The sequence below is a fragment of the Psittacula echo genome, assembly GCF_963264785.1.
Source record: "Psittacula echo genome assembly, chromosome: 16".
Lineage (NCBI taxonomy): Eukaryota > Metazoa > Chordata > Aves > Psittaciformes > Psittacidae > Psittacula > Psittacula echo.
In genome coordinates this window covers 11,859,735-12,134,987 of record NC_137752.1, presented here as the reverse complement: position 1 = coordinate 12,134,987, position 275,253 = coordinate 11,859,735, and the positions used below count along the sequence as shown (strand labels likewise).

At 53.4% G+C, this 275,253-nt stretch overlaps 13 protein-coding genes across 30 annotated transcripts; 5 read left to right on the top strand and 8 right to left on the bottom strand.

Annotated features, from left to right (window-relative positions):
* Positions 1 to 43,184: 43,184 nt before the first annotated feature.
* On the bottom strand, positions 43,185 to 52,992 carry ZMYND19 (zinc finger MYND-type containing 19). The gene is made up of 6 exons (XM_080630733.1): positions 52,873 to 52,992; positions 52,692 to 52,751; positions 51,333 to 51,439; positions 45,888 to 46,028; positions 44,711 to 44,891; positions 43,185 to 43,743 (listed from the first exon to the last, which is right to left on the bottom strand). Exons 1-6 carry the CDS (start codon positions 52,921 to 52,923, stop codon positions 43,600 to 43,602), a joined length of 684 nt encoding a protein of 227 aa, XP_080486859.1. The 5' UTR covers positions 52,924 to 52,992; the 3' UTR covers positions 43,185 to 43,599.
* Positions 52,993 to 56,686: 3,694 nt separating this feature from the next.
* RPL12 (ribosomal protein L12) lies at positions 56,687 to 59,645 on the bottom strand. The gene is made up of 7 exons (XM_080630699.1): positions 59,521 to 59,645; positions 59,347 to 59,420; positions 59,087 to 59,185; positions 57,955 to 58,036; positions 57,336 to 57,422; positions 56,864 to 56,976; positions 56,687 to 56,778 (listed from the first exon to the last, which is right to left on the bottom strand). The coding sequence occupies exons 1-7, from the start codon at positions 59,555 to 59,557 to the stop codon at positions 56,773 to 56,775; spliced, it is 498 nt and encodes a 165-aa protein (XP_080486825.1). The 5' UTR covers positions 59,558 to 59,645; the 3' UTR covers positions 56,687 to 56,772.
* Positions 59,646 to 59,751: 106 nt separating this feature from the next.
* Positions 59,752 to 84,795, top strand: LRSAM1 (leucine rich repeat and sterile alpha motif containing 1). Of its 11 annotated transcripts, none has more exons than XM_080630940.1 (24): positions 59,752 to 59,852; positions 62,538 to 62,721; positions 64,208 to 64,264; positions 65,839 to 65,883; positions 66,518 to 66,595; positions 67,448 to 67,516; positions 68,236 to 68,320; positions 69,076 to 69,197; positions 70,354 to 70,444; positions 71,375 to 71,505; positions 72,988 to 73,110; positions 73,195 to 73,334; positions 73,741 to 73,785; positions 74,725 to 74,795; positions 75,814 to 75,913; positions 76,809 to 76,896; positions 77,548 to 77,622; positions 79,070 to 79,150; positions 80,949 to 81,044; positions 81,583 to 81,681; positions 82,350 to 82,481; positions 82,885 to 82,966; positions 83,238 to 83,386; positions 83,823 to 84,795. In XM_080630940.1, exons 2-24 carry the CDS (start codon positions 62,650 to 62,652, stop codon positions 83,946 to 83,948), a joined length of 2,157 nt encoding a protein of 718 aa, XP_080487066.1. In that variant the 5' UTR covers positions 59,752 to 59,852; positions 62,538 to 62,649; the 3' UTR covers positions 83,949 to 84,795. The 11 variants fall into 11 exon arrangements, with proteins under 11 accessions (XP_080487066.1, XP_080487063.1, XP_080487067.1 ...); XM_080630937.1 differs by having other exon boundaries at positions 83,163 to 83,386; XM_080630939.1 differs by lacking the exon at positions 59,752 to 59,852 and adding an exon at positions 72,130 to 72,159 and having other exon boundaries at positions 62,638 to 62,721.
* Positions 84,796 to 88,734: 3,939 nt separating this feature from the next.
* FKBP15 (FKBP prolyl isomerase family member 15) lies at positions 88,735 to 118,228 on the bottom strand. 6 transcript variants are annotated; one of them, XM_080630713.1, is made up of 29 exons: positions 118,108 to 118,228; positions 116,390 to 116,499; positions 115,504 to 115,594; positions 114,820 to 114,889; positions 114,011 to 114,085; positions 112,842 to 112,940; positions 112,242 to 112,391; positions 111,174 to 111,242; positions 109,534 to 109,677; positions 108,954 to 109,099; positions 108,174 to 108,222; positions 107,397 to 107,516; positions 107,048 to 107,147; positions 105,406 to 105,509; positions 103,837 to 103,930; positions 102,667 to 102,776; positions 102,157 to 102,267; positions 101,386 to 101,480; positions 100,624 to 100,726; positions 97,073 to 97,244; positions 96,436 to 96,572; positions 95,869 to 96,024; positions 94,995 to 95,147; positions 93,358 to 93,450; positions 92,822 to 92,932; positions 92,219 to 92,326; positions 91,258 to 92,024; positions 90,866 to 90,956; positions 88,735 to 90,405 (listed from the first exon to the last, which is right to left on the bottom strand). In XM_080630713.1, exons 1-29 carry the CDS (start codon positions 118,158 to 118,160, stop codon positions 90,331 to 90,333), a joined length of 3,756 nt encoding a protein of 1,251 aa, XP_080486839.1. In that variant the 5' UTR covers positions 118,161 to 118,228; the 3' UTR covers positions 88,735 to 90,330. The 6 variants fall into 6 exon arrangements, with proteins under 6 accessions (XP_080486839.1, XP_080486840.1, XP_080486842.1 ...); XM_080630714.1 differs by lacking the exon at positions 107,397 to 107,516; XM_080630716.1 differs by lacking the exon at positions 116,390 to 116,499 and having other exon boundaries at positions 118,108 to 118,170.
* Positions 118,229 to 118,365: 137 nt separating this feature from the next.
* On the top strand, positions 118,366 to 144,136 carry SLC31A1 (solute carrier family 31 member 1). The gene is made up of 6 exons (XM_080630744.1): positions 118,366 to 118,379; positions 134,531 to 134,592; positions 139,909 to 140,065; positions 142,127 to 142,199; positions 142,586 to 142,754; positions 143,417 to 144,136. The coding sequence occupies exons 3-6, from the start codon at positions 139,970 to 139,972 to the stop codon at positions 143,616 to 143,618; spliced, it is 540 nt and encodes a 179-aa protein (XP_080486870.1). The 5' UTR covers positions 118,366 to 118,379; positions 134,531 to 134,592; positions 139,909 to 139,969; the 3' UTR covers positions 143,619 to 144,136.
* A 3,850-nt stretch (positions 144,137 to 147,986) lies between these two features.
* On the bottom strand, positions 147,987 to 148,573 carry CDC26 (cell division cycle 26). The gene is made up of 2 exons (XM_080630673.1): positions 148,379 to 148,573; positions 147,987 to 148,297 (listed from the first exon to the last, which is right to left on the bottom strand). The coding sequence occupies exons 1-2, from the start codon at positions 148,562 to 148,564 to the stop codon at positions 148,121 to 148,123; spliced, it is 363 nt and encodes a 120-aa protein (XP_080486799.1). The 5' UTR covers positions 148,565 to 148,573; the 3' UTR covers positions 147,987 to 148,120.
* Positions 148,574 to 148,699: 126 nt separating this feature from the next.
* Positions 148,700 to 157,188, top strand: PRPF4 (pre-mRNA splicing tri-snRNP complex factor PRPF4). The gene is made up of 14 exons (XM_080630633.1): positions 148,700 to 148,825; positions 149,350 to 149,527; positions 150,187 to 150,373; positions 150,588 to 150,675; positions 151,415 to 151,494; positions 151,761 to 151,854; positions 152,728 to 152,822; positions 153,139 to 153,197; positions 153,805 to 153,928; positions 155,101 to 155,190; positions 155,491 to 155,613; positions 155,760 to 155,867; positions 155,948 to 156,066; positions 156,187 to 157,188. The coding sequence occupies exons 1-14, from the start codon at positions 148,754 to 148,756 to the stop codon at positions 156,378 to 156,380; spliced, it is 1,611 nt and encodes a 536-aa protein (XP_080486759.1). The 5' UTR covers positions 148,700 to 148,753; the 3' UTR covers positions 156,381 to 157,188.
* A 693-nt stretch (positions 157,189 to 157,881) lies between these two features.
* WDR31 (WD repeat domain 31) lies at positions 157,882 to 164,304 on the bottom strand (the record flags this gene model as incomplete). The annotated part of the gene is made up of 9 exons (XM_080630608.1): positions 157,882 to 158,042; positions 158,643 to 158,805; positions 159,402 to 159,543; positions 160,342 to 160,409; positions 160,819 to 160,919; positions 161,005 to 161,149; positions 162,083 to 162,157; positions 162,569 to 162,698; positions 164,258 to 164,304. The coding sequence occupies 9 exons, from the start codon at positions 164,302 to 164,304 to the stop codon at positions 157,882 to 157,884; spliced, it is 1,032 nt and encodes a 343-aa protein (XP_080486734.1).
* Positions 164,305 to 166,858: 2,554 nt separating this feature from the next.
* BSPRY (B-box and SPRY domain containing) lies at positions 166,859 to 174,700 on the top strand (the record flags this gene model as incomplete). The annotated part of the gene is made up of 6 exons (XM_080630579.1): positions 166,859 to 166,915; positions 167,364 to 167,462; positions 167,595 to 167,825; positions 169,350 to 169,375; positions 170,723 to 170,847; positions 174,174 to 174,700. The coding sequence occupies 6 exons, from the start codon at positions 166,859 to 166,861 to the stop codon at positions 174,698 to 174,700; spliced, it is 1,065 nt and encodes a 354-aa protein (XP_080486705.1).
* Positions 174,701 to 175,844: 1,144 nt separating this feature from the next.
* HDHD3 (haloacid dehalogenase like hydrolase domain containing 3) lies at positions 175,845 to 177,107 on the bottom strand. The gene has a single exon (XM_080630548.1). It carries the CDS (start codon positions 176,678 to 176,680, stop codon positions 175,964 to 175,966), a length of 717 nt encoding a protein of 238 aa, XP_080486674.1. The 5' UTR covers positions 176,681 to 177,107; the 3' UTR covers positions 175,845 to 175,963.
* ALAD (aminolevulinate dehydratase) lies at positions 177,105 to 182,004 on the bottom strand (the record flags this gene model as incomplete). The annotated part of the gene is made up of 11 exons (XM_080630547.1): positions 177,105 to 177,184; positions 177,271 to 177,400; positions 177,580 to 177,666; positions 178,266 to 178,353; positions 178,998 to 179,053; positions 179,620 to 179,708; positions 179,835 to 179,918; positions 180,361 to 180,496; positions 180,831 to 180,927; positions 181,668 to 181,718; positions 181,892 to 182,004. The coding sequence occupies 11 exons, from the start codon at positions 182,002 to 182,004 to the stop codon at positions 177,105 to 177,107; spliced, it is 1,011 nt and encodes a 336-aa protein (XP_080486673.1).
* A 3,798-nt stretch (positions 182,005 to 185,802) lies between these two features.
* POLE3 (DNA polymerase epsilon 3, accessory subunit) lies at positions 185,803 to 189,807 on the bottom strand. Its single transcript, XM_080630773.1, has 4 exons — positions 189,603 to 189,807; positions 188,696 to 188,781; positions 187,873 to 187,991; positions 185,803 to 187,413 (listed from the first exon to the last, which is right to left on the bottom strand). Exons 1-4 carry the CDS (start codon positions 189,666 to 189,668, stop codon positions 187,253 to 187,255), a joined length of 432 nt encoding a protein of 143 aa, XP_080486899.1. The 5' UTR covers positions 189,669 to 189,807; the 3' UTR covers positions 185,803 to 187,252.
* Positions 189,808 to 201,840: 12,033 nt separating this feature from the next.
* RGS3 (regulator of G protein signaling 3) lies at positions 201,841 to 270,868 on the top strand (the record flags this gene model as incomplete). 3 transcript variants are annotated; one of them, XM_080630489.1, is made up of 23 exons in its annotated part: positions 201,841 to 201,925; positions 206,331 to 206,381; positions 208,553 to 208,611; positions 209,243 to 209,337; positions 210,161 to 210,229; positions 210,972 to 211,032; positions 212,739 to 212,829; positions 213,455 to 213,522; positions 217,497 to 217,578; positions 218,146 to 218,251; positions 218,551 to 218,890; positions 219,343 to 219,382; positions 222,162 to 222,352; positions 224,089 to 224,172; positions 230,895 to 231,006; positions 237,075 to 237,115; positions 248,338 to 248,460; positions 260,905 to 261,525; positions 265,099 to 265,172; positions 268,385 to 268,486; positions 269,093 to 269,154; positions 269,735 to 269,901; positions 269,981 to 270,868. In XM_080630489.1, 23 exons carry the CDS (start codon positions 201,841 to 201,843, stop codon positions 270,164 to 270,166), a joined length of 2,910 nt encoding a protein of 969 aa, XP_080486615.1. In that variant the 3' UTR covers positions 270,167 to 270,868. The 3 variants fall into 3 exon arrangements, with proteins under 3 accessions (XP_080486615.1, XP_080486616.1, XP_080486617.1); XM_080630490.1 differs by lacking the exons at positions 201,841 to 201,925; positions 206,331 to 206,381; positions 208,553 to 208,611; ... (3 more) ...; positions 212,739 to 212,829; positions 213,455 to 213,522 and adding an exon at positions 215,177 to 215,230; XM_080630491.1 differs by lacking the exons at positions 201,841 to 201,925; positions 206,331 to 206,381; positions 208,553 to 208,611; ... (14 more) ...; positions 260,905 to 261,525; positions 265,099 to 265,172 and adding an exon at positions 268,168 to 268,283.
* Between the last annotated feature and the right edge of the window lie 4,385 nt (positions 270,869 to 275,253).

The following is a 275,253-nucleotide window of genomic DNA, read 5'->3' as shown; positions in this document are numbered from 1 at the left end:
GAGCAGAGGCCAAACATTCGTGCTCTACTTACTGCGATCTTGGACACCCGAGAACGGTGCCAAAGAGGTTCCATTCTAATGGACTTTGAGTTGGGAAATGGAGGAGCGACAGCAATGCGGATGGCACCCTTGCAAAGCTGACTTTCTGCAGAACAGGCACAGCTCAAGTTTTTTGTCCTGGCTCTTCGGCTGTGGGAGCAGAGGCCAACAGTTCGTGCTCTACTCACTGGGAGGCTGGGCAGCCGAGCACAGGTGCCAAAGAGGTTCCATTGTAATGGACTCTGATTTGGGAAATGGAGGAGCGACAGCAATGTGGATGGCACCGTTGCAAAGCTGACTTTCTGCAGAAGAAGCACAGCTCAAGGTTTTTGCCCTGGCTCTTCGGCTGTGGGAGCACAGGCCAACTGTTCGTGCTCTACTCCCTGGGATGCTGGGCAGCCGAGAACAGGTGCCAAAGAGGTTCCATTTTAATGGAATTTGAGTTGTGAAATGGAGGAGCGACAGCAATGCGGATGGAACCCTTGAAAAGCTGACTTTCTGCAGAAGAAGCACAGCTCAATATCTTCTGTCCTTTCTCTTGGGATGTGGGAGCAGAGGCCAAACATTCGTGCTCTACTCACTGGGATGCTGGACAGCCGAACACGGGTGCCAAAGAGGTTCCATTGTAATGGACTTTGAGTTGGGAAATGGAGGAGTGACAGCAATGTGGATGGCACCGTTGCAAAGCTGACTTTCTGCAGAAGAGGCACAGCTCAAGGTTTTTGCCCTGGCTCTTCGGCTGTGGGAGCAGAGGCCAAACATTCGTGCTCTACTCCCTGGGATGCTGGGCAGCCACGCACGGGTGCCAAAGAGGTTCCATTGTAATGGACTTTGACTTGGGAAATGGAGGAGCGACAGCAATGTGGATTAAACCCTTCCAAAGCTGAATTTTTGCAGAAGAGGCACAGCTCAAGTTTTTGTCCTGGCTCTTCGGCTGTGGGAGCACAGGCCAAACATTCGTGCTCTACTCACTGGGATGCTGGACAGCAGAGAACGGGTGCCAAAGAGGTTCCATTCTAATGGACTTTGAGTTGGGAAATGGAGGAGCGACAGCAATGCGGATGGCACCGTTGCAAAGCTGACTTTCTGCAGAAGAGGCACAGCTCAAGTTTTTTGTCCTGGCTCTTCGGCTGTGGGAGCAGATGCCAACCATTCGTGCTCTACTCACTGGGATGCTGGACAGCCGAGAACGGTGCCAAAGAGGTTCCATTGCAATGGACTTTGAGTTGGGAAATGGAGGACCGATAGCAATGCGGATGGCACCGTTGTAAAGCTGACTTTCTGCAGAAGAGGCACAGCTCAAGTTTTTTCTCCTGGCTCTTCGGCTGTGGGAGCAGAGGCCAAACATCCGTGCTCTACTCTTTGTGATGCTGGACAGCCGAGAACGGGTGCTAAAGAGGTTCCATTGTAATGGACTTGGAGTTGGGAAATGGAGGAGCGACAGCAATGCGGATGGCACCGTTGCAAAGCTGACTTTCTGCAGAAGAGGCACAGCTCAAGGTTTTTGCCTTGCTCTTCGGCTGTGGGAGCAGAGGCCAAACATCCGTGCTCTACTCTTTGGGATGCTGGACAGCCGAGAACGGGTGCCAAAGATTTTCAATTGTAATGGACTTTGAGTTGGGAAATGGAGGAGCGACAGAAATGCGGATGGCACCGTTGCAAAGCTGACTTTCTGCAGAATAGGCACAGATCAAGTTTTTTGTCCTGGCTCTTCGGCTGTGGGACTAGAGGCCAAACATTTGTGCTCTACACACTGGGATGCTGGGCAGCCGACAGCGGGTGCCAAAGAGGTTCCATTTTAATGGACTTTGAGTTTTGAAATGGGGGAGCGACAGCAATGCGGATGGCACCGTTGCAAAGCTGACTTTCTGCAGAAAAGGCACAGCTCAAGTTTTTTGTCCTGGCTCTTCGGCTGTGGGAGCAGAGGCCAAACATTCGTGCTCTACTTACTGCGATGTTGGACACCCGAGAACGGTGCCAAAGAGGTTCCATTCTAATGGACTTTGAGTTGGGAAATGGAGGAGCGACAGCAATGCGGATGGCACCGTTGCAAAGCTGACTTCTGCAGAAGAGACACAGCTCAAGTTTTTTGTCCTGGCTCTTCGGCTGTGGGAGCAGAGGCCAACAGTTCGTGCTCTTCTCCCTGGGATGCTGGGCAGCCACGCACGGGTGCCAAAGAGGTTCCATTGTAATGGACTCTGACTTGGGAAATGGAGGAGCGACAGCAATGCGGATGGAACCCTTCCAAAGCTGAATTTTTGCAGAAGAGGTACAGCTCAAGTTTTTTGTCCTGGCTCTTCGGCTGTGGGAGCAGAGGCCAACCATTCGTGCTCTACTCACTGGGATGCTGGACAGCCGAGAGCGGGTGCCAAAGAGGTTCCATTCTAATGGACATTGACTTGGGAAATGGAGGAGCGACAGCAATGCGGATGGCAGCGTTGCAAAGTTGACTTTCTGCAGAAGAGGCACAACTCAAGTATTTTGTCCTGGCTCTTCGGCTGTGGGAGCAGAGGCCAAACATTCGTGCTCTACTCCCTGGGATGCTGGGCAGCTGAGAGCGGGTGCCAAAGAGGTTCCATTCTAATGGACTTTGAGTTGGGAATTCGAGGAGCGACAGCAATGCGGATGGCACCGTTGCAAACCTCACTTTCTGCAGAAGAGGCACAGCTCAAGTGTTTTCTCCTGGCTCTTCAGATGTGGGAGCAGAGGCCAAACATTCGTGCACTACTCACTGCGATGCTGGACAGCCGAGAACGGGTGCCAAAGAGCTTCCATTCTAATGGACTTTGAGTTGGGAAATGGAGGAGCGACAGCAATGCGGAGGGAACCCCTGCAAAGCTGACTTTCTGCAGAAGAAGCACAGCTCATGTGTTTTGCCCTGGCTCTTCAGATGTGGCAGCAGAGGCCAAACATTCGTGCTCTACTCCCTGGGATGCTGGACAGCCGAGAACGGGTGCCAAAGAGGTTCCATTGTAAGGGACTTTGCCTTGGGAAATGGAGGAGCGACAGCAATGCGGATGGCACCATTGCAAAGCTGACCTTCTGAAGAAGAGGCACAGCTCAAGTGTTTTGTCATTGCTCTTCGGCTGTGGGAGCAGAGGCCAACCATTCGTGCTCTACTCACTGCGATGCTGGACAGCCGAGAACGGGTGCCAAACAGGTTCCATTGTAATGGACTTTGTGTTGGGCAGTGGAGGAGCGACAGAAATGCGGATAGCACTGTTGCAAAGCTGACTTTCTGCAGAAGAGGCACAGCTCAAGTTTTTTGTCCTGTCTCTTCGGCTGTGGGAGCAGAGGCCAAACGTTCGTGCTCTACTCACTGGGATGCTGGACAGCCGAGAAATGGTGCCAAAGAGTTTCCATTGTAATGGGCTTTGAGTTCGGAATTTGAGGAGCGACAGCAACGCGGACGGCACCGTTGCAAAGCTGACTTTCTGCAGAAGAGGCACAGCTCAAATTTTTTCTCATGGCTCTTCGGCTGTGGGAGCAGAGGCCAAACATCCGTCCTCTACTCACTGGGATGCTGGGCAGCCGAGAACGGGTGCCAAAGAGGTTCCATTGTAATGGACTTTGAGTTGGGAAATGGAGGAGCGACAGCAATGCGGATGGCACCCTTGCAAAGCTTTCTGCAGAAGAGGAACAGATCAAGTTTTTTGTCCTGGCTCTTCGGCTGTTGGAGCAGATGCCAAACATTCGTGCTCTACTCACTGGGATGCTGGACAGCCGAGAACAGGTGCCAAAGAGGTTCCATTCGAATGGACTTTGAGTTGGGCAATGGAGGAGCGACAGCAATGCGGATGGCACCGTTGCAAAGCTGACTTTCTGCAGAAGAGGCACAGCTCAAGTTTTTTGTCCTGGCCGTTCGGCTGTGGGAGCAGAGGCCAAACATTCGTGCTCTACTCACTGGGATGCTGGACAGCCAAGATAGGGTGTCAAAGATGTTCCATTCTAATGGACTTTGAGTTGGGCAATGGAGGAGTGACAGCAATGCGGATGGCACCGTTGCAAAGCTGACTTTCTGCAGAAGAGGCACCACTCACGTGATTGCTGGACAGCCGAGAACGGGTACCAAAGAGGTTCCATTCTAATGGACTTTGAGTTGGGAAATCGAGGAGCGACAGCAATGCGGATGGCACCATTGCAAAGCTGACTTTCTGCAGAAGAGGCACAGATCAAGTTTTTTGTCCTGGCTCTTCGGCTGAGGGAGCAGATGCCAAACATTCGTGCTCTACTCACTGGGATGCTGGACAGCCGAGAACGGGTGCCAAAGAGGTTCCATTCTAATGGACTTTTTGTTGCGCAGTGGAGGCGCGACAGCAATGCGGATGGCACTCTTGCAAAGCTGACTTTCTGCAGAAGAGGCACAGCTCAAGTTTTTTGTCCTGGCCCTTCGGCTGTGGGAGCAGAGGCCAAACATTCGTGCTCTACTCACTGGGATACTGGACAGCCAAGATAGGGTGTCAAAGAGGTTCCATTGTAATGGGCTTTGTGTTCGGAATTTGAGGAGCGACAGCAACGCTGACGGCACCGTTGCAAAGCTGACTTTCTGCAGAAGAGGCACAGCTCAAGTTTTTTGTCATGGCTCATCACCTGTGGGAGCAGAGGCCAAACATTCGTGCTCTACTCACTGGGATGCTGGACACCCGAGAACGGGTGCCAAAGAGGTTCCATTCTAATGGACTTTGAGTTGGGAAATGGAGGAGCGACAGCAATGCGGATGGCACCGTTGCAAAGCTGACTTTCTGCAGAAGAGGCACAGCTCAAGGTTTTTGTCCTGGTTCTTTCGCTGTTGGAGCAGAGGCCAAACATTCGTGCTCTACTCACTGGGATGCTGGACAGCCGAGAACGGGTGCCAAAGATGTTATATTGTAATGGACTTTGAGTTGGGAAATGGAGGAGCGACAGCAACGCGGATGGCACCGTTGCAAAGCTGACTTTCTGCAGAAGAGGCACAGCTCAAATTTTTTGTCCTGGCTCTACAGCTGTGGGAGCAGAGGCCAAAGATTTGTGCTCTACTCACTGGGATGCTGGACAGCCGACAGCGAGTGCCAAAGAGGTTCCATTCTAATGGGCTTTGAGTTGGGAATTCGAGGAGAGACAGCAATGCGGATGGCACCGTTGCAAAGCTGACTTTCTGCAGAAGAGGCACCACTCACGTGGTTGTTGGACAGCCGAGAACGGGTACCAAAGAGGTTCCATTCTAATGGACTTTGAGTTGGGAAATCGAGGAGCGACAGCAATGCGGATGGCACCGTTGCAAAGCTGACTTTCTGCAGAAGAGGCACAGATCAAGTTTTTTGTCCTGGCTCTTCGGCTGTGGGAGCAGATGCCAAACATTCGTGCTCTACTCACTGGGATGCTGGACAGCCGAGAACAGGTGCCAAAGAGGTTCCATTCTAATGGACTTTGTGTTGCGCAGTGGAGGCGCGACAGCAATGCGGATGGCACCCTTGCAAAGCTGACTTTCTGCAGAAGAGGCACAGCTCAAGTTTTTTGTCCTGGCCCTTCGGCTGTGGGAGCAGAGGCCAAACATTCGTGCTCTACTCACTGGGATACTGGACAGCCAAGATAGGGTGTCAAAGAGGTTCCATTGTAATGGGCTTTGTGTTAGGAATTTGAGGAGCGACAGCAACGCTGACGGCACCGTTGCAAAGCTGACTTTCTGCAGAAGAGGCACAGCTCAAGTTTTTTGCCCTGGCTCTTCACCTGTGGGAGCAGAGGCCAAACATTCGTGCTCTACTCACTGGGATGCTGGACAGCCAAGAACGGGTGCCAAAGAGGTTCCATTCTAATGGAATTTGAGTTGGGAAATCGAGGAGCGATTGCAACTCAAACGGCACCGTTGCAAACCTGACTTTCTGCAGAAGAGGCACAGCTGAACTATTTTGTCCTGGCTCTTCAGATGTGGGAGCAGAGGCCAAACATTCGTGCTCTACTCACTTGGATGCTGGACAGCCGAGAATGGGTGCCAAAGAGGTTCCACTGTAATGGACTTTGAGTTGGGGAATGGAGGAGAGACAGCAACGCAAATGGCACCGTTGCAAAGCTGACATTCTGCAGAAGAGGCACAGCTCAAGTGTTTTGTCATGGCTCTTCGGCTGTGGGAGCAGAGGCCAAACAATCGTGCTCTACTCCCTGGGATGCTGGACAGCCGACAGCGGGTGCCAAAGAGGTTCCATTGTAATGGACTTTGAATTGGGAAATGGAGGAGCGACAGCAAGGCGGATGGCACCGTTGCAAAGCTGACTTTCTGCAGAAGAGGCACAGCTCAAGTGTTTTGCCCTGGATCTTCGGCTGTGGGAGCAGAGGCCAAACATTCGTGCTCTACTACTGGGATGCTGGACAGCCGAGATCGGGTGTCAAAGAGGTTCCATTGTAATGGGCTTTGAGTTCGGAATTTAAGGAGCGCCAGCAACGCGGATGGCACGGTTGCAAAGCTGACATTCTGCACAAGAGGCACAGCTCATGTGTTTTGTCCTGGCTCTTCAGCTGTGGGAGCAGAGGCCAAACATTCATGCTCTACTCACTGGGATGCTGGACAGCCGAGAACAGGTGCCAAAGATTTTCCATTCTAATGGACTTTGAGTTGGCAATGGAGGACCGACAGCAACGCGGAAGGCACCGTTGCAAAGCTGACTTTCTGCAGAAGAGGCACAGGTCAACTTTTTCTCATGGCTCTTCGGCTGTGGGAGCAGAGGCCAAACATTCGTGCTCTACTCACGTGGTTGCTGGACAGCCGAGAACAGGTGCCAAAGAGGTTCCATTCTAATGGACTTTGAGTTGGGAAATCGAGGAGCGACAGCAATGCGGATGGCACCATTGCAAAGCTGACTTTCTGCAGAAGAGGCACAGATCAAGTTTTTTGTCCTGGCTCTTCGGCTGTGGGAGCAGAGGCCAAACATTCGTGCTCTACTCACTGGGATGCTTCACAGCCGAGAACGGGTGCCAAAGAGGTTCTATTGTAATGGACTTAGAGTTGGGCAATGGAGGAGCGACAGCAACGAGAACGGCACCGTTGCAAAGCTGACTTTCTGCAGAAGAGGCACAGCTCAAGTTTTTTGTCATGGCTCTTCGGCTGTGGGAGCAGAGGCCAAACATTCGTGCTCTACTCACGTGGTTGCTGGACAGCCGAGAACGGGTGCCAAAGATGTTCCATTCTAATGGACTTTGAGTTGGGAAATCGAGGAGCGACAGCAATGCGGATGGCACCATTGCAAATCTGACTTTCTGCAGAAGAGGCACAGCTCAAGTTTTTTGTCCTGGCTCTTCGGCTGTTGGAGCAGATGCCAAACATTCGTGCTCTACTCACTGGGATGCTGGACAGCCGAGAACAGGTGCCAAAGAGGTTCCATTCAAATGGACTTTGAGTTGGGAAATGGAGGAGCGACAGCAATGCGGATGGCACCCTTGCAAAGCTGACTTTCTGCAGAAGAGGCACAGCTCAAGTTGTTTGTCCTGGGTCTTCAGATGGGGGAGCAGAGGCCAAACATTCGTGCTCTACTCACTGGGATGCTGGGCAGCGAAGATAGGGTGTCAAAGAGGTTCCATTGTAATGGGCTTTGAGTTCGGAATTTGAGGAGCGACAGCAACGCGGACGGCACCGTTGCAAAGCTGACTTTCTGCAGAAGAGGCACAGCTCATGTGTTTTGTCCTGGCTCTTCGGCTGTGGGAGCAGAGGCCAAACATTCGTGCTCTACTCACTGGGATGCTGGACAGCCGAGAGCGGGTGCCAAAGAGGTTCCATTCTAATGGACTTTGAGTTGGGAAATCGAGGAGCGAATGCAACGCAAATGGCACCGTTGCAAACCTGACTTTCTGCAGAAGAGGCACAGCTCAAGTGTTTTGTCATGGCTCTTTGGCTGGGGGAGCAGAGGCCAAACATTCGTGCTCTACTCACTGGGATACTGGACAACCGAGAACGGGTGCCAAAGTGGTTCCACTGTAATGGACTTTGAGTTGGGGAATGGAGGAGCGACAGCAACGCAAATGGCACCGTTGCAAAGCTGACTTTCTGCAGAAGAGGCACAGCTCAAGTGTTTTGTCATGGCTCTACAGCTGTGGGAGCAGAGGCCAAACATTTGTGCTCTACTCACTGGGATGCTGGACAGCCGACAGCGGGTGCCAAAGATGTTCCATTGTAATGGGCTTTGAATTGGGAAATCGAGGAGCGACAGCAATGCGGATGGCACCATTGCAAAGCTGACTTTCTGCAGCAGAGGCACAGCTCAAGGTTTTTGTCCTGGCTCTTCGGCTGTGGGAGCAGAGGCCAAACATTAGTGCTCTACTCACTGGGATGCTGGACACCCGAGAACGGGTGCCAAAGAGGTTCCATTCTAATGGACTTTGAGTTGGGAAATCGAGGAGTGACAGCAATGCGGATGGCAGCCCTGCAAAGCTGACTTTCTGCAGAAGAGGCACAGCTCAAGGTTTTTGTCCTGGTTCTTTCGCTGTTGGAGCAGAGGCCAAACATTCGTGCTCTACTCACTGGGATGCTGGACAGCCGAGAACGGGTGCCAAAGATGTTATATTGTAATGGACTTTGAGTTGGGAAATGGAGGAGCGACAGCAACGCGGATGGCACCGTTGCAAAGCTGACTTTCTGCAGAAGAGGCACAGCTCAAATTTTTTGTCCTGGCTCTACAGCTGTGGGAGCAGAGGCCAAAGATTTGTGCTCTACTCACTGGGATGCTGGACAGCCGACAGCGAGTGCCAAAGAGGTTCCATTCTAATGGGCTTTGAGTTGGGAATTCGAGGAGAGACAGCAATGCGGATGGCACCGTTGCAAAGCTGACTTTCTGCAGAAGAGGCACCACTCACGTGGTTGATGGACAGCCGAGAACGGGTACCAAAGACGTTCCATTCTAATGGACTTTGAGTTGGGAAATCGAGGAGCGACAGCAATGCGGATGGCACCATTGCAAAGTTGACTTTCTGCAGAAGAGGCACAGATCAAGTTTTTTGTCCTGGCTCTTCGGCTGTGGGAGCAGATGCCAAACATTCGTGCTCTACTCACTGGGATGCTGGACAGCCGAGAACAGGTGCCAAAGAGGTTCCATTCTAATGGACTTTGTGTTGCGCAGTGGAGGCGCGACAGCAATGCGGATGGCACCCTTGCAAAGCTGACTTTCTGCAGAAGAGGCACAGCTCAAGTTTTTTGTCCTGGCCCTTCGGCTGTGGGAGCAGAGGCCAAACATTCATGCTCTACTCACTGGGATACTGGACAGCCAAGATAGGGTGTCAAAGAGGTTCCATTGTAATGGGCTTTGTGTTCGGAATTTAAGGAGCGACAGCAACGCTGACGGCACCGTTGCAAAGCTGACTTTCTGCAGAAGAGGCACAGCTCAAGTTTTTTGTCATGGCTCTTCACCTGTGGGAGCAGAGGCCAAACATTCGTGCTCTACTCACTGGGATGCTGGACAGCCGAGAACGGGTGCCAAAGAGGTTCCATTCTAATGGACTTTGAGTTGGGAAATCGAGGAGCGATTGCAACTCAAATGGCACCGTTGCAAACCTGACTTTCTGCAGAAGAGGCACAGCTGAACTATTTTGTCCTGGCTCTTCAGATGTGGGAGCAGAGGCCAAACATTCGTGCTCTACTCACTTGGATGCTGGACAGCCGAGAATGGGTGCCAAAGAGGTTCCACTGTAATGGACTTTGAGTTGGGGAATGGAGGAGAGACAGCAACGCAAATGGCACCGTTGCAAAGCTGACATTCTGCAGAAGAGGCACAGCTCAAGTGTTTTGTCATGGCTCTTCGGCTGTGGGAGCAGAGGCCAAACAATCGTGCTCTACTCCCTGGGATGCTGGACAGCCGACAGCGGGTGCCAAAGAGGTTCCATTGTAATGGACTTTGAGTTGGGAAATGGAGGAGCGACAGCAAGGCGGATGGCACCGTTGCAAAGCTGACTTTCTGCAGAAGAGGCACAGCTCAAGTGTTTTGCCCTGGATCTTCGGCTGTGGGAGCAGAGGCCAAACATTCGTGCTCTACTACTGGGATGCTGGACAGCCGAGATCGGGTGTCAAAGAGGTTCCATTGTAATGGGCTTTGAGTTCGGAATTTGAGGAGCGCCAGCAACGCGGATGGCACGGTTGCAAAGCTGACATTCTGCAGAAGAGGCACAGCTCATGTGTTTTGTCCTGGCTCTTCAGCTGTGGGAGCAGAGGCCAAACATTCATGCTCTACTCACTGGGATGCTGGACAGCCGAGAACAGGTGCCAAAGATTTTCCATTCTAATGGACTTTGAGTTGGCAATGGAGGACCGACAGCAACGCGGAAGGCACCGTTGCAAAGCTGACTTTCTGCAGAAGAGGCACAGGTCAACTTTTTGTCATGGCTCTTCGGCTGTGGGAGCAGAGGCCAAACATTCGTGCTCTACTCACGTGGTTGCTGGACAGCCGAGAACAGGTGCCAAAGAGGTTCCATTCTAATGGACTTTGAGTTGGGAAATTGAGGAGCGACAGCAATGCGGATGGCACCATTGCAAAGCTGACTTTCTGCAGAAGAGGCACAGATCAAGTTTTTTGTCCTGGCTCTTCGGCTGTGGGAGCAGAGGCCAAACATTCGTGCTCTACTCACTGGGATGCTTCACAGCCGAGAACGGGTGCCAAAGAGGTTCTATTGTAATGGACTTAGAGTTGGGCAATGGAGGAGCGACAGCAACGAGAACGGCACCGTTGCAAAGCTGACTTTCTGCAGAAGAGGCACAGCTCAAGTTTTTTGTCATGGCTCTTCGGCTGTGGGAGCAGAGGCCAAACATTCGTGCTCTACTCACGTGGTTGCTGGACAGCCGAGAACGGGTGCCAAAGATGTTCCATTCTAATGGACTTTGAGTTGGGAAATCGAGGAGCGACAGCAATGCGGATGGCACCATTGCAAATCTGACTTTCTGCAGAAGAGGCACAGCTCAAGTTTTTTGTCCTGGCTCTTCGGCTGTTGGAGCAGATGCCAAACATTCGTGCTCTACTCACTGGGATGCTGGACAGCCGAGAACAGGTGCCAAAGAGGTTCCATTCAAATGGACTTTGAGTTGGGAAATGGAGGAGCGACAGCAATGCGGATGGCACCCTTGCAAAGCTGACTTTCTGCAGAAGAGGCACAGCTCAAGTTGTTTGTCCTGGGTCTTCAGATGGGGGAGCAGAGGCCAAACATTCGTGCTCTACTCACTGGGATGCTGGGCAGCGAAGATAGGGTGTCAAAGAGGTTCCATTGTAATGGGCTTTGAGTTCGGAATTTGAGGAGCGACAGCAACGCGGACGGCACCGTTGCAAAGCTGACTTTCTGCAGAAGAGGCACAGCTCATGTGTTTTGTCCTGGCTCTTCGGCTGTGGGAGCAGAGGCCAAACATTCGTGCTCTACTCACTGGGATGCTGGACAGCCGAGAGCGGGTGCCAAAGAGGTTCCATTCTAATGGACTTTGAGTTGGGAAATCGAGGAGCGAATGCAACGCAAATGGCACCGTTGCAAACCTGACTTTCTGCAGAAGAGGCACAGCTCAAGTGTTTTGTCATGGCTCTTTGGCTGGGGGAGCAGAGGCCAAACATTCGTGCTCTACTCACTGGGATACTGGACAACCGAGAACGGGTGCCAAAGTGGTTCCACTGTAATGGACTTTGAGTTGGGGAATGGAGGAGCGACAGCAACGCAAATGGCACCGTTGCAAAGCTGACTTTCTGCAGAAGAGGCACAGCTCAAGTGTTTTGTCATGGCTCTACAGCTGTGGGAGCAGAGGCCAAACATTTGTGCTCTACTCACTGGGATGCTGGACAGCCGACAGCGGGTGCCAAAGATGTTCCATTGTAATGGGCTTTGAATTGGGAAATCGAGGAGCGACAGCAATGCGGATGGCACCATTGCAAAGCTGACTTTCTGCAGCAGAGGCACAGCTCAAGGTTTTTGTCCTGGCTCTTCGGCTGTGGGAGCAGAGGCCAAACATTAGTGCTCTACTCACTGGGATGCTGGACACCCGAGAATGGGTGCCAAAGAGGTTCCATTCTAATGGACTTTGAGTTGGGAATTCGAGGAGTGACAGCAATGCGGATGGCAGCCCTGCAAAGCTGACTTTCTGCAGAAGAGGCACAGCTCAATGTTTTTGTCCTGGTTCTTTCGCTGTTGGAGCAGAGGCCAAACATTCGTGCTCTACTCACTGGGATGCTGGACAGCCGAGAACGGGTGCCAAAGATGTTATATTGTAATGGACTTTGAGTTGGGAAATGGAGGAGCGACAGCAACGCGGATGGCACCGTTGCAAAGCTGACTTTCTGCAGAAGAGGCACAGCTCAAATTTTTTGTCCTGGCTCTACAGCTGTGGGAGCAGAGGCCAAAGATTTGTGCTCTACTCACTGGGATGCTGGACAGCCGACAGCGAGTGCCAAAGAGGTTCCATTCTAATGGGCTTTGAGTTGGGAATTCGAGGAGAGACAGCAATGCGGATGGCACCGTTGCAAAGCTGACTTTCTGCAGAAGAGGCACCACTCACGTGGTTGATGGACAGCCGAGAACGGGTACCAAAGACGTTCCATTCTAATGGACTTTGAGTTGGGAAATCGAGGAGCGACAGCAATGCGGATGGCACCATTGCAAAGTTGACTTTCTGCAGAAGAGGCACAGATCAAGTTTTTTGTCCTGGCTCTTCGGCTGTGGGAGCAGATGCCAAACATTCGTGCTCTACTCACTGGGATGCTGGACAGCCGAGAACAGGTGCCAAAGAGGTTCCATTCTAATGGACTTTGTGTTGCGCAGTGGAGGCGCGACAGCAATGCGGATGGCACCCTTGCAAAGCTGACTTTCTGCAGAAGAGGCACAGCTCAAGTTTTTTGTCCTGGCCCTTCGGCTGTGGGAGCAGAGGCCAAACATTCATGCTCTACTCACTGGGATACTGGACAGCCAAGATAGGGTGTCAAAGAGGTTCCATTGTAATGGGCTTTGTGTTCGGAATTTAAGGAGCGACAGCAACGCTGACGGCACCGTTGCAAAGCTGACTTTCTGCAGAAGAGGCACAGCTCAAGTTTTTTGTCATGGCTCTTCACCTGTGGGAGCAGAGGCCAAACATTCGTGCTCTACTCACTGGGATGCTGGACAGCCGAGAACGGGTGCCAAAGAGGTTCCATTCTAATGGACTTTGAGTTGGGAAATCGAGGAGCGATTGCAACTCAAATGGCACCGTTGCAAACCTGACTTTCTGCAGAAGAGGCACAGCTGAACTATTTTGTCCTGGCTCTTCAGATGTGGGAGCAGAGGCCAAACATTCGTGCTCTACTCACTTGGATGCTGGACAGCCGAGAATGGGTGCCAAAGAGGTTCCACTGTAATGGACTTTGAGTTGGGGAATGGAGGAGAGACAGCAACGCAAATGGCACCGTTGCAAAGCTGACTTTCTGCAGAAGAGGCACAGCTCAAGTGTTTTGTCATGGCTCTTCGGCTGTGGGAGCAGAGGCCAAACATTCGTGCTCTACTCACTGGGATGCTGGACAGCCAAGATAGGGTCTCAAAGATGTTCCATTCTAATGGACTTTGAGTTGTTCAATGGAGGAGTGACAGCAATGCGGTTGGCACCGTTGCAAAGCTGACTTTCTGCAGAAGAGGCACCACTCACGTGGTTGTTGGACAGCCGAGAACGGGTACCAAAGAGGTTCCATTCTAATGGACTTTGAGTTGGGAAATCGAGGAGCGACAGCAATGCGGATGGCACCATTGCAAAGCTGACTTTCTGCAGAAGAGGCACAGATCAAGTTTTTTGTCCTGGCTCTTCGGCTGAGGGAGCAGATGCCAAACATTCGTGCTCTACTCACTGGGATGCTGGACAGCCGAGAACGGGTGCCAAAGAGGTTCCATTCTAATGGACTTTGTGTTGCGCAGTGGAGGCGCGACAGCAATGCGGATGGCACCCTTGCAAGGCTGACTTTCTGCAGAAGAGGCACAGCTCAAGTTTTTTGTCCTGGCCCTTCGGCTGTGGGAGCAGAGGCCAAACATTCGTGCTCTACTCCCTGGGATGCTGGACAGCCGACAGCGGGTGCCAAAGAGGTTCCATTCTAATAGACTTTGAGTTGGGAAATCGAGGAGCGACAGCAAGGCGGATGGCACCGTTGCAAAGCTGACTTTCTGCAGAAGAGGCACAGCTCAAGTGTTTTGCCCTGGCTCTTCGGCTGTGGGAGCAGAGGCCAAACATTCGTGCTCTACTACTGGGATGCTGGACAGCCGAGATCGGGTGTCAAAGAGGTTCCATTGTAATGGGCTTTGAGTTCGGAATTTGAGGAGCGCCAGCAACGCGGATGGCACGGTTGCAAAGCTGACTTTCTGCAGAAGAGGCACAGCTCATGTGTTTTGTCCTGGCTCTTCAGCTGTGGGAGCAGAGGCCAAACATTCGTGCTCTACTCACTGGGATGCTGGACAGCCGAGAACAGGTGCCAAAGATTTTCCATTCTAATGGACTTTGAGTTGGCAATGGAGGACCGACAGCAACGCGGAAGGCACCGTTGCAAAGCTGACTTTCTGCAGAAGAGGCACAGGTCAAGTTTTTTGTCATGGCTCTTCGGCTGTGGGAGCAGAGGCCAAACATTCGTGCTCTACTCACGTGGTTGCTGGACAGCCGAGAACAGGTGCCAAAGAGGTTCCATTCTAATGGACTTTGAGTTGGGAAATCGAGGAGCGACAGCAATGCGGATGGCACCATTGCAAAGCTGACTTTCTGCAGAAGAGGCACAGATCAAGTTTTTTGTCCTGGCTCTTCGGCTGTGGGAGCAGATGCCAAACATTCTTGCTCTACTCACTGGGATGCTGGACAGCCGAGAACAGGTGCCAAAGAGGTTCCATTCTAATGGACTTTGAGTTGGGCAATGGAGGAGCGACAGCAATGCGGATGGCACCCTTGCAAAGCTGACTTTCTGCAGAAGAGGCACAGCTCAAGTTTTTTGTCCTGGCCCTTCGGCTGTGGGAGCAGAGGCCAAACATTCGTGCTCTACTCACTGCAATGCTGGACAGCCGAGAACGGGTGTCAAAGATGTTCCATTCTAATGGACTTTGAGTTGGGCAATGGAGGAGTGACAGCAATGCTGATGGCACCATTGCAAAGCTGACTTTCTGCAGAAGAGGCACAGATCAAGTTTTTTGTCCTGGCTCTTCGGCTGTGGGAGCAGAGGCCAAACATTCGTGCTCTACTCCCTGGGATGCTGGACAGCCGAGAACAGGTGCCAAAGAGGTTCCATTCTAATGGACTTTGAGTTGGGAAATCGAGGAGCGACAGCAATGCGGGTGGCACCGTTGCAAAGCTGACTTTCTGCAGAAGAGGCACAGCTCAAATTTTTTGTCCTGGCTCCTCAGCTGTGGGAGCAGAGGCCAAACATTCGTGCTCTACTCACTGGGAATCTGGGCAGCCGAGCACGGGTGCCAAAGAGGTTCCATTGTAATGGACTTTGAGTTGGGAAATCGAGGAACGACAGCAACGCAAATGGCACCGTTGCAAAGCTGACTTTCTGCAGAAGAGGCACAGCTCAAGTTTTTTGTCCTGGCTCTTCAGCTGTGGGAGCAGAGGACAAACTTTCGTGCTCTACTCATTCGGATGCTGGACAGCCGGGAACGGGTGCCAAAGAGGTTCCATTGTAATGGACTTTCAGTTGGGAAATGGAGGAGCGACAGCAATGCGGATGGCACCGTTGCAAAGCTGACTTCCTGCAGAAGAGACACAGCTCAAGTTTTTTGTCCTGGCTCTTCGGCTGTGGGAGCAGAGGCCAAACATTCGTGCTCTACTCACTGGGATGCTTGACAGCCGAGAATGGGTGCCAAAGAGGTTCCATTGTAATGGACTTGGAGTTGGGAAATAGAGGAGCGACAGCAATGCGGATGGCACTGTTGCAAATCTCCATTTCTGCAGAAGAGGCACAGCTCAAGTTCTTTGTCATGGCTATTCGGCTGTGGGAGCAGAGGCCAAACATTCGTGCTCTACTCACTGGGATGCTGGAAAGCCGAGAACGGGTGCCAACAGGTTCCATTTTAATGGACATTTAGTTGGGAAATGGAGGAGCGACAGCAATGCGGATCGCACCGTTGCAAAATCTGACTTTCTGCAGAAGAAGCACATCTCAAGATATTTGTCCTGGCTCTTCGGCTGTGAGAGCAGAGGCCAACCGTTCGTGCTCTACTCCCTGGGATGCTGGACAGCCGAGAACAGGTGCCAAAGAGGTTCCATTGTAATGGACTTGGAGTTGGGAAATCGAGGAGCGACAGCAATGCGGATGGCACCGTTGCAAAGCTGACTTTCTGCAGAAGAGGCACAGCTCAAATTTTTGCCCTGGCTCTTCGGCTGCTGGAGGAGAGGCAAAACATGCATGCTCTACTCACTGGGATGCTGGACAGCCGAGAACGGTGCCAAAGAGGTTCCATTGTAATGGACTTGGAGTTGGGAAATGGAGGAGTGACAGCAATGTGGATGGCACCGTTGCAAAGCTGACTTTCTGCAGAAGAGGCACAGCTCAAGTTTTTTGTCCTGGCTCTTCAGCTGTGGGAGCAGAGGCCAAACATTCGTGCTCTACTTACTGCGATGCTGGACAGCCGAGAACGGGTGCCAAAGAGGTTCCATTGTAATGGACTTTGAGTTGGGAAATCGAGGAGCAACAGCAATGTGGATGGCAGCGTTGCAAAATTGACTTTCTCTAAGAAGAGGCACAACTCAAGGTTTTTTGTCCTGGCTCTTCGGCTGTTGGAGAAGAGGCCAAACATTCGTGCTCTACTCCCTGGGATGCTGGGCAGCTGAGAGCGGGAGCCAAAGAGTTTCCATTTTAATGGACTTTGAGTTGGGAAATGGAGGAGCGACAGCAATGCGGATGGCACCGTTGCAAAGCTGACTTTCTGCAGAAGAGGCACAGCTCAAGTTTTTTGTCCTGGCTCTTCGGCTGTGAGAGCAGAGGCCAACCGTTCGTGCTCTACTCCCTGGGATGCTGGGCAGCCGAGAACGGGTGCCAAAGAGGTTCCATTGTAATGGACTTTGAGTTGGGAAAGCAAGGAGCGACAGCAATGCGGATCGCACCGTTGCAAAGCTGACCTTCTGCAGAAGAGGCACAGCTCAAGTTTTTTGCCCTGGCTCTTCGGCTGTGGGAGCAGAGGCCAACCGTTCGTGCTCTACTCTCTGCGATGCTGGGCAGCCCAGCACGGGTGTCAAAGAGGTTCCATTGTTAGGGACTTTGAGTTGGGAAATCGAGGAGCGACAGCAATGCGGATGGCACCGTTGCAAAGCTGACTTTCTGCAGAAGAGGCACAGCTCAAGTTTTTTGCCCTGGCTCTTCGGCTGTGGGAGCGGAGGCCAACCGTTCGTGCTCTACTCCCTGGGATGCTGGGCAGCCGAGCACGGGTGCCAAAGAGGTCCCATTGTAATGGACTTTGAGTTGGGAAATCGAGGAGCGACAGCAATGCGGATGGCACCGTTGCAAAGCTGACTTTCTGCAGAAGAGGCACATCCCAAGTTTTTCGCCCTGGCTCTTCGGCTGTGGGAGCAGAGGCCTACCTTTCATGCTCTACTCCCTGGGATGCTGGGCAGCCGAGCACGGCTGCCAAAGAGGTTCCATTGTAATGGACTTTGAGTAGGGAAATCGAGGAGTGACAGCAATGCGGATGGCACCGTTGCAAACCTGACTTTCTGCAGAAGAGGCACAGCTCAAGTTTTTTGCCGTGGCTCTTCGGCTCAGGGAGCAGAGGCCAAACATTCGTGCTCTACTCCCTGGGATGCTGGGCAGCCGAGCACGAGTGCCAAAGATGTTCCATTGTAATGGACTTTGAGTTGGGAAATGGAGGAGCGACAGCAATGCGGATGGCACCGTTGCAAAGCTGACTTTCTGCAGAAGAGGCACAGCTCAAGTTTTTTGCCCTGGCTCTTCGGCTGTGGGAGCAGAGGCCAGCCATTCATACTCTACTCCCTGGGATGCTGGGCAGCCCAGCACGGCTGCCAAAGAGGTTCCATTGTAATGGACTTTGAGTTGGGAAATGGAGGAGCGACAGCAATGCGGATCGCACCGTTGCAAAGCTGACCTTCTGCAGAAGAGGCACAGCTCAAGTTTTTTGCCCTGGCTCTTCGGCTGTGGGAGCAGAGGCCTACCTTTCATGCTCTACTCCGTGGGATGCTGGGTAGCCCAGCACGGGTGCCAAAGAGGTTCCATTGTAAGGGACTTTGAGTTGGGAAATGGAGGAGCGACAGCAATGCGGATGGCACCGTTGCAAAGCTGACTTTCTGCAGAAGAGGCACAGCTCAAGTTTTTTGCCCTGGCTCTTCGGCTGTGGGAGCAGAGGCCAACCGTTCGTGCTCTACTCCCTGGAAAGATGGGCAGCCCAGCACGGGTGCCAAAGAGGTTCCATTGTAAGGGACTTTGAGTAGGGAAATCGAGGAGCGACAGCAATGCGGATGGCACCGTTGCAAAGCTGACTTTCTGCAGAAGAGGCACAGCTCAAGTTTTTTGCCGTGGCTCTTCGGCTCTGGGAGCAGAGGCCAAACATTCGTGCTCTACTCCCTGGGATGCTGGGCAGCCGAGCACGAGTGCCAAAGAGGTTCCATTTTAATGGAATTTGACTTGGGAAATGGAGGAGCGACAGCAATGCGGATGGAACCCTTCCAAAGCTGAATTTTTGCAGAAGAGGCACAGCTCAAGTTTTTTGTCCTGGCTCTTCGGCTGTGGGAGCAGAGGCCAAACATTCGTGCTCTACTCACTGGGATGCTGGACAGGCGAGACCGGGTGCCAAGGAGGTTCCATTGTAATGGACTTTGAGTTGGGAAATGGAGGAGCGACAGCAATGCGGATGGCAACGTTGCAAACCTGACTTTCTGCAGAAGAGGCACAGCTCAAGTTTTTTGCCCTGGCTCTTCGGCTGTGGGAGCAGAGGCCAACCATTCGTGCTCTACTCACTGCGATGCTGGACAGCAGAGAACGGGTGCCAAAGAGGTTCCATTTTAATGGAATTTGAGTTGGGAAATGGAGGAGCGACAGCAATGCGGATGGCACCGTTACAAAGCTGACTTTCTGCAGAAGAGGCACAGCTCAAGTTTTTTGTCCTGGCCGTTCGGCTGTGGGAGCTGAGGCCAAACATTCGTGCTCTACTCCCTGGGATGCTGGGCAGCCAAGTACGGGTGCCAAAGATGTTCCATTGTAATGGACATTGACTTGGGAAATGGAGGAGCGACAGCAATGCGGATGGCAGCGTTGCAAAGTTGACTTTCTGAAGAAGAGGCACAACTCAAGTATTTTGTCCTTGCTCTTCGGCTGTGGGAGCAGAGGCCAACCATTCGTGCTCTACTCCCTGGGATGCTGGGCAGCTGAGAGCGGGTGCCAAAGAGGTTCCATTCTAATGGACTTTGAGTTGGGAATTCGAGGAGCGACAGCAATGCGGATGGCACCGTTTCAAACCTCACTTTCTGCAGAAGAGGCACAGCTCAAGTGTTTTGTCATGGCTCTTCGGCTGTGGGAGCAGAGGCCAAACATTCGTGCTCTACTCCCTGGGATGCTGGACAGCCGACAGCGGGTGCCAAAGAGGTTCCATTCTAATGGACTTTGAGTTGGGAAATGGAGGAGCGACAGCAAGGCGGATGGCACCGTTGCAAAGCTGACTTTCTGCAGAAGAGGCACAGCTCAAGTGTTTTGCCCTGGCTCTTCGGCTGTGGGAGCAGAGGCCAAACATTCGTGCTCTACTACTGGGATGCTGGACAGCCGAGATCGGGTGTCAAAGAGATTCCATTGTAATGGGCTTTGAGTTGGGAAATAGAGGAGCGAGAGCAACGCGGATGGCACGGTTGCAAAGCTGACTTTCTGCAGAAGAGGCACAGCTCATGTGTTTTGTCCTGGCTCTTCAGCTGTGGGAGCAGAGGCCAAACATTCATGCTCTACTCACTGGGATGCTGGACAGCCGAGAACAGGTGCCAAAGATTTTCCATTCTAATGGACTTTGAGTTGGCAATGGAGGACCGACAGCAACGCGGAAGGCACCGTTGCAAAGCTGACTTTCTGCAGAAGAGGCACAGCTCAAGTTTTTTGTCATGGCTCTTCGGCTGTTGGAGCAGAGGCCAAACATTCGTGCTCTACTCACGTGGTTGCTGGCCAGCCGAGAACAGGTGCCAAAGAGGTTCCATTCTAATGGACTTTGAGTTGGGAAATCGAGGAGCGACAGCAATGCGGATGGCACCATTGCAAAGCTGACTTTCTGCAGAAGAGGCACAGATCAAGTTTTTTGTCCTGGCTCTTCGGCTTTTGGAGCAGATGCCAAACATTCGTGCTCTACTCACTGGGATGCTGGACAGCCGAGAACAGGTGCCAAAGAGGTTCCATTGTAATGGACTTTGAGTTGGGCAATGGAGGAGCGACAGCAATGCGGATGGCACCCTTGCAAAGCTGACTTTCTGCAGAAGAGGCACAGATCAAGTTTTTTGTCCTGGCCCTTCGGCTGTGGGAGCAGAGGCCAAACATTCGTGCTCTACTCACTGGGATGCTGGACAGCCAAGATAGGGTGTCAAAGATGTTCCATTCTAAGGGACTTTGAGTTGGGCAATGGAGGACTGACAGCAATGCGGATGGCACCATTGCAAATCTGACTTTCTGCAGAAGAGGCACAGATCAAGTTTTTTGTCCTGGCTCTTCGGCTGTGGGAGCAGAGGCCAAACATTCGTGCTCTACTCACTGGGATGCTGGACAGCTGAGAACAGGTGCCAAAGAGGTTCCATTCTAATGGACTTTGAGTTGGGCAGTGGAGGAGCGACAGCAATGCGGATTGCACCCTTGCAAAGCTGACTTTCTGCAGAAGAGGCACAGCTCAAGTTTTTTGTCCTGTCCCTTCGGCTGTGGGAGCAGAGGCCAAACATGCATGCCCTACTCACTGGGATGCTGGACAGCCAAGATAGGGTGTCAAAGAGGTTCCATTGTAATGGGCTTTGAGTTCGGAATTTGAGAAGCGACAGCAACGCTGACGGCACCCTTGCAAAGCTGACTTTCTGCAGAAGAGGCACAGCTCATGTGTTTTGTCCTGGCTCTTCGGCTGTGGGAGCAGAGGCGAAACATTCGTGCTCTATTCACTGGGATGCTGGACAGCCGAGAACGGGTGCCAAAGATGTTATATTGTAATGGACTTTGAGTTGGGAAATGGAGGAGCGACAGCAACGCGGATGGCACCGTTGCAAAGCTGACTTTCTGCAGAAGAGGCACAGCTCAAGTTTTTTGTCCTGGCTCTACAGCTGTGGGAGCAGAGGCCAAACATTTGTGCTCTACTCACTTGGATGCTGGACAGCCGACAGCGGGTGCCAAAGAGGTTCCATTCTAATGGGCTTTGAGTTGTTAATTCGAGGAGAGACAGCAATGCGGATGGCACCGTTGCAAAGCTGACTTTCTGCAGAAGAGGAACAGGTCATGTGTTTTGTCCTGGCTCTTCAGATGTGGGAGCAGAGGCCAAACATTCGTGCTCTACTCCCTGGGATGCTTCACAGCCGAGCACGGGTGCCAAAGAGGTTCTATTATAATGGACTTTGATTTGGGAAATCGAGGAGCGACAGCAACGCGGACGGCACCGTTGCAAAGCTGACTTTCTGCAGAAGAGGCACAGCTCAAGTTTTTTGTCATGGCCCTTCGGCTGTGGGAGCAGAGGCCAAACATTCGTGCTCTACTCACGTGGTTGCTGGACAGCCGAGAACGGGTGCCAAAGAGGTTCCATTCTAATGGACTTTGAGTTGGGAAATGGAGGAGCGACAGCAATGCGGATGGCACCGTTGCAAAGCTGACTTTCTGCAGAAGAGGCACAGATCAAGTGTTTTGTCCTGGCTCTTCGGCTGTTGGAGCAGATGCCAAACATTCGTGCTCTACTCACTGGGATGCTGGCCAGCCGAGAAGAGGTGCCAAAGAGGTTCCATTCTAATGGACTTTGTGTTGCGCAGTGGAGGAGCGACAGCAATGCGGATGGCACCCTTGCAAAGCTGACTTTCTGCAGAAGAGGCACAGCTCAAGTTTTTTGTCCTGGCTCTTCGGCTGTGGGAGCAGATGCCAAACATTCGTGCTCTACTCATTCGGACGCTGGACAGCCGAGAACGGGTGCCAAAGAGGTTCCATTCTAAATGGACTTTGAGTTGGGAAATCGAGGAGCGATTGCAACGCAAATGGCACCGTTGCAAAGCTGACTTTCTGCAGAAGAGGCACAGCTCAAGTGTTTTGTCCTGGATCTTCGGCTGTGGGAGCAGAGGCCAAACATTCGTGCTCTACTACTGGGATGCTGGACAGCCGAGATCGGGTGTCAAAGAGGTTCCATTGTAATGGGCTTTGAGTTCGGAATTTGAGGAGCGACAGCAACGCGGATGGCACCGTTGCAAAGCTGACTTACTGCAGAAGAGGCACAGCTCATGTGTTTTGTCCTGGCTCTTCAGCTGTGGGAGCAGAGGCCAAACATTCATGCTCTACTCCCTGGGATGCTGGACAGCCAAGAACAGGTGCCAAAGATGTTCCATTCTAATGGACTTTGAGTTGGCAATGGAGGACCGACAGCAACGCGGAAGGCACCGTTGCAAAGCTGACTTTCTGCAGAAGAGGCACAGCTCAAGTTTTTTGTCATGGCTCTTCGGCTGTGGGAGCAGATGCCAAACAATCGTGCTCTACTCATTCGGACGCTGGACAGCCGAGAACGGGTGCCAAAGAGGTTCCATTCTAAATGGACTTTGAGTTGGGAAATCGAGGAGCGATTGCAACGCAAATAGCACCGTTGCAAAGCTGACTTTCTGCAGAAGAGGCACAGCTCAAGTTTTTTGTCATGGCTCTTCGGCTGTGGGAGCAGAGGCCAAACATTCGTGCTCTACTCCCTGGGATGCTGGACAGCCGAGAACGGGTGCCAAAGAGGTTCCATTCTAATGGACATTGAGTTGGGAAATCGAGGAGTGATTGCAACGCAAATGGCACTGTTGCAAAGCTGACTTTCTTCAGAAGAGGCACAGCTCATGTGTTTTGTCCTGGCTCTTCACATGTGGGAGCATAGGCCAACCAGTCCTGCTCTACTCACTGGGATGCTGGACAGCCGAGAACGGGTGCCAAATATGTTCTATTGTAATGGACTTTGAGTTGGGAAATGGACGAGCGACAGCAACGCAAATGGCACCGTTGCAAAGCTGACTTTCTGCAGAAGAGGCACAGCTCAAGTGTTTTGTCATGGCTCTACAGATGTGTGAGCAGAGGCCAAACATTTGTGCTCTACTCACTGGGATGCTGGACAGCCGAGAACGGGTGCCAAAGAGGTTCCATTCTAATGGACTTTGAGTTGGGAAATGGAGGAGCGACAGCAATGCGGATGGCACCGTTGCAAAGCTGACTTTCTGCAGAAGAGGCACAGCTCAAGTTTTTTGTCATGGCTCTTCGGCTGTGGGATCATTGGCCAAACGTTAGTGCTCTGCTCACTGGGATGCTGGACAGCCGAGAACGGGTGCCAAAGAGGTTCCATTGTAATGGACTTTGAGTTGGGAAATTGAGGAGCGATTGCAACGCAAAGGGCACCGTTGCAAAGCTGACTTTCTGCAGAAGAGGCACAGCTCAAGTTTTTTGTCATGGCTCTACAGCTGTGGGAGCACAGGCCAAACATTCGTGCTCTATTGCCTGGGATGCTGGACAGCCGAGAACGGGTGCCAAAGAGGTTCCATTCTAATGGACTTTGAGTTGGGAAATGCAGGAGCGACAGAAATTCGGATGGCACCGTTGCAAAAGTGACATTCTGCAGAAGAGGCACAGCTCAAGTTTTTTGTCCTGGCTCTTCGGCTGTGGGAGCAGAGGCCAAACATTCGTGCTCTACTCCCTGGGATGCTGGACAGCCGAGAACGGGTGCCAAAGAGGTTCCATTGTAATGGACTTTGAGTTGGGAAATCGAGGAGCGACAGCAACGCGGATGGCACCGTTGCAAAGCTGACTTTCTGCAGAAGAGGCACAGATCAAGTAATTTGTCCTGGCTCTTCAGATGTGGGAGCAGAGGCCAAACATTCGTGCTCTACTCACTGCGATGCTGGACAGCCGACAGCGGGTGCCAAAGTGGTTCCATTGTAATGGACTTTGAGTTGGGAAATGGAGGAGCGACAGCAACGCGGAAGGCACCGTTGCAAAGCTGACTTTCTGCAGAAGAGGCACAGCTCATGTGTTTTGTCCTGGCTCTTCGGCTGTGGGAGCAGAGGCCAAACATTCGTGCTCTACTCCCTGGGATGCTGGACAGCCGAGAACGGGTGCCAAAGAGGTTCCATTCTAATGGACTTTGAGTTGGGAAATCGAGGAGCGATTGCAACGCAAATGGCACTGTTGCAAAGCTGACTTTCTTCAGAAGAGGCACAGCTCATGTGTTTTGTCCTGGCTCTTCACATGTGGGAGCATAGGCCAACCAGTCCTGCTCTACTCACTGGGATGCTGGACAGCCGAGAACGGGTGCCAAATATGTTCTATTGTAATGGACTTTGAGTTGGGAAATGGATGAGCGACAGCAACGCAAATGGCACCGTTGCAAAGCTGACTTTCTGCAGAAGAGGCACAGATCAAGTTTTTTGTCCTGGCTCTTCGGCTGTGGGAGCAGAGGCCAAAAATTTGTGCCCTACTCACTTGGATGCTGGGCAGCCGACAGCAGGTGCCAAAGAGGTTCCATTCTAATGGGCTTTGAGTTGGGAATTCGAGGAGCGACAGCAATACGGATGGCACCATTGCAAAGCTGACTTTCTGCAGAAGAGGCACAGCTCATGTGTTTTGTCCTGGCTCTTCGGCTGTGGGAGCAGAGGCCAAACATTCATGCTGTACTACTGGGATGCTGGACAGCCGAGAGCGGGTGCCAAAGAGGTTCCAATGTAATGGACTTTGAGTTGAGAAATGGAGGAGCGACAGCAATGCGGATGGCACCGTTGCAAAGCTGATTTTCTGCAGAAGAAGCACAGCTCAAGTTTTTTGTCCTGGCTCTTCGGCTGTGGGAGCAGAGGCCAAACATTCGTGCTCTACTCATTCGGATGCTGGACAGCCGAGAACGGGTGCCAAAGAGGTTCCATTCTAATGGAATTTGACTTGGGAAATCGAGGAGCGATAGCAATGCGGATGGCACTGTTGCAAAGCTGACTTTCTGCAGAAGAGGCACAGCTCATGTGTTTTGTCCTGGCTCTTCAGATGTGGGAGCAGAGGCCAAACATTCGTGCTCTACTCACTGGGATGCTGGGCAGCCGAGAACGGGTGCCAAAGAGGTTCCATTCTAATGGACTTTGAGTTGGGAAATGCAGGAGCGACAGCAATGCGGATGGCACCATTGTAAAGCTGACTTTCTGCAGAAGAGGCACAGCTCAAGTTTTTTGTCCTAGCTCTTCAGATGTGGGAGCAGAGGCCAAACATTCGTGCTCTACTACTGGGATGCTGGACAGCCGAGAGCAGGTGCCAAAGAGGTTCCATTGTAATGGACTTTGAGTTGGGAAATTGAGGAGCGACAGCAATGCGGATGGCACCATTGTAAAGCTGACTTTCTGCAGAAGAGGCACAGCTCAAGTTTTTTGTCCTGGCTCTTCAGATGTGGGAGCAGAGGCCAAACATTCGTGCTCTACTACTGGGATGCTGGACAGCCGAGAGCGGGTGCCAAAGAGGTTCCATTGTAATGGACTTTGAGTTGGGAAATGGAGGAGCGACAGCAATGCGGATGGCACCGTTGCAAAGCTGACTTTCTGCAGAAGAGGCACAGCTCAAGTTTTTTGTCATGGCTCTTCGGCTGTGGGATCATTGGCCAAACATTAGTGCTCTGCTCACTGAGATGCTGGACAGCCGATAACGGGTGCCAAAGAGGTTCCATTCTAATGGACTTTGAGTTGGGAAATTGAGGAGCGATTGCAACGCAAAGGGCACCGTTGCAAAACTGACTTTCTGCAGAAGAGGCACAGCTCAAGTTTTTTGTCCTGGCTCTACAGCTGTGGGAGCAGAGGCCAAACATTCGTGCTCTACTCACTGGGATGCTGGACAGCCGAGAACGGGTGCCAAAGAGGTTCCATTCTAATGGACTTTGAGTTGGGAAATAGAGGAGCGACAGAAATGCGGATGGCACCGTTGCAAAGCTGACTTTCTGCAGAAGAGGCACAGCTTACGTGTTTTGTCCTGGCTCTTCGGCTGTGGGAGCAGAGGCCAAACATTCGTGCTCTACTCCCTGGGATGCTGGGTAGCCGGGAACGGGTGCCAAAGAGGTTCTATTCTAATGGACTTTCAGTAGGGCAATGGAGGAGTGACAGCAATGCGGATGGCACCGTTGCAAAGCTGACTTTCTGCAGAAGAGGCACAGCTCAAGTTTTTTGTCATGGCTCTTCCGCTGTGGGAGCAGAGGCCAAACATTCGCGCTCTACTCACTTGGATGCTGGACAGCCCAGAACGGGTGCCAAAGAGGTTCCATTCTAATGGACTTTGAGTTGGGAAATGGAGGAGCGACAGCAATGCGGATGGCACCATTGCAAAGCTGACTTTCTGCAGAAGAGGCACAGCTCAAGTGTTTTGTCCTGGATTTTCGGCTGTGGGAGCAGAGGCCAAACATTCGTGCTCTACTCCCTGGGATGCTGGACAGCCGAGAGCGGGTGCCAAAGACGTTCCATTCTAACGGACTTTGAGTTGGGAAATGGAGGAGCGACAGCAACACGGATGGCACCGTTGCAAAGCTGATTTTCTGCAGAAGAGGCACAGCTCATGTGTTTTGTCCTGGCTCTTCAGCTGTGGGAGCTCAGGCCAAACATTCGTGCTCTACTCCCTGGGATGCTGGACAGCCGGGAACGGGTGCCAAAGAGGTTCTATTGCAATGGACTTTGACTTGGGAAATGGAGGAGCGATTGCAACGCAAATGGCACCGTTGCAAAGCTGACTTTCTGCAGAAGAGGCACAGCTCAAGTTTTTTGTCATGGCTCTACAGCTGTGGGAGCAGAGGCCAAACATTCGTGCTCTACTACTGGGATGCTGGACAGCCGAGAGTGGGTGTGTCGTGGTTTAAGCCCAGGCCACAAAACAGAACCACGCAGTCCACTTCCCCCCCCCACTCCCCAGAGGGACGGGGAGGAGAATCGAAAGAACGCAACTCCCACGGGTTGAGACAAGAACAGTCCAGCAACCCAGGTACAACACAAATCACCACTGCTGCCACCAATAATAATAATGATAAGAGAAATAACTAGGGAAGAAAATATGATACCGCTCGCCGGAAAAGAGCCCGACAGAAAAGAGGACGTGCCCTTCCGGGTAGCTCCCAGTTACATCCCCGGGCATGACGTGCTGTGGTATGGAATACCTCTTTGGCTAGTTTGGGTCAGGCGTCCTGTCCCTGCTTCCTCCCGGCCCCTCCTCCTCCCTGGCAGAGCATGAGACTCACAAAGTCCTTGGTCAGTCTAAACATCTGTGTTATCAGCTCTGTTCCGAGGCTGAAAGTCAAAAACACAGTGCTGCAACAGCTACTAAGAAGGAGAAAAACTGACTGCTACTGCTGAACCCAGGACAGTATCCACCCCTTATTCCATACCATTCACGTCATGCTCAGATCCCACATTTTCCATATACCCTCACTCTCATTTCAGTGCACTGTTATCTTAGTGCACGGACCAATTCCTATAAAGCTACTGAGTCGGTTCGGTTCATGACGTTGGGCTCCATCTCTTGTAACAGTCTTTCAGAGCAGGAGAAGCTGTGTGCAGTGTTGGATCGTTGTCTGCTGATGCTGATCATTCCTTTACTGTAGAACTCATCCGGTTCTATCAAAGTTCATTCTCTGTTGGGATGATGGTCAGAGGGAAGTCAGGGCCAGTCGCTGGTGCCCTCCAGACTTCTAGTTGATGGCTGTAGCAGGCAACAGCGTACAATTGAGTTCATTGTCTGTTTTCCCCTAAAATCAAATCCCCTTGAGGTACGCATCGGACTTCCCCATCTTCCTGCATTACCCACCAAGTATATCCAGGTCCCTGAGCAAAAGCAATCCCACGAGTGGGTTTGCCTTTACCTGAAGCAGGAATAACCCAGACTGTCTTCCCCAGCAAATTCTTCATGTGCACCACAGGAACTTTGTCCCCCTCTACAATATGTAAAAGTTCTGACTGGGCTGGGCCAGCCCTGTTGGCAGATCCTCTGGTGTTGACCAACCAGGTGGCCTTTGGTAAGTGTGTATCCCAATGCTTGAAAGTTCCCCCACCCATTGCTCTCAGTGTAGTTTTTAACAGCCCATTATACCGTTCGATTTTCCCAGAGGCTGGTGCATGGTAGGGGATGTGATATACCCACTCAATGCCATGCTCTTTGGCCCAAGTGTCTATAAGGTTATTCCTGAAATGAGTCCCATTGTCTGATTCAATTCTTTCTGGGGTGCCATGTCGCCACAAAATCTGTTTCTCAAGGCCCAGGATAGTGTTCCGGGCAGTGGCATGGGGCACAGCGTATGTTTCCAGCCATCCGGTGGTTGCTTCCACCATGGTAAGCACATGGCGCTTGCCTTGGCGGGTTGGTGGGAGTGTGATATAATCAATCTGCCAGGCCTCCCCATATTTGTACTTCAGCCATCGTCCTCCATACCAAAGAGGCTTTAACCGTTTGGCTTGTTTAATTGCAGCACATGTTTCACACTCATGAATAACCTGGGCAATAGTGTCCATTGTTAAGTCCACCCCTCGATCACGGGCCCATCTGTATGTTGCATCTCTGCCCTGATGGCCTGAAGTGTCATGGGCCCACCGAGCCAAAAATAATTCACCTTTATGTTGCCAATCTAAGTCCATCTGAGCCACTTCAATCTCAGCAGCTTTATCCACTTGTTGGTTGTTCTGGTGTTCCTCAGTGGCCCGACTCTTGGGTACATGGGCGTCTACATGGCGTACCTTCACCACCAGGTTCTGCACCCGGGCAGCGATATCTTGCCACAGTGCAGCAGCCCAGATGGGTTTACCTCTGCGTTGCCAGTTGCTCTGCTTCCATTGCTGCAACCACCCCCACAGGGCATTTGCCACCATCCATGAGTCAGTATAGAGATAAAGTACTGGCCACTTTTCTCGTTCAGCAATGTCCAGGGCCAGCTGGATGGCTTTCACCTCGGCAAACTGACTCGATTCACCCTCTCCTTCAGCAGTTTCTGCAACTTGTCGTTGAGGACTCCATACAGCTGCCTTCCATCTCCGATGCTTTCCCACAATACGGCAGGACCCATCAGTAAACAAGGCATACTGCTTTTCACTTTCTGACAGTTTATTATATGGTGGGGCCTCTTCAGCACGCATCACCTCCTCCTCTGGTGACATTCCAAAATCTTTGCCCTCTGGCCAGTCCATGATGACTTCTAGAATGCCTGGACGACTGGGATTTCCTATTCGAGCTCGTTGTGTAAGTAGTGCAGCCCATTTACTCCATGTCGCATCGGTTGCATGATGTGTAGAGGAGACCCTGCCTTTGAACATCCAGCCCAGAACGGGCAACCGGGGTGCCAGAAGGAGCTGTGCTTCAGTGCCAATCACCTCCAAAGCAGCTCGAACCCCTTCATAGGCTGCCAGTATCTCTTTCTCAGTTGGGGTATAGCTGCCCTCAGATCCTTTGTATCCCCGACTCCAAAAGCCGAGGGGTCGACCTCGAGTCTCCCCTGGAGCTTTCTGCCAGAGGCTCCAGGTAGGACCATTCTCCCCAGCTGCGGTGTACAGTACATTTTTTACATCTGGCCCGTTCCGGACTGGTCCAAGGGCTACTGCATGAACTATCTCACGTTTAATTTGCTCAAAGGCTTGTTGTTGCTCAGGGCCCCATTTAAAATCATTCTTCTTCTGGGTCACATGATAGAGAGGGCTTACAATCGAACTGTAATTTGGGATGTGCATTCTCCAGAACCCCACAGCACCCAAGAAAGCTTGTGTTTCTTTCTTATTAGTTGGTGGAGACATTGCTGTTATTTTGTTGATCACATCTGTAGGGATCTGGCGACGTCCATCTTGCCATTTTATTCCCAAAAACTGAATCTCCTGTGCAGGTCCCTTGACCTTACTCCGTTTTATGGCAAAACCAGCTTTCAGCAGGATTTGGATTATTTTCCTCCCTTTCTCAAAGACTTCTTCCGCTGTATCACCCCACACAATAATGTCATCAATGTACTGCAGGTGTTCTGGAGCTTGCCCCTGTTCCAGTGCATTCTGGATCAGTCCATGGCAGATGGTAGGGCTGTGTTTCCACCCCTGGGGCAGTCGGTTCCAAGTGTACTGGACGCCCCTCCAAGTAAAAGCAAACTGTGGCCTACACTCTGCTGCCAAAGGAATTGAGAAGAATGCATTGGCAATATCAATCGTGGCATACCACTTGGCTGCCTTTGACTCCAGTTCATACTGAAGGTCTAGCATGTCCGGTACAGCAGCACTCAATGGTGGTGTGACTTCATTCAGGCCACGATAGTCTACTGTTAGTCTCCACTCTCCGTTAGACTTTCGCACTGGCCATATGGGACTATTAAAGGGTGAGCGGGTCCTGCTGATCACTCCCTGACTCTCCAGACTACGGATCAGCTTATGGATGGGAATCAGGGAGTCTCGGTTGGTGCGATACTGCCGTCGGTGCACTGTTGCGGTCGCGATTGGCACTTGTTGTTCTTCGACCTTCAGCAACTCCACAACAGAAGGATCCTCTGAGAGACCAGGCAAGGTGGACAGCTGCTCATTTTCCTCAGTCTCCAAAGCAGCAATACCAAAAGCCCATCGGTACCCTTTTGGGTCTTTGAAGTACCCTCTCCTGAGGTAATCTATGCCGAGGATGCATGGAGCCTCTGGACCAGTCACAATGGGGTGCTTTTGCCATTTCCTTCCAGTCAGGCTGATCTCAGCCTCCAGTACAGTCAACTCTTGGGATCCTCCTGTCACTCCAGAGATATAGATGGGTTCCACCCCTTGACAGCTTGACGGCATCAGGGTACACTGTGCACCGGTATCTACGAGAGCTTTATACTTCTGTGGGACTGATGTGCCAGGCCATCTGACCCACACAGTCCAGTAAATCCGATTGTCCCCTACTTCCACCTGGCTGGAGGCAGGGTCCCTCTAACAGTCATCACAACGTTGGACACCTAAGTCGTATTGAAAGGGATTATTCTTCGCTATCATAGGAGCTGGAGTAAAATCAGCTCTTCCACTCCATCTGGGAACCTGCTCACCAGAGACTGAAGCCGCAGCTCTCATGGGATGATTAGTCTTGACCCTTGTTCCTATTTTCAATTCATGCACCTGTTCCTCCAAAGCTGAAGTAGGTTTTCCATCCCACTTCGTCATGTCTTCTCCATGATCCCGCAGGTAAAACCATAGGGTGGCCCGTGGTGTTTGCCTTCTATATCTTCTGTCTTGAACAATAGGACGTCTTTTGTTAACAGCTGAGACGTGTGTTGGTACACATGAGGAGCTGGATAAATCAGATAGATCGTCCCTCAATTGTTTGACATCCTGGGCCAGTTTTTCCACAGCTGAGATGATGGAAGGGGTGAGATTGTCTTCGAACTCTCGGAGTTTATGAATCATTTCATCCACTGTTGGTGTTACTATGTCACCCCAGGTTACTGTTGCCAATGAATGGGCATATGATGACGGTGCATTCCGTGTAAGTTTTCGCCACATGGGTCGTGTACATTCGACTTCATCTGGGTCTATGGGTATATCTCCGTTATTCGGTTTGATGTGATAAATCATTTCTACGATGGCTGATTCCCTCAGAGACTGGATGCCTTTGTCTAAAGTAGTCCACTTGGCCGAACGACTCGTAACATCATCCTTGTATGGAAATCTTTCTTTCACAGCTGCCAAGAGCCGCCTCCAAAGACTGAGGGACTTTTTCTCTCTTGCAATTGCTTTGTCAATTCCCCCTTCTCTAGCAAGTGATCCCAGCTGCTTGGCTTCCGTACCTCCTAGTTTGTGACCATCGGCCCCATTGTCCCAGCATCGGAGCAACCAGGTGATGATGTGCTCCCCTGGTTGACGGGTAAAATCTTTTCGCATATTTCGTAGCTCGGTTGAGGTCCGAGGTCGAGAAGTCACCTCTTCTTCTTCTTCGTCATGTGTTGATGACTCCTGACCAGATGCTGTCCTGAGTGGTGAATACATTGTTTCTTCATCTTGCTTCACCCTTCTTGCCTCTTTTTTGCTTTTTCTCTTGCGTAGAGGGGCTATCGATATTGGTACGAATTGGTCCTCTGGTTTAGCTGCAGTCATCACTGTGGTTTGAGTAGTGGCTGTACTTGTCGCTGGGGGTGGTGTAGCTGCTGTGGTTGGAGCTGGGGTAGCTTCGCTGTCTGTTGCAGTTGAAGTTTGAGTAGCGGCTGTACTTGTCGCTGGCGGTGGTGTAGCTGCTGTGTTTGGAGCTGGGGTAGCTGCACTGTCTGTTGCAGTCGAAGTTTGAGTAGTGGCTGTACTTGTCGCTGGGGGTGGTGTAGCTGCTGTGCTCGGAGCTGGAGTAGCTGCGCTGTCTGTTGCTTCGCCCTCAGATCCAGGGACATTTTTTCCCTTTTGAAGGTGCTGGATAGCGTTGAACAAGGCCCGGTAAGCATAGGCCAAGCCCCAGCACGTTGACATGATTTGTCCCTCTCTGGTATGACCAGGATGACAGCACACCTCATTTTAGTGTTTTACTAATTCTTCTGGATTTTGCAGTTGTTCGGTGGTGAAATTCCAAAACACTGGAGGGGCCCACTGACCTAGATACTTGCCCATACTATCCCACACACCTTGCCACTCATGGCTGTCCAGCCTCGGGGAAAATCTCTCGGTCCCCCTATTTTGTCGTCTAACCCCAGACAAGACCCAAACCCGACTCTGCTTAACTCTTGAGATCAGACGTAATGGTTGTGAACAAAACACACTCTGTATGCGTGCCAACATGGTGACCCCCATCACAATCAGCAAACAGGTCTCAACAATATTAAAAGGCCACTCAAAAATTTCAAAACTCTCAAACGATGCTGTAAACGGTCTGGGAGGGGCACTGGGAGGGTAAAAGAATGTCTCCTTCATAGGCTGACCACCCAGGAAGGAGAAAAAAAATGTATAGTTGCTAAGCATTTGTATTATATACCTCCCAAAGTATAAAGGTGGTGACCACACTGGGAACACAAGCCAGATCAGTTTCATGATCAATCCTTCTATTGTATTACAAGTCATTGCCACAAAATACAATGAGACAACAACCTTAGCCCAAGCCCCACACTTGAAAAACACCAACACAGCAAATACCGGCTCTAAGTAACCTATGGCATATTGAGACTGTGAGATCAAAAACAACAAATTTGAGAGCCAATAAATCAGCATTGTGACGAGTGACTATTAATCTAAAACACTGAATGCTTATCACAAATACGATTAGACACACTCCGGTCAGATCTGTCGTTATCTCAACCCTTCGTGCCCCACGTTGGGCGCCAAAAAGAACTGTCGTGGTTTAAGCCCAGGCCGCAAACCAGAACCACGCAGTCCACTTCCCCCCGCCACTCCCCAGAGGGACGGGGAGGAGAATCGAAAGAACGCAACTCCCACGGGTTGAGACAAGAACAGTCCAGCAACCCAGGTACAACACAAATCACCACTGCTGCCACCAATAATAATAATGATAAGAGAAATAACAAGGGAAGAAAATATGATACCGCTCGCCGGAAAAGAGCCCGACCGAAAAGAGGACGTGCCCTTCCGGGTAGCTCCCAGTTACATCCCCGGGCATGACGTGCTGTGGTATGGAATACCTCTTAGGCTAGTTTGGGTCAGGCGTCCTGTCCCTGCTTCCTCCCGGCCCCTCCTCCTCCCTGGCAGAGCATGAGACTCACAAAGTCCTTGGTCAGGGTAAACATCTGTGCTATCAGCAATGTTCCGAGGCTGAAAGTCAAAAACACAGTGCTGCAACAGCTACTAAGAAGGAGAAAAACTGACTGCTACTGCTGAACCCAGGACAGGGTGCCAAAGAGGTTCAAATGTAATGGACTTTGAGTTGGGAAATGGAGGAGCGACAGAAATCCAGATGGCACCGTTGCAAAGCTGACTTTCTGCAGAAGAGGCACAGCTCAAGTTTTTTGTCCTGGCTCTTCAGCTGTGGGAGCAGAGGCCAAACATTCGTGCTCTACTCACTGGGATGCTGGACAGCCGAGCACGGGTGCCAAAGAGGTTCCATTTTAAGGGACATTGAGTTGGGAAATGGAGGAGCGACAGCAAAGCGGATGGCACCCTTGCAAAACTGACTTTCTGCAGAAGAGGCACAGCTCACGTTTTTGCCCAGGCTCTTCGCCTGCGGGAGCAGAGGCCAACCATTCGTCCTCTACTCCCTGGGATGCTGGACAGAAGAGAACGGGTGCCAAAGAGGTTCCATTCTAATGGATTTTGAGTTGGGCAGTGGACAAGCGACAGCAATGCGGATGGCACCGTTGCAAAGATGACTTTCTGCAGAAGAGGCACAGGTCAAGTTTTTTGTCCTGGATCTTCAGATGTGGGAGCAGAGGCCAAACATTCGTGGTCTACACACTGGGATGCTGCACAGCCGAGAACGGGTGCCAAAGAGGTTCCATTGTAATGGGCTTTGAGTTCGGAATTTGAGGAGCGACAGCAACGCGGACGGCACCGTTGCAAAGCTGACTTTCTGCAGAAGAGGCACAGCTCATGTGTTTTGCCCTGGCTCCTCATATGTGGGAGCAAAGACCAAACATTCGTACTCTACTCACTGGGATGCTGGACAGCCGAGAACGGGTGCCAAAGAGGTTCCAATGTAATGGACTTTGAGTTGGGAAATGGAGGAGCAACAGCAATGCGGATGGCACCGTTGCAAAGCTGACTTTCTGCAGAAGAGGCACAGCTCAAGTTTTTTTTTGTCATGGCACTTCGGCTGTGGGAGCAGAGGCCAAACATTCGTGCTCTACTCATTCGGATGCTGGACAGCCGAGAAAGGGTGCCAAAGATGTTCTATTGTAATGGACCTTGAGTTCGGAAATGGAGGAGCGACTGCAACGCAAAGGGCACCGTTGCAAAGCTGACTTTCTGCAGAAGAGGCACAGCTCAAGTTTTTTGTCCTGGCTCTTCGGCTGTGGGAGCACAGGCCAACCATTCGTGCTCTACTCTCTGGGATGCTGGACAGCCGAGAACAGGTGCCAAAGATGTTCCATTGTAATGGGCTTTCAGTTCGGAATTTGAGGAGCGACAGCAATGCGGATGGCACCGTTGCAAAGCTGACTTTCTGCAGAAGAGGCACAGCTCAAGTTTTTTGTCCTGGCTCTTCAGCTGTGGGAGCAGAGGCCAAATATTCGTGCTCTACTCCCTGGGATGCTGGACAGCCGACAGCGGGTGCCAAAGAGGTTCCATTGTAATGGACTTTGAGTTGGGCAATGGAGGAGCGACAGCAATGCGGATGCCACTGTTGCAAAGCTGACTTTCTGCAGAAGAGGCACAGCTCAAGTTTTTTGTCCTGGCTCTTCTGCTGGGAAGCAGACGCCAAACATTCGTGCTCTACTCACTGAGATGCTGGACAGCCGAGAACGGGTGCCAAAGAGGTTCCATTGTAATGGACATTGAGTTGGGAAATGGAGGAGCGACAGCAATGCGGATGGCACCGTTGCAAAGCTGACTTTCTGCAGAAGAGGCACAGCTCATGTGTTTTGTCCTGGCTCCTCAGATGTGGGAGCAGAGGCCAAACATTCATGCTCTACTCACTGGGATGCTGGACAGCCGGGAACGGGTGCCAAAGAGGTTCCATTCTTATGGACTTTGAGTTGGGAAATGGAGGAGCGACAGCAATGCGGATGGCACCGTTGCAAAGCTGACTTTCTGCAGAAGAGGCACAGCTCAAGTTTTTTGTCCTGGCTCTTCTGCTGGGAAGCAGAGGCCAAACATTCGTACTCTACTCACTGAGATGCTGGACAGCCGAGAACGGGTGCCAAAGAGGTTCCATTGTAATGGACATTGAGTTGGGAAATGGAGGAGCGACAGCAATGCGGATGGCACCGTTGCAAAGTTGACTTTCTGCAGAAGAGGCACAGCTCAAGTTTTTTGTCCTGGCCCTTCTGCTGTGGGAGCAGAGGCCAAACATTCGTGCTCTACACACTGGGATGCTGCACAGCCGAGAGCGGGTGCCAAAGAGGTTCCATTCTAATGGGCTTTGAGTTCGGAATTTGAGGAGCAACAGCAATGCGGATGGCACTGTTGCAAAGCTGACTTTCTGCAGAACAGGCACAGCTCAAGTTTTTTGTCCTGGCTCTTCGGCTGTCGGAGCAGAGGCCAAACGTTCGTGCTCTACTCATTCGGATGCTGGAGAGCCGAGAACGGGTGCCAAAGAGGTTCCATTCTAATGGACTTTGAGTTGGGAAATGGAGGAGCGACAGCAATGCGGATGGCACCGTTGCAAAGCTGACTTTCTGCAGAAGAGGCACAGCTCAAGTTTTTTGTCCTGGCTCTTCTGCTGGGAAGCAGAGGCCAAACATTCGTACTCTACTCACTGAGATGCTGGACAGCCGAGAACGGGTGCCAAAGAGGTTCCATTGTAATGGACATTGAGTTGGGAAATGGAGGAGCGACAGCAATGTGGATGGCACCGTTGCAAAGTTGACTTTCTGCAGAAGAGGCACAGCTCAAGTTTTTTGTCCTGGCCCTTCTGCTGTGGGAGCAGAGGCCAAACATTCGTGCTCTACACACTGGGATGCTGCACAGCCGAGAGCGGGTGCCAAAGATTTTCCATTCTAATGGGCTTTGAGTTCGGAATTTGAGGAGCAACAGCAATGCGGATGGCACTGTTGCAAAGCTGACTTTCTGCAGAACAGGCACAGCTCAAGTTTTTTGCCCTGGCTCTTCGGCTGTGGGAGCAGAGGCCAAACGTTCGTGCTCTACTCATTCGGATGCTGGAGAGCCGAGAACGGGTGCCAAAGAGGTTCCATTGTAATGGACTTTGAGTTGGGAAATCGAGGAGCCATTGCAACGCAAATGGCACCGTTGCAAAGGTGACTTTCTGCAGAAGAGGCATAGCTCCACTTTTTCTGTCCTAGCTCTTCAGCTGTGGGAGCAGAGGCCAAACATTCGTGCTCTACTCACTGGGATGCTGGACAGCCGACAGCGGGTGCCAAAGAGGTTCCATTCTAATAGACTTTGAGTTGGGAAATGGAGGAGCAATTGCAACGCAAATGGCACCCTTGCAAAGCTGACTTTCTGCAGAAGAGGCACAGCTCAAGTTTTTTGTCCTGGATCTTCGGCTGTGGGAGCAGAGGCCAAACATTCGTGCTCTACTCACTGGGATGCTGGGCAGCCGAGAACGGGTGCCAAAGAGGTTCCATTCTAATGGACTTTGAGTTGGGAAATGGAGGAGCGACTGCAATGCGGATGGCACCGTTGCAAAGCTCACTTTCTGCAGAAAAGGCACAGCTCAACTTTTCTGTCCTAGCTCTTCGGCTGTGGGAGCAGAGGCCAAACATTCGTGCTCTACTCACTGGGATGCTGTGCAGCCGAGAACGGGTGCCAAAGAGGTTCCATTGTAATGGACTTTGAGTTGGGAAATGGAGGAGCGACAGAAATGCGGATGGCACCGTTGCAAAGCTGACTTTCTGCAGAAGAGGCACAGCTCATGTGTTTTGTTCTGGCTTTTCGGCTGTGGGAGCAGAGGCCAAACATTCGTGCTCTACTCACTGGGATGCTGGACAGCCGGCAGCGGGTGCCAAAGAGGTTCCATTCTAATGGACTTTGAGTTGGGCAATGGAGGAGCGACAGGAACGCGGATGGCACCGTTGCAAAGCTGACTTTCTGCAGAAGATGCACAGCTCAAGTTTCTTGTTCTGGCTCTTCACCTGTGGGAGCAGAGGCCAAACATTCGTGCTCTACTCACTGGGATGCTGGACAGCCGAGAACGGGTGCCAAAGAGGTTCCATTGTAATGGACTTTGAGTTGGGAAATCGAGGAGCGACAGCAATCCGGATGGAACCGCTGCAAAGCTGACTTTCTGCAGAAGAGGCACAGATCAAGTGTTTTGTCCTGGCTCTTCAGCTGTGGGAGCAGTGGCCAAACATTCGTGCTCTACTCACTTGGATTCTGGACAGCCGAGAGCGGGTGCCAAAGAGGTTCCATTGTAATGGACTTTGAGTTGGGAAATGGAGGAGCGACAGCAATGCGGATGGCACCGTTGCAAAGCTGACTATCTGCAGAAGAGGCACAGCTCAAGTTTTTTGTCCTGGCTCTTCGGCTGTGGGAGCATAGGCCAACCAGTCCTGCTCTACTCACTGGGATGCTGGACAGCCGAGAAAGGGTGCCAAAGAGGTTCCATTCTAATGGACTTTGAGTTGGGAAATCGGGGAGCGACAGCAACGCGGATGGCACTGTTGCAAAGCTGACTTTCTGCAGAAGAGGAACAGCTCATGTGTTTTGTCCTGGCTCTACAGCTGTGGGAGCAGAGGCCAAACATTCGTGCTCTACTCACTGGGATGCTGGACAGCCGGGAACGGGTGCCAAAGAGGTTCCATTCTAATGGACTTTGAGTTGGAAAATTGAGGAGCGACAGCAATGCGGATGGCATCGTTGCAAAGCTGACTTTCTGCAGAAGAGGCACAGCTCAAGTATTTAGTCCTGGCTCTTCGGCTGTGGGAGCAGAGGCCAAACATTCGTGCTCTAATCACTGGCATGCTGGACAGCCGAGAGCGGGTGCCAAAGAGGTTCCATTGTAATGGACTTTGAGTTGGGAAATGGAGGAGCGACTGCAACACAAATGGCACCCTTGCAAAGCTGACTTTCTGCAGAAGAGGCACAGCTCAAGTTTTTTGTCATGGCTCTTTGGCTGTGGGAGCAGAGGCCAAACATTCGTGCTCTACTCACTCGGATGCTGGACAGCCGAGAGCAGGCGCCACAGGCCTTCAACTCTAATGGACTTTAAGTTGGGAAATCGAGGAGCCACAGCAACGCCAATTTCACCATTGCAAAGCTGACTTTCTGCAGAAGAGGCACAGCTCAAGTATTTTGTCCTGGCTCTTCGGCTGTGGGAGCAGAGGCCAACCATTCGTGCTCTACTCACTCGGATGCTGTGCAGCTGATAGCTGGCACCAGAGGTTCAACTGTAATGGACTTTAAGTTGGGACATCGAGGATTCACAGCAACGCAAATGGCACCGTTGCAAAATTGACTTTCTGCAGAAGAGGCACAGCTCAAGTTTTTTGTCCTGGCTCTTCTGCTGTGGGAGCAGAGTCCAAACATTCATGCTCTGCTCACTCGGATGCTTGTCAGCCGAGAGCAGGATCCACGGATGTTTGGATTCAAATGGACATTTATTTGGGAAATAGATGAGCGACAGGAATGCAGATAGTACCGTTGCAAAGCTGACTTTCTGTAGAAGAGGCAGATCTGCAGTTTTCTCTCCTGGCTCTTCAGCTTCCCAGCCCAAGGGTGCCATTAGCATGTTCTGCTCACTCCCTGAAATGCCTGTACACCAATGCACGCAGCACGGGGAATAAACAGGAGGAGTTAGAATTCTGTGTGCGGTCTAAATGTTATGATCTGGTGGCAATTACAGAGACGTGGTAGGACAGCTCACATGACTGGAATGTGGTCATGGATGGCTATGTCCTCTTTAGGAAAGACAGGTCAGCAAAGCGAGGTGGTGGAGTTGCCCTTTTTGTGGGAGAGAGCGACTAGAATGTATTGCGTTCTGTCCAGGGGAAGATGAGGGGCAAGTGGAAAGTCTCTGTGTACGAATTAAGGGACAGGCTGGTACGGGTGATATAGTTGTCAGGGTCTATTATAGACCTCCTGATGAGGACGAAGGAGTTGATGAGGCTTTCTACAGGCGTCTGAAAGCAGTCTCGCAACTACATGCCTCGGTCCTCATGGGGGATTTTAACTACCCCGATATTTGCTGGAAGACTCACACATCCAATCATTCAGTCTAGGAGGTTCCTCCAGTGCATTGATGGCAACTTCTTAATGCAAATGGTGGACAAACCAACTAGGAGAGGAGCACTGCTGGATCTAGTACTCACCAACAAGGAGGGTCTGGTTGAAGTGATGATGGTCAATGGCAGCCTTGGCTGCAGTGACCATGAGATGGTGGAGTTTAGGATCCTGTGTGGGAGGAACAGAAAACCTAGCAAGGCCACAATTCTGGATTTCCAAAGGGCCAACTTTGGCCTCTTCAATCAATTGCTAAGGGAAGTCTCATGGGAAAGGGTACTAGGTGGTAAAGGGGCTCAAGATAGTTGGTCAGCATTCAAGCACCACTTCTTCCAAGCTCAGGATCAGAGTGTCCCAATGGGTAGGAAATCAAGTAAGGGAGACAGGAGACCAGCATGGTTAAACAAGGAACTGCTGGGCAAACTCATGTGGAAAAAGAGAATCTATGGATTATGGAAGGAAGGGCTGGCCACTTGGGAGGAATATAGGACAGTTGTTACAGGATGTAGGGAGGCAATTAGGACAGCTAAGGCCTCCTTGGAACTTAATCTTGCAAGTCGGGTTAAGGACAATAGAAAGGGCTTCTTCAAATACATAGCGGATAAAACTAACACGAGAGGCAATATAGGCCCACTGCTGAACGAGGTGGGTGCCCTGGAGACAGAAGATATAAAGAAGGCAGAGGTGTTGAACGCCTTCTTTGCCTCTGTCTTTACTCCTGCAGACTCCCCCCGGGGGTCCCAGATTCCTATAGCCCCAGAAGGAGTCAGGATAAAGGAGGAGTTTGCTTTGGTAGATGAGGATTGGGTTAGGGATCAGTTAAGCAATCTGGACATCTATAAATCGATGGGTCCAGATGGAATACACCCACGGGTGCTGAGGGAGCTGGCGGAGGTCATTGCTAGACCACTCTCCATCATCTTGGGTAAGTCGTGGGAAACAGGAGAGGTGCCTGAGGATTGGAGGATGGCAAATGTCACGCCAGTCTATATGAAGGGCAAGAAGGAGGACCTGGGTAATTATAGACCGGTCAGCCTTACCTCCATCCTTGGAAAGGTGATGGAACAGCTTATTCTTGACACCATCTCTAGACATATCAAGGATGAGGGGGTCATTAAGAGTAGCCAACATGGTTTTACCAAGGGGAAGTCATGTTTGACCAACCTTATAGCCTTCTATGAGGAAGTAATTAGGTGGATGGATGATGGTAGAGCAGTAGATGTGCTTTTTCTTGACTTCAGTAAGGCATTTGATACCGTCTCCCACAGCATCTTCATAGATAAGCTAAGGAAGTGTGGGCTTGATGATCAGGTAGTGAGGTGGATCAAGAACTGGTTGAAAGGAAGAAGGCATAGAGTTGTGGTCAATGGGGCAGAATCTAGCTGGAGGTCTGTGACTAGTGGAGTCCCTCAGGGGTCGGTGCTGGGACCAGTGCTGTTTAATATTTTCATCAACGACCTGGATGAGGGAACTGAATGTACCCTCAGCAAGTTTGCTGATGACACTAAGCTGGGAGGAGTGGCTGACACACCAGAAGGCTGTGCTGCCATTCAGCGAGACCTGGACAGGCTGGAGAGTTGGGCGGGGAGAAATTTGATGAAATTCAACAAGGGCAAGTGTAGAGTCTTGCATCTGCGGAGGAACAGCCCCATGTACCAGGACAGGTTGGGGGTTGACCTGCTGGAAAGTAGTGAAGGGGAAAGGGACCTGGGGGTCCTGGTGGATGGGAGGATGACCATGAGCCAGCACTGTGCCCTTGTGGCCAGGAAGGCCAATGGCATCCTAGGGTGCATTAGAAAGGGTGTGGTCAGTAGGTCAAGAGAGGTTCTCCTCCCCCTCTACTCTGCCTTGGTGAGACCACATCTGGAATATTGTGTCCAGTTCTGGGCCCCTCAGTTCAAGAAGGTCAGGGACCTGCTGGAGAGAGTCCAGCGCAGGGTGACAAAGACGATTAGGGGAGTGGAACATCTCCGTTATGAGGAGAGGCTGAGGGAGCTGGGGCTCTTTAGCTTGGAGGAGACTGAGGGGTGACCTCATCAATGTTTACAAATATGTAAAAGGTGAGTGTCAGGATGATGGAGCTAGGCTTTTCTCAGTGATGTCCAGTGATAGGACAAGGGGTAATGGGTGTAAACTGGAGCATAAGAGGCTCCATGTGAACATCAGGAAAAACTTCTTTACTGTGAGAGTCACAGAGCACTGGAACAGGTTGCCCAGGGGGGTTGTGGAGTCTCCCACGCTGGAGATATTCAAGGCCCGGCTGGACAAGTTCCTGTGTGATGTACTCTAGATTACCCTGCTCTTGCAGGGGGGTTGTACTAGATGATCTTTTGAGGTCCCTTCCAACCCTCGGGATTCTGTGATTCTTGATAATATTGGAAGTCCACAGCAGCTCCATTTTCTAACAACTGCACACAGGCAGGACCAACGCTGCAACACGAAGTGGCAAAGTGAAGCCTGATTGAAAAAACAAAACTCCTAAGAGCTTTTACAAAGGAACTGAACACCTCTGTCACTGAGCACCCTGAGGAAGGCTCTGCATTAAGCATTCAGCAGCTCCCAAAGTTCTGCTGTGAAGCAAGACTAAGACCTGGCACTAAATTATCCATTTTCTTCAGGACTCTCGGTTGATATTCCTTGTATTTCTAGGGTAAAAATGGAAAAGAATAAAACCTATCAGATTATGCAAGACAAAATGTCCAAAACGAAAATCAGGCACGTTTCCTGCAAGCCAAGGCCTCCTTTCTATTTTTACTCATTCCTACATCAGAAAAACATCAAAAAATGATTCTTGGATTGATGGCATCTCTTTAAAAGATAACTAACTCAAATTGCCAAACATCCAATCACTTAAACACTTCTGCACATCACTGCAGCCCTCCCTATGCTTATAGGGAAGCCATGAGGGCAACCACATCCTCACAGAGCTGACTACCCAAGCTTCCCTACCACTACTCGATGTACAAAGGATTCCCAACAAGAAAGCTCATTCCACTTCCCAAACACCAGTTGCTTAAACCACACTGTCCAGCAGCCCTTCTCCTAAAGCAGGAATGCTGGAGCCTGCCTGTGCCCACAGACCCCAGACTGAGCAGGTATTCCCAACGTCCAAGCGCGACCATGCTCTGGAAGCAGCTGGAAGGGGATGGGAGAAAGCTAGAGAGCAGACAAGGATTCATTCCAACCTTTACTTGGTTTGCTCCCCCCTCCCCTTTTATTCTTAAATATAACTTCCATGCAGAGATCTCCAGAGCAACTGCTGAGGCCGGGGCCAGCCTCGGGCCTCGGCACCACCACAGCTACTGCAGCCACATGGGAGGAAAAGCTTTTGCTACGTGCCTTTTGGTTTTTCTCCTTTTTTTAAACGTTGAGGCCAACACCGTGTTCTCTGGACATTACAGTTACTGAGTCCTAGCAAGAGTTCCTAACAAAAACTGTACATGAGTTTACAAACGTATTAACATATAAATAACGAGAAGCTTCCTGCCTGGAGCCTCCACAGTAGTCTTTTTGCTTGAGAATATAATACTGGAAAGGGTCGTCCCAACCCCTTCCCACAGCACCAGTCAGAGCTGGCTCAGTCCAGTCAGCCGTTCTGCTCAAGCATCACAGGGTTTTTCTTCTTCAGTGCCTCTGGCTTCAATAAGCAGTCTGTTACTGTGCAAAAGCAAGAGTCCAATGCCTTTGAGAAGGAATCCTGCTGCTAAGAGGCCTGTGCCGCCCCGTCACCGCTCTGGTCCCAGCTCCTGCTGGAAGGTCCGTTTCTTCTCCCGACAGTGCTTCTTGTGAGCAGGCCAGTCCTTCTGCTGGCACTGGGACCCACAGTACCTCGCGACCTGGCAGCGGCCACAGATGTTGAATTCACGTAGCTAGGAAGAACACAAGACAGTGTCAGTGAGCCTGCTCCAAGCACCCCAACATTGTTTCCCAAGTACGGTTATGATCAGGTCTTTTGTACCCATCACAAACATGAACATCCCACCACGAGTGTCAGAAGGCTCTGAAGTGATTGCATCTGTTGGGTTTTGCAGTTGCTTCTGCAGGGTGGGCTTAGTAGACAAAATACTGGAGCACTTAAGTTCTGTTTTCAACCACAAACATCTTAGAAACGATCAGGAGGCCTGCACAAGCTCAGCTCCTCAGGAAACTTGTATTCAGACCCCAATCAAAGGTAAAGCTCACTCTTCATCAAATGGAGGGCATTTAAGACCATCTTTGCAAACATTCCCTTCCCCAAAGAAAGAAGTGGAACACAATGGTTTTAGCCTATTCAGCTTTTGTTATCACAGAAGAGACCTGCATATTCATCCATAAGGACATGTGTCTGAAAAAGACGCACAGCCCTCGTACATTTTGTTCTCTGCCATTCTCTATGTATGCTGCTTCACTTCATCCACCCACAGTGAAGACCTAGCACTACCTTTCCTCCCAGTTCCCCACTGAATAAAGGCCACTCAATTCACCCTCTGCTCATGAAAGGTGAAGCAGTTTATTTTTCGATTCCACTACCACCCAAACCCTCTTACAATGCTTCTTCCTGTCTTACCCAGCTGCCTGCTCATTCCCGGCTCCGTGTCCCTAGAGGAACGCTTCCACCTGTCTTTCTGTGCACCCTGCAAAAACCAGGCTCCTCCCAGCAAACCACCAGATCATTTGCTGTTCAGATTCAGAACTACCTCCTCTCAAACAGAAGATAATCCTAGGGCCTCAAGATTCATGCCAAAGAAAACCTGACTAGAAAGGATTATCACTTTTAGCAACTGTGTAAAGCTTTCCATTGTAAGGAACACACCCCAGGACACACACACACACACAGCAGCCTGAGTCCTCACATACCTGCTTTTCAATCATTGTGCATGGGGGGTAGTGACATTCATAGTATGTGCACGAGTTCTCTTCCTCCTCCACCACATCCCCGTTAGCGTTGTAGTATCGTGTCACATTCAGTACAGGGAACTGCTCTTCTATAGGATCTGTAGGAAGCTGCTGGATTGCCAGCCAGTACAGACTTTGTTCCCTGGAAAAAAAACAAGCACAAATAAGGTCCATAAATTCATGATAAGCATGCAGAGACATTTATTCCAAATTAACTAAGTAGGGTTAACGTTGGATTGAGCCTATGAAGCCTCAGCCTACACACACTCCTCGCATACTGGATATTTTCAGGGTTATTTCAGCTTAAATGCAAAATAAGTTAAAAAGTATTTATCAAGAAACATTTACACGGAGCAAAATTGTTTCTGTGTAAATGGCTTGAGGTCTGTTCCTTGTTCTTAACCCAGGCTCATGGGGAGCATCACTGTAGTATCGCTGCCATTCACTATCACTTCTCAGACCCAGTTTAATAAGCTCTGCACATCCCTTTGATGGGATGTGAAACACTGCAAGTGTTTCAAGTGCCTAGTGAGATGGTAAGTTTTGGGCCTCCCACCAAAAATGAACATGCCAATGTTACATCCTGGATTAGCCAAATCCATCCTGACATGAAGAGTCTGATGTGCTTTGAGTCACATTAGTGCAATATGGCATGTAGGATGTTCCCACCACCTACCAGTGAAAGGTGATGGGAGCTGATCCCAGAAACTTATTTGGGTTTCAACTCAGATACACCATTACAAGTGCAGGCAGCTGCTGGCTTCTACAAGCTGTGTTAGAATTTCAGTGCCTGGGAGCCACAAGCCAGTAAAACCTGCAGACTTAATTCAGCATGCCCAGATGCCACCACTCGAGTGGAAGGGAACATAAGGTTCCTGTTTCACTGTGATGACAACCGCTGGCATGGCAGAACCTCTGCACAATAACAGCACGGGGTGAGCTGGTCCCCTCACAGCCAGCAGGAACATTGAGCATTAACTCTGGTCTCCAAGTGAGGAAGCACAGATGCGCAGTGATGTGTAAGTAGCCCAAGGCCAAATACAAAAGGCTCTGCCAGATGAAAATCACTAAAGGAAGGAGACAATTTCAGATATATTCAGGTTTCCTGGTGGCAGCCCCCTGCCAGCCATTGACGTACCTTTGTTTGCTAGAGATGTCTTCAGCTTTGGGTTTCCACCCCCAAGGAACTAGGCGCAGATTGTCAAGGCGGTTGTCCACCGTCACTGAGTTCAGATGTACAACCTGAAATCCAGGAGCAATCCCTCCTCGGTGTCTCTCCCTGCAGGAGACAAAACCAACATGGAGGTCAGCAATGAACAGACTCCATAGCTAAAAAGCAAAGAATCACACTGATTCTGGAGGACATGTTGCATTTTAGCCTGCTGTCCCCAAAACAGGCTCAGTAAAGCTGGAGTTACTAAGAGACATCAGATACACCAGCCCCCAGAAGAAAGAGAGGTCCAGGAGGTTATTTCCATTATAAATGAGTTGAATCAAAAGACAGTTATGGTACAGTACAATTGTAAGCATGTTGCAAAGAAAGTTCCAGGCATGACTACTCCAGTTACTGCAAGAGCATCTCTGCAATTGCTGTGTTCCCCAGAGCAGAGTTGAAAGGTGCCAATAGTGTTTTATTGCTTTAATAAGAAATTCTATCAGACACATTAATGCAAGTGTGGCACTGGTGTGAACTCAGTTTGTTATTTATGAAGAAATGTCTCTTAACAAGCAATAGGCCAGAGGTTTCACCAAGCATGCAAATGCCTTTTAGGCTCCAAGTGTAACACATAGAAAGTTTGCAATGACTCCACAGCTGATCAAGAGACACCTGAAATGTGCTGAAAGCCAAACCAGGGGATAGCTGCTCATTAAGTCTTGCTGCATTTCTTCCCTATTGCCTTTAACAGTTCCTATTTCCCATTCTACCTTCCTTTCAGCTCTCTTTTCAGGAGGTATCAAGTTCACTGTCAAGCACCCTTGTGCCTGGACAAGTTTCCATATCACTTCTTGCAGGAATCCCCATCCCACCTGAAACGTAAGACTCGGGCGGCAGTTGTGTCTCGGAATGCCTGCTGTGCCATGATGGATTCCATGCACAGAGAGGACAGCCTGACAGCATTAAAGGATGTAAAAACGTCAGCATCTGCCTGAGGGTTACCCAACATTTCCTTCTTGGAGCCACTTCCAACAACTACTTACAACTTCACCCAAGTCTAGTCTGGATGCTGCTTCCTGCTCAATGTTTACTGAACACTTCAGTTCAAACAGGGATCCAATTGTGAAGAGATCCCAAGTTAAAAAATTCCCACTTTTTCCCCCTTTACAAAGCTTTATCCAGCAGAACAGGGAAATTCATTTCAATGAGACTGATAATGAAAAATGTTGTCTTTGTTTTGTCAACATCCACCCAGATATGTTTAAATTCTATACTTTGGGGGAAAGAAAACCACTTGCAATGTACATATACCCCAAACTCCCTAGAATTTAATGAGCAAAATTCCCTGGGAGAGGCTACGCACAGCCCCGCAGGAGAACGGAACATGGAGAGGGGATAAAACCCCAACAATAGCAAACAGCTATGGAAAGGAGCCTGCTGAAATGCCCTAGAAGAGGAAAAGCTACTTCTGTGCTATTGAAGGCTCCCAAAGGGTCTGGCAAAGGACATCAGAAATCCTGAGGGCTACAAGTGGGAACCCAGGAGGTACATGGACCCAAACAGATGAAGGTGAGCATTGGCCCTATACAGAGCCGGGGAGGAGTGAAGGTCCTGCAACTGAGACTAGGACAAAGTGCCAACAAGAGAGATAAGAGGAGGAGGGGGGAGTCCAGTGCAAGAGCAAACCCTGCGGGAGGGGGTGGGGGTGTGGAAGGGAGGCTAAGACCAAGCAAAGAAATGTTGTCAAACAGATTAGATAATGCCAGTTTAATAAAGGTTGGAGTTGGAGACGGAGAGAGGATTACAAGAGACTGGTCCATAACACCAGGATATCACAGCAGAGTGGCACAGACCTACCACTGCTCCTACTGAGTCTGGATCTGCACCCACAACCCCCATAAGCAAATACTGCCACAGTGAGCCCATCTTCCTCCCTTTGTATAAACCCTCATTTGTCCTCGTTGCTGTCAGTTCCTCTATTACCTCAAGTGACAAGGCCAAAGGAAAAGTGGAAACTGGGCCTTGCTGCTGCTGCCCAGTGAAAGTGTTAGTGCAATACCACTCGACTGCGATGACAGAATTAGTGCTAACAAATCCAAGACGGTCCCTTTCCTCTACCTATAATGAAGCAACCTCTGAATGCACAGCACACACTACTTCTCACCCTACACCTACACTCCACAAATGTGCAGCATGGACCATCTCCAGAAGACAGGCCAAATGCCAGGTCCTGCACCTGGGTCAGGACAATCCCAAGCACAAATACAAGCTGGGCAGACTTGATTCAGAGCAGCCCTGGGGAGGACTTGGGGGTGCTGGGTGACGAGAAGCTCAACATGAGCCAGTAGTGTGCATCCTGTGAGCAGCAGCTCAGGGAGGGATCCTGCCCCTCTGCTGTGCTCTGGGGAGACCCCCCCCTGCAGCCCTGATCCAGCTCTGGGGCAGCAGCACAAGAGGGACGTGGAGCTGTTGGAGCGAGGGCAGAGGAGGCCACAAAGATGCTGCGAGGGCTGGAGCAGCTCTGCTCTGGAGCCAGGCTGAGAGAGCTGGGCTGGGTCAGCCTGGAGAAGAGAAGGCTCCTGAAGGGGAGACCTTAGAGCAGCTCCAGTGCCTAAAGGGGCTGCAGGAGTCCTGGAGAGGGGCTTGGGACAAGGGCCTGTAGGGACAGGCCAAGGGGAATGGCTTGAACCTGCCAGAGGGGAGACTGAGATGAGCTCTTAGGCAGAAGCTCTTCCCTGTGAGGGTGCTGAGGCGCTGGCACAGAGTGCCCAGAGAAGCTGTGGCTGCCCCATCCCTGGCAGTGTTCAAGGCCAGGTTGGACACAGGGGCTTGGAGCAAGCTGCTCCAGTGGAAGGGGTCCCTGCCTGTGGCAGGGGTTGGAGCTGGAGGAGCTTCCAACCCAAACCACTTTGTGATGATTCTAAGTTAACCAGAAATGTGCAGGGAGTATCTGGCTCATGGAAGAACCCCCCTTGTTTCTTGCAGAAGGGGACAGAAAAGAAGCAGGCTCAGTAACACAGCTAACTTCTGTAGAGCCAAAGCTTCTACATCCCTCAGCACACAGAGTTCCTACAAGATGCCAGGCAAAACACTTAAACCAAAACTTCAACCAGAAATGCAGGGAATTTACTGGATCCTGTTCTTTTAGTATTTCAGCAGCTAACTTAGGAACTGAGGCCAGTGATGGAAGTGCCAAGTACAAACAGCACTGATTCAAGTCGGGAACCAGCACTGAGTAGGCTAACACAGTGTGATGGTAAGTGCCCTTAAAAAGAAATCAGGTCTTCAATGTCTTTTTGAGCAGGCAGTTACTGATACTTATGACTAATCTGATGCTGCTGTTCCCCAGGGAACATCACTGCACCCAGCCAAAATACAGCAAGCTGGGCTTTCTATACAGGGAACCGGGTGAGAGGATGACAGACTTACTTGCAGGTCCCTACCCAGAGACATTCAAACCCTGCTCTGGAGTTGCTGACAGCCCAGCCTGAGACACAGCGAGCACCAGGGAGGCTGCAGAAGTTCTTCCTGAAGGAGGATTGCAGCACATGTGGGTGTTTTTCAGATCCTGGCCCCCATTTAGTGCCGCAGTTCACTCCCAGCAGAGTCAGAAGCAGGGAGGGCTTTGGGGCAGGAGTGGGAGAAGGTCCCTGTGATGGCTGCAAGCTCCCTGTTCTCTATGGAAGCAAAGAGACCTGCTTAACCGAATCAGAAATACATGTTTTTAAACCTGCTTTGCCAGCAACAGCACCCAACATGTGCCTGTGCCCTTTTATCTTAAACCAGAAGCACACAGTTGGGTTAGAGTTTTCAGAGTTAGCTGATTTTTGGGGGTACCTGTGGGGCAGAACAGGTAAATTACACTCCTACACCTGCAGTAATTCAAGTTCTTTGCTTTTCATTTCCCCAGGACGCGAGGCTGGCCCTGCAAACAGCAATGACCAGCGCTGCCCATCTCTCTTGTCTTTCAAAGCTCCAAAACCTTCAGCACAACCCTTCTCACAAAGGGTTCTGCCTCTCCAACAGAACTCTGGTCTGTGCACCCAGTGCACGCAGGGTGACACAGTCTGAATTACCTGAGCACACCACGGTTATTTCCTAATTCAAGTAAAACAAACCAGAAGAGGCAATGATGGTATTGAGCACAGAGCTGGGCTGCCATCACCTGCACCAGCCAGCTGGAATGCTGTGAAGGCACTGTTCAATGTACTTACAATTCTTACTGTCTGAGGTTCACAGTTAGGAGCTGACAGTGACTTACCCCACACACTGCAGCCAACTTCATAATCATTTTCACCAAAGTTATATGTGCAACAGGATTAAACATTAACAGATGCAGGTTAAAATCCATATTTAATGAGCTGATTGTAAATAATACTAATTGTCTCTGCTGCTCTTCCTGGCTCCTTCCTCTGGTAGAGACCAGACTGGGAATGAAAAGTAACCTGCAACACTAACAGAAAGCACAGCTGTACCTTGGGAACTGGGACTCCTAAGGATGGCTTATGGAACTGAATAGGAAACATGCTGAACTTCTCAGAAAGGCTTTCAGAAGCAGAAACAGCTCTTTAGCAGAGTGCATCTGTTCTACAACCCCAGGAACACACCTACATAGAGCAACACCTCAGCTCACTGCATGAGCTGATCTCTCACAAGCAAGTTGGCCTCTGAAATCTAACGGGCAGCTACAAATGGTGTCCAGAAATGACTCTTACAACATGGACAATAAGTCACTGCAGCTGATATAGAATCACAGAATGGTTTGGGTTGGAAGTGACCTTAAAGCTCATCCACCTCCAACCCCCTGCAATGAGCAGGGACATCCTCATCTAGATCAGGCTGCCCAGAACCACATCCAGCCTGGCCTTGGATGTCTCCAGGGATGAGGCATCCACCATCTCTCCGGGCAATATGAATCTGCACCCCTGCAGGCAGCCTTCCAAGAGGCCAAACAAAACACCCAAAGTTTTCAGTTATCATTAGCTCTGTCTCTCTCCAGTGCCCTGTCCATTTGCATTGGTGCCACTACAGGTACCTGGTTATCACAGGGTGAAAAAGAACCAGCAAGCCAAACTTTAAAGGTTTGTCTTCACCTATTAAATGAAGCCAGTCCCCTGCTCCCCACCTCCAACCGAAGCTGCGTCAGCATTTCTCACATTTAAACAGTATCTGCTGGAAGAGTACCCACCTCTCCTTCCCCTGCGTATAGCATTTTTAGAGGCTCAGCCGATTGAGGGCTCAGTGCAAAACCAAACCCCAGCAACACCACTGGGCATCCCCTGTGCTGGGTTTGCAGTCGAGTGGAGCTGCAAACCTCCTGCAAAGACTTCACATACTACAGGCATTGGGATGCACACCACACAAGGTGATGGCAGCAAACTCCACCTCGGTGACACTCAAAGCCTTCAGCTCTCCTAGCACACCTACCAGAGCAGCTCGTGCAGGAGGCGGCCGGATCCTCTCCCGCGGTTCTTGTCGAAGGCATAAGCAAAGATTTTAGCACCATTTCCATCAGCATCAACCTCCATCCGAGCCTAGGGAAGAGGAAAGGCTGTGAGCACATCACCACCACACAGCAGAGCACACACTCCACTGGCAGAGGGGAAGGACCCACCATTGAGCACTTGTTTCCTTGGGGCTGCTCAACCTCAGTGGAATTTGAGTTGTTTCAAATCTCCATGGGGAAACTACTGGCTCTGCTACTGGGGGTTAGGAAGGGGGAAAAGGAGGCTGAGCATGGATGTGTTCCACTGGACAAAGGACAGCCCCAACCTGGCTGGAAGCCTGGAGGCTCCATCTCCACTCAGGTATAAATTCCACAGTGTACTCATGGCACTGAGGCTTCATAAAGATGAAGCTGCTTTACACCAACCTAACAAGGGGTTAGCAGTGGAAGGAAAGGTCCTGCCCTTTTCTCTCCCCTCCCCAACCTTGATGCCCAAGAGCTGTACTAAGGACCAGACAAATTCCAGATGCTTGCAGCGCTAGGACAAGCTTATGGTGAGCACCACTATGGAGGAAGAAGCGGACGCAGTGCTTTCTGGCAGCTCCTTCTATGAGGAGCCCCGAAGCACCCACTGTACACAGGCAGCGAGCAAACCACGGTCCCTCCTCCAAACCCTGCAGTCCTTCCCCTCAGAGCCTCGCAGGATCCACCTGCAGCGGGTGCCAGAGACAACGGGTTTCCTGGGATGCAGTAACTTAACTCGGAGCACATTTACTCATCAGGGCTGGGTGTGGGGTGCGCAGTTTAAAAGCTGCCAACCCCAACACGAGCTGTTCTCACAGCGGACACACACGGGAAGAGGAAACAAAAAGCCTACACGGGTACATTTAAGACTATAAAACAATGACCAGAAATACTCACAGAAAAACTCATTTGTTCTAAACTACCCAATACATTAATTTGTTCAAAACTACGTAAGGTCGATCCGCTTCAAACTAACGCTCGTTTTTAAACAAGAAAACGGAACTTTTCCCTCTGGAAAACGCTCCCACCGGTCCTGCAGCGATCTCAAACGTTCCCCACCATCCCCCCCGCCCGCCGCGGGCCGGGCCCTCCCACAGCAGCTCCTTAAGCGCGGCCCACGAGGGGAACAGGGAGATGGGGCAGCGCCGCCCGGCCCCGCTGCTCAGCGCGGGGCTGCGGCGGGTTGGGGGCACACGGGGGGGGGGGGGGGGTGCGAGCGAGGGAAGAACCGGGAGAAGGCAGCGGCGGGTCCCGCGGGGCGAGGGGAGGCGGCACCGGGAGGTTGGGAGGGGGCACGGGGGGTGCCGGGGCCTCACCTCGAAGGAGAAGCTCTCCACCAGCGGGATGTCCTGCTCGTCGATCAGCGTGTACTTGGTCTGAAACACAGCGGGACCGCGGCCGTCAGCGCGGCCGCACGACCCGGCCCGGCCCTCCCGCGGCCCCTCCGTTCCTCCCGCTCCCGCCCCGGCCCCGCAGCCGCCCCCCCCCCCCCCGCACCTTCCCGGCCACCCGGCCGAGCCGCACGATGCCCAGCTTGAAGTCGGTCATGGCGGGTCCGGGCCCGGCCCGCGCGCGCCGCTCCGAGCCCGCTGCCACGCGCCGCCGCCTCGCGCACACCCGGGCAGGGGGGCGGGGCACCGCACCACCTCCCACCAGTGCGCGCCCGGCCAATGGCGACCCGCGCCGCGCACAGCGTCACTCTGACTACGCCGCCGGGTCGTCCAATCGGAGGGAGGCGCAGGGTCACGTGGGGTAGGGGAGCGGGGAAAGGCCGGGGGGAGGGGCGGAGGGAACAGCCGCGCCGCGCGCGGGCGCGGGCTCCGAGCGGGAGAGGGAGGTGCGGGCGGTGACGTCACGTTCGCGGGAAGCTTTGTGCCGCCAAGACGGGAGAGCGCGGGGGGAGAAGGGGGTGGGGCTTAAGGGAGCCACCGAGCGGCCGCTGAGGGTCCTTCTCCTCCGGGCCCCGCGGGAGCAGCCGGTGAGCGCCGGCACCGGGCGGGTCCTGCTTCCCGATCCCGCCGTGCCCGGCGCTGAAGGGCCTCGGAGCCCGCCGAAGCGCGAACCACGACTGAATCCCTGTTCAGCGCCAACTGAACCCAAAGGGGCTCACGGAGCTTCCCCGCGCGAGGAGCCCGGAGCCGAGCACGTGTGTTTGCTGCGCTCCTGCCTGACACCGGCCTCCTCCGCGCTCCGCAAGAACACTTGGAACATGAACACAGGATCCAAAGTGCGAATCCAGGGCCGGGAGATGCGGCTCCCATACCCAAAGTGACACATGTCAAGGGTGGGATGGGACAACCACAGCCTGAAGAACATGGGTGACACGAAAGGTTTAACCCGGAGCCAGAAGCACCCAAACAAGACACTGAATCCAAAGCTGAATCTTGGAAAATTTCCGTCTTCTCTCCCTATGATGAAAGCAGACCCTCAGAAGGGAGCAGTGATGCTGGGCTAGGGAAATCAAACACAGGAAGGTGCAACTGTGAGAGAGCTGGTTCAGCCTGGAGAAGAGAAGGCTCCTGAAGGGGAGACCTGAGAGCAGCTCCAGTGCCTAAAGGGGCTGCAGGAAACCTGGAGAGGGGCTTGGGACAAGGGCCTGTAGGGACAGGACAAGGGGGAGATCTTAGGCAGTTCTCCACTCTGAAGGTGCTGAGGCACCTTTCCACAATTTACTTGAGGTTTTGTTTATGTTTTTCCCTTACAAATCCTTTAGAAAGCAAAACATCCTTTTTACCATGGAGGTATTTGGTTGCCATTCAACAACTTCGACTGGCTTTTCTGGTACCCACAACTGTTGTTGCCTGTCACGTTGTGCCCCTTTGCTGCACTGCTGTGCCCAAACTGGTGACAGTTCTGCTGGAGCTGCAGAGCTCCTGGGTCATGTGGGTCAATGTGCTGGCACTGGATGGCTCCAAGTATCGTATCCCAGCCTGGTTTGGGTTGAAAGGGACCTTAAAGCTCATCCAGCTCCAACCCCTGCCATGGGCAGGGACCCCTTCCACTGGAGCAGCTTGCTCCAAGCCCCTGTGTCCAACCTGGCCTTGAACACTGCCAGGGATGGGGCAGCCACAGCTTCTCTGGGCACCCTGGGCCAGCGCCTCAGCACCCTCACAGGGAAGAGCTTCTGCCTAAGAGCTCATCTCAGTCTCCCCTCTGGCAGGTTAAAGCCATTCCCCTTGGCCTGTCCCTACAGGCACTCATCCAAAGCCCCTCTAAATTTCACATATGAATCCCAAAGATTTGGCTTTCTAAGGCCTGTTTGACTCAGGGAAATGAGCAGCTCATTCCCCAGGTACACAAAGCCCTTATGGCACTGGAGCACAGGGCTCCTGGCAAAGGGCTCAGCGCTTCTCAGTATCCCCTTCCCTTTTTCCTGGATGATGCAGGTCACCAGGGTGGAAAACCTCCTGGCTTTGGAGCAGAAATGCAGCTATCAAGAAGATGGATTTTAAAAGTGAAGTTAATGTAGATCATTACTATCCATCCCCTGCCTCCTTTTTAAGAAGCCTGGTTTGGGTAGTGCCCTGCTTCCAAGCACTACATCCCTTCCACCAGTGCAGGGCAGCAGGGCAATGGTTGTGTCTTGCCCCAGGAGAACTCCCCTTGAGCAGAAGAAATCCCTTTTCCAATTATTTCCAGCACTGCCAAGCAGAGAAATCCCACAGGATGGGTGCAGGGTACCCAGAACAGCCCCAAGACCCCTTGAGCTCCCAAGAGTCGGGGGTTCACACCAAGGTGGGGGACTTCTAACACTGGGGCACCAAACACTGAGCTAATTTAAACTGAAGGGGTGCCGCAGCCCCCTCTGCTTCGGGAGGTGGGGAAGGGTCAGGTTGCAGGGCAGGAGGAATCGTGTCTGCCCGTCGCTCAGGGAGTATCCAGGCCACGTTCCAAGCTTGACACAATCAGCTCCAAGGAAAGGTGGCCAGTGGGTGGGATTCTGGCAAGGCCTCCTTTTCCTTGCCCAGTTGCCTCCAAGAAAAGCCCTACAAACAGGAGGAAAGGCAAATGAAAGAGCAAAGCCTCAAACTCTCCTGTTTCTGCTTCCAGCAGCTGATGCAGCTGTGCAGGACCCAGCCCAGGCTCTGGGCATGGTGGGGAGGCAGCAGCACACAGAGCTGCCCAAGGTACAGCCCAGTTACACAGGACAGACAGGTCCGGAATGGGCCAAAACCTCAGGTTGAACAGGAACCACCATCCCTGGGGACACCTGGGGCAGGGCTTGGTCACTTCTGCTTTATGAACAGCTGCTGGTCCAGCGTTCACCAGGGATCCCAGCAGCTCCCTCTGCCCACAAGCTCAGGGCAAAATGGGAGTTGAAGCTTCATTAGCTTCAGGCAGCAGGGCCATGGTGGAACAGATGAGGGCTGCAGTCTCTTTGGGCTGGCCCCAAAGCTGACCTGGCAGTTTGGATCCTGCAGGGCCAGCCTGGGAGACTTCTTTCCCAACCCACAGTGCCACACAGGCCAGAGGTTCCTCATGGTAACCAAGGGCAGGACCGGGATCATCTCTGGAGGTCCCTTCCAACCCTAACAACTCTATGAGCAACCAAGGCACACAACCCTGTTCTCCCCAGGTCCTGTAATCCCTGGGAATGCTGTTCCTGGAGCCTGGAGAGGAGAACCTTAGAGCATCTCCCAGTGCCTAAAGGGGCTACAAGAAAACTGGAGGAGGCTTTGACAAGGATATGCAAGGACAGAACAAAGGGGAACAGCTTTAACCTGCCAGAGGGGGGATTGAGATGAGCTCTTAGGCAGAAGCTCTTCCCTGTGAGGGTGCTGAGGCGCTGGCACAGGGTGCCCAGAGAAGCTGTGGCTGCCCCATCCCTGGCAGTGTTCAAGGCCAGGCTGAACACAGGGGCTTGGAGCAAGCTGCTCTAGTGGAAGGTGTCCCTGCCCGTGGCAGGGGTTGGAGCTTTAAGGTCCCTTCCAACCCAAACTGGTCTGGGATTCTGTGAAGCCTCAGTGCATAGCTGTGGCATGCTGTGTGGGGGCTCAGGGGAAGCTGGACCCATTACCACAGCACTTGCCCTAACAGCAGACACCACTTCCTGCCCCAAGGTGTGTTCAGTGAGCACACAGAAAGCTTTACACAGGCCCCATCAGTGAGCACGATTTGCTCCTGACTGGAGAGCTGACTTGAGGGAACTGCTCCCAGCTCAGTGCTGCCTCAAGCAGAGGGTTTTAGGGCAGCAGATGGGAAATGATCATATCTGGCTTTGATGTGCATTAAGAACCAGCAGCTTGTCAAGAGAGAAGGCAGGTGGTCCCCAGCCAGGATGACACAAGACAAGGAAGGCAGCAGCACTGACTGCAGACAACTGGGTCTTTTATTAAGTAGTTAAAGTGCTACAAAAAACTTCAGGAGCCTTTATACAGCAACTTCATTTCTGCAGCCTTAGCTCTGTTGAAAGAAGCAAGCACAGCTCATTAGTGGAAGTCTTCTAGTGCCTGGTCCAATACAGCACATTTCAGTGGTGGGTACTTACAGCTGGGCACTCAATTGCACCGTTATTGATGTCATCAATGATGTCATGTGGGTGCCGACCATCGATGCTGCAGCCCACTGACTGGGCAGTCCCAAGGATCTCCTTGATTGTTCCTGCAGTGGGAAAAGGCAGCTCATCAGTGCTTTACCACAGGGAAAGCTGTGAAAAGCAACTGGGGAAATTCCCACTTTGCCTCCTCACCATCCCACCCACCCTCCTGGGGGTGTTGCAGGGCTCACCAGGGACAGCAAGTCACCTACACTGGGTCTATAGCACCAGTTTCACGAGGAGCACACCAGAAAGCACCATACACACCATCACCATCCTGTACAACCTCCACCAGGAGGTAGTTCAGGCCCGCCATCCCATGGGAGCTGTCACCACACCACAGGGCTCACCCAGCAATGGGAGCAGGCCCCAGCTCAGGCTCAGGGGAGCAGAGCAGGACTGTGCATCCCAGCACAACACGTACCTGAGAGCTCGCGGGCCAGGGACCGGTGCCGCATCTGCCGCGCGATGCCCACGATCTCATCAAAGCTGACGCTGCCACTGTGCTTGACTGGGAAAGAAGGGTCATGTAAGCACGGACACTGCAGCTCCCTCTGAGCAGCGCCATTCCCAGCCTCAGCAATGGGAGCCAGTTTACACCTCAGCACAACTGCTCCCAGGCTTGGGCACAAAGACACCCATGAGAAGACAGGCTGAGAGCTGGGCTGGTTCAGCTGGGAAAGAGAAGGCTCCAGGGAGACCCTCTACGTCTTTCCCATGCCCGGAAGAGCTTTAAGGTCCCTTCCAACACAAACCAGTCTGGGATTCCAAGAGTGACTCCATGCCATGAGTCATTTTCTGTCAGTTCACCTCTAGGCTGCAGTGCCCAGTGCTGCAGGACAGGAACGGTGGCAGTGGCTGTCCTAACCCACCATCAAGAAACCAAATTCTGCTGGGTACACACTTGTCTCTGCACTCAGGGCTGCCCAAGACACAGCCCTCACTGCTTGTTTGTCAGTTTATACTGGATAATCTAAGAAGTGAGAATCTGTTCCTCTCCTTACCCAAAACCACACACAACTAAACCAAAAATGAACACTTACTGTTTTTCTGCTTCTTCCTGTCACGAGGAGGCTCCTTCAGAGCTTTGATAATCAGAGCAGAGGCAGAAGGAACAACCTCTATCTAAACAAAGAGAGATTAATTCTTCCCCCCCCGTCAGCAGCAGTAGGGAGCTAACAGTGATACTGGATCCCGTGCCTGGGAAGCCACTTGCCAGAGCAGCATGGCTCTGGTTGGCTCTCCAGGACACAGACTTTCAGGATGCAGAAGCATGTTCCCAGGCTTTCGGCACAGGCCTCCCCACAGCCAGGAGAGGGCTGCTTCCTAGACTGGGTTTCCTCTCAGCTCACCACTGGAATATACCAGCCACGGAATGCAGGGCAGGTATAGTGGCAGGTGGCTACAGGGCTATTTGAAGGAGGTTTGCAGTAATTTCTGTGTTGGTTCAAACAGCTTTTTCCTGCTCAGATGTTCCATACAAAGAACAATTTACCTGAAACAGGGCAAAAAAATCAACTGTGGCACATGGAGAAGGCACCAGGGAGACCTGAGAGCAGCTCCCAGTACCTACAGTGGCTACAGGAAACCTGGAGAGGGGCTTGGGACAAGGGCCTGCAGGGACAGGCCAAGGGGAATGGCTTGAACCTGCCCGAGGGGAGACTGAGCTGAGCTCTTAGGCAGAAGCTCTTCCCTGTGAGGGTGCTGAGGCGCTGGCACAGAGTGCCCAGAGAAGCTGTGGCTGCCCCATCCCTGGCAGTGTTCAAGGCCAGGTTGGACACAGAGGCTTGGAGCAAGCTGCTCCAGTGGAAGGGGTCCCTGCCTGTGGCAGGGGTTGGGACTGGAGGAGCTTTAAGCTCCCTTCCAACCCACACCATTCCATGAGCAGATCTTCCCCCATCACTTGCAGGCCAGGACCCTCAGCCTGGCAGCTGCAGGTTCATGCACACACAACTGCCATGGGCTCTGAGCCAGCAGCACTCAGAGTGCTCCCTGCACATTTCAAGGTCTCTCCCAGAGGACCCCACACTGTGCTGTGTGGCACTCATTTTATCCACCTCGGAAGGATGAAGGGCTGAGTGGACCCTGCCGGGACTGACGCTTGTGGTTGCAGCAAGCAGCACAGGGCTGAGCCTCGTGCTTGCCCACGGAGCCATCCCTTGTGGCGTTCAGTACCTGGGCTTGCCTGTTCTGGATGGTCAGCTTCACCGTGATCCGCAGCCCCTTCCAGTCTCCTGTGGCCTTGGCGATGTCATCCCCGACCTTCTTGGGGGACTAAGAAGAGAACACAGGTTAAACCACGGCCAGGATTGGAGCGGAGGATCCCGTACCTCCATACCCCATCCCCGTAAGGAGACTCACCGCTCACCGTGCTCCATGCTCCGCCCCATGAGGCCTCCCCGCTCCCGTCCCCCGTCCGGTGCCGCGGTACGTACCAGGCCGAGGGGGCCGATCTTGGGAGCCAGAGCGGAGGTGGCGCCGACCTCCCCGCCGGTGCAGCGCAGGTACACTGCGGAGACACAACGCGCGTCAGCCGCGCTCCGCCGGGCCCGGCCCGCCCTCACTGCCCGCTCCGCACCCCATCCACCCTTCCGCCGCCCGGGACGTACCGACTTTGATCTCGTTGGGGTCGAACTTGGGCGGCATGGCGGCGGATGGAGGCGGATGAAAATAGAAGAACGCCGCCGCTACCGGACGGGGTGGCCGAAAGACCACGCCCCCTCGGCGCACACTAGATATACCCTCCTAGATCTCGCGAGAGTTCGAGGTACAGGGGCGGGCAGTGAGCGGGGCCGGGCAGCCTTGCCGCTTGGGGGCGCACGAGCACGGTGCGACGCTGAGCGGGACTCTGGGTTTGGAGTGAGGTGCTTTGGGCGCGTTCTCTATGGTCCTCGTGGTGTCATGTGACCGCGGCGGTGTGGCATCATGGCGGCGGGCAGCGGTGAGCAGGGCCGGGCCGAATGGGGGGGGGGGGGGGGGGGGGGTGGGGAGCGGCCCTGGGGCCTTTGTACGTGCGGGGCCTCGATACGTGCGGGGCCGGGCTGCGGTGGCTGCTGCGTCCCCCGAGCGTCCCCGGCTCCGTGTGGGGGCGAGATCCCTCAGGCGGCATCCGGGTTGCTCAGAGGGGCGGGCACCGGGCACCCGGTGCTGCTGCCTCCGCAGGGGCGAGCGGAGCCGGCGGATCCCGAGGATGCGCTGCCTCGGCTCATCGCTGGTGCCCGCTCCGGTGGCGGGGCCGCAGGCACAGCCCGGCTCCGTTCTAGCGGATAAAAGAGTAAAAAAGGAGGACGGCGAAAGAGCCTTTGGGAGCTGTGCGGAACCTGGGAGGGGGACACTGCAGGGAATGCTGAGACAGGAGAAGAGAACAGTGACAAGAAGGGAAAGAAAGGACCGAGAGGCAGAGCTGGAGCTGGTGGAGAGATTTGTTTCAGGCATTGCCAGGGGAGGTCTGTGGCAGGATCAGGCAGAGCCTGTTTATCACAGGGGGTGGTTGGACTGGTGTGACAGCTCCAGCCAAGAAAGCAAACGTGCTGTGGGAGAGTAAGTTACAAAGCTGCTGTTCGTTTCCTTCTCCTTCCTGAGCCTTGTTCCCGTGCGTGTTTGGCTGCAGGGCTCCGTAACCTTGCTGTCAGTGAGCCAGGCCTGCAGAGACGGCTAGGGACAGTTCTGTCCTTCATGACTAAGCAGCACCTCTGCAGGAGCCCTGCTCACATCCAGACCCTGGCTCACAGCTCCATTGCTGTGCTCCTGAGCGTGTTTCCCAGAGAAAATAAACTCTGTTCTTGCCCGAACAGTTCAAGTCTCCCTCTTTTGGGCTCACTGTTACACTTCTGCTCTTCTCCCAGCTTATCCCAGCCTTATCCCTGGCTGACTCTTTCTGCATTGCTGGTTTTTGCCCCTAGCTCTCATATAGCCTCAGGTCAGCCCAGTTTTCTCTTTAATTTTATTGCTCAGCTGGTCCCCACCTCTCTTTTCCCAGCATCCCAACTGGTACCCATTTCATTACCAGCTGGTGTCCCCATTTCTTGCCCAGCCTTAGCTTTCTGCCCTCTCCTCAAAACCTGCCAACAGACTCCCTTTTTCTCCCCTGCTGCATCAGAGCTGGCAGGTTTCTGTCACCCCTTCACCCACCTGCAGTCCTGATGCCAGCAAGGATCTTGCTGCCATCCATTCTTCCCTCTCTCTCTGCTTCAATTCCTCTTCCCTTTACCCTTGCATCAGCTGCTGTCATTGCACTCAGTCAGGCTGAATTAACAGAAACACATTCTCCAGCTCTCAGTCCTCTCCAGTGACCCGGAAAACCCAAACCCCTGTTCTGGGACAGTCTGGCTGCCCTGTGAACACAGGATGGTGTGTGTCAGTCTGACCTGCAGACATGGTGTGGGCAAAGATATCCGAGTGCCTGGGAGGGCAGAGAACACGTCCTGGCACATGGCTGAGGCAGCAGCGATCGGCTCTGGTTTGTAGTCAGAGTTTTTCTGAAGTTGGGTTCCTTTAGCTCTACAGGCAGTTATTCACTGGATCCCAGCCTGGTTTGTGTTGGAAGGAACCTTAGAGATCACCCAGCTCCAACCCCTGCCACGGGCAGGGACCCCTTCCACTGGAGCAGCTTGCTCCAAGCCCCTGTGTCCAACCTGACCTTGAACACTGCCAGGGATGGGGCAGCCACAGCTTCTCTGGGCACCCTGGGCCAGCGCCTCAGCACCCTCACAGGGAAGAGCTTCTGCCTAAGAGCTCATCTCAGTCTCCCCTCTGGCAGGTTAAAGCCATTCCCCTTGGCCTGTCCTTACAGGCCCTTGTCCAAAGTATTAACTATTGGAAATTGATTTGGCTTTATAAAGCTGACTCAGGTCATTATAAAATGACTTTAAGCTATGAGGTGTTTAAGCAGAATCTTTTCATCTCGCTGTGTGACTAAAATGGAGTAGGTATTCCTGTGTGAGACTGCTGCTGCCTGGCAAGCAAATGAACCAAGTGCTCTGTTAACCTGGGACAACCCCTAAAGCTGAGAAGCCAAGTTTAGCTCTGGCACCCCAATTCTTGTGCCTGCCTGGGGTCCCCGTGACATCCCTGGGAGCGACTGGGATGGATGCTGTGATGTGCCATGAGAGGCTCTGCTGCACGTCAGGTTCCTTGCACATCAGGTTCCCTGTATTTTGAAGCACACTGAGGTCCTGTTTATTCCCCCCTGCCCTGGAAGGGGAAGCAGCTGTGCTGCTCTTAAGAGTTTTTCTTACTTGTAGCCTAACTTTGTTCTAGAAGATTTTACAATTGCTTGTTATTTGCCAGAATTGACTTCAGATTTAAGTAGTTTGGGGTTTGTTCTTGGTGCTTAATCTTATACAGCTTTTTTAGTTGCTATCCTAGAGTGCACCCTGTGTTTTCCTGATCATTCAAAAGCCTGTCTCTGTACATGCTCCAGCTTGACTTAGTTGATCTTGTGCAGTTTGGCCAAGACAATCAACCCATCTCAGGCACAGCAATGCTGTAACAGCTCATATTAACACCTCTGCCGTGGAGGAGTGCTGGGATCTGCCTGTTTGATCAAGTCACAGAACAGGATTGAACAACAACAGTTGCTGAGACAGTGATGTTTGTGTTTTTCCTTCCACCCCCCCCACATTAGAGCACAGTTGTGTAGCCTGGGCTCCCCAGCAGACGCGTACTCCAGGAGCCCTCTGCCCTTCTGCATGCTGATGGTTTGTGCCACTGAGGCACAGCTCTAGTCCAGACTGAAGATGCCTCTTTTCTTCCGTAAGAAGAAACCCAGCGATGATGCTCGGAAGCGCCTTGAATACCAAATGTGCCTGGTAAGCAATGGCTGTTCTGTGGCTGCTCCTGGATGCCCCGTGACTTGGTACCTCCCCTGTGTTACCAGTAATCCTGTTACTGATCTCACTGAGACAGCAGGTCACCTTCCTAATGCACATCAGAGAATTCCTGCTTTCCCTGTCTCCCTTTGCCCTCTCATCCACAGGTCCTCTTTGTGCTGCTTCCATTCCTCTCTGCCTCTGTGGTTCCATGTAATGTCCTCAACCACCCACCTCCTGCCAGCCTGCATATGGGACCTTATCACCCCTTTCTCCTCTGTGCCCTTTCACTCTTACAGCTCTCCCACTACACTTTTCCTACGGAGGAACCCATAACATCCCCTTTCCCACCACACCTGGCTTTCCTTGTGCCCCTCTTTTGCTTCTCAGTTGATATCTTTTCTTCCTGTCACTTGGAAGATGAACTTGTTGGATGTTGCTGTTTGTTTTCCTGCACTGGGATTTAGCCAGGATGCTCTGGGGTGGATCCTCAGCAGGTTGCTGTCATGCCAGTGAGGTCACCAGAACTGCCTGTCCTGCAGCAGCCACAGGTTCAAAGTTGCCTTTCTGAAAGCAATCTTCTGACTTACCTCGCTGCTGTGCTCTAGGAGCTGTGGACTGGTGCTGGCACAGGAGATCTCTGTGCTCTACCCCAGAGGCACCTGCATTCTAGAAGTGACAAAATGATGTGTGTTGGATGTCTGGAAGGTGTTTTGTTAAGGAAGGCTTCATTCTGTACCAGTAATGAAACCACTTTTACTGAATTTATTCAGTTGGAGGGTTTCTGTTCAGTGCCTGTGGGGCTGGGGAGGGACAGCTTAATCTGTCCATTCTAGAGTTAGTTCTGTATTGCAATGTGCTCAGTTTAAGGCCAGGATGTTGGGTTCTGAAGACTTAACAGAGGCAGTGACACAAGCAGGTTTCATTGCCTTTTATTACCTTTAAGAAAATAATGGCTGTGGTTGATTTGAACATGGAAATGCACTTCTGTACAGAAGCAGTGAGTCCTTGGTCCTTCTTGCACAGCAGAGCTGCTCTGCAGGTCCCATGGCAGCAGAAAGGCAACATGAGCTTGGGTTCTGTGTACAGCTCAGCTGAAGGTTGCTGTGCTGGGTGAGATGAGCCAGGGACACAGCAGGCTCTTCACAGGCTGGGGTGGCTCTGCTGCTGCTCCCACGAAGCACTTGAGAACCCAGCATTTGCTTTATGTATCTTTGCAGCTCAAATTAGGATGTGCTTTGGCTCTTTGTGCAGAAATGCATTTGTTGCACTGAAAGGCTTTCTCTGCAGTTTGCTTTCCTGGCTGCTTTTGCTTGCTGAAGCAGCACTGTCTGCTTTTAGTGTTGTCATTGAGTTATGGAGCTGTGGCAGAGAGCTGGGATTGCATGTTCCAGGGAGGGACGGTGAGTACTTTAGGCAGTGTGCAGCAAGGGGTCATGTATTCCTGCATGGTCTAATCCTCTGGGTCGGCATCTTCTCTCTTCAGGCAAAAGAAGCGGGTGCTGGTGACACTCTGGACATATCCAAATGTGAGCTCTCAGAGGTGGGTTCTCTACAGCTTCCAGTGTTGGCTCCCACTCACACAGTGTTAGAGGCTGATTCCTCTGTCTGCTTCTTGTTACCAACTGTCAGATTTAGTATCATGGCTGTGAGCCTTGAGGCAGAAATGGGTCCACTTCTTCCTGTGTCTGCTGAGCTCTGGCTTTCAAGTGGAGGCTTTTTCCCCCCATTTGTGGGGAGGAATTGCCTCTCTTACCTGATGCTTCCACAAGATTTCTGTCCTGGGGTTCCTTTTTCATTTGACAGGATGGGAAGGACTGGGTGGTGTCACACCCTCCACCAGTACCTTGGTAAGACCCTGGTGCAGGACCTCATGGCCTAGTTTTGCTAGTCATAAGGGAATTTGTTTGCCAAAGGCTGTTTCTGATCTCAAAGCTCCAAAGTCTGCCACCTGCGGTTATTTTCCTGTACAAGTGAAAATCCTGGTTCCAGGCTGCTGCCTGGGGGTGGAAATCTCACTTCCAGCTTGGCTGCTTTTGTGGCAGCCAGCTAAATTAGAAACAAGCTGTGTGCTGGAGCGTGAGCAGTCAGTGACAGACTGCCAGGCTTGCAAAGGAGACACAGCTCTTCCTCCTAGCAGCCAGGCAATCCTGGTAAGCAGAAGCCTGTTTCTGTTTCACTTGCAGTTTTTATCATTGTCTTGTGTTGCTAAAATGTTGGTGTCTGTGACCTTCTGCCAAGCAAGCTCAAAGATACTGCACTGCTCTTTGGGGAGAGGTTTAGGACCATGCTGGGGAGGATAGCTGTCTGCTGTGCAGGAAGAAATGGCTTGGCTGAGACTTTGGGATGTTTTGCTCCAAGATCAGAAGCCAACAGCATCTTGTGTGTTGGTTTGTGAGCTCTGTGGAACAGTTTGCGGGCCAGGCTGGCTGGGTAAGAGGGTGGCAGACAGGATGCTCTGAGCCAGCTCTATTCATAGCCATAGCTGGTTGTGCATCCCCAGCGGCTCTGTTTGGGTTGGTACCACAAAACTCTGTCTTGCTGTTTCTTTTTAGCCTTTGTTGTTTCAATAAATAAACTGATCCATCAGTTTGGGCTTAAAATTAACTCTGGACAAGAGTTTGTGCGGGACCCATGCTGCAGAGCAGGTCACAGGGCTCAGCCTCGCCTGGCAGGGCTGGATTTGCTGGCATATCCCTTCTGTCTGCCCCTCCACTGCAGCACTCGAGGACACTCAGTCCTGCCCATTGCTCATTGAGCCCCCAGTGTGTCTGCTGAGGTTGCAGAACCATTGAGTACATTTGTATGTGAGTAACTGAAAATATGCCTGGACTCTTGAGTCATCAGCACAGTGAATATTAAACCATTGCAGGACTTGAACCCCTGCCTAGCCCTCAGTCTGTGCTGTGCCCAACTCTGAGTGTGTTGAGCTGCTGCAGACTGTTTACGTGGAACCTAACCAAGAAGTCCTGGCATCCTGGGCCAAGACTGGGCCAGTCATTTGAAGTGTCACTTGTTTTCATTACGTATTCACACTTTGCAGGTGGATGCTGTAGAAGTGCTTACAAAGGCAGTATCGTGAGAAGCCTGACATCACTGTTCTTTAATTGTTTTTAGGTTCCTTATGGGGCCTTTGCAACTTGTAAAGTCTTGCAGAAAAAGGTAATGTTGCAATTAGAGCTTATTAGCAAATTCCATTATTATGCTTGAGTATTACTGTTGTGTTTGAAATGACTCTATGGGTCTGTTTATGTCTTGCTGCAGAAGTTTGCTTGTAATGAATTTGGCCACTTGTATGATAATACATAGAGAGCACTTTGGGTAGGAACTAATCCTGTCTGTCTGCTTTAGAGCTAACTCCTGTGATAAAAGATCTCAGAATCCCAGCATGGTTTGGGTTGGAAGAGACCTCAAAGCTCATCCAGCTCCAACCCCTGCCACGGGCAGGGACCCCTTCCACTGGAGCAGCTTGCTCCAAGCCCCTGTGTCCAACCTGGCCTTGAACACTGCCAGGGATGGGGCAGCCACAGCTTCTCTGAGCACCCTGTTCTAATATTGTTTCTACCTTAGCCTATCTAATGATATTTGCCATGTAAGGAACTAGGCTCTTGTTTAGATCTTATGGCAAATGTCTGACCTTCTGTGATAATCCATTTGCTATTTTAATATTTTATATGCTAATGAAGAAGATAGTTGAGCTCTTATACAGCCTCCACAATCAGATCTCAACAGATGTGCTTGTTCTAGATAGGAGTGCCTCTTGTGTTCATGTTTCAATGGGATTTTTCCTCCTCAGGCGCTGATTGTTCATACAAATAACCTGACATCTTTAGTTCCAAAGTCCTGCAGCCTCTTGAGTCTCGTGACTGTGAAGGTAGATGTGATTCTGAACAGTTAATCTGCAGTTAATCCATTTCCCTTGTGTTCTAGCTGCATTAAAACCCACTGGCCCAAATGAATTCCTTCTGTCTGACTGCTTTGCCAAGAATCCGTGCCAAGGTGTGAAACCTGCCTTTCCCAGGTCCACCTCCCTGGTGGACAGATACCGGTCACTGAGCGGTTTGTGTAAGATCAGAATCAGTCCCAGGACTCATTTATCCTGTTCACAATCCCACACTTCCCCCTCAGCAGCCTCTCCTGGTGGTGCTCAGTCAGAGCTGAGTGTGTTATGGGGTAGATTCATCTCTCTTCTGCACTGGTGGGTCATTTGAATGGGAATGAAACCGGTGGTGGGTGACGGTGTGTGATGGGGCCATGGCTGTCACACAGCTCTCAGCTCCACCACCCTCATGCTGTGGTTGCACAAGGGGCAGAGTTATTCCAGCTGCTCATGTCTCCCCATGGAGGGAGGTCTCCAGGCACAATCCTGTTCTCTCCTCATGCTGTTGGAGCAGTTCAGCTTCCATGGAGCAGCTCAGCTCACTGCTCCTGCGGAAAATGTCTTTCTCTGCCAGGCTGGCTCTATGGAGATGATTTACCCAGTTGGCTCATCCAGTTTTCTGGAGCAGCTCCTTTGGTGTCAGTGCTCTCCCCAGTTCATCCATCTATAGAGGCTTCAGTTTTCCAGAGGCCTTCAAGAATCAAGTCCTCCTTGAAAACTTAAGCCACTTTTCAATGCCCCATTGGAAGGGAAGTAATTGTCTTTGCTAGGTAACTCATGACCTTTTGTCCTCGCACCACGACTTCTTTTCCCAGCCTGATTTGGTGATATCACCCACTCTTCCAGGTTCTGGACCTGCATGACAACCAGCTGGCATCGCTTCCTGCTGATATCGGTCAGCTGGCATCTCTTCAGGTAACGGATTTGTGGCTGCATCCCAAGTGTTACAGGACAGCAAGGATGTGCTATTTGTTTTATAATTAATCATAGCTTCAATGATGGCGCTGATATTGTCAGATCTATCTCATTGACTTGACTGACATTGTTGAACTGGCTTATTGGAAAGGGAGAGCAGGAGAAGAGCTGGAGAAGAGCGGTCACGCTGAGTTATGTAGTCCCAGCTCAGTGCAAGGGCTCAGTCCACGTGGCTCGCACTGCCAAGCAGAGCAGCAGCTTCCAGCCCTGTGGATTTCCCCAGATAATCTGGTTTTACATTCTCCCTGGTGTGATAACATGGGGAGTGCAGCGTGTTGCAGTGCATGCTGAGGGTCCCCTCTGCTCGGGGTGCAGCGCTGGGTTCAGCCACTGCTTCCTGCGCTGCCCTGGAGGAGAGGACACTGCTTCCCAGTTCCTGCCTCTGGGCTCAGCACCTACTGATGCTGTGGGTTGGGAGTAGGGTTTCTCACTGCATGTGGTAGCCAGGTGTACCCTGTATCCATGGCTTCTGGAAAAGATGGATAAACTGGGTTTATCCCATAAACTGGGATAAACTTTCTGTTTAACCCAGGAAGTACTGTCTAAACCTAATTTCAAGTTGTCCTTGTGGGCCTGGAAGTAATCCCAGCAACGTAAATGTGTAGAAGACCTAAGACTTGTATAAAGGATCTTTAAAGTCTGTTCTATTGATACCTTAGGTTCTAAATCTCGAAAGGAATCTTCTAAAATGTCTTCCACAATCTATAGGAGACCTTGCCCAGCTCCAGATGCTCAATGTGAAAGGTATGGCTCATGCTTCTTGCTGGTGCTCTGGGCAAAACACTGTTTAATGGTCTGGGTCATGTTGAGCTGCATTGGTAGTTACTCCTTTCAACCTGTGCAAGCACCAAACGGTGCTGAGGAAGAAGACAAGAAATATTTCAATTCAAATAGATGTCAAGGCAGGAGAAATCATCTAGGCCCAAAATGGGTCAAACTTGGTCGATATAAATATGGGGAGGAAAAGGAGACTGTTACAGGGAGCTGCTGCTGAAACAGGGAAGTACATGGCAGGTGAGGAACTTGGAAGTGCAGCTCAGTTCATTGCCGTGCCTGTCTGCAGCACCTGGCCTCTGACCCTTAGATATGCAGTCCCGCACTCAGCCCCCTTTCTCCGTCTCTGATACTTATAACAAAGGGAAGAAGAGTCCATGGCAGGGGATTGGAACTGGGTGATCTTAAGGTCTTTTCTGACCCAAACCATTCTATGGTTCTGTTACAAACATTCTCCTGATAAAGAGCACAGATCCAGCCGGCAGCAGCGAGACGGCAAAATGTGCCTCACATTGCTGGACCTGTGCGCGGGCACTGTGTGCAAGTAGATCTTGACTCCCAGGTGTCTTGGTGGGCAATGGCAGCCTTTGGAGTCCTCCCTCAGCCTGCAGTAGAGTGTAGAAAATGAGACGTGTATGGTTATGGTTTGGTGTTCCAGGAGGTGAAGTGCTGGGTCAGGCTTTGGAAAGGTTCCATGGTACCAGGTGGGTTTTGTGTCTCCCAAGGTAACAAGCTGAGGGACCTGCCTGGGACTGTGAGCAGCCTGCGGAGCCTGCGCGCCCTGGACATCAGTGGGAACGTGGTTGTGGAGCTGCCGCGGGGGCTGGCGCACATCCGCACACTGGAGGTAGGCACCCAGCCCAGCTGCTCCCCTCCCCAGGCTGCTCCCTCTGCTGCTCCCCTTCCCTCTTGCTCAGAATGATAACAAATTCAGCATAGAAAGTGAATTTTTAGGGTTTGGCAGTTGTAACAAGTTGCAACATAGGCGGTTCATGGGGTCCCAGAGAGCTTTTGTGCGCCCTCCCTTCTTTGGTCTGTCCTGATCACTTTTTGCCGTGGTTTAATTGTACAGAAGGAGTCCACAGGGAGTGAACCTCAAGCAGTTACCTGCCAGGGCTGTCTCTGAGAGCACAGATTGTGCTTGTGGGCTCAGGTGGACTCAGCCCCCTTGCACCAAAGCTGACTCTAAATGAGCAGATGGGATATTTCCAATGAGGATTTTGCCTCCGTTGCTGTGACAGATCCCTGACTCACTGTCAGCCCCCATGGGCTTCTGGCTCCCTGGAATGCACAGTCAAAATGGGACAAGCATCAGGGGTCTAATGGATGTGTTACCTTCTGGCTGCCAAACTTGTCAATACTAAATGGTTTAGACCTTAGACAACAGGGCTGACTCTGCCATCAGCACAGAGGATGGAAACAAATGCTCTCTGGCCTCAAACACACAACATTAGGCTTCATTTATCTTATGGGCAGTCTCTGAGGTGAGGGACCTGTTCAGCTTGCCCTGCTGTGTTTGATAAAGTGGTTCCTTTCTAGGCCTTCCTGCTATGCCCTTCTCTACAGGAGGCAGCATTAGGTTCTCTTGGTGGCCACAGCAGGACAAAACAGCAAGCTGTCCTTCTGCTCATTCTTTATGGTACTTCTCTCTGTGCCCTTTGTATCACCATGCCTTCCATGCATCATGCTGAAGGGCTCCAGCACACTGAGAAGTGCTGTGCCTGCTTGTACTTAAACACGAGGTAGGCACATCTGCATGAGGGGAATGTTCCACTGAAGTGGCAGCTCAGAAGCTCCCAAATAAGGGATGGTGGAATGACCTCTGAAAGGTGTCAAAACACCCAGCAGAAAGGCAATACAACCTCATATTTATGTCAGGATTTAGGGTAATGTGAAGTTTTCACTCCATGAGTGAAATTCTGGAGAGCTGCAAGGATAACTGCAGTGGCACCCTGGCTGATCCATCAGGATAACCTGGAGCTCTGTGTGTTCTCTCTTTGGAGACGCTGACCCTGGATGCCTCTTCCATGATCTACCCATCACCTGACATTTGCAGTGCAGGTACAGAGTCCATTCAGCAGTTCCTCTGCAAAGGTAAGCAAGGAGAGTCTGAGGATGGCAGTGAGCACTTGGGGACTGCTCTGTGCTCTGGCTGGGTGCTGTGGTGCTGTGGCATGTTCAGAAAGTGTATTTATGAAGGACAAACGTCGCATTGGCTCTGCTTGGGGTGGTTCCTGACTCTCTGCATGCCTGGCAGGCTGGTCCCTGAGTTCTGTGTCTTTGCTGGCAAACAGCAAAACAGGAGCCCTTGTTTGAGGCTTCCTTCTCACTGTCACACTGAAATTGATAATGGCTTTGTTAAGACATCAGAATAACCGGGTCAGGGACTGCCCAAGTGACTGGAACAAGTCATTGCATCTCCCATGGGGTTGTTTTCTCCAGTGGGAGGATTAGGCATTGCCCAGATACAGCTGCCTTGGGACAACGAGATAGACTCAGGAGTTGCTTGAGGTCCCTCCTACCCTCATTTTGTATGAGGAAGGACCAGGGGCCTGCAGGCTGACAGGTTGTTAGAGAAAGGTGAAAACCAGATGGAAGACTCAAGAGGACAAAGATGTTATCCTGTGAGCCTGTAATCACTGTGTTTAGTGCAGACAGGAAGGTTTGGTAGGTTTTATGCAGAGGCGGAGCCTCGCCAGAGCTTGGGCTAATCCCTGAAAGAAAAGGACAGTCAGAACTTAGTGTGGTGTGGGCAGGAGCATTCACAGCCCTGCAGAAGTCAACATGCCTGTACCTGTGTGAGGGCAGAGTTTCAATCTGAGCAGCTTTGATCATCTCCTTGGTGGGAAGGGGTGGCACTGTCTCAGAGCTTCTTGTTCCTAAGCCTGCCTGAGCTAAAGGAGCTTTTCTGGAGACTCATCTGTGTGTGGGGAGAAGCACAGTTGGAAGCAGTCTCACACACCAGCCGTGCTGCCAAGGTCTGTAAGCACCGAATGTTCTTGTTTTGTGTCTGATGACTTCCAGAATGTGGAATTGCGTACTACCCCCCAGCTCAGTACCCGCTCCCTGCCCTGGAGAGTGATGGAGGAGGAACAGCTGTGGATGGGGTGGACAGGGCAGTGCATAAGTACCTGGAGGAGGAGGGCGAGTGGCAGGTGAGGCTCCACTGAGTGTGAGGTCATGTGAAAGGGGCTTGGAGTTGTCTCTCTGCTCCATCAGTGGATCTCACAGCATTTAGCACATCATCCCTCATTACCTTCCCTGCCATGAGGTGAGTCGTTTGGGATTAAGAGGGCATCAGTGCCCAGAACCAGGCATAGCACTGTGGGCATGGGTGGCTCATCCTTCTGAGAGCTGGGGATGGGGTTACCACTGCAGGCTCCTGGAAGACACATTGCAAAGAACGTCTGTCCTTGAAGGCAGTGACACAGTAAGGGACAGGGGTGACAGTGGGACACAGTGTGTGCAGCATGGTGACACGTGTATTTTGGGGGGAAGAGCCTTGTGGTTCCCAGCCAAGTGCTTGATGTGTTCAGCTCTCCCTGGGAAGGGTGAGGGTAGGTGTACAACTGTGATAAGCTCTACTAATTCCTTGGCAAGTACAGACTAGATTTCTTTGTCCCTGGAGAAGGGAAGGACTGGACTTTGTGCCTGTGTTAATTTTCTTGTGCCTTTGGCTGATGTCTTTGATCACTTAGGGGAAGATACAATGTGGGCTAATAATATCTACAATAAATTGCTCTTGAGAGTAAATGTCTGCTGATACTGCTTATTTTCAGAACAAGTTCTTGGATTATGAGAAGAGGAAGGTATGATGAGCCTGCAGATGCTTTGTCTGCAGCATCGGTCAGCTTCTGCTTCTTGTTTTCCATCCCTTTATCTGTTTTTTCAAGCAAAAGTGAATGTTTGAGAACTCAGTTCTTGTAGAAACCCCCCAGAGCTGCTCACTCCTTGCTGCAGGAGACATGGGGCAATCTGTGATGGACTTGTCTGGCACACAGAGCCCATGAGCTGCAGTCGAAGTCCTACCGCACCCCTTTGGCTAAGACTGCCACCATTCCTGCTGTCTCCTAACACTCCTTGTTCCTGCCCTCCATTCCTTTCACCTGGCTGCATTTTTAGTTTGCTCTTTTTATTTCACTGTCTCTGTCTCTCCCCCTGTGCAAGGCATACTTCGAAAGAGTGAGATGTTCGTGTCAATGCATTCACCTTTCCCTTTGGTTAGAGCTGCTCACAGCTGGCTGCCTCCTTCGCTCTGTTGTCCTCAGACAAGGGAGTCCCCTCTCCATCTGGGATTGAACACAGCCTTAATATGGGCCCTCCCTCTGCATTGGCTGTTTGTTGTGTGGGTTGATGCGCAGTGACTTTGGCTTCGTGACTAGGAAGTGAGCAGTGGGGAGTTTGGAGACTGTCATAAAGAGAGCAGCAGCTTCTGCTTCACAGATTTTGGGTTCCAAAGGAGAGGACGTTTCCATTCCCTAGTCAAGCTCCTGTCTGCCATTGGGCTGGCTTCCTTGTCACCAAGGGGATCACTGTGCCTTGGTTTACAGTTCTGCCAGAATTGGTTCTTGCATGGGAAGGAGCAGAGCCAGCAACTGTTGAGCTCTGGTGTTCATCTTTCTTCTTATTCCTCTCAGGAGCAGAAAATGCAGGAGAAGCTGGAATTTGAGCGGCGCCTGAGCAAGGGGCAGAGAGAACAGGCTCTGCTGGTCCAGCAGCTCAACAGTCAGAAGGACGAGATACTGCAGACAGTGAGAGAGGTTGGTCTCCTCTGGGCAGGCTCCATACAGGACACTGCCTTTCCCAAACTGACCGTGTCCTCCTTTGCTTCTCCTTTGCTTTAGGACCAGATGAGGCTGGAGGAGGGTCTGACCAAGCACCAGCGCTACCTCGAGGAGGAGCGCCTGAAGCTGCTGCAGCAGTTGAAGCAGGCAGAGCAGGGCATTGCCGGCCGTATCCAGAAGCTGCTGGAGGACAACCAGAGGTGGGGTCCCAGGGGTTTTACAGTCATCTCTGTTCCTCGGGGGCTCGTGTTGCTGTGTTCCATTCTGAGCAGCTCCTTTTGCTCTCTGTGAGTGTTACCGGGCTGGTCACAACCGGTGTCTGCAGGAGCTGAACTGCCAAAGTCCCATTTAAAAGAAGTGGAATCTGACACATTAAAAAGTGTTTCACACATATGTGTGCTGTTGGAGTTTTGCAGCACTGGAAAAAGCCAGAATTCCTCATGGAGGGTGCGTATTTGATGTGCCTAGCTCTGCTGCAGACACAAGGTTACCAGTCTGCCTAAAGCTGCTCTTCTGCACATAAGAAGCAAAGTCATTGTCTGCCCTGGGGGAGTAGGATGTCCTGCTCAGCTTGATGGAAACCTCTTGTTTCCTCTTCTTTTTTAGACAAAAGCAAAGTTCAGACATTCTGAAATCCTTGGAGAATGAGAGGTGAGTCTCCTTTGAATAGGCTCTTCTACAAAAGGGGAGAGAAGCTGGGAAGTGGTTCTGGGACCTTCCTTTCAGAGCCATGCCTGAATCCACCGTAAGTCAGGAGAAGTTCATCTCATACCTGCAGCTGGTTCTGGTAGCTGTTGGAGGCAGGACACTGGACTAGATGTGTCTGGGCTTGCCCAGTTTGGCAAACCCAATGGGATGGTGAATTTACCTCTTTTTCATCTGTGAATGTCCTAGCTAAGGATTTTAGGAACGAAACCCTGTATTCCACTATCAAGGAATCCTACATTTTGTTGGAAAGCAAGGCATTTATGGAGGGTAGTGTGTGCAGGCTGAGAGGGATGCGTTGGAAGCATTGCTGCCATTCAGCCAATGCTCTGAACACTCAGAACTGTGTTGTGACACAGTAAACTGGATGGGGACACTGACCTGACTGAAAATAGTCCCTTCGTATGTCTGATAGTTTTCCAGTCACACCAGTTCCTGATCTGGTCAGTGGGGTTGAGTGCGTTTGTGCTAGGGCAAGGGCAGGGGAGGTGGGGATGGAGGCCAGGCTGCTGCTTTCACTGGCACTGCTCAGTTAGGTCAGCTTTAAAGTGCTCCGCAAGCCTTAAAAAAAAGGAAGGTGAAACAAGGGACCAGCGTGGTGTTGGTGGGAGTGGATGCACATTGACTGTCTCTCAGAAGGATCAGCATTCCAGTCTAAGAAGCAATTGTCCCCATGGTTTTGAGCAAAATTTATGTTGTCTCCCATAGACTTAAGAGGTTCCTCCCCAAGAAATCATGGAGACTTTTGTGTCTCTGATGAGCACGTGGCTTTCCTGGGCCACTGACAGGGTGAATCTGAGCAGCCCTTAGGCTCTGAGGTGGGTGAGTGGAGAAGTGAGATACTTGTTTGAAGAGGTGGCTGAATTGTTCTTGTTTGTTCAACAGAATAAGGATGGAACAGCTGATGGCAATAACACAGGAGGAGACAGAGCAACTACGCAGAAAGGAAGTGGCTGGTACGTCCAAATAGCTCTTTGGGGTGGTAAGGTGCAAGAGAGACCTGGTTCCCCTGGAGATGTCCTGAATAGGTGACATGGAAGATGCTGTGTCACACACACATTCTTGCTGTGTTGCTTGGTGCAGTGGGGTGGAGCTGTGGGGGGTAGCACTGCACATGTACCATAGCTGATCCCTTGCTTCCGCTTCAGCTCACTGCTGGTTCGTGAGGTGCAGGCTGTGCTCATGCGTCACAGACTCATAGAATGGTTTGTGTTGGAAGGGACCTTAGAGCTCACCCAGCTCCAACCCCTGCCACGGGCAGGGACCCCTTCCACTGGAGCAGCTTGCTCCAAGCCCCTGTGTCCAACCTGGCCTTGAACACTGCCAGGGATGGGGCAGCCACAGCTCCTCTGGGCACCCTGTGCCAGCGCCTCAGCACCCTCACAGGGAAGAGCTTCTGCCTAAGAGCTCATCTCAGTCTCCCCTCTGGCAGGTTAAAGCCATTCCCCTTGGCCTGGCCCTACAGGCCCTACTGCTTTTCACACAAGGAGTTTGTGAGGCTGGATATAAGCACACAAAGTGCTTCATATTTCCAAGGTACCCAACACGTGTTAACTGATGAAGTTCATGAGGCAGGAGGTGGATGGTCCTAGGGAGCCTTTGCTGCTTGTGGTGACCACACGGGTGATGATCGTTGGGGTTGCAAGGGAAGCAGTGTGTGTGTGTGTGTTGTCACCCTGAGGATGGGTTACTCGCAGTGGGACAGGCAGAGCTGCAGCCATCTGAGCTTCGGTAGAGCAGTGACTGGGTTCCTCCAGGCACTGAAGAGGTGCCAGCACAGGCAGAGCAGAGTTTGCTCAGCTGATTTCCCCCAAGATAGCTGTGATTCTTGCAGCTGAATGAGTCTGCTCTGAAGGGAATGAAAAGGAAAAAGCGAGGACAGGCTGGAAATGAGAGGAAGTCACTGTTATCTGCAGGTGTAGCCTGTTCTAGACACTCTCTTCGATGCAGACTGACAACCTTTCTGTCCCCCAGCTGCCATGCAACAAATGCTGGCCGAGAGCTACAAGAACAAGCTCATCCAAATGACCAACGAGTCTCGTCGGCAAGACCTTGTCAACCAGGCCTGCTCCAGGTACAGGGAGAGGTGGCTGGGGCTGGTGGTACTGCCGTAAATCCCTTTCTTTCCAGCAGTCCCTGGAGTAATTCCCATATAGACACACACCCAGGAAGTCCTGCAGCCACTGGAGTACAGCAGGACAGTGGTGAGAGCAGATGGCACTGCAATTTAAAGAAACTATCAAACTTGGTTAAATGAACCAAATTCTGATCGCAAGCATCTGCCTGTTCATCGTACCTTTGATGAACTATCACTTTTTTACACTGTTTATTTGACTTTACACATTCTGCTGAATATGGAGATGAAATTAGACTGGTTTTCCTGATTTGTTAGCCAGTTCAGGGTCCAGCTCCAGCACAGGATTCCTTTCCTACCTCCCACCGTTGTCTCAAGGATGCTGTTAGTCCATCTATAGGACTTGTTGCATTGCTGCAGGTACAGAGTTCTGGCCTGCTCTATTTACAAGAGGTAAGAAAGAGCCGAACAGAACCAACATTGTGTGCCTGTGACCTGCCCAACAGAGGAGTGGGCAGGCACTGTCCTGCCTGCAAGTGCAGGCAGTACATGGCTGGCCATGTTGTCTGGGTCTCCATCATCAGCACACCCTTTGCAGTACAGAATGCCAACCCAGCAGCTTGTTGGGGCAGCAGCAGCCCTGGTTTGGGCCTCAAGCTGTGCACATGCAGGCAGCAGCGCAACTGCTCTGCCTGGCTCCGTGTTGCAGGTTTGGTCTGGTTGTAGGGAAGGAGGTTTGGAATCTGTCGGTCTTCAGCTGTGCAGTGCCAGGGCTCGTCCCCCTTGTCCAGTAACACATTTCCCCATTCCTGGATTCCTTGTTTGCTTTTCCTCTTGTTTGCATCAAGAGTCTCAGCCCCAGCAGTAGCTCCATGGCAAATCCATCTTCTTGCAGCCTGGCTGAGATGGATCAGAAGTTCCAGCAAATCCTGGCTTGGCAGCAGCTGGATCAGAACAAAGCTGTCAGTCAGATCTTGCAGCAGGTAGGCAAAGGGAGGGGTCAGGGAAAGCAGCTGCTTGTGGAAGCAGGGTTGGGAGTGGATCACAGGAGCAGCAGTGGCTGTGCAGGGCTGATGCAGGAGTGATTTTATTTAACACTGTGCTGAACCTCGTGAACCTCTTATTCTCACAAATTGCCTTGGGAAAATGCATTCATTTTTTAAGAAGGCGAAGGCATAGACCAGGAGAAGCGAAACTGCTCTGTGATCAGTAGCGAGGATGTTGAGGCAGAACTCCTGTCTTTCTGGCAGGTTTCCTGGGTGGGATGGGGCATTTTCAAAGCCTCTGCTCTTTCTGAACCCAAGACCTCTGCAGCTCATTTTTCAGTGCTGGGCAGCCCTGTCCTATTGCACAGCCTTGGGGCTCAGTGCTGCTGAAAGTGAGAGGTGGGCTTGAGCCAGAGCATTCCAGATGTGTGATGGAGAGCATGAATGTAAGCTCTGTGTCTGTCTGTGAAGTGGGGTTTTACCTTTTGGGACTCCGGGGTCCGAGGCATGCTGTAGTCAGGGCACTGTTGCCTAGGGTAAGCACTGTTCAGATGCTTGTACCTGAGTCATTGCGAGGCACCAGAGTCTCGTAGCCTGTTTGCAGCTGCATCAGCAACCTCACTAAGCAGGATTTTGCCTGTCCCTTAGATTGAGATGCAGAAAGCTGCCTTTGAAGCTCTCCAGGTGAAGAAGGATCTTATGCACAGGCAGATCCGGAACCAGGTGGGTCAACAGCAAAGAGCAGCTCAGCTCATACATCATTCGATGAGACTCTTCTGAGGAGGATCAAGGCACTGTGAGCACAGAGTGGGGTCTGGAGGCAGCGAAGAGCTCTTGTATTGCTGAGAGCTCCGTACCAAAGCCTCAGGCAGTGTTGGTTAAACTGCAGTCTCCCAGCTCAGTGCAGATTCGTGGAAGTAGTGGAATTGCCATTGCTTCAATCATCTCAGCACTAGTGTGGATGAAGTGCTGGAGAGTTGTCACTAGAGGACAGACCTGCACTGGCTCTGTGGGGTGACCTGCAATTGCAACTGTGATTTCCTTCAGGTTGTGCACTTGGCAGGGCTGCTGTTTCCACATGAGTTCACTGCATCTCCATCTAGCGCATCAGAACTGCACCTTCAGCCATAAGTTCACCTTTTCTTTCCCATTCCCAGCCTGCCTTTCTGAGGTCCATTCTGCAGAAGGTGCAATGCAATAGTTGGGGGGAAGAGCAAAAGCTGGTGGAGAAAGTTGCGGTGGTTGATGCAGGAAGATGGGGGCTGGTTTCTGACACAGTGCTCCGGAATCTTTCCTCTCCTCATCTACACTAACAGAAAAGTCTCACATCAGGATTTGGTGGATGAGCTTAAGAGCTTGGTTACACTGAGTCACTCAGTGACCAATCCTAGAAGCCTATGGGTTGCACATAAACAATCCAGGATCTGAATCTACCAATTCTCCATTGCTCATGTCCATCAATAAGAGCCTGCAGTTTGCTCACATTTGTAAAGAAGAGGAGTTTGTGCCTTGCTGCCATGGCTGGACCTTTTACTATTGAAATCCAGCCATCCCCCAGCACCCTGCATGGGCTGTGAGCAGGCAGGAGCCCTGGGTACCACCTGCTGCAGAGCCTTGGTGTCAGCTGGACTTCCACGGTCATGGCACCTTTGAGCAGCATGGCCTGGGGATGTAGCTGGCCTGGCAGATGGGTGAGCTGGGCTCTCATCTTGGCTTTGCTCTGGGATCTTGGCAACTCACTTCACCTCTCTGTGTCTGGGTTGCCCCACCTGAAAGAGCACTGATCGTTATGGGGTTTGCTGGAGCATCTGGAAAGCAGGACCATGCCCCAGCTAAGCTGCAGTTTGAGCAGTGGTGCCAGGGCTTTGACCATCAGTTGCTGCTTTCCAGAGTGGCTGCTAAAGGGTTGGCTGAACAAACTGATTGCAGCGTGCTTCTAGACCTGAACAGGTGTTTAGAGAGACAAGTAGAGAGCAGGGACACAGCTCTTCAGGCAACAACCAAAGAGTGGCCCTACGAGCATGCATCATGGAAGGGCATTAGCAGTTTCCCCAGACGTCGGGGTGGCTCTGCAGTGCTGTCCCTCCACTGGCAGCAGTTAGACCTTGTCTTAGAGCATCAATGGAAGTCATTTCAAATGTCAGTAAAAAATGTTTCATCTTCTGTTTAGATTAAATTAATAGAAACAGAGTTATTGCAGCTGACACAGCTGGAGTTAAGGAGGCAAGAACTGGACACAGAGACGCTGCAGGTATGTAGGGCTCTGGGGCTGCCCCCACCCTCCCCCTGCTCTGGGATCGCAAAAGCTCCACTTCCTGCTTCTGCTCCAGATGGTTTTCTGCTCAGTCAGGAGGGGACTTACCCCCAGGACACCACAAACCCCTCTTTGTTGTGGGAACATCACTGCTGCTCCTCATCTCAGTGCATTTCAGGGCAGGGACAAAGCAGGGGCAGATCCAGGTTTGCTGGGCGGGGAAGGATTTTGGGATGCAGTTGTTGGCTGTCCCAGGAACACCGCCTGCTGTGCATCGCATGTTCTCACACTGCTGTGTTGTGCTTTGGTCCTAAACACCCACCAGTGATGGCTGTCAGCTTTCCCCTTCATTCCTAAGCCCTGTCTCCAGGCTCTTGCCCCACCATCCCACCATTCAAGGGGCTGACTCCATCAGCAGCCACACATTGAAGAATATCAAGTTTGGCTTAAGCGGCTTGGCTTTAAATTCTGTTACTGCACCTTTGCATCAGTTGTCCCGTGTGTGCTATTTGCCAGGTCAGGTCACCTCTTCAGTCAGCCCCAGATCAGTAGCAAACAGCATGGACTTTCCACACGTGGTGCACAGAGCGGGTTGGTGGATGCTGGCTTCAGACAGGACTGCCTCTGAGCCCTGGGCTGGGCTCCTGGGAGAGCAGGATTTGGGTTCTGCTACCTTAATTCACGCAGCTCCTCCATCTAATGCTGCAGTGCTGGGGGGTCTGGTGATGGGGGACAGCCCGAAGTTTGTGCAGGGAAGACCAAGGAACCTCAGGCAGATGGCGCTGAACTGGGGTGACCACAGGAGCTCCAGTGCAGGGGATCTGCCCTGGTACCCCCCTGCAGCCCAGCGGGCAGCATGGGGCGGTTGCAACTTCAGCAGTGGATGCTGAGAAACAAGGCACGGACACCTTCATCTCTCTGGCTCTCCCCTGCTCTTCGGTGGTCTCCAGCCCGAGGGTTCCCCGCAGTGACTGAGCCCCCAGTGCAGGGGCAGTGCCCCCAGAGCAGCGGAAGCTTTTCTGCAGAGCTGCCCCATACCCCCTGCAGTGGAGGGATGCTTCCTGCCCAGAGCACAGGGGCTTTGGTGAGGAACTTCTTTAACCTCTGAAGAGCAGGAAGAGCCAAAGGCCCCCTGAGCAAGGGACCTGCTTGCTCAGGTCTATTGCCAGGTCTAGGGAGGGACTTGGGGGTGCTGCAGTGCGGGTGGGCAGCAGAGCACATCTCGAGGTTCGCCGGAGCCTCCTGGGTGCTGCCTGCTTCAGCTGGGGCTGATCCATGCAGAGATGCCCCATGGATGTTCCTGAGACAATTCCCCTCTCATCTCCCAGCGGAGTGGCTCAGTGCTGATTTACCTTGCCTGGCACCCACGGGGCTTGGTGTGAGACCCCAATGAAAGCAAGCTCCCCAAGGGCATGAGGAGGTTGCTGCCTTACCTGTCCTACATGCCTGCAGGCTCTAGACCTAGTTCCAGGTGGTCTTTCTCAGTTAAGGAGGGGAACCACAAACACTTGCAATGCCATTGACTGAACTTGTGATGGAGGTGGGAGCTGCTGCAGGTCCTGGGCTGCCTGGGGTGTGCTGGGGGCTGGACCATGAGCAGTGGTCAGTGCAGGACCCAAAGGAATGGGCTCAGCTCGGCTCTGCTGTGCCAGTTCCTAGGAGAGGACTGGGGCTCTCTGCTCCAGGGCTGAGGGACGTGGAGCTCAGGCTGCCACCTCTGCTGTGTCTGTGCTGGGTATGGTGGGTGCTGTGCTGGGAATGAGGAGATGTGGATGCCAGAGTCCTTCTGTTGCAGGGGGTGATCACAGAGCAACGCCAAGCTCTTGGCTACCTGCTGCAGCAGCTGCTCAAGGAGAAGAAGCAAAGGGAGGAAGAGCTGCAGCAGATACTGGTAACGAAGGCTCTGGATTAGGTGCTGTAATGAGGGAGTGCATGGGCTGGCTGCAGGGCAAGGGCCTAGGGGTCAGCATGGGAATAAAGGGGGCTCTGAGGGTTTACTCCCCAGGGTAATTGAACCTCAGAGAGTGCTAATGGAAGCTCTTGCAGTGTGAGGCACTGCTGTCATCAGAGCCCCCTGGGAAAGGGAGCTGGGGAGGGGGAATAAGCACAATGCCACAAGTGCCCCACGTGAGGTCTTGTATAGCAGAGACCTCCAGCCCCTGCTGAGCTTCAGGAGGCCGGGCTGCGGTGCCCGGGATAGCGAGCAGAGGGGATGCACAGCCCTGGGCTGGCTGCTGGGGCCGAAGTGGGACCAGGCTGCAGAAGGCCAGAAGTGCCCATGTTACCCCAGCTGTGCCCATTGCAGTGTTCTGAGCTTGCCCTGCATGGCCCAGGCTGTTGGTTTCCCCTCCCTCACATCCTCCTCAAGCATCCCTGAACACCCCTGCAATGTTCCCTCGGGCTGTGCAATGAATGAGTTTGTTTTGCAGCTGGAAATGGAGGCAAAGAGCGAAACCCAGCAGGAGAACTACTGGCTGATCCAGTACCAGCGCCTGCTGAACCAGAAGCCGCTCTCGCTGAAACTCCAGGTCACTGCTCCGTCACTGCTGCCCCTGCAGCTGTGCTCTGTCCTGCTGCAGCCGTGGGCTCAGCCAGGGCAGGGAGCAGGGCACAGACCCCTCTCAGAGGCCGAGCAGCAGCTGGGGCTTTGCCCACCATGCCCTGAGCAGGGTGCCCAGCAGCCCTCTCCCAGTGCTGTGTACTGGAGGCTATGGGGCTGCCTGGTCTGTGAGGAGCCATCACCTCCATCACCTCATTGTCAAACTGCTTGCCAGGAGCGGGGGGCTCCCTGTGCCTCCCAGACAGGGTCTTTTGTTCCTTATCCAAATTCCCTTGCCAGCCCATCTGAGTGCAGCAGCTCCTGTCCATCCCTGCCTAACAGACTGAGCCAGGAGTCTGTGCTGGTCAAATCCAGCCACAAAGATGGAGCCGAGCTCTACCCATGCTGTGTTATCAGCTGGAGCTGGCAATGCTGGGGCTGCTGCAGCCATCAGCAGTGTTTCAGTCTTCCCAAAACACGTTTTGAGCTGTGCTCATAAAATACCTCCGGCCAGAGCCCTGCCGGGTCTTTAGAGCTGTGTCTCCTGGGGTGCAGAATGCTCTGAGCAGGGCAGAGGGCAGGGCTGAGCACGCTGCCTGTCCCGCTGCCTGTACCGCTGCCTGTGCTCAGGGCCACATCTGGGGCTTGTGTGTGCAGGAGGAGGGCTTGGAGCGGCCGCTGGTGACCCTGCTGACAGAGCTGTCTGCTGAGCACTACGTGCCCGTCTTTGCCCACCACCGGGTGTCCTTGCGAGCCCTCAGCACCATGAGTGCCAGCGACCTGGAGAAGGTACGAGGCAGCGGGTCCATGGAGCGGGGTGACCCCGACCCCGCCGGCCCTCGCTGTGCGCAGTGCCCGTGGTGCTGCCCAGGGCAGGTCCGGCCGGAGGCCGTGGTCACGCTCCCGGTGTCACCTCCAGCAAAGGGAGGTCCAGAGCTGCTCCGAGCCATCCCGGGGAGCCGCAGCTCTGCAGAGCACTGGGGCGAGCTGAGCCTGGGCTCTGCCCTCCAGCATCCTTCAGATGCTCCTTGTAGCAGGAATGGCACCGGGGGAATTCCCTTCTCCGCTTTCACCCCCGATGGAGGCGCTTCCCTTGGCATGGCGGGGTCTTGCCAAGTGTTTGCCGTGTCCCCTTGGGGCCACAAGCGTCCTGTCCCCTGCGAGAGCTGAGAGCCCCCTTCTTGCACCGCAGATCGGTGTGGCAGAGGCCAGCCTGCAGCGCGCCATCCTCCAGCGGGCTCAGGAGATCCTGGCTGTGGCCAAGACCATCCCAGGTACCACCAGTTCCTGTCTGTCTGGCTTCGCGATGCGTTTTACACTTACAGCAGGCACCTGAGCCTTGAGGGAGGGAATCTGTGGGGCCAGATGCCTCCCTCTGGGGAGCTGCTGTGCGGAACGTGGGCTGCAGTGTCAAGCTGTTCCCATCGACTTCCCTATTTCTTGGGTCCCTGGGCACCCATCTTCTTGCAGCCACGCCGATGCCCATCGGGTGGGTGGGAGGTGGGCAGCAATCCTGGTGCTCAGACCTCCTGCCGGTGGTTGCAGAGCTGCTGAGGACGGAGGACACTGAGGTCCCTGCAGCCCCAGAACCCAGCGCTCCCCGTGAGGAGCCTCCGAGCCCTGTGGTCCCGACGGCTCCGCTGCTGCAGTGGGATGAGAAGAGGTCGGAATGCGTTGTCTGCATGGAGCAGGAGGTGAGACCCCGCACACGCGTGGTGCTGGAGCAGGGGTAGAGTGCGAGCGGCAGCCCCATCGCCCTGGGCAATGGTCCCTCAGCTCCCTGGCACAGCCGGGCTCAGGCATCACCATGGGGAGGAAGGCAGGGCAGGGCCGGGCTCCTTGTGGGCTTGGGAAGGGCCTTGCTGAGCTCCTGTGCTGCTCTGTCCATGGATCAACCATGGGAAGCATTCATGGGGCTGCTCGGTTCAGCCCTGACCCCTGTCCCTCCCTCAGACCCTCTGCACTGGTGGCACAGCCCCATCACTGGAGATAGGGGTGCAGGGCTCTGCCTCCCCTGCTGTGACAGCCCCGGGTGACCCCATCCCCTCCTGTGCTGGAGCACAGCAGTGCTGGGAGGAGCGTTATGGTACAGCACCGCTCTCCATGTCCTCTCCTCTATCTCTCCTCCAGACCCAGATGATTTTCCTGCCCTGCGGCCACGTCTGCTGCTGCCAGAGCTGCTGCGAGCGGCTGCTCACTTGTCCCCTGTGCCGCAGGGACATCGCCCAGCGCATCCGCATCTTCCACAGCTGCTAGGGGCAGGGCCAAGGAGGATGAGGCTGCCCCGCACCACCGCTGCCGCCCGGGCCCGGGCCGATGCCCCTCTGCTGCTCCATGTTGGTGTCAGGCACCTGCACCATGATCAGCGCTGCCCTCCCCCTGCACGGCCTGGGCTGGCTGCGGCTGCATGCAGGAGTCTCGGCGTCCCCCGTGTTCCCCATGGTTGCTCAGCCTCCACCTTGGGTTCCTTCTTCACCTGCATCCCCTCCTCCTGCCTGCCCCTGCCTGCCCAGCGTCCTCTTGCCTGGGAGCACTGGGGGATGGAAGCGGGTGCCCCTGTGGCCCCTCTTTGCTGTGGATGCATTTGCCTTCGGAGATGCCCCTCGCTCAGCAGGGACACATCAGTGCCAGCTTTGAAGCTGTTCCCGGCTGGAGCCGGGCGCTGCCGGGCACCTGCGTTGAGGACAGTGCCTGGAGGTGGGAGAACCTCCCATAGGAGATGCTGACAGTGCCTTGTGCCTGTGTCATGGCGGAGCTCTGGGGCTTTGCTCCAGTGACCCACAGGAGCCTGTCAGGGGCTGCAGGTGCCAGGGCAGCATGAGCAGCTCCCTGACCCCTAATTCAAGCTCCAGGACTCGAGGGCCTTGCCCTGGCCAGAGGAGCTCAGTGGGATCCCACAGCTGAAAAACGCGTTGGAGCAGGAGCATGAGTCCAGCAGTGAGCGGTGAGGGGCTGGAGCTGTGCCCAGTGCAGTCCCGGGTGCTTCCCTGCACTGGTGGTAGGTAGAGCTTCATCAGTAGGAACAACGATCCCAGAGCATCTTCCATCTCCTGACCCTGAAGTATGAGATGCAGCGATAAGCCTGGTCCCACCATGGCCCTTCCCCAGGAGAAGCTATTAAAGAGCAGCTGGTTTCTGCTGGTGCTTGTTTGCTGCCTGTTTCCTTCTGCAGGGGAGGATGCTTGAAAGCCAGGGGCTGCAGAGTAATGATAGAGCTGCCACGTGTGCGGCTGTCCCGGTGTCACCTCCTCTCCCACATCAAACTGGGACAAATCTGAGGGTATTTAGATAGTAGGGGAAAATCCTTCCCTGTGAGGGTGCTGAGGCGCTGGCACAGGGTGCCCAGAGAAGCTGTGGCTGCCCCATCCCTGGCAGTGTTCAAGGCCAGGTTGGACACAGGGGCTTGGAGCAAGCTGCTCCAGTGGAAGGGGTCCCTGCCTGTGGCAGGGGTTGGAGCTGGATGAGCTTTAAGGTCCCTTCCAACCCAAACCATTCCGGGATTCTACAATCAGTGTTGCTCACTGCAGAGCAGCTCCAGGGAGTGGGAGCCCTCGAGCCCTCCTCTGGGGTCACTTTGTGTGTGCTACACCTGTGTGGTGCATCTCTGCACCCCAGGGACCACACTGGGAGTTTCATGTGTCCAGTTAGAGAAGGAGGTGACACCTCAGAGCTCCCACTGCCCCAAGGCCTGCTCCATTCATCCATGCATCCATCCATGCATCCATCCATCATCCATCCATCCACCCATCCATCCATCCATCCATCCATCATCCATCCATCCACCCATCCATCCATCCATCCCTCCCTCCCATCTCACAGTGCCAGGGACTCAGCTACTCCCGATTGCCTTCATGCCCTGGGCGGTGCTGGGGGCTCAATGGGTGCCAGGAGCCGGGGGCAAGGTCTGCTCCTGCCCGTAAATAAGTGCCAGCGTTCCCGGAGCTGCCCTTTGTCCCCGAGCCCCACGCAGCTGAGTACGGGCACACCACAACTGAGGCACCATCACCTGGGGGCGGGCAGCTCGTCCGCATCGGGCGCTGGCCCCGTGTCCGCCCAGCCTGAGACCGGGGAGTGAATGAGCAATAATGGATCCCCTCCGCCCGCACCGCGCCGGGGCTGCGGCTGCCCTTGGCTCAGCTCAACCTTCGGGTGCCACCGGCGCGTCCCCTTGTGCCAGTGACACAGCGAGTCTGGTGTGAAAGGGATGCACGGGGGGGGGGGGGGCTGTTGCCCCCCATTGGTGAGCGCGTCCTAAGCTAAAATCCCAATAATAAACCCCCATAATAAACCCCCACGTGCTGTGCTCAGGAAGCACCAGCACCAGACCGGTTCGTGCAGGGGAAGGGGAAGGAAAAGCGGGTTTCTGGGGGCAGCCGCTCCCCGGGGCGGTGCGGGAGGAGCGTCCCGCTCCGGCGCTCCCCGGCACTCTGCGGCCAGGCTGAAGTTCAGCGCGGGGCGGCCCCGCTCAGCACCTCCCGTGCACCACCCGCCTCCCGCCTTCAAAAGCACCCTCGCGGGCTGGGTCCCGCAGCGCCATGGCCGTGGGGCCGGAGGCCGGCGGGGAGTGCGGGATCTGCTACGAGGCGTTCTGGGGCGGCGGGGGCCGGGCCCCGCAGGAGCTCCCGTGCCGCCACTCGCTCTGCCTGCGCTGCCTGCGCCGGCTGCTGAACCGCGCCGCTGCCGCCGCCTTCATCAGCTGCCCCTTCTGCAGGGCCGTGGCGCTGGTGCCCGAGGGGGCTCCCGGCGCGATGCCGGCCCTGGGGACCCTGCCTGGGCGCGAGGAGGAGGAGGAGGAGGAAGGCAGCGGCGCTCCCCCGGCCCGCCCCGTGGCGGTGGAGGTGGCGTTCGCCGCCCACGGCCCCGTCTTCGCGGTGAGCGGGGCCGTTTCCCCCTGCGGCCCCGAGGCCTCGGGCGCCTTCGTGCTGGGGCTGCCGGGGCGGGGGCTGCTGCTGGACACGCAGCCCCCCCCCGCCTCCATGGAGAACCTGCGGCTCGGCTTCGCCGCCGGCATCCTCGTGCTCATCGTCTGCACCTTCTTCCTGCTCGTCTTCCTCAAGTAGGTCTGGACGGGGAGAGCGGCTCCCACATCCCCCCCGGGCAGCCAGGATGGACCCAGCGGCGGCTCAGGGATGGCTCAGGCCATGGAGGGCTCAGCACGCCCCGGGCTGCGGGGCCGCAGGACCTCGGGAGCTCCACGCACAGGCCCCGGGCACCAGACTGCTTAAGAATTCACCTCCCGCCGCGGTTGGCTTCACCCCGGCTCTGCCCGTGCCCTCGGGGTGTTCCCAACGTTCCCGGCTCCGCGGGAGTCCCAGCGCGGGGCCATGGACACTGCCGGAGGCTGGAAAATCCCCCCCGGTGCGCCTCAGTTCATGTCCTCGGACAGCGAGGGAGGGGCGAAAGGGGACGGGAAGGGTCCCAAGGGCTGCTCTGGAGCTGTTCACGGGCAGCTTAAAAGCCCCTTTCCCCTGGGAAGAGCCCGGCGTGGTGCAGGCAGCAGGAGGAAGGAAGGGCAGAGCCCTGCAGGGATGTGGGGCATTAAATACACGTGGGCCTAGCACCGCCTCCTGTTGCTTTTCTGTGCATCCGAGGCAGGAGCAGTTTTGCTCCCAGAACAAGGCGGCTGCTTCGCTCCCTGCAGGCGGGGCAGGGGCTGGTTTGATAACCAGGGCTCGGGCAGGGAGAGGGGGATCCCCTCATCCCCCCGCCCTGAGACAACCCAGCGCATCCCAGCGAGTCCCTCCCTCCACCGAGCACCCACGTCCCAGCCGCACCCCAGAACCTGAGAGCAGAAACAGCCCCTTCACATCCCCCTCTGCAGGGTCTGGCTCCTCCATCACCCCCAGAGCCTGCTGGCCCCCTGGCAAGCCCAGGGCTTGTCTCACCTTTACCCTTCCTGCACCTAAGGCAGGAACAGGGGCACAGAACAAACGTGGCTTCTTTTAGGAGTTGAGACTGAGCCCGAAAAACCCCCGAGATCTACAGCATGGGGAAGGGGTTGGTACCTGCTGAGAAGGACTTGGGGGTGTTGGGTGAGGAGAAGCTCCCCATGACCCGGCTTCAGTGTGCGCTTGAGGCCAGAACCCCCCCGTGTGCTGGGCTGCACCCCTAGAGCACGAGCAGCAGCTCAGGGAGGGGATCCTGCCCCTCTGCTGTGCCCTGGGGAGACCCCCCCTGCAGCCCTGATCCAGCTCTGGGGCAGCAGCACAAGAGGGACGTAGAGCTGTTGGAGCGAGTGCAGAGAAGGCCATGGAGATGCTGCGAGGGCTGGAGCAGCTCTGCTCTGGAGCCAGGCTGAGAGAGCTGGGCTGGGGCAGCCTGGAGAAGAGAAGGCTCCTGAAGGGGAGACCTGAGAGCAGCTCCAGTGCCTAAAGGGGCTGCAGGAAACCTGGAGAGGGGCTTGGGACAAGGGCCTGTAGGGACAGGCCAAGGGGAATGGCTTTAACCTGCCAGAGGGGAGACTGAGCTGAGCTCTTAGGCAGAAGCTCTTCCCTGTGAGGGTGCTGAGGCGCTGGCACAGGGTGCCCAGAGAAGCTGTGGCTGCCCCATCCCTGGCAGTGTTCAAGGCCAGGTTGGACACAGGGGCTTGGAGCAAGCTGCTCTAGTGGAAGGTGTCCCTGCCTGTGGCAGGGGTTGGAGCTGGATGAGCTTTAAGGTCCCTTCCAACACAAACCAGGCTGGGATTCTGTGACTCTATAAATATGCCCTACAAGAGACAAGTTTCATATCTTAACTCCTGTCCCCCACCCATAGTCATAGCAGAGCTGTGGCGAGCCACAACACTGCTTGAGCGGGCCCCTCCTGACTCCACACACTCAGCTCAGGAGAGAGCAAAACCCCCATGAGATGCTCGAGGTCCCTCTCTCCTACACCTTGAGGAGAACCAGGCAACTGTGGATCATTCCCCCAACACAGCCAATGCCCCACTCCGACCTTCTCACTGTTCCCAGGATAGGGACTCAAGAACAGAGGTCAGTCAGTACTCAGGTGCCTGGAGCCCAATGAAGCCAGACTGAACTAAAACCCAGGCAAGAAAAAAAACCCAGGTTTAATTGCACTTTATTTTTCAACAAGTGAATGCAAATCCCTCGGGTTGGAAACTGTAACAGGAAACAAGGGGAATTGCTTAGTATTGGCCACAACCGCCATTAGGACACTGCCACCTCCAGGCGGCCCAGGGGCCCCTTCTCAACCCAACCCAAGGGGGCCCCCAGACCACCCAGATCTCATACCCATCACTGAATAACCAGGTTGTGCAATGACTTCAAGTGACTCCCAGGAGCCCCAGCTGCAGTCACCCTGTGAGGTACCCAACCTGCTGCCACACAGACCTCGTCTCACAGCCTTTGGCCTCTTCCAGTTTTAGCTGCATTTGGCCACTTGCTGCTCTGAGCGTCCAGCTCAGGACCTGCCCCATTTCCAAGCCATGGCTGTCAGGAGGCCAAAGACCAAATCCCTTCAGAGATGATAAAAGGCAGTTTTAAACTAAACTGTAGCAGGATTGGTTGAAGCGCTTCCATTTTATTAAGGGAAGGGGGTTACTTGTTCTAAAGACACAAAGACCTGCTCCTAGTTTTACCCTGTGTTAGTGCCAATGATAGAGACATATGATTCATTATGCCATAGACATAAGAGTGCTACGAGGAACCCAATGTGGTGGCCCTGCTGTGATCTCTGCCTTCCCCTCCTGGTTGACTTAAACTGAACAGTTACACCCCAAGCTCTCAGCAGAGCTCAGGTTTGAACTCATGGTGTGATCATCACAATTCAAAGAGCAGCAGAGGAAAAGGCACAGGAGATGGGCCTGGCTGCCTGCAGGAACTCCTCTCTCTGGACATGCACCACATTACCCACAGGTGTTGCTGCCTCCACTGCCAGTGGAACACAAGGCAGCAAACCCCAAAACCTCACCTCTGGCTGCAAACAGAGAGGAAGAGAGCTGGCTGCAGTGACCTCAGGGTCCTCCATAGAACATCACTGGGGATTTGGCTTCTTGCAACAGCAACTAGTGGATGCTACATCTGTGCTTGGGGCATTGGTGTACCAGAGCCCTGACCCACCACACAAACAGGGGCCCCTGTCCCTGCCTAGAGCTGTGGGTCTGAGCCCTGTGTGCCACAGCACTGAACAGGTGGCAGCAGTGCAGCCTCAGCTCAATCTCCCACCACACAGTGTTCATAGATGGTGATGGGATGCTGTAGAATCCCTGGGAACTATTTCCAGGAGATCCTGACTGGGGAAACAGACAAGACTTTAGTCTGTTTCTTTCAAAAAGTAGTTCCTACTACAGGTCCTGCCAGGCTTGGTTTTCTGAATCTTTACAGAGTTGATATTTGCATCAAGTTTCAGGTTAATGAATCAACTGTTCACAGGAGGAGAACAATACAAACTCACAGAGACTGGCTGGTTCCTTCAGTTCATCCCAACCCCTGCTCATGTTTGAGGTCAGCATGATGGGTTTGAGTGCCTGAGGGTGCCAAAGAGCTACTTGCCCTCAGGCCCCATCAGTCTGCAGTACCAGAGCCTGGGAAGTCCCTGGTTGTTCACAACTGTCCCATGTATGCAGCTCATTAAGTGCTCAGTGCAGAGGAAGAGGCCATGCTCAGAGGAGAGGGCTCTCAGGCTCACCAGCACATCTTCATCCCAGCCAGTCCAGATCATCGTCGTCGTCATCCCCAAAGAGTGGAGCTGGAGGGGGACGCCCCTTCATGCTCTGGAAGTCAAACCAGAGGGAAAGTTGTCAGTCTTAACAGCTTCTCAGTAGTAATTGCTAAGCAGTTCCGGCTCTGAACTCTCCATCACCTTTAAGGAGGTGGTACCAAGAAACCTCATTAGTGAAGTTTTTGCATTTCTCACATGTTGTCTTAATATTTCTGGAGAGATGTTCTCAGGGTAACAAGGATACAAGGCACTAAACCCCTTCCCTTAACCTGGGAGGCCTCGCTAACTTCACGCCAGCAGGAGCTGGTCATTGCTACCTCAGGCCAGCCAATCCCTTGAACCTCAATAACCAAAACACCCACATACTCTTGATTGAGACAGAGAATGTAGGGGAAGTGCTGAGCTCTGCTGCAGGAACCTGTCAGACCCCACTGCCACAGGGAGGATTTCACAGACAAGCTCCAGTTAAACCTGAACCAGTTCAGTGGGAGCAGAAAGATACAAATACACACCACTTCCTCCTCATCTTCCTCTTCAGAGAGCACTCGAGGCTTCAGTGGCTTCTGAGATGCTGTTTCAAAGAAGTTGTCATCCTCAAAGAGGCTGGAAAAAGATAAAGAATGAACAGTTCACTTGCAGATGACAGTATCTTGGTTTGACAAATTCTACAAATGAATGAGGAAAGAGCTTTGTTAAGTTTGCTGAGGCAAACTTAAAGCACACACCATTCACCAGGGCAGATGATACTGGGACCTAGCAGCATTCAAACCAGCTTCAGCCCCCTCTGCAGAGTGTGCCACTCTACAGCAGAGCAGCTGCACCAGCCTCCCTGTGTGCTGCTGTACCAGCCCGAGCTGACCAGCAGCAAAGTGGGACTGTGGCTACTCCAGGAGTCACATCTTACCTGGACTCCTTCTGCCTGGGGCTGGAGTCCAGTTCCTGCTGTCCTGGGGTTTCTCTGATGACAGCTGAGCTCAGCTCTGCCGTGCTGGATGCTGAAGCAGGCTCCTCAGAGGTGGCTCCATGCAATGGGTCTGTGCAGTTCCCTCCCTCACCGTTTAAGGGTGGGGGCTCTAAACCTCCCACAGGCTCCTCTGCCTTCTGCTCCACAGCTGGCTTTCCTGGAAGCACTGCCACATCTGCTGCTTCTGGCTTGGCTTCTAGAACAAAGGGTTCTGCAGCTTCTGCCTGCAAAGATACTCTGGAGGGACTGCGTTCAGTCTCAGCTTTCCTGATGGGACTGCTCTCCTGTCCTTGCTCAGCTGGGACAAAGTCCTTATCCACCTCAGGAACAGGCTGTCCTGCAAGCACAGGCCCCTTATCAGGATCCAGGTGGGATTCAGCTGTCAAAGAGAGATGCTCCCCCTGGATCTTCTCCTCTTCTGACACCCCACTGCTCTGTGTCACCGGCTCCTCCTCAGAAGCTGTGGGCCTGGCCGACAGAGCAGCAGAGTCGCCTTCCTGGTCAGGCACCACGGAGCCTGTGGCTCCCTCCTCAGGATCAGCTGGGAATGTGGCACTCTGTGCTAGGCTATGCTGCACAGGTTTATCATGGTCAGGCTCGGCTCCAGGTGATCCCTCCTGTCTCACTGCTCCTGGTTCAGATTCCTCCTTTTCACTGTCCTGATCTGGTTTCTCCTGCTGCCTGTTGAGTAGTTGCAGTGTTACAGTCTGAAAAATGTGAGTAGAGAGAACATAGGTTACATCCTGAACATAAACCATCACGGAGCCCTGTATCTTCTATTACTGGGCTGCTTTGCCACCCACAGATTTCTGCTTCAGTTATTTCAGCCCCACAACATACATTTGTGGGTTTAGCCTGTTCTCTCTCATTGATCACCTTGTGCCTCTTAGCACTGCTGTACCTTAATAGTGTTCATGACAACACCCAGAACTGTCCTGCCACTGTATGTCTCCTCCAGCTCAAATTCACCCCGAAGAGATTGAAACACCCCATTCATTATCTTCTTTATCTGCAAAAGAGCAAGACAGGAAACAACGATACAATTCATTAACATGTGAAGCGCTGGCCTCAACAGCAGATCCTCCTCCAGGTGAAGGAACAACAAATCCAAACACACACCTGGTTTTCAAAGAAGCTACTTTCCAAATTAGAAGTTCCCATAACAAAGCAGAATACATCATGTCATCTTAATTCAGAACCATTACACACACACCAAACCCTTCTCTCCAGAACTGAGGCTGCACAAACCCAAGGCAGACTGACACTTCTTAATTATTCCTTCAATGTTTTAATCTAAACCTCAAATCTTGAGTTTTACTCTACAAAATAAAACTAAGCAACCAAGAGTGGCAGTAGGAAGATCACATCCTTTCTTCCTCTGTAGACCTTGCTACTAGAAATATAGTGCTTCTGTGGAGAAAATAATGTATCTCTGCTCAGAGAGAAATCATTCAAGGTAAAGACATTAGCTTAGGAAGGAGAAATACTGGATAGTGAAGCTCACCTCTTCTGTGAAGTCTGCAGGTGAAGATCCAGCCTGATCCTTCTCCAGGTCCTGGATGCGTTCTTCATAGTGAGCCTTCAGTGCCACAATATCAGACTGCAAGGCTGAACACTGCCAAACAGAAACTGGAAGTCAGAACAGCTCTCAGACGCCACCACGGTGAACCTCATCACGGGCAGGTTACCTGTAACCAGCTTCTTGTAAAGGGGGTAAATTGCCAAGTGAAGTTTTAAGCATGGCTTTGATAGAGAGCTGCTGAAAGTAACAGCACCAAAATAAATACACCCAAGGAAGCAAAAACCTTGGAGATCCCCAACTGTGTCAATAGGTCTTTAAGTAACACCAAGAACAGGCACAGCATTACTGAGATCCCAGAGAAATGAGGGCCAGGTCTCATCATTGGACCTGTTCTGGTTTGCTGGAAGCAATGTGTACTCTTTCCCCTCCCATGCTCTTGTTATTCTGGACACTGGAAGCCTGAGGTTAGCAATTACTGCACTCCAGTTCACATTCAGCTGCTATGTTACTCCCTTTACCTTCTCTTTGATAGGCTCCAGTTGCTCCAAACGTTGCTGGAATTCAGACAATTTTTGCTCCTCTGCTTTTTTGGAGTGCTTTAGAGCTGCAAGCTGAAACACAAGAACTAGAGCCTGTCAGTTACAGCCCCTTCAGTGTCACCCAACTCAAAACCCAGTTTCTGCTCAAACCCAGAGATAAGTTCAGAAAAGCGGACGAGATTGTTGATGTCAGTCTCAGACTAAAAGCATCTCAGCTTTCCCTCATTCAGAATTGCAGCAGTAGATTCACTGACCCACCAACCCAATGGAACAGATGCAATACAGACATCCCATGGACAAGACCAAATTCCGTAACAGTCAAGAATCATAGACTCATAGAATAGTTAGGGTTGGAAAGGACCTTAAGATCATCCAGTTCCAACCCCCCTGCCATGGGCAGGGACACCTCACACTAAACCATGTCACCCAAGCCTCTGTCCAACCTGGCCTTGAACACTGCCAGGGATGGAGCATTCACAACTTCCCTGGGCAACCCATTCCAGTGCCTCACCACCCTCACAGTAAAGAATTTCTTCCTTAGATCCAATCTAAACTTCCCCTGTTCAAGTTTGAACCCATTACCCCTTGTCCTATCACTACAGTCCCTGATGAAGAGTCCCTCCCCAGAATCCTTATAGGCCCTCTTGCAGATACTGGAAGGCTGCTATGAGGTCTCCACGCAGCCTTCTCTTCTCCAGGCTGAACAGCCCCAACTTTCTCAGCCTATCTTCATACGGGAGGTGCTCCAGTCCCCTGATCCTCCTCGTGGCCTCCTCTGGACTTGTTCCAACAGTTCCATGTCCTTTTTACGCTGAGGACACCAGAACTGCACACAATACTTCAAGTGAGGTCTCACGAGAGCAGAGTAGAGGGGCAGAATCACCTCCTTCGACCTGCTGGTCACGCTCCTCTTGATGCAGCCCAGGATACGGTTGGTTTCTGGGCTTCAAGCACACACTGCAGCCGGCTCATGTTCAGTTTCTCATCAATCAACACCTCCAAGTCCTTCTCTGCAGGGCTGCTCTAAATCTCTTCTCTGCCCAACCTGTACCTGTGCCTGGGATTGCTCCGACCCAGGTGTAGGACCTTGCACTTGGCATGGTTAAACTCCGTAAGGCTGGCATCAGCCCACCTCACAAGCGTGTCAAGGTCCCTCTGGATGGCATCCCTTCCCTCCGGCATATCAACCGAACCACACAGCTTGGTGTCATCGGCAAACTTGCTGAGGGCGCACTCAATCCCACTGTCCATGTCACCGACAAAGATGTTGAACAAGACCGGTCCCAACACCGATCCCTGAGGGACACCACTCGTTACCGGTCTCCAGCCGGACATCGAGCCATTGACCACAACTCTTTGCGTGCAGCCATCCAGCCAGTTCTTTATCCACCGAGTGGTCCACCCATCAAATTGATGTCTCTCCAATTTAGAGACAAGGATGTCGTGTGGGACAGTGTCGAAGGCTTTGCACAAGTCCAGGTAGATGACATCAACTGCTCTACCCCTGTCCATCAGTTCCGTAGCCCCATTGTAGAAGATAAGAAGTTAAAGTCAAGCTGCACTTAGGTGGGAGATGCCGGTTACTGCTTATTTGGTATTACATTTCAGCCCTTTACCTTCTCTTCCAGCTGGGACACCTGCTGCTGCAGGGAATCTCTCTGCTCACACACCTCCTGGTACTGTCTCACGTGCTGCTCCTTGGCCGCCGCCAGCGTACGTTCACATTTAGCTTCCCACTGGGATTCCAGCTCTGCCTGGATGAGTGACAGCTGCCCAGCAAGTAAGAGAAATCATTAGGAACACACACATGCAATGGGTATTTGCACAAGAAGTGGCTGAAAGCTTGAGGCTGGACAACATGCAACACCTACGTGCAGATGGCAGCCCTGCAGCCGTCACCAGCTCCTGCCCAATCCTCAGCTCAATTCCAGCCACAATCCCTCAGGCTGACCTGAAGCTCTCACTCCCATTTCAGATCTCTTGGCATATTTCTAAGCAGTCTTTCACTTATCAACAGTCCTGTACTCTTCTCTACTATGAGCTCAATTTGGTGTCTCTGCTTTCCTCAGTTTGACACTCTTTAACACAGTCTACATCTGAAGTTGCCTGCCAGCCTGCACCAATGCTGCAGCAAAGCTCTGCAGCCATGTCAGTGGCCTGGGATTTGAGTCAGAGAACAACTGGGACCTTGCAGCCTTCCTGCCCACCCAAATCAGGCACTGCCTTAGAAAGGCAGGAGTCAGAAACAGGGCCAAACAGCAGCAAAGATATTTTAGAAAGACAACAAAGTGAGCCCTGTGTTAAAGTTAACCCCTAAAATCAAGCCGATAACGTTTTTATTCTTCCACTACCTGAGTATTTGTACAATTATTCCCTACCATGTGTCTCTTGCACCATAGTGCACTCACAGTGTCTCCTGCACCATAGGTAGGAAATAGTAAGTTCCTACAAGGCTTCCAGACACTTGTTGAAGCTCCCCTGGCTCCTCACCTGCTCTGCTGCTGCCTGGTCAGTCGAAGTCCGTGCCTTTTTCAGCAGCTGGCGAAGCTTGTCCAGCTCCTGCTGATAGGATCTGCGGATTTCTTCCATCTCCTCCTCTGCCTGAGCTCTCTCTGACAGAGATTTCTTCTTCCTCTCTGCAAGGTTCTGCAATACAGAACAGGACATGGAATAGGCCAGACTGCACCCAGGAAGCTTCTCTTCCTCATGCAGAAAGAGCTGCTTTGAGCAGGAAATCTTATCACTTTAAAATCAAGGAGATATTGTTTTAAAGGTAGGAAGGTTGACATATTACTGGCTAAGATATTAAAAAAGAAACCAAAGAACCCACATAAGCACAAAGGATCCACCAGGGATCCTTCCTGCTGATGAGTCAAGATTTACCCAACTTGGATATTTACACAGAATCATAGACTGGTTAGGATTGGAAAGGACCTTAAGATCATAGAATCATGTTATTATCATAGAATTAATGATTCTAACATACAAGAATATTGGGTTAAATTTCAGCAAACTGAAGCCCTCTCTGTATCTCTGTGATGCTGGCACAGGACATACCCTTTCAAGGGTCTCCTTCTCTACTTTCAGGTCCGTTAGCTCTTCTTCCAGTGCTGAGATCTTCATGTCCAACTGTTTGCGGCTCTGCTTCTCAGCTTTGAATCTGGTCTGAGTGTCCTCAGAGGCCTCCTGGAGCTCTGTAAAAACACAATTTGCTGTGGGTTTTAGCATTACATATATTTCAGGTGAATGCATTTGGGGCTCAGGTGAAGGAACAGTGTCTCTTGCACAATGAGATCAACAACACAGCTTGCACCTGAATGGAGACTAGACAGATGAGGAACAGCTTCTGTGACATGGCAGTGCTTATATACCTCAGGTTTTATCTTAACTTTTCAACCACAGGAACATTTCAGTTCCTCTACAAGATGTCAGCCAGCAATACCAAGAGATTGCTTCTGCAAAAGACATCCCTGTCACAGCATGATCTTGTTCATTTGACTCAGCCCACTTTGCTTTTAGTGCTAACACGGATGCACATAACCTTCAATGCATCAATATCCTCCTTCAACACCCTGTGACTGACCCTAGGAAAAGCAGGAACAGATATCCCGGAAGAAAGGAAAAGCCTATGGCTTACAAAAGAGGAAAACCAATGACAAAGGAGCTTTGCTGGAGCAGGCACAGGAAGCCTCACCTGCTAACTGTGCCTGCAGCTTGTTGAGCTGTGTCTCGTGCCGCTCAGCCTCCTGCAGGGCAGCAGAGAGCTGCTTCCGCAGGTCCATCTCCTTCTTTTGGTGTGCAGTCAGCTCCAGCTGCAGCTGGGAAACCTGTGCTGTGGCAGCTGCCAACTCCTCTGCAACTTTGGCCTGTACAAAATGGAGCAAGGTAGAAAAAACAAGGGATCTGTGAGTGTGAGGAGACAACCACAACTGTTCTCGCAGGAAGAGCTGACAAGGCCCTGGAGATGTGATCAGGGAAGTGCTGATCCAGCACCTTACAGGCACCTCCAAATTGAAGATGTAACAATAACTTCTTTTGCCATGTTACTGTGCTTGCCTGTAAGCTGTCCAGAACAACCAGAAAGTTGCACAGGACCACCACCAACCTCATCACCACACCAGGTCAACTCCAGGAGTTTTCCTTGAAAAGTTTATATATGCTTTTTAAGACTAGCAGCAGTGCCTGGTGGCTCTGCTCAGAGTTTTCAGGCTATGACAATGTCTGTTCAAGTAAATGCCTGGGCTCCAACATGTAATTATCTTCAATAAGCTTACAAATGACTGAAAAACCACACAAAACACAGGCTTGTTCCAGCCACAAGAGCACCTTCCCTCCAGCGCACTCGGCACGTAGACACCTTGAGGTGCCTGCACGGGCAGGGCTGGCATTCTGGAGCACAGATCTCAAGGTAATTTGTTGACTTGTTTAGATTTAATATTGCTCAGTCAGTGACTCAGTAAACCCAGGTACTACCACAGCTTGTCAGACAACTCGTAAACAACCTGTTAGGAGAGGCTCAAGGCATCAAGACAAAGTCACATTCCCAATCTCATTGCATGACACACGAAATTCAGAGGATGCTCTGCAAAGACAGAACTACACCCGTCAGAAAACCTCACTTGCTGCACAGAATACCCAAACAGCTTCTCTCTCTATGCCTACAACCAGATTCCCAACAGGCTTTCTTGTAACTGGTAAGGTCAGGAGCACTGGAGTTTCTCTCTGCTTTATCCCCATAAAAGAACTAGAGTTTCTCTTCAGACTAGGACCACCACCTTTGGGCAGAGAAGAGCTGTGAGCAAAATTGTTCCAGCTATGGTGAGGGTGAATATGTGCTGACCTTGAGGGCTGGGATACCATACCATGCATTTTAAAGAGGAGGCAGTATTTTAGAGACTGACCTGCTTTTCTCTTAAGTTTCCATACATGTCTCACTGCAGTTCAAGATGCTAACTCCTAGCATGCTAAAACCAAAACCAAACCCCATGGCATATCTAAAGGTTATTTTAGCACTTATCTTTATCTTTAATGGCAAATAAAGAAAATAAATAAGGAAATCCTACGACGGGAACTGTTACTAGACTTAAGTTTCTGCAGTGAATGCTTCATATCTGCACTAGCTCAGCTCCAGCCTCCAGCTTTCAGGTACCAAGAATCTTACATGATCTGTATCTACTCTGATAATTACATGATCATGTCCTATTCCTCCCATGAGGGAGGTAAACCAAGCAGCAACGTGCCAAAGTTCTATGCAAAGGGTTCCCCAAGAAAGAGGGGGCCAGTGGCTACACTGCCAGTTGAAAGCCCTTTTCCAAAGCCTTTTTCCAAGTGGAAGATCTATGCTAATTCAAGATCTGAGGCAATTCTTCTGACGCCAATCAGCTTCTAGCTGTGCAAGAGGAAGCTGGGCTGGCACTACCCAGGGCACAGTTATCTATGGCCTACACAGTCAGCAGACACACTGCCTCACCTGGTCCCAGCCCCGATCCACTGGCAGCATGTGCTGGGAAGAGAAAGCAGTGACAGGAAACAGGGAGAGTTAAGAACACAACTTGCAAGGCAGAGGCATTAATCATCATCAGAAAAGCAAAGTGCTTCATTGCAGGAGCTAAGACATGCCAGAGAAGCCTTTAAATTATTCCAAGAATTGTAAAAGCTTTGACAGAAAAAGGTAGTGAAGCCTGGCTTAAAAAGAAAGAAGCTAAAGGCACATTCCACACTGCAGATGTAGGAGCAGTGGGTCCTACTTGTGACTACCATTTCCCTGCACTGGAGACTGTGGGGTATTACTGTCATTATGAGACGCAAAACCTTCATCTAAAGCTGTGATGTGCTCTGCCAGGGCTGAAGACCGAACACCCAAAAGCAGCAAGCTACTAATACCTCTTCTCAGTGATCCTAGGCATAGATGCTTGGCCTGCATCACAAAATAAGTGGTGAGTCCCTGTTTTTAATTAAAGAACAGATAAAAGAGCCTAAAACTCTCTTCTCTGGTTCTGTCTGTCTATAGCGATCTCTGGAACTGCAGTCACAGAGCAAGCTAACTTGGATAAACGGAAGAGGAAGGAGTATCAGCTGTCACATTTACAGTCAATACTCTCACAAAAGTAGGGGAAATCACCCAATGCAAGTCATGGCTTTTCTGGTGCAGCCTGAAGTCTGTTCATGTAACAGTATTCTTACCCAGGCAGTGACTGCTGGATCAAGTGGAGTCCTATTGAAGATGAGGCCAAAAGGATTTCTAAAGATCATTTTATACTTCCCAAAACATTTCCTCCCCAGGCTACTGCACAAGCTGGATGTTGTGCTCAGACAGAAGGGATTTTATTTATTATTTCAATCTGATTTACTCCTGGTTAGAATCTCTCACTACATTATTATAGGTATGGCTGGCTCCCTGGGCTCCCAGTGTTAAAACAGAATCCTCCTTCACTGCCTGCTCACACCAGCACACAGTTATCAGCCATGTATTGTGCTGTTCTTTAGCACACTTGCTGTCACACCCTGGAAAGCTGCACTTTGTCAGGGTTCTCATGCAGAGCAAGCATTTATCATCTCACATTTGAATTAGAGAAATGCACAATTCAGCAGGGGAGCACAGTGCAAGACTAAACTTGGTGTTATTTAAGAAGCCAGTGTTTGAGAAAGCATAGAAGACACCATGCAATTACTGACCTCAAAGCCAGCCTGGGCTAGGCTGTCCTAAGTGGACATTACAGAATATGCAGCCATGCACAAGTGCATTTAAGTGGTTTGAAAGCTATTTCCCAATAGCCCCTTTCACAAAAGCACAACACATTATTGGTAAAAACAAAGTTCTTGAATATTAGTATTAAAAATCAAAAGTGCAAAAGTGCAATGAGGAAACTTCAGTAGCAAGCACTTTTTCTTACAGCTACATTCATTCTAGTCACTGAAATACAAAGCCTTGTGATACACAATTCCTCAACGTGTTGGACATATACCTACAAAGTTACCAATAAGTCAGACACCTCCCTGTAAGATATGAATATGAAAGCTATGACAGCATGAAGATCACCATTTATATTCTCTGTGCTGACTTTGTCATGAATATAAAGTGTTTCTCAGAACAGCTTTCAAAACATAAGTCCAGAACTACATTTGTCTTGTAAGAGAACTGACTTAAGCCTTGACTAACAAGGCTTCAGCACATTTTAGTGCCACCAGCAGCCCCTCTCCTGGCTGCAGCTGGAGATTGATGGCTCTGCTCATTGTCACCATTACCTTCTCCTGCTCTGCATGCAACACTCTTGCCTGTGTGTTTTCAGTTGTTGTTTGCAGGGAATGGTTCCTCTGCTCCATTAGCAAGTTACTTTGTTCGACGTATCTGTGAATGGAGGAAGACTGGATGAGCATCTATGTAAACACATGATTTGGAGCAAAAGGTTCAGAGACAAAACATGGTATTTCACATCAGCTTTCTCCATAACAAGTCCCAGACTATTTTGCATGGGGGCCTGCATTAAGGCCCTGATCTCAAAAGGGTGAATTGAGTGTGCCTTGCACAGCAGATTTTGTATCAGTTTGGATACCCGCTTTGCCTCTCTAATGAGTCTAATGTTCTTACCACAGTCAAGAGCTGTGATAACCTGATATCCACTGACCTCTGCCATTTCCTTAAACAAGTTATTCCCCTTCTTTAACCAAATGGAACACACAGCCAGTGGAAGTAAGGACACCACATCTACAATTTATTCCACCTTGCTAAAAAGCTAGCAAAAGTAAAAACTCCCAGAAGCAGAGCAAGTGTGCTCATGAGGTTTTACCCCCTTTTACACATCCCTGTTTACACAGTAAACCACAGTATTGGAGATAAGCTCTCTGGGGAAGGGGGGGACACAACACCCCACACTTCTAATGCCTTAAACAACATAATCAAATATATCAGAACAGGTCTCTACTCTAAAGAGCACCCCTCCTGGTTATGCCTAATCAAGTGTAAGCTAGATAGGTAAGTCTTTGCAAATGTACCCTCTCACTCCTTACCTCTGATTCCGCTCAATCAACTCGCTGATCTTCTCATTCTGCTCCTCAATCCGACTGCTCTTCTCAAATATCTCTTGCTTCAGCCTCTCATTCTCCTAAAGCATAGCCCAGCATGAATATTCAATCTTACTCAGACTTCCCTGCAGCAGTACCTAAACCTTTGTTTTGTACAGACACAATACAGTGGTGAGATACCACCTTCTGTGGTCACACCACTTGAAGGCACCATGCTGCATTTAGCAGGAATCCTGGCACGGGACAGTGGTTGCCAAACCACATTCTAGAGAATACTGTGTCTGGCTGGCTTTTTCACCCACAAAACACAAGATTGTAAAGCTGATTCCTGGAAAGCTACAAACCATAATACCAAGTAGTGAAAAACAGAAGTAGGTGGGGTTTGCAACATAGTACTCCAGCTGTGAAATTGTGCTGCAGGATGCTGTGGGTTAAGCCCACAAAGGTTTAAGCAGAGGCTGAATTTCTCTCACATGAACCTTTTGCCAAGTCCTATTAAATAGCAGCGTATCAACTCTGGCTGGGAAAGCACCCAAACCACAAACTGCTGAGCAGAGCTTTTTTAGGAGGGAGGAGGGTGGAAATCATTGTGTATCTCATGCTCTTAACTAGGCAGCTGGTTTTGGCCAAGCAAACATAGAACACTTGGGAAGATGGACATTTGGGCCAAACCAGAAGAGCTAGTTATCCCCATTAGGGGTAACAGTGGGCTGCAGTTTCTTATGGAAGCAGTCAAATAAGGCTGGCCAAGCTCACCTGGATTATGCGTTGGATATTGCTCATGATCATGGAAGCTTCCATAGTGACAGAGGAGATACCAGGCAGGAGTGAGCTGTTAGCAGCACTTTGTTTCCTCAACTCCTCCACCTGCAGGGATAAGCCATTCTTAAACCAGAGGAAATTAATTTATGGATGTAGATCAGAGTCAGACATCCACAAAAATCCATAGCTGCATCTCATTAGCTGTAGGATATATGCTACTGTATCTACTGTGACACCTCCTGAAGGGTGGTGAATCTCCCCAAACACAATGTGCCGTATGATATTAAAGACAGAGACAACACCTTTCCCCAAGCCCAGGCTTAGCTTTTTCACAGTAGCTGAATTATTACTGCTTCAAGGTCTGGTAACATTGAAGTTTTCACTGTTACTAACATCACCTACAAACTTAATCCAGCATTTAAACAGAGCCAGCTCCTCAGACTACACCTGAAGACCAAGCAGTAACAAGACCATCACTAACAAGCCTGCCTGTGCATACGTTACCTTGGCAGCCAGATGATCCATCTTATCTACCACTTTGCTGACAGCCATTCGGATTTCAGTGTTATGCTGCCGAGCTTCTGTCATCAAAAAAGACGTAATATCCCCAGGAGCTTAAATAGAAAGGAGAGAGATCTATAGTCACAAGGGGAAAATGCCTTCACACAGACAGACCAAAAGCCATGCTTAGCAGTTTGAAGCCTGCCAGACAGGACAGCTACTCTCTTCCCACAAATAAAAGGGACATGGTATCTGGAAAACTAATCATGTAGGTGTTTTCCAAACAACATGAACAGGCAGGCTTATGACTACAAGAAATTCTTGAGCAATGTGACAGCACTTGGGTCAACAAGAGGGAAGCCCCTAGACACACAGGAACAGTAGTGTGCAAAGAGAACAGTCAAACAAAAGGCACAAAGGCTGGCTTTTGAAACTCTGAAGTTCCTTAATATCCTAAAAGTCCTTCCTAGGTTGCTACATCCTCACACTTAAAGGCTTCTACATGCACACTTCAGTTCCTTCCCTGGCTGGTAGGAGAACTTTTTACTATTACAGTTATAAATATAATCGTAAGAACCATCTATAAAATAAGTGTAGTAACACACAGCCTTGGGAGTACACCTGGAAATTCCACTCCCCTTCACACTGCACAAAGTTCTTGAAGGTAAAAAAAAAAAAAAGAAAAAAAGAAAAAAAGATGGATATTTATTGGAAAATGTTTACCCTTATTTGATATTTAAGAAATAGGGATTTGTGAAACAGCACAGGGACTTTGGACAGGCCCTGTAAGGACAAGCCAAATGAGAATGGCTTTAACCAGCCAGAGGGGAGACTGAGATGAGCTCTTAGGCAGAAGCTCTTCCCTGTGAGGGTGCTGAGGCGCTGGCCCAGGGTGCCCAGAGAAGCTGTGGCTGCCCCATCCCTGGCAGTGTTCAAGGCCAGGTTGGACACAGGGGCTTGGAGCAAGCTGCTCTAGTGGAAGGGGTCCCTGCCCGTGGCAGGGGTTGGAACTGGATGAGCTTTAAGGTCCCTTCCAACACAAACCAGTCTGATTCTATGACAGACAAAATAAATATTCATGTGTTTGCTACTACTGCTACCTACATCCTCATGCTGAACAGTTTACTGCAGGTATTACAACCTTCTCGAAAGCAAGAACTTTTTTAAACATACCTTGGTAAGGTGCAGGATACATCTGTCCCACAGGCTGGAGCTGAGAAGCAGATGCAGCAGTCTGGGGGTAAGCAAATGCCATTCCTGGATATGCCTTGCACAACAAGTTTAATAGATTAGAACATGTTTTGATATTTTCCCCCTCCCCACACCTAAGTGGATTTCATGGGATTTATATATATGATATATTTGGAAAGAAAAAAGGAACAGAAGTAAGAAGCTGGAAGTCAAGTGACACAAGTTATAGTAAAGGGAAAATAAGTCACTTCTTTCAAGGCTTAAATGCATGTTCAAGTTACCACAGCTCACTAAGTTATCTTCTTCACTGAATTTTAAGCAAAAATATGTTACCTTACATGTGGGAGAGGCAAACGCCAGCACATGAACAGCTCACTTTGGAGTTAGGTTAATTTTAACACAAGGCGCTTCCTAGGAAGGGCTTAGAAAGTGCAACACAACTTGATTGCAACTTTAACATTCAGTGCTGAAGGAGCAGCTAAACAGACTGAAGCACATATTAAATGCTACAGCTATCTCCTATGTACCAATTCATACTCTCAGGCAAGGAAAAAGGAAAGATTACAATACAACTTGGGCCAACGGTCAAAAAGAATTCAGGATATCAGGGTTAAACTTTCAAAACATTCAAAGTGAATACATCCAAATCACTGTCAGATTAAAACTTCACTTTAATGAACAGTTTCTATTTCAACAAACAGAAAAGCCTTTCTTTATCTTGTTACTTGCCAAACTTTCCTCATTTTCAACACAAGGAAAGTGCAAAGCAAAAGCACTGAAAGGCCACATCAGATCTGGGCTTGCTGTGGGGTTTTGAGATGATTTTTGGGCTCGTGGTAGGTGTTACCACCACATAGTGGTTTTATTTATTCATTATCAAATGATTTCTTCCTCTGCTTCAACCCTTTAAATTAAAGGCTCTTTGTGACATAGGCCACTGGTTTCCAAAAGCTTCAGAAAATACGTTGAGTGAAAATAACCACAGAAAGCAGACAGTAAAAGGCTTGGGTTTAGACTTTACAGAACAGTTTGCATGACTATCATAGTAGTAAGTCTTTACTATCTGGTGTGGAAAACACATTGTGTGTTTAAAGTTTCCTTGTTTAGCAAGCAGATTGTATCACTTCACAGCAGCACCACAAGCCTTTTAAAAGGCTTGTTCTTTCACTGGGTGAAAACCATGAGCCACAAACACCTGGAGTGTGTGAATGAGCTCTCATGGAAAACCAGACCAGGACCAAGAAAAGCTACAACTAAAATTCTTCTGGTTTCTGCTTTACAAATACTTGGAAGTTTTTATTTTATCCACTACAAAACCAGATATTAAAAAAAGTCTGGTTAATTCTTGGTTCAACCTAAAGAAGCCATCAACAAGCTTAAAATTTGCCCTTTTTAACTGAATTAGAGGCATGTAATGGAAACCTGAGAATGCCAGAGTGTCACAGGAAGGAACTTGGGATTCTCATCTTCATCCTTGCCGCAGCAATGGAGAAGTAAGACTTAGGAGAAAGGACAAGAGCACCAATACTCTCTTGGATTTCATTCTGGTACCTGAAAGCCTTGTGCTCCTGCAGGCAGAGCTGAATGGGGTTGGATCGTTGCAGGAATTAAAGCAGCAGAAGATACTGGGGGTGCAGAACCAGACGCTTGAGGTACTGAAAAGGAAGAAAGAAATTCAGTATGCCACAAAGTAGCTGGAAATAATTTAACTCACCCAGTGTGAAATTGCCAAAAAAAAATTAACTAAAAAGACAAAAATTTAGCCCAAGCCTGTTTGCAGCCTTGTGAGATTTAAATCCAGCAAAACAAGTGATTAAAGAATAACTTTCACAGACATTTCACTTCTACCTACATTTAAGCAACCTCTTTTCATTCAAAGAAAGGCAGCTCTGAAGGTTACTGACATGAGATGTGACTCATGCTGACTCTGAAGCCTGCTCAGCTGACATTACTAGTCCATCATGGAAAGACAAGTCAAGCCCACACCAAAGCTGTCAGCCTCTGATGCCCTTCACTCTTATTTCCATCCTTTTCAAACAAAATAGTTTCTGTTCACTGGGAAAGGATTTTAACAGTTTCATTTAGTAATCACAAGTCTTAGAAATATCTGTGCCATCCCAGCACACAAGATGACAGCACAGCCCAAGCACCGTGGCCGGTCTTCCTCAAGCAGCAATGTCACAGGATCACAGTAAAGACATAATCCAAGGACTTTAGTCTTGTGCTTTATGAATTAGTCTACCTATGGAGCTTTGGATCAACATGCCTCATTAGAATCATATCAAAGAATCCCAGCCTGGTTTGTGTTGGAAGGGACCTTAAAGCTCCTCCAGCTCCAACCCCTGCCACGGGCAGGGACCCCTTCCACTAGAGCAGCTTGCTCCAAGCCCCTGTGTCCAACCTGGCCTTGAACACTGCCAGGGATGGGGCAGCCACAGCTTCTCTGGGCACCCTGGGCCAGCGCCTCAGCACCCTCACAGGGAAGAGCTTCTGCCTAAGAGCTCAGCTCAGTCTCCCCTCTGGCAGGTTAAAGCCATTCCCCTTGGCCTGTCCCTGCAGGCCCTTGTCCCAAGCCCCTCTCCAGGTTTCCTGCAGCCCCTTCAGGCACTGGAGCTGCTCTCAGGTCTCCCCTTCAGGAGCCTTCTCTTCTCCAGGCTGATCCAGCCCAGCTCTCTCAGCCTGGCTCCAGAGCAGAGCTGCTCCAGCTCTCACAGCATCTCTGTGGCCTCCTCTGGACTCGCTCCAGCAGCTCCACATCCCTCTTTGTGCTTTTGCCCCAGAGCTGGATCAGGGGACTGATCCAGCTCTGGGCCAACAGAGCTGGGGGGGACTGCAGGGGGGTGTGGGGTGTGTCTCCCCACAGAGCAGCAGAGCGCTCCCTTGAGCTGCTGCTCACATTCTGGGGGTGCAGCCGCCCAGCACACAGAGGGGGTTCTGGGCTCAAGTGCACACTGAAGCCTGGTCATGGGGAGCTTCTGATTGACTAACACCCCCAAGTCCTTTTCCTCAGGGCTGCTCCATCCAGTCTCTATTCAGCCTGCGTTTGTGCTTGGGATTGCCCTGACCCAGGAACATACCTATCAGTTCCTATTTCAGTTCCCTGAATGAATCCTCTATTTGTACAACCCTTGTGCCTGAAGCCTGCAAATAAGTGCAATTTTGCTATGCCGATCCCAGCACACCAGCACATTACCTTGTGTGGACACTGTGGGCAGTACCGCATGAGCTGGCTGGGCTGGTCTCACAGAAGATGAAGCCACTGGTTGTGCTGTCCCTCTGAGTGTATTTGGATCCTAAAAACATTTCTGCATATTACAATGAATGCTGAAGAACAAGCAAACAGTTAGAACCCAAGATCACTTCAGAGTGGGTGTTACCCAGTTAACCCAACTGAACTGTCTAGTGGATTTGTTCAGTCCTTTTGCCACTGGAACAGGGTATGCTTCCCTGTACAAAGGGAGAACTATTGCTACAGATTCCCCTTTAAGGGATTCACACAGGAAAGAAAGCATCAAAGAAGTCATACTTATATAATGATGTACCTCTATCTCCGAGTCACTGGAGTCCAGCTGACTACCTGCTGTCCCAGCCAGGAAAGGCAGCATGGGCTGTCCCATTTTAGCCATCCGAGAAATAAGCTTTGCCTTTGCTACATCTGGGTTCTAAAAGAAACGCTTGCAGTTACTCTCCCTTGGTCTCTCAGCCCAAGCTTTTCAGACATTACAGACACATCTGTCAGGATTAGACTCTTCTAAATCATTTCGTTAATTCTGTCTTTCAATTTTTCAATGACTGCACGAAAAGCTAATTCTCAAGCACACAAGATAACACTGGGTTTGTTCATCTGGCTTGCTTTACGTACCCTCCTTCTGGGATGACACCACTGTCACCACATATTAAAATTTATCTCTGCGCAAAGCACAGCAACAGGGTGAAAATATGTGAACTGAGGAAGCTGCTTAGCAGCTGCTTCTATCCTGAGGTACTCACAAGAAGTCATCTTCCCATGCAGCTGTATAAAGTTATACCAAATGTCCCATTTACTCTGTTATCCATTTTATTTTTGTTCATCTATCTGAAAAGACAACTAGCCTGTAATTATCCACATGGTCAAAAGTGACTTTACATTTAAGAGTAGGAACTAGCACTGAGGATCATGTTCTCCTAATCCCTTCAAACCCACTGTCAGTACAGTGAGCACTGAAGAACCTTCCTTGCCTGATGTTCACTTTATCTTCAGCAATACCAAATGTAAAGGTGAAACAACCAAGTTTCCCTACTTAAGGCTTCAAATTAGTTAGGAAAAAGGCAACACTTACTGCTAGCTGTTCACTGATGGAGTTTGACTTGGCCCGAACAGCTGGCTCCCTGAAAAACAAACAAGTGTATGCTGATACTAGAGATTAACAAGAAATTCAGGATCCAATAGTCTGCATTTCTGAATACCATCAAATACACCTCCCCCTAGGAAAACCATTTTCTTCTACCATAAGCATTTAGTTTAGCTTGCTTTTGGAAGACTCTTTGCAACATTGCCTGTAGGTTTCTGAACATCCTTATGGACAGGTTCCATGGCCGTGGAACAGCTGATTACAGAAAGATGATTTCATGGATTCCTGCAACAACCACATCCTGGTACAAGCAATTTTAATCAAGTCTAATAACAAACTACTTACGACAACTCGAGCAGCACTTCAACTTGAGCTCCCTAAAAAGGATGGCTGACACAGTTAAACAAACGACAACGTAAAATTTGCAATTAAACAAATGAGCCATTACCCAAGAGCTGTTGATGACCACACTGCCACCTGAGACAAGCAGGCTCTTGTAGCAGTACCCATACGGCTTAACCAGGCCAGATCTCAGTAATGCTGTAGAGGAATGACTTAATCTGTGCCCATTTCAATCTCTTTTAATCTGAAAGTCAGCATATTCCAGCAGCAAATTTCCTGCAAGCCTCATCAGCAAGCATTTCTCTGCCACACTGACAGCCCTAGGCTGGCACACAAAGGACCCACATCTGCCAAATTATTGTGTTAATGCAGGGCTGTGCCATGTGTCTATGAACATTGCCATCTTTTAACGCAGCTGCCTCTTACCCGGGCTTTGGAGGTATTGTAGATGGGGGCAGCAAACCAGTGTCTGCAGGGAAGCCGTCTGAACTGGGGACTGGAGAAGGTGCAGGAGAATCCCGTGAGCTGACACTCTGTCCATCCGAACCAGAGCAGTCCTTTACCAGCTTCACCTTAAAAACCACGTAACAAAACACAGGTTATTCTGGGTTCCCAAAATAAGTTTTCAGCAACTTCTTTATTTTTTATGACTGCTCCTTTGTCAAGCTCATCCCCTTCAATTAAGGGTTTATGACTGATTCAGAACTGGAGAAGCTGAGTCTTTGCATCCTGTCATTCCCCACTGAGTGCTGTTTTCCCAAGTGACTCACAATGAAAAGATCCCAAGACAGTTAGAAGAGACATGTCTTAGTAAACAGCCCAGAGGGATTTTTGGGAATTTTGGTGTTTTTTAATTAAAAATATGTATCTTCCTGTGGTATTTGGTTTATAACAGTTTCTGAGCTGTGGTTCTCATACCAACAGCAGGTTTTCACCCTGCAGACAAACGCTGCCACTCAAGAGCCATAAAGTAGTGTAAAATAAACACATGGCAAGAGACACTTACCCGCCTCACTTCCACCTCAAAAACTAAAGTGGAGTCTGGAGGGACCCGGCCAGCCACTCCCTGAGCTCCATAGGCCCATGCTGGAGGAATGATCAGATACCTTCGGCCTCCTTTCTTCATCCCCATCATTCCTTCTTCCCAGCCCTTTGGTTTTCAGAGACACAACAGAATAGAAAGCAAACAGCTTGATCAGTGACATGACATTGTTTTCATTAAGACATCTTCAGGCACTGGCTATAGGAGATATCAAAACCCATACACAGATTCTTGTGAAATCCTGTTTGTTTTCAGTCTGCAGCACTAAACTTGTGTCTTACAATAAATCATAATGGCCAGTTGTAAGTTGCAACATTGACTTAAGCATAAAGAAGCAGCTTCCAACATGTTGGCAATGAAATCAAACACATGCAGCAATGTCTAGTGTGAAGGCTGGAGGCTTCCAGATCTCTGCAGGTACCAGAAACCTGGTTCAAGTTTTAAATACCATAACTTAAAACAGCTATCACACATCCCACTGACATCCTGGAGAACAGAGCTGCATGCTGTGCTGTGTGCACAGACTCTGCAGTTGCAGGAGCTTGCAGAACACTCAGTGGTGGCCTCTCAGGATTCAGGGAAAGAACAGGATTCCACCTCCTTGTGAGATCACTTCTGAATTGCTGTGGTTAGATTTATAAAGCAACCACAGAAAACAGTTAAAGTGAAGGAGATTTATAAGCCAGAGCAATAAGCAGGTCAAATGGATGCCAGCATTTAACAGGATGACTAATGCACCCAGGCAACATTAATAGGAAGATAGACATTAAAACAAATAAAGAAGAAAAATAGTGTATCTTCAATGAAGGAAAATTTGTACAGGTCATCTATGAATTACTCAGGTAATGGAAGTGACTTGAACATAAGCATCTCTATGAAGGTAGGCTGAGGTCTGAGTGGTGAGCACAGGGTACTCAGAGAAGCTGTGGCTGCCCCATCCCCAGCAGTGTTCAAGGCCAGGTTGGACACAGGGGCTTGGAGCAAGCTGCTCTAGTGGAAGGTGTCCCTGCCCGTGGCAGGGGGTTGGACCTGGAGGATCTTTAAGGTCCCTTCCAACCCAATCACTCTGTGATTCTACTATCTCTGATTCACAGCCTAGTTTTATGGAGTAACACAAGGGAGCATCACACCACCTGGAGTGAAAAATTATCACAGTCAAAACCCTCACAATGTGACTTAGAGGGTAAAACCACTTGTAGTACTATGTTTTACTAGACCATTTTGAGAACTTGTTAGTTGCCTTCACCCTCCCATGCTCTGGCCCCACGTGATGAGTCAGGGCTATTTGATGCTCCGCTTCTGAGGCACAATCAGTGTGGAGGAATATGAAGTTGTTCCCAAATTAAAATCCTCCTTCAGAAATAGAACTCCCTGGGAACAAGGTAATGGATTAAGTGGCTTCCACAAAAACAGACAACAGAAAAACTCAGCTCTTGAAACCAGGAAGCTCTTTTTTTTAACAGGACAACCTCTAACAGTGCCACTAGGAAGGAGACTGGGCTATATTGTGTAAATTAAGAACAAAATAAAGAATCCTGAACAAGATCTTCAGTAATTCAAAGCTCAGACTTCAGTTGTTGTAATGAAAGTGCCAGAAGTTCTACCTTGATGACCTTTCCAGATCCCAGCTTTAGGCGCAGCAGCTTGTCTTTGTTAACATTCGAGTCAAACACCTAGAGAGTTGAAGAACAAAAACACAGAATGTATGGATTTCCCAATGATTTCAAGACTCTGAACTCTACTTAATGCATTTCACAAACTCCTACAAGCTCTTATGTGCTGTCTCCCATTCTGCCTCTTCCAAAATTAATTCCAAGACATAAGACAGAGCATGGCTACAGCTTCTAGTGTAATTCAGTCCAATTTCTTATAGTGAACACTGGCTGGAAACTCAGACTTTACAACTGCTTTGAGCTTGATGGTCAGGACAGGACTGGGCCAACCAGAACATCACACAACAGGCTCCTATCAAACAGCAAGCAACTGTCTACAAGTTTTGTACATTAAACTACAACAGCAGCTGTTTGTACTTAATGTTTGCACATTAAACTATGCAGCTGAACAACTCTTTCAGATTAGAAGTAGGCTCTGCTATGTACCATTGGTACACAGAGTGAGAGGCATGCCAGGCAGGCCAAGAAAAATAAAACACTCCCTAGAGATGAAAAACATAAAGCCCTTCTTTATAGCAAAAAGATTCAGCTGCAGATGGATACCAATGCAAACCCTTTGCTGTTAATTTTGCCAGCAGAAGTATTTTAGAAGTAATGCATTGGAATGTCAAAGCATTTGTTTATTAGCTGCAGAGGATGAGAAAGCATTCTCATTCTTTTAATAGTTGGAGATATGCTTCATGTCAGACAAGGCCCTTCTTATCACTTCTTCAAGCTGCTTCCAGAGGAGCAGAGCTGGCTTCGCTGTCTGTTCTCACAAGTTTCATAGGCACTCTCAAACATTCGTATTAATGAAAGTTAAATGCCTTTCAATCACCTCCTCCTGAACAGTAATGGGATCCTTTATTATTCTATAGGTAACACTTAAGATCTCAATTATGGTGCCATAAGTGACTGACAAAATCCTTTTACCATCAGCATCAATACTATGCTCAATGTGACAGGTTCCTTCCGGGTGCTGTCACACTCAGTATCAGGAAGAAGCAGAAATGCCTTTACCTGTCCAAGCCCATTGTTCTGGAACAGCCAACCTGTATAGGCAACCTCCAGAGAGTCTCCTCCTTCTGCTCCCTGCCCCTCTCCAAGAAGGAGATCCTGGGAGAGTACTGAATCCAGCACTGGTGAGCTGTTGCATTTGGCAATGCACACCTGCAGAAGGAAAGTCTCTGGTCATTAAAACAGAGTGACAAGTTCCACTGCAACTCACTACAGATCTGATGCATTTGTTACTGTACTGATCAAGCCCAGGCTATAGATGCACCTAAGAGGCATTCCATGTTTCCTTGTCCTGAATCCTGCTGAGTAAATACGCTCTGCTCTACAGAGCCATTGGTCTTACAGTACTTGAGAACCTGGATCAAAAGTCCCCCTAGAAGTAACAGGCTCCCTCCCTCAGAGGTCTGTATCTAACAACAGAACTCCACCAGGCTCATGGCAGATCTGCCTCCATCACAGCCATGCAGATACTCAAGGCTGTACTTGCAATGTAAAAGTACAACCAATTTGGAGCCTTTCTGCAGTAAGGTGCTCTCAGAGACAGGTCTGAGTTGCCTGTAGCTCTAACAGGGCAGCAAGTCCTGCCTCGCACACAGTAGTTACCTGCTTGCTGAAATCCACTGCAGCCTTTTCTGACTCAAACATGATAGACCAGTTTTGTCTCTGATCATCATAGAAGGTACTGTAATTGTTGGGCTGGACCTGTGAAAAAGGAAATCAGTCCTATGTTAACATTAAATGATGCATTCAAGTGAAATAAATTAAAAAATCCACATCCCAAAAGAAGCTTAAAATAAAAGCTACTGAAATTAAGCAGAGGCAGAATCCTGCTGTGTTAACACCCAAGTTCCGAATGCACAAAATAGCTTTTATTTATGTGCTCATTATCTTGGAAGAATTATTATAACTCAAATACATGAGGAAATATTAAGTTCATTAGAGATGCTGCAGTTTTCACAAGCTGGTGAAAGCGTTCACAAGCTTCTCTGAAGCTGGGTCGTATAATACATGCTGAGATTTTTAATTGGAAGTTATCTACTTTTCAAAAGTATTGATTATATTTGGACTTCCACAATCAATTGGAGGAGTCCCTTCTTCCTTGATTCTAAAAATCCATGCCACCAAAAGCTGACTACAGAACCCAAAATGCACTTATAAAATCTGAAGAGCAAGTTGCCGTCCTCAGCAGAAATCTGGACTGAAATTCTACCACTTCAGAGTAAAATTTCTTCTATCAAATCAAGAATTTTCGTATCATCTGATGATGAGCTGGGAGCAGCAAATCAACACACCAATTTTCTGTAAAGCTGGCAGAAAACAGAACATCCGGAGAGATCCCATTTTAGGACTTGCAATGCTCCAAATTGTTCTTATCAGCAGGAAAATGCTGAGTGTGAGATTTCTGAGAGAAAACATTTCCTTCTGCTTGCTCAGTTGCAAGTTATTAGCAAAAGGAATTGTTCTGTTTCTGTTCACTGTAGGACTGCAAAACTCAAACCACCTCCTCTATGATCTAGAGGTAATAATATACCTCCCACAGCACATGAACTCACATTATGAAATCTACTGCTCTGCAAAAGGCAGATGTAATGATCTCTTGTGCAACACAAGGAGGAGGAGGAGAACAGCGCTCCCAGTCACCAAGACCCCTCTTGCTGTTTCAGATGTCTGATCTCAAAGGCTATAAATTAAGACTTAAGTATTTTAGAGTCACCTTCTCTTTGCTGTGAATAACATAGATCCCTGAATGCTTTTCTAAGCCACAGTCTTACCGTGAATACAAAGCCTGGATGGATTCTTGCAGTTGTGATCTGCTGCTGCTGACTGATGTAAAGGAGGAGCCTGTACTGGATTCCACAAGGAATTGGGCAGGGAAAAAGAACAAAAAGCAGGAACTCAAAATGTCTTCAATCCTCACATGCTTGATCAAATTCTGAGCCTAAGGCTACAGTATTTATTTGTCAAACACACCCAGCAGCAGCATTTTCCACAGCAAAAATACTTAATGCAATTTTGGAACAGCTCTTAAATCCCTTGGAAAATGTGCATTGATTTAGTGACAGGAATAATTTAAACTAATAATTTAAACTAATTACTTTGCAGTAAGCAAGATGCTTTGACTAGTTCTATATTTGTCATAGCTACTGTGTAAAAGGATGGTGCACTAACCCTTCGATACACAGAACTCAATACATGCCATACAGGCATAAGCCAGAGTAGTAGATTGAGTAATAAATTGGAGGGAATTTTCCAAGTGCTAAACAACGCAGATAGAGCATCACATTGACATATTTGGCTCTATTAAGTGTCTTCCTTCACACACCTGCACTCAACACATCAAAATATCTCATGCATAAGTTGTAAAAGATCTTACAAACTTGTTGATCACAGAAAAGAGAGAGGTCACCGAGGCAAATGGCTGAGCCCTAAGAAAGCCCAGGAGGGCCAGGAGGTGGAAGCAGCAGTGGAACCCAGACCTCCAACATCAATGGCAAAGACATGCCAGTGAGTGCAGAGAAACACTACCCCATAACAGCGTGCTCTCAACTTGAAAACGTTGAAGGAGTGAAGTGTTCCTCACCTCTTTAGTGGCGTGGTTCCCCACTACAGCTGCTCCATACTTGCCTTGCTTCAAGTACTGCCCATTTGTACTGGAAGACAAGTGAGATATTCAGCTGTGGAACCATCCCTTCCTCACATTTCTTTCTACTGCTGCTGAGTTTTAATTCTTTAGAGTTCTTGTCCTCATGCCTCAAGGTTCAGACAGTCTTTCTTAAGCTTAAAAACATTACATGTCTTGCTTGCCCACAGATCACAGGAGCACACATTATGGAGTTTGAGTTGAAAACTGCTCTTTCAAGAGAGCCAGAGCATGACGTCAGTGTCAAATGGACAGAGGATTTTACTGCTGTCACTCCGTGCTCAGAGCCTCAGTTCTGCACACAGGAATGTGAGACATAAGCACCTGACAGAGCTGCCTGGAAACAGTGTGAATGCCAGGCTGATGCCTCAGGATGCAGTTCCCTGTAATGGCCAAATAAGAAACTCGCTATTTATTTGACAACCGCATAACCCAGGACTGCAGCGGAGTAACTGAACTTGGTATTGTGCAGAAACTTGCATTGATTTGTAGCATTACTGCCATGCAGACCCGTGTCTATAACCGCAGTCTCATCTCACTCATTCAAAAATATCTTCCCTCAATGATCAGGTCTCTAGCTCCCAGAGATGCAGACTAACAGGTCAGGCAGGAAACTGCACTTACTATCGATAAGCATGAACCACAGTGGCCACAAACACAGATGGAGCTCCTGAAGCTGCTGGGGCCACAGGAGCCTTCTGGGCTGCTTGACCTGCTGAGGAACCAAGAGTAGAGATAGCATCAGCAAGGCAGAATAGCCACAATGCCAGGCACATTCCTTCCCCCAAAGAAAAACAACTCCAGAAGAAGATTTAAAAAAAAACCCAAAACCAAAGAGTGATGTTCCAAAGTCACCAAAGGCCATTGAGTAGCCACACATACTAGAGGATAATACCATCAAAGAAAATTAAGAGGATTATTTACACGGCTGTTCATAGAATCATAGAACCAACCTTTAAGATCTTTAAGCTCATCCAGTCCAACCATTACCCAACACTGCCAAGGCCACCACTAACCCATGGCACTGAGGCCTCATCTCCACGGTGTGTGAACACTTGCAGGGACGGTGACTGCGGCCCTGCCCTGGGCAGCCTGTTCCAATGCCTGAGCACCCTCTGGGGCAGGAATTGTTCCTCAGCTCCATCTAAACCTGCCCTGGTGCAGCTTGAGGCCGGTTCCTCTTGTCCCATCCCTTGTTCCCTGGGAGCAGAGCCCAGCCCCTCCTGGCTCCATCCTCCTGTCAGGCACTTGTAGGGAGTGATCAGGTCCCCCCTGAGCCTTCTCTTCTCCAGACTGAACCCCCCAGGTCCCTCAGCCGTTCCCCATCACACTTGGGGTCCAGGCCCTGCACCAGCTCCATTGCCCTTCTCTGGCGCCACTCCAACACCTCAATGTCTCTCTTGCAGTGAGGGGCCCAAGAACTGAACACAGGATTTGAGCGTTCTTCACAAAGGGCCACCAGGACACATGCTGCCAAGTTACTTCCCCACGTCCAAGCCCAATTCCTCACCAGCTGCTGTCTGGCTCTTCTTAGGCTGCTTTGGTGCCGTGTACTGGAAGAATTCATTTCCATGGCTTGAGACTGTTTGGTCCAAACCAAAGAGAGAGGCCAACCTGGCACTAGAAAGAGAAATAAACTGCTTCACCTTATTTAACACTGGCTTTACAGATACCATCATTAATTCTAAGTGCTTACCATTACTTCAGAGATAAGCAAACGGATGCACATGGAAGAGTTCTAACCTAATTAACCATTTCTTTTTGAATAAGCAGAACTTTTAGGCAAAGCGGCTGGAAGTGGTCTGTGTTTCACTTCCTCAAAAGCTACTGTAGTGAAGAAACAAGGACTGAAACTACACTAAAAAAGAAAGTAACTTCTAAAGCAATGCCTAGGACTGCCCTTGTATGGAACAGTTGATGGTTCCAGTACTGGAAAAACTATGTGACAATGGAGAAGCCACCATTCCACGAGAAGTTTTCCTTTTGAAATGCCCAGGGAACACGTTCTCCATTAAGCTTTAAAAGAGCAGACGCTCTGCTGTCTGAGGGCAGAGGGCTTAATGCTGCAGGCAAACAGGTTATTCTTACAAGACACATTGGCAGTTTCATTGCTTTAAGCCTGTTTAAGCACCTGGCCCTGTGGGACAAGTGAATAATTCAACTTAATCAACAATTCAACACTAATTCAACACTGCCAGGGATGGGGCAGCCACAGCTTCTCTGGGCACCCTGAGCCAGCGCCTCAGCACCCTCACAGGGAAGAGCTTCTGCCTAAGAGCTCATCTCAGTCTCCCCTCTGGCAGGTTGAAGCCATTCCCCTTGGCCTGTCCCTACAGGCCCTTGTCCCAAGCCCCTCTCCAGGTTCCCTGCAGCCCCTTTAGGCACTGGAGCTGCTCTCAGGTCTCTCCTTCAGGAGCCTTCTCTTCTCCAGGCTGACCCAGCCCAGCTCTCTCAGCCTGGCTCCAGAGCAGAGCTGCTCCAGCCCCCACAGCATCTCTGTGGCCTCCTCTGGCCTCGCTCCAACAGCTCCACGTCCCTCTTGTTTTTTAAAGCATAACTGTTTGCTAAAAGGAGAGGACCAGCTCTCAGTGCTTGTCTGGAGCTCCTTGGAGGGCAAGGAACGAGCACAGCTAGAAGCACAACTGTGGAGGAACCTTCCAAAGAGCAACAAGCAGAAAACCGAGCGTGCTGCACACTGAAACGACACCCACGGCCTAGGAGCTGCTGAGCGCGCAGCACCCAGCCCTGCTTAACCCCCCGAAGCCAGCACCAGCGGGCCCCCGCACGCTGAGTGGAAGGAGCCCGTTTCCCCCGCCCGTCCACCCGTGACTGCAGGGGCAGCCGCGCCTCCTCTCACGGGAGCAGCTCACGGTCCCTGGGCAGGGTGCTCAGGTCACGGAGCCCCTCGGCCCGGTCCTCTCCGGCCGCCAGTTCCTTGCCGGGGGAAGGGCCCTCTCTACGCCCGTAGCAAGGCGGGACGGGAGAGGCGGGCACAGAGCCGGTGCAGGCTCTCGTAAAGGGAGGACGGCTCCCGCTCCTCCTCTGGTCCCCATCACCCGGTAAACCACCCCCCGAGTCAGCGGCAGGGCCCTGCCAACACCAGGGAGGGCTCCATGGGGCCCCGCAGGCCGCGGGCCCGTTCGCCGGGAGGCTCCCCTAGGGCTGCCAGCCCCTGACGGCAGCGAGAAGGGAGCGGTGGTGCAGCCCGCAGTGCCCGCCGCCGCTCACCCGCTGGCGGGGGACAGGAAATCCGCGTCATCCTCCTCCGCCGCCCCGAACATGGTCCCGGTCCCGCCGCCACCGCCCGCGATGTCGTAAACGCGTTGCCCGACAGCGGCGCTTTCCGGCCGCGGCGGGACAGGAGCGCCGCGGGGAGGGGCAGGGGAGGAAGGTGGGAAGAGGAAGGGCAGCGGCAAGGGGCGGGGCTTCCATCGGACACGTCAGAGGGGGCGGGGCTGGCGGGGCGGGGCAGGGCAGCCGGTGCTCGTGGCGGTCGCGTGGTGAGTGACGTGTTGGGGTCACGGTGGTCTCGTGGCCCGGTGCCTGAGGGGGCCTCGGCCCGTGCGGGTCGCGGCGGGTGCGGCCTGTTCGGTGCTCGGGGTGGTCGAGGCCTCGGCGGGGCTCCCCGGGGCCGGGGGGCGGCCTTCTCGGCTGGGCGGTCTCGCTGAGGCGCGGGGTTTGGGGGGTGCGGCGGGAGGTGCCCCCGCGGCGGGGCTCGGGACGCGGTGTTCCTGCAGGCCCAGCCAGGCGCGGCAAGCGGCAGCGGTTGTCCCCAAGGTGACAGGTGGCCCCGGGCCGCCCTCGCCCGCCGCCCTGCCCCGCACATGGGGGCTGCTCCGTACTGGGTTTGGCTCTAACGCTGAGTTACCGAGGGGCGGCAGCTGGTGGGTAACACACACCTGATCCCTGCGCATCGGAAGAGTTGAGAGGTTTTTAACACCTGAGTTGTCCCTCGTTAAGTACTTTTCCACCTTTGCCTTGTAGCTTGAGAAATTTGTCTGTTTTCTTTGGTTTTTTTCCTCCTGAAAAGCTGGTACCTCCCGGTGCTTTGTGGGACCTGCTGCCCTGGCTTCAGTGTCAGCGTTTCAGAACCAGGTGGTGTTGAAATGCAGCAGAACTGAACGCAGGGAGAGTGAAATGGCAGCGAGGGTTGAGTGGTTTGCTGCCCTTGGGTGTTTTCTGGCACTGCTTGGGAATTTGTAGTAATAGCTACTTGAAGGACAAGGGGCAATGGCTTTAACCTGCCGGAGGGGAGATTGAGATGAGCTCTTAGGCAGAAGCTCTTCCCTGTGAGGGTGCTGAGGCGCTGGCCCAGGGTGCCCAGAGAAGCTGTGGCTGCCCCATCCCTGGCAGTGTTCAAGGCCAGGTTGGACACAGGGGCTTGGAGCAAGCTGCTCCAGTGGAAGGGGTCCCTGCCTGTGGCAGGGGTTGGAACTGGATGAGCTTTAAGGTCCCTTCCAACACAAACCAGTCTGTGGTGGTTGAGTCTTGAGCACAAAGTTTCCAGGTCTCTTGTAATGCTGTGTTTGCAGCAGTTTGGGGATTTATTGCAATGAGAATTCAGCACAATTGGGATAGTGATGATTTCACTTGAGTAGGGGGAGTATTAAGTACTTTTTTATTGCAGAATATGTGATTATGTTGAAAAAAACCATGCAGATGTACAGAAGCCTTGTTTCTGTTAAAAAACCCCAAACCATCTCACACACAGGATAGTTATACAGTAATAGACACCTCAGAGGAGGAAGAACTTTCCCTTGAGGGTGTCAGAGCACTGGGACAGGCTATTGGGGGGGGTGTGGAGTCTCCCTCTCTGGAGACATTCAAAACCCACTTGGACTTGTTCCTGTGTAACCTGCTCTGGGTGGCCCTACCTTGGCAGGGGTTGCACTGGATGATCTCCAACCCTAATGATGCTGGGATTCAGTGATTTGATGTAAATTCCGGATGGGGGCAGGTTGTTCTATCTTGATATGACAGGTAGACATGATCTTCAGATAGAACATGTGATTCCTGCCTTTCTCAGATGAAGAGATAGTTGCTTGCTTTGCCTCCTTCCATATTTCCATCAAGTGGGCAGTCAAGATAGGTATTTTAAACAGTGAAGACCTGTGTGGCCAAGTCCTAGTGCTGCACTTTGAGTTTAGGCACTTTAGGTCCAGGTAATGTTATTTCTGTACCCAACTTTTCCCCTTAGTACAAAGTTTAACTTGGAAAGCAGGGAAGGATTCCCATCCTGGGGGCAGCGTCTTACCTGGGAACCCCACGTGCTTTCCCACACTGAGGTTCAGCGCTGGCAAGTCGGGATGTGTGTGAGGTAGGAGGGAGCTGGCAGGACATCCTGCAGCCATGGCCAGAATCCCAGCTAAGCCCGGCCTAGGCCACTTGCCCTTCTTAATTCCAGCTTTATTCACAGCCCTCCTCTGTGCTGGAGTTTGCAGTGGCCTCATGGCTCCACACAAGTTCCCAGTCATAGATCAGTTTTTCCTGTTCGTGCTCAGATTCCAAGCCTTGGAATGCTTAATAGTGTGGCATTTTGTGCAGAGGTGATTAAATGCTCTTCAGGTGTTTATTAAATTAACTTTTAACCCGTTTGATCTTAACTTGCCTCTGCTTGAGCCTGAGGTAAATAAAGCTGCTGCAGTGCTTTTCATGAGTGATCTTCTAGTCAGGCTAGTGTTCAGTTCAATGGTCCCGATTCATGGCATTTATGATGTAATATCTCCTGAGGCTTTCCTCAAGCTATGGATTACACATCACCTTTTTCCGATCCTCCATGAAAAAGGGGTCCTGGAATGTGTCAATATTTCTGTTTAAATGCACGTTGGCTTTGTCAGTGTGGTTGTGTTGGTGAAGCTGACGCCGCACAGAAGCCAAGCAGTGCTTTTGGCTCCCAACACCAAACTGTTGCAGTAAGCAGGTTTGTCCTTCCACTCCTGCCCTCCAACCAAAAAAGGGAAGGATTGGAAAAGAATAAAACCAGCAGCTGAGGAGTTGCAGACTCCCCCACAACTGAGGACTGGGAATTTTTTATGGCTGTTTTCCACTGGGAACTTGCTGCTTGTTGGGAGTTCCAAAGAATTACTTTAATTTCATAGATTCTAATCTACAGCGGCTTTTTAACTGTGCTGGGAATTAGAAGCATTTCTGCCAGTAGAGAGGAGGAATTAGATCAGCTTTCCAGGTCACTTTTGCATGTTTGCTGCTTTGCTTTAAAGGAGTATTCCCCCTGCCAAGTGCTCTGAGTTGCAGTGCTGCAAGGACAAAAAGGCTTGTGGTTTCTTCTTTTCTCCCCTTTTTAGACAAGAGGTTTGGGAGGATTCTTCTTTCACTTCCCCTTTACAGTGTTGCTTCAAGTTCTGGATTAGTTAGACCTTCTATATGCTTGAGGAGGGAGGGTGTTGAGAGTGCTGATCTTTAACAGTCGTATTGTACAGAGGAGAAGATTGACTACATCACACAGGGAGTCTGGACTCAGGGCTCAAGGAGCTTCCTTCCAGCTCTCTTGATTTCCAAACAGACATTAGGTCAGAAGACAGAACTTTCTGCTCTTTGAACTAAACTGCACTATTTTTTCCTTTCCTTTTTGCGGTCTGCATCTGCTGCAAGGACCCCTGTACCCAACAGGAAACTCCCTGTCCCTGCAGACCTTCCACGCTTGGCTGAAGGTCGTCTGAAAGGCAGCATTGGCCACAGCAGCACTTGGTGAGGTTCAGCTGGAGCAGGCTGTTGCTGTGACCTGCTGAGTCTGTCAGGAAACCCCTGAGAGTCCTGGCAGCTTTTTCTTAGGGAAAGATGAAAAAGACTCAGTCCAGTCTGTTGCTTTTCTCTGGCAAATCCAATCTTGGTTAATCTGCTCCATTGTCTTTTGTTTCAGTTTAATTTTCTGGACATGTTCCAAATCAAATCCCTGGGACTCCAGACCAGTGATTTCTTCAGTAACTTTTTTTCAGGGGAGAGCTGGAATCTGCTAATGCAGGGAATAATGGGACTAGTTATTGTAAATGAATTAAACTCCTATTTTGCTACTCTGGAAATTAACTTTCTAAAGCCTTTCATCTATTGGTCCTGGAATTAGACTTCTCTGGTTTAGAAGCTAATCTGGAAGCGGGAGGCTGGGATGAAATACCTCCTTTCTGTCCTTCCTTCTCTGTTTCTACAGTCTTTAATATCGTCTTCCCAGCATAGTTTTCCCCAACATCTTTTCTTCCCTGTGTCTCACCAGTTCATACCTGCCAGGGCCCTGTCGATTCCTGTGCCTGCTGGCTGGAACAACTGCTTTTCTTTTTGCTCTTTTCACCTTGCACATATATAATGTTAGAAAGTGCCACAGTTGTTCTACCACAGATGTGAATGCCATTTATAATTGGTTTAAAAAGTTGTACCTCTATATAAACTGTTCAATATAATCTATAACCATACATAATCTATAACCTGTATATAATCTTTACAGTGTATCTAAATTAATATAGCAGACTGTGGCAGCTCTGCATCACAGGCCAGGATGTTGTAAGGGACTGAACATTTCCTACTCTCACTGATGCTCAGCGCTCCCAGTATCTGAAGGGGGCCTACAAGGATGCTGGAGAGAGACTCTTCATCAGGACCTGTAGGGACAGGCCAAGGGGAATGGCTTTAACCTGCCAGAGGGGAGACTGAGATGAGCTCTTAGGCAGAAGCTCTTCCCTGTGAGGGTGCTGAGGCCCTGGCCCAGGGTGCCCAGAGAAGCTGTGGCTGCCCCATCCCTGGCAGTGTTCAAGGCCAGGTTGGACACAGGGGCTTGGAGCAAGCTGCTCTAGTGGAAGGTGTCCCTGCCCATGGCAGGGGTTGGAACTGGATGAGCTTTAAGATCCAACACAAACCAGTCCATGATTCTATGTATCAAGCCTGAGAAGCTGGGAGGACACTAGAACAGGATATAGCTGTATGAACTGAACCGTGAGTTCACTGAGGTCTTTCCTGAGACTTCATGAGAGCTGCTCCACTTTAATTAAGTTTTCTTTTCCCACACATGCTCATTGGTTATCAAGGATTCAGATCTCATCCCGCTGATGAAGGTACATGAGCTTGGAATATGAGCTTTGGGATATATTTAGCTGATCTTCTGGCTAACCTGGGTGAGAGATATCTGAACATCTTGGCTTTCTTTACTTCTTAAGCACTGAATGAGCCGCTCCTGGGAGAAAGAGTGCAGGTGGTACATTCACTTTCAGGCTTCTTTTCATGTTGGAGTTTACATGGAGTTGGGTTTGTAGGCGTAAAAGTGATTTCAGGCCACCTCCAAGCTGCAGAGCACTTCCTGAGCTGACACGCTGCTGCTCTCCAGCCAGCAGCTGGGCTGCTCTTTGGGAGCTGGGAAAGCAGCTGTTGGAAAGGTTTATGGTTCAGTCTCCTCATGGAGATGCTTGTCCCTATGAGCCAACCTGCACCTTCTTGGATTTCTGTCAAATGGTGCATGTGCTCCTTATAGGAATGCTGGAGAAGCTTGGTGCAGGCTGTGTGCCTGGGTGCAGCCCAGCACCTCCCTACATATCCTGGCTGGCTTCCTCCACACTGTGTTTTGACGGGGGCTGCACTGAGCCATTGGGAACAACTGGGAGCCAGGGATCTAGTCCATCAGCTCTGCTTCAGTTAACGTTTTCTGCTCTGAAAGAGACTTGACAGCACATTGTCACAGCTTGGCTGTGTTTTCAAGCTTGCATCATTTACTTGGGAAATAAAAGCACTAACAAGCATGGAGCAGGCTCAAACCAGTGCAGCGGGCAGGTGATCCCAGGTCATTCTGCTCCAGCCCTCAGGAAGTGGCAGCAGTGGGTGCTGCCAGGAGAGCGCTCTGTGGGAGGGCTGTGAGATACCGTGTGCACTTCTGATATGGTGAGACAAGCCTTGTACATCAAAGTGATAAAGGAAGCAGAAGTGCAAGCTCCCAAGGAGCACACCTGGCCCTGGAATACTGTGGCAATCAAATGAAACTCACAGTGCATGCCTGGGTTTCTCGGTCGCCTTTTTCATGGTTCCCTTGTGTGTCTGAGCTCCTGGTCTGATGGACTTGACAGGAGGCTGAGTCATGAGTTCTGGGTTCTCTGCCAGGAGGGTTTTATACAAATAAAGGTGCCATCAGCTTTGGTGGCCTTCATTACCTTGGGATAGGACCTTATCTCACAAGGGTGTGCTCACCCTTAATGTTTAAGGTCATGTCAGGTGAGGCTGAAGTATGCTGGAAGAGTATGGTACAGATACTGTCAAACTGATGCCTGAACTGAAAGTGTAGAAGAAAGATACTTGGGATTTTGGCAGTGCCCTTGTGTTCCTGCTACAGGTTTGCTTGTACTTGTAAAGCCATTTTTGTGCTGCTCTCTTCATAGGAGGCATAGAGCAGTGCTTATAGGATATCCTGCTGTATGGATGGCAAAGCCTCATACATTTTATTCTGGTTTACCTCTTTAGTAAGAAGTAGTTTATAGTAGTTTAAAACACCTTTTGGCAGCAGCACAACTTCCCTTGATTTGCTGAATTCTCTCCAGTACATCATGATAGTAGGATCATGTGCACTGCTTTCGTAGTCTTGCTTTTGATCTTGCTTGAAACCACTACCCCCAATGAAAACCCGTGCATTGCAGAGCACAGTACAGCCTTACTCCTTGCACTCCTCCTCTGTCACATTTTCTCTTCCACCACAGTTGCTGACGCCAGCTTTGGGATCAGGAGGTCAGGGAGTCAGCTGCCCTGACAGGGCTTGTCTTGTACACACTGTTGAATTCCTGCACAATCTATTGTACATCACTTGTTACTATCACCCATCACTTTTTCCTGGTTGCTGTTGTTGGTTTGCTGCCTGTCCCTGCCCTAGGAGAAGGGTCTGGGCACTACTACAGCCTCTCTCTTCAGCAGCTCCAAGTGAAGGCATCCACCAGGGTGGATGGTGCATGTCCTCCCTAGAGCTGCAGCCTTTGCTTTCCAGTAAGTGTCCACCCTAATCCCTGAGGGTCAGGTAGAATGAGTGCCCTGACCCATGCAGGTGGCCTGTGAAATGTCCCTCTGAAGAGGCACCCTCCCTGCACACCCTTCAGGTCAGGGGTTTCTGAAATCTCTGCATTTTTGCAAAGACCTCATAAGAAAGACTCAGGAGTTGGTTTTGCTGTTACTGGATCTTTCTGTGAGCATCCCAGTCCTTGGGCTCGTCCTACCATGATGAGCTTGTGTTCAGTAGGCTGCACAGTCCAAACAGTAAATATTTATCTTGGGTCAGATGAAGTCTTTGCTGTAACAATAGGGATTGTCAATGTTTTGTGAGGGGTGGTTTCCCCCATAGCACAATGTAGCAGGAATCCCTGCTGCCCCCATCCCTGCTGCTTCAGCCCTCACCTCTGTTCAGCACATCTCAGAGAAGCTGAACACAAATATTTCCCATTTGAATATACTACAAGTCATGGGTCTGGTTTGGAATGGGCTGTAGGTCAGGCAATAAATAGGCTTAAAGCAGAGTAAAAGTGCTCATAGGTAAATCTGAGCAGTGGTTAATGATTAGCCTTTCATGCAGATACTGATGTGGGTTCTGCTTGTCAGCATTATCTGTGAGTTTAGAAACTTTGATCCATCTCAGACTTGTTGCCTGTTTGGAGAAGACAAACTGCTCTCCTGGAGTCAGGAGGTGGAAAACCTGGCTCTGGAATAGTAAGTACTCAGCTTTTTGAGCTCTGAATCATGTCTGTTTGGAGTAGCAGCTCTGTGGCAGCACAGAGGTTTGGAAGCTGGGTGGAAAAGGCCATATTTGAAGCTTGGTCCTGGAGTCACTCATAACTGAAACAAAACCCCTGTTGATGGCTGTTTGTTCCAGCATTCCATGCCCTAGAGGTGGTGCTGTCAGAAGAGTGTCACAAGGCCAAGGCTCTTCCAAATACAAGTTCCTTCACAGAGAATGGCTTGGTTTGGTTGCCCTTTCCCTCTTCATATGGCAGGAGGCCTTCTCCCTTGCTGACTTGAGTGAAGGTGGGATTGTATTTTGGCATTCCCCACAGTGAAAATGTAGGGGTGCTCTGTTCCATGGGCTAGGGCTATGGATTTGTTCTCCAAACTCCTGCAAGTATTTGCATTACTGCCTGGGAGCTATTTGTATGTCACATATTCCATCCTCTTGCTTGTTGTTTAAGATCATGGAGGAAGAGTAGGAATGTGCCTATGGTGATGTATAGTTTGGTCTTAACCATCAGCTCAGAGACTGACTTCCTGGGCTTAATTGAAAACACAGTGGGATGGATTTTGCTGCTGCTGCCCTGGGTTTTGTTCAGAAACAGCTTCAGGCTTCTCAAAACAGGAGGTGTTTTGAGCAGTTGAGTTTGGTTCCTGGCTGTGGTGGAGCAAGCTTTTGTTGTGAGGGAGAGTCATTGATGCACAAGGCAGTGAACATGCATTCATTTCCCTTCTGCAAGCAGGGAAAGCGTATTTCTAGAAGCCATTCTTGCAAACTATCAAGTCTGTAGTCAAAAGCGTGCATTGCAGAGGTGACCCTGACCCACCAGAGCTGGAGCTGGAAGCCCCAGTGTGTTCCCATAGGAGCTGACATCAACAGCACAGGGCTATTGCGGCAACATCTGGCACAGGCCAGAACGTGACAGCCCCAGGGAAGGTGAATGCTTGAGTGGCCACCTTAAAATGCTGTGTTTGCACATGGACACACATCTGAGGAGCCACTGTAGGCAAAAAACTGCTTACATGTGAAAAGCAAGGGATGAAACATGCTCCTGGGATTGTTGGTTAAGGAAGCATTCACATGTGGTGGAAGCCAATGGCACAATGCAGGTGTTTCTCTTTGATGAGTGTGTGGCAGTACTGGACATGGGAAAATGTGTGCAAATTGCTTAAACTGGTGTCTCTTGTACCACGTGTGGAACAGATTCCTCAAAATTATCACTGAATTCTAGAGGGTGCTTTTCTTCTTGTGAGATTCTCCAAGCATACCTGGAAGCCAGTTCAGAACTTGTACAGATGTTGCCCTTTCTGGGCTAAGTCTCATCATGATGTTGAAAAACAGCCAGAGGGGAAAAATGAGCTTGTTTTCCCAGTGTGGAGGTTTGTGTAAATGCTGGGTTGTTATCAGCTGACCCATTAACTTGTTACACTGTGCTTCTGTGCCCCAGGCATTGACCAAGTTCCCAGGAGGGAAGAGTTCTCTGCCAAAGGATTTGTAGGGTGCTCAAGAACAGGAGCTTTTTGGTTCCACTGCAGGATCTGTATCTGGGTCCAGCTCTCTAGAGCACAGAGCTGCTCCTCACCATATCTGCAAGAACAGATAAGTCCTCAATGTATGCAGAGTATCAAGCCAGATGTGCAGTTGTCATGCTCAGAGGGGTGCTGACGGAGGGCATCCTGCTCCCACCAAGCCTGCTTGAGCTGGGAGCTTGGACTAGATCATTGCAGGAGGTCTCCTAAATCTCAGTGGTTCTGTGACTGAAAATCTTAACCAGTGGTCCTCCTGTGGTGATCTGTGGAACAGGGGCAGAGAGGGTAAGGTCTGGGAATCATCCTTCTGTGAATCTCCTGAATCATCTGTGTCAATGGACTTTAGGCTCCCTTTTATGAGGCTTGTAATAAACCACCCATTTTATTACCCTCAGCATTAGTTTTATCTATGCGAGACAAAGGTATTTATGGAGGTGGTGGATATCATCTGCAATCTGGCACCTGTATTAAAGCCAGGAGATGCACTTTTAGGCCACAAGGAGTCACGTTGCATTTTTGCACCTGAGGAAACTTTTGCTTGGGAGTGCATTTGCTGACTCCTGGTTTCATTTTAGAATCACAGCATCCCAAACTGGTTTGTGTTGGAAGGGACCTTAAAGCTCCTCCAGCTCCAACCCCTGCCACGGGCAGGGACCCCTTCCACTGGAGCAGCTTGCTCCAAGCCCCTGTGTCCAACCTGGCCTTGAACACTGCCAGGGATGGGGCAGCCACAGCTTCTCTGGGCACCCTGGGCCAGCGCCTCAGCACCCTCACAGGGAAGAGCTTCTGCCTAAGAGCTCAGCTCAGTCTCCCCTCTGCCAGGTTCAAGCCATTCCCCTTGGCCTGTCCCTACAGGCCCTTGTCCAAAGCCCCTCTCCAGGTTTCCTGCAGCCCCTTCAGGCACTGGAGCTGCTCTCAGGTCTCCCCTTCAGGAGCCTTCTCTTCTCCAGGCTGCCCCAGCCCAGCTCTCTCAGCCTGGCTCCAGAGCAGAGCTGCTCCAGCCCTCGCAGCATCTCCATGGCCTCCTCTGGGCTCACTCAAGCAGGTCTTTTGTGTCTCCTGAGATTATTTTACAGTCTTACAAGGCTTAAGGCTGGAAGGCCCCATTTGAAGCAAGTCCGGTCAGAGCTGCTTTTACTGTTCAGCCTGGTGTGTGTCCTTCCCACCTCAGGAAACCATGGAGCAACGGCTGATCGGGTATTAACTTGGAAGCAGTACCCTGGCTGATATCCTGTTATACCCAGCATTCCTTAGGGATTAAATGCTTCTGCATGTGACCACTGGATGGTCATGAACAGTAACACATCTGCTTATCCCCTGGGTAGAGATACCTTTCAGCATGAGACGGGCTGGCTCCTTTCATACATACCAGTGCTGCGGGCAGTGTGAACCTGCAGGAATCCGGTGCTGAATTCATGAGCACCGTGAAGAATCTTGTGTGCAAAAGGGGTTTGTTTCTATTTTAAGGTTTAGGTTTTCCCTTCATTAAGTCTGTGATAGGTAGAAGAATCCGTGCTGGAAGCTGCTCTTGGTTGGGGCTTATAAAAGAGGAAGAGAAATTCTTCACTAGGCCTGGGTTTTCTAAGGAAGCAGAAGTTGTGCAGTCTGACAGGATACATGATACAGATCTTGCAATATATGGTTCCAGATATTAATAATTTTTTTAGATTAAAAAGTGTTTGTAGCGCATTGCAAGTCTTAGAACTCTTTAACCTGCCAGAGGGGAGACTGAGCTGAGCTCTTAGGCAGAAGCTCTTCCCTGTGAGGGTGCTGAGGCGCTGGCCCAGGGTGCCCAGAGAAGCTGTGGCTGCCCCATCCCTGGCAGTGTTCAAGGCCAGGTTGGACACAGGGGCTTGGAGCAAGCTGCTCCAGTGGAAGGGGTCCCTGCCTGTGGCAGGGGTTGGAGCTGGATGAGCTTTAAGTTCCCTTCCAACCTAAACCAGTCTGTGATGCTGTGACTGTGTCTCCCTCGTTCCTCAGCACACACCAAGGCAGCAGGATGTTTCCCACTGTCTGACTGTGTGGATCACATCTCCCAGGTCACCGTTCTTGTGCTCGGTTGTGTAACGTCCCTAAAGAAACCACACAGAGGATAAGGAAGTGTCTTATTTGGTCAAGAAATTATGTAATGTTGGAAAATACGGGTCACATGGCGCTTCCTTTCTGTCTCCTCTGCCCCGCTGCTGTCCTGGTTCTCTCCACCAGTAAGGATGAGGGTTGGGCAGCTTCTGCTGACCAGTGAGCGCGAGGTCCTCGGGTGGTTTCTGACCAGTCATGCACAGTAGGCAGGCAGCTCTCAGCTGTCCCCATATTCCAGCAGGGCCTGTGAAGCCACTGGAATTTAAAGCCATTCTGCCTTATCTCTGCTTAAACACAGCCTGGTCCCTGTGGGGAAGAGGAGACCTTTGGGGTTCTGCTCCCTGGGTAATGAATACTGGGCACTTTGTGACATGGGTTACGTATCATGACACGGGTGGTGTTCATACTCTGGATGATCTGAGGAAGAGAGATGGAGCTGGGATAAGTGGCCTGCCAGGCTGTGGACCTGGGATAATTGCTTCAGAAGTCTTTGGCGTGCACAGGGCTGCTGAAGAGGTTCTTCTGTCAGTGCCTCCTGGGAATTGCCTTTGATGGAGACTTGTTAGTACTAGCTCTGAATCCACGCTGGCATTGGCTATAAGGAGTTCTGGTGTCTGACATGTAGGAGTCATTAGCCTGCATGTTGTGTAAAGAAATTGTAACATAGCATCCTGTGTCAGTTCTGGCATCTCTGACACCATGGTTGCCTCTCCAGATGAGTGCTTGAGCCAGCTTTTGTATGGCATCTTCTCTGCTTTGGAAGCCGGTAGGCCAGGTTGGACACAGCGGCTTGGAGCAAGCTGCTCTAGTGGAAGGTGTCCCTGCTCGTGGCAGGGGGTTGGAACTGGATGAGCTGTAAGATCCCTTCCGACCTAAACCACTCTGTGATGATTCTGTGATCCTTATCACTTTTGATTGGCATCACCTTTGCCAACACTCGAGTTCTCTGTCTGCTGATGCTGCATCTCACCCTTCTGAACGCTGACTAACGTTTGTTGGCTTTTGTTAGCAGTGAGGAATCCAACCTGTGTTTGACATGTCTGTTCCTGGCCCTCTGCTGCAGTCAGCAGGCGGAAGGCTGTGTGCCAGGAGAGCTGTGCTTTGTTCTTGAGCTGCCCTTTTGACTTGCTCAGCTCAGAACAGTCTCTCCAGCTGGGGTGGTCAAACACAGCCAAGGGTGGGATGTGCTCAGGTCCTTTGGAAGCATCCCACTGGGGACTTGGGGTTAATTTGGGCTCGCTCAGGTTGGAAGTACTCATGTTTGACCAGGGTGGTAGCAGGTTATTGCTGGAGTAGCAGAATACTTCACATTATTTCTGATGTGTTTCTCCAACACTTGTTTGCTGTGTCCTGCCTGGCGGTCCTGTGTGTGGGCAAGAGCCATGCACACAATTCACCACGACAGCTTTCCCATCTGTCCATCACTCAGAGTAGCTCCTTTGCACCACGCTTCTATGACAAATGAGTGCTGAGCAGTGTCTGCATGTTGCAAGCTTGTACCTGGTGGTGTTCACAGGACCTGCCAGCTCCAATCCCAGTGCCATTCCTGGTGTCGTGCTCTTCCTACTGTTTTGCATCCTGGGGCAAGGACTGTTGTAGTTGCATGAAAATGATCTCGTTGGGTATACCCACTGCTGTGCTGTGAGCTCCAAAGCCTATCACCCACCTCCAGAAACGGTCTCACTTCTAGCCCTATGTGGGGGACAGGAAGCAGCAGCTCGTGGCTGCTGTGCTGAGGAGATGGTGTGATTGCCTCATGTCCTGCCAAGAGTGGAGCATGTATAGGTGGTGACCCAGAGATTTGGCTCAATGGGTGGAGGCATGGATCAGTCTCCAGGATTGCATTTCTGCCGTCAAAGAAAAACCTCATGTTCTAATCTGTGTGGGAATGTGCCGGGGATTCTCTCATGGATAAGGGGGGTTCCTGCTGATTCCTGAGCTAATGTAGTACTCCCTGCATTGCTGACCCGGGGTTTGTGAGACAAACCAAGGAGTTGGTTCTGTCACCTCTTGCTTAACATTGATGTGGTCATTGTGGAAGTAACCTGCTCCACTGGGGCAAGGACTGAGAGGTGGCCAGCACAAGCGGAGGAGCCGTTGTAGGGCAGGATGGGATAGTTGAGTTGGAAGGGACCTACAGCAGTCATCTAGTCTAACTGCCAGGTTAGAGTTTGGGACCCTTTGTGAGCCAGCCCAGGAGCACTCGTGATCTTAGTGCAAAGCTTTGTGTGTGCTCCAGGTGACTGAGCCTGGGCTGTCAGCATCAGACTCCTCTTGCAGAAATGAGGTTAAGAGCCAGGAGAGTCTTGGCAAGGACCCTGCAGTTTTGCCGTGTTTCTCAGTAGTATCCTTCCCTTATTGCTTTTCCATCTCCTGGAGTCTGGTATGAGCAAAATGCTTGGCTGCAGAGGAGGCTGTTTTTGCTCAGCCTTCTTAACTCTCCATTATTATTTTCTCCACCTATACACGTCTCTTGCCAGCGCTTCTCAGCCTTTCCTCTGATCAGTCTTGGTCTTGGGGTTTCTGCTCTGCAGGATTATTTTCTCCTACCCTTCACTTCACTGGGCCCGTTAATGACATGGGCTGGTGTGATGCTGCGCTTCATGGAGCTCAGGGCATTGTCCCATAAGGAACACTCTGTCCTTGGTTGTTTTTTCTTCTTCTTGTTCAGATATTTAGGGATATCCTGAGGAGTCTGCAGAAGCTGGAGGATGAGGAATGACCGTCCCCATGTAGGGCAGCAGATCAAGCAGGGTCTCTAACAGAAGGTGACCAGACAAGCTTGCTATGAAAATAAACCCCATCAAAGGGACGTGATTGTGGCCATGCTGAGAGGAAGAGCTCTGGCCCCTCCTCGAGTGATGGGGGTTGTGCTGAGTGAAAGCCACCAGCTCTGCCTTAGCTCTAGAGCTGTAGTTCACAGCAAAGCACAGGACCTGAGGGCTTGAACCCATGCTGATACTTCATTAACTTCTTTAGTCTTAATTTGAATTAAAAGTTGATTAATGTGTATAGCTGCACCAAGCTGTCAAATAATGTGCGACTCTGGGAAGCCTGTGGGAGCCAGCATCTCAACTGGAACCTGTGGTCTGAAATGGAACCACCTTGGAGGGTTTTCTGCCATGTCCATGAGTGCTGTGTGATAATTATGTTGATAGAGCTGTTGGGACAGAGCAGCTCTATGAGAGGGACAAATGAGTATTGGAAATGTGGAATGTGGGAAAGAAACCCAAGGATTTGATAAGAATAATACAAGCAAGGGGTGGCAGCCAGAGCCCTGCAGGATGGAGCTTTGCAGCTCAGGTAGGGGTGAGAAAACAGCAAAATGACTCCACTTGGCAGGGCAGAGCCCCATGGACCCCCCATGTGTCCCCCCAGGCTCCAGGGCAGGGGCATGTACTCGCAGAGGGTGACTGCTGGCCCCAGCAGTGGGATGTGGCTGTGCTGCCAAGAGCCTGAGCTGAACCTTGGCTGAATCTTTCATCCCAAAGTGCCCTGAGTGGGTGGTGGGAGGCTTTGATCCACTCCCTGCTCACATCCTGCCTTCAGGGTTTGTCAGAGGCACCTGAGGAAAGGGTCTGTCTGAGCCTGGGCAGGTGCCATCGCCTGTGGGCTCAGGATCAACGGGACATTCTTGATGTGCCGTATGCTCTGCTGTCCCCTTCAGCATCCAGGAGTGGGCTGAAAGGGTTCCAGCCTGAGATCCTTGATGGAGGAGGATCACCTCTCCTGCATGGCTTTCTCCTCTCATGGAAAACTAAGAGCCCTGTAGGTAAAGGCCCATTCTCCTGCTTGTACCATGTGTGATAGCTGCTGAAGAGCTGCTCTCTTTCCATGCTGCCAGCTTGGCTGTGTCTCCCTTCCACATCCCTGCTGACTGCTTCCATCTGTGCATGTCACAGGCTGCCCAGACAGCAGTCCCTTTGGAAGCTGCACACAATCTGCTGTCTGTAGCCCTGCTCAGCTCTTTTGTTGCCCATCATTCTCCACTCCCTGCACTCTACCCTTGGGCATCACAAGCTGGACATCCTCCAGAGTACCTGTCTGCTTCAGAGCTTCTGAAACCCAGCTGTTCAGGTAGCTCAGCTGTATCCCTTCTGCTCACAGGTGGAGAGGGAGAATGTGCTCCTCTCCCGAGCCATTCCCTTCCCTTTCTTGCTCTTCATCCAAACCCCTTCTAGTGTGTAGAGCTTTTAGGAAGCCTTAAATGTCTGGTAAAGGCTTTTGGTTGGGACTCTGAGGAGGTAACATAGGACCAGGCCAAGCCACAGCTCTGCTGTGAGCTTGCAAACATCCCTTAAATCCTTAATATAGCGTTCAGAACTCCTTCTGCAGGAGTTGAGCAAGGGAAGGGGAGAGGTGTGCAATTATGGGGTGTGCTGGGCACAGCACAGTCCCTCCTGTGTGGCTGAGTTCCTGCCTGGGGTTGCTGAAGCTGCTTAGGAGAGTTCCGAGGGGAATTTTGGCATTGGAGAACACCAGTGTGTGTCTGTGGAACACTCCATTGCGTTACTGAAGAATGATCTGTTTGTTCCAGGTATCTTTCCAGTGCTGAGGCGCTGGCCCAGGGTGCCCAGAGAAGCTGTGGCTGCCCCATCCCTGGCAGTGTTCAAGGCCAGGTTGGACACAGGGGCTTGGAGCAAGCTGCTCCAGTGGAAGGGGTCCCTGCCCGTGGCAGGGGTTGGAGCTGGAGGAGCTTTAAGGTCCCTTCAACCCAAACTGATCTGGGATTCTGTAAGTTTTAGTGTGCCTAGATAGCTTGTCCCGGGAGGGCTCTGCCTGCTGTGTCTGGCTACTCCCGTAGTATGAACAGGTAGGATCAGGCTGCACCTTTAGGAGCTAAGCCTGGATCACGGGGGAGTCCCAGCAAGTGCCTCCCTTTGGAAAGGAAGCAGTTAAAGTTGTCCTGTTTGCCAGGAAATTGAATAAATGAAGCAGTGCTTAAGCCTCAGGGTGACTGGCTCAGAGCAGTCAGTGGGAGAGCGGGCTTTAGCCAGGCAACAGTGCAGCAGTGTCCGCAGCTGCCTGCCTCCCCTCCCACCTCCATTTACAGCACTTCAGGGGAAAAACAAGGATTGGGCTTGAGACCACAAGCTGGGAGCCCGTGGAGCTCACACAGTTGCCAGCTGTAAGTAGAGCGCCGATAACTTCTGGTTGCCTTTTCCATTACTCACGTGTTTTATACGTGGCATTCCTTTGTGGCATGCAGGACTGAGGCGGACGTGATGTGCAAGCGGGAGATCTTTGCCTTTCCAACATGTTATTTCTGACCTTTTTTCCCTTGGATTACTCTCAGGAGCTTTCATTTGAATTCTCAGTAAATCTTACCTGGGGTTTCTCCCTTCTTTTTCAGGAGAACAGAGGGAGCTCCTGACCCTGTTCTGGCTACCAGCAGCACTCGTGGAGAGACCCCAGGTAAGAATCACTCGGAGGCAGGACTCTGGAGGCTTCTGCGCAGGAGCCAGCCCCATCAGCATGGCTCTGGTGAACCAGTAACTGGTTTAAAGGAGACTGAAGAGGGTTTTCTTAAGGCTCTGGTACTTCTGGGCACAGCCAGTGGAAGTAGTTTTATTCCTTGCTTTCTCAGCACTGGCATGGAAAAGACCAGGCGCTGTTTTGAAGGGGAGGGTTTGCCGCTCTAACCGGTGTTGATTTAGAGCTCTGTTGTTAATCCTGTCAGACTTCTGATTTGGAAAGGGGTTTCATTCTTTTTGAATGTGGCTTTAAGGAAGCTGTTTGCACACCGTGTTTCAGACCCAGCTGATCTGTAAAGCACTTTCAGGGAGGTTGGCAAATCCTTCCCATAGTCTGTCTTGTTTGTGCGTGTCCTGTGTTTCTGCATTAAAAGGTGTTATCTGTGTTTGGGGTCTGGAAAGCTGTTTGCCACAGGAAAAACTGTGGCAGGAGTGGCAGGATGCTCAGTGGCAGGGCAGAAGCAACTGACTGGGAAACTGGTGGAGGTTCTGTATAATGTATGTCAGCTTATGGTTAAGACCTGCTTGAGAAGACTGTTTTGTGTTTGGCATCTCAGCAAGTCCAGCCCGTTTGCCCATTGCTTCTGTTGCACTGGCAGAAGATACGTCTCTTCTCCCTTTCCTGTGCCCTGGAGTTGCTAATGTAGCTTCCTGGTGTGTGTGTGGGATGAGGCAGCGCTGGTTACATGTTGGTGGAGGGTGAAAGTACATCCTGATGCTGAGCTTGGGCTTGGGAGGTTGCTGCTGTCAGATGCTGCTCCAGACTGCACATCTCCCTGACCCAGCTGCAGGGGTATTCCATTGCAGCAGAGGGGTAGAAACCTCTGAGCAGAGCCTACCTGAGTGCTGAGGTCAGTCCTGTTCCAAGGAGAAGTCCGGTGTGTAGCTCTGAGTCTTGCTGTTTTCCTTAAGGATTTGCGGACTCGTGAAATGGGGGCTGTGGCTCCTTTTCCCTGGGGTGACAGCACCAGGAGGGAAAGAAAGAAGCCCTGGAGAGAATTTCCTCATTCCTGTCTCCTGTCCCACCCTATTTGTTTGCTTATGTGGCAGAGCTATTGCAGAGTACAGAAGAAATGTGTGTGTGTCCCTGGTAACTGCAGCAGGGAGGCAGCGGCACCCTGAGGTCTGTGCCCTTCAGGTGGATAAATGCTTTGACATACCTGAGCCTGCTGCAGCCAGGGTCTGCTCCAGACCCCTCAGCAGGGCATGCTCAGGAATCCATGCCAAAGCCTCTCTTTATCTCTCTGCAAACATGGGAGCAGGGTGAGACAAGTCACCCATTCAGCCAAAAATACCTGCTGGAGTGCTGGGTTTGTACAAGACTAAACCTATTTAAAGAGCTGGCAATAATAGAAACTTATGTGTGTGGGGGTTTCCTCCAGGTGTGGAGTCAGACTTGTTAAAAAGTGCCTTTCTCTTTGTGATACACACAGCTCCATCTCAGTCAGCTTGTCTCTTAGGGTCTGTGCAAGCAAGCAGACATTTGCAGCTTGAAATATTACACAGCCATGAACCTCTTGCTGCTGCTGCTCTAGGTGTTGTGTTTTACCCCAAAGCACAGGCAGACACCTAAGTTGTAACTGACTGATTGTACTGGGGTGTTCCACTGGAAGTGATTTATTTTTAAACAGGAATGCATCCACATGTTGGTTATCTTTAGTAACACAAAAGGCAGCTCAAGTGCCTCAGTCTGGGTTATTTCCTCTTATTCTACTTAATATCATACACTCACAAACTGGTTTGGGTTGGAAGGAACGTGAAAGATCATCTTCCTAAAATCTAATTAATAGATCTTAACAACTTCTGCCTAAGAGCTCATCTCAGTCTCCCCTCTGCCAGGTTCAAGCCATTCCCCTTGGCCTGTCCCTGCAGGCCCTTGTCCCAAGCCCCTCTCCAGCTTTCCTGCAGCCCCTTTAGGCACTGGAGCTGCTCTCAGGTCTCCCCTTCAGGAGCCTTCTCTTCTCCAGGTTGACCCAGCCCAGCTCTCTCAGCCTGGCTCCAGAGCAGAGCTGCTCCAGCCCTCACAGCATCTCCATGGCCTCCTCTGGACTCACTCTGTGTAACCTCTACCAGGACCCTGCTCATCCACATGCAGCCAGTTGTTTGCCAATACCCTGTCAATATCTAGAGAACACATCCCCTCTTCTCCTTTCTGAAGGCCATGGTGGTAAATCAGTGAGCAGTTGGACACAACCCGACCATGAAGGGAGTTTTTAATGTGGTGAACAGCCAGGGCTGCTGTGGGGCATGTTGGAACCCGCAGAGCTTGACAGGAGCACGAGATCCTGAGAAGAATAATAATGGAATTGGACAGTAGTCACTAGCGGGAATGTTGCAGCCAAAGCACAAGCAACGTGTCAGTCACATGGAAGAAGAAGAGGGAGGAGATGAGTTTTAGCTGGGGAGAGGGGAAGTTCTTCTCTTACTTCTTTTCTCTCGCGGCACACTGACCTTTGATGCTGTGGTGTAATTCCCTTGGGCTGTTCTTCTTCCTTCCCTGCTGCACAAGCCGATTGGAAGTTTGTGTGTCTTGGCACAGGCTTCCTGTCCCAAATGTTTGTATTTTGGAACTTCAGTGCTTGAACATTTCATCTCTGAATGGGATCATCTTCAAAGCTGTGCTGTGTGAAAATTGCACCATGCATTCTCTAGCTATCCTTTGGGTATGCTTTTTGGTGTCAGGTGAGCAGCTGCTTGCATGAGTATTAATTCTTAATTTAATGAAGAACTTAATTTAATTGAGAACTTAATTCTTGAGTTCTCCCCCAGCATGCTGGCTTCATTTCCTTATCTTCCCCCAGTCTTTAACCTCTGTCATTGCTCTTTTTAACTTAACTCCAAAGCCTGTTGAGATGCTCTGTCACTGATGCTCTGCCAGGCTGCATGTCCTGGCCACCAGTGGTTCCTGCACACCAGTGTCATCAGGTCACTGTCTCTACCATGGGCTGGTTGCCCTTTGGGGTTTGCTTACTGAAAGCTCCTCTGGAGTTTCATTTCCCCTTTCCAATCTCTACATATCCACACCTATCTGTTCAAACACCACAGTGGCTTTTAGCTTAGAAAGCTCCTTTTCCCCAGCTGTAAGCACTCCTGGTGGTTTATCTGGGAGGAAGCACGTCTCTGTTGGGGTTTAACCCCCGTCAGCACCTGAGCACCGTGGAGCCACTGGTGGAATGCGGGGCGAGAGTTGGGAAAAGGTAAAACCAGTGAGTTAAAAACAGTTTAATAATTGACATAAAGTGAAATATAATGGTAGGAATAGGAAATCAAAAGGGAGAGAGGAGTGAAGCCCAAGAATTCTCACCACCCGTGGACTGATGCCAGTGCATCCTGAGCAGCTGTCAGCTCCTCCTGACCAACCTCCCCAGGTTCTATCCTGGGCATGACGTGCTGTGGGATGGAATACCCCTTTGGCTACTTCAGGTCAGGTGTCCTGGCTCTACTTCCTCCCGGCTCCATGTGCCCCTCCTCACTGGCAGAGCATGAGACTGAAAAGTCCTTGATCAGGGTGAGTGCTACTGAGCAACAACTAAAGCATCAGCATGTTACCAGCGTTATTCCTAGACTGAAGACAAACCACAGCCCTGCACCAGCTGCTAGGGACAAAATTAACACTATCCCAGCCCAAAGCAGGACAGCCTCATCTCAAGTTTTTCTTAAACTTTGCTTTAATAAAGTGTCTGTACTTTGTGTTGTATTTCACTTGGTTTTACTTCAATGGAGTACGGGGGTACCCATGATTCCAGACAGGGTCTGGCACGGCAGTGTCAGTACTTATGTTCAGTGCTGTCTCACCTGGACTGTGTGAGGGTTGCCTCTGCCTGGCTCTGTCACACAGAGATGCTGTTATTTCAAGCCTGACGGTGTTCCCAGGTTGCTCCTTCCACCTGGTGACTTTTCATAATGTATATGTTGGGCTGCACCCCAGAGCGTGAGCAGCAGCTCAGGGAGAGGATTCTCCCCCTCTGCTGTGCTCTGGGGAGACCCCCCCTGCAGCCCTGATCCAGCTCTGGGGCAGCAGCACAAGAGGGACGTGGAGCTGTTGGAGCGAGGGCAGAGGAGGCCACGGAGCTGCTGCGAGGGCTGGAGCAGCTCTGCTCTGGAGCCAGGCTGAGAGAGCTGGGCTGGGGCAGCCTGGAGAAGAGAAGGCTCCTGAAGGGGAGACCTGAGAGCAGCTCCAGTGCCTGAAGGGGCTGCAGGAAACCTGGAGAGGGGCTTTGGACAAGGGCCTGCAGGGACAGGCCAAGGGGAATGGCTTGAACCTGCCAGAGGGGAGACTGAGCTGAGCTCTTAGGCAGAAGCTCTTCCCTGTGAGGGTGCTGAGGCGCTGGCCCAGGGTGCCCAGAGAAGCTGTGGCTGCCCCATCCCTGGCAGTGTTCAAGGCCAGGTTGGACACAGGGGCTTGGAGCAAGCTGCTCCAGTGGAAGGGGTCCCTGCCCGTGGCAGGGGTTGGAGCTGGGTGAGCTTTAGGCTCCCTTCCAACACAAACCAGGCTGTTCCTTCACACCAGAAATTGTCCCACGTCCCAAGCTGTGCTGGGTGCAGAGTGCAGAAGCCATGTCCCCATCTACCCACGAGCTGTACTTTTAATGCAGTGTGTCCAGACACACTGATTTGCAGTAACCAGATTAGGGATTTGCACTGGCAGCCTTTGGAGTGTTTCTCTCATTGTGTGTGATGTGATTAGAGGGGATATGTGACAACATAAAGCTCATGGAAATGAAATTGGATTGCCTGGGGCTGTTGCAGACCTTTGCCTGGTAATAGGTCTTGTACCACCTAACATAATTTCTTTGTTAAACATGTCCCAAATAAATGTATGGCTGTCAATTAAGAGAAATATTGACATCTGATTCCTTAGTATATGCAATTTAAAATGGGGCTTGAGGTGGTTTTGCATCTTGCATGACTGCAATTGAGAAGAGACATGGTTTTTTTGTCCTTTTACAGATAAGAAATGTTCCTTTTTACTGAGCACTTGTCCCCATGCGCTACCTCAATCACATTAGGCTGCCTTGCTGGCAGGAGGGCTGAAGGTGATGCAGCAGTAGGATGATGTAAAGCTCAGAGGGACACACCTCCTTTAAACTGTCCTGCTCGCTTTGCTCTGTGTCCTCAGCAGTCACAGTGCAGGACCACAAGGATGCTTCAGAAGCCAATCCTATCAGTGGCTTGGAGTATTTTCTCTTGCAGTAGCACCGGAGAAACCGTATTCTGATTAGAGAAGTGCTTATTGTAGTTTTGGTTTCTTTCTCAGGGTCCCACTTTTCTACGTGCCTTTTTGATTCTCTGTGGTAAAGATACCTCACGATCACCACATGAACAGCTCCATGTTTCCAGCCACTCATCCTCCTGAACATCATCACCCAACGGCATCCTCAGAACACAGCCATGGATCTGACATGATGATGATGGTAAGTGGAAAATTTATAGTTAACCAGACAGCTTTTCCTTGTCTGTGGTTCAGAGTGACTTGTCATCTTAAAGACTGTGCTCTTGAGGATCATAGACTGGTCCAGGTGAGAGGGACCTTAAAGCTCATCCATTTCCAAACCCTCTGCCAGAGGCAGGGACACCTTCCACTGAAGCAGCTTGCTCCAAGCCCCAGTGTCCAACCTGGCCTTGAACACTGCCAGGGATGGGGCAGCCACAGCTTCTCTGGGCACCCTGTGCCAGGGCTTAAGTTTAATCAGAAATTAAGCTCAGCTTTGGAAGGTGTTCTTAAGACCCAAACACGGGCCCCATTGTGGCTCTTCTGGAATGAAGGAGTGGCATGAGGTGATAGGCAACACAAAATGCATTTCAGAGCTGGAGATCCTGTGGCAAAATGGTCTCTTCCAGCAAAGACCTTTCTAGCAGACAGCCTGGTGTCTGCTCTCCGGCCAGCTAAAGGCAGAAATGCCAAGTAAGCTGTTTCCTGCAGGAAGCAGACATGGATGGAGTTCTCCAGGCTGTTGGTGTTAGCAAAAGCCTTAACTGTCACTGAGGAGGCTGCACACCAGTGTGATGGATTGTGCTGACCTGCACACGACCAAACCCTGTGCCCTTCTGAACTCAGCATGCACTGGGCTTGGGGAGCCAAGTGCTACCAGGGCTCTTTGCCGTGTTGGCATTAAGGCTGTGTTGGTGCTGAATCCTGCTGCTCCAGCTAACTCTGATTTAAACAGGTTCAGACTTGGGTGTGCTGACTGCACAGAAGCTTTGCAGAGATCCTGGCCAGAGTTTCCCTGGAGATGACCAGGGATGTCTGTTTGTGTGTAGCCAGTTCTTGGGATGTTTTCAGCTTTTTCTCCTTTTTCTAAGTACTTTTGAAGTGAGTTTCAGGTTATTAAAACCTGACTCTTCAGGGTTAAACTTTGAAAGGAGGGGAGAGAGGGTGCATTTCCCTTCCAGATGGGAATGTACTTGGGAGTACATTGCAAGAGTTTGCTCAGCTGTGTGCCCTGAAGAAGGCAGCAAGAATCACTGATTCTACTTACACCTCAAACAGTGTCATAGCAGGAGAGGACCAGAGCTGCCTCCCATTCAGGAGCATGGCCCAGTGCAAAGCCAGGGGTGCTGGTGGGACTTGCAGTCCAGTGTTGTCATTGATGCCCTTGTGAAGCTCATCTAATCTTAACAGCTCAGCACTGGCATTCCCTCATCTCTTACTTTCCCTCTAATTGCTGTTTCTTTGCCAGTGCCAAGTGCTCTTACCTTCAATGGTGGTTGCAGGACCCTCCCTAACCCTGCAACTGGAAACTGTGATGAACTGCACAAGATTCTGAGCTAATGTGAAAACATGCTGAACTGCAGTGTATGTACCTGGATGGGACAATGACATGAATCCCAGCTGGCTGGGGGATCATTGTCTCCCCTTCACACAGCATTCACTCTGCACATTCAGAAGCTCTTATTTTTACCCAGGGTAAGCTGTGCTCCTGGTTTATGTACTCCTTGTTGTACCTGTATTTAGGCCTCTGTTTCCCACAGGATATTAGGAGGTTCTGTAGGGAGACAAGAGTCTGGGGCCAGAGGATTCAGCTACAGAAACCTTTATCTATATAAGCTCACACGAGGTCAGAGTGGGGGTAAGAAAGTGCTCTGTGCACCCCAGGCCAGGAGCAGTCATGGGGAGGCAGGGGTGAGCTCCACAGAGACATCCCCAGTCCCTGACTGCTTCTGATGCCGCAGAGAAGAACTCTGAAAGCAAGGAGAAGGCATTTTCCTGTAGCAGGTGCTGTAAGAGACAGATCTGCCCAGGAGCACTGCCTCAAAGAGCTGCCCACTGGAACTGGAACCTGCAGCATCGTTGGCCATGTCTCGCTTGTGTGTGTTACACTGGATTTACTGAGGAGCTTCTTGGAGTCTCTCTGGTGACCGACTGAAAGGATCCAAGTGCTTGCCGTAACACAAAAGCCTTTGCTGAATCTTGTGAGCTCTGTCTCTGGATGAGCTCCTCAGGCTCATTTTGATGTTCTTTATGTTTTGGGCAGGCAATGACTTTCCACTTCAGCTATGAGAATGTGCCATTGCTGTTTTCTGGACTTACAATCAATAGTCCCGGAGGTTAGTAAAACTCTCTTGTCCAGTCCCAACAAAAGGTTTACCAGTGATGAATGTTTCAGGAACCAACTTGCTCTTTATGCCGAAACCGGGCAGGCACACTGCATTGTGTTTGAATTGGCACCTGTGTGCTGAAAGAAAAGGGGAGATGTTTTGTGTAGCTCAAGAATTTGACTGGTTTTACTACAAAAGTGAGCGCTGGTTTCACTTTGTGGGTGGAATGCCAGATAGTGCCTTTCTGAAACTCACATTTACCATCCACACATGCATGACCAGCCATAGCCTGAGCAGTGGGATGTGGCTGTGGTCTCACACAGTGCCTTTTCTGTTGTGTTTTGAAGCAAATGTCTCCTGTTGCTCAGATGCAATAACATCTCCTCTCTTGTCAGAAATGGCTGGTGCTTTTGTGGCTGTCTTCTTCTTGGCCATGTTTTATGAAGGTCTTAAGATTGCCCGGGAGTGTCTGCTCCGTAAATCCCAGGTCAGCATTCGCTACAACTCCATGCCAGTGCCAGGTCCCAACGGCACCATCCTGATGGAGACACACAAAACTGTGGGGTAAGAATTTCCCTTCATTCTAAGACACGTTTCTTCAGCAGCTGACAAAGATGAAAATGGGGACAGAAAAAGAAACACTTTATGCAACCATTATTACCCTCTGCAAAGTGTAACGGCTGCAGGCTGGGAGACTGCTCCACACTGTGCCACAGTCACCTGCCCACCCTTTAAGATGGGGAACAAGAGGAGGAAAGCAACAAGGAGTCAGATAAACCTGGTTATTCTCCAGAGCAGTTGTTAAACATATTCAGGGAGTTCCCATGAACAGGATTTAGGTGATAGAGACAAGTGACTCCAACAGGAATTTCTTGGGATCCTTCTGCTGACAGGTAGACAAAGCCTCTACTCAGAAAAAAGCCATTCTGCTTATTGAATGTGGGGGTGAAATACACTGGAGAACTCTGTTTCTCAAGTAGAAGTGTGGTCCTCCTGGTAAGCACCATGCTTTGTCATCAGTCAGCTCTGGGGGGAAAACCGCAGTTACATGGGAGAGATGAATGCGGGAGTCTGTGTCCAGGCTGCTCTGTTACCTTGTGTGCCAGCTCACACCCTCCCTGGCATCCTGTCAGCCTAAGCTGAGCTGCATTGTCTCTTTGGGGGATGTGTGTTTTCCGGCCTGTGTCTCACTGATGCTGACTGCTCTTTGGGTTTTGTGTTCCCAGACAGCAGATGCTGAGCTTCCCTCACCTCCTGCAGACTGTGCTGCACATCATCCAGGTCGTGGTCAGTTACTTCCTCATGCTGATCTTCATGACATACAATGGATACCTCTGCATAGCCGTGGCAGCCGGGGCAGGGATGGGCTATTTCTTCTTCAGCTGGAAGAAGGCGGTTGTTGTGGATATCACAGAGCACTGCCATTAACAGTGGACACTGCCCAGAAGCCTCTCCACCCACTGCTCTCTTGAAGAAAAGGGATCTCTTGAAGGGAGGGATCCTTCCTAAGCTGACAGAGAATCAATATACAGAAAATCAACTGGAGTTCACCACAGGTTCCTGGCCAGGGTGCAGGGATGTGAGGAGCTGGGGTGTGCTGCTCCCTTGCTGCAGGGCAGCAGTGTTGACTCGAGGGTCCCATGGTTGCCACTCTGGGCCAGGATTTGCTTTAGTCTTAGATTATGCCGTGATTGAAATTAGTTGGCTGACAGAAATGTAGAAATTATTCTGTAAGAAAACAAACAAAAAAAGAAAACAAAAAGCATTTTATTTTTAAATTGTAAAAGCTCATCTGGGAGGGTTTCATGAACAGCAGGGGAAGACCAGAGTCACCCATGGAGCTACATGTGTGAATGGCTGTTTTAATTCTACTTGTTTCAAGCTGTACAGGATGCCAGGGGACATCTCCCTGGCACTGTGGCTTTTGGGGCCAGTGACACCTTCTGATGCAGAAGGAAGTTTTGGTGCTGCACCTCAGACACACTCAGGTGTGTGCTGCAAGGGAGTACTTGACATAAGTGTGTGACCTGGGGTCTCAATGGCCTGTCCGTGAGCCCATCCGTGTATGATGAGTGTTGATAACTGGATGTATCCAGCAGCATTACTCAGCTTCAGGTGGTAATGTTTAGGTTTGGCTGCTTTCACTTCCCAATCATGGAAATACATGGTGTAGATGCAGGACAATTGTGTATTTACAGGGCAAAAAGACTGTAAATAACCCATTGAACCTGCATTTACTTCATGTTGGATTGCACCTGGATGGAGCTAGAGGTGGGCTCTGGTTGAACTAGTTCTGTAAATGAGGCAAGAGCTAAATAATGATTTCATGACACTAAAGGTTAAGATGTCTGAAGTGGGCATTCCCTGATGGAGATGAAGGAGGTAAAACAGTCGTGTTCTTGTAAAGGAGAGATCTGGGGAAGAGAAGAAAGAAAAGATAGAACTGAGCAGGCTTTGGTCTCTTCTCAAGTGAAATTTGGAGCAGTTTGGGCTGATTAAAAAGTGTTCCTGACCCAGATGACTCCTCTTTGTCTTAATAATTGTGCTGTGACGTGAGCTTGGAGGTGCAGGAGTTACCCGTGCTGGCCGTGCAGTGTCGTGGGCAGGACAGGCTGTGACACGGGCAGAGGCAGCCTCCCGTGTGTGTTGCCCACTGCACACCCTGGGTTTTCTAGGGAGCAGTTTTGGTTTAGCACTTTGTTACTGAACTGCTTCTTGTTGCAGGGAGTGTTGTGCAGAGCGTGGTGCAAAGCTGGAGTCCCCATCGCACTCGGGATGCCCAGTTTGTGCTTGTAACTGGCTGAAAGGGATGGAGGTGGGATTTTCACTGGAAAACAGGCACCACGTGCAGACTGGGACTGATGCCTGGGATCTGCCCTGAGAATCCTCTTGAGGTAAAAGTGTCTGGGCCTGTGCATCAGCACTTTTCTCTCCAGAGATGCAACTAGTCCCACAGTAGCTGTGAAAGGAAAGCTGGGAATTATGTTTTAGCCCATGAGCGAGGCCCATCCCTGTGGAGGTGGGTTCTTCCGTGTTGATGGTCCATCAGCAGCCCAGAGCCCACGCTCACCCTACCACTCTCTGTGAAAGGCAACAGGAAATTATTGCCACTCCCAGGTTCCTGAATTGTTCCACCTGAAGTTGACTGTCCCAGGTTGATGCCATCTGTTTGTTTGGACATCTTGTTTTCTTAGGGCAGCACAAGCACAGCATGCAATTTGATGAGGTAAAGGCAGGGCTCAGTTCCTGAAGAGCTGCTTTCTGTAGTGACTTTGCATCTGGGTGAAAAAGGCAAAGAATCCGAGCCCCCTTCTGAAGAGAGAGAGGAAAAGCTCTTCCCCAGTGTGGCCTTTGAAGGCAGTTAACCTACCAGGCTGCAGAAGGACAGGCGCTGCTCTCTGCATCTGCTGCAAAGGTAAAAATCTCTGTAAGCAATCCTGCCTGTCCGTGAGAGCAGAAACCAGACCCTTCCACCCTGAGAGCTGTGAGGGAATCTGAGTGCTTGTCAGGGGAAGACTGAAGCAGTTGAGTGCTGGAGATGGTGGGTTCTGGTTTGGAAGCTTTAACCTGCAGGGCTTGATCCCTGGAGTTGCTCAGAACCGGCAGTGCCCGCGCTGCTCTGGTCATTTCTCTGCAGTGAGCTGGAGCTGCTGCACCAGGGATTAGAGTCCCGAGGGGCTCTGTGTGACACCAGTTACTCCGTGTACCTCTTGCTGTGTCTTTCTCTAAAATAGAACCTTCCCTTCGCCTGTTCCTGCTGTCACCTTTTGGCCACCCAGTTCTCTGGTTCAAGTGACCAGAGATGGATGAGTCAGAGATCAGGCAATACCTGTGGCTTTCACAATCTAAACTGGGTTCTCCTTAGCTTTTCTGCCTCGTTCTATCTGTAGCATGGAAACTGTTTCCCCGGAGGTGATCCCCCTGTGTTCAGTGTGCAGTTGGGTGCTGATGCTGGCCCAGCAGTGGTCACCTGCATGGCAGGAGCCCCGGCAACAGTCCCTGGTACCCTGGCAATGATGGTTGGAGCAGGGGCAGCACCTGTTAGACAGGGGAGAGCTGAGCCAGGAAAGGATGGTCTGAAGGGGAGGGTGAGCATGGAGGGATGGAGGCTGCGTCCTCTCTGCTGCTGAGGAAGGGACAGCCTCTACCTCTCCATGACCACCTCCCCTTCAGCTTTGGATGTGCTTCTTTGAGCTTCAGACAATCTGGAGCAGCCTCCCCCTGTGCCTCCAGTGCCCCCTGGCCCAGGCTGCTGAGCAGAACCTGCTGCCCCCCGATGGCCTCACTCACCGTGTACAGAGCGGTCCCATTGACAGTTGTGCTGATGACCCTAAACCCACACGAGGTGGTGCTTGGAGGGAGGTGAGGGCTCTGCAAGATTTGAGTAAACTGAATTCACGTCACCAGTGTAGCACACCTGGAATGCGATGTCCTCTGTCTGTTTGTATCCCATGTTTGGTCTCCACACGTGGTGCATCTGGATCCATCATCTCAGAAGTGCCCCAGCACGATGCTGGCATCCGCCGCTGTTCTTGTTCCTTCAGTGCCTGTTCAGTTTGCCTGGAGCAGCCCCACATCCAGCAGGGTTTGAATTCTGTTTACAGTGGACTGTCACTTTTGTTTTTATCTTGCTCTATGTGGAGGTAACGTGTCTGATATTACTGTGAATATCAAGAGTCTCCTGTATATAATTAACCAATAAACTAGATTGCATTTTACTGTGGTGGATATGTGCTTTGGAAACACTCCTCAGTGCAGAGGCTGCAGCTGAAGTGGGGGCTGGCGGCTCTCGCCACAGCAATCAGAGAGTGATTGGCCGTCACAGAATCCCAGCCTGGTTTGGGTTGGAAGGGAGCTTAAAGCTCCTCCAGCTCCAACCCCTGCCACGGGCAGGGACCCCTTCCACTGGAGCAGCTTGCTCCAAGCCCCTGTGTCCAACCTGGCCTTGAACACTGCCAGGGATGGGGCAGCCACAGCTTCTCTGGGCACCCTGGGACAGCGCCTCAGCACCCTCACAGGGAAGAGCTTCTGCCTAAGAGCTCATCTCAGTCTCCCCCTGGCAGGTTCAAGCCATTCCCCTTGTCCTGTCCCTACAGGCCCTTGTCCAAAGCCCCTCTCCAGGTTTCCTGCAGCCCCTTTAGGCACTGGAGCTGCTCTCAGGTCTCCCCTTCAGGAGCCTTCTCTTCTCCAGGCTGCCCCAGCCCAGCTCTCTCAGCCTGGCTCCAGAGCAGAGCTGCTCCAGCCCTCGCAGCATCTCCATGGCCTCCTCTGGCCTCGCTCCAGCAGCTCCACGTCCCTCTTGTGCTGCTGCCCCAGAGCTGGATCAGGGTTGCAGGGGGGGTCTCCCCAGAGCACAGCAGAGGGGCAGGATCCCCTCCCTGAGCTGCTGCTCACGCTCTGGGGGTGCAGCCCAGCACACGGGGGGGTTCCGGGCTCAAGCGCACACTGAAGCTGGGTCATGGGGAGCTTCTCATTGATCAACACCCCCAAGTCCTTCTCCTCAGGGCTGCTCCATTCCTCCATCTCCCAGCCTGTGTCTGTGCTTGGAATTGCCCCAATCCGTGTGAAGGTTTGTAACACCCAGGTACCTTCTCCTTAGCTGGGTCACCAGCTCACAGGGTGAAGGTTTAAACAAGCTCCCTTCACTGTTCCATTTTTAAGGCCACTAAACCAAAAGGTCCCCCGCAGACCCTTCTCCAGCGGTTGTGTTTCACCCCTGGACTGCATCACACACGGGCACACACAGTGAACGACACACCGGTGTTTCCCTCCCGGCCCCCTCGGCCATTTACAGCAGCTCGTGTGGTTATTATTTAACAATAATAATAAAAAAGGACATATTTATTTAAACACGACACTTGCCAAGGGGCCCTCACGGGAGCGTTCACCACAGACCGGGGAGCGCGGGTGCTGCGGGCCCGGCCCCGCCGTTAGAACTCGAAGGTGCCGAAGTGCGCGGCGCGGCCGCCGGCCTTGGGCTGCGGCTTGTACCCGATGCGGTCATTGATCATCTGCTCCCGGCTCTTGTGGTCGGTGCCCAGCGCCGCCGCCGCCGCCTCCTCACCAGCCCCCGCCGCGTCCGCGTCCTCCCGCTGCTTCCTGCGGCCCTGCGGGGCAGAGGGGTCGCGTTAGGGCGATCCCGAGCGGGCTGGGGGGGAGTGTCCCGCCGCGGGAGGCCCCGCTCGCACCTCCAGGTCCTTCCGGATGCTCTCGAACTCCTCGATGTCATCCAGCTTCAGCTCCAGCCGCGTCGGCTTCCGCCGCAGCATCGCAACCGGGACCGGTACCCCCAGCCGCCACCGCGGGCTGAGCCCGCCACGGCCACACCTCCCGGCGTGCTTTGCGTGCCCCAGGTCACACCTACCGGTGTTCATTGCCCCCCGGACTACACCTCCCAGCGTACCTTGCGTGGCCGCAGACCATCCCTCCCGGCGTGCCCTGCGAGCCCCGCCGCTAGCAGCTACTGCGCTTCCCGGCGTGCCCCGCGTCCCCCGGAAGTGATCGTGAGGCGCCGGAGCCTGAGCGCCGTGCTGCTGCCGTTCCCGGTTCCCGTTGCCGCCGCCATGGCCTCCGCTCGGGCCCCGGCAGCGCGAGGTGGCGCCCGCCCGCTCGTGCGAGCCCCCGCGCCAGCAGAGGTGGGTCTGGTTGAGGCGGGGAGAGCGGCGGCGGCGGCGGGGCCGGCCGGGAGGCTCGTGTGTGCTGTTGCTGCCTGCGAGGTTCGCGGCGGCCGGAGCTGCCCCCAGCCGCGTTTGTGGGCGATTTCACGGGATCCTCTGATTCTTTCCGGGATGTTTGTTCGAGGCCCCCCTCCCTCCGTGTGCGGAGCGCCACCGAGCGCGGACGGCGGCATCGCCCCCTTCCTGAGCGGGATGCGGAAAAGCTCCGAGCTATAACGTTGTTGTTCTTCATTGTAATCCAGAAAACAGCCTTAAAAGTGAGGTCTGAGCAGGCCACAGTGACCCAGAACACGAGTTCAATTGCAGCAAAGTATTTAATGGGGCATTTTACTTCTGCCCTTTGCACTTGGGCCAAAGCTGCTGCCTCAAACAGAGTGTCTGAGCCTCATCACAACGTCCCCACTGTCCTCCCCTGCACCCGGAGCCTTTTGCTGGCTCCTTGTCAACTAAAACACACTTGAAGTTCTGCCTTTACCTTCCAGGCCACCAAGACCAAGGCTGCAGAAGAGAGCGATGCTCCCCCAGCCAAGAGAGCCCCCATCTTCTATGGCAGCCTTGAAGAGAAAGAGAGAGAGCGTCTGGCAAAGGGAGAGTCAGGACTGCTGGGGAAAGAGGGGATGAAAGCAGCGATCGAAGCTGGCAACATCAACATTAGCAGTGGTGAGAATATTGACCCATGTTCTGCAGCATGACACTTTCAAAAGGCTGTGATCAACTTTTAGGATAACTTAAAGTCAAACCCATGAGGCTCTTGCCTGGACCAATGGCTCTTTGTTTGGCTTTTCCTTTTTGAGAGGGATCTGGTCCTGCCTCTGGGTCAAGGCAACTCCCAGCACAAACACAGGGCTGGAGCAGCTCTGCTCTGGAGCCAGGCTGAGAGAGCTGGGCTCGGGCAGCCTGGAGAAGAGAAGGCTCCTGAAGGGGAGACCTGAGAGCAGCTCCAGTGCCTGAAGGGGCTGCAGGAAACCTGGAGAGGGGCTTGGGACAAGGGGCTTGGGACGGGCCAAGGGGAATGGCTTGAACCTGCCCGAGGGGAGACTGAGATGAGCTCTTAGGCAGAAGCTCTTCCCTGTGAGGGTGCTGAGGCGCTGTCCCAGGGTGCCCAGAGAAGCTGTGGCTGCCCCATCCCTGGCAGTGTTCAAGGCCAGGTTGGACACAGGGGCTTGGAGCAAGCTGCTCCAGTGGAAGGGGTCCCTGCCCGTGGCAGGGGTTGGAGCTGGGTGAGCTCTAAGGTCCCTTCCAACCCAAACCAGTCTGGGATTCTGCGATGGTCTCTCAGCCAGCACTGCTGTGAGCTGACAGCTCTGTTTGTTGCTCAGGTGAGGTCTTTGACCTCGAAGACCACATGAGTGAGCGTCAGGCTGAGGTGCTGGCAGAGTTCGAGCGCAGGAAGCGAGCCCGGCAGATCAACGTGTCCACTGATGACTCTGAAGTCAAAGCCTGTTTGCGGGCGCTTGGGGAGCCCATTACCCTCTTTGGAGAAGGTCCTGCAGAAAGGAGGGAGAGGTGCTGTGTCTGCCTGAGTTGAGGGAACTTGGGGTTTATCTTACTCTTGATGGATGTTTTTCATGTAGTTGGGGTGCAGTGAGTGCCACTGCTCTGTAACACTTCCTTACAGTGCTGCAAGAACACTGAGGAAGAAAGAGCATTTGGCAGGAGCTCATTGTCAGCTTAGCTGAGAATTCACAGCCTGAATGCAACTTGCTGTGTTTCTTTCCAGGTTAAGAAATATCCTTTCAGTGGTTGGCACAGACGCGTTAAAAAAGACCAGGAAAGATGATGACAGGTCTAAAAAGTCCAGAGAAGAGGTAATGATCTCCCTGTTCCCTCAGTGCTGAGGGATGCTTGTGTGATACCTGGCTTTGATGGGCTCTGCTCTGCTCTGCCCAGGACTCTTGGTGTTGGTCAGTCTGTGGGTTCTCATGTTATCCCTTCATGCTTATTCTGTGTTGCCTGTCTTAGCAACTCTAAATTGGGAGCATTAAGTTAGCCTGTGCTTGCAGGACAAATCCTGTGCTGCATGTAAAAGAGGAGAGCAGGTGTTTGAACTGTTCCTTAGTCTAGCAGGGAATTTATTGCTGTCTTTGTAGTTGGGAAAAAAAGAAAACATGTTCCTGCTGCTGCATCTGTTTCTGCCTGTGATTCTTCTTTCTTTCTGCTTCTCTTGTCTCTTTTCTGAGTCCATTTCTCCCTTCTTATTTTGGGGGGTTGCTGTAAGAAACAAGGACAATTTCTGCAGCTCTGGGCTTTCATTTTCCAGGGGTGTGTGTAGAGAAGGAGGGAGCTGTAATTCAGAAGGTAAAAGCGAGTCAGATCTGGAATATTCTCGAGTGAAATGGCTGCACATCAGGATTTTATCTGCAGGGCAGAGTTTGACTTGTCTCTTGAATCACTTTTTCTAGGGCTGATATTTATGTAAAATACCTTTAAAAAGAGGCCTTAACACAGTGAGATTTAAGAGCAGACACTGTGATGGCACTTATCTGCTAAGAGGAGGTCACTGAGTGGAACAGCAGCATTGCATCAGCTGTGTTCTTTCCCTTGCAGTATCAGCAAACCTGGTACCACGAAGGACCACGCAGCCTGAAAACAGCACGGCTCTGGCTTGCAAACTACTCACTCCCCAGGTGAGACCCAGCAGCACAAAGGAAGGAGGAGGCACAACTTGGTGTAAAGTCTGGCTGCTCATCCCACTGTGGGTAGTGGTGGAAATCTGAGGCCAAAGGAATGGGGAACATGCACAGGTAGACAAGTCCAGTGAGTGTAGAACTTGAGTGCTCCATGACTGACTCTTAACATCAGCCCAGCTCAGGGGAGGATGAGGGCACGGCCAGTTTCCAGCAGCAGGGCAGGACAATGTAGGGTTTTGTTACTCCACCGTTGCTCTCTGCAGGGCAGCAAAGCGGTTGGAAGAAGCCCGCCTGCTCAAAGAGATCCCAGAGGCAACCAGGACGTCACAGAGGCAGGAGCTACACAAATCCCTGCGGGTAGGTTTGGCTGTTGCTTTTACAGCTTCTTGCTACTCCTCCAAAGACTCCAGGAAAGGGTCAGTGCCCAGAGGTGCTATGCAGATGTGTGCAGTTTTCTGCACTCTCAGCTGTTGGGAAGCTCTGCTTATTCTCCCTTGCGCTGTGGTGTGCAAAAAGCATGTTCTAATTCCTTCAGGGATTCAGAGAGAGGTACTGTAGTTGCCCCTTTGTGGGGCAGAGGGATGAGCAGACATCCCTGCACTGCCTTGCCACTTGCCTGTGAAGCTAAAGTTCCTGGCTCTGTCACAGGTTTAGTTGGTGAGGAAGGGACTGCTCACTTTCCTTTCCTGTACAGCAGTCACCAGCGCATAAACCCAAGGGAAAATATAAGCAACACCATAATAACCATCTTTTAGATGACTCTGAGACAGCCTTGTGAGCGTGTTAAGTTAGATTCCCAGCTTAACCCAACAGAGAGGCTTGAGCTGCTCAAATCCAGTTTACACCCAGAGGCATTAACTGCCAGAGGGTTTGCTTCTCCCCTCAGCACACCACAATGCCTGCCCTCCTCTGTCTGGATGCATTCATTGGATGAGGTGTAGAAAGAAACCAAAGCTACAGGATGTTCTTTATCAAAGCCACAGTTGCAAAGCAGGCCTGAGGGTTTCCCGGTGGCCAGTACCATGAGTGGCACTGGAGAGCTGCGCTGTGCCCCAGGCCTACATCAGTCCAGCTTGGCCTGCTTTGGAGCTGAAGTGTCTCTGGGGCAGCTCCTCCCTTTGAAAGTGACTTTCCAAAGGCCTCTGCCTTCTCCTTCACCCCACTCTTTGCCTGGGGCTTTCTCCAGGTTTTACTTTGCTCAGTTATTGTTTTCTTTGTCTTTGGTTTCAGTCCTTGAATAACTTCTGCAGCCAGATTGGAGATGATCGCCCGCTGTCCTACTGCCACTTCAGCCCCAATTCCAAACTCCTCGCGACTGCCTGCTGGTGAGTTTCCTTCCACAGAGTTTGCTTTAGGGGCTGGAGAGCACAGCAGGAGTGAAGGAGAGGGGTGCTACTGCAGGCCAGTGAATCAGGAGAGTTCAGAAATGCTGCTTCTTTCTACTCTGAACTCTCTTCCCTTCATTTTAGAGCCTAGGAGATATTTCAGTCCAAGTCCATTAGTTGTCATGGCTGGTTGCCCCATGTGCATTGGTATTTCAGCCATTGCAGCCCCCCGTACCCAGGTGGTTTGGCAGCTCTGGGTTTGATCTGCTCTCTGACATTCCTGCCTACATTGACACCTATTTCTTGTCATCAACAGGAGTGGGTTGTGCAAGCTCTGGTCCGTGCCTGACTGCAACCTTGTCCACACCTTACGAGGTGAGAGCGACTTTGCTGAGTTCTTTTGTTCCTCTCTGGGCTGAGTTCCCGTTTCTCAATTACTTTGTGGCTCCAAATGTAGTGATCTTTGGGCAGGTTTTGTTCTCATGGGAGCACTGGGGAGCTGGGGCACTGTCAGGTAATGAGGAGGAAGTCCTGGCCTTTCTCTTAGAGCTGAGATCAGAGTCTGCTGTTCCCGATTCTAAATGGGTTTTGTTTTGTTTCAAAACCTGGTTTGAATTATTTAGAGGCAAACAGCAGCATTTTTGGCCAGTCACCAGCGGTGAAGTTCTTTGAACAGTGGTCACAACTTTGACTGGGTACAAAGGTGAGGACAAATCTCTGGATTCATATGTTGGATTTTCACTACATTTTGAGTGTTACAAACCCATGTGTTGGACACTCTGAAGTGGGTGCTACTGGAAGTGCAGTGTAGCTGTTGGCAGCTGTGGCTGGTGGTTACAATGCACCTTCACCCAATGTTAGAGGACACAGCGACAGTGTTCACTGGTACCCAGCTAATGAGCAACAAAAAAACGCTGCTTCTCTGAAGAACTGGCCAAGATCATGTGGCAGATGGTGATTTTTGGTCTTCCTTTCTCTGAAGGACACAGCACCAATGTAGGAGCAGTAGTTTTCCATCCCAAAGCCACTGTCTCCCTGGACAAGAAGGATGTTAACCTGGCCTCCTGTGCAGCTGATGGTTCTGTCAAACTCTGGAGCCTTGAAAGGTCAGAATGATACCAGACAAGCACACTGCAGCATGGTTGGTTTGGGGTTTATTTCATGCTGCTAAACACTGGACATTTACCATCCTCCTGCAAATGCAACCTTTTCTTGTAGTTATACCAGTGCAATTCCTGGCCTCAGTATGTGCCACCTTCAGCAGGAAAAGAGATCACTCTGATAGGGAAATCCAGGTGAGGGGAAGTCATCTGAAGAGAATCGAGTCTGGGTTGCTGCTGGGCTCTGGTGAATGCTTTGGGTGATGGATGGAAGATTTGGAGATTGTTTCATTCTAACCTTTGATTCAGGAGAAAATTTCCCCTCTTGGACTGGATTTGATGATCTTAAAGGTCTTTTCCAACCTAGTTGATTCTATGGATATTAAAAAATGAACTTAAGAGTTATTAGAAAGCACCAGTATCTGGAGAGGGACTAAAAGGAGGATGCACAAAAGCTTCAGCCACAGTAGCTCTGTCATTGCATTGTAGTTTTGGAAGATGTGCAGCATCTATCTCAAGGCTGTGAAGAAGAGAAGGTGTAGATACTGAGCCCTGGCATTGGCTGTGTTTGAAAGTGGAGCCCTGCAGTGCACCTCATGCAGTGGAAGTCCTCAGGGGCTTATCTAGCTGGAAGTCAGTGTTTCCAGTCACAGCAGCACAGCTCTGCACTGGCACAGGCTGCTTATTAGTCTCAAATGACCACATCCCTTTAGTTATCCTGTTGGAAAGAAACTAAATGCTGCTCAAGTCTCCTGCTGAAGATTGCTGACCTGATGCTTGTAATTCTGGGAGAATATTCCCTCTATCCTGCCTCCCTGCAGCTCTGCACAAGAGCAGGATTTGCTCTAGTTCTGTGAAGTCGCAGTAAATCTCCTGCTGTTGCAGTAGTCTGTGTTTTGGTTCTGCACTTTAAAGTGCTAATGACAAAGGCCTTTTCAGGAATAATGATAATAATTATCCTAGGAGAACTTTATAACCAACATGAGTGTGGATCAAGGGGTTCCACTTCCAGCTGCACCTGTGTGAGCAAAGCCAGAATTCAGAGCCATTAGTTAAAGCTCTGATGTTCTGGCTGGGTGGCATTTAATGAGCAGATCTTGTGCTGTGAGCAGAATGTTTGCAAAGGCCTCCAGGAGCCCCCACCTCTGACCAGTGCCTGATTTTTGTTTGTCTTTCAGTGATGAACCGGTGGCGGATATTGAAGGACACAGCATGAGAGTGGCACGTGTGATGTGGCACCCGTCAGGCCGGTTCCTGGGTACCACCTGGTAGGGAGGTTTGGTTATTTCCTTCAGATGTTACCATTAGCTCTCCTCTGGTAGCCCAGTGGGTGCTGTTGCTTGTTTGGAGGAGCTGAGTGTGGGCAAAGGTTGGCCATTGACAGCAGCTGGGCTGCTGCAGTGGAAGGGAGCATCAAGGCATTGGGATTCCTTGCTCAGCCCCTCATGGGAGACCCTGTTGGTCTCCAGCTGGAAATAAACACCCACCCACCCCCCCCCAAGTTAGTGAAATACCCTCTGCTTCTCCTTGGAGATCCATTGGGTTGGACACATGCTTTGTTTTTACAGCTACGATCACTCGTGGCGCTTGTGGGACCTGGAAGCTCAGGAGGAGATTCTCCATCAGGAGGGGCACAGCAAAGGGGTCTACGACATTGCCTTTCACACGGATGGGTCCCTCGCGGGCACTGGGTGAGTGTGCATTGCACTGGGACCAGACATGAAATGGTATCGAGGTTTGGTTGCGGACTGATGCCAGGTGCCCCAGTGATGCTGCTGGTGAGGCTGAGCACTTGTGGAAGGCTCTGATGGGTAACACTCGTGTTCTCCCTTCCTAGAGGACTGGATGCTTTTGGCCGGGTGTGGGACTTGCGCACGGGACGCTGCATCATGTTCCTGGAAGGCCACCTGAAGGAGATCTATGGGATTAACTTCTCCCCTAATGGGTAAGAAGAGAGTTTGGGTGGTGTAATTGGGAGTTCTGAGTACAAAGCTCCCAACAACGCCTTCCCCCACCCTTTGGCAGATACCACGTTGCGACTGGCAGTGGTGACAACACATGCAAGGTGTGGGACCTGCGCCAGAGGAAGTGCATCTACACCATTCCTGCCCACCAGAACCTGGTGACTGGGGTGAAGTTTGAACGTAAGTACCTCCTGAGCTGAGGTGGCAGGGGATGAAACACCTTCAGGTTGAGAAGGTCAGGATTTGGGATGGTTTTATCTGCAAATCTCACCTCTCCCTTGTTCTCATCCTCTGCTGCAGCCAACCACGGGAATTTCCTGCTTACGGGTGCCTACGACAACACAGCCAAAATCTGGACTCACCCCGGCTGGTCCCCACTGAAGACACTGGCTGGTCATGAGGGAAAGGTGATGGGACTGGACATCTCCCTCGATGGCCAGCTGATAGCAACCTGCTCCTATGACAGAACCTTCAAGCTGTGGACAGCGGAGTAGCTCAGAGCTGCTGCTCATGAACTGAAGGAGACGTTCATGGCAGTCAACTAGGACAAGCTTTTTTATATTAAAGAAAGGAATGGGCTATTGCAGCATTTGGTAGGGCAGCTGGGCACTGGCTGGGCTTGGGTTGAAGTGGTTGTGAAGTACCTGTGTTTGCTGGAGGCAAATCTTGGGCCATGTTTTTCTACCCTTTAGGATGCTGGTTTCATACTGCAGATACTTTCTGCTCTTGTTTGGAGATGATCCATCTGCTTCCACCCTCCCTTCCCCGTTAGCCTCACAGGTTTCCTCCAGTCCATTTTACGCATCTGTGGCTCACCACACACCCCTCAGGTGTGCTGAGTTGTTCAGCCTCTGCTCATTCCCTTCTTACCTTCCATTTCCAGGAGCCTTTGGAAGGAATCTGTGGCTGCAAACTTGATTTGCATTTAAAGAAGGGAAAACTTGGTGTCAGTGTTAAGAGGAACACAGTACCCCGAGTGTGGAGGTCTGTGTGCCCTTTGTGTTCACCCACAGGAGGTGTTAAAGGCCAGGGAAGTTTCCTTTCCATGTACCACCTCATGTCCTTGATGAGCTGGGTGCTTCAAATGCATGTAGGCATCTCCTTTGTAAGTTTTTGCTGCGTCTCACCTGAGGTGATGTGAGAAGGGCTGTTTCAGTGTAGGACTGTCTTGTTCTAACATACACACTGCAGGGAGCTTTCTTGATGTTTATTCTTTAGATTGAGGCTTTGCAAATGTTGTGTTCTGGAAAATCAAAGCATGTTCTGAATGTGCCTCTGGGCCTGAGTGAGGAACGGAGAAATTACAGGAACTTCACAGCACAGTTTGCTTTCTGTCTGCCACCATAAAAACCCCTCAGGAGGCAAGAGGAGACTGGTTCATGTCCCCACTGTGTTCCTTGGCAGCATGAACATGGTTCTGTTCTCAGCACCTGCAGTGGAGATGGTGTTTTAAGAAAAAACCCACTCACAAGTTACTGTTCTTCTGTAAAGCACCTTGTGGGCTTTCTCCTCCCTTCTGAGCGGTGGGGTGCCAGCTCTTATTTACTCCCAGGGAAAATACTATGGGATGAGAGGTCAGAACACCAACCTTGTCCTGCATCAACAGGACCATAGCCAGCGGGTCGATGGAGCTGAGCTGTTCTCAGAGCTGCATTGGGCACAGTCATACAGGTTGTGCAGGCAACCACCTCTCATGGTGAGTTACCCCCTTCCAAGAGCAGCTGAGCTCAGGCTGACCTGGCACCCCTCAGTGCTGCCCCTTGGCTCCTCGGGGGAGCTGCCTGTGGGGGGGTTTGTCAGTAGCACACGAGGCTCACTCGGGAACAAGACCTTGGCCTGGACGCATCCATGATGTGGCTGTTCCAGGCAGCTCCAGTGCCTTTCCCACCCACAAACTGAAACCAGTGAGTCCTGTTCCGGCTGACCGCGCGTCGCTGCTCTGCAGGCACAAAGTGGTGCTGGGGGAGCCGCCTGCCCTCTGCTGAAAGGCTGTGGTCAGAACACCCCCACCTCCTCCAGCACCGGCTCCGCGCCCTCACGCAGCCGGAGGACGTGGATCCCCGAGCTGGAAGTGGCACAGAGCAGCGTGGAGCTGTCGCAGGCAGCCAGCGAGGACAATGATCCTGCTCCATCCAGGTACAGCGTGGCCAGGCAGGCTGAGGAGGGAACACAGAAGTCGCTGAGGTGAGACACAACCACACCAACCTCCCACCTCCTCTGCTCTGCCTCTGCCCCTCTCCTGCATCCCCACATTGGGATGTGCCCTTTGGACGTGGGACTCTCCGTCCCTGTAAGCCCCACTGTGGGTCTGTGTTGCCCCGTCAGGCAGTGGCCAGCGAACAGGAATACCCAGGCTGAGGTCAGGCTCTGCCCCTTCCCTGGAGAGGAGGCAGGGATGGACTGGATGGACAGACCCCACTGGGCAGAGCTGCAGGGCTGTGTGGACACATTCCCAACATCCCTTTTTCTCCCAAATTGCTTATGCTCCAGAAAAATCTTTCCTACGTGCTGTGCAACACAACGTGCAGTTGTGATAAGCCTCCAAACGGGAAAAAGTCGTTTCCCATTTCCTTGGCTGGGGGGAAGCAGAAGCCCCTGGGTCTGCTCTGGGGCAGCTCCACCCTGCCCTGCAGCTGGATTAGGGAAAAACCCGGAGATCTCAGGCTTCACTGTGCCCATCAGCACCGGGAGACAGGAACCAAGCAGCAGCTCTGTTACCCGGAGTGGGGCAGTGAGCGGGCAGGGCCCTGCCCTACCTGCAGTGTCTCGGTCCCAGACCTTCACGGTGCTGTCAAGTGAGGCTGTGGCGATGCTGGGGGCGAGCGCGGGGCCCCACGGGAGGAAAACACCTGAGGTCGTGGTCTGGAAGTGCCCTTTGTACTCACACACATGGGTCCTTGTCTGCCGCAGGTCCCACAGCTGCAGGGCACAGGCAGAGGTCAGAGCTGGATGCCCACAGGCATCGTTTCAAGGACATGGTGACTCGGTAGCAGACTTTGGACTCTAATTGGGGTGGATAATGAGGATGGAACATTTGACATTTGTTACTCAAGGATATCCTGGAAAGGTTGCACTCAAGCATGCACAGTCACGATGTTTCAGATACTTTGCCAACTTGGCAAGAAGGTCCTGAGCTGCCTTCATTGTAATAGTGAGACTCACACCCACAGGTCTCACCCTCCCGATGCTCACACACAGGGCTGAGAACCTGCATGGTTTGGAAATGCCTCCAGCACGAGGGCTCCTGGCGGGCTTTCTGTGCGAGCCTCGTGCTCCTCAACGCCATGGAACAAAATCCCAGGGCTTTAATCACGAGCAGCTGCTCAGGTACCCCCTGAGCACCAGACTTGCCAAAGGGACAGGCAGGGAGATCCGAAGCAGAGGAGCAAGCAGGTGCTCGGAGCGGCAGCCCGCTGCCCTCTGCTGTGTGCCATGGACACGGGAACGCAAAGCCGGTGGCAGGCAGCTGCCTGCGGCGCTGTCCCGCTCACACCTTGCGGCTGGCCCTCACTCACCGTGGCCTCGCAGCCCTCGCCCGCGGTGCCGCTGCTGGTGCTCAGGCAGAGCCGCCCGTCGGGGCTCACGTCGCAGCAGGTCTGGATGTGCTGCTTGGCGGGGAAGCAGTGAGCCACCTCCAGCTGCCGCAGGTCCCACAGCCTGGGAGGAACAGGGAAGGGGGACTCTGATGCATCATTGCTATGATGGGCGTCCCTCCATGCCCCCTGCACTACCCTTGCTGCTGTCCCTCTCCTGCCCCCAGCAAGCGAAGCCCCCAAAGCTCTCCCTGCACCCTTTCATTCATCCATTCAGGATCCAGCTCCAGCCACTGGAGCTGTGCTGAGATTTCTTCTTTATGAATTCTCCTTTTTTACCCAGTCACCACCAGTGCTGCTTACAGCCACCAGTGCTGCCTGTCCTGGCCTCCCCTGGCCATGCTCCGAGACCCAGGTGAGCTGGAAGGTGGCTTCTGTCCACCCCAGCAGGGTACAGGAGGCTGGGGGGTCAGGACAAACCACAACAGAAACAGCCCTTTGTGCTCTGGGATTTTCCATAATCCCAGGTGCCCCAGGCTGTGTGGCCACGTGTAGAATTCCATATCACATAGAATTCCATATGAACACAGAATCCCAGCTTGGTTTGTGTTGAAGGGACCTTAAAGCTCACCCAGCTCCAACCCCCTGCACGGACCCCTTCCACTGGAGCAGCTTGCTCCAAGCCCCTGTGTCCAACCTGGCCTTGAACACTGCCAGGGATGGGGCAGCCACAGCTTCTCTGGGCACCCTGGGCCAGCGCCTCAGCACCCTCACAGGGAAGAGCTTCTGCCTAAGAGCTCAGCTCAGTCTCCCCTCTGGCAGGTTCAAGCCATTCCCCTTGGCCTGTCCCTACAGGCCCTTGTCCAAAGCCCCTCTCCAGGTCTCTTGTCCCCCCTTGAGGCACTGGGGGACTCTCATTTACCTGACTGTTTTATCCTCTGAGGTCTGGATGACATAGGGCTCCCCAGGCACCCAGCACATATGTGTTACCTGCAGGAAGGGAAGGGTGAGCAGAAGCCAGCCCTGTGCAGCCCAGGCTGGTGTCCTGCAGACACTGAGCCACCGAGGCCACATCCTCTCCTCCTCATGCTGGGCTCTGAGCAGAAAACAGGGGAAGTTTTTTCTTGCTTCCCACCAACTCCTCCCCTCACGTGCTCCAAACAGCTCCCACTTAGAGCATTCATCAGTTGTTGTGTGGCTCTCGGCATCTTCGTGCTTTGCTGTTACCTGGAGAATGCAGTGACCAGCCTGCAGCTCTGCCCTCCCCACGTGCAACCTGAGCAGCGCCTCTGGGCTTTCCTGAAGCACCAAGCTCAGAGCAAATGCACCTCACACGGCTTCACGTGGGAAACTGGCACCCAGGTGCTGTGATGGGATGCAAGGAACCAGCGGCTCCTACCAGGTTCCTGCGGGTGATGGCTCTGCGCAGACACTGCCCGGTCTCCGTGTCCCACTTGCACACGGTGTTGTCCCGTGAGCCCGTGCACAGCTGGGAGGCATCTGCAACCACACGTTCTCATTGACAGCGACAGCCAGGAAAGGTTGTCAAGGAATCCCTAGGGAACGGGAGCCTGGTGTCCCTCACCCGGGCTCGCAGCCAGGCCTGTCACAACCAGCTCATGTGCTGCAAAGCGCTGGCTGGGTCCTGGTGTCCCCTGGAGCTCCCACATCATCACTGTCCTATCCCGGGATGCGCTGAAGACTCTGCTGGAGTCAGGGGCTGAGGTGACCTGGGGGGGAACAAGATGGGAGAAGCCGCGTGGCCTCGCCACCAGCCCAGCACGGACAGCACCACCCCTCTGCAGCCGTGTCAGAGCCCGAGATGTGCAGAAACACAACTGGGGAGAGCCCGACCTTCAAACCCTGCTCTGTCCGTGCTGACGTGCATGTGCCCGACTGCCCGATGCTCACACTGAGACTCCTGCTCCCCTCTGCTCTGCTGGATCCCAGCACAGGCAAATCCCGACACAGCAGGACCCGGGGAACTGCTCAGTCCCAGTGCAGCCCCTGCTGTGACCATGCAGGTTGTGGCGGGGAGCATCGGGCAGCGTCCTCCCAGGACCCCCATCCTCCCAGCTTGCTCCAAGCCCCTGTGTCCAACCTGGCCTTGAACACTGCCAGGGATGGGGCAGCCACAGCTTCTCTGGGCACCCTGGGCCAGCGCCTCAGCACCCCCACAGGGAAGAGCTTCTGCCTAAGAGCTCAGCTCAGTCTCCCCTCTGGCAGGTTAAAGCCATTCCCCTTGGCCTGTCCCTACAGGCCCTTGGCCAAAGCCCCTCTCCATTAAGAATAAAACCCAAGAACAATGATGAGTCTCACGGAATGAGGCCTGACACAAGTGAACAGCATCTCTGGATCAAAAACTTGACCTAGTAATTCATCCTGAGCTGCTGCTAAGTAGTCTCTTGGCAGGGAGAGCAGGTCCAAGCCTCCTGGAGCCCTGTTTAGCCCAGATGCAACCATTCTGTGCCACTTCCCTGGATAGCAAAGTATCAGTTGGGAGCTTGGGAAAGACCTAGCACATCCTGCTACCCCAGTCCCTCTCTCTGAGGGAGCACCACAAGCCCTCTGCGGGTGACAAACCACTGCTCCATCACTCCTGGCTCCGTGTTTCTGACTGGTAGGAGCAGAGGAGACCCCCCCCTCAGCCCACTGTCACTCACCTTGGTGACCTCCCGCTGGTGGCCTGTGAACCGCTGCAGCACAGCCCCGGACCTCCAGCTGCAGACAGCCACGCTCTGCGGAGCAGGACAGCAGAGCAGCCTGTGAGCACGGACACACACCTCCCTGGTCCTGCTACTGTGAGCCCTGCGCTTGGAGAGGGAAGGGGTTCTTCTGGTTTGAGCTCCTACAGCGTATGCAGCTGTCTTTAGAGCCCATCCACTGCCAGGTACTGTAAGGGCCAGTCCAGTGATTCCAAGCCTGGGTGAGAGCATTTGATGTGACTTGAGCTCTGCAGAGCTTCTAAAACTTGGCTCAGTGTTTGCCCTCACTCTAAGCTCATCTCATGTTCCTAAATTCAGGAGCTAACAAAGCTGGAACCACTCATGGGAATGGCTAAAGCTCACACAGAAAACCCGTTTTCCCAACCTGTCAATACACTTCCCCACCTGTGATCGTGCTGTGCCCTGTGGGAGGGGGAGCCTCACCTTGTCCCTTGCTCCAGACACGCACAGGTCTGGTTTGAGAGCAGCCACCGCGGTGACGGCATCGCTGTGTGCGGGGCTGTGCTGCAGAGCAGCTCGAGCAGGTCCCACCTCTCCCGTGGAGCCATCAGCCCTGCACAGGCAGAGACAGCGACGGAAGCTGCTGGTGCTCTGGGCACAGGCAGGGTGCTCTGGGCACAGTCAGGATGTTCTGGGCACAGTCAGGGTGCTCTCGGTACAGTCAGGGTGCTCTGAGGCATGGTCAGGATACTCTGGGTACAGTCAGGGTGCTCTGGGTACAGTCAGGGTGCTCTGAGCACGGTCAGGATGCTCTGAGGCATGGTCAGGATGCTCTGGGTACAGTCAGGGTGCTCTGGGCACAGTCAGGATGCTCTGGGCACAGTCAGGGTGCTCTGAGTACAGTCAGGGTGCTCTGGGCACAATCAGGATGCTCTGGGCACAGTCAGGATGCTCTGGGCACAGTCAGGATGCTCTGGGCACAGTCTGGGTGCTCTTGGCACAGTGAGGGTGCTCTGGGCACAGTCAGGGTGCTCTGGGCACAGTCAGGGTGCTCTGGGCATAGTCGGGGTGCTCTGGGCATAGTCGGGGTGCTCTTGGCACAGTCAGGGTGCTCTGGGTACAGTCAGGATGCTCTGGGCACAGTCAGGGTGCTCTGGGTACAGTCAGGGTGCTCTGGGCACAGTCAGGGTGCTCTGAGTACAGTCAGGGTGCTCTGGGCACAGTCAGGGTGCTCTGGGTACAGCCAGGATGCTCTGGGTACAGTCAGAATGCTCTGGGCACAGTCAGGGTGCTCTGGGTACAGTCAGGGTGCTCTGGGCACAGTCAGGGTGCTCTGGGTACAGTCAGGGTGCTCTGGGCACAGTCAGGGTGCTCTGGGTACAGTCAGGATGCTCTGGGTACAGTCAGAATGCTCTGGGCACAGTGAGGGTGCTCTGGGTACAGTCAGGGTGCTCTGGGCACAGTCAGGGTGCTCTGGGTACAGTCAGGATGCTCTGGGTACAGTCAGGATGCTCTGGGCACAGTCAGGGTGCTCTGGGTACAGTCAGGGTGCTCTGGGCACAGTCAGGGTGCTCTGGGTACAGTCAGGGTGCTCTGGGCACAGTCAGGGTGCTCTGGGTACAGTCAGGGTGCTCTGGGCACAGTCACGGTGCTCTGGGCACAGTCAAGGAGCTCTGGGCACAGGCAGGGTTTTCCAGGAATGGTCCAGGTGCCCTGCCCCAGTGAGACTGAGGTGGCATCTGTGGCTGGGCTGCAGAGGAACAACATCTGCCTTTAGAGAGCAAAAGAGAAGCTGTGAATGGACAAATGCATCTCCTGGACTGGGTGTGATGGAATAGACCTGTTCCACCTCCAGAGCTGCCAAATATTAAGGTGTTCACTCTGTCTGTGCTGGTCGAAGAAGGAATTCCTATCTCCCTAGCCTCCTCTTCCACCGACACCAGCCCAGCTCTGAGCTCTGCTGTGCTCCGACACCCAACACCCTCCTTGCCAAGCACATTGAGTCCCCCATGTTGCCACCCTGGGCTTTCAGCTGCTTCCAAGGCAGAGATCGCACACTCTGCTGCCAGATATGGGATTATTTCATAGAATCCCAGCCCAGTTTGGGTTGGAAGGGACCTTAAAGTTCATCCAGTTCCAATCCCCTGGCACAATCATCTGGCATTCCTTTACCTGTATTTGGTGGTGTGGATGCTGAATTTGCTCTGTAGTTTCCCCATAGCCCTGCCGATGAGCACAGCTCCTGCTCCAGCCAGCAGTGACGAGCATCACATCAGCATCTTGGGTACGTGCTGCTGGGACATGACCTGGGGGTGAGGGGACACATTAGTGGGAACCCAGAGAGGTTTCTGCTTGTTACATAGACAGGAGAAGCTGCTGATAATCACAGAATCCCAGCCTGGTTTGGGTTAAAGCTCATCCAGCTCCAACCCCTGCCACGGGCAGGGACCCCTTCCACTGGAGCAGCTTGCTCCAAGCCCCTGTGTCCAACCTGGCCTTGAACACTGCCAGGGATGGGGCAGCCACAGCTTCTCTGGGCACCCTGGGCCAGCGCCTCAGCACCCTCACAGGGAAGAGCTTCTGCCTAAGAGCTCATCTCAGTCTCCCCTCTGGCAGGTTAAAGCCATTCCCCTTGGCCTGTCCCTACAGGCCCTTGTCCAAAGCCCCTCTCCAGGTTTCCTGTAGCCCCTTTAGGCACTGGAGCTGCTCTAAGGTCTCTAGAAGGGGGGGTGGGACTGGATAATCTTTAAGGTCTCTTCAATCCAAACCATTCTATGTTTCTATGATAACTTCATGTGAAGCTTGGAGTGGTTTCCCACCTCCAAACTCCAGCCTCAGGTCCAGGCTAGGCAAGACCATCTTGATAACCTAAATGCATTCAATACATAACCCCTTGCTTTCCAGGCTGAGGCCAGGCTGCCCCATCCCAACCAGCATCACAGCAGCCAGGCCCCATGAGCTGCAGGAGCCTTGGTTAGAGCAGAGCCTGAGGCAGCACCTTCCCTCTACTCCTCCCGGGTCACAGCCCGAGCACAAGCCAGTTTCAATGGCAGTGAATCGCCATGGACAGTAATTGGCTTCTCCTAAGCTCCAGACACACTAATGGGATGTAGCCTGCAGCCGGTGCACACCAGTGCTCCCGTCTGCCGGGGCAGTGGGGTTCTGCTCAGAAAAACCAGAAGAGAAATCACAGCCGCTTGTTCCAGCAAAGAAATCACTGCTTCAGGCTCTGCCAACAGCACAGCCTGGGAGCACCGGGCAAGAGGGGTCGGGTGCCTGCAAACCATTCCCTGTCTAATTTTACCCTGGCAGCTTTTGTGATTAGCAGTCAGTAACACCCCGCTAATCCCCACCTGCTCTGCCCCTGCGTTTGCTTGTTCTGAAGATGCAGAGAAGGAGCAGGGATAGTTCAGCAATTCACTGCTTCCAGTCAGACCAAGCACCGAACTCCTTTCAGTACATTGGAATCACAGAATCCCAGCCCGGTCTGAGCTGGAGGGGACCTTGAGCTTGAAGCAATTTTTGGAAGTCGTTTTTGCTGCACATCAAGGTTCCAGGTTAAAACCTAAATTCTGATGTTTTAATCGCGGCCATTGCTGTGTCCCAGCCCGCCCTCAGCGTCCTGCTCCTGGTCAATGCAATCGTCCCTGCCTGCAGGACAGCCCAGAGCAGTGCCCCAGGGCACAGAGCTGCCAGCGGCCACTGAGCGGGCTCTGCCTGTGCCCAACTGCCTGCCCCTGCCCCCTGCCCCCTGCAGGTTTTGCTGAGCCCCACCTGCAGGATGCTCACCTGGGGCTTCCCTGCACGTCTCCCATGAGCCTGATCCATCACAAAGCTCTCTGATAACACAGGGACCCTGCAGCACCTGATCCGTACACAGCTGCCCCTCTGGAAGGCTGATTTTCCCGCTGGAGGACTTCCCGTCCTCCCTTCCCCCCGTGCACTGCTTAACAGAGACCAAAACCACGTTTTACTACAGTGTATTTAAAGCATAACCAGCGCTGCTGCCTCAGCCTGAGGCGCTGCAGTGGATCCGAACCATAGAATAGGGAAACAACCGTATCCACAACAGTGGGCACAGGAGTCATGGCAGCTTCCTAAGGGTGCTAAATATCCCTTAGGAGACAGGGGTGGATGCAGGGGCAGTCCCAAGGCCCTATAGCCAGGGGTAACCCCATGGTGATGATGGGAGACCCTATACCTGGGTTGACCCCACACTAATGACCTGGGTCCCTATAGCCGGGAGGGACCCATGGCAACAACGCAGGTCTCTGTAGCTGGGGGTAACCAGACGGTGCTGACCTGGGGCTCTACAGCGGGGGTGCCCCCGTGGATGCTAACGGGGCCGTCCCGTGCCCCTGCAGATGGGGAGCCCCCCAGCCGGACGAGGGGCAGCCTGGTGGCTGCGGTGTGGGCGCAGACCAGGTCTCTGCAGCCGGGGCAGCCCCTGGGAAGGGCACGGGGACCGTGCGGGTCCCTGCAGCCGGGCCGGCCCCACGGCGAGGCCTTGGGGCAGCGAGCGCGGGAACCCGCTGTGTGAGGCCGCTCCCGCCGCGCACTCACCGGGAGCGGGCGGGGCCCCGACGTCCGTCCCGAACTGTCCCGTCCCGTCCGCGCCGCCCGGCTCCTCGGCAGCCGTCCCGTGCAGTACCGTACCGGGGCAGCGCCGGTACCGTGTCCGTACCGTACCGGGGCCGTGCCGTGCCGGGGCGGGGCGGTGCGCAAGGCTCGGGCGGGGCCGCCGCCGCCCAGCGGCAGGTGCCGGGCCGCAGGATGGCCCAGCGGGGCCGGGAGTCGCGGTCGCTGGCGGAGCGGGCGGCGGAGCTGAGGGTGAGCGGCAGCGGGGACCGGGACCGAAACCCGGACTCTGCCCCTGCCCCTGGGGTCCCTCAGCCTCGGGCAGGGCCCTTTCCCCGGTGCCCGCCGGGGCCGAGGGGAGCGCGGGGAGTGTGCGGGGCTACCTGAGGTGGGGCGGGTCTGAGGGGAGAGAGAGGCCGCGCCTGGGTCCGGGGCCGTCCGGGGGGGTCTTGGTGGGGTGCGGGAGCGTGCGAGGGGTTCCTGCGGGGATGGGGGCTTCCTATGGGTGCCTCCTGGCAGGCTGTGGGCTCGGGGGGTCCCTGTTGAGGTGTGGGGCTGTGAGGAGGGATGGGGGCTGCCTGTGGGGAGCCTGCCAGGGTGGGGTCCGTGTGGCACTATGGGATGGTTCACCCGTGGGGAAGGAAGGGGTCTCTCTATGTCTCTGTATGTGGTGTCCGACGACCCCCATGTTGTGTTCCAGAACAAGATCGTGGAGCGGTGCGAGCGGCTCCAGCTGCAGAGCGCTGCCATCGCCCGGCACGTGGACGAGGTGCTGCCGGCCAAGGACCAGGGTGTCCAGGTGAGTCCCGACGGTGCCCGGGGCCGGGGCTCGGTGCGGGGTGGTTCAGCCGCTGACATTGCCGGCAGGGGCGGTCGGTGCGGTCGGTGGGGCTGAGCAAGGCGGCTGCCCTCGTGTCCCCTCGCCCGGCAGAGCGCGGCCAGCGTGGCGCGGGAGCGGGTGATCCAGAGGCTGATCTTCGTGGGGAACGCATGTGAGAACGAGGAGCAGCGGCTGCTGGAGAGGGTGCACGCGGAGGAGGAGCGGGCGCAGCAGAGCATCCTGACCCAGCGGCTGCACTGGAGTGAGGCCCTGCAGAAGCTGGCTGCCCTCCGAACCTACCTGGTGGACGTGATCACCAGCCTGGATGACCAGGGCCTGGTGGTGAGTACTGCTGCTTGTAGCCAGGGACAGCGCAGTCAGCCCAGTGGTGACCTGAGCTTTTAATGATGGGTCTTAAATACAGTGTTCAGCAGCTTGCTGCACTGATAGCATGGAGGCAGAGCTGGACAGGACCTACATTTGCAGATCTAGCTCAAGGAACCTCCTTCACCTGGTTCCTTGAGCCGGGAACTGGTGGCTCCTCCAGCTGGCTCAAGCCTCTAACAAGCCCCTATGGTCCTAGAGCGTCTGCTCTGCCCACTGCTGCTTCTGCTTGCAGGGAGGTTCAGAAGTACCTAGGCTCAGGTCTCCCAGCCTGAAGCTGCCAGCCCTCAGATACCCTTTGGCTGGACAGCTCTGGGCTGGGAGCTGCTCTTACAGCAGTTAATGGAGCCACCAGTTTTCTAGAGCTCTGTCCAGTTTTAACCACAACATGACCCTCGGGAGCACCTGCAGCTCGTCCTGAGAGCCTGCCCTGTTGTCTGGCCCATCTCTGCAGGGGATATTTACTGTGCAGAGCACCCAGTGCTTCCCTTTGCTCAGTTCCCCCCCTCTGGCTATTAAATCATCTCAGTTTACTGAGGCGAGTCCTTGGACTCCACGCACCTCCTGCCTTGCTCTCAGCCTCTGCTTGTCAGGTGTAACTTGTGAAGTGAGAGCAGCAGCTCTGCTGGATCCCATGGGCAGAAGGCAGATGCTGCTCCTGTGGTGGGAAATGCAGCTCCAGTCCTGCTGCAGCCCCTTTGGCTGGCTGGGCTGCGGCCTCGCTGGGGAGAGCAGGGGGTGAAAAGCAAGATCCATCCCATGCCTGTGGCAGAAAACAGGGAGACCCTCAGATTCTCCTTTTGTCACATAGTGGGGGGGAAGTGGGGCTCACACATTCCCCACCTTGGGATGTTGGTGTTGGTGCTTGCATCTGTCGGGAATCAATACATGTCATGCTGCAGGACAGTGAAAGGCATGCAGGGCACCCTGCAGCTCATATTTGAGCAGGGATCAATTGTTCTCCTACCACTTTGGTAATGGAGCTGTGCCCTGAGAACACATCACTGCCAGCGGGTGCAGAAACAGGTGGGACTGACCAGGAGGTTGTTTGACTCTTGCCTTGGGTCCTCCACAGCTTCACCCGTCACTGACAGCTTTGGGGGGTGTTTGCTGCAAGCACAGGGTGTTCCTGCAGCGTGCCCTGATGGGAGAAGGGACAGGGGGACCTCAGGGCTGGGGTTCTCATTCTCTGGGCAAGGCAGGGTGCGGTGTGAGGGCTCCCAGATGCAGACAGGCTGGTGCCTACCAGAGGGTGTGGAACTAGAGCTGGCTGAGTCCTGAGTCAGGGAGTGGAAAGTGCTGCAGCTGGAGAAAATGGGTGCTGGTTCCCCCTGCTCCCCATGGCGAGCGCTGGGGTGAGGAGTGGTTTCTGTGGGTCAGGAAGGAGAACAGTGCTGCCTGGGTTTGCAGTGCCCAGCCTGGGTTTGGGGTTTTATCTGTGGGCATTGCTGCTGTGATGATCCTTTCTCTCCTTGTCCCCAGCGTGCGGAACAAGAGATCTTCGAGAGGTTAGTACCTGGCTGCTCCCGGTCCTTTTCCCTGCTCCAGACTTGCCTGCACCCCTTGGCTCCCGCTGTGAGCAGCATGCCCTTGCTCAGGCAGCTGGTGACACCCCTCTTTCCTCCCTCATGCTGCTCTTGTGGGGTTCAAGGACACACAATAGAGATCCTTCTTGTCTCTGCTTCACATGCTGCTAGAGACAGAGGTGTCTGGCACCTAGAAGTGCTGTATGTGCAATGTCTTTTTGGATGCACTGGCTCTTGCTTATGGGGGACCTTCTCCAGCTCCTCAGAAAACTCCATGGGGTTCACAGGGAGATCGAGCATGCCTGACCCTGGCCTGATGGCAGGAGATGGGATGGTCAATCCCCAAAGCTGGAGTGGTCCGTGCCTGGGGAGGCTGCTAGCACCACATTGCCCAGAGCAGCAGCGTGCCCAGACTTGTGCTGCCTCCTCCCCTGAGAGGCAGGATGCACTGAGGGGTGAACCAAGGGCTGAGATCAGCATTCCAAGGCCAGGCTGGATGGGGCTTGGAGCAAGCTGCTCTAGTGGAAGGTGTCCCTGCTTGTGGCAGGGGTTGGAGCTGGAGGAGCTTTAAGGTCCCTTCCAACCCAAACCAGGCTGGGGTTCTGTGATTTCTAACTGTCACCACCAGTAACACGGGGCTGCCCTTGCCTGAGAAGGCAGTGTGGTGACTACATTTTACAGGCGTTGATTTCTGGGGCTGCTACAAGGCTGCTGCCTGGCACTGGCTGAACTCTGCTGCCCAGAGGACTTTCAGGGGTATTTTTGCCTGGACCCTACCTATGGAGAGCAGGAAATGTGCCCTAGCATGTCACAGCAGCCTGTGCCAGAGCCTTTACTTACAGCCATGAGTTGTGTGTGCTGCAGGCCATGGGAGCCCAGCAGATCCCCCATCTCCTGGCTACGCTCTGTGAAATCTGGAGTTGCTCTCTTGTTGCCTCCCCCCTGCTCTGAGCCAGCCTTTGTTGGTGCAGGGGGAATTCTGACTCTCTCCCAGCGGCCTCTTCATCGTGCCCCCCTCTTGTACCTGAATGCCTGCTCTCAGATGCTTGTGCTCTGTGTCAGGTGAGTGACGAGGCTGTTGGCTCAGGCTGCTGGGATTGTACTTAAAACACTGAAGTCCTTTCAGAAGGGGCTGTAATTGAAGCCAACCGAAACTATCACTTATGATAAGAGCTTGTCTAGGAATTCCTGCTGTAGTTGCTCTGTGCTCCTCTTGCAACTGCTCCAGCTCGCATTTCTGCCATACCTCCTGGTGATCTTTATAAACACCTCCCAGCTCTGGTCAATAAATCATTGTATTTCAAAATACCTCTTGTTTTCCCTTGCTAGGACAGAGGTGGCAGAGGGAATCTTAGAGCCACAGGAGTCCCTGAAGTTAAACTTTAACCAGACGTGTGTTCAGAGTCCACTGCTGCAACGACTGTGGGCCTCTGCTGTTCTCTGCTGCATCACAGGTCAGTGTCTCCTGCAGGTCCCACACTCCCTGGGCATTCCTGTACACCCATTCACGTTGTGCCCAAAGAAACACCCTGACGCTGTGTCCTGCCCAGCCCCTGCCAGTTGCTTGGAGCCTCCAGCCAGGGGGGCAGCGGCAGTGGTTCGGGAGGGGGGATAGGGGCTGCAAGCAGCTGGTTTTGGCTAGGAGGAGAGCTGGGGTTTGGGAGGATTGTGCCTTGTATCAGCTCTGTTGCTTAGCCCCATTTGGTTTCTTTTGCTGTTCCCTGGGTCACTGTCAGCACTGAAGCTGATGCTGCTGTAGGAATCTCTGTCACAGAAATTCTTCACTGGGTCCAGCATTGGCCTGCTGGTGATTTTAAAAGAGGGTGAAGTCACCCATGTGGTGTCTGTGAGACACTGACCTGCTGGAGTGAGAAGGGAGGGAATGCAGTAGCTTTCTGACCCGAAGGTGAGGCTGTGGCTCTGCACCCCCAGTGGTTTGTTCAGCTCTTGCTGTACAGCTGAGGTTCCAGGGGAGGTGTTTGTGCTCCGGGCAGGTTTTACCAGGCTGGTGTTGGCTGTGTTGAGCAGGGATGAGGGTTTGCTTCCGGCTGTGCTCTGCTCCAGTGGCTGGTTGGGAAATGTTTGCTTTTACTCCTGCTTTCAGGCCATCCTTAGAGCATTTCAATTACATCCTTTGTTCCTCAAAGGTGGCACCATCCTTCACAACCAGAGAACATTTGTCCTGTTTGCTGCCTGGTGAGCAGGCCCTGGGGTGACCTTTCAAAGCTTCTGCATTAACTTTGGAGTTTGGCTCATCTCACTTTTGATGCTGATGAGCAGTTTCCAGTGTTCCCTGTTTCCAGTGTTCCCTGTTTCCAGGTCCTTCTCAAAGCTGTGCACTTCTGGGTTTTATTGCTCTTGTGGTTTTGAGTGTTAGCTTCAGGACCAAACGCCATCATCATTCATTTCTTCTACTGCAAACTCTGGTCTAGCTCTTCCTTTGGGATTAATTTCCCTCTCGGTGTCTGAGTGCTGGCAGTTAGTTGTGCAAACTCTTGTACTTGGAACATCTCAATGGTTCAGAGCTATCGAGTCAAGCAGGAAACCTTCCATGATTCTCTTTGTTTTCACATGTTGTTGTTTTTGCTGGATTCCTCTCCCCATGGCCTCCCTATGAAACGGAATGGCTCTCAGGCATTCAGCTCTTGTAGTGGTGCACTTCACACACAGTTCATTCTGTTTGGCTTTAGTTGGGTGGGTTTTTGTCTGTTGTTCCATTTGACGTGCCATTACTGCATGCCAAGGATGCCTGCCATACCCTTGCATACCTCATTAGTCCATAGTGCACCCAGGACCTAGCCTCAGAGATTGAGTATTAACTGTGGTGGTCCTAGCTTTCTTGCAGAGACAGTAATGTTGTGTTTCACATGGTGGTCCCTCCTTCCAGAGACAGTGGAACAGGTGCCAGTCTTGTTTGTTTGCTTGGAAACAGTAAATTCCTGGCCTTGAGGGTTTGTGCTGTAGCCTCTCAAAAACCTGCAGGCCAGCAGGAAACAGAACCTTCCCTTCACACTAAGAAATAAACACGATTCCTTTGATGTCTTCACTTGGCATCCATCCAGTTGCTTAGGTTTGGGGTTTACAAAGGCCTGCAGAGACAGGCCAAGGAATGGCTTGAACCTGCCAGAGGGGAGACTGAGATGAGCTCTTAGGCAGAAGCTCTTCCCTGTGAGGGTGCTGAGGCGCTGGCCCAGGGTGCCCAGAGAAGCTGTGGCTGCCCCATCCCTGGCAGTGTTCAAGGCCAGGTTGGACACAGGGGCTTGGAGCAAGCTGCTCCAGTGGAAGGGGTCCCTGCCCGTGGCAGGGGTTGGAGCTGGGTGAGCTTTAAGCTCCCTTCCAACCCAAACCAGGCTGGGATTCTATGATATGGTAGAGCTCTTGCTGGCAAATGACTCACCTGCTCCAGCCTTATTTCCTTGGCAGTTTAAGACCTAAAATGGGTGCAGTGAGGGCAGAGGAAGGCAGGGCAAGGAGGGGCACCCACAGATAGAAACTCTGTCCCCTGGGAGCAGGTGAGTCAGTTGGGCATCAGCCTCATCTCTTGAATTTACAGAGGTGGGAGACACTCGTGTAGTTATTTAGGACTCACACATGGTCTGCTGAGGGGTTTCACGCAGGGTGAGCAGTGCTGGGTGCTATCACCCATGGGTTTGCAGTGGTGCAGAGCCCTGGTGGGTGCCAGTGTCCTGCAGCCAGCCTGGCTCTCACCTGGGCTGCAGCTCACTGAGTTTGTGCTGTGGTGCAAGGGCAGCCCCTTCATTCACAGCAAAACCAAATCATGGCTGTGCTCATCTCTAATGCCTGGTGCTTCCTCCCTCCACTGTTCCCAGCATGCTCAGTTGATAAATAACTTGGGCTTTATAGGAGGAAAGGGATTTCCCTGCCCAGCCCTCTCCATTCCTCCTCATTCCTGTATTTCCAGCTCTGCAGGATTTATGCAAAGAGCCCTCCCTCCTTGTGCAGGCTCCTGACTCACACGGGCTAGGGGAGGAGAACTCAGGTCCTGCTTACCCACAGCAGGGGTGGGAAGGGACATGGGAGCTGAGGTTTGGGTCGCTCCCAAAACTGAGGTGAGCCAAACCTGTGGAGTTCTGAGTTGTGGGGATCTGGGCATGGGACAGAGTAAGATGAGCAGCATCTTGTTCAGCCTGGAGAAGAGAAAGCTCCTTAAGGGGACACCTTAGAGCAGCTCCAGTGCCTAAAGGGGCTGCAGGAAACCTGGGGAGGGGCTTGGGACAAGGGCAAGTAGTGATAAGACAATGCGGGATTTAAACTGAAAGAAGGTTGATTTAGATCAGACATTAGGCAGAATCACTTACTGTAAGGGTGCTGAGGCGCTGGCACAGGGTGCTCAGAGAAGCCGTGGCTGCCCCATCCCTGGCAGTGTTCAAGGCCAGGTTGGACACAGGGGCTTGGAGCAAGCTGCTCCAGTGGAAGGGGTCCCTGCCTGTGGCAGGGGTTGGAGCTGGATGAGCTTTCAGGTCCCTTCAACCCAAACCAGGCTGGGATTCTATGATCTCTGACTCGGTAACACTTGAAGGGCAAGGGGGAAGAGGTGCCAGGTAAAGTCTGGGCTTTGTTGAGTCTGGTTCGAGAGGGGAAGCTGTTGGGAGCTGCTGTGCTGGCCCCAGCCCGTGTCACCCCAGGGGGCAGATGGGTTCCTCAGGAATGATGTGCAAGGGGAGGTTGGTTGTGATTGTGTTTCTGATGGCCAGGACTTCTTCAGGTGGTTCAGGTGGTGGCCACCGAGTCGGTGCTCACTGTGTGGCTCCTCTTGCAGGCTCACAGGAGATTCACATCGATGAGAAAACGCTCAGCCCCCACCTCAGCCTGTCGGAGGACAAGAAAACCCTGACCTTCAGTGCCAAGAAAGCAAAGGTGGACTTGGACGGCCCTGAGCGGTTTGACCACTGGCCCAACGCTTTGGCTACTGCAGGTTTCCAGTCCGGAGTCTGTGCGTGGAGGATCAGCGTGGACAAGAGCTGTGCCTACAAGCTGGGGGTTTGCTACAGCTCCCTGCCACGGAAGGGCTCTGCCAACGAAGCCCGCCTGGGCTTCAACGCTGCCTCCTGGGTCTTCTCACGCTATGACAGGGAGTTCAGGTTCCTGCACGCCGGGCGCCTGCAGGCTGTGGAGCTGCTCAAGGCTCCGGCAGAGATCGGGATCCTGCTTGACTTGGCAGCAGGGGAGGTGTTCTTTTACGACCCTGATTCCTGCACCATCCTCTTCTCCCATAGGGAGACCTTCACAGAGCCCCTGTACCCTGTCTTTGCTGTGGCACATGAGAGCATCTCGCTTGTCCAGTGAGCAAAGCATTGTGCTCACTGAGGGGGTGAATCTACAATTGTATGTACAGTGACTATAGACACTATACAGTACTTTTGTGGGGGAAAGGAGACCACTCAGGACCTGCCTTCAGACTACATCCGTTCTCCATGTGCTTGACAGCAGGTTTCCCCTCCTCCGGGAGGATCACCCACTCTATCTGCCAGGGCGAGGGGTCAGGGTGATGCCTGGCTCTACCATTTGATCTGTTATTTAATTCCTCTCTGACCAAGGGCAGCTCCCAGCCTGATGGTGGGCTTCATAAGGCAGGAGAAATAGGGAATGTTTCCTGCTTGACAGCTCTGGACATGTGTTTGGAGGAACAGAAGGGAGGAGGCACATGGAAAGGGACATCACTGGCACACAACTGGTAACATGCTTTGGGAGGAGCAGGGACAGTGCAGGGGGCTGTCACTCGTGGGGACCTATGCCAAGGCAGGGGTACCCCGAGGGGCTGTGGTCCATGGAGGAGCCCATGTGAGAGCAGAGGAGGAAGCAGCAAGGAGCAGCACAAACCCCATCTGAGCTGCTCCTTACCTTGCCAGCAGTTCAAGGGTTCAGTGTAATGTGGCAAAACCCCAGGGAGCTGCTGTTAGGCCCAGAGGAAGGAGAAGTGTTGGACTGAAGTTGAGCCAATGGAGAAGGGTAGGAAAGGTGCTTCCCTGTTTGAAATTTGTGATCTTTATTACTCAGTGCCCAAATTGGTACAGTTTCATTGGCAATACATTAAATGAAGTGAAATTGCCCAACTTCTGTTTTGCAGTCAGCAGGAGCTCCACAGCCACTGATGGGAAGAGGGTGGTGGGGGTGGTGAGGTGGTCAGTCTGGGGTATACTGAGGTGATCAGGACTGTGTGTGGGTGGCCTGCATGGACAGACCAAACTGGGACAGACCAACCCGGGGCTGCTGGAACCTCTCTCCAGCGTGACTGCGAAGGCATAAACTTCAAAGGCTGCCTCCATCCCTCCTGCCAGAAGGAGCCTGTGGAACACAGCTTGACCCAGGCCCCAGTTGTTAGGGACAGACACCACCGCTCACCTTGCCCAGTGTTTGAGAGCTATGAAAGCAGCAGCAATACTGAGTGTCAGGTACACTTTATTGCAGCACCCCCCTCTCCTGCTCCACAGGCAGCACTGCTCGCTGCCCCTGCAAACGCTTGTTTCTTTTCCCTGCCCAACCAGCAGCAAGAAATCCCACGCTGGGACCAGTTCATGGCTCATCAGCACCGGTTCACAATGCACACAGCTACTCCTTCTCAATAAGAGCCAGGAGGTGGCTCAGCGTGGGCAGGACGTGGTCGGCAGGCACCTGCGGCTCCTCGCCCTGCCCCGCAGCCCGGAGCAGGAAGCTGTGCATGCCCACGGCCCGCGCTGCCTTGTAGTCCCGGCTGTAGTCATCTCCGACGTGAGCTGCCTGCCGGGGCAGGACCCCGCCGAGCCGCAGCGCCTGCTCGAAGATCCTCCCGTCCGGCTTGGCGCAGCCCGCGGCCTCGGAGGTGAGCACGAAGTCGAAGTGGTGCCGCAGCTCGCACTGGCAGAGGATGCTTTCCAGCCGGTTGTCGAAGTTGGACACGACTCCCATGCGGAAGCCGCGCCGGCGGCACTGGCTCAGGGTCTCTCTGGCCCCCGGCAGCGGCTCCCAGTTGTGGGCGCTGCAGTAGTCGTCGTAGAGCTTCTCTGCCATGGCCGTGAGGACGCTCTCGTCCTGCACGCCCGAGAGCCTGAAGGTCTGTTTGACAACATCGACCCACCACTGCCGGGAGCTCAGCCCCCGGCCCTGCCCGTAGTTGGGGAACAGCCGGCTCTGGGCCCCGTACGCCTCCCCGAAGGAGCGGCTGAGCGCCTCCGGCTGCACCCGGACGCCGTGAGCCTGGGCCTCAGCCGCGTAGCTGTGCCCCACGGGCTGCCGCAGCCGCAGCAGCGTGTCCTTCACGTCCCACGTCAGCAAGCAGAGCCTCAGCATGGCCTCAGCGGAGCTCGGTGCCGCGGGAGCCCCGGTACAAGGGGGAGGGCAGAGCCGGGGGCGCTGCAGGCTCACGCCGGTCACTGCCGCAAGGGTGCGGGAACCGGCCCCTGGCCCGCATCACACCCGCGGGTGCCCGCGTCCCTCGGGGGGCCTCAGGGTCACGGACACGGCCGGGGGGTCCACCCCGATCGCAGGCCCGCGGTGCAAAGTGTCCCGTGGGTGCCGCAGCGGGGAGCGGGGCAGGGTGCGAGGGCTCCGCGGGGCTGTACCGGGGTCGGCGGGAGAACAGGGGAGGAGCGGGGCGGCCGCGGGAGCTCTCACGGCCTCGGGCTCAGGCGCGATCGGGACTCAGACGCAGCCCCGTCCCGCACCCACCTTTGCCGCGGAAGCGCCGCTGCCCGCCCCGGAAGCTCCGCCCGCCTCAGGCCCGCCCCGCAGCCGCCTCCTCCCGCAGCCACCGCAGCAGCTGCGGCGTGAAGTAGGTGATGATGGCGTCGGCTCCTGCGGAGAGAGCGGGCGGGTGGAGCGGCCCCGCGGCGGCAGCGGGCCGGGGCCAGGGCAGGCCCGGGGCGGGGGCTCTGTCTCACCTGCGCGCCTGAAGGCCGTGACCGCCTCCCTGACCGCGGCCTCCAGGGTGAAGGCGCCGGCCTGGGCCCCGTGCCACAGCATGGCGAACTCCCCCGAGACGTGGTACACGGCCAGCGGGTGCGTGGGGTGCTGCGGGGAGCGGCGGGGTCAGGCCTGGTATCCGCTGCCCCCCCTCACACAGCAGCAGCAGCCCCACCATGAGGCCTGCAGTGAGAGCCCCGCGGCTGGGGTGTCCAAACCGGCCCTCCCCACCGCACACCTTCACTCCCTGGGGACACCCAGAGCCCTCCCCGACTGCAGGAGCTTACTCGAGCCTTGACGTCCCTCACAAGGTCCAGGTAGGGCATCCCCGGCTTCACCATCAGCATGTCGGCTCCCTCCCGCACGTCCCGGTCCTGTGAGGGGAACGCGCAACCCCAGCAGCTCGGGTACAAGAACGTGCCAGCAAGTCCATGCTTTTGCCCACAGGAGCCCGCAGAGGGGCTGTGATGGGGGAGGCAAAACTCCCCCCCCCCAAAACCCCACCAGACACCCAGTGCTGGGGGAGGCAGCGCCTCTGTGTCTCTGTTCCATCCCTGGCAGTGCTCAAGGCCGGGTTGGACACAGGGGCTTGGAGCAAGCTGCTCCAGTGGAAGGGGTCCCTGCCTGTGGCAGGGGTTGGAACTGGGTGAGCTCTAAGGTCCCTTCCAAGCCAAACCAGGCTGGGACCCATGACCCAGCACCCCAAGCCACAGCAGGGTATGGGATCACCAACTCCACAGCTCCCAGCACAGTCCTTGGGCAGGCACTGGGCACCAGCTCTGCAGGCTGATGGGCCTCTTGTTTCTCTTGCTTGTTGAGGGGGAAGACCCTTGGCCATTTTGCTGCCTCCTGCTCCCTTTTGATTCCAAGAGCCCTGACCTTGCTCTCCCCAAGCCCTGCTGAGGAATTGTCACCACACGTGAGGGTGTTCTGGTCCCCACAGCCCCAGCCCCGCTCTCACACCCTCACTCACCACAGCACGCATGGCCAGGCCCCTGGCGCCCGGCGGCAGCTGGTAGCATCGCCTGTCTCCGAAGGCAGGTTTGGATAGAGCAGCATCCCTGGTGAGAGGCGAGGCAGGGCAGGGGATGAGGAGCAGCCCCGCTCCCCGTGCCTCCCACCTCATACAGCTTCAGAAACATGAGCACAGACCAGGAGAAGCACCTGAGGGGGGTCTCCTGACCCACCTCTGTGCCCCAGGATCACCTGGGGAGGTACAACAGGCCAGGCTGAGCTGTGCTTCAGCATCCACTGCCCTCCCCATGCCCAGAGTATGGGGTGAAATTGTGTCAGATGTTTTCCTTTTGCTCTTTTCCAAGGCAGGTGCCCCAGGGATGCACCATCAGGGTCAGGCTGTTCTTCTGGGACATGGTCCACCAGCTGACCAAGCTGAGCTTGTCCGTGAAGCCACCCTTTGGGGCAACACCAGCTCCTGTAACTCCCCTCCTCACTGCTTCTGGCAGCTCCCTATGTACCTGCTTTGCCACCAATGCCCAGGACAAGCAGGTGACCAGGGTGGTCTCTGTCCCACCCCTGATCTTCCCCCCAGCCTGCCTCTCCTGGGCAAGGTACATTTATCTCCCTTTCCCATTGGGAAGCAGGAGGAGTGTGCTCCAAAGTGACCAGAATGGTCCCAGGCTCTGACCAAGCCCTCTTCCCAAATAACTGCCTGGGAATGCTGCTCCCAGCTGAGGGACAGACCCACCTGAAGGGACCGTAGAAGCATGAAGCAAACTTGGCGCTGTAGCTCATCACCGAGACCTGCAGAGGAGAGCGGAGCTGTGAGGGCCAGAAGGTGGGCGCCGCATCCCAGCAGCAGGGCACAAGTGATTCCCTCCCATGGTTGATCTATAACACATCCACCTTTGCCTGCCAGAGCCCTGGCACCTCAGCATCCCCACATCCACGCAAGGACGTTCCCTTCCTGTGTGCACCAGGACAGGGAAATGCCTATGGCACGTGGAATAACAGTGGTATGTGTTGGAAGGGAGCTTAAAGCTCCTCCAGCTCCAACCCCTGCCACGGGCAGGGACCCCTTCCACTGGAGCAGCTTGCTCCAAGCCCCTGTGTCCAACCTGGCCTTGAACACTGCCAGGGATGGGGCAGCCACAGCTTCTCTGGGCACCCTGGGCCAGCGCCTCAGCACCCTCACAGGGAAGAGCTTCTGCCTAAGAGCTCAGCTCAGTCTCCCCTCTGGCAGGTTAAAGCCATTCCCCCTGTGCTGTCCCTGCACCCTGGGCAAGGCAGGGGTTTGCTTCCCCCACTGCTCTCCCAGCTCCCGTGGTGGCACAGCCTCCCCCTGATCATCACTCCTGCCTCTGTCTCACCTTGTTGCCCAGGTCATTGGAGATCAGCGCTACCTTCATGGCCGCGATGCGCCCATCCATCATATCTGAGGGGGCAACGATGTGACAACCTGCAGGGAAACAACAGACACTGAGGAGCGCCTGAGGCTTTGGCTTTGCCTGTACAAGGAGCAGGAGACCCCAGTGTCGAGGGGGTCCCCGCTGCCTGCAGCTCCCCATCTGTGGGGGACCCTCACCTGCTTTGGCATAGGCCAGCGCCACTTGTGCCAGGCGCTGGCAGCTCAGCTCGTTCTGGATGGTGCCGTCCTCACGCAGGATGCCTGCGAGACAAAGCCAGGTTACACAGGGGCTGGACAGGCCCTGCCTCCATCTCTAGGGTAGGAGATGGCTCTGGAGACAAGCTATGAGGATATTCAGAGCAACAGCGGGGAGCGTGTCAGGGGAGATGGATAAGGACCAGGAGACCAACAACCACATGGGTGCTCCGGGGAAGGGAAGATGGAGATGGGAGACACAGATGGGTGCTCAGACAGACTCAGATGGCCAGAGTGGGTGCCTCAAGCACCCATGCCTCCCACCCTGCTGTCAAAACCTAGGAGATGTCTCCCAGGCTCCACTGCACCAGTACTGGGGAGCCAAGTCCTGGTGCAGGGGCTGGTCAGACCCCACCAGCACACGGAGCTCCTCAGCAATGACCTCTAGAGATTCCCAGTGCCAGGAAAATGCCCGAGGAGCAGCGCAGGACCCAGGCTGTGCGCTCACCACAGTGCCCATGGGAGGTGTAAGGGCACAAGCAGACATCGCAGGCAATCAGCAGCTCTGGGAAGGTGGAGCGGATCTTCTTGATGGCCTGGATGGCAGGAGTGTCCTCTGCATCAGCAGCAGAGCCCTCCTCATCCTGTGAGGAGAGAAACGCCTCAGCACACACAGCCCAGGGCTTCCCTCCCGCTCCTCCATGGCAGAGGCTCTGCCCAGGGATCCATTTCTGAACCCTGAGACCCTGTCACACTGGGCAGTGTGAGCACCAGCCATGGAAAAGGGTGATAGAGGTGGACCTCTGAGCAGCCAGTGCAGATCTCAAGCCCACCTGCAAGAGCTTTCACTACAGTCTCCCATCCCCATCCAGCTCCACTGATGTGAGCTGCTCCTGTTTGATCAGCAGAACCTCCCTGGCCCCACTCTGCCCTCCCACACCCCTGTGGTTACCTCCTGCCACCACCCTGCACACTGACCTTGTGGACCTTGCTGGGCACCCCGAAGATAAGCACACACTTCAGACCGTCCTCAACGAGGGGACGCAGCATCCCCTCCAGCTTGTTGACTCCATACCTGAGAAGAGCAAAGGGAAGGGGCTGCCAGGCACCCGCTCCGTGGGTGAGCTGGTCTGTGCCTTGGGTGCTGGTCTGGAAGCAACCCAGCATCCATAAGCACCCACAGCAAGCAGCAGCTGGAGATACAGGGGACACGTTGCCTGAACATTGTGAGGAACAATCCAGGACCTTATCTGGGAGTACAGGAACATTATCTACCCGGCATGGACACTCTGCTGTGAAAGGCCAAGCATGCCCTGTACTTGGACCCCTTATCGTGGTGTCCCTCTGGCAGATCCAGCCCACCTCCCCATAGGAACACCTCCTGGGGCCTGTGTGACCACAACGCTGCTGAAGCAGCAGCAGATGAAGACAGGAGCTGCCAGTCCAGCAGGATCTTGTGCAGGACCAGAGCCCATGTCCTTGCACAGGTTTTCCAGCTGCTGCTGGAAACCTCATTTCCAATTTCCCTGCCTGCTGATCCCACACAATGTAAGAGTGCTCTGGGACATTGTGAGAGCCTGGCGCTATCCCTGCCAGTACTGGTACTTTCCTGGCATTCCAATAGGATTCCCTCCACTCCTTTAGTGGATGAGTGCTCCTGCCCTGCCTGATGCTGAGGGATCCCCACGGCAGGGACCAAAGAGAGTTGGAAGCGTTGCTCCTGGCTCATGCTCATCTCAGGCCATGCGTCAGCCCTGCTCAGGCACTGGGGCACGGCAGTGACTGTCATGCAGCTCAGCAGGGCGGGACTCTTACCTGGCTTGTCCAGGGAGGCTGGGGATCGGCTCCACTGCATCAGGGCTGTCCCTGCAGGAGGTGGATGGGACAGAGACGTGAGGACTCGGTGCGAGGACTTGACCCCCATCCCAGGCTCATCCACTCCATGGGGAATCTGAACTTATCTAAGAGCTCAGGGAGCACCTAAACCAGTCACCCTGAGCATGGTCCATCCCTAACCCAGAGAGCCAGGGCTCACTCACGTGACAAAAATGGGGTAGATGAGGTTGGAGGCATCGAAGGTGGTGGTTGTACACTGCCAGGAGCGCAGCACAGGGTGGAAGTAGCCGCTGTGGAGAAGGGAGTCCGCCTGCATCGTGGAGGCTGTGGAAGGAGGCTCTGAAACACCAGAAGCCAGCAGGTTGGTGAGCGGTGGTGCCCTGGTAAGCTGCTGCTGTTGGTGCATGTGAGGAGGGGGCTGAGATCCAGGCAGCCACGGCAGGACCATCCCTGTCCCTCACCGGGCACACACAGAGAGCACAAGCTGCATCCCAGCCAGCTCCATGCCAGCCCTGCTGGTGGGTGCTGCAGGACCCGCAGCAGCAGTCACATACACAGGGATGATGCTGACTCTTCCCCACGAAACCCCCCAGCTCTGTGTATGAAACCGCCAGTTCACAACCACCAGTGTCCCCCCACAGCAGAACCCTCCTCAGGCTCCCTCTGGTTTGGCTGGCACAGCTGTAACAGAGTTTTCTATCAGTGAGATGGTCTTTGCTGAATTCATTTCACTTTTGCTTAACGCTGTGTAAGTTGTTTGATACAGATTTGTATACAGTGAAGAGCTGCTCTATGTAGCACAATGTATTTATGGCTGCAGTGTAAACGTGCAGTTACACAACAGTACAGGCACTGGATGGGAGAGCTGCATGGGATCATCCTGAAGACTCCAGGGCTTTAAACCCCACAGCTCCAGTGGCCACTTGCTGCAGCGAGGGTGAGGAACACCAGGGAGTTGGGCAAGCTGATTGCAAAGGCTGCAAAGAAGAATTACTCAATGTACAGAAATGAAGTGTTAGCTGTGTTAATGCTGGAACGTTTCCTGTAGCAATGCTTTCTTCTTCTGTAACAGATCTGGTGACAACTCTGCGATGAGCCCACTAAGATTTAAATTCCCTCTAGAGCTAAATTCTCACCACCATGTGGTGGATGAGCGTGATGGAAGGGATGTTTGGCTGCAGCACAGCAGAGAGCAGCTGTTTGTGCCCTGGGAACCCCAACCTGGACCGCAGCCTGTTTGCACAAGCAGCTTCAAGGACTCATGCTGGCTGCTCTCACAGGGCTGCATCCCACAGGCGCCTGCGCAGGGTGTCCCGGGAGACAAGAGCCAAGTCCCTGCTGGAGACCAGATTGTTCTGAGAGCTGGAGACTTCTGAAGGAGCGAGCAGATTCCTCCCCTAGTGCCCCATGGCAGAGGGGGCTGCCCTGAGAGGGGACACGAGGACAGGAGCTGGCTTGGAGCAGCCCTGGGGTCCCCACTCCCACTCCTGGAGGGATTCCCCAAGCAATAAACCTCATGGACCCACTGCTGGGGAACAAATACAGCCCAGGGAGAATGCTTTACACCAGCACCCACGGCCCCAGGGAGCCAGGAGATGGCTCCATCCTGCAGGAAAACCTTTAATCTGAGGCATTCACACACTCAAGATACTGCAATGCTGAGCCAGGTTCTCAATCTGTACCAGAGCACCCCAGTGCAGAGGGCACTGGTAATACAGGGCATCGTGTCAAGTCAGAGCTTGAACTGAGTCTCTTGCTTCTGCTTGGGGATGGGCAAAAGGCACCTCTCGGTTACCTACAGGCTCACACCTACATAAACACTGTATGAAGAAGTTGGATGGTGCTCAGGGGGCTTGCAGACCAGCTGGCAGAGTCACAGCATCGCTTGGCAAGTCATTTTTAGCCCTTGGAAAGCTGCTGCTCTGCCCTTACTCACAGGGAAGGGGCCAGCCCTGGGCTGAACTGGAGTTGGCAGTTCCAGTGCAGTGGCCGGGCTCCAGGCTGGGAGCAGTGGAGAACAAAGGGCTCAGTGAGCAGAACCCACCTCGAGAATCCAAAAAATGCTTTTAACAGTTAATCCCCAATAGGAAGGGGCAGGGTGGAACCCGAGGCACCTGATTCTGTGCAGGGCAGATAGAGGCCCCAGCTCAGAGGCTGCCCTCGCTGGGCAAGGAGGGGATGGGGACAGGGCTGAATTGCAGAGCACAGATAACAACCGGGGGGGAGGGCCCAGCACAGCCCTGTCTGCTGCGAGCTGGGGGCAACGGGGGCTCCTCCCCAGCCCCATGTGGAGCTGCAGAGTCCCCCTGCCCAGCCAGAGCACTCACCTGGATCCACCAGGGTCTTACAGCCTCAGTGTGCCGCGCAGGGGAGGCCAGGGGAGATGCAGAGTAAGGGCTGCAATAGTGCTGCGATAAGGGCACACTGCATCAGAGTCACAGCATGGTTTGGGTTGGAAGGGAGCTTAAAGCTCCTCCAGCTCCAACCCCTGCCACGGGCAGGGACCCCTTCCACTGGAGCAGCTTGCTCCAAGCCCCTGTGTCCAACCTGGCCTTGAACACTGCCAGGGATGGGGCAGCCACAGCTTCTCTGGGCACCCTGGGCCAGCGCCTCAGCACCCTCACAGGGAAGAGCTTCTGCCTAAGAGCTCATCTCAGTCTCCCCTCTGGCAGGTTAAAGCTATTTCCCTTGGCCTGTCCCTACAGGCCCTTGTCCCAAGCCCCTCTCCAGGTTTCCTGCAGCCCCTTTAGGCACTGGAGCTGCTCTCAGGTCTCCCCTTCAGGAGCCTTCTCTTCTCCAGGCTGCCCCAGCCCAGCTCTCTCAGCCTGGCTCCAGAGCAGAGCTGCTCCGGCCCTCATCCTTCCCTGCACAACCATTTACCTCAAGTCCTGCAGATCCGCAATGCTCAGGGGATCTGCATTACACCGCAGCACCGCACGCTGCTCGGTGCTTTACCAAGCAGAACCCGTTCTGCCCTTACTGCACTACCGAGAGCTGCCCTTGCCCCCTGCACCCAAGCGGTGTCTCCTTGCCCGGCCAGGCCCTACCCCTCGAGTTATCCCGATCTCCAGCCTCAAGGAAGGGCCTATAAGAGGACGGGGTCGGGGACCGGGGGCACCGGAGTCGGGGCATACGCCCCGACTCCGGTGCCCCCGGTCCCCGTCCCCGTCGATGGCACTCACCGGCCGCCGCGTCCTGCTCTAGTCCGTATGAGTCTCCCCGCGCCCTCTCTAGATTTGCATAACCCCGCCCCTGATTAGCATAGACACGCCCCCTCAGCGCGCCGTCGTGGCGGGAAGTCTCGCGCGAAGCGGCTTGGAGGCGGTGCGGAGATGGGGTGTGCGATGGGGGAGGAGGGAGCGGGGGTTTGGGGGGTTCAGGAGGGATTTGGGGTAAGGGGGCAGATTTTGGGGTTCGGAGCCGGATGGAACAGGGCTTTGGGTGCTGGGGGGAGGAGGGGCAGGTTTTGGGGTGCTGTGCGGGAATCTGGAGCCAGGTTTTGGGCTGCTGAAGGGGTTGGAGCAGGGCTTTGTGGTACTGGGGCAGTAAGGAGGCAGGTTTTGGGGTGCTGCAGCGGAACTTTGAGGCCTGATTCTGGGGTTCTGGTTGAGCTGGAGCAGGTTTTGGAGTTCTGGGGGTGCTGTTTCAGGACTTTGACCCGAGTTTGGGGTTCTGGGTGAGCTGGAGCAGGTTTTGGAGTTCTGGGGGTGGTAAGGAAGCAGGTTTTGGGGTGCTGCGGGGGGATTTAGACTGGTTCTAGACCCAGATTTTGGGGTTCTGGGGGCCTGGAGCAGGGCTTTGTGGTGCTGGGGGTGTAAGGAGCCAGGTTTCAGAATGCTGGAGCAGGGCTTCAGGATGCTGGGGGCATGAGCCAGGTTTTAGGTGCCTTTTTGGGATATTCTTTGCTAACTGGAAGGCTCCAGGAAAGTTTTTCCAAGCCTCCACACTCCCCTGACTCCAGGTCTGGGCTGCAGCAGCCTCCAGCCTCACTTCACTGTGAGGCACTCCATCAACAGCAGTTTGGTTCTGCCCTCTCCACAGCCTCACTACTGACAGGAACAAGAGACTCCACTTGTGTAAAAAACCTGGCTTTTATTTGGATATTGTTCCCTTCCAGAATACGCACCGGGTGTGAAAAGAGAGGAAAAAAGGACAAAGAGCTAGCAGAAAGGCCTTTTGTCACTGGGGATCTTGGGAAGAGGGTGTCAGCTCCGTCTGTGCCAGAGCGTCAGGAGGAGCCAGACAGCACAGAGGTGGGAAGCTCTTGTGGGTGGTTCTGCATCCACTTCATGGTGAAAAGGACATTCTGTTCTTCACAAGTGCTGTTTTAAAACTGCAGATCAGTGAAACTCATGGGTTTCACTTCAACATACCTAAAACTTCCCCCAGGTTTCCCTAGTTAAGTTCAAACATTGGGTTTATCAGTCTTCAAAGAACCTCAACTAATAAAGCACTTTTCCCCAAAGGGCCCTTATTCTAATGGATATTTTCTGAGAGAGAAAGGCATCAAAACTAACAAGTATAAAAGCACAAACCTACACGAGTACGAGGAACACACACAGCTTGTTTCAGTCCATCTGTCACAAAGGAGCTTTGGAAAGCCCCAGGCCTGAGCTGCAGCCTAAGTGCCCAGCTGGAGGCAAGGCTGTGCCTCTGGGATGGTTGTTGAAGGCTATGGAAGGACCCGTGAGGCAATCAGCCCATTCCAATCAGGTAAAGAGAAAAACCTACTCAAGCCAAGAAGATCCACCTCTGTTCTACCCCATTTTAACCTCTGCAGCTCTGCAGGGGAGGGAGGTGAGACTGTGAGCTCCACCATACACTCCGACAGAGAGCTCCACTGTTCATTTTGATTCAGATCCTAAATAGAATTCCTCTGGGTCTCCCAGGGCTTCAAAGACACAAACCAGCACTTTCAGTATTCAGTTTACATCATAAAGTGCTATGAAGTTCATTGGTTTGGGTGAGTGAGGTGAATGGGCCACTGCCTCTTGTGCAGTCAAACCTCACTGCTGCATATGACCGGTGTGGTTGAAAGACAGAGCAGCTCTGACAGAGATACAGCAGGAGGAAAAGGCACAGCCAGAATGCAACAAAACGAAGGAAAATAAAGCAAGTCACGGGGATAAAAGCTTCAGTGTTCAGCTTCCAAGCCCCCTGACATCATCAGGGAGATTCTAAACCCCCAAAGGGTTAATGACCTATTTGTTTCAGCCCCAACATGCTTTAATGAGCTTATTCAGGTCTCTCAAGTTCTTGCTCCAAGTATTTCTTCTGTCCTCTATTTCAGAGCCAAGCCAGTGTGAAAAGCTCAGTCCTGTCACTATTCAGCTCTCCGAGCACAGGGAGGAGGGGTCCTTCCACCAGAAAACCTTTAGCAGGAGTCCCTCATGTCCAAGCAAAGCTTTAGCCAAAGTCCTTTATGTACAAGTTAAAGCCAAAAGGGAGAGGCTGCAGAGGAGCAGAGCAAAGCTCTACTGGAAGCAAAAGGGGACACAGCAGAGCTGCTTTACAGCGTTTACAGCCCTCTGACCAAAACCCAGCCCCTGAACACATCAGCAAGCTCAGTTGTCCACTTCTTCCTCATCATTCTGCTCTTCTTCATCCATCCTTTCATCGTCATCATCATTCTCATCTTCTCGGCTCTTATCTTGCTCCTCTGAATCTGCCTTCTTGTCTTTGTCTTTCCTTGCTTCTTTCTTCCCTTTCTGTTCACGCCTGTAAACTAACAGAGAGAAAGAGAACACTGAAAGATGACGTGTTGGTGTCCCCATGGCTCGAACCACACAGCAGCTGGAGTCCCACGGCCGCTTCAAAGGAGCAGTGACCCCACAGCAGCCACTCACCCTATTGTCTGAGCTGTGCTGACCAGGAAATCAGGCTAAGTTTCAGCAGAAACCTGCTGAAAAGGATGCAGGAGCTCACATTTAGGCAGCACTTAAGGCTTCCCTTAGATAAACATAATAGGGGGGTGACAGCAGATGAGACTTTCTCAATCCTCATCAGTTGTGACATACAATGTTATCCCAGTCCTGTTAGGGCGCACATTAGTTATCCCCAGGCAGTGTAGGATGCTGGGCAAAGAGAAGAGAAACAAGACAGGCAAGTAAGTGTTGCTTGTCCAGTGCTCGAGGAAAACAGGGCTCAGTGCTACAGAGTCCCCCCACGTAAACGAGGCCGGTACCTTCCAGTGATTCCTTCAGAGGGGCTACAAATCGCTGGAACTCCATCTCCTCCATGGCAGAGAGAACATCACCAGCATTCAGGGTTTTCCTCTTCCCCTTCATGGCAAAGTTATTTGCACTAGTCAAAAATGAGAAGTAGAAGAGAGGGAACTGGTAACTGGCTCCAGTTTAAGTCACAAGCAACTTAAGAAAAAAACCCCATCTCTCAAACATCCAGGGTTTCTGAATCTCCTACTGGCAGCTGAAGGTACCTCTCTGTCTACATTGGCTGTTTGTTGGCTGGGCCTTTTCTACAACCAGGGGGAAGGAGCAAGTCAGAACATTGGCTGCAGGGTGACAATTCCACAAAGCCATTCCATACCCAACACCAGGGGAGCCACTGCCTGCACCACATCTGAGCTGCCCAAGGAACACTGCTGTGTCCTCTGGGCTAAGGCAGGCTCCCACTTGCCCTAAGGCTGCTGTGTGGGGAGCAGCCTGAAGAGGGAATCAAACGCTCCTCCCTTTCCTGGGAAAGGCCACGCAGCTGTGTCTAAGGGAATGGCAGCCTGGGACCCCTCCTGTTCCTGGCAGCGAGGGATCTCCATTGTCCAGAGCCCAAAGCTGCTTTCCCTGGGGTGAGTGAAGAGCAGCCTGAACCCCACTGCTGTGATCTGGTAAACTGGGCTGCACTAAAGATTGTTTTGTTGATATAAACAGACAATCCCAGCCTGGTTTGTGTTGGAAGGGACCTTAAAGCTCATCCAGTTCAACCCCTGCCACAGGCAGGGACACCTTCCACTACATCACCAGCACTGGCTATGTAGCACAACAAATTCTTACCATGACGTTGCATAAAGCACAAACACACTCGCTGCTCGAGATATCGCACTCCGAGCTTCCTTGGAAATGTTGACTCCATCAGGAAGCTGAAAAACAAATTCAACTTTTATCAGCAGCTGCTAGAAATGACTTAAACTTACATAATTCATGTGTCAGCCCCATTAAGGCATTTAGAGGACTCAGCACAACTGGAAGTGGAAGGTTGATCTCGGTCACTATCACAGCAAACTCAATGCCAGTTGGAAACCAACCTCAGTTTGACTGTGCTCTTCTAAATGCAGTGGGCTACACAGGAGCAAAGACACTTGTGGATCAGGGATGGGTTCAACCATCGTCTCCAGGGCAATTTGTCTGATGGCTCCCAGGTTCCCAACACACACTGATCTGGATCCATCTGGCCACAGCTGAATGCTCAGGACCAAACAGACCTCTAGTGACTGGGGTTAGAATCCCAGCCTGGTTTGTGTTGGAAGGGACCTTAAAGCTCCTCCAGCTCCAACCCCTGCCACAGGCAGGGACCCCTTCCACTGGAGCAGCTTGCTCCAAGCCCCTGTGTCCAACCTGGCCTTGAACACTGCCAGGGATGGAGCAGCCACAGCTCCTCTGGGCACCCTGGGCCAGCGCCTCAGCACCCCTCATGGGGGATTATTCCCCGCTCTCACCAGGACCCGGTTCATTCACTGCCCAGACACAGCCCCAGCGCCCCGGGACTGCGCTGCCGCCGCGGAGCGGGACCGCGGGGCTCGGCGGGGGGTCACAGCCCGGGTCTGTCCCTCCCGCACCCCTCCTCGGGCCTGGGCCTGGGCCCGTTCGGAGCAGCCAAACCGCAGCTCAGCGGAGCCCCTTCGACTGCAGCCCGGGGAGAACTCGCTCCTTCACCCCGGTGCCCCCCGGGCCCGGCACCCACCGCCTCCTTGATGATGCGGGTGATGACGGCGTTGGGCAGGTTCAGGTCCTCCGGTCTCTCCGCCATGCTGGGGCTCCTGCGGGGAGCGCGGGGTGTGGCCGGGCCGCGGCGGAGGGACCCGAGGGGTCACGGTGTACGCAGGCCCGGCCGTACCCAGCCCACGCTAAAGCCCGCGCTCAGCCGCTGCCCTCTGACCCTTCCCGGCGTTCCCAGACATTCCCGGCGTGCAGCGCGGCCGCCGTCGCCTGGTAACGGGCGGGCGGAAGCGGCGGCGGGGCGGGCCGGGCCGGGCCGGGCCGAGCCGAGCCGGGGGCGGGACAGGAACGGCCATGGGGAAGGGGCGGGATGTGCCCAGGTCACCGGTTGCTTGTCGGGAAGCTCTTCCCTGTGAGGGTGCTGAGGCGCTGGCCCAGGGTGCCCAGGGAAGCTGTGGCTGCCCCATCCCTGGCAGTGTTCAAGGCCAGGTTGGACACAGGGGCTTGGAGCAAGCTGCTCTAGTGGAAGGGGTCCCTGCCTGTGGCAGGGGTTGGAGCTGGAGGAGCTTTAAGGTCCCTTCCAACACAAACCAGTCTATTTCTGTGATTAATTTTTACCTGTACTGGGTGATAGTTGCAATTGTGAGCAGTGATGGGCAGTGTAGCTTTCTTCCACAGCAAGTGTATGTTTCCCAGTACGAAGAGCACTGTTACTACAATGGGGATAATTTAGAGACATTTATGAGGCTCGTTTCTAGGTGAAGGCAGCAATTTGTATTAGACGTGACAGTGTGCTGGGGATAGCACACAGCATTCGGAGGGCACAAAGGGCAAACCTGACAAAAGGCTTGTGAGGTCTTGATGCCCTTCCCAGTTATAGCGATTGGATTAATAAAGACCATCCCTGTGTGTACAGGTCCTGCCTCCTGAGTCTCATTTTTAGCTCCTTTTAATGCATTCTGTTGTTAACACACGTGGTTCATGGCTCTTGGAGGGGGTGAGGTGGTGCAGTGGGTGATGGGGCTCGTTGGTGTCAGCTCCTGGGCGCTGTGAGCCCTCAGCAGTGCTGCTGCTCTGGCTCCTTCTGCTTTGTTCTGCCAGGGGTTGAGCTGGTTTGGTCTGAGAACCAAGTGAATGGTGCTGGGTCTGGTGAAGGGGTGCAGCAGGAGCAGGGGTGATGCCAGCCCAGAGCAAGGGGCATGGCTCAAAGCTCCCCTGCTCCCTGGCAAAGGCTGGGCTCTTCCTAGCAAGTTGTGTGTACAGAGGGTTCTGTTCTTCCTTGGAGCCTTTGGTCACTGCTGTGTGATTGAGAGCTCATCTCAGTCTCCCCTCTGGCAGGTTAAAGCCATTGCCCTTGGCCTGTCCCTACAGGCCCTTGTCCCAAGCCCCTCTCCAGGTTTCCTGCAGCCCCTTTAGGCACTGGAGCTGCTCTCAGGTCTCCCCTTCAGGAGCCTTCTCTTCTCCAGGCTGCCCCAGCCCAGCTCTCTCAGCCTGGCTCCAGAGCTGCTCCGGCCCTCGCAGCATCTTTGTAGCCCTCCAAGTGCATCTGTCCCCAGACTCAACTCTGATGTCTGGAACCATTCCGTCTTTCCTTTTCCTGAACACAAAATAGGTGCTGCAATAGCTCCCAGTGCAGTGAGCTACCTTGTATATACCACTTGCAGGCTTCTCTTCCTGCCCTGGGTTTTCTCAGGTTAGATCATCTCTGATGAAGGCCTCCAAATAAAGCAGTTTCATCCTTGAAATATCTTCCTGGGATCCTTTTTTACCATAAACTAATTCATCAGTTTTCATTATCAAAACATTGCCAACCTAAAATTCTTCTGACTGAGTGCACTTTCCTCTCTGACCTAAGAAAGATACTTGGGCAAATTGAGTGTACTAGTGAAAGAGCTATTTTCAGCTGCATGGACCAACTATTACGTTAATGCTGGCTTTGTTAATTCATTTTGGAAGGTGCTTTGCAAAGGAAACCTGTAGGCTAAGCTCTGAGCTGCCTTTCTGACTGTTCATTTGAATAGGTTTCACCATGAATCTTGCTTTTCTTTGTATTGTGCTTCAGGAAGACCTGTTTTTTCAGGCCTGAACTCTGCAGCAGGGTCAGACGTTATCTCACCTGGACAGAGGAACCTCATGCTCTTCAATAGCACTGTGGAAGTGAGTGCTTTGTGCTTGGAGGGAGGGCAGTGCCTTTCTGACTGCAGAGAACATGATCATCATTATGCAGTAACCAGGCCGTGCTCTGCCAAATGAGCCGGAATACAAATTAATTCACAGGGTGGCTTAAAGTGGCCACAGTGAGGCTGAACTCTTTGTGTGCTGCCACCCCAATGGGATCCAACTCCTATGGCTGCAAAATGTAAACTCAGGGTGACCCTATTACAGTGGAAAGTTGTAGAATCATAGACTCACAGAATAGTTAGGGTTGGGAAGGACCTTAAGATCATCCAGTTCCAACCCCCCTGCCATGGGCAGGGACACCTCACACTAAACCATGGCACCCAAGGCCTCATCCAACCTGGCCCTGAACACTGCCAGGGATGGAGCATTCACAACTTCCCTGGGCAACCCATTCCAGTGCCTCATCACCCTTACAGTAAAGAACTTCCTCCTTATATCCAATCTAAACTTCCCCTGTTTAAGTTTTAACCCGTTACCCCTTGTCCTAGGGGCTGGACAACTACTGCAGTTTATGCTCTGCTTCCACTGTATTTATTATTTCATGTATGCTTCTGCTTGACCTAGGTCAACTTCTTTGTCAGATGTAACGTGCCCCAGAGCTGCTGCAGAAAGGGAACTGGGTGTTCATAGAGTCATAGAGTAGTTTAGGTTGGAAGGCACCTTAAAGCTCATCCAGTTCCAGCCCATGGGCAGGGACACCTTCCACTAGAGCAGCTTGCTCCAAGCCCCATCCAGCCTCTAGGAGACCTGGAATATCTCACTGCTACTCTTCACTAATGTAATCAGGGGTACAGAGCACGTGGAACAGATGGTGCTGTGAGTCTGGGTAGTGCTGTGGAAGCTGTGCTTTTATTCAGGTTAAAGCCTGTTGGACAGGTATGTGTTAACAACCCTGCCTGTGGAAATCCCACTGCCTTAAAAGAAATGCAAAGCCAGGGACAAAGCCTTTTCATGGTAAGGTTGTGAGGTGTTTGGGTGATGTTCCTAAGTCAGGGGTGTGCTCAGCCTACTGTTACTCTGCAGGCTACAATGGCAAAAGGGAAAAAGGGGGGTAAAAAGGTGAAAACTATAGTTCATTGTGACCCACTGGTGCTATGGGGTCAGGATCTGCTCTCAGCCCTCTGAGAATTGGACTGTGCTGTGGTGCTGAGGCTAACCCAGGGGTTGCTCCTACTGCCACTATCCTGTGTGGCTGCTGTTTCCTCACTATAAAGGGTGACAGTGGGAGGCTCTGCCTGGCCCCGCAGGAGATGTTTTGTGCAGGATGTTTCTGGAGTCATCAGGAAGCGTTGCTGTGCTTCAAAGGGATCCCTTTGGAATTAAGCAGCCCCAGGGCAGGCAGGGGAAGCAGCCAGGCAGTTACTGCAGCCTTGGAGTGCTCACCACGGGTGAAAACCCTCAAGAACTGGAGATAAAAGAAGAGGTTCTTGCTCTCCCATCTGTTTCTCTGCTGTGACTGTCGCACGGAGAGGAGCTGGTTGATGGAGTAGCTCTAATACAAACCCAGCCTAGTTGTGGCTGCCTTAGTGGGCAGTTTTGGCCCCAGTTTAGCAGTACAAAGGGGTGAGGGACAAGATGAACTGCTTTGAGTTCAGCAAGCTTGGCCCTGCTGAAAGATGGGCATGGGAACAAGAAGTTGTGCAGGCAGACTGCTCTGTGCTCTGCGTTCCTGGTTTGTAACACCTCCTGCCCATGTGGACTTTGTTACAGACCCTTTGCCTGCCCTAGATGTACTTGGCCATGCTTTAAGCCTGAGCTCTAACAGCAACAGCTCCCCAGTGCAGAGAATCACTGTGGGTGAGTCCCGTGTGTTCAGAGTGTTCATTTTGGGGATAAGGGGCAGGGAGAGATCTAGAGAAGGGATCAGCCAAAGAAGTTTGTAACCCAAAGCTATGGGTGAAAGATGCCAAACCCAGCAAGTCCTATAAAGGTGCAAAGAGAAGGTTCTTGTAAAACTCTGGACACCACACAGGGACTCTGAGATCTCAGCAGGGTGCTGAGAGATGGACAGGCTGGAGAGGGTGCAGAGAAGGGCCACAAAGATGATCCCAGGATTGGGCAGTGTTTGAGGACAGGCTGAGAGAGCTGGGACTGTTCAGCCTGGAGAAGAGAAGGCTCGGGGACACCTTATCACCATGTTCCGGTATTTAAAGGGTGGTTACGAAGAAGATGGAGACTCCCTTTTTCCAAGGGGTCCCATGGAAAAGACAAGGGTGATGGGCACAAGTTATTCCTGAGGAGATTCTGGTTGGACACAAGAGGAAGATTTTTCCCAGTGAGAACAATCACCCACTGGAATTATCTCCCCAGGGAAGTGGAGGGTTCTCCAACACTGAACCCTGGGTCCAGAGTGCTGGGACATCTAGACTAGGTCATGCTTTGCCTAGAAAGGTTGGACCAGAGGTCCCTTCAACCTGGGATTTGATGACTTAGTGACCTGGGTTAGTGGTGGACTTGGCAGTGCTGGGGTAAAGGTTGGATTTGATGACCTTAAAGGTCTTTTCCAACCAATTTGATCCTATGATTCTTCATTGGCATTTGTTGGAACAACCCAGCTGTGCTGGCTGCAGCAGTGGTGTCAGGAACAGGAGCAGCCCAGCAGTGCCCTGGACTCGGTGTTGTTCTAGACCCTGGGGCAGAGGGGGCTGCAGCAGTCCCACCACTGGGACAGTGCTGAGGTCCTGTGGGACTGTGCTAGTGCCAGGGATCTGCCCTCAGGGTTCCCCAGAAATAGCCCAGGCCCTTTCTGTGCCGATGCTCTCACCACGCGCGAAGCCAAGCGAGTTTCCCCAGTCTGATTTCATCTCTTTAGTTTCAAAGCCAGCTTCAGCCTTGTGGGTTCTGTGTGTGTGTACGTTACCCTTTTGCCTGGACTGTCAGGGCACGTGTCTGGGTTTGAATTTCCAGCCAAAGGCAGCTCCCGGTGCTGGGAAACTGAAATCTGTGACTGAGAACGTGTTAAATTTTAAAAGAAAGCCATTAACTCCCGGGCCAAGCAGCTGAATGTGCAGATTGCTGCAGACTCCAATGGGAATGCAGGTTAAGGTCAGTCCCCAGGGGCTTGGATGTGAGGGGGGAAGGCAGAAGGAGTTGCTTCGTCCCTGTTGGGAGCCAGGAAAGGGGCTGTTGCAGGCGCCTGCAGCACCCTCTCTTCCCAGCATACCGTTTAACTGGTGACTGCCTAGGACTGGAGCTCTGATCCCTTGGGACATTTAAGTAGTGGGGGTTTTACCTGTAAGGTCAAAGGCTTGTGGCAGCCAAACCACAGCCTGGGCACAGGACGCTGGTGCCTGGAGGTGGCTGGAGACAGCGATCGTCCTGCGTGCAGCCATGGAGCAGTTGGGAGAGCCGGGGATCCCACCGGAGTGCTCAGGTGATTCCACTGCTTAGATTGCAGTGCTGCTGTCTGTGGGGTGGGGGGACCACGGCTGTGCAGGTGCTTGGTTGTCACCACTGCATCCTGGTGTTTGGAGATGAGGGACTGTAGCTCCCGCATGCTCTGTGGGGTGCTGGAGGTGCCCTGCTCGTTGCAGGATCCCATTTGGTCTCAGGGCTCTCTGCTCGTGCCTCATGCTGCGGGAAGGAGCAGACTGGAATCCGCCGGGTTTGAGAGTCAGGAGTGATTTCTGCAGTGAGCAGCAAACCCTCTGGGAGGGCTGCGTGGGGACTCCCATGGCCTTGGAGTCCCAGAGTCCCACAGAGACTCTTCCTTTACTAATACTGTTTGATTACTCTTTTTCAACCTCCTGTCTCATGGGGTTCCTTTACCCAGACCTGGTAGAGACAGCGCATGTTACTGACCTGTTTGTCTTTCCTTTTGCCCCTTAGAAGCATTTTGCCATGGAGAGGGGAGGCTTTGTGTGAGCCTGGCAGCTCCTAGGAGACGGGGCCATGTCAAATGCCTCTCGCCGCTTGCTGTGTGTGCCATAGGGAATAACACAAGCCATAGCCTTGATGCTGTTGTGAGGATTGTGGTGAAGGAGATAGGGACATGGCAGGGCTGGGCCGGTGCACATCCTGCTTGCACTAACAGAGGTTCAGGATACCTGGGACTGCAGAGAGGATGGTTTGCTTGTTCCCCCATAGGACTGCTTGGTGGTGTGTGTGCTGTGGGTTGAGATATGCTGGTCACTGATGGCTGGGGATGCTGTGTGCTGAAACATGCAATCCCAGACTACTTTTTGGGGTAAACAAATTTGCTGGGATAAAGTGTTAATTTTGATGGGTGGCACATGGAGATCGCTGGGAATGTCAGCAAATGGATTCAGCTCAACAAAGAGCTTTTGATAAGCCTGAAGGGAGGAACATTTTGAAGCACCCTGTACCCCTGAGCAGTGCCCATCCCACCTGTGCGCTGGCTCCTTGTTGTCCAGGACAACTTTGACGTCATTTACCTGTGTCTGTGGTGCTCAGGGCTTCTGGGGGATGTGGTGAGGGATGGATGGATGCTGGGGACAGTGGCAGGGTCCTTCTTCAACCCTCCTGTCAGGAGGTGACAGCAGCACTGACAGTGACCCCAGCCAGGCCGGGGCCTCTCCTCTGGGAACCTCCATGTGTGATCTTGCTGCTAGATGCAGCTGTAAGAGAAGGGGGTTGAGCCTCTGGGAGGTTCCTCTGCACACCCAGGGCTGGGGCGCTGAGGGGTCCCCAGACCCTCCCCGCCCGGAGGAAGGGAGAGCTCCCATAATATTCTGTAATAGAAGTACTTGTGGCTTGGTTCCTCTCCCAGGGTTGTTGCCAGTGCTGCCTGTGAGGACAGAGGAGGAAGGTGAGGATGGGTTGGGGGGGTTCATTCCCTCCCTGGCTCTGTGTCCAGGGCCCTCTTGCATGTCAGAAGATGTGGTAAAGGATGTGACACCTCTGGTTTCAGCTCGTTATGGTTTGGATGAGCTCTGATGTTGGTGAGCTGTGCTGGAGCTGAAGCTTCACTGGCTGTACCTGGGTCTACAGGGAGAGCAGGAGCAGCCGTGGGGCTGTGTTTCTGAATGCCGGGGTGCAAAGATCTCCCTGGGCAGCTGGGACGGGAACTGCAGGATGTGATGGCCCATGGGAGACTGAGATGAGCTCTTAGGCAGAAGCTCTTCCCTGTGAGGGTGCTGAGGCGCTGGCCCAGGGTGCCCAGAGAAGCTGTGGCTGCCCCATCCCTGGCAGTGTTCAAGGCCAGGTTGGACACAGGGGCTTGGAGCAAGCTGCTCCAGTGGAAGGGGTCCCTGCCCGTGGCAGTGGATTGAGACTGGGTGAGCTTTAAGCTCCCTTCAGCCCAAAGCAGTCTGGGATTCTGCTTGCCTCCCACACCTCTGACATCGTCGGCCTTGCTGGGAAATGGGGATCCATCTCCGCCTGTACTCAAATCCAGAATCGTTATTAGAAAAGTGTGTTGGGGCTGCTGAGAAACCCAGGGTTGTGGGGCTGCTGGTGCTCTGGCTCTGCCTGTGCCGCAGGGCTTGTGTATCCCCTGCATCTTGATTAGGGCAGCAAAGCCACTGCTGCGCTGAGTGAGCAGCAATTACAGACTGAATCACTCCTTTGCTTGGGTTCCTTCTTCACCCCACTCTGAGCTCTGGGTCCCTGTGGTGGGGGCAGCTGGAGCCCCTTGGGCATCGCTGCTGAGAAGCTGAGCAGCAGGAGAGCAGCTCCATGGTGCTGACAGCTCTTACCCATGACTGTGCCTGGTGCCCCTTCCCCTGCGTGCAGGAGGCTGCAGCAGCACCGCATCCGTGGGGATGGATGTGGGTGCTTCCCTGAGCAGGACGGTGATTCTGGCAGCCCAGGCGGATTCAGCTCTGGGCCTGTTCTGCTCCACTGATCTCTGAGCTGCACATCATAGACTCATAGAATAGTCAGGGTTGGAAAGGACCTTAAGATCATCCAGTTCCAACCCCCCTGCCATGGGCAGGGACACCTCACACTAAACCATGGCACCCAAGCCTCTGTCCAACCTGGCCTTGAACACCGCCAGGGATGGAGCATTCACAACCTCCCTGGGCAACCCATTCCAGTGCCTCACCACCCTCACAGTAAAGAATTTCTTCCTTAGATCCAAGCTAAACTTCCCCTGTTTCAGTTTGAACCCGTTACCCCTTGTCCTGTCACTACAGTCCCTGATGAAGAGTCCATCCCCAGCATCCTTGTAGCCCCCCTTCAGACACTGGAAGCTGCTCTGAGGTCTCCACGCAGCTTCTCTTCTCCAGGCTGAACAGCCCCAACTTTCTCAGCCTGTCTCCATACAGGAGGTGCTCCAGCCCCTGATCATCCTTGTGGCCTCCTCCGGACTTGTTCCAACAGTTCCATGTCCTTTTGATGTTGAGGACACCAGAACTGCACACAATGCTCCAAGTGAGGTCTCAGGAGAGCAGAGCAGAGGGGCAGGATCACCTCCTTGGACCTGCTGGTCACACTCCTCTTGATGCAGCCCAGGATACGGTTGCTTTCTGGGCTGCGAGCGCACACTGCAGCCGGCTCATGTTCATTTTCTCATCGACCAACACTCCCAAGTCCTTCTCTGCAGGGCTGCTCTGAATCTCTTCTCTGCCCAACCTGTACCTGTGCCTGGGATTGCTCCGACCCAGGTGTAGGACCTTGCACTTGGCATGGTTAAACTTCATCAGGTTGGCATCAGCCCACCTCACAAGTGTGTCGAGGTCCCTCTGGATGGCATCCCTTCCCATCCACCTCACATCCTGCTGTGCTGTGTGAAGGAGGGAGCAGGGGGCACCTGGCTCCTTTCCACCATGGGGCAGGAGCTTTGCATGGGAGCTGCCAGCAGAGAGTCCTGCAAGGCCTCCACAGGCTCTGTGTACCTTAAGAGTCAAGTATAACTGTGATGGCATTAGCTGGCTGCCTGCGGGTTGTCAAGGTTAGGGCTGAGCACTGTGCGGGGCATTCAGCACAGAGCCATGCTTTTTGTCTGGAGGCCTTTGGAGACTTCCAGATCGTTATCTGTGTCTTCTCTGACACCCTGTGATTTATGGCAGAGGCACAAGAGGTGTCTGTTGGCAGGGATGGATTGGACTTTCCAGAGAGCATCCCTCTGTTGCTCACTCTGTCCCTTCTGTTGCTGCAGTTTCAGGCAGTTTTGCTGGTGTAAATTCAGCTGAACCAAACCTGTGCCCCTGCCAGAGAATGAGCCAAGCTCTGGGGGAAAAGGCAGCTTTTCTAGGAGCAAACAGCCTGTCCAAGCTGCTGCCTCTGCGCCAGGCCCCTTGGGCTAAGGGCTGTGTTGATGGAGCTGGGGGATGTTCTGGGGTACCTGGAGGCACTGAGCTCGGTGCTGTGTGTGCTGGCACACCCTCCCACAGTGACACATCCTGGCTTCAGAGGGCTCCATCTTGCACCAGAATCACAGGTCAGGCTCTCCTGCTTGCATGGATAGAGTGTGTTGGCACTCTATCCAACTCGCATCCAATCCTCACTCTATCCAGCTTACATCCATGGGCACACCATGGATGAGGGACACTGTTCTGCCCTCGCAGGGAGGATTCACCTGACACTCCACATCTCGGGCTGTGTTTGCACTGGGTCTGCATAAGGGCAATGTAAGACATTTGTGCTGCACTAACCCTGCTCTGCTCACTTCTGTGGGAGAAGCCCAGGCAGAAGTTTCTCGTCCTGAAGAGCTGCTGGGCCATGCTGGTTCCCCTGCTCTGCTCTGAAGGCCCCGTCTCTGGGTCTGTGCACTTCCCTCTCTATCACATGGGATCCCGTGGTGGTTTGATGGCTGTGGGCAAGGAGGGGCAGACTGGGGCCACTGTACCTGCGGTATCTGCAGGGTGCTGGCCCCAAGGGAGCCATCCAGATCCTCCTGGTGCGAGGCCTCCCTGCTGCCCTGGGTCCCAGCACATCAGCACAGTGTGGGCTGGAGCTGGAGCCTTGCAAGACTGTCCTGAGCACCCAGCAGTGGCAGGGCAGCATCTCCAGTGTCCTGGAAAGCTGCTTATGGACTAATGAAGCCCTGATGGGGCTGGTTGTCTATTTTAAATGCAATGAGGGTGCTGAGCAGAGCTTCTGAGGTGCACGCTCTGTGCGCCAAAGGGCCATGGCTGCAGCTCAGGTGTGTGCCAGGGGGACCGCCTGTGAGCATGGGTCTGTTCTGCTGTGACACTGGAGCTAGGGGATCTCCATCCCTCCTCTCCTGTCTGCACACAGGCAGGGCTGAGCAGTGGGGTGATGGTGGGGGGCAGATGTGCCCCGTTTGTGCAGAGCTGGCCAGGGAAGGCTCAGTGCAGGGGCCATGGCAGCAGGGCATGCAGGGCAAGGCTGGGGCAAGGTGCAGACCCTTCTGCAGAGCCTGTGATGTCCCCTGTGCACAGCTCCCCCTCCTGCTGTGTCTCATCGCCTCTTTCCTCTGGCAGGAACAGGGCACAGTCCCCAGTTGCTGGAGCTGGAGCATCTGCCCCTGGCGAAGGGGCGATGTGGGGCTGCACGATCCTCCCCACGGCAGCAGAGGGGAGGCGCGGGGAGCAGGAGGAAGATCAGCCACGCACGGGTGAAGGGGAAAGGTGAGTGATGGGGTGTGAGGGGGGCTCAGCCATGGCCAGGAGCGTGTGGAGGGGCAGCCATGGGGAGGATGGCAGGGGTGTGCATCCAGCACCCTGGATCTACAGGAGATTGTGTCCTTTTCCATCCCAGAGAGGTCAGTGTATTTAGTATTGCTCCAGCTGGATGCAGGCTGGGGAATGAAGCTGCCCTCACAGCGCTGACAGCAGCATCCACTGTCATGTCTGCTCAGTCTGTGCTGGGCTGCACCCCTGTCCCTCCAACCTTCACATGTCGGGGCTGAGCTCTCCCATTGCCCACCTCTGCCCAGGCCCATGGCAGTGGAGCTGTGAATCAGCCACTCCCACCCTGAAAGCCCCTGTGGGGCTGGTCCAGGCTCACCACAGCCCCCATGCTGCTGGGGACCCTGCAGCCTCACACCAGTGCCACAGGGATCCAGACTCATTGAGTGTGGTGCTTCCTACGGCATGAGGTGGTGCGGGAGCAGGTCCACCCTGCTGGGGACTGACGGAGATCAGCCCTGGGGGGTCCTGACGCTGTGGGGAGCAGCACTGCTTGGATTCGAGGGTGGGAAGCAGAGTGGGACAGCCCGGCCTTTGGGGAGGTCTCTATGATTCCCCCACCCTCCCGAGAGCTGGAGTTAGCTCCGGGTGCCTCCCAGTGAGCTGTGGTGCAGCACCTGGAGCTGGTGGGTGCATTGCCAGCTCCCAGGTGATGGAAGGAGCAGCTCTGGAGCCCTGCAGAGTGATCCCAAGAGCCTGGGGGCTGCGTGTCTTTGCCTGTTCAGATGGAGCCAGGAGGGAGCTGGGCTCTGCTCTCAAGGAACAAGGGATGGGACAAGAGGAACCGGCCTCAAGCTGCACCAGGGCAGGTTTAGATGGAGCTGAGGAACAATTCCTGCCCCAAAGGGTGCTCAGGCATTGGAACAGGCTGCCCAGGGCAGGGCTGCAGTCACCGTCCCTGCAAGGGTTCACACCCCGTGGAGACGAGGCCTCAGTGCCATGGGGCAGTGGTGGCCTTGGCAGGGCTGGGGAATGGTTGGACTGGATGAGCTTAAAGGGCTTTTCCAGCCTGGTTGATTCTGTGTCTCTGAGAGCCCAGCAGGCAGCCCATGCCCTGCCGTCTCTTTCTTAGCTCACCCCCTTTCCTTGCCTGCAGTAACCTCCACAGCGCTGTGAGTTCTGCTGTGGGACATGTGCTAGCATCCTCACGGCACCGACAGCCGCCGGGTTACTTCCATCCCGGCACGCCGCAGAGCGGGAGAAACGTGTCAAGGCTTCCCCTTTCCCGGAGCTCATTCCCGGGGCCTGGCCGTGGGCCGGTGCTGCCGTGGGGTGCTCGGGGAGCACAGGATGCTGCCCGCATCCCCACGCGCGCCTGTGGCTGGGGCTCGGCTCTGTTTGCTCAGGCAGGTGCGGTCCCTGTTCAAACCCGCGGGGCCAATGGGAGCGGCGCTGTCCCAACGGGCGGCGGTTGGACGCGTCCCATGGGATCCCGCTGCCGGTCCCTGCCTGCGGAGCGGCCGCCGGGCTCTCCGGGCTGGGCAGGGGCAGCTCCGGGTGCTGCCGGGTTAAAGGGGTCCCGCCATGGAGCCCGGGAGCATCCGCAGGGTCTCGCTCTGCACCCGCCGCGCTGCCCCCCTCGGAGCTTCTTTCTGCCTCAGCACGTTCGGTAAGGGACGAGCCTGCAGCCCGGAGCGGGGCTGCGAGCACGGGGGGAGCTGCAGCGGGTCATGGCCCAAGCTGTGTGTGAGGGATGGGCTGCAGCGCTGCTCCCTGCACGCACTGGCGCTGAGCTGGAGCGTGGCTCTGAGCGCGCAAAGCGGGGAGCGCCCTGAAGCCAAGCTGCGGGCGCTGAGGTGCGCGGCAGCAGCCGGAGGCCGGGCACCCAGCTCCTTCTGCCGCTCGGATGGGCAGGAGCTGCGGTTGCTCCGGGGCGGCTGCAGCTGCGGCCCTCACTAGGGCAGAGCCCCCGTTTCCTTTTGTGCTCCCTGTGGGTGTTTCTGTGGTTGCCTCAGTTTTGCTGCATGGGCCTGAAGAAGTGACTTGGCTCTGCAGGCTGGAGCTGGCTCGGCAGCAGTGGCCTGGCTGTTGCCTGTGGTGCGTGATGGCTCTTCAGAAGGTGGGTGCCCTTCCCAGTGCCACTGTTTAAGCAGCAGTTTTCTTTCAAAGCTTCTGCTTGTGCTAGTGAGCAGGGCAGGTGGCTGTGCAGTGTGTGCTGTCAGAGGGGGAGCCAGGGGGGTTACCTGAGCAGAGCGGGGTGTCCCTTCCCAGGGCAGCCAGGGATGCTGCTCCTTCCCCCTTTTGGCTTGGGAGCATCCATCTGCTGAAGACAGCCCAGCCTGGGAGCTGAAACCCTCCTGTCTTTGTCTGTAGGACTTCGTCATGCCAAATAATGTGAGTTTTGTGGTGCCTCTTGGTTCTGTAACAAAGTCCAGGCCAAGCATCATCTCTGCAGCTGCAGTTCCCTTCGTGGGCTGACCATCCCAGGGAGGTGTGGTGGTGTGTCCCTGGAGCAGGAGAGCAGTGGCGGGGCAAGGCCAACGCTGCCCTCTCCATGTGTGTGACCAAAGAGGGGGCCTTCAAAAGGGCCAGTGCCAGGGCCCGAGGCTGTTGATGGTGATCTGGGGATGCTCTGCTTTGTGCCCATGGGGACCTTCAGTCCCAGCAGTTCTCTGACAGTGCTTTGTGTGGACACTGATGGTTCTTGGCTGTGCCAGCCAGAGCAACACCTGTACTTTTCCTATAATACACCAAAAAAGCATTTCAGGAGCAGAACCCCAAATTCTCTGTTTGTCAGAGATCATCAGTAAGGAGCAGCTTTTCCTGCCTGTCAGGGCTGCTCCCAAAGGAGAACATTCACGTGTTCCCTCCCTGAGCCTTGCCAACTTCTCTCGTGGGTGGGAATGTTTGATTACCATCTTGTGCTTGTTCATATTGTGCTGGTTTCCCCCTGTTCTTGTGCCAGCTTTGTTCATCAGCTTGAATTGCCTCTCCCAGCCCTGTGGGGCCCAGATGGATGGTGGCCTGGGCACCCTCTCTCTGTGATGGGGTGTGCAGCCCGGAGCTGTGTGTGAGTCCTGTTGTGAGGCAAGCTGTCTGCTCTGCTGTCTCCCTCTGGCCTTTCCCTGCACCTATTTCCAGTTATATGAATCTTTACCGAACACTGGTGGCCTGGACAAGCTGTGTCAGGGCCTCTCTGCTGAAGCTCTTTCCCTTAGTTCATGTTAGGGATGTATCCAAAGAGATAAACCCAGAGGATAATGTTTCTCTGAGCCTCTGGTCTTGAAGCAAGGTGGAGATGCAGCCCAAGAGCTTGCCTTCATTTGGTTTGTGTTGCTGCCCAGCCAGGTCTGGAGGAAGGTCACTGCTCTGTGCATCTGAGAACATGCAACTGCTCTGTCCAAGCGCAGGCACTGGTGCAGCGGATCCCTTCTGCCGGCTCAGGCTGGGTCAGCTCTTTCCATCAGCAGCTTCCGGCTCTGATCCCAGCCCCATCCAAGCACTGGAAGTTTTACAAAGCCAGTGGGTGCTTCCCTGGCATGAGCAGGCTGGGACCTCTTTGGGGCAGAAGGGCTGGCTGGGGTGTTCTGGGATGTGTGATTTGTCCCTTCATGTGCTTTGGAGACATTTGGGAGCAAATGCATTAAGAGAGAAATGTCATCTGTTCCTCCACATCCCTTCTGCTAGGGGACAATTTGTGGAGAAGGCAAAACTGCCTGTTTTCTCCCAGCTCTGTGGTGCTGGTGTAGCCTGCAAGACAGGGGTCATGGGCGCTGTCACAGAATCCCAGCCTGGTTTGGGCTGGAAGGGACCTTAAAGCTCCTCCAGCTCCAACCCCTGCCACGGGCAGGGACCCCTTCCACTGGAGCAGCTTGCTCCAAGCCCCTGTGTCCAACCTGGCCTTGAACACTGCCAGGGATGGGGCAGCCACAGCTTCTCTGGGCACCCTGGGCCAGCGCCTCAGCACCCTCACAGGGAAGAGCTTCTGCCTAAGAGCTCATCTCAGTCTCCCCTCGGGCAGGTTCAAGCCATTCCCCTTGGCCTGTCCCTGCACCAGAAGCAGCAGTCCTGCACACGGTGCACGAGGCCGTGGTTCTGTGTGACCTGATCCCTCGCTGTGCCTCATGAGCTAACCCAGGAGCTGAGCACCCCCAGCCCTCCCCAGGCCAGTGCTGGGTTCAGAGCCTCCTGCCCTGAAGAACCAGCACAAAAGCTTCCTTTCTCCTCCCTGGGGCCCATTACCCTGGGCAGACTCCTCGTCATGCTTGGTTGGTCGGGGGCATTTTGCTCCCATGTTGTAATGGTTGTTCCATGCTAATAGTGGAGCAGCGAGAGGGTTCCCACAGAGCCAGAGATCCAGAGATAGCAGAGGGGTTACGGTCACGGTCCAGGAGGCTGGGGTGGCAGTGAAACAGGGGTCAGTGTTCTCACCGCTCCACATCGGTGTTAGCTGCAGTAGAGCTCTCCTGACCTACCCTGCCTGATGCTTGTCCTTTCTCACCTTGCTGTCACTCGTATATAACTGCACATGAGGATGTGCATTTCCACATGTGCACACACACGGACACAAAGGTGAGCTGAGAGAGATTTAAAATGTTCATTTTTTTTTGAGTGAAAAAGGAGTTTTTTGGTTGTTTCAGGTTGAACAATCCCAGGAGTTATATCCCCCCCCCCCCGGCAAGCCAGGTCCTTGGGCATTTGTTTTGCAAACTGGGGTTTAATTTGCAAGCTGCTTAGATGTCTGTAAATGATGTTTCCTTGTTTGTTGTGTTGTGTAAGCTGGAAAACAAGTGAAAAGGGGATATCTTGCTTTGGGCTAAATGAAACGTTGCGCTGACAATGCTTTTGATGTTTTAATCCTCCAGCAGCGTTGGGAATGATTTAGTTTGGGGTTGGTTGAGAGCAGTTATGCAGATTTCGTGGTGGCCTTGGCAGAGCTGGTGTAAAGGTTGGACTTGATGATCTTAAAGGTGTTTTCCAACCTGGTTGATCCTATGATTCCAGACCCTGCATCACCCTTAACATCTGCACATCCCATCCAGGCTGCAGGCGGCAACTCCCAGGGATCCTCTTGGGAATTCAAAGCCCTCTGTGCCATGGAGTCTCACCCAGACCCTGGCAATGCCATCAGCTGAGTCTTTGTGCCAGTCCGAGCATTGCGGATGGAGTTTAGGGCTGATGCAGGGTTGCTGGAGCATGGGAAGGCCGATGTGTTCCTGTTGGGAAGCTGGCAGAGCAGAGCAGAGCTGCTGCCCTGGGCCTGTGCCCATGCTCAGTGGGGGTTACACGTGGGGCTCTCCCAGAGCTGGCACAGGGCTAGGACTGCTCTGGTTTTCAATGCTGGGAATCAGTTGCTGGCAAACAGGTCCAGGCAGTGCTGGAAAAGCACAAACTGCAGCTCCAGATGAGAGGTGGGAGCTCAGGGTCCTGGCAGGGGCATTTCAACAGGCAGTGGGAGCTGCAGGTGGGATTTGGAGCTGTGCAAAGCCTGGGCTTTATTCTTGGCTCTGCTGTGAGCAGTTGTGGATGCTGCATAGGCTGTGCTGTCACTGCGTCCTTTCTGCTTGATAGTGCCAGTGGAAAGGAACTGTTGCTGGATGTGACAGGCGGGAAGGGATTCTTAAGGCTTTCCCATTTCCCAAAGCCATCCTGGACAGATGGGGGAAGCAGCAGGGCAAGCAGGGGGCAGGTCCTGCAGCAGTGGATGGACAAAACCAGGTTAGTGCCATGGCGCAGGCTGCCCCGGCAGGCCCTGTGCTGGTGTGCTCCTGCCACCAAAGGCACCACTTGTCCTTGTCCTTTGTCCAGGCTGTCTGCAGCTTGGCCCGCCGTCACCTTCTGCAGGGTTGGCAGCCTCTTGCCCACCAGCAGCTCACGGGAGGGGCAAAGGGGAAGTTGAATCTGGGCTGGGGGCAGGATTTGAGCATCTGCACCTCTCTGTTCAGGGCTAATCCACCCCATGGCGACTGTTTCATCCCGGTGCTCCCACTTCCCTGCTGCCATGGGCTCTTGTCTCCTGCCATCAGTTTGCTGTGTGTTGAGAAAACCCTGTCCTCTCCTCTCCTTTCCTCTAGGCCAGCTGAAGCTGTCCATCGAGGTGCAGAACCGCGTCCTGGTGCTGCACAGTGAGTATGAACATGGGGCGCATGGCAAGGTGGCCCCAGAGCCAGGGTGGGCAAGTGATGGGGGCAGCACTGCCATGCCCTTGCTTCAAGCTCTTTGGAGCTTCATGGCAGCTATGGGGAACAGCTGTGGCAGAGTGGCAGGACTGGGAGCTCTCTGATGTAGAGGCCAATGTGAAATTTCTGGAGACCATTTCTGGGTGTGTTTTGCATCTGCTCACATAAATTGTTTTTCTTGAGCTCCATGTGAAGAGAAAAAAGTCAAACATCATTTGGAAAAGAAAATCTGAAATGCTTTATCTCCACTAAAATGTCTTTTACATTGGCCAAAACCATTTTCCAGGGTTTTCAATTCATTCCGTCACCTCCAAATGGTGCTTTTTTAACACCACCAATATTTCTTCAACAAGAGTATTTCCCTTGGTCCAGGTTGGAGTTGCTGTCTCTCATCTCCCAGTGGGAACAAGAGATGCTTCTCTCTCCCTGGGGACTCAGGCCTGGCCACCACTGCTGGGTACCGGTGCAGGTGAGCGATGCAGCTCTTGGGACACCGACTCCATCACAGCCATGAGACAGGTCCCAGGGAACTGCATCGCTGCAGCTTTCATGGTGTTCAGTAGAAAGGCCAACAAGTGTGTCAGGACTAGCTCTGTTCTGTAAGAAAACCCTTTCTGGAGACCCTTGGAGAGCCCCTTGGGGTTGCTCCTGCAGTGAAGGATGTGCATGTCCCGGTCTCCTGGCACAGAGCTCTTTCTACCAGGGGCTCATCAGGGCTTTGTGGTAAGTAAATGGTTAAAGAATCAAGGAAGAAGCCTTGAAAAGGCTGTAAAAAACTCTTCAAAAAGAGTTTAAAGTGCTCAGAGTGAAAATTCCCTCCCTGAGCAGAGAGCAGGCTTGTGCTGCCCTGGGCTTGGACTCTGGAGGGTGAACCGGGAAAGCAGGGCCCTGGGGCTCCCAGTGCTCTTAGGGGTGGCCGTGCTTTGCGGGGGAAGCACCCCCATGCCAGAGACCTTCACAGCAGGGCAGGAGGGGATGGAAAAGGCGTTCTCTTGATCAACATCCCACCTTACAGCCCAGCCTCACCCTGCCTGGCTGTGGTGGAATGGGGGCAGAGGATGGCCCGAGCCTGGTGGGGCTGTAGGACTGGGTGAGCCACAGGAGCTTGCTGCCCTGTTCTGGCTGTGCAGGCAGGCTTTGGGAGGAACCACCAGCAGGATAATGTGCTGTGTGGTTTGTTTGGGGTTTTTCTCCACACTCTGTGTGGTTCTGAGGGTCTGGCACAGGCTTTACCCCAAATCCTTCCATCTGGAGCAGCCCCAGTGTGAGCTGAGTGCGAGGCACTTGTTCTGATGCTGTCTGCAAAAGAGGGTCTGGGAAAAGGGAAATGGTCCTGCAAAGAGGCCAAGGAGGCTCAAGGAGTGGGACCTGACACCCTGTACCTGCTGGCTGCTCAGGGTACTCAGGGTTTGCAGGAGGAGGCTGGTGATGTGGGGGGATGTCTTTTTCGTTCTCCATCACAACATCCTTAAACCCAAAGGAGGAAGCTCTCGGTGCAGCCTGTCTGGAACCTTACAAACTGCTTCATGAAGCACCGGGGGTCTTGCAGAACCTCTTTGCCCCTGTGCACTGGGGTTTCTGTTGGGCTGAGCATGTTTATGAGGAGCACTTATCTGTCTCTGACAGAGGCAAAGTCACTGCTGCCTTGCTGGGCTTTTTAGGAGAGAGCTTTGTGTTATTCCAGCACCCCATCCTGGGCAATCCAGACTCTGCTGCACACCCATTGCCTCCAGCCATGTGGCTGGAAGCACAGGGCTCTTGACCTGCTGAGGCTGCCCTCAGGATGTGCCTGTTGGTATGAACTTGCTGGTGCACTTGGCTCTGGGGCAGGGGGCCCAGGGCTGTGTGAGGTCAGGCAAGCGAGATGCAATTTGCCATTCAGACACTGAGCTGCATCTGCCACCGACCTCCCCCACAGGCACTTGTCTTTGCAGCAGGGGTATGGTAAAGAAAACCCAAACCCTTCACGTGTCCGTGGGTGCCCAGTGAGAGCAGGCTGCTGCGGAGGTGTGTGCAGCATCCTGGGGGGTAGGAGCTGGGTTCAGCCCCGCATGAAGGGAGCACCCCGTGGTGCTTCGCTGCGGCTTTGGGCCATGACCATTCTGTTTCCTTTCCAGTCATGGAAGCAAAAGGTCTGATGGGAAAGGAGCACCAGCCGTGCGACTCCTACGTGAAGGTGGGTTCTGCTCAGGCTTTGCTCTGCGAGCTTCATGCTTTCTTGGGATCTTGTGGTTGGCTTCTCCAAGCATGCTCTGGCCGGCCTCTCCCTTCCCTTTCCCATGCTGTCCTGCCCTGGCCAAGCACCCACAGCATGCATGGAGGTGGCTGGTCTCTTGCCCAGTGCTGGAGGGCTCATGGCTTTTGTTGGCACGGTGTCTGCATGGAGCCAGAAAAGCAGAGGGCAGGACCCTGCTGAGGGCTCTGTCAGTCGTTGTAGGAGCATCCCACTGGTGGGGATAGGAGTGTGGCCAGCACAGGGTGGCTCTGGGCTCTCCTGGAGGTCCCCTTGGCAGGCTGCCCCAGGGCTGTGCACAGTGCAGCAAGCATCTGCCCTGCGAGGGGGCTGCAAGGCAGAGACCAGCCAGCACCACTCGTGTGCACCAGTCCTTGCTTCTTCTGCTCTTTTCCTGCCCTCCGCTGCCCCGAGGAGCTCTGTAATGCAAGTGCTGGACACCAGAGAGTGATCTAATCCACTGTTAGCACAGGCTCAGCTGGAGCTTTGAGGCTCAGCTGCCCATGGCTGTGGCTGTGCTGTGCCAGGGCTGGCTTTAGGAGCACTGACACGCTGCTTGTTTCCCTCACCAAAGATGTCCATCGTGCCAGATGCTGGCTGGAGGAGCAGGCAGAAGACAAAGACTGTGCCAGAGAGCAAGAACCCTGTCTTCCATGAGCACTTTCTCTTGTGAGTATGAGAGGGCAGAGGCAGCTCTGGTCCGTCCATTACTGTGTTCATGTGGAGGACCACGTGGCTGTTGTCCTGGGGCACCCTCTTGAAGCTAAACCCCATGTTTGTTGTGCATTAAGAGCCATAACAAACACGGGTCATGCATGAGCAGATCTGCTGCTGAGATGAGCAGTGACAGACATTGTTCTGCTGGGTTTTTATAGCTGAAACGCCTTGAACTTTTGGGCAGAGCTTGGTGAAGGCTCACAGAGCTGTCAGCACCCAGCATGGCAGCAGTGCTCTGCACGCTTGGACTCTCTTGCTGGGCAGGAGCTGAGCAAACACACTCCATTTCCTACACCTTGCACCTGCAGTACCATGAGCATTGGGAAGAATGAAGAAGGTAAAAGGATTTCCTATAGCTACAGCATGTCTCTGCATGGGGATGGAGCTGTTTTGGTAGAGCTTGGCATTGCTCAGTAACCAGTCTTTGTCAGACCGCTGTCACCACGCAGCATCGTGAACTGTGGCTGGTTCCTTGCATTTACCCTTTGGTGTTGGATGTGCGTCTTTCTGCAATGTTGTTTTTCCCCTTAAACAACCTGAAGGGTGTCCCCAGCGCCTGCCCCGGAGGGGTCACATCCCTTTGCAGTTGGCTGTCAGGAATGAGAAAATTGGTGGAACAGTGGCTTGTTTGAGGAGGTTGACGTTTGGGGTGATGCTGCAATGGGAGTGCAGGGAATGGAGAAGACCCGGCTGAGGAGGGTGAGGGGACCCTGGCTGCGAGGGGAAGATCATGCAGTGTCATCAGCTCATGGGCTGTCCCCTTTGCTTGTTACAGCCCAGTGCAAGAGGAGGATGAGCAGAAACGTCTCCTTGTCACAGTCTGGAACAGAGAGAGAAACTCCAGGTAAGGGGCTGCCAGCCTGCCGCAAAACCTCTTTCAAATGGGGCTGGCACGGCAGTGAACCTGCCCACCCCCGTGTGAGCTCCTCCAGTGCCATGGGCCTCGAGGGCTGGCCCTGACATCAGGGCTGCCCACAGGAAGGCTGCAGGATGGTGAGGCAGGGGCCTGAGCAGTGGGGCTGGGACTGCTGGTGGAACACCCAGCCAGGGTCATCCTCATGGGCAGCCTGTGCTGGTGAGCACCTCAACACTGCAGGCTGGTGGAGAGGAAACCCTGCCCTTGTGCTCTGTTGGCTTTGCTGCTGTGTGGTAGCCGTCAGCTGCACCAGCGATTAGAGCTCCTGCAGCCACTTGTGCCTACACTGCAGGCTAAAGTCAAGTGGCTGGAGCCTGGCTGTGTGCTGAGGACCTTCCCTACCTCTGAGGGCAATGCAGTGAGGAGGAGATCCCAGCAGCAAAGGGTCTGGCACTTTGCAGGCCATGCTGCCTGCTCAGCCGAGCTCCTGCCAGCATTGGGTAGGCTGGAGGGGACCAGGATGCTGAGCCCAGCTCCTGCTGCAGCTCAGCCATGTGGTTACACTGTGCTTGCTCAAAGCATGGGCAGGGAGGCACATCCCGGTCACTGCCCGGCTCCTGGACTGGGCAGTTTGGGATGGGTATGGGCTCCCTGCAAAGGGATGCTCTGGGGAGCTGGTGCCTGGGGAGTTCTCACAAGTGCGTGCTGATGGTCTGTGCCTCTCCTGCAGGCAGAGCGAACTCATCGGCTGCATGAGCTTTGGTGTGAAGTCCCTCCTGAGCATGGACAAGGTACCCCAGTGCCAGAGCGCAGCGTGTGGGTCTGGGGTCTGACTCTCTCAGGTTGGTGGGTGGATGTGGTGCGTCCTTGGGGCAGGAGCAGGCTGCTCCCACTTTGGACAAAAAGGTGCCCACTGAGCTCCCTGGTCCCGTTCCCAGGTCGTGCCACTGTGAGCCTGATGCTGGTGTGACTGCTGGAGGCAGGGGCAGGGAGGCTGTGAGAGGGGGGATCCTAGGGCAGGGCACTGTCACTTCCACCTGTAGGGACACGCAGAGTAGCAGCAATTGGGGGTGCAGAGCAGTGGCCCCAGTGAGTGCTGCCTGCTGGGGGGACAGGAGATGGGGTCAGCCTCGCTCAGTCTGGCACGTGTCACATCAGGCATATCCTGAGCGGTGGCCAAGTGGGTGCAATGGTGGGGACATGCTCCTCTGAGGAGGATTGTGCCTGATTCCCTGCACCAGCAGCCAAGGCTTCACCAGTGGAGGAGGTGGTGGTGGGCAGGGGGCAGATGCAGAGGTCTCGGGCTGTTCCTGGAGGCAGTGGTGCTGCCAGGATGTCTCCATGCCAGGATCCATGTCCCCAGTGCTGCGGGTTTAGTCACAGTGCTGCTGCCCCAGCCTGGCTGCTGCTTGGTAATACAGCTTTCACATCAGCTGGCTTTGCTCTCGGGGAGAGCCCCGCGGGGCTGCTGCTGGGAATGACTCTGCTGATCCACTCAGACACGGAAATGTATCATCCTGGCTGCCACCGGGCAGAGATTCCATCCCTGGTCATGTCCTCTGCACATCAGAGTTCTGGGCAGCCCGAAGGGTTTCGTGCAGGTGTTAATACATCCCCTGAAGTGTGGAAATTCACTCCCTAGCAAGAGGTTAAAAAGAAGCAATTTGTGGCAATGACCTGAGAAAAGGGTAAGAGGCAGCTTGAGCATGGCCTCCTCTGAACGGTGGACTAGTGAGATGCAGCTTTCTTATAACAGTGAAGATAATGAGGCTCTGAGCTGCAGCTCTCCTATGGAGGGGCCTCTGGTCGTATTTGACCTCCCCAGAGATGTCCCTTCCTCCTCAGATTGTGGCAGCGAGTTCCACAGTGTCAGTGTGCAGAGAGGACAGAGTGTTTGTGTGCATAGCACCCGTGCACAGCACCCTGCTCTCATGGGTGGGAGGAGGATGCTGGGGCATGTGGTCCTTCTGAGACCTCCGCAGGGGCTGAGATGAGCTGGCCCTGACTCCTGGGTGCTGCATAATGCTGCTGGGTACCTCCCCTTTCCTCAGTTTCATAGAATCATCATAGAATCCCAGCCTGGTTTGTGTTGGAAGGGACCTTAAAGCTCATCCAGCTCCAACCCCTGCCACGGGCAGGGACCCCTTCCACTGGAGCAGCTTGCTCCAAGCCCCTGTGTCCAACCTGGCCTTGAACACTGCCAGGGATGGGGCAGCCACAGCTTCTCTGGGCACCCTGGGCCAGCGCCTCAGCACCCTCACAGGGAAGAGCTTCTGCCTAAGAGCTCAGCTCAGTCTCCCCTCTGGCAGGTTAAAGCCATTCCCCTTGGCCTGTCCCTACAGGCCCTTGTCCAAAGCCCCTCTCCAGGTCTCTTGTAGCACCTTTAGGTATCAGAAGACTGTTACAAGGTCTCCCTGGAGCCTCCTCTTCTCCAAGGCAAGAAAAGAATAGGGGTGAGTATCTGCCCTTTCATCAGCAGCTTCTTTCCTCCCCCCAGCAGATCAGTGGCTGGTACCATCTCCTCGGGGAGGAGCTGGGCAGGACCAAGCACCTGAAGGTGGCCATGCGGTGGCTGAAGCAGAGCAGAGGTGCGTTCCCCCAGCTGGGATGTCCCATGTTGTTCTGGCATGGTTTGGAAGAGGACTCAATCCTCATGGCATGGAGCAGCCCCCAGCCCCAGAGCACCCTCTCCCCCATGGGCAGCCCTGTGAGGCTCAGTGGGCCCTGGGACCCCAAAAGACTGGCATGGGCAGATCCTGGCTGGTTCAGCAGGCTCTGCACAGGCACTGAGCTTTCCCCTTCAGCCCTTGCTCCTGCTCACTGGGGCTCTGTGGGGACCCCAGCACTGCAGCCACTTTTCTTCTTGCTTGGCCTTCCATCGTGCTGATCCTGCCTCTCAGACTTGGGGCTGAGGCCCATGGCCAGACTATTTGGCTTCTGGGGTCTGTGCAGGATGGTGGGGAGCCTGTTCTCCTGCTTTGGTCTTGCTGCACTGCCAGGGTGTGTGGAGGAGGCCAGGCTGGCACAGAGCAGAGGCAGGAGTGCCTGTCCTACATGTACAGCCACACCACAGCTGCTACCATGCAGGGCTACCCCAGCCTGGAGATGTGCCCATGACGTGTAAAGATCTTGTGTAGAGTGTGTAGATGCAGTGTGGAATTGTCAGATGTGTGCTGTTGGGCTGAAATGGCTGTTCCCTGGTTTTTTTTTAAGAGCCCATGCTGGGAAGTCAAAGTGCAGCACAGGAAAGCCAGGACGATGTGACCATGGAGCAGCTGAAGGTAGGTATGACAGGGCTGTGACCCACCAGGGCTGTGAAGGCATGGGGTAGGGAGCTTGCTGGCAGCAAAGCCTGCATGGATGGGTGGCAAATGAGCCAAGAGCCAGAGCGTTAGTGAGGGTGATGCTGAGGTGGGAGCTGTGGGAGTCTCCCTGTAGACACTGGCTTTTATAAGGAGTTAGTTATCCCAGTGGAGGTGGAAGCGGGTGATGTGGGTAGTTACCCTACACTCACTCTCATTCCCATACAGGGACCTCCTGTTTTTTCACTCTGTTGCCATAAAGACAAAGCAGCAGCCATTGACTGGGAGCGATGGGAACTGGGAGCAGTGGGGACAGGGCTGGCCGGCTGCCTGTCACCTGGCCGGCTCTGTGTCTCCGTGGACGGGTGTATCTGCTCCTCTTCTCCTTTCAGGCCTGCTTGCTCTGGGAAGGGAAAGGCCCATGGTGGGGCCTTGGTGATTTATAGGAAGGCAAGGATAGGAAATGGGAACACAAACACATGGCTTGCATCGGAAACTGGGCTCGGCCGGCCCCGTGATTTATCTGTGCCGAATTCCGCTTTGCTGCCTCCCTCAGCTGCATTTTCAGTTACTTGCTTTAAAGCGTAGGATTGAGCAAGACAAACAAAGCCAGCGCCCCTCTCCTCCCTTCCTCCCCGGCAGCGCCACGGCTTGGGAGATGGTGGCTGGGAAGGAAGAATGATCCCATCCAGCTCCAGCCTGGCGGTGCGGCCGCTGGGACAATGCACCCGGAGCAGCCCCGGGCAGCACCCCCTGGGAGTGCTGGGGCTCCTTGTGCTCCCTCCCCAGCCCCTGGCCCTGCCAGCCCAGGGAGCCCAGGGTCTGCTTTCCCTTGAGCCTTTCCTCTCATTCCCATCCCCATGTCTGGGTGGGGAAGCTGCTTTCATCTCCACTGCAAACCCACCTCCGTGGGGCTGTGCTGCAAGGCCGGCGGTCAGGGCTGTGCAGTGCAGACTCACCAAGTCCTGCTTTGTGCCCTGCTGCTGCCTGTGTGAAGAGTTCATCTTTAACTCCGATATTACACCATGGGTGCAAGTCAACTGACCTCTCTGCTTCCCCCTCCGTGACTCGGTGAGCACAAAGCATCAGGATGTGCCTGTCCTCTGGGTCTGTGCTTTCAAAACAAACTCTGCTTTTGCTTTTCCCCTTTAAACCTTCTCTTATCCTGACGCCTGTAAACGAGCACAGCTCCTCTCTTTAGTGCAGCAAAGCTCACAGAGCCTGTGAAACGCTGCTCAAACATCCTCCAAGTGTTTGTGAGAGCGTTGCAATAACAAAGTGCTCCGTGCGGCTGAAGAATGCTGTGGAAACAAAAGCCCCATCAACAGAGCAGGGACTAGGGAATACTCAATAGTTGACAGGAATCTTAATATAAAACTCTCTCTCTTCCTTGTCAGTTAGGGTTTTCAGGAAGCCCTCTGGCTTATCGTCAAGCGGCATACAGCACAGACAGGGGCTGGGGAGGTGAAAGGTGGCTTCCTGCCATTCTTCTCTGGAGCTGGGTTCCCATGGGCGGTCATGCCAGTTTGACTGTGGTTTGTTCCACACTCGTGCGATACGAGGAGCTCGGGATCACGCCTGCTCCAGGGGACTGGATTTTCATGGGCTAACGGCGAGTTGAGGGTTTCCAGCCATGAACCGCTTCAATGGACTCTGCAAGGTGTGCTCAGAGCGGAGATACAGGCAGGTCTGTGTCTCCCATGGGAAGAAATCCGTATGCCAGCATGAGCGTGTGTGCAAGGCTTGGCAAAGTTTAGGAGTGTCTGTGGGCTTTCTGTGGGAATAGTAATTCCTGGGCTGCGTGTGCTGATTCCAGTGTTGGTTTGCTGCTGTTATAGTTTGTAAGTTATAATATCGGGAACACATGGAACACATCCTCAGGTGGGTGTCTCTGCTGATGCTGCAGTGTGTAAATGGGGACAGATGGGGAGCATTTACTGTGTAATGTGAGGGTAACGGGGGATTGGAACTAGATGATCTTAAGGTCCTTTCCAACCCTAACTACTCTATGATTCTATGATGGTGGAAGCGTTGAGCTGCGAGGTGTTGTCTCAATTCACCAGTCATAGAGGCAAGGCAGGCACGGCTGCAGCCAGGTCTCTGCCAGGCTGCTACTATAGCTCTTCAAACTTGTCTTAGTGTGGATGTATTTGGGAATCGAGTGTTGCTTGAAGCTGGACTTGCTTTAGGAGGAGCAGATTGCTGTGAATGCTGGTGGAAGCTGTCCTAGACCTGCACAGTGGGCAATGCCTGGTGCTGGTTTTCTTGCACAGGTCCCAGTCTCCTGCACTTGAGAACACAGTTTTTCCTCCATGGTCTGGACTGGCGCTCCTAGCTGATGGTCACCTTTTCTCTGCATTGCTGTGCTGATCTTTCATGCTGTGCTAAAGCTGCTGTGGGGACAGTGTATCCTGGGCATTGCACAAAGAACCAGCTGCACTAAGAATGCCCACTTCTTGTTGGGGCCGTAGTGACCATCTGATGCCGAAGGGCTGCTCTGCTTTGTATTAATGCCAACAGACTGTGATTTGTGTTGTAAACCTCCCCAGTTCTCTCTTTTGGCAATTTCTTCTGCATTTAGTGACAAAGTTATGGCTACAGAGACCCCCGTGGTGTTGGAGTCTCTCTCCACCTTTCCCCTTACCTTCCAGCTTATGTCAGATGTTCATGTTATTTCTGTGCACAGCAGCAAAAATGGGCATTCAGTTCCTTGTAATGGCCATGGTGCTGGGAGCTGAGGAAAGGGAACCATCAGCAGTGAGGAGCTCCTATTCAGCCCCACAGGGAAGTGTCCACTGGTGGTGGACAAGAGGCAGCAGCTCAGGGAGAAGGAGCAGGAGCCCTCTTGTTGTGGGGAAGCTTTGGGCTGGGAGGTGCCTGTGGAGTCTCCATGGTGGGAGAGAGGCTGAGCTGGCTCCTGAGGTGGTAACGCAGCACTCACCTCCCTGTGCCTCGTGTTTGGGATGTGAGGTTGGTTTGAAGGTGCAGAGCCACAAGCAGCCTCCTCCCTGTTTGAGAATCCAGCAAACTCCAGAGAAGAGCACTCAGTGTGGGGAGCCTGGACCCATTTTATATCCTGCCGGGGAAAGAGTTTTACCTTCTGAAGGTAAAACAAGCAATCAAGCAGGGACGAGGTGCAGGGAAATGGAAGCTCCTTGCATTTGCCCTCCTGTGGTAAAGGAGCGAGGAGCCAGCTCCCTTCGTGGAGCTTCTCCTGAATTCTTCATCTTCTCTCTGGCTGTTTGTTCGCAAAATAATAGAGGTCAGATGTTGGCGTTTTCTTTTCCCTGTCGGTAAAACAAGGATCCTGACAAATGTCTTGGGGGATAATCAGGCATTTACAGGAACCGTCCTGCTGAGCTGCTGCTGGGAGCCAGCATCACAAAATAAATATCATTGTAGTAATGAGCTCAATGGCTCTTGAATCAGGAGGAGAAGCGAACTGAAATCAACAGCATCCATCCTCTCCAGGCTCAGTGAGAGAAAACATCCACAGCCCATGGGGTGCTGGGCACAGAGCCTATTCCAGCACGGACGCCGGTGCCCATCCGTGGGGCAGAGGAGTGCTGCTATTTCTGGAAATGGAATGTTTCAGTGTCTTGTGTAGAGAAGCCGTGTTGGAAACCAGCGTCAGAGCCAGGCTGCCAGGTTCCCCTTCTGAATGGCTTGTCAGACCTTTCCTTACCCTCGCAGGAGTCTGGAGCGGAGACTTGTGTACGCTCCATCAGCACGTATTGTGCACCGTTCTGTTGCTCCCCAGCTCCATTCTGCATTGCTTTTAGCACCCTTCCCACCCTGTTGGGTGCAGCAGGGAAGACCCACTGTCTGTGGGGCTCACGGGGTGACGTGGTCACTGTGGCAGCCCCTCGGGCAGGGTGCGGGTGAGGAGGGTGCTCACTGACTGCACACAGTGGCTATCTCAGACCTGACGGTGACTCCGGTGTCTCTTTCAGATCACGATCCCTCGAGGGAGCGATGGGTTTGGCTTCACCATCTGCTGTGACTCCCCTGTCCGTGTGCAGGCAGTGGACTCGGGTAAGAGAGCAGGTCACTTTGTCCCTCTTGATGTGAAGGATGACTGCTGCTGTTTCGCTTCCTGGAGCTGTGATTCAGAAGCTCCAGTGCCTTGCAGGACCCCAGTTACCCCCAAGAAACTTCACTTTGTGAATTCTCTGGTGCCTCTGATGTGGTCAGAGGCCACTGGGTTAGTGCTGGGTCACTGTTTTGGCAGTGTTTGCAGTCATTTGCAGAGATTTTGCTCCCTCTCCAACCTGAGAATTGTCTGGTTGGGAAACCTATGGAAAGCATCTATGGGGGGGGTGTCAGATGGAGGCACAGAGGGGAGCAGGGTCGTGGGAGCCTCCCCTTGGTGTGGATCTGCAGGATGCACTTGGTGTCTCTGTTGTGCCCTGGTGCTCCCACTGCACACCAGGAAACATGGGAAGTTCATGCAATAGCTCTGAGAGAGCGTTTATGACTTTGTCCCAGGCACTGAGTGTGTTTGCCCATTGGAAGGTGAAGCTCCAGGCTGGCTGACCCCACTTCAAATGTGGGTGTTTAAGGAAACAGTGGGTGACTGGCATTTGTCTCTTCTCTCTGTAGGTGGCCCAGCAGAAAAGGCAGGTCTGCAGCAGCTTGACACGGTGCTGCAGCTGAATGAGCAGCCTGTGGAGCACTGGAAGTGTGTAGAGCTGGCACACGAAATCCGGTGAGTATTCCCCCAAAGCATCGCTGCAGGGCTGTGGGAGAGGTGGTTTGAGAGTAGTGCGCTGCCACTCAGAGCTCCAGGGCAGGCAGCAGGAGCTTTGAGTGGGAAGGAGCTCGGAGGGATGCAGGAGACTGGGAAAGGATTCTTGTAGTAGAAGAAGGGGCACAGGGGCTGGGAAGGGCAGGACAGGGGCCAGAGGCATTAGGGGGAGGAAGGACTGCAGGGCTCGTGGTTGAGTGATGCGGAGGCGTCGCTCCCTACGACTCCATCCCTGACTTGCCCTGTGCCATCCCTTCCAGGAACTGTCCCACTGAGATCATCCTGCTGGTGTGGCGGCTGGTGCCCCAGGTGAGGTCGGGACATGAGGGCATGATCCGCAGATCATCCTGCAAGTCTGCCTACGACCTCCAGTCACCACCCAACAAGCGGGAGAAGAACAGCACCGTGCCCCCGCGGCCCGAGCAGCGCCGGAGCTGCCACATCCTGTACGATGGCAGCGATGGGCTGGTGCTGAACAGCTGGGAGAGGTACACGGAGCTCGGCAAGCGGGGCCAGAGCACCCTGCCAGCCCTGTCCAGGGTGCCCTCTGCTGCAGACCAGAACTACATCATCTTAGCCCCTGTGAACCCTGGGAGCCAGGTAGGGCTGCTCTCCAGCCCCGTGCTCAAGCTAGTGCATGTGGCTGTTGGCTGTGCTTGCTGCATCCTCTCCTGCTTTAGTCTTATTGAGCATCATCTCTAGATGTTTCTAGAGCACGTGTTATTTTTACAAGCCAGACCTGTGTCCCTCAGTGGAGCTTTCCCTATGTTCCTAAACCACTTACACCACAACTGCAGAATGGTGAATGACCTGCAGCCTCCTCTCAGGACTCACACAGGGGATGAGGATATGGGAAGTGTTTCCACTGCATAGACCACAGTGCAAGCCAGTGCTCTCCTGTCCTGCTGGCAACAGGACAAACGTGATTTTCACCTCTCTGGAGTGCTTTGGCATTGCTGGGTTTGTCATGCTGACATTTGCAATTGATTGTTGTCAAGTCTACCTCAAGCCTACTTCAGGTGACTGTGTCCTTCCTGGGTTGTGTCTTACAGCTGCTGAGACCTGTCTATCAAGAGAACAATGAGACTGTGGGTAAGTTGCTGATGTGCTGAAAACACTGCTTAGAGCACCCAGCAGAGCTAAACTTGGTCTTTCTAGTGCTACTGAAGCCTTGCCTGGGGCTTTTGGGTAGGATCATCTTCCCACTCTGGGTTAGAGAGAAAAGCAAGAGCCCTGCCCCAGGCCCAGAGCTGAGCACGGTGTCACAGCCTTGTGTGTGGTGAGAAGCTCTCTTTCCATCAGGGGTATGACGGAAGCAATGAAGCGTGGCAGTGTTCAGTGTTGCTGTTGTGGCTGTTCCCCAGCTGTGTCCCTGGGCCCATCCATGATGCGTTTCCCTTCTCATGCATGATGCCTTGCTGGGGATGCCAATACTGTGGCCTCTGCTTTGATGTTCACTTTATTGCTAAGGCAGCGAGGATGGCGGTGACTCAGATTTGTACAAACAATAGGGCAGGTTGATGTGCCAGGTCTGGGGAATGCTCATTTCCTGCCTGCTGCAGGTCTCTGCAGTCTCTGGATCAGCTCTTTTCGAAACCCCTTTGAAACATAAACTCATTTCCTGCAACACGTTTGCTGGGTCTTGCTGGAGAACCAGGTATGGTTGGGCTTGAGGGATGAGGAGTGTGGCAGGGCTGGGGACTGCAGGAATCCTGCTCCATGCAGAACCACTTGTTTCCTGCTCAAACCTGGGAGCTTTGGAAGGCTGTGCTTGCACCCTGGTGTGTTGGGATGAGCTGCATGTCTGCAGAAGAGCTGAGTTCCTAGGCTTGATCTTCCAGGGATGTCTTTACCTCAGCTAGAAAACTCTGTACTGCCTGTAAAGATGGGACAGTGTCCACTGAAGGCAAAGTGTGGGGCTGGTAAAGGCATGATGGGGATGTTGGGGAGTAGGAGGGAGCAGTGAGTCCAAGCCCACTTTGGGTGCTCCAAGCCTTGGAGCTCTGTGGCAGGAGTATTCCCATAGCTCAGCTGCAGGGAACGTTCTGTACTATGGATAATTGCAGCTCCCTCCTGCTCTTGGTGGATGCTGCGAAAAGATGAGCTGGACCATGGGGACTTGTTCTTACAGCAGGGTGGAATTTGAGAAACTCGGCTGCTTCCCATAACACATTTTAGTGATGGTTTTCAGTGTATTTAATGTTAAGTCTTCAGAGGGAGGGATGCATTAGTTACCCTGAGCAGTGATTACGAGCTGGCCACCAGTCCCACAGTGACAGGAGCTGACACTTGGCGCAGGCTGGATCTGTGTTTGCCAGTGTGCAGAAAACAGGACTTCTGCAGGTGAATTCCTCTGATAAAATGAGGTGATTTGGGGCTAAGAGGAAAAGTCGATCCTGCATTCCCAGCCAGATTGTGTCTGTCCTGGGTTGAGCTCTCTTTCATGCTTTGATTTCACCTGCCAGTGCAATCAGGACAAAGGGAAAAGAGAAAATGTCAGGGTTGTTGCACTTAGAGGTGGAAACAACCTTTTAGGTCACCAGGGCCACCCCGCTGCCGAGGCAGGCTCTTAGAGCAAGCAGTAAACAGCAGGTTTGTGTTGCCAGCAGAGCACGGGCTGGCTCTGCTGGTGCTTATCTGAAAGTAAATGTGCTATTTCCTAATACTTAATGGAATATGTAATGTTGGGTAGGTTCGTTTATTTGCTTTGGACGAGACCTTATCTGCTCTGAGCCATGGTCAGAAGTGTTTTGGCTCGTTTCTGCCTGGGAAGGTTGTGGGTATCTGCTCAGTGCAGAGGCAGGAGCTACTGTGCAGAAAGCTGCTGTGCAGGGAGCAGAGCCCTCCGGGGCTGGGGGGCTGGGGGGGGGATGTAGGGCTCAGGGGTCTCTGCTGGGCACCCCTCTAGCAGGGGCTGCAGGAGGGTTTGCTGGGCTGCACCCCCACAGCGTGAGCAGCAGCTCAGGGAGGGGATCCTGCCCCTCTGCTGTGCTCTGGGGAGACCCCCCCTGCAGCCCTGATCCAGCTCTGGGGCAGCAGCACAAGAGGGACGTGGAGCTGCTGGAGCGAGTGCAGAGAAGGCCATGGAGATGCTGCGAGGGCTGGAGCAGCTCTGCTCTGGAGCCAGGCTGAGAGAGCTGGGCTGGGGCAGCCTGGAGAAGAGAAGGCTCCTGAAGGGGAGACCTGAGAGCAGCTCCAGTGCCTAAAGGGGCTGCAGGAAAGCTGGAGAGGGGCTTGGGACAAGGGCCTGTAGGGACAGGCCAAGGGGAATGGCTTTAACCTGCCAGAGGGGAGCCTGAGATGAGCTCTTAGGCAGAAGCTCTTCCCTGTGAGGGTGCTGAGGCGCTGGCACAGGGTGCCCAGAGAAGCTGTGGCTGCCCCATCCCTGGCAGTGTTCAAGGCCAGGTTGGACACAGGGGCTTGGAGCAAGCTGCTCCAGTGGAAGGTGTCCCTGCCCGTGGCAGGGGTTGGAGCTGGAGGAGCTTTCAGGTCCCTTCCAGCACAAACCAGGCTGGGATTCTGTGTCTTCCTTGGGGTTTCATTTGCACACAAACAGAGGTGTGTGTGCTGCTGGTGTGATGCAGTTAAGTCCTTGGTCCAACAGGCGAGTAGCTCTGGAGCAGAAATGTCCAGGGAGATGTCCGTTTGCATTAGGAGAAGTGAGGTCAGTGCTGTTATTTCATGGATCCCTGGGAAACTTTGACAGCAGTATGATGGATGTCCCTGCAGCTCTGGGCTCCAGCTCTTCCCCTCAGGCTCTGCGTGCCCTCCTGCAGCCTGTGGGAGCAGGCAGCGAGCTGGCAGCGTGCAGCAGCTCTGCAGGAGCAATCCCCTGAGCCTGGGTTTCTCTGCGCTTCCTCTGTCGCTCCAGGAAATGCATGTAAAGGGAAATCACACCCGGGCTCCGGCAGAAAATCCAGGCTCATGAAGACTGTGCAGACGATGAAGAGCTACGGGAACTACCAGAACTGCACCATAGTGAGGCCACACATCCCGCACTCCAGCTACGGCACCTACGTGACGCTGGCTCCCAAAGTGCTGGTGTTCCCCATCTTTGTGCAGGTAAGGGCAGCTGAAGTGTGGTGGTATGGATCTGATGCACGTGGTTCTTGCTGCTGGAGGTGGGTGCAGGCTGCCATGCAAAGTGGATTTGTTTCCTAGCAGTGTATCCCATGAAAGCATGGATCCCCTCTGGTGCTGGCTCTACTTAGCACCTGGGTACATTCTCAAAGGGAATTGTGTCCTGCGATTCTCTGTTGGAGATTTTTCCCTTTTCAGCTTTCAGATCTGGTCCTTGGGTGCTTGCTTGAGTCAGGAGAAGGTATTTGAGCTTCTGGGCTTCAGCCACCAATTTCACATTGTTCCATGGGTTCTATGTTCTGTTCATAACTGTGTGCAGACAAAGGTTCTCTTGGTTTAGCTGGTGGCCAGCGCTAAAATCCCAGACAAGGATCCAGAGCAAAATGGCTTGACAGAGGATGTTCTCACTCCCCAGTTCATGCATGCTTTTCGTCAGACTTGGCCCTGAATTTGGTGGAAGCAGCTCTAACTCCATCTGTGTCTTACACTTTGTCCCCCATATGGCCAGAACCCCAGAGAACCTCATCCAATCTGGTATGTTTAAGTATGTTACTGCTGAGTCCCTGTGGAGAACCATTAGTCCTCCCCTGCAAGAGGCAGTAGCAGCGTCATGTCAGCTCATGGTGGTGATTAACTGAAACCCATGATCCGTGTTGTCCATCACTCCAGCCTGAGCCAGACCCGGGGGTAAACGTGGGGCTGGGCTGGTGCTGGGGGGTAGCCTTATGCTCATCTCCATCCTCCCCAACAGCACCTGCGTGGCTGTTCACATTAGCACCAGTGTGTCCACCAGCCCTGGCTGTGTGCACAGTTTGCCTTGTGGAAGGTCACAACCAGCACTTCTGCCTGTTTAGTCCCCAGACTTGTGTCTTGGGTTGAGTGTGGGCTGTTTCTGCAACTGAGGAACTGGTTTTATGTTCTCACATACTGCAAGGTCCCTGTGCAGGTCCCCTCATGTGCCTGCTGGTCGTGCAGCTCAGGATGATTGTCCTGGGCTGGTTTGTCAGGGACTGTTCTGCAGCTGGAACAACTGAGCCTGTCCTGTTCTTCTCCACCATTAAACAGGGAAGGCACGAACCAGGGAGCTGAGCACTCAGCGTGGCAGCCTTCTTGAAGTCACTTTAACTCACTGAGAGAGTAATGGCTCGAACCTGCCAGAGGGGAGACTGAGATGAGCTCTTAGGCAGAAGCTCTTCCCTGTGAGGGTGCTGAGGCGCTGGCCCAGGGTGCCCAGAGAAGCCGTGGCTGCCCCATCCCTGGCAGTGTTGGACAGCACTTGGAGCAACCTGATCTAGTGTCGCTTCCAACCCAAACCTCTCTGTGACTCTAATCCATAAAATCATATAGCAAATATTCTTGTCTGAGGGGTGTGAGAACCCAACGTGCCACTGTTGTGGTTGTGTTTCCTACTAAGAAGCACCCATCCCCAAGCCCACGCTGCGCAGCAGTTAACGTGCAGAGGCAGGAGGCTGATGGTCTTTTTATAGCTGGGTCTGACGTAGGTGTTAAGTGTTCAGCCTTCTCTTTATCGTGTGGCTGGACTGCAGGCCTGCTGTCCTTCTGAGCACACTGTGGGGTGGCTTCTTCCTGTATGACTTACAGCTCAGAGTGCAGACAAAGTGGGTTTGGGGGTGGAAAGTTGCTCTGGCAAACCACGTTTCCAGTGGAAGGTTTGACTGATTCGGTCTCTTTTTTTTCCTGTTTCCTTTCAAATGTAGCCCCTAGATCTTTGTAACCCAGCCCGGACTCTGCTGCTGTCAGAGGAGCTGCTGCTTCATGAGAGCAGGACCAGGACCATACAGGTAAGACTCTGAGCTTTCTGAATATGCTCTCTGTAGTCTCATACAGCAGATTGCAAAGGGAAATGTTTTATTGTGTAGTGCTGACATCGATACGATATTTGGAAAGCTTGTAGTCAGTTTATCATGGGATAAACTCAATATCAAAGCTTTCCTCTGCTAGAAATCAACTTTATTTTCTTGTCTTCCTTCATGCTCACAAAGAAACTGCACATGACAAATGCCTGCTGGTCACAGTCTGATAGATGAGGCTGCTCAGACCCAGAAAGAGGGAGTTTAAGAGTATTTTGGACCAGGTTGGAGAAGTAGACAGAGAACAGGAGCTTCCAGAAATTCAGCTCCTGAAACAGGTCACATGCCTTGTCCAAATTCCCCTTTCTTTCCCTTCCTCCTGCTGCTTCTCTGCAATGTTATCAGAGGGCTGTTAAAAACCTGGGGAAGCCTTGGCTACACGCTGAGCCTGTGTAAGGGTCAGCTTTCAGCATCCCAACTGGCAGACTTTGGATGTGTTGATTACATTTGCTGCTGGCTTCACTCACATCCAACTGCAAAGTCTGCAAAGCCCCGGGATTTGGGGTAGAGGAAGCAGCAGCTGGGAGAGCCCACCCAGCACTGCCAGTGCTGAGGGAAAGTGCTGCTTCTTTGGGGCATTTTCAGAGACTCTCACCACTGCACAGCATGATTTTGGTTTGAACTGGGAGGAAGCAATGTGCCATAAGGAATTTTAACTTGGCTAATCTTGGTTTCGTAGAATCACTGAATCCCAGCCTGGTTTGCATTGGAAGAGACCTTAAAGCTCCTCCAGCTCCAACCTGTGCCACGGGCAGGGACCCCTTCCACTGGAGCAGCTTGCTCCAAGCCCCTGTGTCCAACCTGGCCTTGAACACTGCCAGGGATGGGGCAGCCACAGCTTCTCTGGGTTTTCTGGTAACACCTTCTGGGTGGCCAACAGCAGAATCCCAGAGACACTTCACATCACCAGCCTCTACAAAACCGTACAACATTGTGTTACTTCAAGTGTCTCTCTCTTTCTGGTTTTCAAAGTGTGATTAATCCCTTGCTTTGGCTTGAATCACTTTTTTCTTTCTGCACAAGTACATGAGAAATTGCCTGATCGACAGGAAACTTGGCACTGATCTGTAAAAAAACCTCTTTCCCTGTCTGTGCTGCTGTTCTTTGCTGCTCAGGGTCTTCTGCACACCCTCATGAATGAAACTTGGGTAAACCCATGGCTGAGTAGCAGCTGTGCTGTGATGGTTTGGAAATGTGGAGGCCAGCCTGAAGTCAGGATGCTTCTCCTGGCTTGTTTGGAGTTGCTTTCAGACCAGACTCAGAGATCTGTAGTAGCAGCCAAATGTAGACTAACTGTGAATAACTAATGCTGTTGGAGCCTGAGTGGAGCATGTGTGTGTATGGGGGTTCATATTTTGATGATGGAGAGCCTCAGGACAAGCATGTCCAGAGGAGATGTGCTGCTCTGTCTCCAAATGGCCACTCCAGAGACCCAGCTTGGGCAGGATCAGGAGGAGGACATCTCAGGGAAAGGGCTCTGTTTGCTTATGATACCCTGAAGAGGATTCCCCCATTGGAGCTGCTGCCAGGGAAGGGCAGGATGCTGCATGCTGCCCCGGAGTGTGAGACTGTTTGGGAATGGTGGTGCCCTGAGGCTGTGATGCCTGTGCAAGCCTGGCAGAGGGGCAAGGCAAGAGGTTGTGACTAAGCAGAGTGGAAAACCAGCAGCAGTGAATGGGAAGAAGCACGTGGCAGTGTCTGCTTTGGAAGGCAGGGATCTTTCCCTTGGTGTGAACCCAAGTGGGGTGCATGGCTCCCTGTTGCTGGGAGCTGACAGCTGAGGGTAGCAACACTGGACATCAGCCATGTCCCCATGGAAGGGCTGGCTCATGCCTGCAGTGTGTCACAGGGTCAGGGCAGGCTTTGCAGAGCTTTGAGGGGTCGCTGCAGGTCTTTCTGGAAAGCCAGAGACTTCCCTTCTCCAGTGGAGCAATGAGCTCTGCTTTGGTGCTGATGGGCTGCGAGAAGAGAACCTAAACTTCTGAAGCCAGCAAGACCGAAACTGGCCTGGACACGCAGTGGAGCTTCCCCTGGTGCAGAAGGGCTCTGACTTCTCCTTTTGCTGGACTTGAGCTCTCTCTCTCTCCAGCCTTCTCTGCTGCCTGAACAGAGGCTGTCCTGTTTCCAATCGGTCCTTTCTTCCTTGCTCCACGGGGTTTTCCACTTTCCCACTGCTCTTCCCACCCCGTCTGTCTCAAACTGGACCCATGCTCCTGTGATTTGCAGGGGCTTTTTCTGGATGTTGCTCTGTTTTAGCTCAAGAGGGGAGGGCCCTGGTGCAGGGACCGGAGATCCTGGTTAATTCTGCCCTTTTCAGCCTCAAAAAACCCAAACCCACCCAGAATCTTTCCCCATTGGCAGCTCTGCCATCAGGCCCCGCATCCTCATCACTGAGCAAACTCTCCCATCTCCTGAAGGAGTGAACCTATCTCTCTGGAGGCCTGCCAGGATCTGTCCTTTCCCTGACCTTACCTCTGGGGCAAATCCTTATTCAGGCGTTAATCACATCCTGTCTAGACTTTGTTGCAATTCCCCTTTTATGCTCTTCTGAAATCCCTCCAGCCTGTGGAGTGCCAGAGGAACCTGCGTGATGCTGCGGTTGCGCACGAGGCGTCAAACATGGGCTTTGTCCTTGTGGGTCCATCTCTAATGTACCTGGAGGCAACTTGCCAAAGCCCTGAGGCACCTTCCCAGCATGAATCATGCTCATCCCTTTCCCAGCTCTCTTTTTTGCAGATCAGGTCCTCCCTTGAGCTCTGAAAGCCCCCAGCTCTGCCAGCAGCCTGGAGGTCATGGACCAGAGTGTCCAGAGCACAGCAAGAGGCTTTGTTTGCTCTCTCATCCCAAGTGTTGCACTGCAAGTTCCTGGCACTGCTGGCCTGGGACAGGGCTCCCAGCTCCATGTTCCAGTGGGTGGCTGAGTTTGGCCAATGCAATGGGTTGACCAAAACCCTTCTCTCTGGCATAGACATTTCAAGATCTTGTTTTCAGCCTTTTTCAGACAGTTTTGGGTGAGAACACCAGAAACCTGCACTTACCTATTCCCTCCACCACATTGGTCCCTCTTACTCTGTCCCTTCTTCACTGCCTCTGAATATCCTTCTCTTCCTTGTTTTTCACCATTTCCCCATCTGCACAGCTACTGTTTATGCTGGTGTTTGAGCAGAAGAGATTGGGCTTAGGAACAGTTCCTAAGGTTGAATGTGAAGGTGCTGTGGCTGCAAGGCTTTGTTTCTGGGCACTTTTCAGAATGCTTTTGTTACCCTGCTTTGCTTTACAATGTGTGGTTATTGCGTCCTGTGGCCAGGCTCTGCCAGGCATTGAGCTCCTGTTCTCCTGGGGAAGCATCGTGAGGAATGGACTGGATGATCTCCAGAGGTCCCTTCCAACCCCAGTGATTCTGTGAAGCGCACTAAGCCGCTGCTTTCCCTCCTGGCTTCCGTGTTGTTTTTTCTTGTGGGAAGCACTTTAAACATGGCCCTTCCTTGTGCAGCAATGCCTTGCTGGTTATATTCTGTAGTTAGTCACATCTATCAGCAGCTGAGGCTTTGCTTCTTGCTGTGTGCTGTGTCCCACACATCAGTGTCAGCCTCTGTGAACATTTTTCCCCCCTGTAAAACCTATTCCCATCCCCCTATGGTCTGTGTGACATCTGCCATGTGGCTTCATCACTAATAACACAGATGAGCCTGTATCTGTCTTCAGAGTCCTGTCATCGCATCACTTGTTTTATTTCTGATTTTGGGGCAGGAAATTAACTCTGGGAAATCCACAAAGACACTGACAGGCCAAGAGGCAGCTCTTGTGGGTTCTGTGTCTTGCCTGGATGAGTTCAGGTGCTGTGGTTCTTTTTTGTTTGCTCTTTTTCTTTTACGGGCCCTGTGATTTTTCATGGTAGATACCAGGTCTGTTTGCAAAGGGCTGTTTGAGACACGTTGCAGCCTGTCAGCAGCGTGATGGCAACTCCAGGCAGAGCTCCAGGTTACTCCCTGCAGCCCTCCCCTCTGCTGGCTGCTGCCTTAGGGTCATCCATGCTTCGAGTTTCCAGTGCTCAGCTATGCTGATCCTGCTCCCACTGCTGTGAACAGGGTCTGCTGGAGCCCAGGCCGGTGCTGGGGTGCTCTTGGCAGGCTCTGGCTTTGGGGGTAGAAGGGACACCCTCTTTTTCCTCCCCCAGCAATGTGGAAGAGCAGCACGACCTCTGTAAACTGGTCAGTGTGGAGCTGATCTAAAATCCAGTGTCTTCCTGGAAGCAGCATCTAATAGAGATGCTCTTATGTGACCCAAACTGGCTGTGCTTTTATCTTCTCTACATCCTGAATTCAATCAGGTCCTCTCCAATCCAGATCACTCTGGTTCTATCTTCTCATAAAAACACAATGTTACCTATAAATACTTTTTGTGTATTTCTGTTTCCATGCTGCCCTGTGTAAACCTGCTCGGTTTTGAAGTGATATTTTTATTCCTGCTGATCCTTCTAATCTTTCTTCTACCCTTTAAACTTCCATGTGTCTTCATTTTCTTTCCTCCATTTCCAGCATGACCGCTTTCTGATTCTGCTTTCATCTCACAGAATCCCAGCCTGGTTTGTGTTGGAAGGGACCTTAAAGCTCCTCCAGCTCCAACCCCTGCCACGGGCAGGGACCCCTTCCACTGGAGCAGCTTGCTCCAAGCCCCTGTGTCCAACCTGGCCTTGAACACTGCCAGGGATGGGGCAGGATGCTGACCCCTTCACTTCAAGTTGCTATGCTCAGAATCCCTGGACATCTCTTCTTTGAGGCTGAGGGACCTGGGATGGCACCAGACATGTCCCAGAAGTTATCTTTGACATGAGACGGGCATGGGAGAAAGTTTATAGTGCAGTTTGTACTTTGTTATTCCTGGTATTAATAATAAGGTAGTAGTAGAGGTAGTGAAGAGGGTGAATGTGGGCATGAGGCCAACAGCGTCTTGAGAGCAGAGGAAGGGATTTTCCCAGTAATACAGAGAAAAGCAGACCCTATCTGGTCTCATTGTCAGTTAAAGCTGTGCCAGTAGCTTTGTGCTTATTAAGAATCCCACAGAAATGAACTGGCACAGCAAGGAGAAATCCTGTGGCAAGGGCTTGGTTTTGGTTTCACAGCCACATGCTGCTGCCCTGGCATGAGCTCACCGCCCTGTGATGAACTGGTACCCAGCTTGTCCTCCCCCTGACGTGTGTCCATCAGCCACCGGGCATGGAGACAGACTGTACTGGGACAGTGACTCAGAGCAGAGTCACCTTTTGAAGGTGACTTGGTGGTGGCAGTGGTGCTATAGCTCCCAGTGAGCCCCTGGATCATAGAATCCCAGCCTGGTTTGTATTGGAAGGGACCTTAAAGTTCATCCAGTTCCAACCCCTGCCACGGGCAGGGACACCTTCCACTAGAGCAGCTTGCTCCAAGCCCTGTCCAGCCTGGCCCTGGGATGCTGGATTGTTTTCTGCTTTTGCAAAAGGGTTGCTTAAAAGGCCACAAAACCTTCGTTGCTTTGTTCAGTCTTGCAAAGCAGCTCTCCTTTTGCTGGGGGAGGTTTTTGGGAGCATCCCAAGGAGCAGTTAGAATCAGCCGTGTGCTCACATGCTGCATCCTGGGCCGAGAGCAGCGTGTGGCTTGGCAGCATGCAGAAGCTCTGGTATCCAGAATGCCCCCTGGTGCATTGCAGCTGCTTCCTGGCATCTTCTGCATTTCGCTGCATGTCCCCGACTGCAGCTGGAGAGTGAGACAGGCTCCAACCTTGGCTACTGGCACAGTGATTGCACTGAGCTACTCGCCCCCAGTAGGCTCTTGGGTCAGGGATCTCCAGTATAGAAGCTCCATCCCTGCCCCATCCCTGGCAGTGTTCAAGGCCAGGTTGGACACAGGGGCTTGGAGCAAGCTGCTCCAGTGGAAGGGGTCCCTGCCCGTGGCAGGGGTTGGAGCTGGATGAGCTTTAAGGTCCCTTCCAGCCCAAACCACTTTATGGTTCTTAACTTAAAGATCACACTGATCTGTGCTGATTGAAGTAGGGACCTCAGGCAAAAGCTAGAAGCAGAACAAAATCTTCCTTCTGAAGCATTTACCACTGCTCAGGAGTAGCTCCCAGGCTCTAGGACACTGCTCAAGCACGGAGCTGGGGGTTCAGTGTTTGCTTTCCACCCGTCAGTGTGGTTTAAAGGTGTCAAGTTTGTTTCCTGTAACTGCTCTTTTAAAAGCCAAACTGTTATTTTCCCAGAGAGAGCCCTGGGAACAGTGAGAAGTGTCCCGGGAGATCACGTTTGCTTTTAGGCTGCAACTTCTGCAACGTGCTGGGATTAGTCGGCAGCTTATTCCCTCCTCCTGCTCCTCTGATTTATTACTCATGAAAATGGGAAGTGACACGAGCGAGCAGAGGGTGTGTTTGTGTGGAGTTAAACTGTCGGGCAGGTCTGTCCCTCTTGTCATGGGACTCCGCAAGGTTCAGTGGGTGGCTGCTGAGTGGGGGGGACTCTGGTCTGGGAGCACCCCGAGGGGTGTAGCAGGGACCAGCCCTTAGGGAAGGGTGCCTGGGCTGCCTGCCATGGCTGGTGCGTCTCCCCAGGGCAGAGAACCTGCCCAGGACCTTCCCTTGTCCCAGTGCCAATGAATGTCTCATAGCTTCTGCTTTTGTGCTTCCAGGTGACTCTCTTTGTCTACTCTGACCTGCTGCTCTTCACCAAGGAGGACGAGCCTGGGCGCTGCAACGTGCTGAGGAACCCTCTCTACCTGCAGAGTGTCAAGCTCCAGGAGGGTGAGTGTCTGCAGGCAGCAGTTTGGTGCATTTCCATGCCACTAGCTATAACTGTTTCTAGCCAGCAGCAGGATAGCACCCTGTTACTCCACTCTAACCGGTGCTGCCCCATCATCCTGCAGTGGGGTGCAGGGTCAGCATCACCCTCCCTGTGCCTGCATTAACCCAGTCCCCAGGAGCTCCATCTCCTGGGACACCTCGGGGGCAGGTGGGTACCACCCCTTGCTTTCCAGGGCTTTGTGGTGCATCTCTTGGGGGTTTGGGGCTGGCATTCCCCGGGCTCTGGCTGTGCTGGGCTGTTCCCTCGCTGGCGTTACCCTGCCTGCAGCCGGGGCTTGCCGAGGCGGAGAAGGGGAAGTCTGAGGTTACCCTCAAGGGAGTTCAGAGGTTGTCTCTTGGGGAGCCTGGCTGAGCCCTGCTGACCTTTGCTACTTCTTCCTTCAACCACCCACAGTTTCCCCCTGCACCGGCATCCTCCCCCATGCAGGAGGAAAGAGCAAACCTTGAGCAAACCCTGGCCTCGGCGGCAGGCTGTGAACCATGCCCTTCTGTTGGCTAGGCTTTCCCATCAAGCTGAGGGCTCAGAGAGGGCTTCTAGGGCAGGGGCTGATCCGAAATCAGTTATCTCGAGTTGAAATGAGGCTGTACAAAAGATGGCCTTCAGCTACTCAGGGTCAAAAGGAGAACAAATGAATTGCTTTACCACATTCTATCTGCTACTGTGGAACCACTTGGCCCCAAGCCCAATCCCGCCTTGTTCCTTCTTTGGTGCAGTCACCTTTGGGTACAGGTTTGTTTTGTGTGCAGTCCCCTGACTGTGTCAGCGTGGGGCTGATGTCTTTATGCAGTCCCATGGCCCTGACCGAAAGGAGTTCACCTAGATCCGGGCTGCTCCTCCAAAGGGATCATTTTCTGGTTGGATTTTGCCCCTTGCCATGACTCTGTGGATGGGCCGCGTTTTCCATGTGCCCCGTGTTGTTGTGAGCCTCAGTGCTGGTGATCCGCAGTGCTGAGCAGGGCACCGCAGGCTGCCTCTCAGTTGTTATTTCCCATTTCCATAATTTCTGCTCCCGGATTCACTCACGGACCTCTTTGTTGGGGGCAGAAACACAGCGAGAGTGATGGGGCACCACGGCACGAGCCGTTTAGAAAAGCCCCTGAGGCTTCCCTGGGGTTTGTGGGGTTTGTTCTTGGTGCTGCTTATTTCTAAGAAACAGCCAAAGGAAACTGTTCCTGGATGGAGTGCTCAGCTGTTGGTCAGTGTCTGCTCCCGGAGCACGTGTGTGCTGCCGGCTGCTCTCCGAGCCTCTGGAATAACTCCGCTCTTCTTCACCTCCTTGAAGGAATCAGCTTCCCCGGTGATTCTGGTCCTGGCTCTGTGCACCCAGATCTGTTCACAGCTCAGCACAGGAATGTGCCTCCTAACCTCAGGCAGAGCACTTGGATTTCGTGAGTGCTTTTCTGCCACTTACTTCCTTGTTGCCGTAATAACTGGGCTGGATCACATCTGGAAGAGCTTTAACAAGCCTCTGAAGGGGGTGCTTGTCTCTGCAGCACTGAACCACCCCCGTGCACCAGGAATCCGGCACAGTCGGTTCCGAGGCAGCTCACCCTCCTGCTTTGGGCAGGGCCGCTTCAAAGGCAGGTGGAGCGAGCGAAAAGGTGTCCATCCCTTTTGGCAGGGCTTTTCTGTTGGTCTCCTGAAGGACTGAACGGCGCATGAATAGGAACAGGCGTATTGCTGAGTACAACAATCGGGACATCTCCGGTGCACTGCAGACCATTGTGGTGTTTCCTGTTGCTGCCGCTCGCTGCACTGTGCGAAAGCAAATCAGTGTGATCTGCTGTACAATGTGCTGTCTTCCTGCTTTAGAAGCCGAGCAGGGCTGATGAGCACCCCACCAGCCAACGTTTCCAGTGTGACAGGGCTGGCTTCCCCAGCAGAGACTGTGGGAATTTCCACGTGAAGGTCACCGCATTGCTGGGATCCTGCCCCCACCCCGGGGGGGTGCACTCGGCTTTGGGACAGGGAAGAGCGCTCCTGTTCTGCAGCTGGAATGAGGAACCTCAGGACTGAGCTGGGATCCTGCAAACAAGGACTTCTCGTGCTGCTTTGCTGTCCTTGACATCCCACCCCGCTGTATCTTGCAGCAAACAGCTCCAAGATGAAGGCCAGGAGTGTGATTTGTGAGTCTTCTGTCCTGCCACAGCTTCTCCCTGCTGCCCAGTGATGCTGGAAAGAAACAAACCTGGAGAGGGGCTTGGGACAAGGGCCTGTAGGGCCAGGACAAGGGGAATGGCTTTAACCTGCCCGAGGGGAGACTGAGATGAGCTCTTAGGCAGAAGCTCTTCCCTGTGAGGGTGCTGAGGCGCTGGCCCAGGGTGCCCAGAGAAGCTGTGGCTGCCCCATCCCTGGCAGTGTTCAAGGCCAGGTTGGACACTGGGGCTTGGAGCAAGCTGCTCCAGTGGAAGGTGTCCCTGCCCGTGGCAGGGGTTGGAGCTGGGTGAGCTTTAAGGTCCCTTCCAGCTCAAACCATTCCATGATTCCTTGATAGCATCCAGGGCTTGCATCCTGCCACACCTCCCCAGGGGCATGTGCCACAGAGGGTGACAAGCTTGTCCCCTCTTGGTAGCCAGGTTTGGGTGTGCAGAAGAACCTTCCTCTCTCCTGATGTACCCAGGGCCCTGCAGCACCCTCCCTGAGACCCATCTTTGTGGAGCAGACATGGGGTGGTCAGGAGGGGTCCTGCCTTTGCCATGGACATTGCCATGGTCCCCTGGGCCACACGAGGAGCTGTGAAAAGGAGCCAGGACCATCTTCCCTCTTTTCCCATCTTTTTGGCCCGGTTCCTGGCACACAGCACCCAGACCCTGCAGCCAGTGGGTGTTTTCCTTGGGCTTGCACAGGAGGTGTGGGGCGGTGCTGAAGGCTGCTGCTGTGCTGGGTGAGTCCTGCCCCACAGCCAGCGTGGGCCGGGGCTGAGCTGCAGAGCGGGACGTGTCCCCACGAAACTCACAGCTCCTCTTGTCTCTGCCGAGCACTCGCAGCAGCCCAGCCCTGGGGCAGGCACGGCTTCAGTGAACACAAGCCAGCCCCTGCCACTACCCAGCAGGAAGGAGCTGAAATAGCCTCAAGTGAGTTTGGTTTCTTCTCCTGCTTATTTCCTTCAGCTTCCCCCGGAATCTGCCTGAGCCTGAGCGCTGTCCGGCTGTCAGAAAGGTGGGGATGTGGCGCTCCATAGGGAATGCAGCCCCACGTGAGCCTGAGCTGCCACGTCCCCGGCACAAGGTTGTGCCTCTCCCCTTGTCTTTGGTGGCCTCTGTGGTCTGGGGTGCAGGAGATGAGCGGAGCGCAGGGCACAGCAGCCTCCAGTGCCCCAGCCTCACCCTCCAGACACTGGGAGAACCTTCATGGGAGAGAGCCCGGTTTGTGCTGAAATCTGCGCTCGGATCTGCCCTTCCCAGCTCTGCCCTCGCTGGGGACGGGCGCTGGCTCGAGCCCAGCTGCTGCGCTGGGGCCAGTCTCTCACCTCCCATTTATTGTCTCTCTAAAGGCAATTCCTGGTAGAAAATGGGATTCGAGCAGCTCCTTAGCCTAGGCTGGCTCCCTGCTTTGTGTCCTATAGGCACTGGGCTGCTTGGCCACGCATAGCAGTGAGTGCTGGCAGGACAGGGGATAGAAGCTGCTGGCTATGGAGGTTGCTAATGCCAAGATTGAAAGCTCAATGGAGAGGAATTTGAAAAGGAGCTGAATTCTGATGGTTTCGGGCTTTGTTGGGGTCACTTGTTACTGCAGGAGGAATAGAGAGGCCCAAGGGAAGCAGGGTCATTCCCAGGGCTGTTACACTCCAGCACCATCTGAGGGTGCTTGTCTCCAGAAGGTGACTTGTTCCTCACATCAGCCTGGTTAAAGCTCCTGAGGGGCAGTGGCTCATGTTGGAAAGGGCCATGTTGTTCTGCAGTCTGCCTCGCAGGGCAGCCTGGCGAGCTTTGGTCGTGCTGCAGGGAGGAGCAGGGACCCCGGTGGAGAAGAGGGGTGGGTTTTGTACTGGTGACCACTGGGGAAGCAGAAGCTGCAGAAGGGGATGGTGGACTCGTGGTGTGCCAGCAGCAGGCTCAGGTCCTGCCTCCAAACCCTCCCTCGAGGGGAGAAGCAGTGGCTGAGGAGCTCCCATCAGAGGCTTTGGCTTTGCAAGGAAAATGCTCCCTGATGGTGCAGCTGGGATTTAGGGAAGTGGGTGCTGGGAGAGCTTGGACACTGCTGTTGGAGAGCAGGGAAGGGTTTTCCTGTGGTGCAGGGGGGGAGGCACGGCAGCATCATTCTCCTTCTGGAAGTGAAGCTTTGAGGGGCGGTGCTGGGCCCTGCGCTGGCAGCCGTGGCGCCAGGCTGCTTCCCTGACCCTCACACTGCCCAGGGTGGAGCAGGGTGAAGCTCATTCAAACCCACAGGGGCTCCTCATCCAAGTGGTCCACAGCAGCTCTCTGGGTGGCTCTGGCTCCAGTGCTGCTGTGGCAGTGTCCTGCTGTCCCCATGGTGGTGTCCAGCCCGTATCCTGCAATGTGCATTGAAAGTGGAGCTGGCAGAGGCAGGTCTATGTTCCCAGGGGGAAGAGACACCCAGCAAATGGCTCCAGGCCATTGCACTTCTTCATGGGTTTCACATTGTCCGTGGGGTGACTCAAGACGCATCAGTGAGTCCCTCAATGGGTCACAAGCTCTTCTCTTGACACTTGAGCTGCTGCTTGCAGCAGGATTGCTTTCCTTTGGGGAACAGGATGTTTCCAGCCCTGCACAGAGCCTGGTCCCATCATCAGTGCAGCCCAGGCTGTTGAAATGAAGCAGAGCTTGTGCTGACACTGCTCTGAATGGGATGTGCAGCGTGCCCAGGCTGCGGCTCTGACCTCATGGCATCATTAAAAGGGTGATGAAAGCTGCAGCCCAGCTACCAAGAGGAAAGCTGGTGCAGGGCACGGTGGTGAGAAGGAGAGAGCAGGCTGCAGGGGATGGCATGTCCTGCTTCAGAGCTGGGGTGGCCCTGTCCTGTGGCAGCTTCATGTCCTCCTGTGCGGCTGATGTATGCCAGGAGCTGGCTTCTCTTGGCGCTGGGGACACTCACATCTCATCAACAGGGATCAAAAACCAGGGCAAATCTTCAGGAATGCCTTCTTGTTGGGTACAGAGAAGGCCAGGCCTGCAGAAACCAGCCTGGTGGAGCAGCTGGGGCATGATACATCCCCTGGGATAGCTGGCAGCAAGATGAGGAGCTGTGCTGGGCTTCCGCATGGTCCAGTGAGATGTGGATTGCAGTGCTGGTCACTGCATTGCCTCCAACATCATGTCCTTTCCCAAAGCCCTGGAAGTGCAAGTCTCTTGGTCTCTTGGCCAGGTCTCCTGAGCTCCACACTGGTGGGAGCTTGGGGAGTTTGCCCTCAGCCTGATGGAGCAGGATGGGCTCTGCCCCACATCAATCACTTCCCATTGCCCTGGAATTTGGCTCCCTTTCCTTGGAGAGGTGCTGACCCCAGCCACTGGCACTGGTGGAGGCTGGGCCGGACAGTGCTGGCCAGAGCTGCCACCAGCCTTACCAAGGGCCTGGGGCTGGAAGCCGGGAATGAGCAGGGATGTAGGAACAGGAGCTGCTCTGGTCAGTGTTCCTGGGAGCAAAGCATCCACAGAGGGATGAGACCCGATGGTGCCCAGGATGGCTCCATGTGCACTGGGGGCCTCTGCAGCGCCGAGGAGGAATCAGGCTGCATGTGCCATGGCAGGAGGGCAGAAGAGCCTGGACGTGGCCTCTGAATGAAACAAACCTTTATCCCAATGGACAATCCCAAAGGAGAATCCATGTTAGCACAGTGAGTCCATGCAAGCGCCATGCAACGCAGCCTGCCCGGCGCATGGCCCTGCAGATGCAGCGTACATCACTCCACATCACAGCCTGGTACTGTGGGGTGACAACAATAAATATTCATTAAAGGCTGTCTCCTCGCCAGCTCCTCTGCCCGTGGCTCTGCGTGTACAAATGCGCTTGTAGCTGAATTCTGATCCTGGTTTTTCCTTCTTTATAGGTTCAGAAGATCGGAAGTTCTGCATCCTTTACCTTGCAGAGGTGAGTGCTGCTATTCTCCAATTGAACTTCGTAGTGGGAGCTGAACACAGACCAACAACTCTGACCCTTTCTGCTGGCGCAGGAGCACCGGGCAGGCTGGTTTTTACCTCCTTCTTGATATGCCAGAGGTCTGGAAATGGCTGCAGCCACAATGTCTTAGTGAGAAGCTGCTAAAAGGAATCTGTGCTGGGGGAGGCTGGGCAGCACTGAGGCAGGTTTGCTTGTCCCCTGCCCCTGTGCACAGCATCTCACTTTGTCTTACCCTGGGATTCTTTTGCCTGGGGGCAGATTTCCTTGCCAACTTTTTTGTCTTTATCTTTTAGGCATCTTGCTTTTCTTGTCTTCAAGCACTGGGTGTGAAGCCCTCAAATAAAATAAGGAAGCTCAGTCTAAAGGGCATATAATGATAGCTCTAAAGTCATGTGTGGCTGGTACATGGCTAAATGCTCTAAACACGTTTGGAATCACTCAGACATTGGCACAGTTACGTTTGTGCTGTGAAGCAGCCAAGGAGGCTGCAGAATTGGCTCATAGTGACTGGACCCATCTGATCGTTGGATGCTGGGGCTTTTTGTCCTTTTCCAGTGACTTTACTGTGTTCCTGCTTTCAAGGCTTTGTATTTCCAGAGATGGAAACGCGGGTCTGGGGAAGATCCCCAGGGCACAGAGGAGGAAGGGCAGACTCTGCTCAGCAGCACTGTGAAAGAACAAGTTATTGTGAAAGCTGGGTGAAAATGTCCAGACTGACAGTTGCTCACCTTGAGTGGCTGGGACCTGGGCCAGGGCATGACTTGCTGGGTAACTGTCTCTTATGTTTTCCTCCTGTTCCTCCCTTGTCTCCTCTGTTTCTTCCTGGGGCGGTCGGGCAGGAGCTGCCTCCTCAGGGGTTTGCTCAGTGCGTGTCCCTATGGAACACCAGGCATGTTGATGTCTCCATACCCTAATCCTGTGCTGTGACTCAGAAGGGCTGTGATGGGTGTTCCTCAGCGATATCCCAACAGTGGGATATGAGGCACCCAACGTTTCTCATGCATTTGGAAAGATGCATTCAGAGCCTGACATGTAATTCAGTGCTTTGGGCCCCTTAAGTAAAGTGACTGAAAGAGAGAGGGATGTTTCATGAGATCCTGAGAGGTGAAAACTTGTCTTTGTTAAGGCTTAATGAAGTGCATAAGCTTTTGAGGGGCTTAAATGGCTCTAATTGCTCTGGTCATTGAGATCAGAGAATGGCTTTAAGATGAAAACAGGGAGACTGAGCTGAGCTCTTAGGCAGAAGCTCTTCCCTGTGAGGGTGCTGAGGCGCTGGCCCAGGGTGCCCAGAGAAGCTGTGGCTGCCCCATCCCTGGCAGTGTTCAAGGCCAGGTTGGACACAGGGGCTTGGAGCAAGCTGCTCCAGTGGAAGGGGTCCCTGCCCGTGGCAGGGGTTGGAGCTGGATGAGTTTTAATGCAAACCAGGCTGGGATCCTGTGATTCTCTGTCAGTGACATCTGTTGCAGTCAGAGTGTTGTAGTTGTATGTAAAATGTGAAACATTTGCTTTCCTACACGCATGCTCTTCCAGAGGACAGTAGATGTGAACCGGTCACTGCTGTGGGATTATCCAGTTCCTCCTGCAGGTATTTTGGAGCAGGTTGCAAGTGGAGCAGGAGTTTCCTGACCTGCAGTGACCAGCAGGTTTGCTGCGTGCCCATACCCCGGAGCGGCTGCTCACACCCTGCGCTAGCCCAGGGCTTTCAGGTGACACTGGGGCATCTTCTGGCTCAAAGACAGCACCTTGCTGTGCAGGACATCCCCTGTGCTACCCCTTCCCTCCCAGACCCCACGGGCTGCTCTGAGGCTGCTGGTCTGCACTGAGATCAGGCTGGTGTGAGGAGGTGATTCTCCAGTGTTGTGGTTTGGCTGGGTCTTTGCTGCAAGGGGGGGAAGAAGGTGGCTTCTGTGTGTGTAGAAAGCACAGATAGAAAGACCAGTCTTCATGCTTCGGGGGCCAGTGGAGCAGTTCTAGCTGTGGGTCTCATCAGACTCTCCAGCAATGGGTAATTGTGGCTCAAAGGGGAAGCTGAGGTGCAGGAGGGACGTGCCTGCGAGTCAGCAGTGACCCAGGGCAGGACGGTGCCCTCCTGACTCCCCCGTGGCTGCTCTTCTGGGAACAGTGACCTGCAGTGCTGCAGGGACGGGGCTGGTGAAGTATGAGAGCAGAAACCTCACCCTTGTGCTGTGTGTAGGTTGTGTGGCTCAATGAACTGTCCTCAAGCAAAGGGAGACTCTTAACTGACGGCATGGTGCTGTGGGAGCCAGCCTGCGAGCATCCGAGCATCGTTTTCCTGCAGGGAAGCTAAGAAGAGAATCACCTTCAGGTCATCTCTTTTCTTCTTTGTATTCACTTTTCAGAAGCAAAGCTTTAGTTACAGGGTTGTTGGTGTGGGGTGTTACCAGGAGGTTTTAAGTCTTGGTGGGAGGGAGAGCATGGCCCCCCTCAAAGGCATTCCTGCAGGCTGGCTGCACCCAGCGGGGTTGCAGGGGCTGGTGGGATCATCAGTTTGTGGTGTTCAGGTTATTTTTGCAGTGGGGTGGGTTCAAGGCATGGCCTGCTGTCAAATGAAAGCTGGGGTTTGGGTCCAGTGAAGTATCACTCACTTGCTGCAGTGGTTCATGAGGGTCTTTGGGGCCAGCTCTCCCCATTGTCTGATGGATGTGGTGTCTGTGGGGTACTGTGGGACCTCTTTTTGCTCTGATGCAAGGCTCAGCCTCCTTCCTGACAGTGGCACTGGGACAGTTTCCCTCTGTAGGGATGGCTTCCCATGGAGAGGGCCTGGCTCCGCTCTGGGGATGCGCTCAGGCTGTCTGGGTTCATGGTGCTGGGAGGAGGCTCAGCAGGACGCCCTGGCAGGGTGCTGGTGCTGGCACACTCCTGGCACCCTCAGCATCCCAGTGATGTGGTGCAGCAGGGCCCTGTGGCTGGGTGCTGCTGGCAGACGTGGCTGTCCCACTGCCACTGCTTGTGGCAACTGGAAAGCTTTGTGTAAGAATGCAGGAGGGGATGATGCTTGTGTGGACACAGCTTTTCTGGTCCCATGCACCCTGAGAGTTTCTCCCCCTCCTCATCTGCTCTTTACAGAGGCTCTTTGCAGCCACTGCTCCATCCCTGGACTTGCCAGCACCTCCTTACCCTGCCAGGAGCCTTTCCCTGTCTCAGCTCTGCCGGCCGGCCCTCTCCAGGGTGGATGTGATGGGTCTGGGGGGGTTTGGTGCTCGTCACTGAGCTCTTCTGTCACTGTGATCTGGGCAGACACATCCATTGTGCTGCCGTGACAGGGCCTGGACATTGCTGGACGCTCTCATGCTGCTGTTTCTAACCCACAAATCATCTGCAATGAGCTGTAATGTGTTTAGTGCTGCTGAGAGTCGAGAGGGAGCCCATGGGGCTGGGCTGATTTCATGTTTGCTGCAGGAAGAGCTCTTTGCTGAGGCCTCGAGCTGTTCTCTCCGGCTCCTTCTCATCTGGAAGGTTTGTGATAAAGTTCTAACCCATAAGGTTGTGGTTTTGCATTCAGATCTGGTGTGACCCAAAAGAAAAGTAAGTTTCAATGTCTGTGAGATGCTTCGTTGATTTTAAACGTGAAAATTCCAGCTTTCAGGAGAAACTGGAGTGCCATAAAACAGCCTCTGCTGCTCATCCTGCCTAATCACGTGTCAATAAATCACTCCACGGAGCTTAGGTCCTGTGCATCCTGTTATCTACAGTGATCTTTACAGCCTGGTGCGGGTTACAGCAGAGGGGGATTTGTTTTACAGCTCCCCAGGGTGTGAGTTGCAGTGCTCAGAGGTCCCGAGTACGAGTGGCCCGATCCTGGTGGGACACGTGTGGCCTCCTGGAAGGGCTAAATAGAGGCTGGTGTTGGAAAGAATGCAGAAAGAGAGGAAGGTTCTCCCCTGAGCTGTCTGCTCTTGGGGCTTTTGCTCCTCCTGTGGTCATGGGGTAGCTGCAGTAGTCCCAGCACAGAAGCAAGCCAGGGTTTGGGAGGGGAAGTGGTACCGGTTGATCTGGGGAATGCTGTGTACACGGGGAAGCTTGTCTGATTTTTCTACTTGCCAACTGGCACGTGAAGAAGTGCTCCCAGTGCATGTGAACCTGGTCCAGCGTGCGTTTCATTTTAGTGTTTTAAATCTAAATGAAACAGTTCAAAGTCAGTTGAACAGATTCTGCCCGTGGAAGCTCTGGGCTGGTTCAGTGTGGACCCGTGTGTCTGCATCCCATAGAATTTGGAGTGTGTGAGTTGGGTTCCGTTTCCCCCCTGCCCAAATTCCATTCCCTGTGGGACATGGACACCTCCTGTCATGACATGTGTAAAACCTGTCAGAGAAAGCATTGCCTGTGGTGGGAATCAGCAGCCCCACAGGGAGCCAGTGCAGAGATGTGAATGTGGTCCAGGGCTGCCTTCACACCCTTCCCTGCTCCGGAAATATCCCACTGATAGGAAACTGCAGATCAGTGTTTTATTGCATTGTTGGAAGGCTTTGATTCAAACCCAACATATTCAGACTGAATTGACTTAAAGTCAAACAGCTCAGTAAGTTTTTCATCTGAAAAGCACGAGCAAATGGATCTTTTCCTCTGGAAGTTTTCATCTGCAGACACGTTCCTCTTGGGAAGCTGCTCCGACACAAAATCTTTCCAATAGCAACTTCTTGGCCTGCTGGGATGAGCACACCCACAGAGCCGAGCCCAGTGATGCTGTGAATCTGTGGTTGATCTTGTTTTGCCTTGGAGATGCACATCCTAACTCTGCATGGGGAATCACAGCCTGGTTTGTGTCGGAAGGAACCTTAAACTCTGGTCTGTAACCCCAGCATCATCTTCCGTGAGGATTGCTCTGCCAGGGAGGGCTTGGGAAGCCTGGCTCTTGCTTAACTGCAGGCAGTCAGCATTGGCATGGTAGGAAACAGCAAATCATGCTTGCTAAAGTGTGCATCTGACTTGAACTGTGGGGAAGCAGTGGATAATGAGAACGGTTGAGTGATAGAGCATTGGGGGTTGGTTAAGTTGGATGTAAGCTGATGGTGTGTTTCCATGTGATCACAGGGAGAGCAGGACTGTACACACAGGTCCATGAGGGTCAGAAGGGACTGAGAAAGGCTTGTGGGGGAAGGATGATCAGCAGCCATGAGCTCCTGCATTGGGAGGATGGCATTAGTAATGATAAGTTTGGGATTCAGTCAACTTTGCAATCTGTTCTCTAACCCCAAAGCGATGGCCCAAAGACCTGCATTTTGTATTGAATTTGCTTTTGACCAAAATGTGATGGTTTTGGCAAGGGCCAAAGCAAAGGAAGTTGTTCCCTTTTCCCTGTTTCCCAGCATTAAGGGGGATCTGGTGCCCTGGGGTGGGCTCTGCTCTTGTGGTTTCCACCCCATCCCAGTTAGTCGTCTTCTTGGTGAGGCCTGAGCAGTCTGTGAGGTGTCTTGATCCTTCCTTTTTAAGTGCTTCCTCTATGCTTTTAGTGCTTAAATGCAAGAAAATACCCACAAAAAGCAATGACAGAAAGGTCAGGTTAGAGCCATGAGCTCAGGAAACCTCGAGGCTGTGAATGAGACGTGGAGCTGTGCCCAGCGCTGACCCCAGAGCAGCACTGGCCAGAGGGGTTTAACCTCAGCCCCTTGACAGGGCAGAGCAGTGATTTAGCACTCCCTCAGCCTCACTGGAACAGAAAACCCTGAATTCGGTGCTGTGACAGTCACCCGGATGCCAGGGTGTGATTATAGGCGGGATTTACATTCCTGATGAGAGGAAGTCGAGTATTGGCTGGCATTGGGTGCCGTGCACAGGATGAAAGAAGGTACAAGAGATGTGTGCTTGTCTGTGGAGTGAACTGTGAGCTCTGTTGAAATGGCATCTCAATTTCCTTTAAGTCATAGTAGGAAAAGTGATGACGCTTGTCAGATTTGGGGGCTGTTACTTGTCAGATGGGCTTGTACTGCAGTGAGGTGCCATCCTCTGCCTGGGGTGGAGCGGGCACTGCAGGCAGGGCTGGAAGTGCTGGGAGAGCAGGAAACGTTTGTGTCCCAGCTGGAGAAAGGGCTAACCAGGGGCACTCTGCTTCCCTGGTGTGGGGATCTGTACACACTTCAACCCCAAGCTGATACGGTGCAGTGTCACTATTGGAGAGATGTTTAAAAGCCCCAGGCACCTGTGAGTGATTTTAGGGTGGAACTGCTGCTCCCTGGGGCTGGCTGCATGGGCTGGAGCGCTTTGGTGCTGAAATGGGGGAAGAGGGACGGATGTCTCTGGGGCTGTGTTTGCAGCGGGGAAGCTTGGTGTTCTTGGCACTGGGGCCGCTCAGCCCTGAGCCCTCTTGCCTGAGAGTTTGCAGAATGGGAGGGCCGTGGACCTGCTCTCTGTTTGCCTGTGATGTTTGCACTGGGAGCTCCATGCCTGCATAGTCTCAAGGCTGGAGTTTCCTGTGAAGGCTGTTATCTGATGATCCACTTAAGGACAACGTGCTGGTCTGTGAAGTCCATGCCCTGTGTCCTTGCTGCCTGCTCCAAAGTGGGTGGACAAGGTTCTTCAGGCTGGCTTTTCCTCCTGGAGGCTGAGCATCCTCCAAGCTGTGCCATGATGCTGTGTTCCCAAGGCATCACTCCATTCACTCTCTCCTTAGCAGCAGCATCTGAGTGCAACAGGGTCTGACCAGCCTGGGGTGAGCTAGAGACACTGGTTGGCTCTGCACCATGAAGTAACAGGTCCACTTTGCCATCTTAGTGCCTCTCAGAGCACCCATGTGCATCTGTAGGACAATCAAAACCCATTTCCTAGGAGCTAGCCCTTGGTGTCACAAGGAAGCATGGGCACATCTGTCCTTTGCCTTCATCTATAGAGCCTCCCTGTCTTGAAAACAAGACACACAGCAATGAGCCACACATCTCTGGAGAGGCTGCTGTGCCCTGCAAGCAGCATCTCCATGCACATCATCTGCTGAAGCACTCAGGAGACCCTGTCACCTTTCGGTCATCCCGGCTTTCAGTAGGGCCCCTGTTTTTATTGCCAGTGTTTGTTCTCTGGGCACCACCAGCGTGCCCAGCAGTCCAAAACCCACAGGAAGAGACGTGGCCCCCTTCACCCCCCTGCACAGCTCAGCACAGAAGCAAATTGAGCTTTCTCGTCAGGCCTGGCTCTGGGTTATGAAATACCAGGCATCTGCTGCCCGTGTTTTGTGCACAGGATATTCCCAGGGCTGCAGTTCTGCCGGTGGGAGGTTTGCTCTGAGATTTAAAGCTATTGTAGTCTGGAGCCCGTTTCCGAGGTACTTCCCCTCTGGGATCTCTGTGGGGTTTGGCTGAGGACCAATGCTCTGAATGCTCGAGGCCAGGAGCTGGGCAGAGAGGAGCTGGGCTGGGAGCCCTGACCCTGACCCATAAACCCTGCAGAGGAGAGGAGCCTGCGGAAAGGAGAAGTGCATCCTCCTGGTCTGTGGGGCTGGAACACCCACCCAAGGACCTGAGCACCCCTGGGAGCGTGTCTGCTGGCACAGTGAGGGAGGTGGTGATGGGATGAGAACAGCCCCTGGCCAGGCTGGTCACTGAGAGGTGTCAGGCTGAGTCTGCCTCGTTGCTGTTGTTTCATCTTAGTGTTGTAGTGTCGTGTACAGCCACACTTGTGTACCTGATGCTCTTGTGCTGGGTCCTGCCAAAGGGGCACGTCTGCAGCGTGGGGTCTTGGTGGGTAGGGTCTGGAGGTCCCTCCTGTGATGTGCTGCTGTACTCTGGCTGCTCCTCAGCTGCTCTATGGGCTACAGAGCCAGCAGTCCCTCTTTGGTTGGTGGCTGCTGGGGCAGCCAGGAGCTCTGCTTGGCCAGACCCCTTGCCTCTCCTTTCCCTGGGTGCAGCGGGGCTGGGTCTCAGCCTGCGGGAGCACCCACAGGGGTGAGCTTTTCCCATGGAGCAGAAGGAACCTTTTCCTGGCTGTAACAGGGCCCATCTGGGGCTTGTGTTGGCTCGTGTGGGTCCTCTGTGATACACACCCGTGTTTTCCTCCTGCTCTCCCCACTGGCGCGGGGTCTTGGCACAGGATCTGGTGCTGCCGTGGGCTCCCTGAGCTCCCGTGTGTTTGGGCACACAGCACCTGCAATAACATGTTTGTCCCAAAGGCCGGGTGAAGGCAGGCAGAAAGCAACTGGCAGCCACTTCACTTGCTGGCTTTATCTGGTCGCAAACACCCCCTTCACGCCATCTGCATCCTCCTTTCCCAGCACGGGGAGATTAAACCCTGTTTTCTCTGTGTAAATATTGGCAGGCACAGCAGCAGCCTCCCTGAATGAAAACAATAGCGAGGAGGCCAGTTCCCAGAGCCCTGTCAGCCCAATTCCCTGCTCCAGCCTCCCCTGTGCACAGGAGCACTGAGCTGGGCAGGGGCTGGGCTCCAGGGACACATGCCACCTGTAGAGCTTTGTCCCATGTCTCCATCAGTCCGTCACGTCTCTGTCATCTCTGGCTGCACCCCAAAGGTCTGCAGGATCCTGTGCTTTAGAGATAGCTGTGGGTGCTCAGCTCATGTGGGTTGGGCTGCCTCTTTCACCAGCACAGGTGAATATTACTGGGGGAAGCAGGTTGATGGAAGAGGGAGAAACAGAGCTCTTCCCTTGGGAATCAGAATCATATAGAATGGTTTGGGTTGGAAGGGACCTTAGAGCTCACCCAGCTCCAACCCCTGCCACAGGCAGGGACCCCTTCCACTGGAGCAGCTTTCTCCAAGCCCCTGTGTCCAACCTGGCCTTGAACACTGCCAGGGATGGGGCAGCCACAGCTTCTCTGGGCACCCTGTGCCAGCGCCTCAGCACCCTCACAGGGAAGAGCTTCTGCCTAAGAGCTCATCTCAGTCTCCCCTCGGGCAGGTTAAAGCCATTCCCCTTGGCCTGTCCCTACAGGCCCTTGTCCCAAGCCCCTCTCCAGCTTTCCTGCAGCCCCTTTAGGCACTGGAGCTGCTCTCAGGTCTCCCCTTCAGGAGCCTTCTCTTCTCCAGGCTGCCCCAGCCCAGCTCTCTCAGCCTGGCTCCAGAGCAGAGCTGCTCCAGCCCTCGCAGCATCTTCGTGAACCAGAGGAAAATCTCCTCTCCTGGCTTTAATATTCCCAGGCAGCTGAGGCTGGGAAGCCTCCCAGCTCACTGTGGCTGAGCAGGAGGGAGAGGGGCACTTTGCTCTCAGCAGCCAGTGCGAGCTGAGCATCACTTTATGCTAAATTCAATCGAAGAGATGGGGACTGTAATTGAATCAGTGAGGGGCTGCAGAGCAGGGGTAGGTGAGTGTGCATCCATCATGAGGAGAGGGATGTGAAGTGTCCTTGGAATTGCTTTAAGTTTCATGCTGGGTGAATTGCAGAAGCTCAGTAGGGATGGAGTGTGCAGTGGTTACAGCATCAGTGTGGGCACTGGACTCCTTGTAGCTGAACTGATGTCTTTTAGGCTCTGCTGAGTCCTTGCTGTCATTCATTTCTGGTCCCAAGTACAGGGTGGGGGAATGCCAGCCTGGATTTCCAGCCCATCAGATTGGTACCCATCCTCTCCTCTAAAGACGGGAATGATTGGGTACCTCTCTAGGATGAGGGGATATCACAGTGGTGATCTGCTGGTTTAGGACTGAGAGAGACTGAGGCATCAGTGAAGAGAAAGAGCACTGTGAGGCTCTGGGGGATGCTCAGAGCACCACTGCCACTCGAGATCTGCAGGGCAAGGGGGAGCCCCACCACCTTGTGTCCCTGAATCACAACCCCCTGTTCCATTTGATAGTGCTTAGCAAGCCTGAGCATGCATTTTCTGTTTAAGCCTGTTCCTGCTGTAGGAATAGATGTGGTGGTGTCAGACATCAGAAAGGTTAAATCTTCTCTTTCCTGGAAGTCTCCTTGGAGAGGCAAAGGGCTGAACGGGAGATCTCTTTTTCCAGAGGTGACGTGGGAGGGTGGTTTATTTCCCACTTTAGCAGGGATTTTGGATTAAAAGTGAATGAATTAGCATCCAATGAAAACAGTGGTTTAAATGGTGTGACTAAAGAGCATTTCCCCTTTGGTTGTGTTGTGTCTCCGGAGTCACAAAGCTGTGAGTTCCTCAGTTCTCTTTGGCCTTTCTGGGAAAAACAGGCTATTGGAGACCTGCCCTTCTGGAAGGAAATCCTAGGGGGAAATGAAAAGTGTTTTTCATGCCCTTTAGTGGGAGACTCTGTTTTTTTCTCTGCCAAATCTGACCTAAAATCCTGCCTTTTTTTCCTTTATTTTTTCTTTTCATATTTGGCCTCAGAAGGGGATGATCCAACCAGGGGCATTTCTGGACCCTTTTTAGAGTGAAACCTGAAAAATCCCAATGGGCAGCAAATGTTACTAATGCCTAATTTGAGATGAGCTCTTTAACAGCTTGGAGACATTTGCCAAGGGATCTTGGTCAGAAGGTTTCTTAAATGAGTGGGATTTGGCTTAAAGTAAAGGTGGTCAATGTCCCAGCAAGAAACCTGGAGAGGGGCTTTGGGCAAGGGCCTATAGGGACAGGCCAAGGGGAATGGCTTGAACCTGCCAGAGGGGAGACTGAGATGAGCTCTTAGGCAGAAGCTCTTCCCTGTGAGGGTGCTGAGGCGCTGGCCCAGGGTGCCCAGAGAAGCTGTGGCTGCCCCATCCCTGGCAGTGTTCAAGGCCAGGTTGGACACAGGGGCTTGGAGCAACCTGCTCCAGTGGAAGGGGTCCCTGCCCGTGGCAGGGGTTGGAGCTGGGTGAGCTTTGAGGTCCCTTCCAACACAAACCAGGCTGGGATTCCATGATTCCCCAGAGTTCTGCCTCCCCCCAGCCGCACCCAGCTCAGAGGCACTCGTGTCCATCAGCTCACGCTGCGGCACCTCGCTAATGTTTGCATTCAGCACAGAGCAATTTCCAGCCTCTAAATTAGCTTTAATAGGCACGTTTCCACCGATGGCACAGGGTGCAGAACTGCTGGTGCTCTGCCCGTGCCCCCGCTCTGCTCTGCGCCGCAGCAGCCTCTCACCCTCTCTCCAGAGGAGATGACACTATGGAGTTGATTTCCCATCTATTTTCCTTTCTTGTTCCCAAAGCACAGGGCACTGGTGTGAGCTCTCCCGATGTACTCACATTTGTCTGCTACAGTGTATTGGAAGCGAGTAGTTTGCAAACCAAGCCAGGGTCTGAGACACACAGCTAATGACCTTCTCTCTGCCTGTGTTTCCTTTACGTCAGAAGTCGGAGTGCTTATTAAGTTTGGAGGCTTACTCCCAGGAGCAGAAGAAGAGGATCTGCTGGTGTCTGGCTGAGAACATCACCAAGCAGCAACATCCGGCATCAGCTCCTACGGAGAACAAGGTAAGAGATCCATGCGGGAGCTTGAGAACGCTGCTTGGAGCATCACAGGGCTCTGTCTGTGGTGGGGGCTTTGCTCCAGTGATCCTCCTGCCAGGGGAGCTGCTCTGGAGGCTGGTTTTCTGCTAGGAGAGAAGGGAGATTGTAGTCAGGCACTGCTGTGTCTGCAGCTTCCTGCCCTGGCTGGGAAGCAGTGACTGCATTTGCATCCACTGACCTGAGGAGAGCAGGCTCCAGTGAGCAGGCGGCTTCTGACACCTCCCAGCATCTGTATTTGGACAGCTGAGGCCATGCAACCCAGTCTATGGCCTTCTCCGAGAGCTTGGCTCTAGGGCACGGCTGAATGCAGAGGGAGAGGCTCAGGCCAGGGTCTCTGGATCCTGATTAAAAGCCAAGGCCATGGGAGTTGTGGTGCAGAGATTTGGCCCTTTGCACACTCAGGTGGGCTCAAGCCTTTGATCTGGACCCCACAGATGGCCTCAGAGCTCAGAAGGGTCATTTGATGAGTGCTGCTTTTCATACCAGCAAGGCAGCACCAGCCCTTTTCCCGCACTGAAGAGCTTCAGCCTGGCCCCGGAGCTCTGTCTCAGCAGCCCTGGCAACAGATGTGTGTGTGGAGGGGGTTTGAAGCACTGTAGTTAACACCTCTCCATCTGCCTGGCTTTGGGGCTGGTGCTGCCACCACAGAGTTGTCTGAGACAGCAGCAATCTGCTGGAGTCATCCCATCCCCTGGGGACTGGGTTTGGACCCTTGGTGGGTGGAAAAGAGAAACCCACTGTGCTGAGTGTTTAAAGAGCGAAGCAGATGGAGAGCTTGGGGGTAAAACCACCCGGATACCTCCCCTTGGCTGCTGTGTGGTGGTGGAGCAGCTCCTGCCCCATGTTGCTGTGTGGATACAGCCTCACTGTATGGTCCTGTCTGGCTCAAGGGCAGGGACTCGCTCGCAAAGCAGGAGCAGGAGTGGTGCCACCGGAGGCAATGATGTGGCTTTTGCTCCGCAGCTCCCAAACTGGGTCAGTGCAAACATCTCCGCAGGAGACAGCGCCTCTGGATTCCTTTTCCTGCGCGTTTCAGATGTACTAAAATAGCAGCAACATACAGAGCCTGAGAAAACAGTTACCAGCCATACCTCAGCAATGCAAATACCCCCGCAGCTAACGCAGTGAGGTGACAACATGTCTCTTGTTTTCCTGCCATGCGTCTGGCTGGCACCACACAGTGCCCAGGCAGGGGTCCCTGGCAGCTCCATGGGGGATGCATGAGATGGGAATGCTGCTGGGGGCTTGGCTTGGCTCTGGTCTGGGCTGGGGGGTGCTCTGGGCTGGTGCTGTGCAGGGACATACTCAAATCGGAGCATCTCGAGTAGCTCCCCAAAGGGGGGATCTTGGCAGGTCTCTGTCATGACACATCCTCGGGGACTTTGGGTTTTCGGATGCTGTTTGCCCTCCTTGCTCCAGACTTCATGGCAGCGGGTGGGATTTTGGCTTTTTGGTAGATGTACAAGCCCTGTGGCTCAGAGCAAAGCCCTGAGAGCGTCTGCTGCCCACGTTCTGGAGGGAGCCAGGCTGCTGCATGGGTGAACAAATACTCAGCACAAACCTTTCTAAGGCTTTTCAGTGCCTCAGCAGCTGAGAGGGTGATCCCTGGGTGCAGCAGAGAGCCAGTGTGGGCCCTCCAAGGTTGTGACAAGGGGGTTTTGTCTTGGCTTGCTAAAGCTGATGGAAATCCCACTGGGGCCGGGAGGGAGAAAAAGAGCAAGAGAGGCTTAACCAGGCACATAATTGAGTTCGTATCCCCATTTCCCATCCCAGCAAGGTGTGAACTGCTCAGGATGCAGTTTGAAAGCAAACCTGATCCTGAAATAGTGTGGGGAAGAAAGAGCAGCCCTGTGAGAGGCTGCAGCGCCCAAGGAAGAGGCGAGGTACTCAGTGGGGTGCTGGGGCCAGGGCAGGATGGGTGCCTGTGCTGGGGACAGGCTGTGGGCAGGAGCCCAGCACGGGTGAGCTGCAGTTGGAGCTGCTGTGACCAGGCTGCTCCACAGCTGGTTTGCCGGGGCAGAGTCTCCAGGGATGCCAGTGTGCAGGAGCTGGGAAAGTCAGTCGCTTTTTGCAAGGGAGAAGTGATCCATTAGCATTGCTTGTTGCTTACAAGTCATTCGATGCCAGGGCTATTTAGGGAAACAGAACAGTGTCTGTGCCCTGTGAACAGGCAAATTAAGCTGGAAGTATCGGCCTCGGCACGGCTGATTTCTGCTCCAAGCGGGAATCTCATTTGCAAAGCCCTCAAAAACTGCTCCAGCTTGGCCAGAAGCAGCTCCTGGGTCTGGGGCTCTGCCATGCGATGGGAGCAAAGGGCTGGGGCAGCCTCAGTGCCAGGCAGAGATGTGCCATGTGCCAGCTGAGTGCTGGAGAAAGGGACATTGTCTGGGCAAAGAGGGCTCCTCAGCAGTGAGAGAGCTGGGAACATCTCTCCTTCAACACGTTAACCCTGCTGTTAGTGCTGTCCATCAACCACAGGATCCCAGCCTGCTTTGTATTGGAAGGGAGCTTAAAGCTCCTCCAGCTCCAACCCCTGCCACAGGCAGGGACCCCTTCCACTGGAGCAGCTTGCTCCAAGCCCCTGTGTCCAACCTGGCCTTGAACACTGCCAGGGATGGGGCAGCCACAGCTTCTCTGGGCACCCTGGGCCAGCGCCTCAGCACCCTCACAGGGAAGAGCTTCTTTCCTTCCTGAACAGAGAGTTGTACTGGGGCAGAGCATCCCCAGCGGCATGGGTACATCTGGAGAGGAGGGGCTGAGGTGGCTGAACTGGTGGAGGAAAAGTTGCACGGTGCCAACTTCTTGGGGTGGAGGGAAATCAGAAGGATTTTGGGCTTGGGATGGTACCTCTTGTTTTAAAGGGCTCCCTGAGCCGTGCCTGCACAGGGCACCAGTAAGGGAAGGTCTTTCTGGCTCAGGGTCCTGGTTCTGCAGAGCTGTCACTGCCTCTGGGAATGTCTGCTGGAGGATGCTGTCAAGCCTGGAGAATGCAGCCTGTGTGGAGCCCACGCTGCCTCCTGCTTTCAGAGCAGGTGGGTTTAGAGCAAAGCTGCTGGTTTCTGGGAGACACAAGCATACGGTGCATGCAGCATCCACTTCTGGAGACATAGGGAGAGAAAGCCATGAGGGATACAGCTGTGATGTATCCCATGCTCCCAACGGGCTTTTCCTGCCAGTCAGCGCAGGAGGAGCTCCAGGGATAACCGCTGCTGTTGGTGTGGTCCATGGTGGAGACGTGGGCTCCAGTGGCTTCTCTGCTGCCACTGTAAGACTTGGCTGAACTCATGGCATCCTGCACCCATCCTGCCAGCTGCCGCAGGTCACAGGGCTGATTCTGTGGGGCTTTTCTCCCTCCGCAGAGCCTTCCCCACTCTCATCCTGGGGTCCAGATCTCACTGGAGGCAGCTCCCTGCCTCTTGGCTGTGCTGAGCAAGGAGCTGTTAAACCCATCTGCAAGGTGACCCAGCTTGGTGACAAACGTCCCCAGGCAGGGAAGTGTGGAGCCTGAGGCTGGGCTGGGCTGCTGAGGACCCACAGCGCGGCAATGTGATTATAATTATGCCTTAACTGAGTTAGTGAGGCTGCCTCCTTGGGCCCAATCATGACCATCTGTACAGAGCACTGGGCTTTCAATAACCCTGCATCTCTGCACCGGTCCTGTTCCTGGCGCAGCCCCATGAGGAATTGCATTAGCACGATTGAAGAGATGGGAAACAGCAGAGCAAGGGCAAGGACAGGGCGCCAGGAGCTGGAGCTGCTCCAGCTGCTTGGGCTGCCAGGGAGATTAGTGGCACAGCACCCTGCTTATAACCAACCTGCCTCGAGCTCTGATTCTCACTGCTTGTTTCTTTGTGTCTTCCACACTCAGAACGGCTGATTACTCTTCCTTCTGCCTCCGTGACCTGAGATTACCTCCGAGATGCTGCCTGGCTGTAGCTGAAAGATGTAGATTATCCTTAAACTAACTAATTCCGGACACTCGGTGGTGCGGACTCTGGGCCGTGGCAGTCCAGGATGGGTGCTCCCCTTGTCTCCCGAGGGAGCTGGTGGATCCTCAGCACTTTCCAAAGCCTGGTGGCCAGTGTCTCTCCCACGGCTGCTGATGGTGCGAGCAGGCGTGGACCGATCCTGCGCCCGGCCCTTCCTGGCAGCGCTGGCTCCGGTGCTGGGAATGAGCCGCCGGTGGGTGCGTGGCCGGGAGGGACCGTCCGGCCCCTTCCTGGCTGTTCCTGTGCTCAGGAAGGGCAGGGCTGTTTCTGTCACTATTTACAGCGTGCTTGACAAGTGCAAGTAAATGTGCTGTCAACAAAAGCAACCGGTGTGTAATCGAGGGATGATTGAAACCAGGGCCGGTGGTGCGGGGAGGGCTCGGCGCTGGGCAGGGGTGCAGGGGTGGCCCTGCTGCCCTGGGTGCTCCCCTGGGTGCTCCCCCAGGAGCCTGCAGCATGGGGAAGGTTGAATGTGGGTGACCCCTCTCCTGTCCCATACCCGGCCACCCCTGGTGTGCACCCAAGTCCCTCTGCAGTCTCTGTTCCCCAGCAGCTCACTGCCCTCAGCAACACCGGTTCTTTATACACTGGGTCACCTCCCAGACCTGCCTTTGGGGGCTGGCCATGTACACACCTGAGCTGGCACAGCCGAGGGGCACCGGGCACTGGGGTGGCTGTGATAAACGCCTGGGGACAAGGTGCTTGTGACAAGGTTGGGGACAAGTGGGGTGAATCCGTCTCTCTCTGGGAGCTTCACTCAGCAGCAGTGTTATCAGAGTGTGTTTGGCTGTTTGATGGGGAAGAGAGGGAGGAACTCTTCCCTGTGAGGGTGCTGAGGCACTGGCACAGGGTGCCCAGAGAAGCTGTGGCTGCCCCATCCCTGGCAGTGTTCAAGGCCAGGTTGGACACAGGGGCTTGGAGCAAGCTGCTCCAGTGGAAGGGGTCCCTGCCCGTGGCAGGGGTTGGAGCTGGGTGAGCTTTAAGGTCCCTTCCAACACAAACCAGGCTGGGATTCTATGAACTTGCACCTTCTCACTTTGTTTTTAGCTCAAAGTCCTTCCCTTTTGGGGTGGGAACGTGCTGGCCCATCCATGGCAGCTCTGCTCCAGAGATCCCTGCTCACCAGTCGCTGTGGAACAGATGGGGCAGGGCACAGCAAAGGGTGCAGGAAACCTGGAGCCTCATCAGTGCCTGCTTTTCTTCCACGATGTCGACGTGGGGAGCTGGGCAGGGCTAAGCGCATCCCACCTGCATCGCAGGGCCCAGCCTGACCCCAGCCACACGCACCTCATGCTGCTGTCAGTGTGCTCACTCAAATGGGGAGGCAACACTGAGGTTTATTCTGCCCCAATAAGGAAGGGTTCCAGCATCAGCTGCCAGAACGTAGGAGCCAGGACACAAAAGTAAAGCAAATAATTCCATGACAGTGAGCAGAGCCTGGCTCTCACCCTGGGCTAGAAAATGTGTTACTGGGGGCAGCCAAAGGCTGTGGATTTGGGAGGCGGTGGGATGGGGGGTGCTGTCCCTTGTGGATCAGGCTCCAGCTCAGCTCTCTCCACTTGAGTGTCTGGAGGAAAGCCCCTGCCAGAGGTCTCCATTCCATTGGAGCGAATGGGACCCTTGAATCCATGTTGGTGATCTCAGTACATGGTGGCATGTGAGTCTCACCCTTGGCACCCAGGGGGAGGACAATGTGTTGATGTTAATTCAGCTGGGAGAGGAGTTGAAGAGAGAGCAGTAGATGTGAATCAGGCTGCAAATATAAAGGAAGTAGATGCAGTTTGAGCTGCCCTGGTTTGACCCATCCTGAACCATATTCTTCTGACTTTCAAGCCCTCTTTCATGGAACAAGCCCCAGATGCAACCAGGGCATTGAGGGCTGTGGGGAGATTTTACAGCTCCCTATGAGGCTTCAAAGCATGTCTCAAATGTCCCTTTATGAATCTAAGCACCCTCTTTATGCAGTACCGTGACTCAATTCCCTGCAGTGCAACTGAGCCTGGGTGAGTGTTGAGGGGTCCTGGGGCTCATCTTCCACCTCGTCATTCCCTTCCTGCGCATCAGTTGGCTTCCAGCCCTAAGCACAGGGGCACACAAAGCCTGGGCATGTGAGGGTTCTCCTGACTGCTCACTGGGGATAGATGGGATGCAGGGTTGGGCTTTGTGGCACCTCCTTCAGCACCAAGCCCAGGCTCCATCAGGCTCTTGGTGCTGGTGTTGGTGGCATGGAGGTGCTGAGGCTGCCAGCCCAGGACTGCCACCGCTGGCTCTGGGGCTCCCGAGGGATGGTGGAGCAGATGGAGCCACACCAGCTTTATCTGTTCATGTGCTCAGCTGCATCCAGAGCCATGAGGAAAGCAGAGCTCTGCCCTCCGGCAAGCACCAGCTCCTGTTTCTCTGATGCTCTGTGATGTTCTCCTGGCCACATCCAGTGGCATGAGTGACCCTTCCCACATCCCTCCAGGCATGGTTCTTTAGTGGTGGCTGGAGCAGCTGCCACCACTTCCATAGTGGCCAGAGGTGGTGTTAAACCCTGCAGGTTTGTTCCTCATGGAGTCCCAACAGAGCTGGTAAGAGCGAGTGTTGGGATCAGGGCTGGTCAAAGCACAGACTCAGTGGTTTAAGGCAGTGCTGCTGTCAATGAAGGCGCTGGAAGCGATGCAGTGCTGCCTGTGAAGGGGAACACTGCCTGTGCCAGGCAGGGCTGGCACTGCCTGCTCCACTGGAGCATTCCTGTGCCCGAGGGACTCCTGTTCTGATCAGAGCTGCTGATGCTCTTCCCTTCTACTGTGGTGGGGGGCTGCGAGTGTGTGCTTGGGCAGACTGGAGCCAAGTTCAAGCAACTCCTTGCGAAAGTTACTCAAACCCTGATATCTTTGTAAAGCCAGAGTGTGCTTGAAATGCTGGGGGGTCTCTGGGTGGTGATGCCCAGGGCTGTGTGTGATTGGCAGACATGGCTCCATCCTGTCCCATGGGATTCTCTGGCCCTTTGTGAGGCTTGGCGTCCTGCCCTGTAACAAGCACCTTCCTGATGGAGGGGCAGGAGCAGCAAGGGGATTACACTGCAGAGCATCTCCCACTGCAGAGCATCTCCCACCTCAGAGCTTTCGCTTTTTCCATAGAAAGTAGTTTGGGAAAAAATCCCAACTGTGATCCTGCAGCAGTTTCATCAGGAGGAAGCATCAGAACCAGCCTGCAGTGTGGTGTCACGCGGGGGCAGGACGGGGCAGGAGAAGGGGAGCTGCACAAGTGAATGTGCCAGGTCTCAGGGTGATGCTCAGCTCTTCTTTGAGGCCGAGCGATCCTCCACTTTCACCAGCAGGTAACAGCACCTCGGGGCTTGGAGCAGAGCCATGAATAGCACAATGGGCACAAGGGAGCCAGGGTGGGGAGAGGCTGGAGCAGCTTCAGCTGTTGCTCTGCACAGACATCAGTAAGTGCAGCAGAGCCAAGCGCTGCGGCCACATGTGCCAGAGGGAGATGCTGCTCCTTGGCCCCTGCAGCCGGGATGCACCCAGAGCGCAGGCTTGGTAGGTTTTGCTTTCAGAGATTGCAGCCCGGGGCTGTACCTTTTGCTGGGCAGGATCTGGGCACAGGCTGAGGAAGCAGCACAACGGGGATGTCCTTTTGGATCAAAGGTGTCTGCTCTGCTCCCTGCGCTGGTCCCCATGTGCTGGGCTGGTCCCTGCTGTCTCCGGGGGAACCTGTGGCTCCTGCCAGGCTTCATTTGAGCTTGAAGGGTTCGTGATGGGCAGCACCTGGGGGAGTGAAGGGGCATTTAGTGGTGGGGACTTCCTGAGGTTCCCTGTGCCATGTGCGTCGGCTGGCTCTCGCTGGGGGAGCGGCACTGCAGCGCTCTGACAACACGGGCTTTGTGCCCCAGGGGCTTTTCCAGCCTTTTGGATACTCTCTGTTCAGTGGCACTGGGGAACACCAGCAAATTCAGCCTTTACCACTGAGATCAGAGCTGTGTGCATGGGATGAAGGGCACTGGGCAGGGGACAGGTTGGGGTCTGGAGCTGGGACTGCGTTACCTCAGCTGCTCAGCCAAAGTACGTGGTGTGGGGAGGTTCTGCCTGTGCCAGGGGCAAGGCTCATGCCCTCGGTTAAGCCCTGGCTCCAGTTCAGGGCTGTGCTGCAGGGAGCAGGGGCACAGAGCAGTGCTGCAGCGGCAGGGCTGGGCGATACCCGGCTCAGGCACCCTTTGCAGAGCTATCAATTGGGAATGACAATAATGGGAAATGGGATTAGTGCAGGCTGCTGCCAGGGGATCGTTTCCTCCCATGGAGGAGGATTTCTCCTTCCAGGGCTCTGAGACACTTCATGGCCAGGGATTTTGGGTGGTGTGAATGTTCCTGCTGGTTGGGTTTCTACACCCGTGCTTGCTTTTGCTGTTACACTAATTGCTCTGGATCAATTATTCATGGATTCAGTAATGAAGCAGGGAATGAGCACAAAGCTGCTGTGCTCCATCACGGCTTGAGGAGTGCAGGAGTGGAGCTGCTCAGAGGATTCTCCTTCTGAGGACTTTCAGATGACTCCCGTGAGGATTTTCTCAAGTCCCAATAGTTCTGCTTTGTGTTTCTGGCTTCTTTTCCTTCCTCTCAGCCCCGTGCTGTGTATTAGATGCCTCTTCCTCTAGCCATGTTCTTTGTGTTCCTTGTGGTCACTTCTGAGGTCTCGAGGTGCTCATCACCAATGGTTTTGGTAGCGTGTCACAGGGCCTATTAGAGGTTTCTGATCTGATGGCTCAGTTTATCCATGTTAAGAACTGAAATGGTAATATTTTTCTTCCGCTTTAGCAAAACACTCTTTAGAAACACTGATGTTCCCCTGGGTGCTGGAGGTGCTGTTTTCCCCACATCCCATCATTCCTGGGGAGGGATGTTACCTGTGCACAGGGAACTCACTGCCAGCAGTGAAGCTGGCTGCGTCCTTCCCAAAATCCGCCTGAGAGGAACTTGGTCTCATTCCAATGGAGTTCAATGCTTTTGGGGACAGGTGAGGCACCTTTGAGCAAGGATAGATTGAAGGGCAGCAGGAGCCAGAGAGGTTCCTCCATGGGACACACAGAGGATGGGACTGCCAAGGGATGGGGACAGCCCATGAGAGCAGCTCTGCCAGCAGGATCTCAGGAGGTCCATTGGCTTCTCCTGGGGGAGAGCACAGTCAGAGCAGCGCAGCCTTTGCTCTCCTGTTCACCTCGATGTCCAACAGTCTGTTACCTGCAGGGACTTCCCTGCTTTTCCTGATCCCTGATTGCCCCATCCCTGGCAGTGTTCAAGGCCAGGTTGGACACAGGGGCTTGGAGCAAGCTGCTCCAGTGGAAGGGGTCCCTGCCCGTGGCAGGGGTTGGAGCTGGATGAGCTTTAAGGTCCCTTCCAACACAAACCAGGCTGGGATTCTCTGAGGCTGAGGGGCTGCCTGGGTGCAGGGCAGTGCTCCAAGGCTTGTTTAGCCTCCTCTTCCTCACTATTACTGCAAGAGGATGTGCATTGCAAACCCTGAGCGTCTGCATCAGCAGCCAGGAAAGGCTGAATTCCATTTTCTTGTACCCGGGTGTTACTTGAGCCCCGTGGCTCCATGACTGCGAGGAGCAGAGGTCTTGAAATATGAAGCTGAAGCCTCAGAAACATCCCTGCCCTCGCCAAGCTGGGGGTTTAAGGGAATGCCGCACATCCCAGCACCTCCGGCAGCAGCAGGGGAAGTCAGCGCAGGCCGCAGCTCACAGCTGGGCTGGCTCTGGGGCTGGTGTTTTCCCCGCTGGAAGTCCCGGCTGCGGGACACCAGAAAGGGAACGTTACTCAGGGAAATGGTGGCGAAGCTGAGAGCCCACTGACAGACCCGCTTCTGCTCACCGACCTTTGACCAGTTCTGGGAAACCCTGAGCAAATGACAGCCTGAGAGCACAGCGTTTGCAGTTCTTCTCTCCAGTCTTGCTTTCAAGAAAGCTTTTGAGTCAGTCAGTGATGCCCAAAGTCAGTGTCTGGGCAGAGGGTTACATGTGCAGAGACTGAGGATGCTGGAACAGGCAGGGCAATGTTTGGCATTTTGGGGGTGTCTTGAGGCTTGTTTAATATTAGGGACTCTGTTGCTCTTGCTCTGATCTCATACTTATCATCCTCCTTCCCTAAAATCACCCTGAATGCCATCCTGGGCTTGGAGGCAGCTCGTTCTCACTCTTCTGCTTTCCCTTCCCCTTCTTGGGACATGCTGCCTTGGCCGCTTAGAAACTGAGAAACTGAAACAGTGAAGTGTGAGGTCCTCCAGAGAGGATGTAGTAAAGCCCCCAGGCCTTCCCCTTCAGGACAGGGAAGCTCAGATGTTGAGGATGGGAAGACCAACACGTTGAGGACAGAGGGACCCAGATGCTGAAGATGGGAAGATGCAGATGCTGAGAACATGGAAACCTGTATATTGAGGATATAGACAGATGCTGAGAACAGTGAGATCAATATGCTGAGGATGGAGACATCCAGATATTGGCCTCCTGAGCTAGTGCTGCTGGCCAAGGACCCATGCTGCAGTGAGACCATGGGGTGTTTTGGATGAGTCCTCGAAGTGGAAGGACAGCTCCTCCCTGCTCAGACAGCATCAGCTGTGCCTCATTCTGCTGCCTCCTCCTGCAGCCCCCTGGCTGCAGTGATGGTGAGAAGGAAACCTGGTCACATCCCTGTCCCTGCTGGCCCAAATCAACTTGATGCAGCAAGGTGACCCTTGCCTCTGTGGTGATGAAGTCCCTGGTGCCTCCAGCCATGATCAGGCTCGTTGGCTGGCCGTGATGGCATTGCTGCTGCTTGCCACCCCTGTCTTTCACCCATCACTGTCAGGTTTAGCAGAGCTCAGGCACAGCCCTTCCTGCAAGGACAGGATTTCACCCCCCCAGTGATGCTGCCAACCCAGGATGGAAACCTTGCTCGTGGTGAGGCTGCCGCTCATACCTTCCGTGCCACTGAAGAGCAGCAGAGCTTCTGATTGAATTAGTGCAGGGGTTTAATTTAATCCCTGAATCTCTCTCATTTTAAGGGAGCCTGTTCATTTCCTTCTAGGGCCTTATCTGATGCCGGCAACCAGCAATATTAAGCAGAAGGACTGGGCAGATAGGGAGCTGTTTGGGAGGGGAAGGGCTTTGGGGGTATGAGCTGAGGCTGTGTGGGTTTTTCCTCTAATTATTTCGTGAAATGCTGATGACAGTGATTACAATACAAATAGGACACAAACAGCATCAGTAAAACATGCGCTGGTGCAAACAGCATCCTTGCATGGCAGGTCTGGGAGCGTTCCCTTTTTACAAGAGGTTACCATGGGGGGAGTGAAACAGACCCATCCCTGGGGTAAACTGAGCATTTGCTTTGTGCCTCCCACCAAATCCAGCTGTTTTGGGGGTGGGGGAGATGTTGCAGATGGGGCTGAGGACATGATAGTCTGAATTCTAGTCTCCAGACCCACTGGGGCAGTTTAAGTGATGCTGGATCGCTGCCTGTGGTGAGTCAGGCTGGAGGGGGACAGAGCAGCTCCTCTCCATGCTCATAGGTGTAAAGGGGGACCTTTGGCATCATAAAAAGGGGAAGGCCACAAAGGCTGGAGCAGCTCTGCTCTGGAGCCAGGCTGAGAAAGCTGGGCTGGGGCAGCCTGGAGAAGAGAAGGCTCCTGAAGGGGAGACCTGAGAGCAGCTCCAGTGCCTAAAGGGGCTGCAGGAAACCTGGAGAGGGGCTTGGGACAAGGGCCTGTAGGGACAGGCCAAGGGGAATGGCTTTAACCTGCCAGAGGGGAGACTGAGATGAGCTCTTAGGCAGAAGCTCTTCCCTGTGAGGGTGCTGAGGCGCTGGCCCAGGGTGCACAGAGAAGCTGTGGCTGCCCCATCCCTGGCAGTGTTCAAGGCCAGGTTGGACACAGGGGCTTGGAGCAAGCTGCTCCAGTGGAAGGGGTCCCTGCCCGTGGCAGGGGCTGGAGCTGAAGGAGCTTTCAGGTCCCTTCCAATCCAAACCATTCCATGGCTTTATGATGTTACTGGCTCTGCTTCTGTGGTTGGAGCTGAGCCCAGCTGTGCCGTGCTGAGCTGCCTGCCACCGGCCCCCACTTTCCTCCAACCCACCCATGCTGCCGGGTGCTGGAGGTGGGAGCCGGGAGGCCGATCCCACTCCTGCCCCATAACCACAGGCTTGCTGCTGGTAGGGGAACCCAGAGCTCCAGTGATCAGGACCAGGACTGGGCGCTGTGGGAGTGTTGGGTGATCTGCCACCACCTGGGGACATGGGGATGATGCCATCTCACCCGGCCGGAGCACCGTTAGGGCTGTCGAAATTGGTGCCAGCCTTGTGGTTGGGGTGTTAGGAGCAGAAAGGCTCCCCAGGAAGGTGCAAGTGAGAGATTTGGAGTGCTTCTGCCCTCATCCTTCTTTATCTTCTCTTCTGGGCAGATGCTGGAGACGGACGCTGAGAAGCCAGGGCAGATGCACTCGGAGGACAGGAAGGCGGCAGCGGGTGATGCTCCTCCATGCACAGAGCCCGCTCTGGGAGCCACGCAGGATCCTCCCCTGCTGGAAAAGCAGCCGGTGGCTGCCAAGAGGGGAGAGGAGCAGCCCTGCACCCTGCCAGCCTTTGTCATCCCCGAGCTGCGCCTCGACAGCACCTTCAGCCAGAGTGCAGCGGGCATGGCGGGCAGCACCACGGATGGTGAGGAAGAGGAGGAGGATGAAGAGGAGGATGAGGAGGACGAGGATGAGGAGGAGGACGGGGATGAGCAGTACTTGGAGAGGAACGAGGCGAAGCGCAGCAGCATGATCGAGACATCGGGCTGTCAGCCCGTCTACACGCTGAGCGTGCAGAGCTCCCTGCGGCGCCGCACCCACAGCGAGGGCAGCCTGCTGCAGGAGGCCAAGAGCCACTGCTTCACCTCCGACACCACCCTCAACTGCTTGGACAGCCAGGGCACCACGGGCCACTGGGCCCTGCCCTCCCCCAGGACCCTCAAGAAAGAGCTCACCAAGAACGGCGGCTCCATCCACCAGCTCACGCTGCTGTTCTCGGGCCACAGGAAGGTACGTGACCTGCTGGGTCCTGCTTGGTTGTGTGATGGGGGAGCTCCTGGGGTGGAGGTGTGCAAGCACAGAGCCATGGAATGGTTTGGATTGGAAGGGACCTGAAAGCTCCTTCAGCTCCAGCCCCTGCCACGGGCAGGGACCCCTTCCACTGGAGCAGCTTGCTCCAAGCCCCTGTGTCCAACCTGGCCTTGAACACTGCCAGGGATGGGGCAGCCACAGCTTCTCTGGGCACCCTGGGCCAGCGCCTCAGCACCCTCACAAGAAAGAGCTTCTGCCTCAGATCCAACCTGAACTTCCCCTGTTTCAGTTTGAACCCTTCACCCCTTGTCCTATCACTGCAGTCCCTGATGAAGACCCCTTCTCCAGCATCCTTGTAGCCCCCTTCAGACACTGGAAGCTGCTCTGAGGTCTCCACGCAGCCTTCTCTTCTCCAGGCTGAACAGCCCCAACTTTCTCAGCCTGTCTCCATACGGGAGGTGCTCCAGTCCCTGATCATCCTTGTGGCCTTCTCTGGACTTGCTCCAATAGCTCCATTTCCTTCTTATGGTGAGGGTTAACTGCACACATGGAGCCCCTTTCTCCATGGCCACAGCAAATCTGGCATCTGAGGGGCCAGGAATGTCCCTGCCCCAGGCAGTCAGCTCTGGGTGATGCTTGGCCGTGTGCTGATGCTCTGGGTGGGCATCTCCTACCAGTGTGTCCAGATCCTTCAGGTCCCATGTCCTGGAGAGCTGCTCTCTGCTGTGACCGGTGGAGGGAAAGCACTTGCAAAGTGTCTGCACTTGCAAAGAGCTGCCTGCAGTGGCAGGGACAGGAAAAAGCCAGGCTCCAGTTAGCCTTTGGTGACAAAGAGTGCCCAGTGTGCTCGGGGATGCAGCAGCAGTGCCTTTCTGCCCCAGCCACCCTCCTCCAGGGCTTTGACCATTGTGGAGGGCCCGTCTCAGAAGGTTGAGCTCAGCAGTGATTCCTGACCCTGTAGAACAGGAGCAGTGGAGGGCCATGCAGCAGGAGCTCTGCTCACAAACCCATGGAGCAGAGCTCATCTTGGCTGTGCTTTTGCAGGAGCCAATGTGCCATTGCAGAGGTTGTGCCTGGGAAGTGCTGCTTGTCCAGGTGAAGACTGACTGGGTGCTGAGAGCCCAGCACCCCTCTCTGCCCAACCAAGCTCACCCCAGCTCCATCTCCGCCAGTGGCTCTGTGTGCTGCTCTGATCAGGGCTGTATTACTTGGCTCAGGACCATGCTGCATTGCCCAGGGTCATGCTACACAGCTCAGGACCATGTCACGCTGCTCAGGACCACCTTGCAAAGTGCAAGACCACATTGCATGGTGCTCTATGGTGCTGCCTCCTTGGCAGGAGGGGCTGGTACAGAGCCCTGTGTGCCACCCAGCACGCAGCATGGTGGGGTTAAATCTGTGATGGGGTTAACCCTCTTCCTGCCAGTCTCATGCTGCTTGGAGAGCCACCTCTGCTGCTGTTCCCTGGAGCACTTTTTGGGCTGATGAGAGCCCTTAGCAAGTCTGATCCAGGCAGGTCAGACGGGGCTGCGATGCAGTAGGGTAGCCCAGACCCTCTGATGCCAGCAGCTGTGGGCTGCGGGGTTCAGAAACCTTCCCAGATCCTATCAAGAAAGGACCTTTCTGGCAGGGACACAGAGCAAGGCAGGCGTTGGCAGCATCCGTGCCTGGTGAGTGTGTCCCGGCAGCGCTGCCAGTGCTGGTTTCACAGTGCCGCTGTGCGTGCAGCCGGGAGCGTGCAGCCCTGCAGGCAGCGGAGTGCAGCGCTGCTGGGGCCCCGGGGGCTGTGCTCGCTGCGGGGGGATACCCAGGGAACGTGTCCCGGTCCTGCCCCGGAGACCTCCCAGTGCCCGTCCTGCGCTGACCCGGGTGGGTGTTTTCCAGCAGGGCTCCTCCTGGGTTACACTGCTCTGGTGCGGGTTGCTTTGGAGCCCGTGCAGTGGGGCTGCTGGACTTCCTGCTCCTGCCAGCTCTGGAGCAGCTCTGTCTGCATGGCCAGTGCCTAAACCCCCTGCCGATATGCCCTCCTGGGGCACCCCTGCCTGCTCCCATTGCTGTGTCTCTCCAGCTACGTGCTGATGTACATAGGATGCCTGGGGGCTGCAGCGCGCAGGGTGCCTGGCCACCACATGCATCGGGTTTTGTGCTGCTGCCATCTCCCTGGATAAACTTTGGAGGGATTTCTGTTGGGCTGTGCCTTTGGGCTAGTTTGATAAAGCCCGCTGTGGTTTCTGGAGTGAGACACTGAGACACAATTCCCCTCTAGATCCCCTCCAGTTTGGCAAGCACTGGTGATACCTGCACCCAGTGGCCTCAGTGGCAGGGCCACAGCATCCATGGAGGTGCTTGGTTGTTTCTCCCCCTCTGGGAGCATTTCAGAGGGGCTCACTTTGTTGGCCCTTTTAACACCATCGTGCCCAGCATCCCTTCCCGCTCCCCCCCACCCCGCAGTGGGGCTGGGAGGGGGCTGTTTTCAGAGCATGCTGTGGTTGGCAGCGCTGGGACCCCTCGGGCGAGCTCCGTTGCTGCCTTTTGTCCCGGAGCACGGCGGAGCCTCTCTGCACAATGGCAGGAAGCGCGCTCCGGCTGCGTGTCGCCGCGGCCAGCCCGCCTGCCGGGGCCCTATCTGCCTGGGGAAGGTGCTTTGCAAGGGCTGCATTGTTTGGGGCCGATAAACTCCGGAAACCCGGGCGCAGAATGGAAGGAAGTGTCCAAAGCCTTGAGCTCCGGGCTGCGGCGCTGTGCGGCCAGTTCCCACGGGGAGGCGATCCTGGGAAGTGCCCTGCAGCCCCCGGCAGCGCAGGGATGAGCTGGATACGGGGCTGGCTGCGAGCATCTTCCAGTCTCATTCAGCAATGGGAAGCTACAGTGGTCCCAGAGGTCCGCATGCCTGACCCCAGGCTCAGAAGCTACACTGATGCTGCCCCGAGCTCGCAGTGCATCCAATGTCCCCTTGGTTTGCCCAGGCTGCCTTGGGGTGCTGGGCAAGGAGTGGAGCCCTCTGGGTGCTCCTTGAACTTGAAAGCTCCCGTGATATGATTCAGTTATGGGTGAATTGTTCTGGTTTTTCCTGCCTGGGGACTGCTGGGGAACCCCTCACTGGTTCTGGGGGCCCAGCCTGGTTCTGGGGGGGACAAGGTGCTCTGCAGGCTGTGCAGGGATTACTTTGCCCACTCAGGACAGCAGGAATTGGAGTGTCAGGAATGGATGCAAGTGTTCTCCCCACTGTCAGCATCTCAAACCCAGAGGGGTTCCTGGGCCACCAGCCATGGTGTCTCCTCAGATGCTCCAGGAACACCATAGACTGAAGAGGGCATGGGATGGGTGAGGGGGAGGTAGGTCCTCACGGCAGGGTGGAGAGGAGCTTGTCCCATTGCATTGCTGCAGGCAGCTGTGGTTGTGGGGAGGGAGCCCTGCGGATGCTGTGGCTCTGGGCTGTGTAGGTGTGGGGACCACGGGGAATGCTGGCAATGCTGGTGGGTGACCTCGGGGTGCCACTGGGGCCATGCGCTGGCACAATGATGCAGACACTGTTTTTGTTTTCCCCCCTAGCTGAGCAGAGCCGACCCTGAATGCAGCTGTGACGAAGGGGATGAGACCTCCCTCAAGAAACGGAGCAGGAACCTGTAAGTGTCACATTGTGGTGACATCAGAGTGTTCCAGGGCTGTTTGTGGCACTCAAACACTTCAGCTGAGTGCTGCTGGTCCGGGCAGCCCTTAGAGTCACCTCTGTCTTGTTCTCCCAAACTTTTCTGGGAAGAAAGCAGCAAAGACACGTGTGAATTGAGGTCTCGCTTCACACAGGGAGTTGTGATTTTCAGGGAGGAGGTGGGAGATGTAATGGGGCATCACACACCTGGCTGGGAGCAGCCTCTCTTGGCCTTGCTTTGGCAGACAGAAGCCTGCTCCTGCTGGTGCCATGGGGAAAGCAGCTTCCCAGAGCTGGCAGAGCTCTGCCTTGGTGGTGCCGGGTTCAGGGAGAGGCCATGCAAGTGCAGAAACATGAGCTGGGGGCCTACTTCCCAATGGCCCCATGCTGGGAGGAGGAATCAGGAGGTTTCCCACTGTGGGACAGGCTCCACCACCACAGCACACGGACGGCGTGGTGGAAGCACTGGGTGCTGAGGGATGCTCACAGCCCCTCTGCGGTAAGGCTTTGGGGGTGCCAAGAACTGGGTCCAGGCAGGGACGAGGCAGCCATGGCCTTTGCTTCCCATGAGCACAGCTGCAAGCGCAGTGGTGGGGACGAGCGAGGATGTTTTAGGAACAACCTCTGGGTTTGCAGCGCAGGGTCCATCCGGGTGTCACAGCCACGGGGATTCCTGGAGCTGGGTCCTTCATGTGGGCTCAGAGCAGGTGGAGAAGCCGCACGTGGTTTGAGCAGCTCAGGGGGTGTGAGGGGGCCGAGTGTGCTGGATGTGCACCAGGATGCACAGCTCCACACATGTGCCTCCTGCCAGCGAGCGGCACTGTTGTCCCGTGTCCTGGCTGCAGGTGCCTATTTTTAGCGCTTTTCATTATTTCCCTCCCAATTGAAATTAAAATGAACCCCTCACGGGGACATCCCCCCCTCCTCCCGTGTCCTGCTGCAGCGCTGAGCCAGGCGAATGGTGCTGGTGGGGGGGGCTCCGTCCCGCAGGGTCAGGGACGGTTGCGGGGGGGGGTTTGTCCTCACCTTGAGCTGGCTGCGGATGCGCTGGGAGCCTCCTGCATCGCACCGGCCGGCTATTGGCTGCGCAGCCGGGTTGCCAACCATCTGCAGGGACTATTTATGGTGCACGAGGCTGGGGTTTGGCGCTCACCGCGGCTCGGCCGGCACCCCCCGATGTGCCACACGATGGTGGACTTCTCCGAAAGATACCTGGAGAGGTAGGGCTCAGCATCCTGAGAGGAAGGGTGATGTGCTTTGCAGGGGATGCTTTGGAAGCAGCGTGGGGTGATGGTGTTGGATGTGGCCTCATGGCCGTGCTGGGAGCTGATCACTTTATAGGGGCAACTCCAGGCAGAAACCAGCAACTCTTTAATGGAACATTATTTTTGCTGCGGCATTTTATACTGCAGGTTATACAGCTGGGGCTCTGTGTGTCTGTGGTCTGGTTTTGTGCTGCTTGCTGTTTATTTGCAAGCATGTGCAAGGGGAACAGTGGGGTTTAAGTTGGGGAACTTCCTTAGGTGGTGCTTCCTGGTGTATTACAGCTGGGAAACACCCCCAGCCTGGTGTGCGCAGGGCTCGGGCTGTGATGGGAACACACACAAGCGCTGTTCAGTGCTTTGAAAGCCGTGCCGAGCTGCGGCGGCTGCCTGGAGCTGTTGCTGAGGGCTGTGTGGGGTGGCCCGTCCTGTATGGTGGCTGGTGCTCAGCTCTCAGCATCGCTGAGATCTCAGCATCTGGGAGGCAGATGGTGTTTGGAGTGTGAGGCTCTCTGTTTGGAGTCACTTTTCCCATGTTAGTGCTGGCAGCAGCGGGATACGTGTCCTGCTGGGACTATAGCCCAGATGATGTGAAGGCAGAGAAACCCCCCGTGCCCCCCATGAGGGCATGGATGTGCTGGGGACTAGGAGGGGATATTGCCCTCTAAATCCTTCCATGGCTCAGGGTGCTCAGCACCTTGTGGGACTGAGCCCTGGGGTGGTTGCATTTATTCCCAGTGAACTGCTGTGTTTTACCATCCTGGGATGGGAGAGAGCTGTAGGTCTGGAGAGCATAACTAGGGATAGGGGTACAGCCTTGCCTTGAACCCCTCTTATGTCCTCAGCCAGCCCTGGGCATGGCTCGGCCAGGCAGAAGGGGCTACTCTGAGCATCCTGGCATAGACCCCCCGGTGTGGGAGGCTGCAGGGGGTGGCCTGGCCAAGCTACCCTGGGTCCCATCCACCAGCCTCGGTGCAGGATGAGCATTCCGGGCCACGCAGTGTCCCTGGTGTCATGCAGGGAACGTGCCACGAGGGGACAGCATCGTCTGCTCCCGCCACCTCTCCCACCTCCTGCTCCCCGCTTCTGGCAGGGCCAGGCTGGGGCTGGGCTCTGGGCTCTCATTTTCACATGGCGCTTGCCAGAAATCTTGGTCCCGCTTTGTCCTGGTGGGAACAGGGAGCCCGGTGTCCGGGTGTCCATCACTGTGTCCGTCCAGGGACCCGTGCAGGGTGGCAGCGTGTGGTGTCCGTGCCCCTCAGTGCCACACACTGCCGATACCAGTCACCCCCTTATGGAGATGTCCCCATGGCTGTGCCCATCCTGTGCTGGCGCTGGAGCAGTGTGAGCACCAGCGGGTCACACGTGGGCTCCCAACCCCTTTGCCTTCCCCAGGATTCCTGCGCTCCATAAACAGCCTCGTAAATCCCCGCCGCCTCCCAAAGGCCCCGCTCTCCACCCTCGGCGTTGATTTTTCCACCTTTCCTCGAGTTTCCCCAGCAACGCCGGAGCCACCCGCAATAGCAGCGGGGCTGATACAGCCCTTACTCACACCTACCCCGTCCGCCCCACTGCGCATTTAAAGCTCCCCCGGCTGAGCCCTCCCACTTCCGCGCCGGCCGCATCGGGCGGGAGCGCGCACGGGGCTGGCGGCAGAGCTCCGGAGCGTGTGGCCGCGCCGGCAGCGCTGCGAGGCGCGTCCCAGCGAACATGCCCTTTTTCCGGGACCTTTCCAAGCCCCAGCCGCTGGAGTTCCACGCCGAGATGCTGCTGGGCGTGCAGAGACCCCACAACGGCAGCCTGCAGCGCCGGCACACCATGAAGGAGTAGGTGATGGGCACAGGGCTGAGGCTGATGGTGGCTCCCCTCGGTGCCCGGTGTCCCCCCAGCCCCTCGCCCGCTTGCTAAAGCTTCCTTTTCCCCCTAGAGCCAAGGACATGAAGAACCGACTGGGGATTTTTCGGCGGCGAAACGAGTCCCCCGGGGCCAACCCCTCCGGGAAGCTGGACAAAGTGCTCAAGTCACTCAAGTAAGTGCTGCGAGCGGGGGGCACGGGGACCGGGGGGGCTCGGGGACAAGCTGTGGTCGGGCTGAGCATCGCCTCCAGCGAGGCTGGGGCCACCGTGTTGGGGCAAGCTGTGGACAAACAGGTTTTGTTTCTGGAGGAGCGTTTGTTGGCAAAAACCTCTCCCGAGGCGGGGGAAGCTCTGTGCCGGGGAGGCGGCAGCTTGGGCTGGAAATTTACCTGATGGCTGCTTTCCCCAGTGCCTGTACGAGAAACTGTAACCGGCCGGAGCGTGGTTTGAAAAACCACTTTTCCCTGGAGATGCTCCAGCCGCTGGAGTCGAGCCCTCTCTGCTCACACTCAGCAGCTTATCCGGCTGCTGCAATCCTGCCGTGCCGCAGCCGGTCCTGGCTCAGACACCCCAGATCCCAGCGCACAGAGCTCTGTGGGTCGAGTTGTCCTCCTGCCACTCTAAAGGCAGAGTTTTCCTTCCTCTGCTGTGCTGCGCGGTGCGGGGCCCTCCCTCGGTCTCTGTGCAGTGCTGGAGCTGGGGCACACGCCGTGCTGTTACCGGCTGGACACGCTGTGGCTGTCACAGCCTCACCTTGCCAACGCTCTGTCCTCCTGCAGGCCCACTCCCGAGGAAGCTCTCAAGTGGGGGGACTCCCTGGAGAAGCTGCTGCTGCACAAATGTAAGTGTTTGACCGCCTCTGCTGCCGCTGTTTGCTGCGGGGGGAGTATCCGGACATGTGCGTGGCTAGAGCAGGGATTTCCTCTGTTAATCCCTTGCGGTGTTTGGGGTAGACAAAGGGAAATGAGGCTGCCCCTTGCCTGCACCCCTTCTGTTTCTGTCTGGTGCAGGGGCCGGGGGAGCCAGGGCTTGAGGCTGCAGCCTCTCTCGGGGAGGAAAAGCAGCAGTTGGTGTCTCTGCCTGATCTGTGAAGCAGGAGCTGCTTTAGACTATTCCCCATCTTGTGTGGGGCACCCAGCATCATGGTCACATCCTACACCCAGCCCCCACAGGGACAGCAAGGGAGTCCTCTCCCCATGCATGCAGCAGGGCTGGGGACCGGGGATTCAGCGCGTGGATGGATTGCATAGCAGAGCTTGCACTGGCAATGCCACCGCTGCCTGCTTTGCCTGGGGGCTCTTGAAGGGGGGGGTTAGGGGACAGTGCATGGAGGCAGCTTTGCAAGGTTGCTGGGCTGATGGTCTTGTGGGGCCATTCCCCATCTGTGAGCCAGGAGTAGAGATGTGCCTGTGTCCCCACAGACGGGCTCGCTGCCTTCAGGGCCTTCCTGCGCACCGAGTTCAGCGAGGAGAACCTGGAGTTCTGGCTGGCCTGTGAGGAGTTCAAGAAGATCAAGTCCCAGTCCAAGATGGTCTCCAAGGCCAAGAAGATCTTTGCTGAGTACATCGCCATCCAGTCCTGCAAGGAGGTGAGGGCTGGCTCCTGTGCTCGTGTGTGGCTCCACAGCACAGGGAGCTGCTCACCAACGCTGGTCTCTGTGCCCACAGGTCAACCTGGACTCCTACACGCGGGAGCACACCAAGGAGAACCTGCAGAACATCACCCGCAGCTGCTTCGACCTTGCGCAGAAGAGGATTTACGGGCTCATGGAGAAGGACTCGTACCCCCGCTTCCTGCGCTCCGACTTGTACTTGGACATAATTAACCAGAAGAAAGCCAGCTCCCCACTGTAGACCCAAGGACTCTCTCGGGGCAGGCTGGGAGCTGAGTGTTTACATGGAATCGGGCGGCAGAGGCTTTCCTGGGGGATAGCGGGAGCTGCCGTTGTGGCCCCAAACGTATTCCTGCAGTGGACGGGTGTGGGGCAACTGAAGGCACTGAGCATGGGGCCGAGGGGACCAACAAGCCCAGCAGTCTGGTACTGCTCCATCGCCCCGTCTCACCATTGCTGGTACGATGCCTTCGGGGTGACTCCGGCATGGATTTCAGCCAGGAGAGGAGCTCCCATCACTACTGTGAAGCAGGCGCCCGAGCTGCCAGCATGGCTGGAAGGTGACAAGTGATCCCAGCTTGAGGAGGAGGACTTCTGTGTAGGGCTCTGGCAGGGGACAACAGCACCACCTTATATCCCTGGATATGAGACTTGTGAACTGGACCAGCCCCAGGATGCTGCTGTGCTTCCCATGCCGGCGATGCCTCTCGGAGCAGTTATATCCCAGGAGCCCGGCGCTTCCTTTGCTCATGGTGGGTCCCCCTGGGAGCAGCGGAAGCCGGGTCCTTCCCCTGCACTGGAGGTGCGTGAAGCCAGCCACCTCCTGCTCCTATCCCTGGTTTATTTATTGACCTCCCGTAGCTGGACACGTTGCTGTGTCATAGGAAATCCTCGTGTCCTTTCCCGGTCTGAAATGACAAGTGCAATATTTGTGTGTGTCGCGGCGGGGTTCTCCGCTCGAGTGGATGCTTTTTTAGTTTCTGAGTGCGTACAACGTTGTCTGAGTTCGGTTTTATCCGACAAACGCGTTCCCTGGCAGCGGGCCGCTGAGGGAGCCTGGTGTATATATCACGCCCTGACGACGGAGGGTTTGGTGATGGAGAAAAGCAGCTCCGTGGACCAGATGCTCTCCTTACTCTGGATAACAATATATGTTTTGAGGAGCGGGGGTTACTGCTGACCCTGGTGGAGCTGGACGGACTGCCTGCCTCCAGGCACCCAGTTTTACAGTGTGAAGCATCTCTGCAGCTGGCAAAAATACATTGTCATGGTCATAGGTAAATAAAAGGAGAATATCATGTCTTGTAGCTGCCTTTTCTTCCTGACGTGTTTCTCGGCACTGGCAGAGCAGGCGTCCCCCTTCTTCACTGGGGAAATGTAAACTCCTGTTCCTGCATGGCTAAAGATGGGAAACTCTGGTTCCTTGGACTTCTGAGCTGGGTTTTGTGAGGCCATGCCCGGGTGTAGCCCTGCAGGAACACAGACAGCTTTGCCCAAAACAAGACTGTTCCCAGGGACAGGGTTCACTGTTCAAACAGAGCAGAGCACCAGCCTCTGAACGTGGAAGTGCCTGAAACGCAAGTGACTGAGTGTAGCTCCGGGTCCCTCTGGGGACACACCAAAACAAGCATCAGAAAACCCAGCAGTGCTATTTCAGGTCCTGGCTGGCAGGGCTGCTGCTCCCCTGGGAAAGGCAGCACTCCGACAGCTCTGGTTTAAGATGAGAATGTTTTGTAAGGGCTGTTCGTGGCGTGTTTGTTGGCTGAGATGTCTTGTGCCACCTGCTTGAGGTCTGCTTCACACGGCTTAGGATGACTTTATGGTGTCAGGGGACCGTGTGGGGCCATGGCGTGGTGTGGAGGTGATGCCCAGGGGTGGAGGTGTTGAGGCTGCCCCAGCAATCCCACCCAGGCACAGCTCTCCCTGGCAGATATGATCTCTGCTTGGGAGCTGTGTGTTTCCCTCTTCAAACTCACAGCATGTGATGGCCAGGTGGGGAAACTGAGGCAGAGCTGAAGACATCCCTCAGGGATTGGCTGGAGGCAGCAGGGTGGTGGGATGCCTGCATCCTAGAGCTGCTGGGACCCATCAGGTCAGTGCATTCTCCCTACGAGCACTGCCATGGTCACCCCAACTGACTCCTCTAAGCCAGGCCCTCCTCTTCCTCCTGCACTGTTGGGAGCCTTCATCTCCTCTCCTTCCCAGCCAGGAGCATTTCCCTTCATATCTGGCCTCAACACAGATTTTCTGCAGTTCCCTTCTCTCTCCATCACATACTCTTGGCCTCCTCTCACAGCCCCAACCCATCAGTGTCAGGACACTCTTACTGCAGGATCATGTTGTTGGTCCCCAATTCCCATGTCTCATGCAGGGGACTCGGATCAGAGGGCTTTGTGGGTACTTGGCAGCTCAGTACCTGCCGTTACCTCCTCTCTGGAGGCCAGGGCCTGCGGGCCCTCCTGAGGCTGTTGGTGATGCCCAGGAGCATCCAGCCTGCACATCCACACCTGGTTTTGAGCCTATAACATGCCTTCCTTATGTGAACTATCCGAGCTCATCCAGCAGGGCAGGCAGCAAGGCCTGGAGCTGCTGTGGGACATGTGGGAATCTGCTGCATGACTAAGTGCCACCGATGCCTGCAGGCAAAAGGTGAAGGAATGGGGACCTGGGATGACTCCCTGGAGAAAACGGAACTGGCCCCGTGTGAGTGACACCGGTTGGGTTATTGCTGTAGCGGAATTCACTGCCAGGTTGGCCTGAGTCACTCTGCAAACACCACAGCTCCAACCCTGCATGCCTGGGAGGCGCTGGATTGCAGGAGAGGCTGGGTTGGGGTGGGAGGTGGGGATGCCCCATGCTTGTGCCCTGTGTTGCTGTGCTGTCTGCGGGAGGACAGGTCTCATCATGGACCCTGCGGTGACACCGAAGCCACAGCTTTGTCCTCTCTGTGCTGCAGGAAAAGAGCTGTGCCATCTCCTGAACATTGTGCCTCAGAGTGAAGGGTTTGAGGAGCCCAGTTTATGAATGGGAACTGGGTCAGCCCATGGAGGGGGCTTGCTCTGGAGGGACATTCGTTGTGATGGAGATACAGCCCCACTGCCCTGAGCAGCTCTTTGTGGAGCTGAGATTAAGGTATGGAGGAGTAGTGGGACTGTTACAGGGGTATTGAGCTTAAAACACAGCCTGGTAGCCCAGAGAAGCTGTGGCTGCCCCATCCCTGGCAGTGTTCAAGGCCAGGTTGGACACAGGGGCTTGGAGCAAGCTGCTCTAGTGGAAGGTGTCCCTGCCTGTGGCAGGGGTTGGAGCTGGAGGAGCTTTAAGGTCTCTTCCAACCCAAACCAGTCTGGGATTCGGTGATTTCTGTCCTTATTTACCATAAAATAAGATGTCCAAGACAAAATCTAACCAGGCTGTAATGGATGTGAAAGGAAGAAGTTAGTGAGTTGTCAATGCCAATGCAAATGCAGAAACTCGTGCCTTCTGCAGTAGGGAGGATGCTGGTGTGGACCTTATCTGAGCAGATAACAAGGGTTTATCTCAGGGCTAAAAATGAGTGGTTGCTCAGTTGCAAGTTGTCACAACTCAGCCGTGGTTGTCATGTGCAAACAGGGTAAAGTCCACGGAGGCGCGGGTGATCTTGGTTCACGCACAGAACGAAGATCACCAAGCTGAAGGCAGCCATGAGGAAAAGCAGCCCAGGGAGAGCATTTGAACAGGAACATGGGAATAATCACCAGCAGGTGCCGAATGCTTTGTTAGGTTCAAAAAATGCTGTGACCCCATAGGTGGAAAAGAGTAAGACTGCTGGGAAAAACATCCTAAGGTCCTGGGTTTAACATCATGATTTAATAGGCTTGTAGAATGGTTTGTGTTGGAAGGGACCTTAAAGCTCATCCAGTCCAAAACCCCTGCCACGGGCAGGGACCCCTTCCACTGGAGCAGCTTGCTCCAAGCCCCTGTGTCCAACCTGGCCTTGAACACTGCCAGGAATGGGGCAGCCACAGCTTCTCTGGGCACCCTGGGCCAGCGCCTCAGCACCCTCACAGGGAAGAGCTTCTGCCTAAGAGCTCAGCTCAGTCATCACCCCTTGTCTACAGTCACTACAGTCCTTGATGAAGTTTCCTCACTTCCTCAGGGATGAGGAGGTTGGGATGAACCAGAGGGACTTGGGGAGGGTGATAAATCAGTCTTACCTATCCGAGATGATGGGCCTTGACCCTTCAGGTGTCCTTCAGCTCAGTATTCATCGGCTTCCCAGCGCAGCAGCCAGAGGTGGGTGCTGGGCTCATCTGTGTAACTGCAGCGCTCAGGTTGCAGGGGCCTCATTTCAGAGCTGGCTCGAAGCTGTGAGCCTGGAGCTATTTTCTTATTTCTGTAAAAAGAAGAAGTTTGCCTTTTTTACACGCGTGCCCCTGCCCCAGGACACTGCAGCAACCCCAGCCTTAACGGGGCCTTTCCAAGGCCCATCCTGGAGTATAAACTTAGCCAAATAAACAGAACTTTTTACTGAGCAAAATAATTCCTTGGACCCCCGATTAGACAAATATTCTCAGAATAGAAACAAGGCTGCTTGAGAGGCACAGACTAAACAGAGCTCCACAGCGAGATACGGAGGCTGCAGACACAGACATTCCCCTGCCCTGCTCACACTGCTGACATGCTGCACAAGCCACTTCACCCTGCTCAGAAAGCTGTTGGGGCTTATCAGGAGCAACCAAACTCTTTTTTGGGTAGCTGAGGTGCCCAGAAGCCGTCTGGAGCTCCGCCATGGAACAGCCAGTCTTTGTCTGCACGGCGGGGATGGAAGTTGGGGTTGGTTGGGTTTGGTTTGGGGACTTTTGCTTCCATCAGGTTCGATAAGGGCTGGGGTGCTGAGGTCTGTTTCAGGGCTCTCATCCTTCCAGATGGTGACCCTGGGGCTGGGCTCTGAAAAGCCATATGGGGAAGTCGAGGGGTGTCTCTGCAGTGTGATGGGGGGTCCCCAGCTCAGCACTGCTCTGTGTGCGCTGTCATCCTGCCTGGGGAGCTGCAAGCAGTGGTGTCCAGATGTGGTGGGACACTGGCACAGGGTGCCCAGAGAAGCTGTGGCTGCCCCATCCCTGGCAGTGTTCAAGGCCAGGTTGGACACAGGGGCTTGGAGCAAGCTGCTCCAGTGGAAGGGGTCCCTGCCCGTGGCAGGGGTTGGACCCGGATGAGCTCTAAGGTCCCTTCCAACCCAAACCAGTCTCATTCTGTGAATTGAGGCTGTAAGGACAAGTGCCACCAGCCTCTGTGGATGGCATCAGCAATGTCGCTCCTGAGCAGACCGTGGGGAAGGAGAAAATAAAA

Bases quoted from the DNA above. Each gene is read 5' to 3' on its own strand.
- ZMYND19 (XM_080630733.1), bottom strand. From the start codon at position 52,923: ATGACCGACTTCAAGCTGGGCATCGTGCGGCTCGGCCGGGTGGCCGGG. The intron at 52,752-52,872 runs GTGCGGGGGGGG...GCTGTGTTTCAG, and splicing joins TCGGCCGGGTGGCCGGGAAG to ACCAAGTACACGCTGATCGA. The intron at 46,029-51,332 runs GTAGGTGTGCTA...TGTCTCCTGCAG, and splicing joins CTCCTGCACGAGCTGCTCTG to GGAGAGACACCGAGGAGGGA.
- RPL12 (XM_080630699.1), bottom strand. From the start codon at position 59,557: ATGCCGCCCAAGTTCGACCCCAACGAGATCAAAGTCG. The intron at 59,421-59,520 runs GTACGTCCCGGG...GTGTCTCCGCAG, and splicing joins CCCCAACGAGATCAAAGTCG to TGTACCTGCGCTGCACCGGC. The intron at 56,977-57,335 runs GTACGTGTTGTG...TTCCCACTGCAG, and splicing joins CCTGGCCCGCGAGCTCTCAG to GAACAATCAAGGAGATCCTT.
- LRSAM1 (XM_080630937.1), top strand. From the start codon at position 62,650: ATGCCTCTTTTCTTCCGTAAGAAGAAACCCAGCGATGATGCTCGGAAG. The intron at 75,914-76,808 runs GTACAGGGAGAG...ATCTTCTTGCAG, and splicing joins GTCAACCAGGCCTGCTCCAG to CCTGGCTGAGATGGATCAGA. The intron at 77,623-79,069 runs GTGGGTCAACAG...TCTTCTGTTTAG, and splicing joins ACAGGCAGATCCGGAACCAG to ATTAAATTAATAGAAACAGA.
- FKBP15 (XM_080630713.1), bottom strand. From the start codon at position 118,160: ATGTTCGGGGCGGCGGAGGAGGATGACGCGGATTTCCTGTCCCCCGCC. The intron at 103,931-105,405 runs GTACCAGAATGA...TTGTTGTGCAAG, and splicing joins CAGGAGCACAAGGCTTTCAG to GCATATCCAGGAATGGCATT. The intron at 100,727-101,385 runs GTAAGGAGTGAG...CTCCATTCACAG, and splicing joins TTGATTGAGCGGAATCAGAG to ATACGTCGAACAAAGTAACT.
- SLC31A1 (XM_080630744.1), top strand. From the start codon at position 139,970: ATGAACAGCTCCATGTTTCCAGCCACTCATCCTCCTGAACATCATCAC. The intron at 140,066-142,126 runs GTAAGTGGAAAA...TGTTTTGGGCAG, and splicing joins GATCTGACATGATGATGATG to GCAATGACTTTCCACTTCAG. The intron at 142,200-142,585 runs GTTAGTAAAACT...CTCTCTTGTCAG, and splicing joins TACAATCAATAGTCCCGGAG to AAATGGCTGGTGCTTTTGTG.
- CDC26 (XM_080630673.1), bottom strand. From the start codon at position 148,564: ATGAACACCGGTAGGTGTGACCTGGGGCACGCAAAGCACGCCGGGAGG. The intron at 148,298-148,378 runs GTGCGAGCGGGG...TCTGCCCCGCAG, and splicing joins GCATCCGGAAGGACCTGGAG to GGCCGCAGGAAGCAGCGGGA.
- PRPF4 (XM_080630633.1), top strand. From the start codon at position 148,754: ATGGCCTCCGCTCGGGCCCCGGCAGCGCGAGGTGGCGCCCGCCCGCTC. The intron at 153,198-153,804 runs GTGAGAGCGACT...CTTTCTCTGAAG, and splicing joins CCTTGTCCACACCTTACGAG to GACACAGCACCAATGTAGGA. The intron at 156,067-156,186 runs GTAAGTACCTCC...CCTCTGCTGCAG, and splicing joins GACTGGGGTGAAGTTTGAAC to CCAACCACGGGAATTTCCTG.
- HDHD3 (XM_080630548.1), bottom strand. From the start codon at position 176,680: ATGCTGAGGCTCTGCTTGCTGACGTGGGACGTGAAGGACACGCTGCTG.
- POLE3 (XM_080630773.1), bottom strand. From the start codon at position 189,668: ATGGCGGAGAGACCGGAGGACCTGAACCTGCCCAACGCCGTCATCACC. The intron at 187,992-188,695 runs GTAAGAATTTGT...ATTTTTGACTAG, and splicing joins GTGCTTTATGCAACGTCATG to TGCAAATAACTTTGCCATGA. The intron at 187,414-187,872 runs GTACCGGCCTCG...TCTCTCTGTTAG, and splicing joins TCTGAAGGAATCACTGGAAG to TTTACAGGCGTGAACAGAAA.